We start from the raw sequence: 288,358 nt of genomic DNA, 5'->3' as shown, positions 1-288,358 counted from the left end.
GAAGTCTCCACCCAAAAACATAGTATGTATTCTTCTCATCACCACATGGTACTTACTCTAAAATGGATCACGTAATTGGAAGTAAAACACTCCTCAGCAAATGAAATCACAACAAACAGTCTCTCAGACAACAGCACAATCAAATTAGAACTGAAGATTTAAAAACTCCCTCAAAACCACACCAGTACTTGGAAATTAAACAACCTGCTCCTGAACGACTCTTGGGTAAATAATAAAATTAAGACAGAAATCAAGGCATTATTTGAAACTAATGCAAACAAAGAGACAATGTACCACTATCTCTGGGACACAGCTAAAGTAGTGTTAGGAGGGAAATTTATAGCACTAAATGCTCACATCAAAAAGCTAGAAAGATTTCGTATCAATAGCCTGACATCACAGCTAAAAGAACTAGAGAACCAAAAGCAAACAAACCTCAAAGCTGGCAGAAGGCAAGAAATAACCAAGATTAGAGTGCAACTGAAGGAGATACATAAACGAAAAAACCTTCAAACAAATCAACGGATCTAGGAGCTGTTTTTTTGAGAAAAAAAAAATTACTAAAATAGACCACTAGCTAGACTAATAAAGAAGAAAAGAGAGAAGAACCAAATAGACACAATCAGAAATGATAAGGGGGGGTATCATCACTGACTCCACAGAAATACAAACAACCATCAGAGAATACTATGAACACATCTATGCACATAAACTGGAAAATCTAGAAGAAATGAGTAAATTCCTGGGTACATGCATCCTCTCAAGACTGAACTGAGAAGAAATTCAATCCCTGAATAGACCAATAACAAGTGCTGAAATTTACACAGTAATATATAGCCTACCAACCAAAAAAAGCCCAGGATCAGATGGATTTACAGCTGAATTTTACCAGAGGTAGAAAGAGGAATCAGTACCATTTCTTCTGAAACTATTCCAAGCAATTGAAAAGGAGGGACTCCTTCCTAACTCATTTTATTAAGTCAGCATCATCTTGATACCAAAACTTGGCAGAGATACAACAAAAGAAGAAAACTTCCAATATCCCTGATAAACGTCAGTGCAAAAACTCTCAATAAAATACTGGCAAACTGAATCCAGTAGCACATCGAAAAGCTGATCCACCATGATCAAGTTGGCTTCATCCCCAGGATACAGTATTAGTTCAACATGCAAAATTTTGTATTTTTTGAACATTAAGAATAATTATCACCTTTGATATTTGATGGAAAATCTTAAGAACAGTTTATTTTAGTAAATTCTGGTTTTAGCTTTACTAAGAAATTACAAGTTATTAGGTAATTTTTGAAGGACTATCAATAAGAAATCTCAAAGGGTTCTTTACTTTTCAGTTTTTATTTTTTTGAGATGAAGTCTTGTTCTTTTGAGGGTTATAATGAACCTTTTGGATTTTCTTTAAGAAATTCACCATTTGAAAATGCTGAGTGTTCATGATTAAACATACTTACTTCAGAAAAACATAATTTGACTTAATGAATACGCAGACTTAACTAATTCCTTGTTTTATTTAATCTTCCCCAAGTATGGCAGACATAAGCATTCCAGTGTTTCTTCTTTCTTCTTGAAACTCAAAGCCCATTTGAACACTTGCATTAAGGTGGAGTACATTGGTACAATTACGGCTTGTTGCAGCCTAGAGCTCCTGGGCTCAAAGGATCCTCCCACCTTAGTATCCCAAGAATGTAGAACGACATGCATGCACCACCACGCCTGGCTAATCAAAGGTATCTCTAGACAATAGTTTGTAACTTCTTGTGCTTTTCCAAAATAATTGTCTTTATCCTTCCATAGTGGCTGTTATTAGGTTATTTCTTTATCATTTTTCATGAATGTTAAGATCCTGATGCAATCTTCTAATTCATTAGCATTTGGTGTATTTAGTTTCACTTAGATAACTATAGAATTTTCCCACAACCTAAACTGAGGAGAACAAAAAACACTTGTCAGTTTAGATTTGGTTGGTAGCATAGAGTACCAGATCAGTGAGAGTTCTTGGGAACAACCAGATTTATTGGAGCATGGCTAGACTTGCTAGGCACCATGTAACCAGACGTTGCAATGTGTGTGCTTGCGGCAGAGCACAATTGATAATATAAATTCACTCCAACACGGCAGGAATTCAGAGGTTAGACTCCATCTTTGGAAGGACTCAGATCATAATCTGGCTGTTGGATGAAAGGAGAGATTAGATGGCATGGCCTTTTTAATTTGACTTTCTTTTAAAAAAAATCATTTAGTATCTAGGGAACAAACATAATTTTGTGTTGTATCTATTCAGAAATAGATGGGGATACTATTTGCATGTATGTGGGGAAAACAGCCAAGTGATTGCTTTATACATCTGTCAGTATTTGAAAATATGAGGATGCATCTAAAATACTGAGCTACATTCTTTATAATTAATTGAGTGAAATGTTATTTAGACATTGTACTAAAATTATGTCATATTAACAATTCCAAGCCAGTAATTGTTCCTATGCAGATTATCTTAAATCCTTAAAGATGTTAATTTAATCATGTATGTTGAGAATGTAACACTTAAAAGTAAAAAATTATTGGAAAGACAGACTGAGTGATACTAATTTTTAGTATTTTTTAAAATAGAAAATGTATCTGAATTTTATTTAAAGAGATCTAGGTTCAGGAAAGTAAATGAGTATTTCTGAAGAATAATTAATTTAGCTACTGATGTGTAATTGATAAGCAAACTATTATTATTGTATTTTATATTGTTATAAAAAATTAAAATGGAATATAAATATATTATAGTGGAATTCTCCGCTCTGTAATTGGGCTTAATAAAACATTTTTGAATAAAGTAGGCTTAACACTAACCTGAAAATAAAAGGAAATTAAAATGCTCTTTCAATTGTACTTTTGTTTTACATAAACTTGAGCAAGTTGTGTAATAGAACTCACCCCTACAATAGTTTCAATCATTTAACACTGCTGTCCATGGAGAATTCTACCAAAATTGTCTGGGAAATGCTTCCATGATAAGGATATCAATTGGTTATTAATTAGCTAATGGAGGAAGGAGGACGAAATTGTGCTGAGATCCTATTAGTGTTTTGTACTGCATTGGGTGGCCAGCAGCTTTAGATTGCTCTCATGGGAGTTTCTGTTTTGTTTTGTTTTATTGCTGCTGTTTTAAGAGGATACTATCTCTTTCCAAATTTGGGGTACTTGAGTTATATGCATGTAGCTATACTTTTCCTTTCCATTTTAAAATAGGTAGTTTTGGGGAAACTTGGGTGAAGTTAGCTGTTCAGCATTTGTACACAAATTTTTTTTTTTTTTTTTTTTTTTAACTAATGAACCCTTTGGATTCGCTTTAAGAAATGCACCATTTGGAAATGCTGAGTATTCAGGATTAAAATATTTACTTAAGAGAAACATGATTTGACTTCATGGATATTCAGACTTAGCTGATGCCCTGTTTTATTTCATGTTCCCCAAGCATGGCAGGCATACACATTCCAGTGGTGCTTCTTTGTTTTTAAAATTCAAAGCCCATTTAAACACTTGTGTTAAAAATGTCAAGCAAGCCAAAGTCACTGAACAGATTAAATTTTTGTTTCTGTTAAACAATAAAAAGGCCTTGGTTTTTGCTATTGTGGGCAAATATTTTCAAAGGTCTTAAAATTAAATGCATTCATTTTTCCAGAATATTCAAGAGAAAGCTATTTAGTCTTCTCTCATGGGATATATATATATATTTTTTCAAAGAAGATTGTGCTATACTGGACTGCTCCTAGTTCATAACTCCCTTCATTCTCAGAAATGTTTCTTCACTATTTTATTGAGTGAATTGAGATCAATACGCATGAGCTTCCTGGTTTTTGCCTCTTGAAGCATTTTGCTTTCTCTCTCATACTTTCATTGTGTCACAGCTTTAGAGTATGATAAACTTCTAGTTCTGTTCAAGAGCAACCTTGGAACTAAATTTCTTGCTTGTTTTCCCTTCACTGCTCTGGGACTTCTTAGCTCTCAGTTCCCCTCTTTTCCTATCTGAGACCTCTTCTGTACCGGTTCTCTAAAAAAGGACATGACCCACCATTTTAAAACTCATAGACATACAAAACCCAACAAAACCCACACTCTCAAACCCTCTATTCTCTATCACCTTGTGGTTGCTATTCAAGTATCTTCAAAATTATTTATGCATAGAAGTCTTTGAGGGGAAAAAGCAAATAGAATGTTTATTTACAGTTCCTTTTGTCTTTAGCCTTGAAGAATCCACACAAAACAAATGTGTTCCAAAGTTAAGTAGGTCAGCTCTATCCTCCCACACAGTTTCTTCACTATGGTTCCATAATTCATTTGTAATACAAGTAGATTCTTTTGTCCCAATCCACATTCTCTCTTGTATTCCCCTAACATCCTTGCTGATTTTTAAAAATCTCTATACCCTAAAACCCATGGTATTCAATTCTCAGAGATGTGACATATGTTAGAGACATGTATAGGGCACCACAGTAATATACAGAACAGTTCCAGAAATCCAAAGTTTCCCCCATGCTAACTCTTTGTAGACAACCCCTCCTCCACTCTATACCTCTACAACACAACCTTTGATAGGATTTCCATTCTACTATTTTTTGCTTTTCCAGAATGCCGTACAGGTGGAATCTCATAATACATACCCTTTATGCTTGAGTCACTTCACTTAGCAAAATGAATTAAGAATCATTTATGTTGTCATATTAAACAATAGTCTGTTCTTTTATTATAAGTAAGTGGTATTCCATGGCATGGACATAACATGGTTTGTTTATCCAGTTACCCACCCCCTATCCCCTCCATGAATGAAATCGAGGTTATTTCTTTTTGTTGGCAATAATCAATAAAGCGGTCACACAGATGTGTACAACTTTTTATGTGAATATATGTCTTGACTTTACTGTGTAAATGTCTTTAAGTAAAATTCTTTAAGTAAAATTCTTAGATAATATGGTAAATGTGTGTTTAAAGAAACAGACAGGCTGTTTTTTCAGAGGGGCGGTCCCATTTTGTATTCTCATGAGCAATGTATAAAAACTCTAGTTGGACCACATCCTCTCTAGCACTTGGAATTGTTTATTTCCTATTCATTCCTATAAGTGTGGCTTTTAATTCCATGTCCCCAATGTCTAATGATATGTAGTTTTTCATGGGTGTGTATGTCGTCTGTATATCTTCTTTTGCAGAATGTGTTTGCTAAAGATAATTCTAGTCTGGGAGCAATGGCTCATGACTATAATCTCAGCAGTTTGGGAGGCCAAGGTGGGTGGAATGCCTGAAGTCAGTAGTCTGAGACCAGTCTGGCCAACATGATAAAACCCCATCTCTACTAAAAATACAAAATGAGCCAGGCGTGGTGGTGCATGCCTGTAATCTCAGCTATTTGGGAGACTGAGGCAGGAGAATTGCCTCAGCCAAGGAGGTGGAGGTTGTGGTGAACTGAGATTGCACCACTGCACTCCAGCTTGGGTGGCAGAGCGAGACTCTGTCTCAAGAAAAACAAAATAAAACTGTTAATTCTATGGTAATTCTTTGTTTCTTCAAAGTAGTATGTCTTTTTCTTTCTTTCTTTCTTTTTTTTTTTTTTAAATTTTGGTTTGAGTATAATACGCCGAGATAAGTTTAAATCCTTTTTTGACTTTCTGTGTTCTGGGATCTATATTTGCATAGACACGTCTATATTAGGATTTGTCATTATTTTTGGAAAATTCTCATTGTTTCTTCAAGTATTTAATTTTCCATATTTTTTCCTTCATACCAGGATTCCAATTTTACATATGAGACATCATTTGATATTGTCCCAGAAGCTTTGGATCTACTTCCTCCACCTCTCACTTTTTTTTTCTCTCTCTCTCAGTATGCTTCTGTTTGTATAATTTCTATAGACTTCATTTCATTGACTTTCCTCCACTGAGTCAAATGATGTCTTCAAATGTATCCTTCATCTCTGATCTCTGTTATTATGATTTTCATTTCCAGTCTTATTTATTTTATATAGTTTGCTTCTCTCTGTTGAAATTGCCTATATGATCTTTCAAGTTGTCCACATTCCCTTTAAAACCTTCAACATATTAATCATAGTTATTTAAAGTTCCCTATAAATTAGTTCTAATATGTTTGTCATATCTGAGCCTAGTTTTGATAATTGTTGTCTCTTGAGATTGTTTTAGAGTGTTTTGTCACTTTTTTGTTGTTGTTGTTGAAAGATGAACACCTTGTATAGAATAGCAGAGATTGAGGCAAACCATTTTTATGACTGGAAATGGGCACATTTTATCTTCTGCTAGGCCTTTAGTGTGAGAGGTTAGAATTACTTTAATTAGGAGTTGAAGTTGTTACTATGTTTATCCTCATTATACGACAAGTTTTAAATTCATTTAGCTATACCAGGTATGGTAGGATCTGGTTTGCCTAATTTTTCTTTTTCTCAAGTGTCTGCTGTACTGTTAGCTTGAGGTCTTTCTTTGTGCTACATACCAGAGAGATTTCTGGCAAGGTATTTTGTACTAGGTGATTTTCAGCTTGAAGATGAGTGTGGGGTTGGACAGTGCATTCTCTGTTGTTTTTATCATGTCCCTGTTGTAGGCAGGAACCATTTTCCCTGGTTTTGAGGGTTGACATTCTCAGTACTAATGCCACACTCCTGCTGCAATGGGATTTCATTCATGTCCTAAAAGGTAAAATTGTCTGTAGCCCTTACCTCCATAGATTAAGGCTTTTGTTCCACAAGTGAGAGTGGAGATAGCGGTGACTAATCCCAAGGGAAGCTTCTTGACAGTTTCCCTAATCCCTTCACAGAAGCTGTTCCCCTCACCAAACACTGCATTAGAAAAGAGAGTTTCTCAGTATGCTCTTGTCTTCATAGACATGTACATAAAACATAATATATTAATAATATGTTGGTAATGTATAATAATATATTTAATTCATGTATTTATTTTATTAACTTATATATGGATATTACTGTTGCTGTTATTATTTGCGGTAGGGTTCATGGAACCTGGAAGAGGCCATGGAAAAGAAATCACATCACCCATATTTGCAATCATCAGGATCTCCTCCATCTCTTTCATTTCACAGCTGGTTGTCCTCCACTGATTTGCTACTCAGTTTACCTGGGCTCCTGTTACGGGTGTCTGGCTGTGTCTTTCACGGGTAACTCAGTGCTTATGTCTAGTTTCTGCCCATAGGATCTTGTATTTCCTTAGATTTAGGGCTAGTTAATTATTTTATGACCCCAGAGCTCTGTGATGGGTTTGAGAAAGTTGTGCACTAGCAGTTTGTCTTCCTCCTACTCCCCTTCTTCCTCCTTTTCCCTCCTCTTCTCTCTCCTTCTTCCTTCTCTCTTCTGTTTTCCGTCTTTTGTTATTACTAGGCTGCAAGCAAAACTTTTTACAGTTTTCTTCCTCTCCAAGCTGAAGGCAACTTCTTGCTTTTAAGACTTTTTTAGTTTCTCAATTTGAGGATGCTGTCATAGAACTGGTCCCTCCTTGGCTGGGCACGGTGCCTCACGCCTGTAATCCCAGCACTTTGGGTGGCCAAGGCAAGCAGCTCACGAGGTCAGAAGATCGAGACCATCCTGGCTAACACGGTGAAACCCCGTCTCTACTAAAAAATACAAAAAAAGTAGCCCGGTGTGGTGGCAGACACCTGTAGTCCCAGCTACTTGGGAGGCTGAGGCGGAAGAATGGTGTGAACCCGGGAGGCAGAGCATGCAGTGAGCTGAGATTGCGCCACTGCACTCCAGCCTGGGCGACAGAGTGAGACTCCACTTCCAAAAAAATTAAAAAAAAGAAAAGGAAAAAGAACTGGTACCTCCTTATCACAATGACCAATGACTTCACATCCAGCTTGCCTGGGTTTCTAGCAAGTCTCCACTATTTACCAACTGTGACCATAGTCAGGTCACTTAATGTCACTGGGTCTTAGTTTCCTGAAGTGAAAAGATGGTGTTATAATAGTTCTTCTGACATAGAAATGTTATGAGAATTAAATAAATATAAGCAAAGCACTTTGAGTAGTAAAAGCCGTATGAATGTTAGCTATTATTACTTACTATATTTTAATATAATTGCCTATTCATATATGTTAGGTAGAATGCATACTTTTTAAACTTTTATTTTATTGCCTTCCTTTCACATGAATGCATACTTTTTAAGAACAGATATTTTATTTGTATTGCCATTGCCTAGCACCATACCAGGATTGTAGGAGGTGACTGATAAATATTTCATTAACATATTAATATTATATTATCTCAAACTTATTCCATTGATGTGGTATATTCAGATTATAAAGGCTGAAATTGGCTGTCCACATTTCTATCTTGGCTGCCTTCCTTACCACTATGTGACCTTGGGAAAGTATTATAATTCTTTGCAAATTAATTTTTCATCATTAACATGAAGATAATTATAGTGCCTATCACACAGGATTGGTTGAAGGTTAGATGCATAACACATGTAAAATACATTGCAGCATAGTACTGGTACTTAAGTGGTCCATTAATATAATAAAATATAATAATCATTATTATTAATATGTAGTATTAATATAGGTATATTTGTTATAATATGTCAATTATATATTTACAGTAATTTCACCAATAATAACCATCATCTTTAATTTTGGTTCTATTGTTCCCCTCCCTGCAACATCAAAGTTAACTGAAATATATTACTTTTCACTCTTGATACATCAAGTTAGTGTTATTTCCTCTCCTTTCTCCCAAGGCAAAATTAATTACATCTGGTCTTCCAAAAACTCTTTAATTTTCAAAATCCATTTATCACATTCATTAGCTACAAGTTTTCTCTTCCATTATGCTACAGAGTCCTGGGAGATGGGTTGGTCATTCAACGATGTCTATTGTATTATATAGAATATTGGGATGCACAATTATTTTTCTGTTTTGTTTTGTTTTGTTTTTTGAGATGTAGTCTCGCTCTGTCACCCAGGCTGGGGTGCAGTGGCATGATCTTGGCTCACTGCAACTTCTGCCTCCTGGATTCAAGTGATTCTCCTGCCTCAGCCTCCCAAGTAGCTAGGATTACATGCATGTGCCACTATGCCCAGCTACTTTTTGTATTTTTGGTAGAACCAGGGTTTCGCCATGTTGGCCAGGCTGGTCTTGAATTCCTGACCTTAGGTGATCCACCTACCTCGGCCTCCCAAAGAGCTAGGATTACAGGTGTGAGCCACCACCATGCCCAGCCTATATTTTTTCTTTTAGTAGTTAATTAACAAAGTGTCTTAGATTAGTGTCTTTCAACAATTTTTAAGTAGAATACAATTTGATTTTGTTCACATCCTCTTTTCTTATAGAGCTGCTAGAGTTTAGCTGAGGCCGATGGCTCGTATCCACACCTAATCATTACTGGACCCTGCAGTAGTCCTTGTACTTCTGCAGAACCTAGAAAGCTCTGTCCAACTATGCAGTAAGAAAAAGTTTTTCTCTAAGACAAAATTCTCCATATTTACAAGATCAAAATTTGTTTTGCTCTGCATAGAAAGTTTTCCCTGGCTCTTTAAAACTTGGTGAGGACATGAATAAAACAACAAACCATATCAAAATCAAATATTTGTCATTTTGGACTGCTTCATCATACAGAACTACAATTGCAAACCATCTATTTTACCATCGTTTGTTTCAGATCTTTATATCTTTATGACTGTTTGTTAAAATATCTTCCATTTCTTTAAAATTGTAGAAAACTTTATATTCTACCTCATTCAAGAAATGACTTGTGGCAATTTGTATCTCTTTTTGCTAGTCTCTTTAGCCACACACACTCATTTTAATATTCATGATAAGTTGCTTGGATAAGTACTATTATCCTCTAGACATTTTTCCTTGGATAAATTCCTCTGAAAAGAGAATAATAATCTCATACAATTGCAGAATTATTCCATAGGCTTGCGCTATTGATAATTACAACCCAATTATATTAACTATTATGCACTAAAATGCCACTGAATGATCATTTTTTGCATCATCCTGTCTCATTAGATCATAAATGTCCTATAACTATGGAGTTTCAGAAGGAGTGGCCCAGAGTTACACTGTTTAGTACCTTAGATTCAAAACTATTACTCCTGGCCTGTTAGAATTAAATTTTGTGGGATAAAAAATGGGGTTATAGAAAAACAAATGAAGAATTTGTATAGACAGGAATTATGAACACTTGCCAGGAATAACATTAAACAGTACCCCACATTGTCAAATGTCACCATTTTGACAGCATGGGAAAAAGCATTAAGCATTTTCCACCCCATCAAAATTTTGACATTTTTCAAAAGACATATTCACTAAGAACACTAGCTTCGCCCGTGGAAAGAAACTGCGTACACCATATACTAAGGTAGGTTTTAGTCAGAAAGACTGAAAATAAGAGAAAGAGATGACACCTGATATCATCACAGAGAGTTACAGAGTACAAGTAGTACACAGGATGTGACAATTTAGAGATTGTGTGACAATTTTATGTTAGTAAATTATAGGAGATGTATAATCAGCTCTCAATCAACTGTGGTAATAAAAAGTGAAAATAGAAGAAAGGGCTTCAAAATTAAATCCTATTTTCTTACTTTTATAAAGAGTTTTAATTGTATCCATTACTATATACAAAAAAAGAGCCAATACTAATTTTGAGGGTTCCTTTTTTCATTTTCGTGTATCCCAGTAACTTTAACACAAAAGATAAATAAGTGGTAGGGAGAATATGAATAACGATAATCAGCCTTCACATCATCAAGTGTTACACCTCTTTTTTTCTTCATTTTGAACCAATTAAATCCATAATACTAAAATAATATTTGTAAGACAATGGTAATATTCAATGTTTCTTTACTGGTGAATATTTGGTAGCTCTTTAGCAAACTAATACTACAAAATAACTGAATAAAACTTTTCAAAAATTGTTGTTATGAGTGTTTATGCCCAGAAGAATCATTTGGAAATAAATAGTTTTCTGACACAGAGTTATTAACAGTGCCTAAAACTATTTTCAGATTTCCAAAGAAAGCTAAATTAAAACTGTCATTTTAGGTTCCAAATGACTCATCACAATAGTTTGTTACAGACAAAGTATGTTTTATTCAACCTCTGTAATACAGAGCAGGAATAAACAAATATAAATATTAAAGTAAATATATCTAAATTTAAATTTTAAACAAACATCTAACTGATGCATTCCTCTTGTACACAGTCTTACTTGTTCCTATATTGTTTTAATACAACATGGCAATGTTTTATAATAAATTAATTTTCTCTTCTGCATACGAAATATTTCTAGATATATTTATTTGTACATTCACCAAGGCAAGCATATTTCATATCCATTAGCTTTGAGTTATAATTAAACATTCAAGTAAATTATTCAAACTTAAATAACTACTTTGAGTTGTAGAGGAAATTGAACTTGAGAAATAACAAGTAAAATTTCATTCAAAAGAGGTATTAAATAGCTTTTGTTATAAAGAAACAAAAGATCATATTTTAACTCATGTTATTCTTTGTAGAGGGGGGAAATGCTTCTCATGTTTGTGCACGTTAAAATAGACTTTTCAAATGGAACAGTTTAAATGAGAGAAAACCTTAAGAGTAGAGAATGCATTATTTCAAATGCAGAGCAAAATAAAATGGAAAGATACTTAAGAAATCTCAATAGACAGTGAATTTGGTTTAATTGTAGGAGAAAAGTTTCTAATAAACTCCTGAGAGAAACTGTAAAATACCCTTCTTCAGCAGCCCTTAAAATGTTAATTTAATTTGCAAGGTTGAAATTGTCCACAGGTAAGAGATTTGGATAAAAGACATCTTCTTGTTCCATCTGTACTGACGTTGTCTGGTTTGCATGTGAACATAATAGTAAATACATGACACTTTCATCGATTTGCCCAGGCTGGTCTGCGAACTCCTGAGCTCAGGGAATCCACCCGCCTCAGCCTCCCAAATTGCGAGAATTACAGGTGTGAGCCACCACGCCCGACCAACTATTGATTTAAAAATATTAGATGCCTACTGGCAGGTACTTTTATGCTTATCTCAACAAATAGTGCTAATGATCCAGATAATGCTCATACCACACAACTGCTAAGACTGTTTCTGCTGTTATCAAAATCCTTGTTCAGACACATGCCAAACATGTCTATCTGTTGCTTCCTGAAAACAAGTAACATATTTCCTGAAATTTCTTCACACTTACATCAATTTACAAATGGCCTAAGGAAAAAAAAAGGGAAGAGAAAAGAAACAAACATTAAAACGCTCTATCAGGTAGAAAAGAGTTGTCAAAGCTGAAAACAAAGAAAATGGACTGTGAAAGATAAAATCCTTTCTCATTTTAGATATAAAAAATGTTTATGCTATAAAAGATATAATTATCAACATCAGCAACAAAATATGCCACATTCCCTTTGTGGCTTTTAAAAGAGAATCAGGAGAAAGATTTTCAGATAAGGATAATTGTAGAAATGGATTAGACTCATTCTTCATGGTTTTTTATTCCTCCTGAATTTCCCTAATAGTGATCGTCATCATGCTTGGTAAAAATAAATACTTTGTTTATTAATTTTTCATTGAATTTATGTACTGCTTATGGCAATAAAACTGGAAATGTTTTTCAGAGGTTAATTGGTAAATTAGGTCACAATACTTTTAATGTGCATGTCACTTGACCTTGCCATTTTATTTTTAGAAATTCACCTAATAAAATTATCCCAGGTCTATGAAAATAATAAGGTATAAGTATGCACATTATATTATTTATAATAGCAAAGTTAATTAGGAAAACATAAATGTTCTAAATAGATGGTTATATATGTCAAATGGATATAAGAGAAAATTATGCAATCTTGAAAATTATGGTCTGAATCACAAAACACTTCTGACAAACACAAGAGAGAATTACAGTCATGATCATTCTGAAATATTGGCAATATGGAAATTAACTTTTTATACATTAATTAATTAATTTTTAATTATTATTATAATTTAAGTTCTAGGGCACATATACATAATGTGCAGGTTTGTTACATATGTATAATTGTACCATGTTGGTGTGCTGCACCCTTCGACTCGTCAGCACCCATCAACTCATCCTTTACATCAGGTATAACTCCCAATGCAATCCCTCCCCCCTTCCCCCCACCCCATAATAGGCCCCGGTGTATGATGTTCCCCTTCCCGAGTCCAAGTGATCTCATTGTTCAGTTCCCACCTATGAGTGAGAACATGCGGTGTTTGGTTTTCTGTTCTTGTGATAGTTTGCTGAGAAAGATGGTTTCTAGCTGCATCCATGTCCCTACAAAGGACACAAACTCATCCTTTTATATGGCTGCATAGTATTCCATGGTGTATATGTGCCACGTTTTCTTAATCCAGTCTGTCACTGATGGACATTTGGGTTGATTCCAAGTCTTTGCTATTGTGAATAGTGCCGCAATGAACATACGTGTGCATGTGTCTCTATAGCAGCGTAATTTATAATCCTTTGGGTATATACCCAGTAATGGGATGGCTGGGTCATATGGTACTTCTAGTTCTAGATACTTGAGGAATCGACATACTGTTTTCCATAATGGTTGAACTAGTTTACAATCCCACCAACAGTATAAAAGTGTTCCTATTTCTCCACATCCTCTCCAGCACCTGTTGTTTCCTGACTTTTGAATGATTGCCATTCTAACTGGTGTGAGATGGTATCTCATTGTGGTTTTGATTTGCATTTCTCTGATGGCCAGTGATGACGAGCATTTTTTCATGTGTCTGTTGGCTGTATGCATGTCTTCTTTTGAGAAATGTCTGTTCATATCCCTTGCCCACTTTTTGATGGGGTTGTTTGTTTTTTTCTTGTAAATTTGTTTGAGTTCTTTGTAGGTTCTGGATATTAGCCCTTTGTCAGATGAGTAGATTGCAAAAATTTTCTCCCATTCTGTAGGTTGCCTGTTCACTCTGATGGTAGTTTCTTTTGCTGTGCAGAAACTCTTTAGTTTAATGAGATCCCATTTGTCAATTATGGCTTTTGTTGCCCTTGCTTTTGGTGTTTTAGACATGAAGTCCTTGCCCATGCATATGTCCTGAATGGTATTACCTAGGTTTTCTTCTAGGGTTTTTAATGGTATTAGGTCTAACATTTAAGTCTCTAATCCATCTTCAATTAATTTTCGTATAAGGAGTAAGGAAAGGATCCAGTTCAGCTTTCTACTTATGGCTAGCCAATTTTCCCAGCATGATTTATTAAATAGGGATTCCTTTCCCCATTTCTTGTTTTTCTCAGGTTTGTCAAAGATCAGATGGTTGTAGATGTGTGGTATTATTTCTGAGAGCTCCGTTCTGTTCCATTGGTCTATATCTCTGTTTTGGTACCAGTACCATGCTGTTTTGGTTACTGTAGCCTTCTAGTATAGTTTGAAGTCAGAGAGCGTGATGCCTCCAGCTTTGTTCGTTTGACTTAGGATTGTCTTGGAGATGCGGGCTCTTTTTTGGTTCCATATGAACTTTAAAGCAGTTTTTTCCAATTTTGTGAAGAAACTCATTGGTAGCTTGATGGGGATGGCTTTGAAACTATAAATAACCTTGGGCAGTATGGCCATTTTCACGATATTGATTCTTCCTATCCATGAGTATGATATGTTCTTCCATTTGTTTGTGTCCTCTTTTATTTCACTGAGCAGTGGTTTGTAGTTCTCCTTGAAGAGGTCCTTTACATCCCTTGTAAGCTGAATTCCTAGGTATTTTATTCTCTTTGAAGCTATTGTGAATGGGAGTTCATTCATGATTTGGCTCTGTTAGTCTGTTACTGGTGTATAAGAATGCTTGTGATTTTTGCACATTAATTTTGTATCCTGAGACTTTGCTGAAGTTGCTTATCAGCTTAAGGTGATTTTGGACTGAGATGATGGGGTGTTCTAAATATACAATCATGTCATCTGCAAACAGGGACAATTTGACTTCTTCTTTTCCTAACTGAATACCCTTGATTTCTTTCTCTTGCCTGATTGCCCTAGTCAGAACTTCCAACACTATGTTGAATAGGAGTGGTGAGAGAGGGCATCCCTGTCTTGTGCCAGTTTTCAAAGGGAATGCTTCCAGTTTTTGCCTATTCAGTGTGATATTGGCTGTGGGTTTGTCATAAATAGCTCTTATTATTTTGAGATATGTTCCATCAATACCGAATTTATTGAGAGTTTTTAGCATGAAGGGCTTTTGAATTTTGTCAAAGGCCTTTTCTGCATCTATTGAGATAATCATGTGGTTTTGTCTTTGGTTCTGTTTATATGCTGGATTACGTTTATTGATTTGCATATGTTGAACCAGCCTTGCATCCCAGGGATGAAGCCCACTTAATTATGATGGATAAGCCTTTTGATGTGCTGCTGGATTTGGTTTGCCAGTATTTTATTGAGGATTTTTGCATCGATGTTCATCAAGGATAGTGGTCTAAAATTCTCTTTTTTTGTTGTGTCTCTTCCAGGCTTTGGTATCAGAATGATGTTGACCTCATAAAATGAGTTAGGGAGGATTCCCTCTTTTTCTATTGCTTGGAATAGTTTCAGAAGGAATGGTACCAACTCCTCCTTATATCTCTGGTATAATTCAGCTGTGCATCCATCTGGTCCTGGACTTTTTTTGGTTGGTAGGCTGTTAATTATTGCCTCAATTTCAGAGCCTGCTATTGGTCTATTCAGGGATTCAACTTCTTCCTGGTTTAGTCTTGGGAGAGTGTAAGTGTCCAGGAAATTATCCATTTCTTCTAGATTTTCTAGTTTATTTGTGTAGAGGTGTTTATAGTATTCTCTGATGGTAGTTTGTATTTCTGTGGGGTCGGTGGTGATATCCCCTTTATCATTTTTTATTGCAGCTATTTGATTCTTCTCTCTTTTCTTCTTTATTAATCTTGCTTGCAGTCTATCAATTTTTTTGATCTTTTCAAAAAACCAACTTCTGGATTCATGATTTTTTGGAGGATTTTTTGTGTCTCTATCTCCTTCATTTCTGCTCTGATCTTAATTATTTCTTGCCTTCTGCTAGCTTTTGAATGTGTTTGCTCTTGCTTCTTTAGTTCTTTTAAATGTGATGTTAGAGTGTCAATTTTAGATCTTTCTAGCTTTCTCTTGTGGGCCTTTAGTGCTATAAATTTCCCTCTACACACTGCTTTAAATGTGTCCCAGAGATTCTGGTATGTTGTATCTTTGTTCTCATTGGTTTCAAAGAACGTCTTTATTTCTGCCTTCATTTCGTTATGTACTCAGTAGTCATTCAGGAGCAGGTTGTTCAGTTTCCATGTAGTTGAGCGGTTTTGATTGAGTTTCTTAGTCCTGAGTGCTAGTTTGTTTGCACTGTGGTCTGAGAGACAGTTTGTTATAATTTCTGTTCTTGTACATTTGCTGAGGAGTGCTTTACTTCCAATTATGTGGTCAATTTTGGAATAAGTGTGATGTGGTGCTGAGAAGAATGTATATTCTGTTGATTTGGGGTGGAGAGTTCTATAGATGTCTATTAGGTCCGATTGGTGCGGAGATGAGTTCAATTTCTGGATATCCTTGTTAACTTTATGTCTTGTTGATCTGTCTAATGTTGACAGTGGGGTATTGAAGTCTCCCATTATTATTGTATGGGAGTCTGAATCTCTTTGTAAGTCTCTAAGGACTTGCTTTATGAATCTGGGTGCTCCTGTATTGGATGCATATATATTTAGGATAGTTAGCTCTTCCTGTTGAATTGATACCTTTACCATTATGTAATGGCCTTCTTTGTCTCTTTTGATCTTTGATGGTTTAAAGTCTGTTTTATCAGAGACTAAGATTGCAACCCCTGGTTTTTTTTGTTCTCTATTTGCTTGGTAGATCTTCCTCCATCCCTTTATTTTGAGCCTATGTGTGTCTCTGCATGTGAGATGGGTCTCCTGAATACAGCAAACTGATGGGTCTTGACTCTTTATCCAGTTTGCCAGTCTGTGTCTTTTAATTGGACCATTTAGCCCATTTACGTTTAAGGTTAATATTGTTATGTGTGAACTTGATCTTGTCATTATGATATTAACTGGTTATTTTGCTCGCTAGTTGATGCAGTTTCTTCCTAGCATTGATGGTCTTTACTTTTGGCATGTTTTTGCAATGGTGGTACCGGTTGTTCCTTTCCATGTTTAGTGCTTCCTTCAGGGTCTCTTGTAAGGCAGGCCTGGTGGTGACAACATCTCTAAGCATTTGCTTATCTGTAAAGGATTTTATTTCTCCTTCACCTATGAAATTTAGTTTGGCTGGATATGAAATTCTGGGTTGAATATTCTTTTCTTTAAGAATGTTGAATATTGGCCCCCAGTCTCTTCTGGCTTGTAGAGTTTCTGCTAAGAGATCTGCTGTTAGTCTGATGGGCTTCCTTTTGTGGGTAACCCAACCTTTCTCTCTGGCTGCCCTTAAGATTTTTTCCTTCATTTCAGCTTTGGTGAATCTGGACAATTATGTGTCTTGGAGTTGCTCTTCTTGAGGAGTATCTTTGTGGCATTCTCTGTATTTCCTGAATTTGAATATTGGCCTGCCTTACTAGGTTGGGGAAGTTCTCCTGGATGATATCCTGAAGAGTGTTTTCCAACTTAGTTCCATTTCCCCCCTCATTTTCAGGCACCCCAATCAGATGTAGATTTGGTCTTTTTACATAATCCCATACTTCTTGAAGGCTTTGTTCATTTTTTTTTCCTCTTTTTTCTTTAGACTTCTCTTCTCACTTCATTTCATTCATTTGATCTTCAATCGCTGATACTCTTTCTTCCAGTTGATTGAGTCAGTTACTGAAGCTTGTGCATTTGTCACGTATTTCTTGTTTCATGGTTTTTATCTCTGTCAGTTCGTTTATGGCTTTCTTTGCATTGATTATTCTAGTTATCCATTCTTCCATTCTTTTTTCAAGATTTTTAGTTTCTTTGTGCCAAGTACGTAATTCCTCCTTTAGCTCTGAGAAGTTTGATGGACTGAAGCCTTCTTCTCTCAGCTTGTCAAAGTCATTCTCCGTCCAGCTTTGATCCGTTGCTGGTGATGAGCTGCATTCCTTTGGAGGGGGAGATGCTCTCTTATTTTTTGAGTTTCCAGCTTTTCTGCCCTGCTTTTTCCCCATCTTTGTGGTTTTATCTGCCTTTGGTCTTTGATGATGGTGACGTACTGATGGGGTTTTGGTGTGGGTGTCCTTCCTGTTTGTTAGTTTTTCTTCTAACAGTCAGGACCCTCAGCTGTAGGTCTGTTGGAGATTGTATGAGGTCCACTCCAGACCCTGTTTACCTGGGTATCAGCAGCAGAGGCTGCAGACAATAGAATATTGCTGAACAGCGAATGTATCTGTCTGATTCTTGCTTTGGAAGCTTCGTCTCAGGGGTGTAACCCGCCGTGTGAGGTGTGGGGTGTCGGTCTGCCACTAGTGGGGGATATCTCCCAGTTAGGCTACTCAGGGATAGGGACCCCCTTGAGCAGACAGTCTGTCCCTTCTCAGATCTCAACCTCTGTGTTGGGAGATCCACTGCTCTCTTCAAAGCTGTCAGACAGGGTCGTTTGCATCTGCAGAGGTTTCTGCTGCTTTTTTTTGTTGTTGTTTAGCTGTGCCCTGTCCCCAGAGGTGGAGTCCACAGAGACAGGCAGGCCTCCTTGAGCTGCTGCGGGCTCCACCAAGTATGAGCTTCCCAGGAACTTTGTTTACCTACTTAAGCCTCAGCAATGGCGGGCACCCCACCCCCAGCCTCGCTGCTGCCTTGCAGTTAGATCGCAGACTGCTGTGCTAGCAATGAGAGAGGCTCCGCAGGCATGGGACCCTCCCAGCCAGGTGTGGGATATAATCTCCTAGTTGTGCCGTTTGCTAAGACCCTTGGTAAAGCGCAGTATTGGGGTGGGAGTTTTCCGATTTTCCAGGTGTTGTGTGTCTCGGTTCCCCTGGCTAGGAAAAGTGATTCCCTTCCCACTTGCACTTCCCAGGTGAGGTGATGCCTCGCCCTGCTTCTGCTCTTGCTGGTCAGGCTGCAGCAGCTGACCAGCACGGATTGTCCGCACTCCCTAGTGAGATGAACCCAGTACCTCAGTTGAAAATGCAGAAATCACCCATCTTCTGTGTCGCTGGCACTGGGAGCTGGAGACTGGAGCTGTTCCTATTTGGCCATCTTGCTCTGCCCCCCTGGAAATTAATTTTAAAAGCACATTTAAATTTCTTTTATTATGCTTCTTTTCACTTGCATAAATAAAATTTTATTTTGAATTGTTCCACTCTCTTTGCTGTTTGCTGTTAGACATGTGGGTGACAGTCATTTGCTTTGTTTTAAAAAATAAATATATGTAAATAGATACATAAACTTAAACTTAACTTCTTTATAGTTTTTTTTTTTTCTTTTTTTTTTTTTTTTTTGAGATGGAGTCTCACTCTGTCACGAGGCAAGAGTGCAATGGTGTAATCTCAGTTCACTGCAACCTCCGCCTCCCGGGTTCAAGTAATTCTCCTTCCTCAGCCTACCAACTAACAGGGATTATAGGTGCATGCTGCTGTGCCCAGCTAATTTTTTGTATTTTAGTAGAGACTAGGTTTCATTGATTTGCCCAGGCTGGTCTGCGAACTCCTGAACTCAGGGAATCCACCCTCCTCGGTCTCCTAAAATGCTAGAATTACAGGCGTGAGTCACCACACCCGATCAACTATTGATTTAAAGAAAGGTTTCCTTAGTTCTCACAATTATAGATACAAACTATCTTTTTTGAAATAAACTTGTTCAACTATTAATAAGTACTAAGAAATCAATAAAGACAAATTTAAAATTATAGAAACAGTTGAATTTATGAAATAAAATTATTATATAAAAATGGAAATAGGGAAAATTAGAAATCAGGAAACTGTCAGAGAGACTGCTGGAGCTTTAATTCTGATGAGAAGATGAAAATAATTTTTTCCGGGTTATAAATAGGAAGATATAGAAGTATAGAAAAACAAGAGGGTTACTGATGTAAAATGAGTTGCATTTCTAATGTCTTTGGAGAAATCAGAGACTTTGAGTACATGGAAGTAGCAATCATTAACTGGCATATGCAATCTATGAAGACAGAAATAGAACACAGTTCAATACAGTTAGGATATGGACACAGAGGCAGTGTCGAGAGGACCTGATGACAACTTTTTGAGAAGAATGCTGTATATGTTTTTCTCACTGATGAATGCTTGTCAGTCTAAAAGGAGGGAAGGAAAAGCTACACAGACCACTGAAGCTACCTTGAGGACAGCCTGAAGATGGATGATGAGCTGTATATGAAAATGATGGCTAGGAAAAGCTGCAAGTATATGACTCAGACAGGAAAGGCAGTGCAGCACAACCTTCACATGTGCTCCAAGGAAGTGATCAAATCTTTGCTATAAGTGAGAGTGAGGGACGTGGTATGACTATTGATGATATTTACAGATTCATAGTTCTATGGACTTGTATAATCATAACGTTTGATATATGTTGCCTGTTGTTTTAGGTTACTTATAACTTCCAAACTATTGAAAGTTAATTAATTGATGTGCTTCACTTAAACGAAATGATATATATCAACCATACAAAATTTGGGAACTTTGTGAATTAAATACAATCATTATCATACCACCCTTTCCTCATTTCAGAATGATCATGAATGCTTCATTATTTCACTGTGGTCTGAAAAATCTATAAAGCCTTGTTGTCACTTTGTCCTTTCAGCACACTTGCCTGGCAAAACCCTAGAGTGCTGGATGAATCCAATTAACTGCCTTTTCTGAGCTTGCACCTGGATAGTTAAACCCAGCTGCCACTATAAATTTATGGTTCCACATCAACCAGGTTTCCAAAACTTTCTGGCAATGCTATCCCTTGTAGTTAGTTGCTTCTCACATTCTTTAAAATAAATATTTCAAAACTCCCCTACATTCTTCAACCCTCCACCTCCTCTCCTGTTTGAATAATGACATTACTTTTCACTTCAAAGAGAAAAAAGAAGCCAAAAAGAATGCTGAGGACTCATAGCATTTCATACCCATATTTGCAATTCAGCCTACTTCTGCCCTCACCCTATCCTCTTGCATCTTTCTCTTGCCATGCCCACACCTTGGCTGTCCCTTGACCTTCTTACTGGCTATCCTTAACATTTACACATACTTAATCCTCTCAACTCAGAAATAATACATACATACATATATATATCACACACATATATATATATATTTTCCCCAAATTCACACCTTTTTCTTCTATACTCTTTTCTTGCATTTACAGTCAAATGTATTGAAAAGTGCCTTTACCTCAAATTTCCATTTGTTTACTACTCTGCACTCCTCCAGAGATAAATCATAACACAATAGAAATCACCACCATTCAAAAAAATCTCTCCTGCAAAGATGTCACTAATTCTAAGGTACACTTTTGGATCTATGGTATTCCATTAATTTTTTTTTTTTTTACATATGGAAAGTCTTTGGCCTGCTGGATCACTTTTCAACTCACTTTTTTTTTTTTTTTTGGATTCTGTGGAACTCCATTGTCCTGGTTTTCTTCCACTCCGTGAAGTCTCTCTCCATTTATTTTGTTTCCCTAATCAATTTTTCATTGTCGGCATTTCTTGAGGCTCCTTCTGAGGCTCTCTTCTTATGCATGGCATGTAACACTGTTTAAGACGGGTATATATATAAATGTTTAACGTTTTCTTTTACATTTCAATTCCAAACATCTGTCTGTCCAATCATTTACAGGTAGATGTTTCTCAGACAATTAAACTCAATTACTGAGAAGTCTGTATCTTTTACCCATCAAATCTATTTTCCGTCCAGCTCTCACCCCCATCTAAATCCACAGCATTAAAGTGCACTCAAATGTTTGTGTAGAAAATATGAAAATCTTTCCTGATACTCCATCTCTTTTTCTCCTAAAATCCAATCAATTTTCATACTTTGGGGGTGCTTTTTCTATCTATTTAATCATCAAGTTATATTTGTTTCCACTACTCTGATCATCTACCCCAAGTCACTTTATCATTTCTCTGAACACCTGCAATAGTAATCTTTCCAAAAGCATGTGAGACATGCATAAAGCTTTTTGATATCTTTTTTATTTCTCTTAAAGGTAAAGACAAGTCCTAAACAGGGTATACAAACCCTTGAAGATCAAGCTTCAGTCTGCTTTGTGGCAGACCCATAACTCATTCCAACATAATTTTTCTTTTTTGATAAAACTACTTATTATCAACTTTCATTTTAAGTTCCGGGATACATGTGCAGGATGTGCAGGTTTGTTACATAGGTAAATGTGTGCCATGGTGCTTTGCTGCACAGATCAACCCCTCACTTAGTCCTTCTGTTATAAAGATACATACACGTATATGTTCACTGCAGCATTATTCACAATAACAAACACATGGAATCAACTCAAATGTCCATCAATTATACATTTGATAAAGAAGATGTAGTACATATACTCTATGGAATACTATGCTGCCATAAAAAGGAATGAGATCCTGTCCTTTGCTGGGACATGGATGGAGCTGGAAGAGCCCCTTTTAAAAAAAGACTTTAAATGTTATTTGCTATAAAAACATTCCCAACAATATGTTGTTAAACCTCATTTTGTGGCACTTTCTCCTTGCCTTTCAGCTTCAGACATGTAATCTTTATTTTAAAAATATGAACTTGTAAATTTGATTTTATTTAATTTTTTAAAATTCTAAAATGCTGTATTTTCTCTTGCCTATGGGTCTTCATGCATGAACTTATTCCTGACTGGGGCACTCTCCTAACCTCATTACTCACTTTTATTAACTCCTTCATGTACTGATTTAGACAAATCACTACAAAAAGACCTTGACCCCAAAACTAGGCTAGGCTCACCTAAAATGCATTATTAGTGGACCTCATACTTTCTCTTTCTATATCATTCTCACACTTATAACCCTCAATCTCACCATAGTATCTTGATGATGTGATTTCTGATCCAGAGACTAGTTTCTCTTTTCCACATTTGATGCTCATCACCTATTATGACACCTAGTATACCACAGGTCCACAGTAGCTACTGGTTAAATACATTACTCAACTTAGTGCTTTAATTGATAATACTGTTATATAGTCATGATCTTAGTATCCCTTAGATAACTGATAACTCAGATATATCATTACATTTTTTCAGATTTTTTTTTTATACAGTTGAGGCAAAATTTACATAGGGTAACAGGCACAAACACTACATATACTGTTTGGCCTCTGATCCCTACTCACATTGATCTGCCCAAACTTCCAACTATATTCTCAACTGAGGGACATCCTTCAGTTCTACCTGGATTCCTAGTAATTTCTTTTCTCTCTTTCTTTTTTTTTTTTAGACGGAGTCTCTCTCTGTCGCCCAGGCTGGAGTGCAGTGGCGCGATCTCCTGCTCACTGCAAACTCCACCTTCCAGGTTCATGCCATTCTCCTGACTCAGCCTCCCGAGTAGCTGGGACTACAGGTGCCCACCACCACACCTGGCTATTTTTTAATATTTTTAGTAGAGAAGGGGTTTCACTGTGTTAGCAAGGATGGTCTCGATCTCCTGACCTGGTGATCCACCCACTTCAGCCTCCCAAAGTGCTAGGAGCCACCGCGCCCAGGCCCGGGTTCCTGGCAATTTCAATGTAGCTTAGGAAAACTCTCCAGACAGTAAATTGGGGGCAATTCTAGGGCTTATTTTGTTTTCTAATTCAGGAATCACTGTCCTTCATGACTTGATGCCCATTGTCTGAAAATTAAATTTTATAAAAATTTTTATATATTATATTTATATAAATTTTATGTATTTTGTCTATTTTTAGTTGTTTCTACTGTGAAAGTACATCCAGTTCCTATGGCTGCATATTGCCCAGAAATGGAGGTCCCATTTAACACAATAAGATGACTATCTTTCTATTTGATTCCTAATTGTCTTACTAGTTTTTTATTTCCTCCCTTAGCATGATAGGGATAGTGAGTTTCCCTGATCTTAGGTTGGGCAATTGGCAGATTTATTTTATGTTATGTTATGTTATTTTATTTTATTTTATTTTATTTTATTTTATTTTATTTTATTTTGTTTTGTTTTGTTTTGTTTTGTTTTGTTTTGTTTTGTTTTGTTTTTTTGAGACAGAGTCCTGCTCTGTCACCCAGGCTAGAGTGCAGTAGTGTGATCTTGGCTCACTGCTACCTCCCCATCTCAGGTTCAAGCGATTCTCCTGCCTCAGCCTCCTGAATAGCTGGGATTACAGGCTCCCGCCATCATGCCCGGCTAATTTTTTGTATTTTTAGTAGAAACAGGGTTTCACCATGTTGGCCAGGCTGGTCTCAGACTCTTGACCTCAGGTGATCTGCCAGCCTCGGCCTCCCAAAGTGCTAGGATTACAGGCGTGAGCCACCATGCCTGGCCTAGCAGACATTTATACAGTAAAATAATAAGCTCCTACTAGGTGTGTCTTGGGGGCTGTGCCTTCTATGACTGGAACACCCTTGCATATTGCAGATAAGAGAAAATAAAGTCTGTTGACTATTTTCTTCTCATCTAAATTAAGGTATCACGAGATTGATAAACTCAAATACTCACTGGCTCACATGTACGAGCACGAAGGAAATAATGGGATAATTTGAACTTTGTCAAAGAATATGTTTTCTTTTGTGGTATAAGATTTGACACAAATTCATGAGAAACAAATCATCATGTATTAGGCCAGATTTCCTTATAAACTCTAGTTAGTGTACTATGAACCAAACTGTCAGCTGATGGTCACTTGGCCCTCAGATTAGCCAAAATATTGTGGATTAGATAAAATTTTCAGTGAAATCTGATTGATCCCCAAGCATCAACTATTCCTATTCTCATAATTTTGGAATGATGTGTACCTTTGTAAAGTTAAAAGCAAATCTAATGCACCCAAGAGGGTCTGAGTTAACATTGTGGAGCATGTTAACTTAAAAATGCTAGACTTTACCAGACATAAATTTTCAGTGATGCCCAGAGAGAGTGACCACTGGGAACTTAGATTAAGTGGGTATAGCCCCAATGAGGTGTTAAGAAACAAAACAGAAAATCAGTGTGATTCTACAAGAGTTTCAATTGTGTTTCACTCAGAATTGTCAAAAATGAAAATCATAGGCAACTGAGTTTTATAGGAGTTATAACGTAAAATAAATAAATATATAAAAGTCAGCCCTCGTAAATAGGCTACTTCTGTTAAAATAAATAATTCCTGGGAAAGGAATTCTGATCTGAATGGCCCTTGCTTTGGTTCATATTGAAGCCCAGCTTCATCCATACCCTTTCAAAATCTTGTTTATTTTTGTAATTTTCTATGAGATACTCCAGTGTAATTAAATTCACTTGTTTTCCTTTAAAAATGTTGAAGACAGATTTTATTATTCTTCTACCAAAAAAGCCTTAATGTGCTCCATTTATAATTTTTATTTGAGTGTTGTTTCTTTATTAAATGTGTATTTACTAGAATTTTGCATACTATATTAGATTTCCTTAAAGTGGCTCTCAGACTTATCAATTCTAATTCTTCCTTCTATTTTCATCCTGTACTGTAATTAAAAAATATATATTTGTGTTCTATTTTTCTCTATACATTTGTTCTTTTCTAATTACTAAAACTTAAAATTTAGTCTCTTTTTTAAAAAATAAACCAAAGCAAGTAAGATTGTGATGTTACGTCTCAGTGCAACTTAGGATGTGAAACTTAATTTTGATATAATTGTTTCTTTTCAAAATATCTTTCATTGCATACTTGCTGACTTGATATATTCAGAAAGACATTTTTAAATTTATAAGCTTGATATCCTTTAAGTTTATACAATTGTTTTCATACTATGTTTTCAAAATATGTGAATCATATGCATTTGTTTTTGTGTGTAATTGATTTTAATCTAAGAACATGTAAATGTTCAAAATAAAGCTATGGCTTCTTGAAAAGAGCTCTATTCTTAATCCATGGAAGAATTTATTTAATATATACTCAATCCCTTCTATAAATTATGTTTTTTATGGCTACTATTTCCCTTTTGTAAGTTTGTCTGCTTAAGATTCCATAGACTAATACTGGTATACTGATATCTTTTCCAATGATTTATTTCCTGTCAGTTCACTTTGAATTTTGTTTCAGTTGTCTTTCATGTAAGTGACATCCTGTAGCAAAATAATCTCCCTTCTGCTCTGATGTCTCTTACATCAGCCTTTAAGGTTGATATTTTAGGTCATAATTCATAATATTACTTGACATCACCTGATCTTATTTTACGAGTATACATATGGTTCTTTGTTAGTTCTTTTTCATTGTTTTGAAGTGTAGATTTTTTTTTTTTCTTTCCATTGAATGGACTATACCTGGACTTCCTTAGTTTTGATGTTTTATATTTCAAACTTCATTTGAGTATGTCTTTTATTTTTTTCCTAAGACTTCATAATTTTCTCTGTTATGTTGTTGAACACTAAAAAATTACACTTTAAAAGGGTTTGTTTTCATTGTAACAGAAATTAATGTTTTTCTTCTATCCTTATAGTAACATACCTCTTTATGTTGTAGAGCCATATTTAGTAAAGTCATGTATTGCTTTTTTTCTCCCTCAGTTTTTACTCAGTTTTGATTGAAAAGCGATGTTTCTAGGCCTTGTTTTTGGCAGCAATCAAATATAGAGATTGTATTATTTTCTCCTCATTGCCCTACTTCCTAATGATAGACTGGTTTTTTCAGATGTTGACTATGTGGCTAAGGGGATATGCACAACCCAAACCAAATTTTTGGTTCAACTGGCAATGACAGATCCAGGCTTTTTGGAGTCTGAAGCTTATATAATTCTAGGTGCTCTCTTTAAGAAAAAGAGTATGAAAATGGGAATATAGAGTGAGCAACAAAATTGATATACAGAGTATTTAGAATGAATAAGTAAATCCATGCAAATCACTTGCATCTTAGAAATCTGAGTCTCTTTCTAATTCCTTTACCAGAAATGTTACATAGAAGTAGTTTCTGATTACAATTTGGTATCTCTCCCGCTCCCATTCTTTTACCACTAACCCCCTAAACCCTCCCTGCTACTCAAAGTAGGGTCCATGGATCAAAAGCATGGGAGGCTGCTAAAAATGCAAAACCTTAGGTCCCAGCTATGACCTACTAAATCCAAATCTGCAAATTTTGACAAGGTCCTCAGGTGATTTATGTGCACATGAAAGGTTGGTAAATACTGCATAACTCCACCTACTTACAGCACCTAAATAGACTGCAAGTGAGGGGCCTGAAATGTAATGAAGCGGGTTTTTTTTGTTTGTTTTTGAAATCAGCTTTGCAGTAAGGATAAGATAACTTTGGCTCACTTGATAATGAACAACATTTAGATATTCTGCACTGGTTCTATGCAATACAGGAAAGCATTGACACATATGCATACGCTTTATTGAGGGTCCTTCTAGGCTCTCTCCTAATAGTCGCTTATTTCATATTCCAGGATGCAGTGATAATGACACAAAACTGTTTTTATAGCAGTGGATTCCCCCCAGACAGCCAGATTAGTTCCTTAAATGAATGATTAGATAAGGCAATACTGAATTGGGCCTGCAGGATCTGGGAGTCCTCAAAGAGCTCTAGTTAAAAGGAGGAAAGCTGGGAGGGTAGTCTCTTGTGGGAAAGACTCTGGAAGGAAAGACAGGGGCCTAATGGCCACTAGCAAAAGAGGAATGTGGGGAAAAATAATGTGAGACTCTGTGTTAGGTTGTTTACTTTCTACTGTGACATAAATCCTCTTTTCTGTGTCCCCACAGAATCTTCTGTAAAATCTACTTTGCTCCCCAATGCTTTTTTGGAGTGGATTTTCCTTTTCAGGAGAAAAACTGCTGGACTCTGCTGTGAAGTTGGCAAAAAGCAAAACCACAGGCTGCCTACTGAAGGGCAGCTGCCTGTGGGTTCCTTCATGCACTGTGGCCTCTGCTCTTCACCCTGCCTTTGTGAGGAGGACTGAGCGGCACATTGCAATTGAATGCGCAAAGAGGTTGGGTGGGTGGAGCTCTCAGCATGTTAAAAGGCTCTCTTTCTCAGTGGAAGGAGGTAGAGACACTGAAGTTTTTATTTGTGTTTCAGTGGTGGAAACCTCTTCCTTTTAGTCTTATTTGCCCTTGATTTAGTGTTTCGGGGATTAATACTTGATACTGTAAACCCAGAAAATCTGAGACAGGTGTCAGTTAAAATTTAGAAAGTTTATTTTACCAAGGTTGAGGACGCGCCTGTGACACAGCCTCAGGAAGTCCTGACGACATGTGCCCAGGGTAGTCAGGGCACAGCTTGATTTTATACATTTAGGGAACATGAGACATCAATCCATATATGTAAGAAGTACATTAGTTTGGTCTGGAAAGGTGGGACAACCTGAAGCAAAGGCAGGAAGACTCGAAAATGGGAGGAAGGTTCCAGAAGCTGAACTAAGCATTCTTTGTATTCCTGTTCATCTTTCTATCTCTGAGGTTTTTGTGGTTATTCCAATGAATAATTGGGATAGAATAATCAGACACTACTAATTATACTATTTTCATTAAACTTTTTGACTCAATTATGTCAGGAAAACTTACCTGGTATTACACACGTTTTCTAGAATTTTTGTAATGAGAAATATGTTAACATCATATTTTCTGAAACTAGGGCAATTTCATATAGAAAAATTGGTTCTGATAGAAGTGGCAATAATAATAATAATAATAATTTAAAGGAGAATCAGGCCAGGCACGGTGGCTCATGCCTGCAATCCCAGAACTTTGGGAGGTGAGGAGGGCAGATCACGAGGTCAGGAGATCGAGACCAATCTGGGCAAACACGGTGAAACCCCGTGTCTACTAAAAATACAAAAAATTAACCTAGCGTGGTGGCGGGCACCTGTAGTCTCAACTACTCGGGAGGCTGAGGCAGTAGAATGGCGTGAACCCAGGAGACAGAGCCTGCATTGAGCCGAGATGGGGCCACCGCACTCCAGCCTGGGTGACAGAGCGAGACTCCATCTCAAAAAAAAAAAAAAAAAAAAAAGAAAAGAAAAGAAAAGAAAAAAAGGAGAAACAAATTTTACTTGTTTCATTCATGCATTGGGTTACAGATGGCATATTCTCATCCATCTGAAAAATCTACCTGGTTCATTCATTCTTTTGATTTGATGGATTATTTCTTATACTTTCCTTCTTGCCTCTTTCTCTTCTCTTGCTATTCTAGCAGTGCCAACTTTCCTCTCAAAAAAGGATGGCAAACAAGATAGATGGCCGTTCTCTAGCTCTCTCACACTTTCCAATGTTTCCCTCAACACAGACAGCAGCATGGTATAGAAAACCTCTGCCTCATATCAGGAAAGTTTATAACTCTCTTTACCAGGTGATAGCAGAAGGAGGTCTTATAAATTCACTGATTAGACAGAGAAAGCAAATCATAGAAATACATACTTTTGAAGTTGTTTCCTAGAAAAAGTTTTATGTTACCACAATTGCTGGGTCTGTTTTTTCTGCGGGGCCTGATAATCTAATTTTTTTAAAAGTAAGTGTAAATCAATTTTTAATATTGAATATGTTCCTTTACATATGAAGTTTTACTTTTTCTTGCCTACACTGTTTAAATGGAGTCATATCTGCTACCAAAAAACCATAATAATGTTTAGTTGTTATTTTATATATATACTTTCTATTAAAACATAAAAAATAAATATTTTATCTGTGTTAACACTAATGGGGAGAAAGTAGCTCTCCAATTGTTATGTCTTTTCTCCATAGTTCATAATAAATAGAACAAAATTGCATTTTATAATCAAGACAAGAGTTCTGAGTGAGATCTTTTGAGTGCTATTTGTATAAAGTCTGGATAGTATCTTTTCAAAATTTATTTTCATATGGCACATAAGCAGTGATTCTAAAGAGCATGGCATGGGTTTTAGCAGCAGATTACAAAAGAATGTCAATTTAAATAAACAATATTTTTAACACTATGCGAAAATGTTTCCTCATTCTTTGAGTGCAGATGCTTACCCTTCCCTCAGGTCTTTTCCTTTATATTTATTTTGAAAATGTTATCCTGAAAATGTTTGAAATATCCAAAAAATGAGAGAGAACAGTATAATGAAACCCAATATACTCATTACATGGTTCCAATAAATATAACATTTTACCAATTTTATTTTATCAGTATTTTCTGTCAGTGTTATAGCTTGATGTTTTAAAGCAAGTCTAATACAACCATTCCTTTACCTTTCATTCTTAAGTATTTTTATAACAACTTTAAAAATACAACCCCAGTGCTATTATCACACATCACAATTAATTTCTTAATACCCAGACCCCTTTCAGTTTTTCAAGATTGACTTCTCAATGCCTCTTTATGGTTGATTTGTTTAAATTGGCATCAACAAGGTACATACATAATGTCTTGCTTGTAGTTTTGTAAATATTCTTTATTCCTTAACAATCCTCCATGGTTCATGCCATGTCTTTCTTCATGACGTGTTTTTAAACAACTCAATTTTAATATCATTTGAACTTAATGTCCCATATTCTGAATTTGACTGAATGGTTGCTTCTTGTGTAGTCCAAATTGTCCTGTATCTCCCATTCACTGTATCATTGAAGGGGTGGTGAGGATGAAGTTATTTTTTCTGCTTTATTCTTTAAACCAAGACTACTACACAGACATTGCTACGAATTTTCTATTCCACCATGTCGGGAGGCAGGTTATGTCTAGCCATCCTATTGATTGATTATTAGGTTTGGATGTTGTCTCTTTTATCTTTCACATTAGCCTTTACAAAATACTATCATAGCAACCAGAACATTAAATTGCATTTAGTTGTATGTGTGCTTTTCATAAACTGACTGCAAAGTTCTTAAAGTCAAGAATAGCAACAAATTAAAACAACAAAAACTATTGCTAAGTTATATTTATTATAAACATGAAAGAATAATTCAATATTTAAAAACTATTAATATAGAACGCACATCAATCAAATTTTTAAAAATGACTAGATCTTCTTTTGTTAGATGCAAAAAAGACAATTTGCTACTTACCTAATTAAAAGTATCTTCAAGAATAAAATGAATGGCTTCTTATTTAACATGATGAGAAAATATAGTTATAGGACATCTGAAATCCCACTATTTTTAAAATCAATTTCAATAAGAATGTTGGATGATTTACAAAAGGATTTTTTCTATTTATTTATGTAATATATCTATATCACTTTCAAAAACAAATGCAAATTAAAATCCCTATTTTGAAATCAGAACCATAGCATAATCAAAAAAGATTCACACGTTCTAATATAAGTGTATGATTCCTCGACCAACAGAAAGAAGCCATAACGCCTTATTAAAACTAGCTTTTAGTTTCTCTAAATGTTATTTCCACAGCTTAGTAAACATTAAAAAAAAGGGTTTTTTTTGTATAAATAATGTACTCTCCACTCAAAAGGATGCAACTTGTCTAAAGTGTATTTATTTTTAACATGGCATATAATTTCTTCTTATTAAGATGCAGTATATTCTCTCATAGACTTACTGAAACATGAAGTTCAACATAAAATATTTCCTTGTTTATATTTTGTTTTTATTGATACATAATAAATGTGGATATTTTTGAGGGGCAAATGTAATATTTTGATACGTTTGTATAATGTGCAATCATCAAATGATGGCAATTTAAATATTCATCACCTTAAATATTTATCTTTCCTTTATGCTACAAACATTGAAATTAATCTCTACCAACTGTTTTAAAATATACAATAAATTATTGTTTACTATAGTCATACTACTGATTTACCAAACATAAAAATGAAAATTTAAGGACTCTTCCCTGGCTTTCCAAGTATAAAGACTATTAATAATATTATTCTATACATGCAAACAAATGGTTTAGAAATTTATATTTAGCACAGGAAATAATGCAAAATTACCTATTTTGAATCCAAGGAAATTGTTTAATATGCCCACTAAAGATCAGAGGCAACTTTATGCTTTATCCAACACAATATTGCTTGTGTTTTGTGGAGTTGATGAAATCAGACTCTGCTTTTGTCCTTGTTTTAAATCTGGTGGAGTCTTCTTGTCTTTGGCCAAAACATGCAAATTAGATCATTGAATAAAGTAATGTGAATTTCCAGAATTTGAAATTTGGCATAATTAATAGCAAATTATATACTTTGTTCCAAAGTAAAAATGGCAGAAATAAATTTGCAGATATAGAAAGAGTATTTCCACACGATTTTCTGTCTCAGAAGCATTCTAATTAGTAAGTCTATCATGAATAAGGAATAGTTTGCTCCTATAAAACTTAAGACAGAATTTGTCAAGCCACTTTAAATCATTTTGAATGGTCCAATTATCCAAACTGTGTTTTGAATGTAATCATGCAAAATGCATGAGATTTCTATCCAGCTTCTGGTGAGACTGATCATTAAGCTCATAGAATTGTGTTTTAAAAATGAAAAGTCTTCTTTCACTTATCTAAATAAATTTAGTAGTTTATGAATTTAACAGGGAATATGGATTTTTTTTTAATACAGAGGAAATTAGTGCAGATTCTAAGACATTTAGATTGTTTTCTTAATGAGATTCATCTGCCTCTACCAATATTACTGAAAAATAGCTATGGATTTGTGAATATTTATTGTCCCTAATCTACTCCTTTTCAGTGTTCATCATTTCTCATTTTGAATGTAATTTGCTCCATTGTCTCCTTTTCTTAAGTTTGGAATGAGAAATCTGACTTCAGTGTGATGCTTATTTCTTTGCAGGGTTTCATATTTTTCTCTCCAGGCATTTCTGTTAATCTTAATTTTCTGAAATTTCACTATAATGGCATAGGTGTATTTTTTCTGTTACTTTCTTAGTCATTTTGCTTTGCATTCAGTGAGTCATCTTAGTCTAAATATTTACATCTTCCATAAGTCAGCTAAAATGATTTCCCAATTATTTTTATATAAATACTTTCTGCCTTCTACTTGCTGCGTTTTCTCCCTCCAGAATGCCTATTCCTAAAAGAGAATAATCAGAAAGTCTAAATCATGCTTCTTACCGTGGTGAGTTTTTTTTTCTTAATTTCCTCCCTTTATAGGTTTTTGATCCATTCTCAAATATTTTCAGCTCTATCTTTCTGCTTGCGAATCCCCTCTTCAGCTATGTCTATACTGCACTGCAATTCTTCCCATCTGCTAAATGTGTTATTTTGAAAAGTCTACATATATGGTCATGTACCCCCACACACATACAATTTCTAGAATTTCTTCTTAATAATCATTTCATAATAATCTCTTCCTCCTTCACATCTGAATGCTTTTAAAGGTGATATCTCTATTTTTCTGAACATATTGATATAATTACTTCTGAATTCTGTTTGTTCTAAGGGATTTAATTCTTCTGGTGCAAGTTCTTTATTTTTTCTACTTTCATTTTTTCTTCTATTGCGTTACTTCTTAGATATTTTGTATTCTTGATTGGGTGCTTATCATAACAGTTGAGATTAATTGTCAGATGTCCCTTGCTTCTTTTTGTACTGGGGTGGGAAGGAAAATTATCACAGGGCTTGATTTTTTTTTTTTAAATTTCATATGATTTATTTCTCCCTTCCTCTCTTCCTTTCTTTTTTGGTGAGAAAAGGAGAAGCATGGGTCAATCTACTAGACAGGGTACCTTAGCAATTGGTGTTCTGTAGTGGACAGATGTCCACCCTTTCTTGGTGTTCTCAATGACTTCTAGCATTTCCCAAGTTTCTACATTCTGGAACATGAATCCTGGACTGTCCAGAATGTAGGACATGGAACGTGAGAAGACAGAGAATCTCATTTCGGTTACAAGGCACATATGAGGTGACATATGGACAAAGGTCAACCTCCTGTCTTCTCCCACTGCAGAATCGACTCACTTTGTTTATTTCCCTAATGTCTGCTCCAGATTCTGGAATCCTACTCCCATATATTTCTGTTTTGCAAAACACTTGGAAATGAGGATGAGTTAATATATTATGTATAATATATTATAACCTCACTCAAAAAAGCGTGCTGTTATCCTTTTAAATTATCTTTAATAATGTATTACTTCAAATATACAGGAATAGAAATATAATGAACAACAGTTACTCATGAACAAATTTTAACAAATCATAGAATGTTACCATATTTGCATAATGTGCTTATATTAAAGAAATGGATATATTTGAGGATGCTCAATAATCCTACTTAATGCCATTTTTCTTCTCCATAAGGTAATTATACAAAATTTGCCTAAATCAGTTTTTACACTTCTTATAGAATATACATGTTTCTGCAGGTAATATATCTGAAAGTGAAATTGCTAGGTTTTAAGATATATATTTCAACCTAACTATATTTTCCAAATTGTTCTTCAATGTAAGAATTTCATTCTAAAATGTTATCAAATAGACATTCAAGAGAGAAGAGCCTAGGTGATTAGATACATGAGGACAGAAAGAGCTTCTTCCACCATGAGACCACAAAATCAAGAGAACCAGCACACTCCAAACATGTCTTTGGAAAGATGGCATTGAAAGTGGACAGAGGAAAGGTGCAGACCAAGGGCTGAAAAGAGAAGAAGCTGGGAACCCTGTATGGGGTTGTGAGCACATCCTAGGGAAGGGTGAATAAAGGAGGCATAGAGTGGTCCATTCTTGCCACAGACTTCTGGAATCATAGCTGCAGGAGACCTCATGATCCCCACAGACATTTGAGCAGTCAGGGAGAACTTCCCAGACAGTCTGCAAAGACAGAACTCCAGCCTCCATGGAGCCCACAGGGTCGAGTGTAGGAGTGGCTGCAGTGGAGCATGGCCATGGGTGTCATTCTTGAAGGTTCACAATTCTCTAGGTGGCTTTAGCATTTGTTGGCTGCTGGACATGGACAGAGCCAGACTATCTTGCCTGTAGAACAGGGCTAGTCTGATCTGAACACCCCACCATGTCCTCACGTGTCCCAGGGTACGTTCCTAGCCACATCTGCTTGGAGCACAGCCTTGCCTGACCAGCCAAGGTCCTTGCCAATGGCCACTGCCATAGCCCTTTCACCAGAAGACCCTGCCTAAAAGTCAAAGAGCTTCTGAAGGTAGGAATTGCTGGCATGCAGTCACTAGTAGTCTCTCCCCATCCCCAGGCCACAGATTCACTGGTATGCATGTGCATGCTCACTCCCCTACCACCCTGCCACTGGTGCACACCTATGTGAACACAGGACACATCCCTACCCTGATGTCAGTACGTACATGTGTGGGAGGGAATTCCAGTCATCCTGCCACTGCCCTGCTGAAGCACATGTGTGGGTACCCCATAACAGACATATCAGAATGCTGTTACCAGTGGACTGAGAGCACTTCAGTCCCTCCAGTACAGCAGGTGCTTAAACTCAAGGAACCAGAAAACAAAGCCACATGACTGGTTCCAGTCCCGTACGGTTAAGGCATCTAGCCCAGGAGTGCTGAGCTAAGCCTTGGCATCCTGAATCATGCGGAAACAAAGCCAATTGACCAAACCAAACTTATACCACAGTCAAGGCCTCAAGGGCATCAAGAGTATAAAAGCAAAAAGTCCCATCCAAAGGAAAGCAACTTCAAACATTAAAGGAACATTAGCTTACACAGATGAGAAAGAACCAGCACAAGAACTCTGGCAACTCTAAAAGCTAGAATGGCTGCTTACCTCCAAATGATCACACTAGTTCCCCAACAATGGTTTTAAACCAGACTGAAATATATGAAATGACAGATATTGAATTCATAATTTGGATGAAGATGAAGATCACAAAGATTCAAGAGAAAGTAGAAACACAATCCATGGAACCCAAGGAATCCAATAAAATGATATAAAAGCTAAAAGATGAAATAGCCATTTTAGGAAAGAACCAAAATGATTTTTAGAGCTGAAAAACTCGCTACAAGAATACCAAAATACAATCAGAAGTAGCAACATAAGGAGAGTCTAAGCTGAGAAGAGAATCTTAGAGCTCAAAGACCAGCTCTTCTTAGTAACTTAGTAAGACAAAAATTAAAAAAGGAGAATTTTAACAAATGAACAAATCCTCTGAGAAATATGGAATTATGTAAAGAGACCAAGCCTAAAACACATTGGCATCCCAGAAAGAGAAGGAGTGAGAACAAGCAAGATACATAGGCATCAGATTTTCCAAGGGCAACAATAGAGAAAAAAATAGTAATGGTAGCTAGAGAGAATAGGCAAGTCTTTTACCAAGGGAACTTCATCAGGCAAACAGTGGACCTTTCAGCAGAAATTTTACAAGCCAGAAGAGATTGAGGACCTATATTCAGCATCCTTAAAGAAAAGAAATCAACCAAGAATTTCATATTCAGCCAAATTAATCTTCATAAGCAAGGGAGAAATGAAATGCTTGTTATATAAGCAAACACTGGGGAAATTAATTATCACCAGATCTTCCTCACAAGAAGTCCTTAAAGGAGTGCTAAACATTGAAATGAAAAACCATTACCTACCACCACAAAAATAAACTTAAGTGCATAGCTGTCCGGAGCTGCGCGCCCCGGCCATAGCGAGTAATTATTGACGATTAGATGCCTGAGCTCTATTCATTTCCACCTCTCACCTCCTTCCCAGATTTGTCTTTTTCCCTGTATTAAATACCTCACACAAGATGGCGCTCTTCCTGCTTCTTCTTCACCCATCTTTCCAGCGCGTGCGAAAATTGTTACTTCGTAGCAAAATGGTTACTTCCTAGCGCAGGCGCAACATGACGACCGACCGTTGAAACCGAAACCTGCCTGGCCGCGCCCTCTGAAATGAGATCATTTCTGCCTTGGCCCAACCCCTTCCTCTCCAAATGTATATAAGGCACTGCATTACTGCCATTAAACGAGACTTGATCAGAGCACTGTCTTGTCTCCATTTCTCGTGTCTCTTGTTCCCCAAATTCCCACTCCCTCCTCCAGGGCCTGCTTCGACGATCCCGCAGGCCGGGATACATAGCCCACTGTCACTGTAAAGCATAATCTAGTCTACATAATCAAGTAACAACATGATAACAGGATCGAAAGTTCACATATCAATAAATAACATTAAAGGTAAATGGGCTAAATCCCTCACTTAAAAGACACAATGGCAAGTTGGATAAAGAAGCAACACCCAAATGTAATGTTGTCTGCAACAGATCCATCTCATATGAAATGATACATATAGGCTCAAAGTAAAAGGGTAGAGAAAGATCTATTAAGCAAATGGAAAACACAAAAGACCAGTGGTTGCTATTCTTATTTCAGACAAAAGAGACTTTAAAACAACAATGACCAAAAAAGACAAAGAAGGGCATTACATAATGACAGAAGGTTTAATGCAACAAGACTTAACTATCGTAAATATGTATGCACCCAACACTGGAGCACCCAAGTTCATTAAACAAGTTCTTAGAGAATCACGAAAACACACGATAATAGTGGAAAATTTCAACACTACACTGATAGTTTTAGACAGTTCGTCAAGGCAGAAAACTAACAAAGATATTCAGGACCTAAACTTGACACTTGTCCAAATGGACCATCAGACATTTAGAGAACACTACACTCAACAGTAGAACATACAATCTTCTCATCTGCCTATACCACTTACTCTAAGATCAACCTCAAGCTTGGACCTAAAGCAATTCTCAAAAAATAAAAAAAATAATAATAATAAGTGAACCACATCAGTCACACTCATAGCATAATAATGATAGAACTCAATACTAAGATTTCTCAAAACTGTACAATTATATGGAAATTACACAACCTGATCCTGAGTGACTTTTTGGTAAAGAATGAAATTAAGGCAGAAATCACGAAATTTTTTAAAACTAATGAAAACAAAGACACAACATTCCTGAATCTCTGAGACACAGCTAAGGCAGTGTTAAGAGGAAAGTTTACAGTGCTAAATGCCTACATCAAAAAATTAGAAAAAAATAAACAACCTAACATCACCCTGAGAAGAACTGGAAAAAGAAGAGCAAACTAACCCCTAAGCTAGAAGACAAAAGATAAGCAAAACCAGAGCTGAAATGAATAAACTTGAGATGTGAAAATCTATACAAAACATCAGCAAAATTAACAGTTGGTTCTTTGAAAGAATAAATAAAATTTATAGACCACTAGCTAGACGAATAAGGAAAAAAATGAGAGAAGGTTCAAATAAACACAATCAGAAATGACAAAGGTGACATTACTGCCAATCCCACAGGGGAAACAAAACAAAACAAAATAAAACACCTCAGAGATGATTACAAACACCTCTATGTACACAAACTAGAAAGCCTAGAAGAAGAAATAGATAAGTTCCTAGAAACATAACCTACCAAAATTGAACCAGGAAGACATTGAATACATAAACAAATCAATAATATGTTCCAAAATTGAATCAGTAATAAAAAGTCTACCAAACAGAAAAAGTCCTGGATCAGACAGATCCATTACTGAATTCTACCAAGTAAAGGAGAGCTGGTACCAACATGCTAAGAAATATTTCAAAAAGTCAAGAAGGAGGGACTCCTCCTTAACTCATTCTATGAGGCCAGTATCATTCTCATACCAAAATCTGGCAGAGACACGACTTCAGGCTAATATGACTGATGAACATAGAAGCAACAATCAATCCTCAACAAAATGTACCTATTAGTAAAGCAAACAGGCAATCTGCAGAATGGGAGAAAATATTTGTGAACTGTGCAAGGTTTAATATCCAGAATCTATAATGTACTTAAATCAACAAGCAAAAAACAAACAACCCTATTAAATAATGGGCAACACCATCAATGAAAGACTGGATAAAGAAAATGTGGTACATATACACCATGGAATACTATGCAACCATAAAAAGAATGAGTTCATGTCCTTTGCAGGTACATGGATGAAGCCGGAAATGATCATTCTCAGTAAACTAACACGGTAACAGAAAACCAAACACTGCATGTTCTTAATCATAAGTGGGAACTGAACAATGAAAACACATGGACACAGGGAGGGGAACATCACAAACTGGGGCCTGACAGGGAGTAGGGGGAAAGGGGAGAGCATTAGGACAAATACCTAATGCATGTGGAGCTTAAAACCTAGATGATGGTTTGATAGGTGCAACCAACAACCATGGCACATGTAGACCCATGTAACAAACTTGCAGGTTCAGCACATGTATCCCAGATCTTAAAGTAAAATAAAAAAGAAAAAAAGAAATTAAAAAAATGGGCAAAGGACATGAACAGGCACTTCTCAAAAGAAGATACGCACTCAAACCACAAGACACACCTTCCCACTCTTTCCTCTCCTTTCCACAGGCAGAGGACCGTCACCCCATGGCCACCACCACCACCACAGGCCCATGTGGAGTAACACCAGGCTATCAAGGCCATTCAATTAAGGCCTAAGTGCTCTTCAGTCAGTTTGTGATAAATGCTACCTGTACTGGAACTCATCCTTCAGGGTAGTGGGTTCCCCTCTGGCCCAGGGCAGGTCCAGAAATGCTATCCAAAGGCCAATGCCTGGAATTGAGCATCCCAAGAGCCCACTTTGTACTCTACCTCCCTGTGGCTGAACCTGCACTTATGGTATAACCAAGTCCCCTTTACTTTTTGCCCCACTTTTCTCAAGCAGAAGGAGTCCCTCACCATATCCAACACAGCTGGAAATACGCTAAGTTCTGCCTGAAGCCAGAGCATCTCTGAGTCTAACACAAAGCCCACAGTTTATTCCCTGGGTGTTGTTGCTGATTATACAGGGCCCAAGGGCCCTTAAGTCATCAGATAATGGGTCCTGTCACAACTGAGTCTTTCCCTTCAAGGTGGCCATCTGTTTCCTGAACTAAGGTTTATCTACAAATGTCATCTGGCAGCTAAAGCCCGCATCAGGGACCTTACAAGCCTACCTACTGCCCTATCCGACTGTCGCTGAGCTATTCAAGATGCAAAAGGAATTACCCTTTAGCTTTTCCTCTTCTCTCCTCAGGTGGAGTGGAAGAAGTCTCTTTTGGAGCCAAGAGCTGTGCTGGCTGCTTGGGTTTTGCAGACAGGTGGCATAGGCACTCCCTTAGCCACCCAGACTGCTGTCTCAGTAAGTCATGTGCCCCACAGGTGACTCTGAGCCCAGCTCAGCTCTAGGGTTTGTCTAGGAGTTGCAGTCCTCATGGCCTACATGGCCTTTCAAGTTTATTTAGAACTCCAGAGTCTTTAGCCATGGTGGCAAGACTTGCCAGAAATCAAGTTCCAACCACTGGGATGGGCAATTCTCCTCTGGTTAGGGCTGGTCTAAACTTTCTCTCCACAGGCAGGCATCAGTTGAGTTAGCCCAGTTTTGCTTTCGGCTGTGACAGGGCAGCACTGAGTTTAATGCAAAGTCTCACAATCGCCAGGCTCTCCCCTTCCCAAGAGCACAGATTTTCTGTGTCATGTGGCTGCTGCTGTGGCTTGGAGGAGGGGCGGCATCGGCAGTTCAGACTGTTTCCTACCTTCTCTGGTGCCTCTTCAGTGAAGTGAAGTTAAAACCAGGTGCTGGGAGCGCTCACTTGATTTTTGCTCTTATGAATGTGCTTATTATGTGTGTAGATAGCTGTTAAATTTGGCGTTCCAGAAAAAAGTTAGAGACAAGACGTTCTGTTCAAGCACACATAGGTCATTTATTTTTTTAAAAGTCCATACATAAAACAAAGGGAATGAGACAGTAATATTTTAATAGCTTTACTATAGAAGCCTACAAACAAACAGGACAAAATAGAAAGTATTTTGCTTTACAAACTGCATACTATCATTTCCATCTCCCCAACAAAAAAAGGAACCAAAACACACACACACACACGCGCGCACACACACACACACCCCTCTACCTTATACTTTTTGAAACAATTCTAAATAATGACTGGCCAAAGAAAAATTATGTAGAAATTAGCAGATACATATTACTAAATGGCAAATACACACAATGTATCAAACTAGTGGTTTGCAGTTTAAGTACACAGTGTGCTGAAATATTTATATGGTGAAAATGATTAGACACAATGTCTAATAGGTAAGATAAATGGTTCAGACTTGTGTACATGTGGACATATATTAGAATTATCTAAATAAAGAAGTTAGGACACTTACAATTGAATAAACCCAATAACACATAAGGAAATAAACAAGCAACATAAATCTTAAAAAAATGGGAAGTGAGGAAACAATAGTTCTGATCAAATAAGTAGACCCTTAACAATATTTATCATACAAAATAAAGAAAAAGCTTAAGGCTATAGTAATTAGAATATAGAACCATACCTCTAGTTACAACAGGCTTTTGAAATGTCATCTCATTTTCTTGGTAAACATACAGCTTAAATTTCTAAGAAATCTATGAAAACACAAGCTGTGAAAAATGAATATAACCAAACATAACTTAAAACCTAAAAAGAAAGACAGAAATTGGGAACAAGATGGCCAAGTAGAAGGCTCTGCTGATTGTTACAGCCAAAGAAACACCACTTAATATTTCCAGACTACAGATAACTGAAACTGCAGAAAGTAAAACCGTGGATAAGGAGGGATTCCTGTACATTCTAATAGATGTACTTCAGATTAATCTTATCAAGGATTAATCTTATGAAGAACTCTCTTCATCTCAAACTAAGCATGAAAACTAAGTCTATTTTTAGTAATCATATTGATTATCTCCAAGTTTTTTCTCATTGTATTTTCCTAATATATGTTTTCTATCCATTTATGATCAACTTTCTGTGTTAATATGTTTGGGGTATATTAACTATAAACATATTAGCCTTGTATTTTTTTTTCTTGTCAGTAAATCTTGACATTTAAAATTATGATGTTAATTCATTTACAGTTAATGAAATTATGGAACTGATTGTGTTTATTTCTACAATATTTTTCGTTTTTCCTATTTATAAATTACTTTACCATTTGTTTTGTTTTTCTATGTTGTTTTCTGAATTTCAAGTGAATTTATTACATTTTCTTAACCTTACCTCCCAATGACTCATTTGGAAGGTTTACATTATTAGCTTTTTTCCTTTTATCAAATGAAACTAAACTTAAAACTTGTAAGTATATGAAGAAAAAAATCCTCCTGCTAATAATTCAAAATGCTTTTAAAATTTCTCTCTCCCAATCATAATGACATTTTACATCATTATGATTCTTCCTATATTTTTACCCTCCAATTTTATTGCAAATATTTATATTTAGTACCTATTTTAATTTACTCCATATAAGTAACAATTAATTCGCTCATTATTGATTCTTTTATCTCAATTCTTCCCTCTGGATTTATCATCTTTCTTACAAAAGCATAACATTAGGTAATTCTTTCAGCCATAATCTATGAATGGTAAACTTATTTTATTGATTGACTCTTCGGCTCTGGTAATACTGTCCTCAAAATGCCCCCGAACTTCTCAGCGTTTATTGTTTCCATTTCCATCATAACCTTTCTTTTCACATTCCTAGATTTACCTCTTCCCTATTCCTGGTAACTTTCTGCCCCTTGTAACAGGAATTATCTTAGTCTTTCTGACTCCTTTTATATATCTTGTGTGTTAAAACAAATTCTCTTGCTGCAAACAAGACCAAAAGCAGAGGTTATGCTGCACCATTTATCTTACCTATTAGACATTGTGTCTAATCATTTTCACCATATAAATATTTCAGCACACTGTCATTTTATATAATTAAGAATCTGGTATATCAAATCCATATTTCACATCAATATGATTTTTGCTGTTCATTTCAGCTTCTTTTTTTTTTTACCCAGGATTTCTACTAATGAAAGTAAAAATAGGCTGATTATTTCTCCTCTCCTTTTTTTTTTTTTTTTATCTTCTTGAAGGAATCAAATGAGTTTTAAACTCCCTAAGGTTGGGATGAGAGTTAGAATCTGGGTAATCCACAGACTGGATAATCTTTTGCCCAACCTCTCACTCCTCAAATGACAGAGCATTACTAACTTGAAGGCAGTCATTTGTTCTCACTAGATACTTGATAAGCAGCATCAAATCCCCCCATAACAGATTTGTGGTTCCTAGGAGGCCTCATCAGTAATCATGAGTGTTCCTTCCTGCATCTGCGTGACTTTGCCTTAGGACTCCTGCTGCTGACTGGGAAGATTAGTCAAGGCACTATGAGTGCCAGGGCGGAGAGGAGAAATTCTTTAACATCACCAGAGGAAGTTTTTTTTTTTTTTTTTTTTTTTTTTTTTTGAGACGGAGTCTTGCTCTGTAGCCCGGGCTGGAGTGCAGTGGCTGGATCTCAGCTCACTGCAAGCTCCGCCTCCCGGGTTCCCGCCATTCTCCTGCCTCAGCCTCCGGAGTAGCTGGGACTACAGGCGCCCGCCACCTCGCCCGGCTAGCTTTTTGTATTTTTAGTAGAGACGGGGTTTCACCGTGTTAGCCAGGATGGTCTCGATGTCCTGACCTCGTGATCCACCCGTCTCGGCCTCCCTATGTGCTGGGATTACAGGCTTGAGCCACCGCGCCCGGCCCAGAGGAAGTTTTAAACAGCAGAGCAAAGAAGTAACTCATTCCACGTAGTTTTAAAAAGAATGATGCAAACTACTGTTCTAATTTCTGGTTATTAAGATATGCTAAGTGGGACAGTTATGCTGTGTATTTTTTTTTATTATTATCCAAGTTTCTTTTCTGACCTCCCTTTTAGCATCAGCATTCTTTTCCTTTGAAATAGGTATATCCTTATGTCCCTGTTTTGCATGCTTTTCTTCAGTGTACTAACATGACTGAAAATATACATAAAATTATGTTATGAAAATAGTGAATTATAAAAAGGGTGAGTATACGTTAATTTAAAATATTAAATGGTACAGTGATGAGAAAATTCCTTGAAAAGCTGGTACAATATTAGAGGCCGGATGTATTTAAACGAGAGGTGTTTTCTGGTTTATCAGGTGGATCAGGTACTTCTATTAATGAACATTGTAAAAATAAACGACAGAAACTAGAGAAGGTATAGCCACTTACATCATTTTTATATCTTACATATAGGCAAAACTCTTTAAATGACTGTTGTTAGTTTTCTAGACCTGTCTCTTCTTGGGGTTTTCATTACTGCCATCATCTTGACAGTAAAACACATAGGAGGGAAAAACCTCATTTCCCATCATGTAATCCCTAAATTCAATTATTGATATATCTTGCAAAGCATATGTTCCAAGCAAATAACTCACTGTGGCAGAAAGACAAAATCATTTGAAACTGTTCCACACCACCCAACAGCTATATGGCTGGAGCTAGCTAACACCTCTGAGCCTTAGTTAACACAAATGAGAAGTAGAAGGAATCACATCTGCCTTTTGAATATGTGGATTAAACGGATAAACCAGATATCATAGGGCCTGGCTAATAGTAAGTCTTAAAACAAAGCAACCATTCCCTTTTATTTTCCCTTCTGCTTTACTCTGGATTATTTAGAGCAGCTGATGAAGATATGGTATGTGATGCTGCTATGCTAATCGCCAGTTCCGTTTGAACTTTGAAAGAGTGGCACTTCAGTGGATAGGAAGCCTGAAATTGAGAAGGTAATCAATCAATAAAAATTCACATCTCTCCAATCGCCACAACTTTGTCTTCAGAGCTCAATTTGGTCAAAATATAAATAATTAGTCAATAATGTTTGTGATTAAAAATTGAACCAATCAAACAGTATTTATCATGATTTAACTTTTTCCAGAAACAAACAAAAATGACAGTTAATAAATTTGTACTTATTTATCTATCTCTAATTTCCTATTTTGGGTATTTCCACAACCATGTACTTTTTGACAGTTTTATTTATATATAGCATACTCTTTCTTTTTGTACATTATCTGCACTCTCTCTTCCTTATATATAGAGTGTCAGTGAAAGGAGAAATAGGAATTTAACATAGTTTGGAGTTACTCATTTAGAAATTAATCTTATGAATTATTTTAATAATTTTTCTTCATAACATTACTCAGGTTAAATCAGAACCACATACAAAAATTTGACATGATATGCTCAGATTTTTCATGAAAAACATTTAGAAAGAAAGCATTTGCTTTCACAATTTCTTCTTTGTTGTTGTTGTTTTTTATATCTTTACCCATAAATGAACCTTAGTAAGGTGAATGTAGAAAGGACTTGACTGAATTTGGACTAAAATTCTATTTCTGAGAACTTCTCCCCTGTTTTTCTTTTTTTAAAAAGGCATTGCTAAAAATGAATAAAACAGCTTTGGTTTAGATTGCTTGGAAATCCTCCCCTCTGCTGCAATTACCGGATGAAATAGACATTAAGCTCAGAGGAGTTCTTCACTCAGTCTCTTTTGCTTCTTGCCTCTGTGAGGGACTGTTTTTCTGATGCCATTATTGGCAGATCGCCACATTGCACCTGCTGATCCACCTGCCTCTCACTGGCGTGCAGTATTTAAAATGTTACGCAATTAAAGTAAATGAGTTTAAAGGACTGGATTTGCACCACACCTCCTGGGGAGCTGTTGTTCATCCTTAAAAGTGCCTGATGACGGTTTGGGAAGCAGTGCTGTTGGCCTGGCCCTGGGGTGCTGAATTGCTCCCCTTTGAAGAACTCTGTGGTGAATCTCCTCATAAGGATGCTAAATGGTGAGGAAGCATAAAGAGAGACATTTTGCACCCCAGGTATTTGGTCTTTATAGATTGAGACTAGGCAACAAAAGAAAGACTGCAAAGTAACTAGAACCATCTAACTGTTTCTTGATAAAATATAACTCTCTCTCTATTCATTTTAATTTGTACTTATGAATTTCATTTTGATCATTTTCTGCAAACCTGTGTGCAAAATGGTGAGTAAAGACATCTTAAATTGGAAAAGTTATTTGCTTATCAGGACACACTTAACTGCCTCATCATTTTTGTGGTGGTCATTAATTATCCTTTATTACCTATCTTACTATTAGGCATGATGTGAAGTAAATTAAAATGAGGTGGTTTTTTATAGTGCATTCTGTGCTTTTACACAGAAAGTCTGAGCGTATCTAGGGACATTGGGTGAGTCCACAAAGCCATGCTTTTCAAAGTAAGTTGAATTCTTTATTCACTGAGAATATCTTTATTTACTAAGCACTTCCATATTAAGGATACAATAAATGTTCCTATCTCAAGGAATTTAACATGAATTTAGTGATTAGCAGCCACAAATAACTTGTTTTTTCATCCTACATACATTTTATGACTTTATGGTCCTAAGAGAAGCACATAAAAGGATATGTACAGAATTCTGGCTACTGGCCTGGCATATAAGGAGTTTGGAAGTCATCATGCCCATCCTCACAAGAAAAAAGCTAAACTGAAAATCAACAACTCATCTTTGACCCAATAGAAAATTAAGGCCACAGGCCAAACTGCTGCCCCCAAAATTAGAGAGATAGAAAGGCAGATACAGTGACATACAACTTACTGAAGCGGATACCTCTCCAGGGTCAAGCACTGGGATAGAAAAGCATAAACAGTAATTAAGAGATGACTGGAGACTTTTTATTTTATTTTATTTTATTTTTTTAATTTATTTATTATTATTATACTTTAAGGTGTTGGGTACATGTGCATAACGTGCAGGTTTGTTACATATGTATACTTGTGCCATGTTGGTGTGCTGCACCCATCAACTCGTCATTTACATCAGGTATAACTCCCAATGCAATCCCTCCCCCCTCCCCCCTCCCCCCTCCCCATGATAGGCCCTGCTGTGTGATGTTCCCCTTCCCAAGTCCAAGTGATCTCATTGTTCAGTTCCCACCTATGAGTGAGAACATGCGGTGTTTGGTTTTCTGTTCTTGTGATAGTTTGCTAAGAATGATGGTTTCCAGCTGCATCCATGTCCCTACAAAGGACACAAACTCATTCTTTCTTATGGCTGCATAGTATTCCATGGTGTATATGTGCCACATTTTCTTAATCCAATCTGTCACTGATGGACATTTGGGTTGATTCCAAAAGCCAAAATTGACAAATGGGATCTCATTAAACTAAAGAGCTTCTGCACAGCAAAAGAAACTACCATCAGAGTGAACAGGCAACCTACAGAATGAGAGAAAATTTTTGCAATCTACTCATCTGACAAAGGGCTAATATCCAGAACCTACAAAGAACTCAAACAAATTTACAAGAAAAAAACAAACAACCCCATCAAAAAGTGGGCAAAGGATATGAACAGACATTTCTCAAAAGAAGACATTCATACAGCCAACAGACACATGAAAAAATGCTCGTCATCACTGGCCATCAGAGAAATGCAAATCAAAACCACAATGAGATACCATCTCACACCAGTTAGAATGGCGATCATTAAAAAGTCAGGAAACAACAGGTGCTGGAGAGGATGTGGAGAAATAGGAACACTTTTACACTGTTGGTGGGATTGTAAACTAGTTCAACCATTATGGAAAACAGTATGGCGATTCCTCAAGGATCTAGAACTAGATGTACCATAGGACCCAGCCATCCCATTACTGGGTATATACCCAAAGGATTATAAATTATGCTGCTATAAAGACACATGCACACGTATGTTTATTGCAGCACTATTCACAATAGCAAAGACTGGAGACTTTATGTGGACATGTTTGAGGTTAAACATTCTGGAAGGGCTCAGGAGGAGTCAATATATAGGAAAGAGCAAAAAAAAGAAAAAAAAAATCAGTGAATCCGAAGAAATGTCAGTGGAAACTCCCAAAAATGTAAATGCAAAATAATAATAATAATAAGAAGAATAAAACAGGAAAGACAGAACAGAATATCCAAAAAAATCAGACAATAAAGGTGTAACCTAAACATAATTGGAATACCAGGAAGGAGAAGATGAAAAGGAACAAAGTAAATATTTGAAACCATAATCACTGAAAATTTTCCAAAATTAATGACACGAAGCAACAGACTCAGAAATCTCAGAGAATAACAAGCGGCGTAAACACTAAAAAAAAATTGATCTGTAGGCATATCATATTCAAACTTAAGAAAATGAAAGACAAAATCTTAAAGAAGCTAGGGTGGCATTTGGGGACTCTTACCTAAAGAGGACTGAGGTTAGGAATTGTATTTAACTTGTGTTAGAAACTATATAAGCAAGAATATGAAGTGAAATATTAAATGCGTTGAAAGAAAAAATCCCATCAAACTAGAATTCTGTATCCAGCCAAATTAAGCTTAAAAAGTCAAGGAGAAATAAAGATTTTCTCAAACAAAAATTGCAGAAATTTGTCATCACTAGATCTGTGTGGCAAGAAATGTTAGAAGAAATTCTTCAGAATTAAGAAAAATGATATGGATCAGAAAATCAGATCTACTTAAAGCAAGGAAGAACATCAGAGAAGGAATGCATTCAGGTACAATTAAATATTTTGTTTTCTTATTCTTAATCTAACATATCAGTTTATTCATAGAAATAATAATAGCAACAATATAATTGGCAATTACAGCTTTTGAATAAGTGAAATATGTGACAATAATGATATAAGTAATGAAAGAGATTATGAATGTTCTAAGTTACACTACTTGTGAAGAATATAATATAACTTGAAAGAGGACTTGAATTATTTGTAAATGTGTATAGCAAACTCAATAGCAAGTGCTAAAATATGTAAAAGAAGAATAATACATGCTGGGAAGAAAGACACTGATGGAATCATTTAAAATACCTACTTAATACCAGAGAAGGCAGAAAAAGAATATAAGACACACAAAAAAGCAATAAATAGAGAACCGTACATAAATATGGTAGGTATTAATCCAACTATGGTAATGATCACTTTAAATATAGAGTTTTAAAATCATTAATTAAAAGAGACAGAGTGGTTGAAAAACAGAAGATCCAACCATATTCTGTCTATAAGAAATCTACTTTAACTATAAAGACACAAATAGATTAAAAGGGGCCAGAAAATAATATACCACACTAACTTTAATGAAAAGAAAACTGGAGTGGCTATATTAACTTCAAAGTAGAATTCAGAGTAAAGAAAGTCATCAGAGATGAAGAGGGGCATTTAAAAATGATAAAAGGGTCAGTTCTACAAAAGAATAAGCAATCCTTAATGTGTATGCACCCAACAACAGAGCATAAAAATATGTGGCAAAAAACTGATGAAATTATGAGGAAAAATAGATTAATCAATCAGTTTAGTTGCAGACTTCAACACCTTCTATCAGTAAGAGACCTGGCAGTAGAAAGTCAGTAAGACAAGGTAGAGTTCAACTAGACAACACATCAATCAACTGAATCTAAACATCTTTAAAATAATTCCTCTGAAAACAGCAGAATAGACATTCTTTTCAGGCTCGCACTAGACATTCACCAATATAGTCTACAGTCTGAGCCAAAGATACACTTTAAGATATTTTTAAAAATAGAAATAATACAAAGTATGTTTAGAGATCACAATGGAATTAAATTAAGAGTAATAGACAGATAGCTAGGTAACTCTAAGAATACTTGAAGATTAAACAACACAACAATTTGAAAATTCAGAGAAAATTTTCAAGAGACATTTAAAAATATTTAAAAGTAAATTAAAATAAAAATACAACTTATCAAAATTTGTGGAAAAAGTGGTAGAAAAAGCAGTGCTTAAAGGAAAATTAACAGTCACAAATACATCTATTAGGAAAGTTGAAAGATATAAAAATCATTTAAGCTTTCACCTTAGGAAACTGTAAAAACAGAAGGCAAATAAATCCAAAATAGACAGAGTAATGAAAAGTAGAATAAAAATAAATCAAATTGAAAATAAAATAAAATAAAATAAAATAAAATAAAAACAGAGAAAAATCAATAAAACCGAAAGCTGGCACTTAGGAAAAAATCAATAAAATCGGTAGTAATCTAGCTAGATTATCTACGAAAAGAGAGAAGACACAAATTACTAACTTCAGAAATGAAGATGAGCCATTACTTCTAATACCATGGACATTAAAAAGATAATAAAGGAATACAGTAAACAACTCTATTTCCACAATTTTGATATCCTAGATGAAATAGAGCAAGCTATTGAAAGATACAATCTAGCAAAACTAACACAACAATTACAAAATCTGAATAGGCCTATCTTCTAAAGCAATTGAGTAAATAATGATCTTTTGAAAGGTTATTTGTAGGCCAGGCAAGGTGGCTCATGTCTGTAATCCCAGCACTTGGGAAGCTGTGGCAGTTGGATCACCTGAGGTCAGGAGTTTGAGACCAACCTGGCCAATGTGGTGAAACCCCATCTCTATTAAATACACAAAAGTTAGTTGGTCATGGTGGTGGGAGCCTTTCATCTCAGCTACTCAGGAGGCTGAGGCAGGAGAATCAGTTGAACCTGTGAGTTGGATGTTGCAGTGAGCTGAGATGGTGCTGCTGCACTCCAGCCTGGGCAACAAGAATGAAACTCCATCTAAAAAAAAAAAAATTACTTGTAAAGACTTTATTCAGAAAGATACTGTTAAAGAACTGAAGAAACAAGCCACAAACTGGAAGAAAAATATTTGCAAGCACATATCTGATAAAGGACAGGTATCTAAAATACATGGAGAACTCTTAAAACTCATCAATAAGAAAACAAACAAACCAATTAAAAATGAACAAAATATATGAATGGATAACTCATGCAAGAAGGTATGCAGATGGCAAACAAGCATATGAGAATATGCTCAACATCATATGTCATTAGGGAATTGAGAATTGAAGCATCAATGAAGTGACAACTACATACATATTAGAATGGCTAAAATCCAAATCCCTGACAACACCAAATGTTGGTGAGGATGTGAAACAACAGAAACTCTCATTTATTGTTGGTAGAAATGCAAAATGGTACAGCCACTTTGGAAGACAATTTGGTAATTTTTTACAAAACTGAATATGGTCCAACATTATATTCCTTGGAATTTACCCAAATTATTTGGAAACTTATGTTTGCACATAAACCTTTGCAGAAATATTTATTACAGCATTATTCATAGTTACCAAAACTTGGAAGTGATCAAAATGTCTTTCAACCGATGAAAGGATAAACAAACTGTGAGATATTCACACAATGGAATATTATTCAGCACTAAAAACAAGTGAGCTATCAAACCTCGAAAAGGCATGAAGAAAGCCTAAATACATACTGTTAAGGGAAAAAAAAAAAGCCAGTATATAAAAGGTACCTACTACATGTTTCCAAATGTATGACTTTCTGGAAAAGACAAAACTATGGATACAGTGAAAAGGTAAGTGGTTGCCACATGTTTATAGAATGAGAGGAAAAGTGAATTCATAGAGCATGGGAGATTTTTAGAGAGGTGATGTTACTCTGTGTGATACTATGGATACATATCATTATACATTTGTCAAAACCCACAGAATGTACAAAGAGTGAGCCCTACTGTAGATTACGATCTTTAAAAAATTAATAATGTATCAATATTGGCTCATCAATTGTAAAAAAATGTGTCATACCAATGTAAGATATTAATAATAGAAAGAGAAGGGGGAATGAGGAGGTAGATGGGAACTCTGTACTTTTTACCCAACTCTCTTGGTAAACCTAAAACTGTTAAAATAGAGTCTATTAACTAAGTAAAAATAATGCACGTACTGAATTTTGACTAGTGAAATGTTAGTAACATATACTGGACATCATGGGAGCAGAGGAAAAAGCAAACACAGATGAGACATTAGCAAATGTCTCCAGAGGAGATGGTACCTGAATTTATTCACAAGAATAAAATGAATTTCTCCACGGAAAGGACATTTTAGATGGGGGGAACAGTGTGAGCAAGGATAGATAGATAAAATTATTCCAGTGACTAGTTTTACTGTAGCGTGGCATGAAGCAGAGTCGTGAGAACTATGCTTGGATATGTTGACAGAGACCACTATCTGAAGAACTTACTTGCCTTGGAGAAGCCTAGGCTTCCTATAGATACTGGAGGCAATGGCTGAGTTTGTTCAGGGAGGTGGCATGGTATATTGAAGGCACAGAGTTAATGTTAGCTCATACCAAGATTGCTGGAGAATTCTTAGGTTAATATTTTTTTAAATGCAAGCTCAGGTAAGGAAGAGAGCAATGAGATAAGGAATTTCTAGGGATCTGCACTACCAAATATGAAGTACAGAATCTTTTGAGGGCTGCATACTGGATTTTTGTTGAGTGCATTTCTGCATTGCTTTTGTTCTGTAGCATTCTAAAGTAGTATAGAATAAGATACTACGAAAAGGCTTGAATTTTCATAGATTAAAATTTGTAATAGAAATAATACTCAGAGAAAGACATTTCCTAATAGTCATGAATAGTAGTATGAATATCAATGTGGTTTTTGCCATTACATTCTATGCAAAATCAGCAATTACTTTTGCACCAAACCAATACGTTAACAAACATATGATTATAAATATTATGTATATATCTACATAGAAAAATTATTTCTCCATATAGCAATTAGGGCTTACCCCCTCCTGAATTTTGTTTCTGTAAGCTAGTTGTACAGTATATAATGCACAATTTGTTTCACAGCTTGCAGACAAACAGAACAAATATCAATTAGCATTTTACTCTTTACTCTTTCAGGAAAAATCATATAGACTATTTAAAGTTTCCTCTTGGGTTTGTCTATGTGTATTCTAACGAACTGGCACACACAAAACATTGAACTGATATTAGAAAAATGTATACTTTATACATAAATTATTACTCTAGGGTGTGAAAATAAAGATATTTTTAGCTGATTACAGAATATTAAAGAAATATGTCAAATAAAAGGTCTACATAGTTTCTAATTTTAACACTTTGTTATTTTAATGCCCATTTTAAAACTGATCTGTATTTTAAACTTTCATATATCTGAATAGAAAAGGCCTCATTAAGAAAAACTCTATATTTTATCTGCTTTTTAAATTATGTACATTTTGTAAAACCTTATTAAATGACCTTTATATAATAGTGGATAAATAGAAATTTCAGTGACTTTAAATTGATTTTAAATCAGAGGAAGCTGAGAAAAAATATTCATATATTTTTATGATAAATATAATTATTGTTAATTTGTGTATTTACTTTGGGGTATCACTTACATGAAAACTGTTATCAGGGTCTCAGAAATAGTTTAAAATAACTCAAAAACTTCTCCAAATAGTGCTATATATTAACTTAATATCCTTTCCAATTTATTGAACACACTTTGGGGGTAGAGTTTATAGCATTATTTTTATTATTATTTTGAGTATCATATGAAAATTAAAGCAGCTTTGCTTTAAGAAGTATTACTTTCTGTAGACTTTTATTAATTCAGATTAATCTTCTCTCAAGTCAAACTAGAGATATTAATAATTATAATTCCTACATTTTTAACCATATATACACCATATTGAAAAAGTGTACATTTTTCTGTCTAGTAACAATTTTAGTATTTTGTAAAAACTTTGTCTTCAAGCTCAGGGAAGTGTTATTTGCCAATTGATTGATTTTATATACATACTGTTTAATTGCCTTTAGAAATTGTCTCCACAAATCCTCAGTTTACTATTGGAGAGTAAATCTCACCTGCTAATCTTGAGTCTTTCGCAGAGTTGCTCAAGTTATGTGATTTCTTTCCACTAACACAAAGAAAGACTAAATTTATCATTCGGCTCAGAAACTAAATCTGTCTAGTGCTTGATGAGGTGTATCTTCTTATTTATCCTCTTTTAAGATTAAAGAAACAGACAGTTACCTGAAGGGGAATGACTTTCCAAAGGTTAAACTTGCTGAATGACTGTAGGTAAATCATAAGTCCTCTGAGTGAATGACAGAAAATAAAGTATTGATAACTTTTCCTGAACTTCTCACTGAGATACACCTGGAAGAGCTACGCGCTTTCTACAGTATTTCCATTTCTATCCACAATCTTGATCCAGGTCCATGTTCCCAAATGTTTTTGCTGTAACAACCTTCTTTTTAAAGTTTTTCTGAATATTTACTCTCGTCTTTCAATATCTTGTATACTGCCTTTGGTAACGTCTTCTTTGGTGTGTACTTTTAATTTCTTTTAAGAAGTATAGAGTAGTTCAAAGTCATTCACCATAATATATCTTTCCCATTTGCAGTAAATGTTAACACTGAATTAAAAGACCTGCAAATTGCTCTTGATTATTTCATTTTTTTTACACCCTACATCCAAATCACTGGGTACTGTTGATTTATCTATAAGATCTATCATCAGTCTATCTAGTTTTTCTTAAACATTGCGAGGGCTTATGACTAGCTCATTTGCATCATTTCCCAGGACTATAGTACTGCCCTTCAAGCTGACACCTTTTCCATTCTTTCCCACATTTTCCACATTATTCAGTAGCTAAAATAAATTTTCTGAAATGTAAATAAGATCATGTGAATGATCTTCAAACTTGCTTAATACTCTCCAATACTTTTCTATTGCACTTAAAATAGCACCTCAAATCTTGTCATGCCTATAATTCTGCTTGATTTCTCCCTTGATTTTCTCTCCAAAACTTTCTTCTGCTCCCAGTTTTTCCTCCTCATTCTTCTCTGGTTATATTGCTATGTGATGTCACGAATCACTCCCAAGCCCTTTTTCTTTAGTCTGATTCATAGATCAGCTTTGATTCATTCTTCAAAGTGACCCATTCAGGACTCCCATGTAACATTTAAGGTTTTCATTAATTGGGTGAAATTTTCAAGGTGAATAAATGAACCAAAATATTTTACTCCAAGTAAACAAAAGGGTGATTATGTTTGTTTTCTTGTTCAATCTGCCAGCTCATATGGTAGCAACCTCAATGAGACGTGACTTCTCATTTGCTTTTCTGTGTGCCACACTCATTCAGACCCCTATGCTTTCTTCAGCTCTTATATTTGGTTCCACTTGCATTTCACTTTTACTTGGCTAAGTTTTCCTGTTGGACCTGATTTTGTTTTCATTATCTTAAGGCTCTTTCTATGTATCATTAATCTTTCTGTAAACTCTGTTTCCTCTTCTAGTAAATTCTACACCATGTAGTATTTAATTATTTTAAGCGAATTTACATAAATTAGTTTACCCCCAAAAAGTGCTTTGATAAAAATTATTTATTTTCATCTCTACACAATCCAAAGAACCTATTCATTCTGTCATTCTCCAAATCTTAAATATTTATCAGGTCTTAATACAAATATACATTTCCAATATGCTTAAACACTCCCTCTACATTATTTTTGTGATTTAATAGCGTTATATTGTTATAATTTCTCCTGTTATGTTTGCATCCATTACCTTATGCTTTCTTAATATTTAATATATTATTCTCAAACTGTTTTTATCCTTCTTATATGCAGAGCTATTACTTTTTACAATATTAAATGTGCTTATTATGTAAAATTTGAAAAAAATATTTTAAAAATTACCACGTATGCTTTTATCATCTAAGGATAAAGCATTTGACTCTCATGTGAATCTTACCATGATGTATATCTAATTGTATAAGACTTTTCAGAGTAATCACCCTTAGTTACAAATCTGAAAATGTCACACCCATCCCTAAAGCCATTAATGCACTTCTTTTCCAAGGAAATTAAACATAAACTATGTGGCTTGAAATCAAGGCTGCCTATGATTTGGCTGAGCAGTATTCTCCTTGTGCTAAGGCCCACTGCAGTATTTTATGCAACGTTCACAATAGTCAAGTTTCCCAAAGTACACCCTTAAGACAATAAAACAAAGCAAAAACATGCTGTGGTCAAATTAGTCCTTGGATGTTCACAGTCTTAACCTTTTTTCAGGTGTAATTTAGTAAAGAAACCTGTTTAATGAAGAACCCAGCATTTCTGAAGCTTATTTATTTTCTTGACCCTTTTGACTCTTTTTCATGTTACATCCAAGAAATAAGTTTGCAAAACCACATGCATTGTTTCTGTTTTTCCATATCTTTGGTGTAAAAATATAAAAGAAAAAAATCATCATACTAAGAATACTTCTGTCCTGCTCAGGTATCTCAGTCATATCAATGTTTAAAAAATTAAAGTTTGTAAGATCATATTCATACAGGAGCCACAGTCAAGAAGGGAGGTAGGAAGGCAGTCATTATATAGTGAACCTACCATTTTACAGTGTTGACCCTTAAAAGATTAATCAGAAACCTGTAGACCAACAAGAAGGTATTTCCCAATGGCATATATCCATTAATCTTGCTGATAAGGGTAATTTATAAAAATATTTATTTTTTAATAACATAAAATTTATTAATTGGAACTAATTTATTAATTTTCTATAACTCTTCTGTGTTCCAGAATATGTGTGAATGTGTGTGATATCATAGCCAGCATATCTCCTTTTTTAGAAAATATCACTAAAAAAGTCAATAGAGATGCAGAATGCCAGTTTAATAATTTACAAAAATAATGTTGAATATATTTGTAAAAAATATAAATGACCAACCTTAACATACATCTATAAGAAAATCCAAATCATAATAGGAAGAGGGAGTGGATTAGTACAAAAGAAATAAGACAAATTAAAATATCTAATACATATTAAGTTGGTGAATTCTTCCTAAAAATGGTAATGGTATATTATTCAAAAGTCTTTATGTTGCAAATTAAAAGTCTCAAACTAGCTTCAGTGTTTTTGTCGTTGTTTTTAAAGAATGTATTGCCTCATGAAAATTAGAAAACTAAAGGATGGAACTAGCTTCAAGAATAGCTTGATCCGGAAATTCAAACAATTTTATCATGCTGAGAGAGATCACAGAACTCAGTCAATTTAACACAACCAGTCAGCAGGAAAGATGAAAGGCCTCTCCAAGTCGTTAGATTTCTTGCTTTGTTCTCTACTTTCAGCATGTCCTTTATTTTATTTTTATTTTTGAGGGATTCCATATTAATAGAAACATATTTACATATGCAATTTTGTTAGGACTATAATATGCAGACCACCAAAACACTAATTGTGTATTTTTATAATGGTATCTGATATTTATATAACGTCAGACACCAGGAAGCTATTTTGTCCATCTTTTCTGTGGCAGAAATAACAGTACATTTGAAGATACATTGTTTTAAGAGGATGGAGTTGATGTTTTTGGCACCAAAAAATTTAACTTATTATATCTCTAAACTGTCATAAAACAAAAAAACAGTCCCCAGGCGCATTTCAAGAGTCATAAAATATTGAACAATGAGCACAAAAAGCATTGCCAAAATAAAGGAATGAGGGTCTCAAAAAAAAAAAAAAAAAACCAAAGCCAATTAAAGTACAAATTGTGGATTTGTTTTCTCTATTACAACATGAAGACATACAAAGTATAGATTGCTCTGTTTTTATACAGTACATACTGAGTCTTTCTTGAGTATTATCTTTTCTTTCAAGGGATGAATGCCTAATGATTTTGGTGGGGTGGGGGAACAGGATCACTGTCAGTATTCTTAAAATTGAATTTAGCCTGTCAAATTCTTTGTGATCTGTGTGATATTTTGTGTCCAGTGGGATCAAACAGAGTATAGCAAGATAGTGTGCATTAAAAGAATTCCTACCTCCACATTCACAACCCTTTTTAGAAAAAGTAATTATCATTTATAGTTTATTCTATTTTTTGAGTAAATAATACATAAATTACAATCTGAGCTACAAAGAGAACTATCTCAGTGCTGATTTGAAATTCAGCAAACACACCAGCTTATGCTTTCAGGTGGCAAAAGCTCCAAGGTTCCCTGGCTTCTTTTGTGTTCCTAGTCTTGTAGAGTGCTAGGAGCTGACAGATGCTTATCAAACATTCATGTAAACACTGCTATCAAAGCTGTACTCTCCAGCTCTGCCTTCACACAAGAGGGTCAGCATGGAACATCATTAACACTGGGCCAGAGAGAGAAATGTCATGCCACAAGGTTTGTAATGCAAGAGAATGCCCACACTGCTGTTCTAAGATACAGAACTCAAATTGTTAACTTTGCTGACATGAAAGATGAGTGCAGAGGCAATGTTTAAAACATTGAGTGTTTATTTAAGCATGAATTCTGTTAGGCATTTTCATTTTTCTTTTCTCAAGTTAAAAGAGAGTTTGGGCTTCTTTTGTTTTTAACTGAGAGAATGAGGTTCAAATCTGAGAATTAATAATGCCTTCATGAACAAATAAAATATCTCTGTGCCTTCACTACTTTGGCAGCAATAATAATACAGGAGGCAAAAAGTTGAATTCTCCAGGTCTAGGATCACTGAGAGTATATTGAAGAACTCCTTTTATTCTTCACTTTCTCCAGGTCTATAAGCCTATAGAATAGTTTTTTTTTTTTTGAGACGGAGTCTCGCTCTGTCGCCCAGGCTGGAGTGCAGTGGCCGGATCTCAGCTCACTGCAAGCTCCGCCTCCCGGGTTTACGCCATTCTCCTGCCTCAGCCTCCCAAGTAGCTGGGACTACAGGCGCCCGCCACCTCGCCTGGCTAGTTTTTTGTATTTTTTAGTAGAGACGAGGTTTCACCGTGTTAGCCAGGATGGTCTCGATCTCCTGACCTCGTGATCCGCCCATCTCGGCCTCCCAAAGTGCTGGGATTACAGGCTTGAGCCACCGCGCCCGGCCAAGCCTATAGAATTCTTAATGTGCAGGGATCACACTACTTTTTAGGATGATTCCTCACCAAGTAATAGGCTCTAAAGTTACAGTTGGCAAAGTAACTTTACCCTTCCACCACCAATATTTAGGATATGGTTTTCCTTCATTCTGAATGAAGGCCCTAATTTTCACCTGAGAAGATTATAACTTAGCTCACTTACTTACCAGCTTCATATACTTAATGGCTTCCCTATGGCCTGTATCAGGTATTCTCCCAATTTCCTATACAGTTGACCCTTGAACAATGTAAGGATTAGGAATGCTGACTGCTTGAACAGTCAAAAACACACGTATAACTTTTGATTCTTCAAAAAGTTTACCGCTAATAGCCTACTGTTGACCAGAAGCTTTACCCATAACATAAACAGTTGATTAATATATATTGTCTATTATATAGTGTATCCTTATAATAAAGTAAGCTAGATAAAGAAAATCATAATATATACTTACTATTCATTAGGTGGAAGTGGGTCATCATAAAGGTCTTTATCCTCTTTGTCTTCCTATTGAGTAGGCTGAGGAGTAAGAACAAGAGGAGGGGTTAGTCTTGCTGTCTCGGGGTGGCAGAGTTGGAAGAGGTAAAGGAGATAGAAGGTGAGGCAGGAGAGGCAGGCACACTTGGAGTAACTTTTGTTGAAAAAAATCCATATATAAGTGGACCTGCGAGGTTCAAACCCGTGTTGTTCAAGGGTTAGCTGTACAGTAGGTCCCCCCTTATCCATGGGGTGTTTGTTTTAAGACCACTAATGGGTGCCTGAAACCATGGAGCCCTTCATATGTTATCCCCTAAGTATATTATGTTTTTTTTTTCCTATACATACATGCCCATAATAAAGTTTAATTTATAAATTAGGCATGGTAAGATTAACAATAATAATAATACAATATAGCAACTATAACAATGTACTATATTAAAACTTAGGTGAATGTGGTCTCTCTCTTTCAAAATGACTTATTGTATTGTACTCACCCCTTTTCTTGCGGTAATGTGGGATAATAGCCCAGATGGCTACTAAGTGACGAACAGGCAAGTAGCATACAAAGTGTGGCTATGTTAGACAGAGCAATGATTGAAGTCCTGGATATAATAGAGCAGTATGGTGCAAAGCTTCATCATGCTACTCAATATGGAACACGATTTAAAATTATAAATTGTTTATTTTCAGAACTTTTAATATTTCTGACTGAAGTTGATCATGGCTAATGAAAACTATGGAAAGCAAAACCGCAGATAAGGGGCATCTACTGTAATAGCACAGGAATGGGAGTTCTCACAGAAATAACTTGAGCATCACCTGGGTATTTAGAAATACAAGAAGCCATTTCCTGCGACACAGAAGGATGGGAATAATTTGGGAAACCAAAGGTATTTCTTAACTGTTACTGTTTTCCAGGAGCCCAAGATCTCACCAAAGTCCAACATTTTCTAATCCTACTTTAGGCCTGAATTAGAAACTCTGCGGTAAAAATAGAGCAACTGTGGTTTAACAAGCCGTACAGGGGATTCTCATGTACACTAAAGTTTGAGAATTATAGCATTAGGGCTTTGCCTTCCAATCCCGCCCATTCGTTTGGCTATTTGGTAGGTTTCAGCATTTTGCAGATGATTTCTCCACCTTCTCCTTTACCCTCTCCTTGCAGTTTGCCGTTCTCTATAAATGGGTTCTAGTGTCCTGTAACCTATTACGTAGTTTCTAAGACCTCATGATGTTTGGCTGAAGAACCTTTATTCTGTCACTGCTAATACTTTTGAATTATATTTCTCCTACTCCTCAGTTACCACCATTGTCAGACAGCCATCAGGTAATGGTATTTTCCCATCCATCTGTATGTCCAAATCAGATTCATAAGCAATATTTTTTCTGGAGATTTAGGTAATTGAGATACTGCCTATGACTTCAGATACTGCTACATAGAATGTCTGCAACTGAATGCTTCAATTGTGTTCCTAGATTGTTGTTCCAGCTTATAGATATTTTGAGCTTATCTAAATAAATTAACATATGTATTATATACTATATTTAATATATATTCTTATTAACTTTTGTTTTATGAGCATACTAGAAAATAGAGATTTCAGATTTGAAGGTCTGTTTTGGGTTGTTGACTAATAATAAAGAGAACAGAATACTAGGAATAATTATATTCCATACTTTTAGCCTCTTTTTTCTTTCTCTTTGTCAATTTTTTTTTCCAGAGGATGGTGTGCTATTTACAGTTATGAAATACCATACTTCTATTTATTTGATTTGATTTTCTTAAAATGTCTTAATTACCTCTGGGACTCTCAGTCTATGGGCAAAATACACATTCAATATTTTAAGCACAAACACCTTATGTGTTGGTAGTGGAAAAAGTCAGCCCTTGTCTCTCCTCTCAGGATGGTGCAAGCAGAGGATGGGCGTTTCTAAAATATTTGTGTTGGTTTGTGAATCTATGGTTTATTGTGATTCTTAAGCCTATTACAGTAGGTAGTCAGGCAGATATAAGCAGGGTGGGAGAAGAACTTCTCTTCACCAGGAATGTTAGGGGACCATCAGGTGATGATCACGTGGTCGCTGTCTCTCTAAAATAGTAATCAGTTACAGCCTGCACCAGGGAAAGGCAGTCTCTCAATAGATGGAAGCAACTAAAGCTGATCATCAGCGGCTTCCTGAAAAGATCTTAAGAGTTGGGCAAGTGTGGGCTCAAGCACACGCGCTAAATGGCAAAATGGTGGAGTTTAACTGGTGCATGACCTTATAGGAATACTCGACTAGTAAGGGAAGAACACCTCAAATGGGCATGAGTCTAACTCCAGTAAACACTGTGCATGTGGGCGCCCACCCGAAGTAAAGAATCAGGAAAAGTAACGCAACCCCGAAAGCATGCCAATGTATAGGACCCCAAATCAAAGGTCAAACTGGGCACTTGATCTCTCAAGTCGCCAACTTGGCCCTGTTGCAAGTGTACTTTACTTTTTTGAGTTCCTGCTCTAAAACTTTTTAATAAATTTTCACTCCTGCTTTAAAAGTTGCCTCAGTCTCTCACTCTGCCTTATGTCTATGAGTTGAATTCTTTCTTGTGCGGAAGCAAGAATTGAAGTTGCTGCAGATCCATATGGATTCACTGCTAATAACAAGCCTACATGGAGATAGTTTTGCTCAATTGCATGAGTCTACTTCTACTTACCAAACTGATAGGAGAAAGTAGTGTTTAGGATTTATTTGGTCTCCCTCCCCCAAAAAATATATTTACTTTCTTTTTATTCAGAAAACAGAAATATGAAACACTGATACAAGTTCAAAAGTGAAAATCTTCTTTATATTCTCCAAGTAGGTCACGTTATGTAGGCTTATATAATGGCTTCAGTGTGGGCTAATCCAGGCATGACTATAGGGTCTGTAGCACAAAAAAAGTGAGTTAAAACTAAATATGAAAAATGTCATATATAAGCCAGTTGTTGATTAGGAAGTTTAGGAGTCAGAATATTAGAAAAGTATCTCAATGACTTTAAATAGTGGCTTGGCTATTAATTCCTAACATGTTGCTGTTTTAATGCAAGTGGAAATGTTTTGTTTTGTTTTTGAGTTTGTATTCCTACTCCTGGAGTCAAACACTTTGTTTTAGTTGTTTTCTCTAGTACAATATTTGCCTCCCTAATTCGACATAATGGCAATATAATTCTTTTTCTTGATTAAATTTTCCATTGAATTCCTTTTACTATGCTTGAGGTTCCTATTCTTACACCATTACTACCCTTACTTCCATTTTCCCAGTGTAACTGTATCTATTGGCTATGAGTCAGTCAATGTTATATTATGCTTTATATCTAAATATTGTTACAACTGAAACAAAAATTATAATTTGTTTTTTTTTCTTTTCTATATTTTTCCCCTCACGGTTAATAATTGTTTCATTTGATTTACTTTTGCTCACTTCTTCCTGATGCTCCCCACTTCAACAGATTTGTAAAGAAACTATCAATGTATTTTCAAAATGTTATGTTGCATTATTACTTCACCTTCTTTTGCCCAAGAAATTACCATCCTATATAGTTCTTGATTCTTCTACCATCTTGACAAGTGCTCTGTAATCTTATTTTATAAATGATACCTTGCTCTTCTCTTCACCTCTCTCTTGTGTTCGGCCTTGCTTTTCCATCTTAGTGTTTGTCCTCACTGTGTGACACATATCCTCTATTTTCTTCCTAAGGAAGAATGCACCTACGTAAAGTTTATAAGCTCACACATTCTTTCTAGATATAAAGATTCTCTTGATGACAGGACACAATACAATGACACTTGAATAAAGGAAAGGGAAGACACTTTGTTACTTACAGCTCTGAATGAGTGAAGGCTACCATACAGCGGCCACACACAGGGGTTGCATCTAGAGATGGAGTACCAGTTAGCCGGGACTGTAGGGGGCAGTTTATATGTGCATGAGGTGGTTAGCTAAATTTTACTTAACTAACCATCCAACTCCCTGTGGATTGGCTAATTTGAATAATTTTACAGGCTCTGGGGAATAGGAGCTCTCTCTAGTTATCTGGTACCTGGCTCTGGATGATGAAGGCAGGTGCACAGTGGCCTCATAGTGTAGGAGCCAGATAAGGTAAATGGTTGGAGTGTGAAGTTAATCATCTGCTCAAGAAGTGTAACTGACATTCTCCTAGCCAGAAAACCACAGAAAGCAAATACATCTTAATAAATTATTGCATGTTTAATACCCTTCATGTGCTTATTCTCAATCTCAACTTCTTTCTCTGCCGACCCCCACTGCCAAAGTATTCATCTTCACTATTTTAGAAATTATTTCTTTTTTTATTGTTTTATTATACAAATATGCATTCTAGGACATTGTAGTTTAGTTTTGCTCAATCTAAACTCAATATGTATTGCAGGTTTCTTCTAATCTACCGTTTTCGCCTTTATTCCTTTATTTTCCTTAGAATGTACGTGTTGAAAAACTGGGCTGTTTGACCTGCAGAGTTTTCCACAGTCTAATGTTTGCTGATCTCATACCCACAGTGCAGTTTGACATAATTTTATCTTCTCTCTTTCACCTGAAAATAATCAGCTAGATCCAGAGCCTTTTATCATACTACGGTTTAATTATTTTGGCAAGATTATGGATGATATTGCATCCTATCATCAGGAAGTACATTACAGTTAATTTTTCCTATATCGAGTTATTTTAGTTCTCTTCTCAGATCACTTTCTCCATCCTACAGCATCTTATACCTTTTTTCTTTCATTGTTATTTCTATCTTGCCTAATTCTAGACCCCTTTCTTTAGTAATTGTACAAAATTTTTAGACTTGCTCTAGATAAAAACTTATTGAACTTTCTTTATCCCATTCTGACCTACCAAACAAAGCAGTTGTACTTCTTGGAAATGTTCTTGATAAAGATATTATTAAATTTTCTTCATTATTCCATTATTCCAGATGCTTTCTAATGGCGTCCTTTGGTTAACAAGATTTCAAAGTTCAAATTTCTATTATAGTGTATTGTGATTAGCTAAAATTTACAGATATTTTATAGATTCCTCTCAAATATGTGCCATTTATGCTTTCTAATTCATATTGTTGCCAACCGATTTAGTGTATTTTAATTAAAAAATAAAACCAAAAAAAAAAATAAATAAAAGGGAAAGACTTTTGATGTGATTTTTATTTTTCATTTATGCATGCCTTATCTCCCAAATAAACAAAAACATCTAAAGGAAATAACCACCATTTATACTGTGAAAGAAACTACATTAGAGACAGTACCTACTTGAGGCAGTGTGTTTTAAGAGAAAGAAAGGAAGAATTATATTTTCAATCATGATGTAGTAACTGGATCCAAACTTACTCTCTCAAAATAAGTAACATAGAAAATTATGCAAAATATACAACAATGATTTTCAAGCATAATAAAACAAACAGTACAGAACTGAAATCTGAGGAAAAAAAGAATGTAATGAGTTGAGTTCTACAATCACTCGCCATTTCTGCTTGGTGGCACCTGCCAGGCTATGAGGCAGGAAAAAGAATCCCAAAGTGTGCACAGCAGGTTTCGTGAATTTAAAAGAAAGAATATGGAGTTTAGTGAGAAGTTGGTAAATAAATCCATGGAGAAGATTATGGAAGAGAAGAAAGCTATGAAGAGTAAGAGGTCCCCATAGTAAGGCTAACCTATCCCTCTCTAACAAAGTTAAGATAAACATAAAGCAGTGGAGCAGATCAGCAAGTAACTTAACTGCAAATCTAAACAAAATTCCTTTAAAGAGGAAAAACAAAATGCAGATTACATCATTCAAAGACACAAAATATGAAATATCCAAAATAAATCAAACATTATTTAACATGCATAAAATCAAGAAAATTCAAACCATACAGAAAGAAATATTTGTAGGTATACATGAATCCAAACAGAACAAATGTGATAGAATTTAATTAAAAACCATAGTTCCAGAGACCAAAGTAGCTAGAGAAACAAGCAGAAGAATCACAAAGAAAACCATCCACAGCACATCAGAATCAAGGTGCTTAAATCAGTGATAAAGAGAAAATCTCAAATATATCCAGAAGAAAAGGCACATAATTAAGCGGGTGACCTTGGGTAACCAACAATATAAGATTCATATTTCTCTTAAAAGTAAAATGCAAAAAAACTAATGTCTACCACATGTAGTATTAGGATTAAACATGCTAAGACAGTTGTAAAATACGGTAATGACAAAGACAAATTAAGCAAATTCTTGTTAGGATAATCTAAAATTGCATATGTCTATAAAAAATGAGAGTTACATAAAACTATGGTTTTATGTAACCTAAACAATAGTAAAATTCATCATTAACTAGAGGAGGCATTACTTTTATGGGACAAACTAAATCATGTTTTCTCCACTAAAATATAACAACAAAATGTACTCAATTAATTACTTATTACTGAGGCCTAGACCAACTTTTTTCTAGTACATTTACAATTCTTGATGTATCTTCTGAATGCACTGATCCTATGACAAGTAAAGCCAAATGTTTTACCAGAACCATCATAGAAATTCCATGAGGAAAAGAAAATAATTACATGGCTTTTGATTGGGGCAGAGAAAAAAGGACAGAAAGTGCATGCATACAGTCACTCATTCATTCATCCAACGGGTACTAAGCTGCCACATTGTTTGAGAAAATTTTCTAGGGGTATAGAATGAGACTGAACAAAACAGAGATTCCTTCCTTCCCTTGTGGGACTTATTATGATAGGGAGAAGAGATGCATTAAACCATAGATACCATTAATAATTAAATTATATAAGATAAAAAATTGGATTGTTCTACAGAAAACAAAGTAGAGCAGTGTAGAAGTTTCTAGGTGGGAGACATAGTCTGTAATTTTAAGTAGAGGTGGTCATTTTGACCTCAGTAAATAGGTGACATTTGAGCAAAGATTCTTAAGAGAAGACATCACCATTAGAGAAATCAAGAGAAACATCAATTCGGACAGAGAGAGAATAATGAGTACATAGTTCTGAGCATGAGAGCCTGCCTGAGAAGTACTTCAGTACAACTTGAGTCAGTGAAATAATTTCTATGACATAATAATTAAGTCACTAAATGTACCATATAATCAAAGATTGGGTTTCTAAAAAGGCCATAAATCTTGAATTATATCCTTGGATATGGAAACCAAATTTAAAAATGCAGTTTGAGATGAAGAACTTTGCGTCGGTTACTAAGAAAGTTCCAGTAGCTGAATAAAATCCTTCATTAACTCATCTAATTTTCATTTAACACTTTCACTGAGGTAGATACTGTATTAGCACTAGAATTAAAAAAGAGAACTTGCGTTGGTTTTTTCCTTCCAAAAGTTTCAGCCTTGGCAGAAAAAATAACGTACTAATATATGATAAGTGTTATAATGAAAGTATATATGAGATGCCACGGATTAAAGATGAAATAGAAAATTGACTGGGCACAGTGCCTCACGACCGTAATCTCAGCACTTTGGGAGGCTGAGGGGGGTGGATCACTTGAGATCAGGAGTTCGAAACCAGCCTGACCAACATGGTGAAACCCTATCTCTACTAAAAATACAAAAATTAGCCAGGCATGTTGGCTCACACCTGTAGCCTCAGCTACTCAGGAGGCTGAGGCAAGAGAATCACCTGAACCCGGGAAACAGAGGTTGCAGTGGACCAAGGGAGTGCCGCTGCACTGCAGCCTGGGCTACAGAGTGAGACTGCATCTCAAAAAAATAAAAATAAAATTAAAAATGAAAATGAAATAAAAAATTGTTTTTCAAGAGTGAGAGATTCATAGAAAAGGTAACATTTGATTTGAAAGTTGGGCAGTGACAAAGAAAACAAAGGAGAAAGGGAGAGGTTTCAAACAGCAGGAACAGTATGGGCAATGATATAGAAGTACAAGAAAATATGGCAAGAAGACTCAGTAGAATGAGAGTGCATAAACATGGGAGACTGAAGATGATATTGGACATGTGTAGGGCCATCTAATAAATCTTTTTTATGTCATGAAATGAAGTAGTGCTTTCAAATGTCTGCTGCACAATACTATAAGGCAAGAATAAAATTTCCACGAGGCAATATATCACTGCTTAAGAGCTGAGCTTCCTCAGTCCTAGTGCCTGTATTACAATCCTGAATCCATAGTTTAGTGAAAGTGTATCCTTGAGGGATTTTAATTTTCCATGCCTTGTTTATTACATGAGTAAAATAGTAGTAGCTAAAATATGGAAGTTCTTTAATGAATAATAAGAATATGAAAACCCATCATACACATTGTAAGTCAAGTGTAAATTACAGGTTTATAATCACCTTTAAATAAATCCCAATTTTATGTTGTATTTTATATTAATTGGTATAATTTCATAAGCTAACAATGTTTTTCGCCACAAATATTAAAAAGCAAACAACAACAAAACCCCTGACACTCAATGTCCATGTACCGTGTGTATCTGTGCTTTAGTTTCAAAGACCTTCTGGTCTATTTTAGGGTATACAATATCCCAGTTTGAGAAACAAGGAAAGGGAGGAATTATGTTTCAAGAAGAATGTAAATCTGATGACAAGAATGCATTAAATATACAAAATTTTTTAAGTGTGTGGAAGATATGGGTAGGAAGAGAAAGCTATTAGATTAATTCATAACAGTAACGGTTGGGCTAGTGATGAAAGAATAGAAAGATATCTTGGAAGGAAACAACATCAGATAGTCAGGAAAGTGATATATGCAACTATAGAAAAAGTTCCAAGATGTCTTTAGAGAGCATAAAGAAATGGACAAACATGTGAATTCATATTAAAGTTTAAATACAAATTAAAAGAAGATACCTAGGAAGAGGAAATGTGTTTTTCAAATATTTATTGACTATACAGTTTCGCTAACCTCTGTTGTAAAATTTTGTAGATAAACAACTATCCTGCTTATATTAAATTCATGCAATTAAACCTGTAGTTCTCCAGAGCTATGTCTTGGTACCATATGCTCCTTTAACCTTTTGAGTTCAAATTTACATGTTGAAAAACTCACTGCAGCTGTATAAATTAGAAATACTTGAACAATTCAATGGTGAAGAAATGACTTAAATTTGGCTAACCCCTTCAGTTTCCATTCCTCCAAAAAGGAATGGAAAGTGCTCCATATACAATGCAGTAAAGAGCTGAATATGAAAGGAGAGTTTATTGCATACATTTACTCCAAAAAGAGATACAAAGTAATGATATGTGCTAACTTGCTAAACTTCAAATATTCTGAGAATCTTAAAGACTAGTGTAATTGCAGATACTTGCAAAAAAGGAAGTGTATATGTTTGCTGACATTTGTAAATTACTTCAACTAAGATCTATTCTTAGCACCATTATGTATGGTGTATGATGAGATAGATAATAGAATAATAAGACAATATTTCTACAAAAAATCTCAGTGTTTTTCCCATTTTAAAGAAGAATGGATTGTTCCCTTTAACCACCCTGCCTTGTCCACAGGGATTACTTTTTCCTCTTACAAGTATAATTGTATCGGGAACTGATAAGGTCTGGTTCTGTTTTCCCACCCAAATCTCACCTTGAATTTTAATCCTCATGTGTCAAGGGTGGGACCAGATGGAGGTAATTGAATAATGGGGGCAGTTTCCTCTGCAGATATATGCATCTCATACACACACACACACACACACACACACACACACATACATACATATATATACACACACACATATGCATCAGATCTCATAAAACTCACTCATTATCATGAGAACAGCAAATATATATATATATATATTTCTCTATATCTATCTATCTATATATATATATATATATATAGAGAGAGAGAGAGAGAGAGAGAGATAGATAGATAGATAGATAGATCTGGCATTTCCCCTGCTTACACTCTCATTCTTCTCTTTCCTGCTCCCATGTGAAGAAGCATGTGTTTGCTTCTCCTTCTACCATGATTGTAAGCTTCCTGAAGCCTCCCCAGCTCTGTGAAACTGTGAGTCAATTAAAACTCTTTTTTTTTTTAAACAAATGACTCAGTCTCAGGCATGTCTTAGCATGAGAACAGGCTAATACATGAACTGGTAAAACAAGGCCATTAATAAAATGCACAGTAAGGCTTATGCAACAGGGGAAACTATTATTCTCTCAGGCATATCAAGTTTTACACTTTCCATATGCAGGACAGTAGTTCTAACTTTTCTTCTGAAAATGAAAATTATTTATAATTTCAGAGGTTAGGAAGAATCATACTCATTTGCTATCAAAATTCTATAGCTTCCCAATCAGCTGCTTTTTTAGGTTACCTCCACCCTGAAGGACAGAGCTGCTTTGTCTGCTAGATAACCCCATGTCTTAAAAATAAAGTTTGTAGTTTAAAAGAAATGCAAAAACATCTTATATTGTCAACAAATGCTTAGTTATAATTTCTAAAAAACTTAGACTTTTTAAAGAAAAAATACAACAAACCAATAATCATAAAAACGTCAATAATGTGAAATATGGTTTGTACTACTCTACACAAATCTACATATTTTCCTATTAAAACGGAAGCAATACACTTAAATGGCAGTGACAATTACATTATTCTTGTGAGGCCCTGGAAATAGGCAAGGTTTTTATAGAGACAAAGATGTCTAACACTATGAAATGCAAGTAGCGCTGATTTGACAAACGTAATGATTTCAATCCTGCCTTTAAACTTACATTTGAGGATGGGATTTCGGAAATAAAAAGAGATATATCCCCTTTCCCTCAGCTAAAAAAAATATTTTCACACTAGCTCCTCTCAAGAAAAGAGACATTTTGGGAATGGGTTTAATATATTTTTTCTGTTTTTCTTTCAGCTTTATCTTCCAATGCAAGTTTTATAGACAGTGTTGGCTTAGCAAAATCCATTTAATTTCGGTTTCAAAAGAGAGAATTCAAAACCTCATTTAAATAGTTAAAAAGAGACATTCTTAAATCCAGCATTTGTCAGTTTTCAGAAAATTGAAAAAAAGAGCATAAACGATTTATGTCACAAAAATAAAATTAATTTTTTATTTATGTATGTATGATACATGAATATATGTCCAAGTTGGGCATTATTGTGCATAGGCCATATGTGAGCTGACAGATACAACAAGAAATATGATCCCCACCTTCAAGGAGACTATGGTGTTGTGCTAGAGACAGAAAACAGAGACAAACATAAAAATAAGTAAAAATAAGCTTACAAGAATTTTTTTAAAAACATGTATTAACTATATTTTCTTAAATCTTCAGGCTCTGATATCTGATGCCTTGCTGACCCAGGAGGAACTGTGCCTCCTAAAATTAGCTAATTCCTAGTATATAAAATTACTTACCTGTGAGCACTATTTTTATATATAAACTAATCAATCCAGAGCTTGTACCCCCAACCACCTCCTTTTAAGACACTTTCATATGTTAGAACCCTGGTCCCCTGCCCTAAGCCCTTATACCAAAACCAGGAAAAGACATATCAAAGAAAGAACACTATAGACCAATATCCCTGATGAACATTGATGCAAAAAATCTTCTGCAAAATACCAAACTGAATCCAACAACACATTAAAAAGAGTATTTATTATGACCAAGTGGGATTTGTCCCAGGAATGCAAGGGTGATACAACATAGACAAATCAAGCAATGTGAACATCGTATCAACAGCATGAAGGAAACAAACCACATGATCATTTCAATTGCTGCTGAAAATCATTTGTTAAAATGCAACATCCCTCCATGATTTAAAAAAATAAACCCTCAAAGAACTGGGTATAGAGGGAATATACCTCAACACATTAAAAGCCATATACAACAGACCCACAGCTAGTATGATACTGAATGGGAAAAACTGAAAATATTTCCTCTAAGATTGGGAATACAACAAGGTCGTCCACTTTTGACACAGTACTGGAAGTCCTAGCTAGAACAATCATATCAGAGAAAGAAATACAGGGCAATTAAACTGAAAAGGAAGCAGTCAAATTATCCTTGTTTTCAGATGACATAATCTTACATTTGTAAAAACCTACAGACTCCACCAAAAATCTATTGAAACTCAAAAACAAAGCATATTATAATGGCAGTAAATAAAATCAGCACACAAAAAAATATCAGTATTTCTATATGCCAACTGTGAACAATCTGAAAAAGAAATCAAGAAAGTAATCTCATTTACAATAGCTACAAATAAAATGAATTACCTCTGGTAGAATTTGGCTGTGAATCCATCTGGTCCTGGGCTTTTTTTTTGGTTGGTAGGCTATTAATTACTGCCTCAGAACTTGTTATTGGTCTATTCAGGGATTCGACTTCTTCCTGCTTTGATCTTGGGAGGGTGTATGTGTCCAGGAATTTATCCATTTCTTATAGATTTTCTAGTTTATTTGTGTAGAGGTGCTTATGGTATTCTCTGATGGTAGTTTGTATTTCTGTGGGATCAATGATGATATTCCCTTTTATTATTTTTTATTGTGTCTATATTTTTCTTCTCTCTTTTCCTTTTTATTAGTCTGGATAGCAGTCTCTATTTTGTTAATTTTTTCAAAAAAACAGCTCCTGGATTCATAGATTTTTTGAAGGGTTTTGCGTGTCTCTAACTCCTTCAGTTCTGCTCTGATCTTAGTTATTTCTTGTCTTCTGCTAGCTGTTGAATTTGTTTGCTCTTGCTTCTCTAGTTCTTTTAATCGTGATGTTAGGTGTTGACTTTACATCTTTCTCGCTTTCGCCTGTGGGCATTGAGTGCGGTAAATTTCCCTCTACACATTGCTTTAACTGTGTCCCAGAGATTCTGGTATGTTGCATCTTTGTTCTCATTGGTTTCAAATAACTTATTTCTTTCTGCCTTAATTTCATTATTTACCCAGTAGTCATTCAGGAGCAGGTTGTCCAGTTTCCATGTAGTTGTGCAGTTTTGAGTGAGTTTCTTAATCTGGAGTTCTAATTGGATTGCACTATCATCTGAGAGACTGTTTGTTATGGTTTCTGTTCTTTTGCATTTGCTGAGGAGTGTTTTCCTTCCAATTATGTGGTCAATTTTAGAATAAGTGAGATGTGGTGCTGAGAAGAATGTATATTCTGTTGATTTGGGGTGGAGGGTTCTGTAGATGTCTATTAGGCGTCCTTGGTCCAGAGCTGAGTTGAAGTCCTGACTATCCTTTTTAATTCTCTGCCTCGTTGATCTGTCTAATATTGACAGTAGAGTTTTAAAGTCTCCCACTATTATTGTGTGGGAGTCTAAGTCTCTTCGTACTTCTCTAAGAACTTGCTTTATGAACCTGGGTGCTCCTGTAATAATTGCATATATATTTAACATAGTTAGCTCTTCTTGTTACATTGATCTCTTTACCATTATATAATGCCCTTTTTTTATATCTTTGTTGGTTTAAAGTCTGTCTTATCAGAGACTAGGACTGCAACCCCTGCTTTTTCTTTTTGTTTTTCATTTGCTTAGTAAATATTCCTCCATTCATTTATTTTGAGCCTATGGGTGTCTTTGCACATGAGATGGATCTCCTGAATACAGCACACTGATGGGTGTTGATTCTTTATCCAATTTGCCAGTCTGTGTCTTTTAATTGGGGCATTTATCCCATTTACATTTAATGTTAATATTGTTATGTGTGAATTTGATCCTGTTATTATGATGTTAGCTGGTTATTTTGTCTGTTACTTGATGCAGTTTCTTCATAGTGGCGATAATCTTTACAATTGGTATGTTTTTGTAGTGCCTGGCACTGGTTTTTGCTTTCCCTATTTAGTGCTTCCTTCAGAAACTCTTGTAAGGCAGACCTGTGGTGACAAAACCTCTCAGCATTTGCTTGTTTGTAAAGGATTTTGTTTCTCCTTTGCTTATGAAGCTTAGTTTGGCTACATATGAAATTCTGGGTTGAAAACCATTTTCTTTAAGAATGTTGAATATTGGCCTGTATTCTCTTCAGGCTTGTAGGTTTTCTGAAGAGAGATCCACTGTTAGTCTGATGGGCTTCCCTTTGTGGGTAACCCAACCTTTCTCCCTGACTGCCCTTAACATTTTGTCCTTCATTTCAACCTTGGTGAATCTGGTAATTAGTCTTGGGGATGCTCTTCTTGAGGAGTTTCTTAGTGGTGTTCTCTGTATTTCCTGAATTTGAATGTTGGCCTATCTTGCTAGGTTGGGGACGTTCTCCTGCATAATATCCTGAAGAGTGTTTTCCAATTTGGATCCATTCTCCCTGTCACTTTCAGGTACACCAATCAAATGTAGGTTTGGTGTTTTCACATAGTCCCGTATTTCTTGGAGGCTTTGTTTATTCCTTTTCATTCTTTTTTCTACAAGAGGTACAAAGAGGTGTTGATACCATTTCTTATGAAATTATTCCAAAAAGTAGAAAAAGAGAGACTCTTCTCTAACTCATTTTATGAGGCCAGCATCATCCTGATACCAAAACCTGGCAGAAGCACAACAAAAAAAGAAAATTTCAGGCCAATATCTCTGATGAACAGCGATTTGAAAATCCTCAATAAAATATTCGTAAACTGAATCCAGCAACACGTCACAAAGCTTATCCACCACGATCAAGATGGCATCATAACTGGGATGCAAAGCTGGTTCAACATACACAAATGAATAAACATAATGCATCACACAATCAGAACCAATGACAAAAACCTCATGATTATACCAATAGATGCAGAAAAGGACTTCGATAAAATTCAACACCCCTTCATGGTAAAAACTCTGAATAAACTCGGTATTGATGGAACATATCTCAAAATAATAAGAGCTATTTATGACAAACCCACAACCAATATCATACTGAATGGGCAAAAGCTGGATGCATTCCCTTTGAAAACCTGCACAAGACAAGAATGCCCTCTGTCACCACTCCTATTCAACATAGAATCTGAAGTTCTGACCCAGGCAATCAGGCAAGAGCAAGAAATAAAGCGTGTTCAAATAGGAAGAGAGGAAGTCAAATTGTCTCTGTTTGAAGATGACATGATTTTATATTTAGGAAGCCCCATTTTCTCAGCCCAAAATCTCCTTAAGCTGATAAGCAATTTCAGCAATGTCTTAGGATACAAACTCAATGTGCAAAAATCACAAGCATTCCTATACACCAATAACAGAAAAACAGAGAACTAAATCATGATAGAACTCCTATTCCCATCCACTACAAAGAGAATAAAATACATAGGAATACAACTTACAAGGGATGTGAAGGACCTCTTCAAGAAGAGCTACAACCCACTGTTCAAGGAAATAAGAGAGGACACAAACAAATGGAAAAACATTCCATGCTCATGAATAGGAATAATTAATATTGTGAAAGTGGCTATACTGCCCAAAGTAATTTATGTATTCAATGCTATCCCCATCGAGCTACCAGTGACTTTCTTCACAGAATTAAAAGAACAAAGCTGGAGCCATCATGCTACCTGATTTCAACCAATACTACAAGGCTACAGTAACCAACACAGCATGGTGCTGGTACCAAAACAGATATTTTAGACCAGTGGAACAGAACAGACCCCTCAGAAATAATGCCACACATCTACAAGCATCTGATCGTTGACCAACCTGATAAAAACAAGCAATGAGGAAATGATTCCCTATTTAATAAATGGTGTTGGGTAAACTGACTAGCCATAGAGAGAAAACTGAAACTGGACCCCTTCCTTACACCTTATCAACAATTAACTCAAGATGAATTACAGACTTAAACATAAGACCTAAAACCATGAAAACCCCAGAAGAAAACCTAGGCAATGCCATTCAAGACATAGCCACGGGCAAAGACTTCATGACTAAAACACCAAAAGCAAGGGCAACAAAAGCCAAAACTAACAGGTGGGATCTAATTCAAATAAAGAGCTCTGCACAGCAAAAGAAACTATCATCAGAGTGAACAAGCAGCCTACAGAATGCAAGGAAATTTTTTGCAATCTATTCATCTGACAAAGGGCTAATATCCAGAATCTACAAAGAACTTAAACAAATGTACAAGAAAAAAACAAACGACACCATCAAACAGTGGGCAAAGGAATGAACAGACACTTCTTAAAAGAAGACATTTATATGGCCAACAAACATATGAAGAAAGGTTCATCATCACTGATCATTAGTGAAAAGCAAATCAAAACCACAGTGAGATACCATCTCACACCAGTTATAATGGCGATCATTAAAAAGTCAAGAAACAACAGATCTGCAGAGGATGTGGAGAAATAGGAACACTTTTACATATTGGTGGGAGAGCAAATTAGTTCAACCATTGTGGAAGACAGTGTGGCAATTCCTCAATGATCTAGAACCAGAAATACCATTGGACCCAGCAATCCCATTACTGGGTATATACCCAAAGGATTATAAATCATTCTAATATAAAGACACATGCACACGTATGTTTATTGCGGCACTGTTCATGATAACAAAGACTTGGAAACAACCCAAATGCCCATCAATGATAGATTGGATAAACAAAATATGACACATATACACCATGGAATACTATGCAGCCATAAAAAGAATGAGTTCATGTCCTTTGCAGGTACATAGATGAACCTGGAAACAATCATTCTCAGCAAACTAACATAGGAACAGAAAACCAAACTTATGAGTGAGCACGCGTTCTCACTCATAAGTGGGAGTTGAACAATGAGAACACATGGACACAGGGAGAGGAACATCACACACTGGGGCATGTTGGGGGGTGGGGAACTAGGGGAGGGAGAGCATTAGAAGAAATACCTAGTGTAGATGACAGGTTGATGGGTGCAGAAAACCATCATGGCATGTGTTTACCTTTGTAACAAACTTGCACGTTCTGTACATGTATCCCAGAACTTAAAGTACAATAATAATAATAATTTTAAAAAACTACCTAGGAATAAACTTAACCAAAGGAGTGAAAGGTCTCTACAATGAAAGCTATAATTGAAGGGAACACTAACAAATGGGAAGATATTTCATATTCATAGATTAAAAGAATTAATATCTTAAAAATGTCCATATTCTCTTAAAAAAAAAAACTTACAGATTCAACGCAGTTTCTATCAAAATACCATTTACTTTTTTTTTTTTTTACAGAAATAGGAAAATCGGTACTAAATCTGGAGGAATCATGTTACCTAACTTCAAATGATATTACAAAGCTGTAATAACCAAAACAGCATGCATGGTAGTGGCATAAAAACAGACATATTAACCAATGGAATATGATAGAGAACCCAGAAACAAACTCATACATCCCTAGTAGACTCTTTTTCAACAAAGGTGCTGAGAACATACATTGAGGAAAGGAGAGTCTGTTTAATAAATGGTACTGGGAAAACTGGATATCCTTATGCAGAAAAATGAAACTAGAATCCTATATCTCACCATGTACAAAAATAAAATCAAAATAGATTAAAGACTTAAATCTAAGGCCTCATACTATAAATCTACTTCAAGGAAACAATAAACAAAATCTTCAGGATGTTGGTCTCAGCAAAGATTTTTTAAGTAATAGCTCCCAGCCACTGGCAACCTAAGAAAAATGGACAAATGCGACCACCTCAAGTTAAAATATTTCTGCAAATCAAAGAAAATAATCCACAAAGTGAATAGGCAACCTACAGAATAGAAAATATTTGCAAACTATCCAACTGACAAGGGACTAATAACCAGAATACATAAGGAGCTCAAACCATTCTATAGGAAAAAAATCAATAATCTGGTTTAAAAATGGGCAAAAGATTTGAATAGACAGTTCTCAAAAGGAGATATATAAATGGCAAATAGGTATTGAAAAAGATTCCACATCATTGATCATCAGAGAAATGTAAATCAATACTACAATAAAATATTATCTCACTCCCATTAAAATGACTTTTATCCAAAAGACAGGGAATGACATATCCTGGTGAGGATGTGGAGTAAAGGAAACCCTCACACACTGTTGGTGTGAATGTAAATTAGTATCACCACTATGGGAAACAGGTTAGGGATTCCCCCCAATTAGAACTACCATATAATCCAGCAATTCCACATGTAGATATATACTGAAAAAAAAAAGGAAATCAGTACATGGAAGAGATAGCTTCACCCCCATATTTATTGCAACATTATTCACAATAGCCAAGATTTGGAAGCAACGTAAGTGTCCATCAATAGATGAATGGATAAAAAACAATATGGTACATATACACGATGCAGTACTATTCAGCCATGAAAGAGAATAAGATTCTGTCACTTGTCACATCATGGGTGGAACTGGAGGTCATTATATTAAGTGGAATGAAACAGGCACAGAAAAACCGACTTCCCATGTTCTCACTTATTTATGGAAGCTAAAAATTAAATTATAACTTTTGGAGGTAGAGAATAGAATGATGGTTACTAGAGGCTGGGAACTGTAGGAGCGAGTGGAGAGGGAAAGTGGGGATGGTTAGAGTGTGCAAAGATATAGCTAGTTGTAATGAATATGATCAAGTATTTGGCACCACAACAGGATGACAACAGTCAACAATAATTTATTGTACATTTAAAAATAACTAAAAGAGTATAATTACATTGTTTGTAACATAAAGAAAGGATAAATTCTTGAGGTGATGAACACTACACTTAACTTGAAGTGATTATTGTGCATTGTATGTCTGTATTAAAATATCTCATATACCTTACGAGTATATATACCATGTACCAACAATAATTAAAAATTAAATCTGGAAAAAAAATTAGGTAATATTTTACTAATCTTACAATAAAGTTTAAAATATTTTTTAAAATTTTTCTCCAAGTTCTCATTCAGAGAGTAGGTATTTTTATGGCAGATGGGTTTATCTGATAATATTTTTCTTGACTAACTAGTGTGTATGTGGCACATTTAAAAAAGCTTTGCCTACCCTGAAGAGTCTAAAATACTGTCCTGTAATTTTGAGAAGAAATAATAGTTGTGACTTTTACTATTAGATCTATGGCCCATGTCAAATTAATTCAATGTGTGTGTTATGAAGTAGGGATCACTTTTTGTTTTTCTCTCTCATCATTCTTGTTGTTCCAGCAGCAGTTACTGAAAATTCACTATTGAATTACCATAGTACCTTTGAGGAAAATGAATTGATCATGTATGTGAGGTCTGCTTTTAGACTTTATTTTGTTCCATTGATCAATTTGTCTAATACAATGTTATGCTCATTTCAGTATCTTTATATAAATCTTGAGATCAGAAAAATGTATACTTAGCAATATATATTCTTCAAAATTGAACTTTTAACAAAAGAATTCCCATTTTTAATATTTCAATTTCTTTATTAAAATTCTTACATTATGGAAACATTGACATTATACTTTCTTTCAACTTTTTAAACATTGTGTTCTTTAGCCCTTTGAATATGTATATAAAACACATGATTTACAATATTTGTCTGCTAAATCCAGCATTAGTGCCCATAAAAAAAAAAAAAAAAAAAAAAAGACCTTTTATTAACTTTCCCTGAGATGTGCTATGCTTTCCTCTTTCTTTACATATCTCATGCTTTTTTGTTGTTGTTAAAAACTGGTCACAGATAATTTATTTTATCAACTTTGGATTCTGATTTCCCTCCATGAGATGTGCCACTGTTCTCTTTGCTTATTGCTTAGTGATTTTCCTGTAATAAATCTGTAAAATCTGTCTCTGTAGCAGTGTGTAAATATTCACGTTTGTGCTCAGTTTGATTTACCTATTCTTTCCATTTCTAAAGCTTGAATCTTAGAGGTCACCTTTTTGTCTGCATTGCTTAGTGGTCAGGCAACAACTGGCTAGAGACTGGGCAGAAGCAGGCTGGAGTGTGCCTTCAAACATCTGGCAGTTTTCAGATGTGCCAGGCTTGTCTTTGGGCCTCTTTGCATCTCGTCTGCATAAGTGATCCGTCTCCTAGTCACATGGCCATCCAGGGATATGTGTTTATCTTGGAATCCCACTGGTCTCTGGCATATGCATGCAAAAGGTGGCCAGTGACGTATGGAGACCTTATATAGAGCTATTAGAACTCTGGCTAGTTACCTGATCCCTCGTTTTCTCTAACCAGAAATGCAACCTCAGGCAATCAGAACTGCTGATCTTCTCCATTCACTTGCTACTGCTATTGCTGCTTTTACTGACAGTGTGGGCATGGGTTTTTCTGCCTTCCACTCTAAGTTCAGAGAATCACCTCTGACAGGGAAGCTAATGGTTTCTGGATTTTTCTTCATCCTGGTGGAACTACAGCACTGCAAGTCTGGGTGGATGAGAATGGCCCCAGGGGAGTATGCCACAGACTTCCATTGTTTTTGCTCAACGTTCCATGATTTCCCAAGAATGCACTTCTTCCTATCTGGTCAATTTCTAAACCTCTGATATATATGTTTTTGACAAGTGTTTTGTCGAGTATTTGTAGTTGGTTTTAGGGAAAATAATGGTAACCCACTCACATCACTGCATCGGGGGTTTTGCCTCTTATATTTTAAAATCAGATTCAACAACTTAAGAGATGTCCATATAAATGCTCTAAAAATTTAAAAGGTGACATTTATATAAATTATACTTTAAAAAAACAGAATTAATATAGCCATATGATGTATTTTCACTTATTTTATATTTTAAAAAAGTCTAAAGGTAGCATAAAGACCTGACTAAGAGTTGGGCCAGAATTAGATATATAAATTCATTTCTCTTCTTTCAAAGTCAATCTTTATCCAACAAAACATCCAGTGTTACAGTACAGATGTGGAATTCTTAGTCCATTGACCTGATTTTAAGCATCAAGCTATTGTGCTTACATTTGGACTATCACAGTAGGCCTGGGTGTTCAATCATTTACTTAGTAGTCAATGCAGTCTTGCTGTATTTCCCAGAAACAGCAGAAGAAAATCTTGAAGTGAAGCCCTTGAACTTCATGCTTAGTTTTAAGATGCATCAAGAGTAATTTCTATTTACCCTATTGACAAGAAACTCTATTCAATAGCCAGGAAACGTGAATTTTCCCAGGTCAGAGTATATATTATTTGATCCTATTTACATTGATTCAAGCACAATTTGAGATGTAATTTCTGTTGTATGTGATCTAAAATTCAATGGTACTTTTAATATTTGAGAGTAGAATTTCAGAACATTTCGCATATACCTACTAATGACATATTTTTGTTTGTGGTAGATTACTCTTAGTGATGTTTTGTATTTTATAAAGTACAATAGAGATATAATGAATGGTAATTTCAAAAATCCAAGTTGAAATTTTATTTTAACTAAATGAGTTTATGTGTCACAAAGTGTAAGGAAGTTCTAATCTAATCTCTCTGGACCAACACTAAATTAAATTTTGTTTGGTTAGAGGTTTAGAGTCGAAACCTCATTTTTACAGTATATTTATACAAACATTGCTTTTACAATTTCCATGATTAAGGAGAAAAAACTAGTTCAGGTCATTTAACCTAAACTCTACATGTTTCTTTAAGAAATCATCAAATTTATGCAAAAAAGAGAAGCCACATTTGGATATCATTTAATTAGGAGTATTAATAGATAATTTAAAATGTAAACTAAATACATGTAACAAGATGTAACATGCCATATTTTTAATCTACCTGTAATTACATATGAAAATATTATGTTGTTTTGACTTTCGTAAAATGTCTTAACATTTTAGGAGTATATAAAAGTTTGCTCAGATGGTTAAACAACAAATCTGTTAATTTTTATACTAATATCCACAAAAAGTCTTTTTACTTTCTGTCATATATATACATTTCACCATAAAACATGATAAATAAATACAGTAATGCTTTTTATACTAATGGCAACTGGGCTGAAATAAATTTACAAATCCCTGCAAATCAATAAAATTGTTATTCATCACTTGATAACAATTTTTGTAATCAGAGGAAATGTACTTTTGTCCATGAAATCAGAGTTAAATAATGGGGCAAATCAAATAACTGTGACAGAATTTTAAATCTTCTGTAGGCGTAACAGTTCCTTTTTCTATTCTTTAAAATGAGATAATGCATGGAAATGGTAACTTTCCAAAATCTGGCCTCGATAGAAATACATTGGTCATATGCAAAAACAAACATTTTAAAGAATGAATTCATGGCTTAAAATAATAAGCAATAAAATGTATTTTTCTATATATCAGCCACACTGTTAGTGCCTTACTTCTATTAACTCATTTAAGCCTCTTATTAATTCTGCAACTGATATAATTGAGTTGCCATTTTTATTCATATTATAATGATGACAAAACAGAGGTGAAAAGAGGTCACACAGCTAGCAACTGACAAAAAGAGGATCAATCCCAAGCAGTTTGCCCCTAATTCTATGCTCCACTATAATATATAATATTTATATACATTTATTTATATATTTTACTATTCCTTCAAATAACAAGACGGATTATGTTATCAAGGAAAATTATATTCATAGTGCACAATTTCTTCCTATTTCTCTTGGGATTGATACAAGAACAGCGCATTTCACAGTTGAAGCTCCTAGGGAAATACATAGAGAGAAGGGGGATCTGAAAAATATTAATTAATTTTTGATTCCATGGAATTAAATGATAAATCCTTACATCGAATTCTTGTTGCTGTGAGGGAGAAGGGCAAGACAAAGATGAAACTAATTAAAGCTTTTTTTACTGGCAGGTAAATTGGTTTCTCTCTTCTATCTTATATCAAATAATTAAGTCTTGCATATATAAAAAAGTAATACTAAAATTCATAAAGAAAGACAAGAAGGGAAAAAATCTTTAATAAAAATTGTTATAGGAGATCCATAATTTTTTATTCAAATATACATTGGATAGTGTCTTTTTCAATAAAGAAATGTGTCTTGATGTTTGACATGTAAGGCAATTCCCTGACTTGAAAATCAATCATCTTTTTTCCTTAGAATGTGATAAAGACAAAAAATGTTTAATTATAATTGCAAGAAATCCTTCGTGGATTTTTGGAATGAATTAATCACGATCTGCTTTGAAGCAGAACATAGGAGAAAATGAACATCATCATACATTGCAAGAAATATTCCAAACCTTTTATTTTTGACTATTTTCAAAATAGAAGTTATAAATCTTCTATTTTAATACGTGTATTTCAGAATGTCAATACTTAATTATACACTCCCCTCTAGAAAGCCGTAAAATTGATGTGTATAAACATCTTTTAAGAAAAATCAATGGATCTAATGTCAAAGGGAATGCAATTTCAGTGCATGAAACCTTTCATCTTTTCAATAGGATAGGCCCTAAAGATGTCTACTGAACTACACAGAAAAGCTTTGATTAGTGAAAAATATTTTCAATGCCATATAATCTTCAATTAAATATAATAAAAATATTAAAATCAGAATGAAAATAGTTATAGATTTACAAATAAAGATAGATTGGAGATGTTATTTATTATACTGACCTGTTGTCTCTTCATAGTTTATACTTTTGGTAATGTTTCTAAGGAATGATCGCTATCAATCTGTTTGCTACATTTTGTTTTCTCTGAATTTTGAAGACAACTATAGATGTGTCTCCCTTCCTTCCTTTTTCCCCACTTCCATTCTTCCTTTCTTCTGTTCTGTATCTGGTCTGTACCCACTTATGTATCTAGTTATCTGTAATGGTTAATTCTGTGTTTTAACCAGTCCATGGAGTTCTCAGATGTTTGGTCAAATATTATTCTGGGTGCTTCCCTGGGAATGTTTTTGAATGACTAGCATTTTAAAATATTGAGTAAAGCACTTCCTAATTGGTAGTCCTCATTTAGTCAACTGAAGGCCTGAATAGAACAAAAGACTGATTCTTCCCAAAATAAGATAAAATTTCTTCTGCCTGATCACTTTCAACGTGGGCGATAGGTTTTTTTCCTGCTTTCAGACTCAAACTGAAAAATCAGCACTTTCTGGGTGTTGAGCCTGTTCACATTCAGACTGAATCCACATCTTTGGCTCTCCTGGTTCTCTCAGGCTTTCAGACTCAGACTAGAACTACACTATCAACCCCTCTTGGTCTCCAGCTTGCTGACTGCAGATTTTGGGATTTGACCTCTATCTTACCCATTCGGACTGCTACGACAAAAAATACCATAAACTAAGTGGTTTATAAACAACAAACATTTATTTCTCATAATTCTGGAGGCTGGGAAGTCAAAGATCAAAGTGCCAGTATGTTCAATGTCTAACAAAGTTTCATTCTTCATAGATGACACCTTTCTGTGTCCTCACATGCTGGGAGGGACTAGGTAGCTCTTTAAGACCTCGTTTATTAACAACCAATCATGATGTCCCCTCATGAGGGTCCAAAGGCCTCTCTCCCACCATACCATCACTTTTGGGGTTAGAATTTGAACATATGAACTTGGAGAGGTGAAACAAAGCAGCCGCCATAATCATGTGAGCCAACTTTTTATATTTAAAAATCTATCTATCTATCTATCTATCTATCTATCTATCTATCTATCTATCTGTCTATCTATCTATCTCTTTCATTATTTGTGTCCTAGTTACAGTTATATTCCAAAAACTGTCCTCTCTCTCTCTCTGTCTCTCTCCCAATAGAGTGTCTCTCAATAGAGAGAGAGAGAGAGAATATATAAGTATCTGTATATAGAAAATATATGTGTGTGTGTGTGTGTGTGTGTGTGTGTGTGTATATTCATTCTGTTTATCTAGAGATCCCTGAAAAATAAATATTTTCATGCTAGGAGTGGTTTTAAAGGAAGACAATTTTAAAAATGAGTTTTATGAATTGGTTTTAAGGTTCCTGGAATTTGCACTCTGATTTGATTAGATTTAAAGACAGTAATGGCCCTAATTCCAGTAGTAAAGAGAGCACTGACTGTCCATGGCATTATCTGGTGATAGGGATATGCAAAATATCACTGTCAGATACTTCTATTAGACTGATGAAAAAAATAATTGCCATTTTTGCAATTAAAAGAAAAAAAAATCTCAAAAACTGCAATTATTTTTGCACCAATCTAATAATTAGCCATTTATAAGAAACCAGGATCTAGGTGGTGATGCATGATACTTTTCAACATTTTTGTCAAGCTAATAAATATAATGAGACTTACTAGTTACTCGTAATATTGCTGGACAATTTAGGGGGCAAAAGGATGAATTCAGGGATTCAAATTCCCATATCAAGTGCACATAAATAATGTCAAATCTTCTAAGTTACTCCTGAATGAATTCCTTATCTCCCATAGCTGCACGACTGAGATTTCTGAAAATTCAAAGACAGATCCTCATCCTGTGACTGACTGAATTACAATGCGAGTTGAACTGACAGCCTTGATGAATGTCTACTGTTAAAGTGAGAACATTGATTGGGAAGGAATGGAATCCTGAGGTTGGAATGTGGATGTGTGGGAAGACCCTGACGAAGCTGGTAGCATTGAGCTCCTAAATTCTGATGAGTCTTGTTTGCCAGGGGAAGAGACACCTTCACCTGCAATAGAAGCAACTCCTCCATCCGCATCAGAGGGGATTAACACTGCATTGCCTGAGCAAACTCTAATGGCAAGGGAGTGGCCATGCAAAACAATGTTGGGTCTCCTCAAGACACATCCACACCACTCCTCTTTTCTTCTAGGCCTGTAACTAGGCTTAAGTACTAGCAAGCTCCCAAAGGTAAGCTACAAAGTACAAACCATGAGGAGATGTGCCACAGTCCAAAAGATCTATTTGAGTTTTCTACTTTATACAGACAGAAATCTGGGGAACATGTGTATGATTGGCTATTAAGGATGTGACATAATGCTGGAAGGAAAATAAAGTTGAATCAGGTCACATTTATTAATCGGCTTACATAAACAGAGATTGTTTATTTACTGTTGTGTCTCAGAGCATTTGAAAAGACTTCACCAGTTAATTTGATTAGTTGGCTACAGCATGGACCAAAAGGTGCCCTAGTGTGAGTGAGCTGAAAATGTCAGATCTGCTTTGGTTTAATGCAGAGGAAGGGATTCAGGTCTTAGGGAGATTGGCATGATGGAATAGATTTGTTATTTGAGACCTGCTCACATAAACCTATGACATTGACTAGTTGATCATGGTGTTCCTAGAAGTGAAATAGATAGATATTTTTACTTGGTCTGTATATGCAAAACATTTCTAGGGCAAATGAACAGAAGTCTATCCTGAATCGTAACTGGGAATTGATTGAGAGGCCAGGATTACCCATTCCCAGCTTGCAGACCCAGAACCCCTTGAATGAATGAGAGTCCTTTAATGCCTAAATTAAACAGATGTATTTCACAAGTGGCAGAATTTCCACATTGATTCTTTGACCTGTGGAGAGCATTATGGTGGGGGATGCAACAATGGACTCTACTGAGGAAAATAGTAATCCAAAACACTACTACATTCCTGGAGGGATTAGAGAGATTAGTACCACCATTAGGGACTGGAAAGATACAGTAGTGGTGATTCTCATCACATTCACATTCAACTCAGCTATTTGGCCTGTGGAGAAGAAAAATGAATATTAGAGAATGACACTTGATTCTTGAAGGATTAACCAGATGGTGACTTCAATTGCAGCTGTTGTATTAGTTTTGGTTTTAATGTTTGAGTAACTGAACACATCTCTTTATACCTGATATTCAGCTATCAATCTCACAAATGCTCTATTTTTGTACCTGTCAATAAGAACCACAAGAAGCGGCCGGGCGCGGTGGCTCAAGCCTGTAATCCCAGCACTTTGGGAGGCCGAGACGGGCGGATCACGAGGTCAGGAGATCGAGACTATCCTGGCTAACACGGTGAAACCCCGTCTCTATTAAGAAATACAAAAAACTAGCTGGGCGAGGTGGCGGGCGCCTGTAGTCCCAGCTACTCGGGAGGCTGAGGCCGGAGAATGGCGTGAACCCGGGAGGCGGAGCTTGCAGTGAGCTGAGATCCGGCCACTGCACTCCAGCCTGGGCGACCGAGCGAGACTCCGTCTCAAAAAAAAAAAAAAAAAAAAAAAAAAAAGAACCACAAGAAGCAATTCGCTTTCAGCTGGCAAGGCCAGCAATATACCTTCACCTTTGTACCTCAGTGATATATAAATTCTCCAGCCCTGTTGTAGATTTGCTCACAGTGATCTCGATTCTTCCACAAGATAGCATGCTGTTCAATTACATTGCTTAAAATATGCCAATAGGATCTAGTGAACAAGAAGTAATAAATTATCTAGATGTAATGGTAAGATATTTGCATGTCACAGGATCTGAGCCATTTACCAAGAGATCTGAAAAGCTGTTACTTTTGAGTGGGACTCTAAACAAGAGAAGGCTCTGTAATAGATCTAGGTTGCTGTGCAAGCTGCTGTGTCTCTTGGACCACATGATTCAGCAGATCCAACGTAGTTTGAAGTATCAGCAGCAGATAAGGATTCATGAAGGCCTCTAGAGGTGAATCACAGTTCAAACCCTTCAGATTTTGGAGCAAAATTCTGCTACTTTATGCAGATAACTACTCAACTCATGAGAAATAGTTCTTGGCTGGATGCTGGGCCTCAGTAGAGACTGTGTAATTAGCTAAGGGCCACCAAGTAACCATGTGACCTAAACTGCCCATGATGAATTGGGTATTATTTGACCCACTAAACCATAAAGTAGGGCATGCACAACAGCACTCCATTATCAAATGAAAATGGTATGTACATGACCAGTCCCGAGCAGGCTCTGGAAAACACAAGTAAGGTACATGAAGAAGTAGCCCAAATGCCCATGATCTCAACTCCTGTGGCACTACCTTCTCTTTCCCAGCCTGCATCTATAGTCTCATGGGAATCTTCTACTGTCAATTGACAGAAGTAAATCCTGACACCTGATTTATAGTTGATCTTTTTTACCATATGTAGGCACTGCCTGGAAGTGGACAGTTGTAGCACAGCAGCCTCTTTTTGTGACTTCCCTGAAGAACAGTGGTAAAGGAAAATCCTCTCAGTGGGCAGAACTTCCAGTGGTTGTTCATTTTACTTGCAAGGAGAAATGGGCAATAGCTATATTTGTAATTGTATTCTGACTCATGGGCCATAGTCAATGTTTTGGCTGGATGGTCAGGAAAGAACATGATTGGAAATCTGGGGAAAAAATATGTAGACAGACTTCTAAGAATGGATCAAAATGTGACAATATTTGTATCCAAGGTAAATACTAACCACAGGGTGGCCTTAGCAGAGGAGGATTTTAATAATCAGGTGGATAATAATTCATTCTGTGGATACTAGTCAGCTTCTATCCCCATACATGTTTGCCATTGCCCAAGCGGCTCATAAGCAAAGTAGTCATGGTGATAGAAATGGAGATTATGCATGGGTTCGATAACATGGACTTCCAGTCACTAAGGTTGACCTGACTATGGCCACTGCTGAGTACCCAGTCTTCCAGTAGCATAGATCCACATAGGGCACTTTTTTCTGGTGTGATCACCCAGCTTCGTGGTTGATTCCATTGGGTCACCATCATGGAAGAGACAGTATTTTTTTCTTAGTGGAATAGACACTTACTGCAGATATGGATTTGTCATTCCTGCATGCAATGTTCCTACCAAAACTACCATCCATAGATGTACAGAATGTACAGAATGCCTTATACACTGTTATATCATTTCACACAGCATTGCTTCTGATTAAATAACTCACTTCATAGCAATTGAAGTATGGCAATGGGCTCATGCTCATGGAATTGACTGGTCTTACCACTTTTCTTACCATCCTGATGCAAATGACTTATTACAACAGGCGGATGGCCTTTTGAAGACTCACTTACAGTATCAACTAGGTGGCAATACCTTGCAGAGTTGGAGCAGGATTCTGCAGGAGGCTGTGGATGCTCTGTACTAGCATTCATTATATGGTGTTGTTTCTCCCACAGCCAGGATTCATGAGTCCTGGAATCAGGAGTAGAAATGGAAGTGGCATCAATCACTATAACCCCCAGTGACTCATTAGCAATATTTTATTTCCTGTTTCTACAGTCTTATGCTTTGCTGGTCTAGAGGTCTTAACTCCCAAAGGAGAAATGCTTTCACTAGCAGACCCTACAGTGATACCATTGAACTGGAAGTTAAAGCTAATGTTGGGCTACTGTAGACTCCATATGCCTCTGAATTAAAGGCAAGGAAGGCAGTTACTGTTTTGACTGCAGTTTGATCCTGACTACCAAGGGGAAATTACACTACATCTTCACAATAGAGGTAAGGAAGAGTACGTTGGCGTATAGAAGATCCTTTAGAGTGCCTATTAGTATTTCCATGATTATTAAGGTCAATTAAAAACTGCAACTCAATTCAGTCAGGACTACTAAGGGCCCAGATATTTTAGAAATAAAAGTTGGGGTTACTTATCATTAGGTAAATAATGACAGCCAGCAAAGTTTTTTGCTGAAATCGAAGGTAATACAGAATGGATAGTGGAAGAATGTACTTGTAAGTATGAGCTATGATAACATAATCACTTATAGAAATGAGGACTGTAACTGTCATGAGTATTTTCTCCTTATTTTGTTAAAATATATATTTGTGTGTGTACATCAAATATATTTTTCTTCCTTCTCCTCATTTCCTTATAATGTACCATAAGATGTATTAACTCTACATCATATAATTTAACAGTGGTTAATTTTATGTCAGAGTTGTATCAATGAAAAGAGTAACATCTCTCAAGGATTTTACTTCCCTTTCTGGGAATGGGATTAATGTCTATTCAGTTGTATGTAGGATAATTGTATCATGTTAGGTGGAATTATGACCTTGTGTATTATCTTCATTTGGAGATTAAGTATGATTTAAGGAGATGCCCATGTATGACAAATTAACAAAAGATGGACTTGTGCTGGTGAATTTTATGTGTTAATTTAAGCGGGATAGAAGGCACTCAGATATTTGGTCAACCAATATTCTGTGTGTTTCTGTGAGAGTGATTTGGGGTGACTTTAATATTAAATCAATTGAGTATGGGATATTGCTCTCCCCTTATTTGAGTAAGCCTCATCCAATCAATCAAGGCCTGAATAGAACAACATGCCGACCTTGCTAAAATTAAGAGATAATTTCTCCTGCCTGTCTTTTAGCTAGGCTAGGTTTTTTTTTCCCCTGCCTTAGAACACAAACTGAAACATCAGCTTTCACTGAGTCTCCAGCCTGCTAGCCTTTGAACTAGAGCTACACGATTGACAACCCTGCATCTCCAACTTACAATTGCAGGTCTTGGGACTTTTCAGCCTCTATAATTGATACAGCTATAACTAGAGCTATAGATTTCCAACTGGTCTATTTTTCCATTGATTTCTCTGGAGAACTCTAATGCTTATTACCTATTTATCCACCTGTTCATTGTGTATATATATACACACACACACACACACACACGTGTGTGAATACGTGTGTGTGTGTATGTGTGCACATATTGCTAAATTAAGAATAATCATATATGTAAACCACTACTTACACTAACTTTTCTTGGCCTTTATAAATATAATGAAAACAAGAGTTTGAGGACATCCAAGAAAAATACCTTTCACTAAGTAGCAATTTCCATTTTGTCCATTATAGGTTAGCTAATTTTTATTCAGACCTTTTTTTCTCCTCTTTCTGTAGGTTGTGACTTAAACTATCTTGTTTAACAACATTAGCTCTGCAGTCTGACAAACCCAGCTTTCAAATCAGCATCCAATTAGGATCCTGAAATTTAGGTCCTAACACTTATTATCTGTACAATTGCAGGTAAATTATTCATCCCCACTAAGGCTCATCTATCTAAGTTTCCGCATCTATGAAATTTTAACAAAAAATATAGTTTTAGGTTTTGGGATACAATGCCTTGCATATAATCAGGAATCAAGAAATGGTATTTTTAATTAGCAATTATCTCTATATTTTATGCATATCTAGTTATTTTGTGTAATAGCTCCACAAAAAAACATAGTCAATTGCTCTGTAAGAAATTGTATCCAGTGAATTAAGTCAGCAAATGTATTTTTGTGATTCTGATTTTCTATTATACTTGTGTCAAAATCATTTTCAAAAGTATTGTTTTAAGCTACCATGACAATTTTTAAAAATAATTTAACATACATATATAAATGATAATAAACAACAAGTATATAAATGTATTGAGAAAGAGGTTTTACATTCTTTCTCTATGTTTAAAATCAACACATGATTTGGGAAATAGACACTAATTTTCCCTTAGATAAGACATCTTTCTTGGAAACCTCCAAATTCTTCTTCCCAGTTTCACTGACAAGAGCCAAGAGAGGTTAGTCTCGTTAAACAGCGCTGTATCCGTAAAGTTCAAGATACATCAGGTGAAGTTGTAATGGGTCATTGTTGTTTGTTCTTGTCCAAGAGAACTAGATAACTCTGACAAATCAATCGGTGGTATTCATTGGTCCAGAGTGTAAGGCTATCAAATGTCCTGTCCTTTCCAAGTATTCCATCCCATCATACGATAATCTGTGAAGAAAGATTTGTCTAATTTTTAATTAGCTTCATAGTTTTATGTGTTTGATCTTGTTTTTTTTTTATTTTTTAAAATTTGGTTCGTCTTCATCTATTTTTTCCAGAGAGGAGCACAGTCAACTGATTATAGTCTATTTGTATGATACGATACAAAAAAAAATTATTTAAAAATAAGGCAACTTTAAATATTGTTATTATGTACTATTTTACTCTTTGTTTTTTCACAAGAAAAAGTCATGCTATAAACAAAGGACACCGTTCCTCAACACATTTCATGGACCCTCAGGCGTTGCACTATGATGTTGAAGGTGCTAATGGGACACAAAGACAAAGTGTTCCATATGTCAACTTTACCTTTTTATCTTTTGGAGACCTGGGGGGATATAGTTTACTAAACTCAAATGTCAGAGTTCTATTCTGCATCCCAGCATGACAGCTCAGCAGTGTGCAATTGCACACTTAAGCAGAAATGCCTGCCTGGCCAAGTGTCTGAATGAGATTAATGATATTCGTTTATTTTAAATAAATCTATCTTGAGGCAATGTCTCAAGTTGTTTGCCTAGTTAATTCACAAAGCTCCTTGAGGGGCCCTAGAATAAGCATATAAGGAATAAAGGATTTTTTAAAGGTAATTATCTCTAGTCAATAATAATTAGTCAATGAGTAGATTGATTGGACAAAAGTCGTGAACTCTTTTTGAAACCAGAAAAAGTTAAAATTAGATTACTTGTCGCTCATTTTTGCAGATTATATGCTTTGGAGATGCTTAACTATACACAAACATGACATGTTTTGACAAACAATAGTCTTTCATTCTAGCTAGTAATTATAGATAATAAGAAGAAGGAGCTTTGTGGATCCTTATTTAACTCTTTCGTGCCTCTTTGAGTATATCTTTAAGAATACTTAATTTCACTTCTGCCATTTCCAGATGAACTGGGAGATGTTAGTTCAGCTCCTTTTTGAAAGAATAGCACTTTATTCTGAGATAATAAGTATTCCCTTTTTGGTTTTCTTATTTTTCTTCTTTACAGGTTTGAATCAGTGGAACATCTCATCTATAAACTTTCTGCGTGTTGAGTTTTTCAGATATGCTGGGTATTCTTCATCTTGGTCTTTGACTGAGGGAGAAAGCAGGATTAAAAAAGGAAAAGTAACTAGAACTGAGTACCTTTTGTACACAAAACAACTTGTGTATATAATTCTGTTTAATCTTTATGTGAACTCTATGCTTTTGTAGGTATATTAGTTGTTAGAGCTGCCCTAACAAAGTACCACAGGCCGTGATGTAAACAACAATGTATTTCCTCACAGTTTTGGAGATTAACGGTTTAAGGTGTTGGCAAGGTTGGTTTCTTCTGAGAGTCTCTCTCCTTGGCTATCTTCTTCCACTGTTTTTGCATGAATTTCTGTGTGTCTGTATCCTAATTGCCTCTTATTACACAGACAGCAGTCACATTAAATCATGGCTCACTCATATTACCTCATTTTACCTTAATTATCTCTTTAAAAGCCCTACCTTCAAATACAGTCACATTCTGGGATACTAGGGGTTAGGATTTCAACATATAAATATTATAGGGGAGACAATTCAGCCTGTAACAGGAGGGTTTTATATAGCAGGCAACTGAGGTTCTGTGAGTTTAAAGAAGAGTCATATGCATAAAATTAGGTGGCCACTTCAGAAATTTTCTGGGTAGGAAGTCATTAACATTGCCTACTCCATTCAGCCTTTCACCTGAGTTCTATCGTTGTGTTGGTCACTAATTTTTGAAGGGCTTCGAGAAAGATTCTAAACTTTTTTTGTTTTGTTTTATTTTGCTCCTATTCATTGTGCAGTATGAGGGAGACAAATTCTATTGTATTTAAGGAATCTTGCAGATTTAATATTCTTTGGTAAAATCACATGTTCTCCCCTGCACTGCCCCCAATCCCTGCTAAATCTCTATTCCCTAATTACATTGTAGACTCCTTAGGCAGAAAAACCAAATCTCACTTTTTCATTCCACCAATATATATATAACAAAACTCAGTTTCTAATTAATAATCAAATTATGGCTTTTTAGATCTCATTACAACCAGAAATGAAAGTTTTCCACTTTAAAATATATATTGTATGTTGACTTTGTAAACACATCTAAAGATTTTTGTCTAAATTAGCAATAAGTAGTAACTATAAAGGTAAAGAAAAGGAATAAAAATGTTGTAAACTGAAGAACTGACATGAGATTATATTCATTTAAATAATTTCAAGTCTTCATTGGGTCTGAAACAATTTTTCTGTTTTTCAATGATTTCACTCATTAATTAGTAGACACCAAACAGCAAGTCTGGGATAAGAAGCCTATTACTGATTTACTTCACAAATTCAGTTTTCAAGTTATGGGGTATAATTATTCATCTGGCACAAGGGTTAGTCTAAATTTCACTGTCATGTCATCTGTGAATTCTTGAACTTTCAAAAGTTTGACCATATTGTAATGTTATGCATATGTTATGCCTGGGTAAGTATTGGCTTCTTGAATTGCATTTATTTTTAAATAATAAAATGGTATTTTTCAAAGTATTTCTTTAAAAGTTTACTTTTAGGTTGAATCATGAGTATATTCAAATACTCTTTCCATTTATGTTTTAGAATTAGAGTATATACTGGTACCAGATATAACATAAAATCAGTCACCTTTGTATGATCTATTGCATTTACTAATTACAAAACTTAAAATTTCATTATCCCTCTAATGGACACAAATGTATTCTGGAACAAACATTTCTTAGATTAATTCAGATCTGCTAGAGAGTCTAAAGAATAGATTTGTGTTCGGTACTGCGCATATAACTGGTCAACAAAAACAACCTTTTTATCAATGCTACATAAGCTGTGTAGACTTTATTTATTTCCTGAGTATTAGACTTTTTAAGACTGGCTCCATAACTCTTTTGTGATTGTATAAAGAAATAGATTATCTCAACCTTGACCCACAGTATAGAGATCTTTTATATAGCAAAAGTATAATTCCTTTTTAAGGAACTTCTCAATGATGTATATTCAGAAACCATCATGTACTCTTATTGAAAAAGTAAGTATAAAATTAATTATGTTATGTGAGAACACAACAATGTATTATTATAATACTTTTTTTTTACTTTTATAAAAGATGAATCTTTTTATTTCTTCTGAGACAATAGTATGTCTGTATTATTTACTTTTCATTGTTTAAAGTATATTCTACATAAAATTCATGATTGTTTTCCTGATATTCCATATTACAAACATATTTGAGAAGAGATGTTTATGTCAACTTTAAAAATTATTTACAAGTGTTAAAACATTGATCTCTAATTTTCACATATACTCTCATACCAAAGTGAACACAAACTATTGCCTGTACTTTTACTTACTTAAAATCTAATTCATTTTTGTTTTAGCCTGATTATTTATTTCTTTTACTTTTTTTTTTTTTTTTTTTCTTGAGACGGAGTCTCGCTCTGTCTCCCAGACTGAAGTGAAGTGGCGTAATCTTGGCTCACCACAACCTCGGACTCCTGGATTCAAGCTATTCTCCTATCTTAGCCTCCCGAGTAGCTGAGATTATAGGCACATGCCACCATGCCCGGCTAATTTTTGTATTTTTTAGTAGAGATGAAGTTTTTCCATGTTGGTCGGGCTGGTCTTGAACTCCTGATCTCAGGTCTTCTGTCTGTCTTGGCCTCCCAAAGTGCTAGCATTACAGGCATAAGCCACCGTGCCTGGCCCCCTACCCTGATTATTTCTATTTGAAAACATGACAACCATGCTTCTTACTTAGATGAAATAATAACTGTACATAAAACTACTTCAAGAAAGTAAGTGTTTTGGATATCATACTGAAATTATCTGAAATTCAAAATTAGCTCCTTTTTCAAAATGCTGCTATAATTCTGCTTTACCTATAATTTCCTTCTTTGAGTATATGATGAAATACAATCTCTAACCATCTCAAGCATAACCAACCTCTCATACAATAAGAACACTTTAACAACATCAACAAGACAGTGCTTAATACATTCTTTGTTATTTATGGATGGAATTTTCTACAGTATTTCCCTGATTCATTGTTTTATTGTTGTCATTGCTATTATTGTCTCTTGTTTTTTCTCCAAAAGATGTCATAAAATTCTTCCTTATATAAGACTAAAATCTCTCCTATTATTTCAACACTTTTTCTCTCTTTGAATAAAGAGCTGGTATAATTCTCTTCAAAATATATCAAAATCGATATTATTAAATAATGACATTTGTTCTAAAGAATAATAATTTCCAGAGTTTTCAACAATTCATTCCCATTCTCCCTAAAATATATTTGAATAGCTTTAGTTTAATACTAGTGTGGAATTTTTTATACTCATTCCAATGCGGTTCTCAAAAATCACAAGTGTGCCCCAGAAATACTTAAGATTAAGGGATAAATTTCCCTCTTTAAAAATTATTTGCTACTAGGAATTGAATCTTTTTTAAAAAAATAGTACCAGTATTTTGGTTTTTAATTTGTTTATTTTTAACTATAACTCCTGAGAGATTTTGCTTTCTGAGTGGATATTTAGGGATTTGAACATAGAATTTTATTTATGTTCCTCTTGGATTTTACATCTTATAATTGAACTTAAATTTTTAGCTTGTGAAAATCCTTTCATAACCTTTAATTGTCTTTCATTATCTCTTTTAGTTTCTTGCCAAGGAGGCAGTCATCAGGAATATCAGTAAGTATTTTAGTTCACATTTTTTTTTTCAGGCACATGAAAAGGTTGTATTTACCTGGATTCCAGAAATTAAGTACACTTTTGTGATTTGCTTTGTCCCATAAATTTAGGTAAATTAGACCATTTCTGAAAATAACCAACAAGAATAGTTATTTTTCCCTCTGTCACTGTGATGGCAGCATCAAATATGATAGCTGTTTCAACAGCTTGGTCCTGGAGTGAGAATGACCAAAACAGTGACCTTGTACAAATCTTAGATTGATGTGATGTGATACATAGAGAAATAATACTGTCTTACTTTAGGCCAGCAAGATTGGGTGTGTGTGTATGTGTGTGATTTTGTTGTTGTGCATTAGGATAGTCAGGCTGCACTAACAAAATTTCAGTGACTTAATGTGACAAAAGTTTATTTCTTGAGTTTATTACCCATCCAAGGTGGGTTTGAAGGGCAACTCTGTTCATTATAATCACTCAGAGACACAGGCTGATGGAGATTCATCTTGATACATGCTTCCATCATCTCTGTGTGTAGGAGAAACCTGCAACAACTCTTGTACTCTTATAATAATAGGTTGTTAGGAAGTGACACAATACTTCTCATATTTCATTGTCCAAAAGAAGTTATACAACTATATCTAACTTCAAATTAGTACGACGGCCGAATTATCTGTTAGCAATTCAGTATAATCACCATACACTTTTAAAATTTCCTCTAGATAACAGTAGAGAAGCTTGGAACTATATTTCCTAAAATCTTCTCTCAGAAAGCAGGAGAGAAACAGAGGTCATTATTCCCTGGAAGTGATTACCAGCAGACACGTGAGCAGATGTGGGATTTACAGCTGCCTGTTGGTGAGAATGGAGAAGCACTACTACGATGCTGCCTACTGAGATAAGTGTAGGAAACTTGTTTAGAATTTCCTTTTAAAAGTCAATGATTTCCTGGTAGCTTTTGACAAACACATTCTTCAATGTCATGCCGAGGTGTTCACTCTGTTTCTCTAACCTTATTGTGGCAGCTTCCTGCCTTTTCAAAAGGCCTTCCCTGTGCTTTGCTTCCCCATTTCCTTCACATTCATATAAACCTCAATTCCTATAGTAATTTATATTCAGAATACTTAGATGACTGTTTTCCTGACAAGATATGCACCAGTACAGCAGAAACATGCAAACTTATGATTTTCCCAGAAAAAGGATATTCAGAGTAATTATAATCAGCTCCAATGTTTATATACTTATAAACGGAAAAACAAAATGGAAGCAATATAAAATGAAAACACAAGTGGTCTCCTCCCCTCTCCTCCACAACTACATACAATAGTGAGATAGAGAAAAGAAAAACGTGAGCCCTTTGCTCATTGTTCTGCGTTATCTATGGTTTTCCTCTAGACAACATCTCAACTCACCGACTATGTGACCCTATGATTTCCCTTGACAATAAAATTTCATAATTTCTTCTTGGCAGACATTGTAAAGTCTAACAAGTAAATCATCATCTTCTCTTTTACTTTGTCATGGTGACCAATAATGCTCCAAATTCTGTACTCTATTATTCTAGAATCATGGACACACACATTTCTTTATAAGCCATTAGTGTTTGAGATGGGAGTGGTATTTATTACTGTAGCAAAACAAAGATTATCTTGGCACACAAGAGTTTTTAAAAAATATTTTTATATATTTGTTTATGATACCTTATCTGCTCTAGAAATTATTGACATGTATATTTATATATAAAAACAATTAAATATCTCAAACATTGATGAGGAAATTATATAGAATTCAGACATTTTATTATATTTGTTTTTAAGCATAACATATTAAAATACATTTATTTTAAGATGTCCTTTAAAGTTTAAATGTCCATTTTACTGACTGTATTTAGTAATTACTCTTTGTCACTGGTTTTTCTAGGGTATGCCATAGGTGTGGTTTATGTTGTATGTACCTTGTATATAACTGGCTTATACAGGAAGTTCTAGAATTTAACTTCAATTAAGCTTTAAGATATCAGTAGGATTCAGAAGACCTCTTAGATTCTGTGACTTAATGTCTTCTGACACTTGGGAACAAACATGGTCAATATTTCTTTTGATGTGGTTTATGTACTTTCTCTTTCATCTCTGTCCTCTATTTTCTCTCTGCCTAAGATTCCAATTACATGTATATTAGATTTTTTGACCTTGGATGAAATTAAGAATTCAATATGGAATTGAGTACACTGATGCATGCTGGTAGTCTCAGCTACTCAGGAGGCTGAGGTGGCAGGATCACTTGAGCCCAGGAGTTTGAGTAAAACTTGGGCAACACAGTGAGACTTCATCTAAAAACAAACAAATCAACAAGCATTTATTTTGATAAATATATGATTTAGTTGTTTCTGGGATTTAGAATATATGTGAAAGTATATTTTATGATACTAGTACAAAAGGAAAGTGTGAGGGAAATTTTTAAACTATTTTAATGTTTTAAGCTGAACTTAAAGTCCTACTTTTTAAAAAATATACTTTAAGTTCTAGGGTACATGTGCACAATGTGCAGGTTTGTTACATAGGTGTATATGTGCCATATTGGTTTGCTGCCCCCATTAACTCATCATTTACATTAGGTATTTCTCCTAATGCTATCCTTCCCCCAGCCCCTCACCCCCAACAGGCCCTGGTGTGATGGTCCCCATCCTGTGTCTAAGTGTTCTCATTGTTCAATTCCCACTTATGAATGAGAGCATGCAGTGTTTGGTTTTCTGTCTTTGTGATAGTTTGGTGAGAATGATGGTTTCTAGCTTCATCCATGTCCCAACAAAGGACATGAACTCATTCTTTTTCCTAGTTGCATAGCATTCCATGGTGTATATGTGCCATATTTTCTTTATCCAGTCTATCATTGATGGGCAAATGAGTTGGTTCCAAGTCTTTTCTACTGTGAGTAGTGCTGCAATAAACATACTGTGCATCTGTCTTTATAGTAGCATGATTAATAATCCTTTAGGTATATACCCAGTAATGGGATCGCTGGGGCAAATGGTATTTCTAGTTCTAGATCCTTGAGGAATTGTCACACTGTCTTCCACAATGGTTGAACTAATTTACACTCCCTCCAACAGTGTAAAAGCATTGTATTTCTCCACATCCTCTCCAGCATCTGTTGTTTCCTGACTTTTTAATGATGGCCATTCTAACTGGCCTGAGATGGCATCTCATTGTGGTTTTGATTGGCATTTCTCTGATGACCAGTGATGATGAGCATTTTTTCATGTGTCTGTTGGCTGCATAAATGTCTTCTTTTAAGAAGTGTCTGTTCATATCACTTGCCACCTTTTTGATGGGGTTGCTTGGTTTTTTTCCTTGTAAATTTGCTTAAGTTCTCTGTAGATTCCGGTTATTAGCCCTTTGTCAGATGGGTAGATTGCAAACATTTTCTCCCATTCTGTAGGTTGCCTGTTCACTCTGATGGTAGTTTCTTTTGCTGTGCAGAAGCTCTTTAGTTTAATTACATCCGATTTGTCTTTTTTGGCTTTTGTGGCCTTTGCTTTTTGGTGTTTTAGTCATGAAGTCTTTGTCCATGCCTATGTCCTGAATGGTATTGCCTAGGTTTTCTTCCAGAGTTTTAATGGTTTTAGGTCTGACATTTAAATCTCTAATCTATCTTGAATTAATTTTTGATAAGGTGTAAGAAAGGATCTAGTTTCAGCTTTCTACATATGGCTAGCACCATTTATTAAATAGGGAATCCTTTCCCCATTGCTTGTTTTTATCAGATTTGTCAAAGATCAGATGGCTACAGATGTATGGTGTTATTTCTGAGGCCTCTGTTCTGTTTCATTGGTCTATTTATCTGTTCTGGTACCAGTACCATGCTGTTTTGGTTACTGTAGTCTTGTAGTATAGTTTGAAGTAAGGTAGCTTGATGTCTCTAGCTTTGTTCTTTTTGCTTAGGAATGTCTTGGCTATGTAGGCTCTTGTTTCATTCCATATAAACTTAAATTAGTTTTTTTTTCTTCCAATTCTGTGAAGAAAGTCATTGGAAGACTAATGGGGATGGCATTGAATCTATAAATTACCTTGGGTGGTATGGCCATTTTCCATGATATTGATTCTTCTTATCCATGAACATGGAATGTTCTTCCATTTGTTTGTGTTCTCTTTTATTTCGTTGAGCAGTGATGTGTAGTTCTCCTTGAAGAGGTCCTACACATCTCTTGGATTCCAAGGTATTTTATTCTCTTTGTAGCAATTGTGAATGGGAGTTCACTCATAATTTGGCTCTCTGTTTGGCTATTATTGGTGTATAGGCATGCTTGTGATTTTTGCACATTGATTTTGTATCCTGAGACTTTGCTGAAGTTGCTTATCAGCTTAAGGAGATTTTGGGCTGAGACAATGGGGTTTTCTATAATTATATACAATCATGTCATCTGCAAACAGGGACAGTTTGATTTCTTCTTTTCTTAACTGAATACCTTTTATTTCTTTCTCTTGCCTGATTGCCCTGGCCAGAAATTCCAACACTATGTTGAATAGGAGTGGTGAGATAGGGCATCCTTTTCTTGTGCAGGTTTTCAAAGGGAGTGCTTCCAGTTTTTGGCCATTCAGTGTGATATTGGCTGTGGGTTTATCATAAATAGCTCTTATTATTTTGAGATATGTTCCATCAATACCCAATTTATTGAGAGTTTTTAGCATGAAGGGCTGTTGGATTTGGTCAAAGGCCTTTTCTGCAGCTATTGAGATAATCATGTGGTTTTTGTCATCGGTTCTGTTTATGTGATGGATTACATTTATTGATTTGCATATGTTGAACCAGCCTTGCATCCCAGGGATGAAGGCAACTTGATTGTAGGAGATAAGCTTTTTGATGTGCTGCTGGATTTGGTTTGCCAGTATTTTATTGAAGATTTTCGCATTGATGTTCATCCGGGATATTGGTCTAAAATTCTTCTTTTTTTGTTGTGCTTCTGTCAGGCTTTGGTATCCAGCTGATGCTGGCCTCATAAAATGAGTTAGGGACAATTCCCTCTTTTTCTATTGATTGGAATAATTTTAGAAGGAATGGTACCAGCTCTTCTTTGTGCCTTTGGTAGAATTCGGCTGTGAATCTGTCTGGTCCTGGACTTTTTTTGATTGGAAGGCTATTAATTATTGCCTTAAGTTCAGAGCCTCTTATTGGTCTATTCTGGGATTCAACTTCTTCCTAGTTTAGTCTTGGGAGGGTATATGTGTCCAGGAATTTATCCATTTCTTCTAGATTTTCTAGTTTATTTGCATAGAGGTGTTTATAGTATTCTCTGTAGGTAGTTTGTATTTCTGTTGGATTGGTGCTGATATCCCCTTTATCATTTGACACTTTATCGAATTTGCCAGTCTGTGTCTTTTAATTGGGGCCTTTAGCCCATTTACATTTAAGGTTAATATTGTTATGTGTGAATTCGATCCTGTCATTATGATGTGAGCTAGTTATTTTGCCCATTAATTTATGCAGTTTCTTCATAGCATCAATGGTCTTTACAATTTGGCATGTTTCTACAGTGGCTGGTACCAGTTGTTCCTTTCCATGTTTAGATGTTTAGTGCTTCCTTCAGGAGGTCTTCTAAGGCAGACCTGGTGGTTACAAAATCTCTCAGCATTTGTTTGTCTGTAAAGGATTTTATTTCTCCTTCACTTATGAAGCTTAATTTGGCTGGATATGAAATTCTGGGTTGAAAATTCTTTTCCTTAAGAATGTTGAATATTGGCCCCCACTCTATTCTGGCTTGTAGGGTTTCTGCTGAGAGATCTTCTGTTATTCTGATGGGTTTCCCTTTGTGCATAACCTGACCTTTCTGTCTAGCTGCCCTTAACATTTTTTCCTTCATTTCAACCTTGGTGAATCTGACAATTACATGTCTTGGTGTTGTTCTTCTTGAGGAATATCTTTGTGGTGTTTATGTATTTCCTGAATTTGAAGGTTGGCCTGCCTTGCTCGGTTGGGAATGTTTTCCTGGATAATATCCGGAAGAGTGTTTTCCAACTTGGTTCCATTCTCTGCATCACTTTCAGGTACACCAATCAAACGTACATTTGGTCTTTTCACATGGTCCCATATTTCTTGGAGGCTTTGTTCATTTATTTTTACTCTTTTTTCTCTAATCTTGTCTTATCACTTTATTTCATTAATTTGATCTTTGATCACTGATATCTTTTCTTCCGCTTGATAGAATTGGCTATTGAAGCTTGTGCATGTGTCACAAAGTTCTTGTGCTGTGGTTTTAGTTCCATCAGGTCATTTACGGTCTTCTCTACACTGTTTATTATAGTTAGGCATTCGTTTAACCTTTTTTCAAGGCTTTAAGCTTCCTTGCGATGGGTTAAAACATGCTCTTTTAGTTTGGAGAAGTTTGTTATTACCAACCTTCTGAAGCCTACTTCTGTCTATTCGTCAAAGTCATTCTCTGTCCAGCTTTGTTCCATTACTAGTGAGGAGCTGTGATCTTTTGGAGGAGAAGAGATGCTCTGGTTTTTAGCATTTTCAGCTTTTCTGCTCTGGTTTCTCCCCATCTTTGTGGTTTTATCTACCTTTGGTCTTTGATGTTGGTGATCTACAAATGGGTTTTGGTGTGGATGTCCTTTTTGTTGATGTTGATGCTATGCCTTTCAGTGTGTTAGTTTTTCTTCTAACAGTCATGTCCCTCAGCTGCAGGTCTGTTCATATTTGCTCTAGGTCTACTCCAGATCTTCTTTGCCTAGGTATCACCAGCAGAGGCTACAGAACAGCAAATATTGCTGACTGATCCTTTCTCTGGAAGCTTTATCCCAGAGGGGCACCTGCCTGTATGAGGTGTCTGTCGGCCCCTACTGGGAAGGGTCTCCCAGTTCGGCTACATGGGGATCAGGGACCCACTTGAGGAGGCAGTCTGTCCATTCTCAGAGCTCAAACGCCATGCTGGGAGAACCACTGTTCTCTTCAGAGCTGTCAGACAGGGACGTTTAAGTCTGCAGAACTTTCTGCTGCATTTTGTTCTACTATGCCCTGCCAACAGAGATGAAGTCTATAGAGGCAGTAGGCCTTGCTGAGCTGCGCTGGGCTCTACCCAGTTCAGGCTTCCTGGCTGCTTTATTTACTTACTCAAGCCTCAGTGATGGCAGACACCCCTCTCCCTGCCAGGCTGCAGTCTTGCAACTCGATCTCAGACTGCTGCATTAGCAGTGAGCAAGGCTCCATGGGCATGGGACCTGCTAAGCCAAGCATGGGAGAGAGTCTCCTGGACTTCTGGTTGCTAAGACCTTGGAAAAAGCACAGTATTTGGGTGGGAGTGTCCCATTTTTCCAGGTACAGTCTGTCACTACTTCCCTTGGTTGGGAAAGGGAAATCCCCTTATCCCTAGTGCTTCCCAGGTGAAGTAATGTCCTGCCCAACTTCAGCTCACCCTTCATGGGCTACAACCACTGTCCAACCAGTCCCAATAAGATGAACCAGGTACCTTTGCTGGAAATGCAGAAATCACCTGTCTTCTGCATCAATCAGACTGGGAGCTGTAGACTGAAGCTCTTCCTATTTGGCCATTTTGGAGTCACCTAAAATTCTACTTGAAGTTAGATACCAATTAATCAAAATGCAGGTTGTACATTCTACAGTAAAATGATTTTTTTAAAAAAAATCATGTTAGTTAAAGTAACAAATTCATGGGGAAATTACACTATGTTCATCAGTTAGAAGTCTCTCTATTGTTAAGATGAATATTTCCTCCCGAATGATCTATAGGTATAATTCAATTCCAATAAAAATCTCAGAAGATTTTTAATGGAATTCAATAAGTTGATTCCAAAATGAAAGGCAAAAAAGGAAGAAAAGATCAAAGACACATTTGAGGAAGAACAGTGGAGGTTCTTCTACAGAGGTCATACAACAGCAAATATCAAGAGATATTGGTGCAAGGAGATGAGGAAAAAAAAAAAAACTGATTCAGCAAAATGGGGAGACCAAAAATAGTCTGATGCATATATGGTCACTAAATTCTGATTGGGATTTTACTCAAGTAACTGTGGAGAAATTTACTTGAAGAGAAAGTTACTTGAAGAGTAACTGTGGAGAAACGTTTCTAGATCAAATAGATACCAAGTTACCAAGGTAACTTTGACTCTATCTAATACCATACACAAGAAATAAATGCACATGGATTATAAAATTAATTTGAATTATAAAACAAGCTTCTTGATGATGAATGGAATATTTTTGTAGTTTTGAACTAAGTCAGGTTTTTGTTGATACACTGGAAGAAAACATTTGAAACATAATTATCAAGAAATTGACTGATACGTTGTACTTTGCTAAAATTTATGTTCCTCAAAAGTCACCACTAAGAAAGCAAGGATGCAAGGCAACAGATGGGAGAAGATATTTTCAATATGTAACTAAGACAAAGGACTCATATCTAGGACATATATAAAGAACTTTTATAAATTAATAAGAATTTCAACAACTTTTTTTTTTTTTTTAAGAGACAGGCTCTCACTATGCTGCCAAGGCTAGATTTGAATTCCGGGGCTCAAGGGATCCTCCCACTTCAGCCTCCTAAGTAGCTAGGAGTATAAGCATATACCACCACCCTGGGCTACAACCTAATTTTTGACGCTTAGCAGAGGAAAATAACTAAATTGCCAATAATCATATGAAATGGTGCTCAATATGATTAGTAATCAGCAGATATAGAGATGCCTTTGTAAAACCTAGGCATTATATATCTACTACTTAGTCACATGATCTGTCCATACGTAAAGTATAATCTAATGCTACATAATTCAGTAGAGATAGGAAGTATCTAAAATAAACTAATAAATTCTATTTTATTTAACTATTTTACTACAATTTAGATATTTAAAAATTTTGTGATTATACATGTGAAATATTTCAAAAATTTTGAAATATGAAGTAGTCTTCTATAGCTATGATCTAACCATAATCAATCCATGTATTAGTTAAGAGCTAATTATCTAGGAAGTTTAGAACAGAGTATTTTTATGTAAAAAATTTGGCAAACATATTTGGTTTTCAGTTATCTTGTGAAAGTGTTTTGAATAATCACTTCACTTTTATAGCTTAAATAAAATAAATGGAGACAATCTTGGGATTTTACTTTATATATATGTGTGTGTGTGTATATATATACATATACATGCACATATATATGTGTGTGTATATATATACATATACACACACATACACACACATACATATGTATATGTATAAAAGAAGAAATGCTATTCCAAATATTAAAATTGCACTTACTTATAGAATTACTTATTATTATCATTATTATTATTTGGAGAAAATGTTTAGCATTATTGCCCAGGCTGGAGTGCAGTGGTCCGATCTCAGTTCACTGCAGCCTCTACCTACCTCCTAGGCTCAAGCCATCCTCTCACCTCAGTTTCCCAAGTAGCTGGGACTACAGGTATCCACCACCACATTCAGCTAATTTTTGTAGAGACAGAATTTCACCATGTTGTCCAGACTGGTCTCGAATCATGAGTTCTAGCGATCGCCTGCTTCTGCCTCCCCCAAGTGCTGGGATTACAAGCCTGAGCCATTGCACCTGGCCACTTACTTATTTTTTAAGACAAGGAAAATGCATACAATATCAAAATAGCCAGGTCCACACAAGTTTTATTTAATCTTAACAATCATGCAATACAGGTGAGGTGAAGAAGTACCAAAGATACGTGTAAAAAGGATGTGTTTTATGTTAAAAATCTTTAAAACAATGATAAAACCAACTAAAAGACAGTTGGTTGGTTGATTTTAAACAATGACATTGATAAAATACTGCATCCGGCAGACTGCTTCTGCTGCTCTTCTCTCAGATACCACTGATGGGTACAATCCATTTTGCAGGAAAAAAAAAATGGGATGATAAATATATGATAAATCAACATCAATTAAAGTATCAGACAGAAACTAAACTTCTTGACTTCTTTTTGTAAAAAGTAAAATGGTTACTTTGAAAAAGCCTACAAGTTGAATTTATTTTTGCTTAACAAAAATCATATGCACATAAATACAGAGTTTCCAACTGAAATCATCAAAATCCATGAGTGTAACAGCTGAGTAACTAAAAATTCAATTTAGAATTATTTCATAGTGGTTTGCTATCCTGTTTGTTTACTCTTCACTAGAGACATTTTTAACTGAATGAGAAGACGTCATGTAAATGACTGTGCTGGATGCGTGGTATTAAGAATGAATTCATATTTATTTACGTTCACAATGTTGTTGAGCTTGAAGTCCACCCATCCCATGAGAAGAAAAAGTTAAACTTGAAAGGGTTGTTATGAAAGTATAATTCATCAATTGTATATGCATATGTATTAATCTGAAAAATTCATGATATTACTCAGCCTTCTGAAACTTTAATAATGAATGATTCTAAAACTTTGAATGCATGAAATGCAAATGTGTTTTCTTTGTGTGTTGTAAGAGATGATTTGAAGGCTTGATACTGCAAAGAATTGTAGTGATCTATTAGAAATTTACTTAGTGGTAAGACTCAGTTGTTAATACCTGTATTAAAATGTAAAACAAATTCTACTTACATCACCTTAATACACACTGGTAGGTTAATCAAAATCCCTGTTAATGTTTTGCCTAATGGAAAAATGTATTTTATATCAGGTCAGTATATAAATGCAAAAGGAATCCATATATCTGATTCACAAACTACTCACTGAGGCATCACTTTTTAAAAATGCAGTCTAGCTGCCGAGTAATATGCTAAATTATAATATTATCAAAATATAAAGATAATAATTTATTAGACAATTTTCTAGAAACCATTTTTTCTTAGCAATTCTATTTTATTAATAAGAATTATAGACTTTAATTTAATTGCACACACATTATACTTGCCTTATGAGGGCAATAATAAGGTAAACAAATACTTTATTTGCAAATGTTGTATTAAGACATATTCAAATTATTTTATATAGGCTTATTCCATACTTCTAACGTTGCCTCTTTATTGTTTGTTTTGTTCACTGAAGTAAATGTCAACAACGTATTACCTAAACTAATTAACATGGAAAGAATTATATATTCAACCAGTGGAAATGCCAGCACTTATCATGTCCTATAATTCATTTTCAAATGCTGAAAGATAAAATTATACAGAAAAGGAACTGAGTATCTTCATCATATGAAAAGTTCTTCAGTCGAATTCGCAGTGATGTTGACACAACATTGACAGTTAATCCAGATCCTGAAAATACTGGTTTAAAAAGGATCAACCTAGGAAGTTCAGGTAGGAAGTTCAGGTAGAAGACAGAACTAGGAAGTTCAGGTAGAAGACAGAAAGGCATTTAAAACCCAAGAGATGGCCAGTCACAGTGGCTCACGCCTGTAATCCTAGACCTTTGCAAGACTGAGGCGGACAGATCTCCTCAGGTCACGAGTTTGAGACCAGCCTGCCAACATGGTGAAATGCCATCTCTACTGAAAAACGAATATTAGCCAGGGGACAGAGTGAGACATTGTCTCAAAATAAACAAACAGATAAACAAAATGAAACCCAAGAGACCCAAAGAATCAACATTACGAAACTAATTTCACCAGTTTCTGACACAAAAAGCATTTAAAGACAAATTAAAAGCAAAAAACAAAAGGTAAACCATTGCTACCAAATTCCAAGAATTACAAATGTAAAGTCTATTGCCAGTTTAGTGTATTTCAGCAGATAGAGTAAACTGATTTTTACATAAGAGATAGTGTTTTTACTAAGAGTAGATCAGTGTATTTATTACTGCAATGTCCTTCAAGGGATCATATTTAAACATAAAAATTGCAAGTTAACAAAAGGGTAAATAATATGAACTACCCTATGATAAGGCCAAGGAGCCAACAAGGGAAGATAAAAAGGAGAATATTAACCTCAAATTCACGTCATTGTTTTCATTTATCTGTTATTTATTTTTCTAAATTTGTAATTCCTATTTAAAACCTACTTTTAACATTGAATTATTAATTATTTTCAGATAAGTGTTGTTCTATTTTACCTTTTCAATTTCTTTTAGGTAACTTCCATTTCTTTTCCTGCTATGATCAATGTCTCCCTTTTCCCTGGAAGTTTTCTAACCCCAATCAATGTCTATTAGAGACATTGTTGAGAAATTTCCTGAGTCAGAGGAATAAGCTGCTCAGGTGACCCAAACTCTAATATTATATAAAATATATATTTTAGTTCATCTATGATACTGATTTCTTGGGGCTAAGCATTTATTAGTAAAAACAGTGCTCATTTTGGCAAAGTAAGGTGCTGAGAATAGTGAAAACTAAAGGATTGAGGGTTATTGATGAGAAAGAAAATCATAATCTATTTGAAGATGTATTGTCAATTTTTTAAATTTACATTTTTAATTTTTCTGGGTACATATACATGAAGTATGTGAGATGTTTTGATGCAGGCACGTAATGTCAAACAATCACATCAAGAAGAATGGGGCATCCGTCCCCTCAAACATTTATCCCTTGTGTTACAAAAAATCCAGTCACACTCTTTTAGTTGTTTTAAAATGTACAGTTAAGTTATTGACTATAATTACCCTGTTATCCTAGCAAATACTAGGTCTTATTCATTTTTTCATTTTTTCTTTTTTATCTATTAACCATCTCCACTTCCTCCTCAGCCATTCACTGCCCTTCTTCGCCCCTGGTACGCATACTTCTAGTATTTATCTCCAAAATTTCAGTTGTTTTAATTTTAGATCCCACAAATAAGTAAGAACAGGCGATGTTTGTCTTTCTATGCCTGGCTTATTTCAGTAAAAACAATGATCTCCAGTTTCACTGATGTTGTTGAAAATGACTAAATCTCACTATTTTTTATGCCTGAATAGTATTCCATTGTGTACATGTACCATATTTACTTTATCCATTAATCTATTGATGGAAACTCATGTTGCTTCAAAATCCTACCTGTTGAGAACAGTGTCACAACAAACAAAATTGCAGTTATCGCTGCAATATACTGATACCTATTCTTTTTGGTATATACCCAGCAGCAGGATTGCTGGATCATATGGTAATTCTATTTTCAGCATTTTGAGGAACCTCCAAACTGTTCTCCACAGTAATTATACTAATTTTCATTCCCACCACAAGTGTACAAGGGTTTCCCTTTCACCACATTCTCTCCAGCATTTGTTATTACCTGTCTTTTCGACAAAAGCTATTTTAACAGGAGGGAGATGATATCTCATTGTAGTTTTGATTTTCATTTATCTGATGATCAATGATGTTGAGCACTTTTTAACATGATGGTTTGCCTTTTTTTTTTCTTCTTTTGGGAAATGTGTATTTAAACATTTTGCCCATCTTTTGATCAGATTATTAGAATTTCTCCCATAGAGTTGTTTGAGTTTCTTACATATTCTGGTTCTTACTCCTTTTTCAGAGGGATAGTTTGCAAATATTTTCTCTGAATCTGTGGGTTGTCTCTTCACTTTGTTGGTTTTTTCCTTTGCTGTGCAGAAGCTTGTTAACTTGATGTGATCTCATTTATCCAGTTTTGCTTTAGTTGCCTGTGCTTGTGGGACGTTGCTCAAGAAATTTTTGCAGAGACCAGTGTTCTGAAGGTTTTCCTTAGTGTTTTCTTGTAGTAATTTCATAGTTTGAGGTTTCTTAGATTTAAGTCTCTTAGATTTAAGTTTCTTAGATTTAAGTCTCTAATCCATTTTTGATTTGGTTTTTGTATATGGTGAGAGATAGGAGTCTAGTTTCATTCTTTTGCAGGCGAATATCCAGTTTTTTCAGCACCATTTATTGAAAAGACTGTTTTTCCCCTGGTGTATGTTCTTGGCAACTTTGTCAAAAATGAGTTCACTGTAGATGAGTGGATTTATTTCGGGATTCCCTACTCTGTTCCATTAATCCAGGTGTCTGTTTTTATGCCAGCACCATATTTGAGGATTTAAATCTGGGCCAGATGCTGTAATTCACACTTGTAATCCCAACACTTTGGTAGGCTAAGGCAGGAGGATCTCCTGAGGCCAAGTGTTCAAGATCAGCCTGTACAACATAGTTAGACCCCATCTCTGTAAAAATAAAAAATAAAAATTAGCCAGGCAGAGTGGTGCACTCCTGCAGTCCTAGCTACTTGGAAGGCTGAGAAAGGAAGATCACTTGAGTCCAGGAGGTTGAGGCTGGAATGAACCATGATCACGTCACTGAACTCCAGCTTGGGAGATACAGCAAGACCCTGCATATTTTTTAAAAATGTGATTATTATGAGTAATGTATATACAGAATAATATCTTAGGAAGTATAAACTGATATTACATATTTGTAATGGTCCAGTTTTCAGCAAGATGGGAGCAATTCCAGGTCTTCTATTTCATCATCAACTAAATTTACATTTCTCTGTGATGACTTTCTGGACAATAAGCAGCAATTTAAAATAATCAAAATAGCGTGATTCTTACAGTGGATAACTGAAGTCTAGGGCCAATAATCAAAATGCAAGTCAGAATCCATTTGTGGGTCAATTTAGTGACTTTTTATCAATAATTAAAAAAATTGTAGACTAGAATACACCAAAACATTATTGAAAAGAATTGAGTTCCATGCAATAGGATAAGTCCTGGTTTGTAAAACATCTTTTGCACATGTGTGTGTGTGTTTCAGTTACATATGTATGCACATACCATTGCAGTGTAAAAAGCATTGCTTGTGTCATAGTCACAACATTTTGAAAGCTACTGCAGCTACTGTCTTAGTATATGTATAATCACTTTGACAGTAATGTATTTCAACAGACAACTAAATTTGAGAATTATTTTAATGGCAATATTTGTAATGTATTAAAATAAACTAAAAAAGCATAGGAAAGCCAGTTAGGTAGATGTTGTAGTAATACAAAAGAAAACAGACAATAAATCAAAGAAAGTTTATTTTATGGAGAGAAAGAAGAGTGTTAAGAAAGACTGGAGGAAAGAAGGATAAAATTCAATAAAGTGTTTTGTCAAATTCAGAAGAATTGGAAATGTGATTATGGCATTAAAAATAATAAGGATATCTCAGGGCTGATAATATAATGAAAAAAACAAATTCTCAAAATGTGCTTTAATAGAGTTTACAAGAATCACACAAGGCATGACAATATATGCAAAAGCTTAGGTCTCCTGCCCAAAGTGTTTACTATAAATCTCTAGAGCCACAGCCCAGGAAACTATATGTTTAATAGACACCTCAGATCATTCTTATGCACTCCAAAATTTAAGAATAACTCCTGAATGTTCTAACCTAAAAAGACCTCTTTTTATAAACTCTGAAAATTTTCACTGAGAGAATAATTTAACTACCTCTCAGCTCACAGTTTTCTCACAAAGCTCCTATGTCTTTAGTGTTGTAAGAAAAAAATAGCATGAAATGAATTCAGATGAAATTCTGATTATAATTAGAGCAGTATCATGTCAAATGTATCTAATACTAGAATTTTTAGAAGTACATAGGATAACTGTGATCCTGCAAGCTAATGCTATAGAGTAAGAATAGAATGTGATAGAAAATTAATTTAAGCATGTTCAATCTCATGCTTCTTCTAAAGTACCTCCTTTGATATTTACTTATTGGGATGCAAGAACTATCGAAGCATTGAGAGCCACTTGGTATTTTGAAAGAAAATTAAACATCATCTAGTGAAAAGTTTCGGTTGAGGTTGATTATTTGTAGGCAAAGCACTGCAATTAGCATTTAAATAATTCAATGTTAGAAACCATTTTCTCTGAGATGAACAATGATTCATTCTCACACGCTGTGTTTTTAATCAAAGAGGTGAGACTTATAGAGCATGGGACAGGAACAAAGATGTCTAGTTACAAACTCACTCTTGCAAGTTGCTAGTAATGTGCTTGCCTGCATGTTTAAAAGCAACTCAGAAGAATGTGATGCGTTGTCTATTCAATCCTTAATGAGAATGTAAATGAAGGATTATTGGTTCCACCAGCAGATGATATTTCTTTAGAAATATTGCCTGAACCTTTCTCTATTATTTTCCAACTTCCAAAAATCCTGTACAATAATGTATCTCATTAATGATATTGTCATTGTCATTTAGGAAACATGTGGAGACCTGCAAAGTCATTATTAATTATAGACACATGCATCAAAGCAGAAAAACTCAAATTCATCACTGTATTTGTTAATTAGCTTAAAAAGTCAGTCTCATTTTATCGCCATTTCCCTGAAAATAACTCCATTATTATTTTTTTATTAAGTATAAATTTTTTTTTCAAAGTGGACACTGATTAAAAGAACCATAATACACTTTTCAACATTAACTACTCAATTTATTCTGGCACAAATTGTTTCAACCGAAAGAACACGGTAAATATCACAATAGCAAAGAGGTTTTTTTTTTCTTTTTTTTTTCCACTCTGCCTCCATTAAAATGGTCTGATTGCCCCTTGTCCATTTCTAAATGATAGATAATAACCTCTTCGCTTTTGCTTCTCTTGTCTATTATGTCCTTTATAGAAAACCTAAAATGAGGCATTTCCTGCAAGCCTGCAGAGAGAGAGAAAACTGAATAGGAAGCTGAAAGGGAATATAGAGACCAGGATAAAAGGCAGTTATTAAATTTGTGAACTCTATCAGAAGACAAGAAAATAAACTGTACCACTGGCTGGAAGGGTAGTGAAGTATGACATTTCATTTTTATGCAGGTCTCAGCATGACAGAAGTAACACATTGAAGAACACTGTAAAAAAAGCAGTTAGTGCATTCATTGAATGCCAGCAGGGCTCCTCTGCTGTTCTTTGGTTGATCCTTTGCTGTGTCTTTGTGGAACAGTCGTTTAGAGATTCATATATATGAGATCGGACCCACCATCACCCTTTGTGAATTTTCATGATGAGAGGCCGAAAACTCATTCTATGTAACTCCATGAGATGCAGGTCCAGGTGCGCTTTATATTCTTCCACATTTTTCTCTTCTTCAATGAATCATGCAGCCTCATGCAGTCTATTTCTCTCTCGCTCATATACACACAGAGAGCCCCACAGAAGTGGATATAATGTTTTCATAATGAAAATTTTTAGACATTTTAGTGGATATACAATTTTATATTTTGGCAAATGAAGATAATATTAAAACTATTTTCTAATTGTTTTAGTTCTTTTATACATTACATAAATAGATCTTAGATAAATGTGGTATCTTTTTCTCTTACATATTTGTAACTTCCTATAAAAAATTTTAAATGAGCTGTTCTAAATAGATAGCAAACATAACATAATTTATATTTTCCTTTCCTTTCACATATTTTCTTTCTTGTCTTCATATTCTCCAAACTTGAATGAAATCTTGTACAGGACCAATTGCTCTTCAGGTATTATTGAGTCACAAATAGTCTCAAGTTAATAAGCAAAAAGACTTATCTTGTTTAGGTCCATTGTTCAATGCTCCAAACACTTAAAAATCTTAAAGTTTATCTCCTTCTGTTATAGGAAACGGGTCCCAATTCAGACTCCAAGAAAGGGTTATTGGATCTCATGTAAGAAATAATTCAGGGCTAGTCCACAATGCAAAGTAAAAGAAAGGTTATTAAGAAAGTAAAGTGGTGAAAGTACAGCTACTCCACAGACAGAGTGGGGCTTTCCCAAAAGTAAGAGGAGGAACATCCATTATTAGACATAATGCATGCATATATAGAATAAAAAAGATCGTGGACAGATGTGCTCTGCTACAAGGGTTTGTGATAAATGATTAATTTTCCCAATTACCATATTTTGCAAGGTTCAATATTATTTTTAAACCAAAATTAAGAATTCCTTTGTTCTTAAGATATTGGGATATTAGGACACTCCAAAGTCTGGGTCTGTTTAGTAAACATTATTCATTTGTTCCCTTAACCTTAAACATTTAGAAGCTAGGAATGCCTGACTTTCTGGGTATGCAGCCCAGTAAATCTCCGTCTCATTTTCGTAGCCCTCGCTCAAGATGGAGTTGCGCTCATATTGGACGCCTCCGACACTTCTGCAGCTCAAACCTAACCTAAGCTTGAAGGCCGAAGCTGGATAGGGGGACTTTATAAACTGGTTGCTATGCCTTCACTCCAAAACACTGTGGCAGCCATAGATCTTAGTCTCTCTTGGATGAATTAGGAAAGAAGCAGAAGTCTCCAACTCTGAGTGTTGGTGTCTCTGGGTAGAAGATGTTCAGCTGCTGAGTTTTCGTCTGTGGGATTTTTTTTTTTTTTTTTTTTTTTTTTTTTTTTTTTCCAGTTGTTACAGCTCTTGACAAAGCTCCTGAGACCTGCAATTATATGGCTTTCATACTTTCTTTAGCCAATTGCTCTTTAATACTTCCTTAGTCCTGGAAATTCAGCAGTTTACCATTTCACTGAGATCTCCTTGCCTTCTAAGTGAGACTTCTAAACAGAATTCCTCTTAATATCTCCCAGCAAGTTCACATCTGGTTCCTGGTAAACAGAAACGTCTTTGGTCCACTTGGACAGTACCAGCTCCTAGTAGTAGTGACTTTCTTTTCCTTTTATTTTTCTTTAAATTTTGGCCACCTCAAGCCATTATAGCCATAGTCATTTGTATTTACACTTGTCCATGCACAATCTGAAAATCAATCCACATGTCCCATAAACTTCAAATAACACCAGCCAGTATTTCCTAATTTTCCATAAAGATTCCTTTAGTTTTGAAAAGAAACTGGATCCTTTCCTTACTCCTTATACGAAAATTAATTCAAGATGGATTAGAGACTTAAATGTTAGACCTAATACCATAAAAATCCTAGAGGAAAACCTAGGTAGTACCATTCAGGACATAGGCATGGGCAAAGACTTCATGTCTAAAACACCAAAAGCAACGGCAGCAAAAGCCAAAATTGACAAATGGGATCTCATTAAACTAAAGAGCTTCTGCACAGCAAAAGAAACTACCATCAGAATGAACAGGCAACCTACAGAATGGGAGAAAATTTTTGCAATCTACTCATCTGACAAAGGGCTAATATCCAGAACCTACAAAGAACTCAAACAAATTTACAAGAAAAAAACAAACAACCCCATCCAAAAGTGGGCAAAGGATATGAACAGACATTTCTCAAAAGAAGACATTCATACAGCCAACAGACACATGAAAAAATGCTCATCATCACTGGCCATCAGAGAAATGCAAATCAAAACCACAATGAGATACCATCTCACACCAGTTAGAATGGCGATCATTCAAAAGTCAGGAAACAACAGGTGCTGGAGAGGATGTGGAGAAATAGGAACACTTTTACACTGTTGGTGGGATTGTAAACTAGTTCAACCATTATGGAAAACAGTATGGCGATTCCTCAAGGATCTAGAACTAGAAGTACCATATGACCCAGCCATCCCATTACTAGGTATATACCCAAAGGATTATAAATTATGCTGCTATAAAGACACATGCACACGTATGTTTATTGCAGCACTATTCACAATAGCAAAGACTTGGAATCAACCCAAATGTCCATCAGTGACAGATTGGATTAAGAAAATGTGGCACATATACACCATGGAATAGTATGCAGCCATAAAAAAGGATGAGTTTGTGTCCTTTGTAGGGACATGGATGCAGCTGGAAACCATCATTCTCAGCAAACTATCACAAGAACAGAAAACCAAACACCGCATGTTCTCACTCATAGGCGGGAACTGAACAATGAGATCACTTGAACTCGGGAAGGGGAACATCACACACTGGGGCCTATCATGGGGAGGGGGGAGGGGGGAGGGATTGCATTGGGAGTTATACCTGATGTAAATGACGAGTTGACGGGTGCAGCACACCAACATGGCACAAGTATACATATGTAGCAAACCTGCACGTTGTGCACATGTACCCTACCACTTGAAGTTTAATAATAATAAATAAATAAATAAATAAATAAAAATAAATAAATAAATAAATAAATAAATAAATAAAAGAAGTACACCTCTTTTCTACCCACTTTTAAGGAAAAGCACCACATACCCCATTAACTCTTTCTAAGGCTCTTAGTCTAATTTTTCCTTACTACATAGAATTTTCAATTCTTTCAAAAAGTCCTAAAAATGATGAGTTAAGTGTTACAAAATTGATTTTGGCTAAGTTACTTCATTGATGCAAAAAAAAAAAAAAAAATAGCTTTCTTTAGAAGGTATTACTTTATTAACAGCTTTGAGTGCCTAAAACTCACACAACAGGGAAAATCTCATTTACTATCCATAATCACAAAAAAGCTAAAGTGTGTCAAAACTGCTTCCATCAACAGATATTTTAGAGTTAACTTTGCCCACCTTGTAGTTCCTTAGCAGTGGTCCTTACCTTTGCCTGAACACTTAAATTACTCGAGGAACTCCTGAAACACTTAGACTCAACTTGTAAGGATTCTTATTCAATTGGTTGTTGTGTTGTTTTATTTGTGTGTTTGGTTTATAGTGTTCAATAGGAAGTTTGCTTATTTATTTTTAACTTGTCCTTGTGGAAACATGCACACATGGGTAGAAAGAATAGTATAATAACACCAAGGACTACTCTCTAACAGCCATTAATACGTCATCGTATTATTTTATCTTTATTTCCTTCTTTCTCCACCCATCACCCTCTCACAAATAAGAGTTAAAGAAAACCTTAGAAACGATGTTATTTCATCCATAAATTATTTAGTACATATTGATATACTGAAATATATTTTAAAGCTACCATAATAGCATAGCACCTAAGCTTTTAACAACTTTTTAAAATATTCAAATATTCGATCAATGTCACTTTAAAATGTATATTTTTTAAATATACATTTTAAAGTATATTTTTTCAAATCAGAAGTCAAACATGTTTCATATATTGCATGCATTTTTTCTTTTACTTTATGAGAGACGGCTTTCTTTGTTTTTTCTTCTCATTTATTCACCTCAGAGAACATCTCTCATATTCTAACTTTGCAGATTTTATCCGTGTTGTCATTTCAGATTTTTTCCAACTGATGTCTCTACAGTGAATTATCTAGAAACTAGATTAGATTCTATTTTCTGTTAACAATGTTCCATAGATGATTTTGTGGCATCCATATGGCTAATGGAAGCCAGTTCACATTGGTATCTGTCTCCTGATGGCACAAAACCAGTAGTGATTAGTAGTTTCTTGGTTTCTAGTTTAATACAAATTTCCAATTTCATATTGTGCATATCCTACCATTTCTCTATAGAACCTTGTTTGTTGGATAAATAAATTGTAAATAGAGATTGTAATCTGAACACTAAGGGGGTTCATTGCTAAAAGGTTAGTCACTACATCTGAGCCCTTACAGAAAACAAAAATTAAAAAAAATTGAAAGAGAACAATATTGCATGAATACATATTAATATGTCAAAATCTAATTTAGGATTACAGTTGTGCTTATTTTATTTTATTTTTTATTTATTATTATTTTTTAAATTATACTTTATGTTCTAGGGTACATGTGCACAAGGTGCAGGTTTGTTACATATGTATACATGTGCCATGTTGGTGTGCTGCCCCCATTAACTCGTCATTTACATTAGGTGTATCTCCTAATGCTATCCTTCCCCTCTCCCACCACCCCACAACAGGCCCTGGTGCGTAATGTTCCCCTTCCTGTGTCCAAGTGATCTCATTGTTCAGTTCCCATCTATGAGTGAGAACATGCGGTATTTAGTTTTCTGTTCTTGCAATAGTTTGCTGAGAATGATGGTTTCCAGCTGCATCCATGTCCCTACAAAGGACACGAACTTATCCTTTTTTATGGCTGCATAGTATTCCATGGTGTATATGTGCCACATTTTCTTAATCCAGTCTGTCCCTGATGGACATTTGGTTTGATTCCAAGTCTTTGCTATTGTGAATAGCACCACAATAAACATACGTGTGCATGTGTTCTTTATAGCAGCATGATTTATAATCCTAGTTTGTGCTTATTTTAATTCAAATTTGAATTTTTATGTTTAATATCTTTGTTCTACAAAAAGTTAGCATAATTACTTATATACTTGATATGCAATGTATATATATATGAATATGTCTACTACATTTTATGCACAAATATGTATACATTAATAAACACAAAATTGTAATATTATTATTAAATAAAAATTTGTATACAGGCTATGATTTTTTGCAGTTATTAATTTTCCTTAGGATATATCTCACCAGGGATGTTCAAGCACTTTAAAGATACAGAAGTACTTTAAAGATACAGAAAGTAATTCTCTCTGTGGTTAAATCATCCATTGAATGCACAGAATCACAATGATATTTTAATGTGGTTTTTCTTTTTCTTGTTTGCATTTTGCCTTAATATATTTTAATATTGACAATATCTGTGTGATCCCAAGATCAATATTATATAAGACATATTCAGGAAGTCTAGCTTCCAATCTATCTCACCCAAACTGTTCTCACCACCTCCTCAATTAATTAATATTTATTAATGTTGAGTTTATTTATCAATTTAATTATTTGAACTCATATACACATACTTGGATATATTTGCATTCTGTCAATTTCTTAGATTAAAATATATGATATTATTTGCATTTTCATAGATATCAACCCACCATAGCATATTGACTGTGTTTTTGAAAACTGTTACCATGGTGTGCATGAACAGTACTTTCTTATAAATTCTGCTATTGATGAATATTTGTATTACTTCCAGTCTCTTGCTATTTTAAATAGCGGTGCAATGGGCATAAAGCATTTTGAATTTTTTGGGAATTAATTCCTAGAGGTAAGTTTACAGGGTTAAAACGTGAACAGAGGTGCAATTTTGTTAGATGTAGCCAAATTCACCTCCAGAGGTATAACATTTTGTGTTATCATTAAAGTAGAAGCATACTTGTTTTCTATGCATTCTTCAAGAGAGTTTGTTATTAAATGTCAAATGTCTCAATGGTGAGATGTAGTGTTTTATGTAATAACGTGTATTTTTCCTAATTATAAATGACAATTTCTGTAAATTGTTGTTATCTTATCCATTTATTATAAGTGATTTTTTTCAAATCATGTTAGAAATGTTTAATATCTTCAGTGTATTAATTCTTTGTGTGATATCAAATTTACCTTGATATTCCATTCATTTTGTACTTTTATCACGGTATATTTCTACATGTGATTTTTTTGTTTCTATGTAGTCATGTGTTTTAATCATTTGTATTAATACTACTGTATTTGAGCCTTATCTAAGAATATTTCTCTTTAGTCTTTATAAAATGAAATTGCTCAAATTTTTCTAACCATAATAAAATTTTTACTTTTTTCTGTAAATCTCTAATTCACTTACAAATATCCTATTTTCTTATATATGGCATCAGAACCTGATCAAATTTTAATTTTTCCATTTTATTATCCAGTTATCTCAGTACCTCTTCTCAAATCATTTATCACTCCCGTTGATTTATTTGGTACCTTGTCATACATAAAATGTTTAAATATACTTGAATATATTTTTGTATTTGTATTAAATGGCTCTGTTTACGAATAAATGCATAAAAAGGTGATGAAAAAGACTATAAAATATTTTAATATCTTTTATATTTATCATTATTCAAGAAGAGAGTAAGATTTTTTACTTTTCCTGTCTACTTATCTTTCAGAAGTGTTTTATAGTTTTAATATAAACTTTGGATATTTGTTAAGTTTGTTATATGTACATAATTTTAAATCCTCTCTGAGTGAGTCTGGTTATAGCTTATAATGAGACACACTCAAACACCAGTTTATCATATTTTTGTATTATATCAAATTTTGTGCTTAATATCAAAATATCTAATAACTATTGAAGCCCAGTATAAATTAGAAGTGTAAAAATAGTTACACTTTAAAGTGCAAATTTGTTAAATTAGATTGTTAAAAGTGCTAATACAGACCTATGGCATTTTAATAAAATTAAAAAGTTTAGTAAATTGTGAAATGAGAAATTTACTTTGACAATATGGCAAACTATAGTCTCAGAAAAACAATTAATATATTTAACATATTCATATGCATATGACTTTGGCAAAAAAATTTGACTCAAAAAGTTGAATATATATAATGTATATTTATACAGAAACATATATTCACACAGATATATATACACACACGAGAGGACATCAAAAAGTTTCTGGAAAAATGAAATTAAAATATAAAAATAAAAAATATAAACTTTATTTTTCAACATAAGCTATATACATAAAGTTCAACATTTTCCTGTAAATGATGATGTCAGTCATTAACTTTATTCAAGAACTGAATGTCCTGGGAATTTAGTCATGTCAATGTAGTCTTTTTTACACTATTTCCTGAAGAAAAATCCATACCCTTTACAGATTTTTTTTAACTGAAAAACAAACATAATCAGACAGACCCAAATCAAGCTGTTAATGTGGATGTCTAATAATTTCTCATGAAAACCCTTGCAAAATTGCCTTTGTTGGATGAAAGGAATGAACAGGGGCATTGCTGTAGTGGAGAAGGACTCTCTGGTGAAGATTTTCTGAGTGTTTTTCTGGCTATAATATGCAGATGTTATCTTTATTTGGTCCTCCAGAAAGTCAACAAGCAAAATGCCCTGAGCAACCCCCAACCAAAAAAAAGAAAAAAACTGTTGCCATGACCTTTGCTGTTGACCAGTACACTCCTTTGACTGGATCACTTTCATTTCTTGGTAGCCATTGCTTTGATTTTGCTTTATCTTCAGGATCATACTGGTAGAGCCAATTTCATCTTCTGTTATAATTCTTTGAAAAAATGCATTAGGATCTTGATTGCACTTGTTTAAAATTTTCATTGAAAGCGCTGTTCTTGTCTGCCGATGATTTGGGAGCAAAGGTTTTGACATCTGAGTTACAAGTCTGCTCAACTTTATTCAGTAAGAATTGTGCAAACTGAACCAATTGTGATGTTTATGGTGTTGGCTATTGCTTGTGCTGTCAATCATTGGTTCTTTTTAATTAGGACATGAATAAGACTAACTTTTCCCTTGTAAATTGATCTGGATAGTCTACCACTGCAGACTTCATCTTCAACATAGTCTCCTGTCTTCTTAAAATGAGTTAACCATTTGTAACTATTTGCTAATTTTTTGTGAGGGGGATTGTCTCCATTAACTTTTTATAAAGTATCAATGATTTCACCATTCTCCCATGCATGTTTCACCATAAATTTGATGTTTGTTCTTGACTCACTTTTAGAAGAATTCATACTGCTATGATAGGAAGTTTTTTCAAACTGATATCTTGTCCTTCTTAGCACCTCAAATTAGAATGTTATAACAAGTTAGCACCAGCTTATTTTTGGTGCAAAAAATATTTCAAAATTCGTTCTTTTTTTATAATATGCATTTACCATGAAAATTTTAAAGACCGTGTGTGTGTGTGTGTGTGTGTGTGTGTGTGTATAATTCATTGATAGAAATGTGAAATACATATACTATGGGGAACAAAAATCTAGAAACTGGAATGCCTAAATGGCAAAATTCTCAGCTGGGGAAAATAAAACATATTCCACTGGGGTAGACACTGGGTATATAAACTTATCTTGAACTTGATGACAACTATAGAGAATGTTTCTCCTGGAAATTCGTAATTCCTCATCAGCATTGACATTTACATGTTTTAGCTATGATATGTAGTTCATACAGCTTTCTAGCTTTAAGGAAAAATAATATGATTTGAAGTGTTGGTATATATCCTTAGACAGTAGACAGAGTTAAAAGAAACTCCCTCTGGATAAATTTACTTCATGTGAAAATTTCAACATTTTCTCCAAGATAATGTTCCAAAAACAAAAGTGCTCTCGTGCTCTCTCTGTTTCCTCTCTCTCCCTCTTTCTTATGTCAAAACAGAAAAAACTGCAGCAATGAAATGTTCAAAAAAGGAAGACACTAAAATTACAAGTGCAGGACATAACACGAGTTTCTTTAATGTGGTTACATAATTAAAGGAGAAGACTGAAAATATTTAAAACACATGAAAAGAAAGATTAGTTAGAAATTACAGGAGACTACTCAACATTAACAATGGAAGTCAGAAGACAGTGGAATGCCTTATTTATTTATTTGTTTGTTTGTTTATTTTTTAGATATAAAAAAATCTCCCTCTGTTGCCCATACTAAACTGCAGTGGCACAATTATAGCTAATTGCAGCCTCAAATTCCTGGCCTTACATGATCCTCTCACCTCAGCCTCCCAAAGTGCTAAGAATATGGGTATAAGCCAACATGCTCTGCTTTTCAAAAAATCCTGAAGAAGGAAACCAAAACACTGTCAATTCATTTTTTTTTCCTAAATGAGAAGGAAATGAGACATTTTTATAAAATAAAAAAGTAGAAAGATTTTTATTATAATTCTTCTCTAAAGTAATACCTGAAGAAGATACAATATTATACCAGAAGGAAGAAATTTGATTTTTTTAAAAATGGTAATTATGAGGTTAAATGTAAATAAATATTAATTCCATAAAAATTTTAATTAAGAATAAAATATAAGCAAAATATGGCTATAATTTGATGTATGAAATAATTTCTTGAGCCATAAAACATGTTAGTCATAAAAGAAATGTTTATACATTGCATTCAAATTAAGACCCCATATCGGAAAATACCACAAAGAGAGTGAAAAAAGAAGCCACAGTGACAAATGTTTGCTGTGCATATGACTGACAAATAATTATTAGCCTAATTATATGTAAACATGTCTATGTATTAATAAGGAATAAAGACCACTCACTAAAAAAAGGCAAAAGTTATGAACATATAGATATTTGACGTGACAATGTTTATTAATACTACAGAAATATAAATTAATATCATAATTATGTAACAATTCACAAACAAAATTCAAACTTTGATCCATACCTACTTTAGTCAGGGCCATAGAGCAGAGTTGTGTGATGAAACTGTAAGGTCTTCTGACCAGGTTGCATCACGGTCAAGACATGGTGACCCCTGTGACCCACACCTACACGACCAGAAGGTCTCCTGGAGCCAGAAAGTCTGGTAGGACAGGAAAGCCTCAAAAGAATAAAGACATCGGTTCTGCTTCAACTGATTAAACGACCTTGCCACATTCTACCACTGTCATATGTTCCTGCCTTACTCTAACTAATCAGTCAACCTTGTGACATTGTGCCCTGTGACCTCCTCCGCCTTGTGATACTGTACTTTGTAACATTCTTCACCTGCCCGCAATAAATGGCCCCTAACTGTAACTTTCTGCTGCTTACCCCTTGCTTATAAAACTAACTCCAATCCCACCACCCTCCACTGACTTTTCTAGCTCATCCCGCTGGCAACCGAGTGAATAAACAGCCTTGTTGCTCACACTTAGCCTGTTTGGGTAGTCTCTACAATTAGATGCGCGCATAACAGAAACTTTCTACAATGATACAAATGTTCTATCTTATGTTGTACAACACCAGTTCAGTTCCCCAATTCTATGTGAGTTTACTGAATTCTTGCAATGTGACTAATAAGACTGAGAAAATGAGGTTTTAATGTTATACCATTATAAAGATTAACTTTATAGCAATATATAACTAGAGACCAACATATTTAACAGTACAGTTATGAAGTAAAAATCATTCTTAGAGTTTGCTGGTGGAAGTTCAATTAACATAACAGTTTAGAAGACAATTTGTCATTTTCCAGTAATTTGTTTGTTCTCTAACTCTACAGCTCAGCATTTCAACTACTGGACATATTCCTTAAAAAAACTTGATGTGCCTGTGCTTTGGAGCCCAAGTGTAGTAACTTCCATAGCAAATTTGCCTTAACACAAATATACTCAAATCAGGTTGTACGTCCAAAAGTAATATAATAAATCTATAGATCAGGGCATAATTATAAAATGTAATTTTATGCAGCAGTGGCAATGAATAAACTACTATGTATGCATTCCCAAAGATAAATCTCAAATAATAATTTTGAACCAAAGAAGCAAATCAGAAAACACATACAATGTTTATTTTTTTAATTAAATTTTAAGTTTGAAAAATGTAAAATTAAACAACATTAGTTTAGGCATACATATGATATGACATGGCTCCGATAAATGGAGGAACACCAGCGTTCTTTGTCCTTGTGCCAGTTTGGATAAAATGACATGGACACTCGTGGAGTGGTTTTAAGGAATGAAAAGTTATTAGGCAAGAAAGAAGGACAGAAGAAGAAAACAGCTCCCCTGTACAGAGACAGAATGGGTTGGGGGCTCCAAAGCTGAGAGATGAAGTCCTTTGTGCAGCGGAAATTTGTCTGCTTATATGAGGAGGTTGAAGGAGGTGGTGTCTGATTTGCATAGGGCTCAGGGGATTGGTTTGACCAGGCACGTCAATCACTTGACTTGTGACCATACTGTCCCTCCCACTCTAGCTTTTAAATAGACAAATGCAGGGTGCCATGATCTTCTACACACGTGGGGATATATGGGGGTGGCCATGTTGCCAGGCGCCTGTGAGGGGAAGGAAGAAAAGGTCTGGAATCGCCATGTCTGGGTGGACCCGGTTTCTAATGGCCAGTATTTGCATATCAAAGGTTGCTGGCCTGGCTCCAAGAGCTGAGGCTTTCCTGCTAGATAGGAAACATTTCTGGAGGTGCTTTAAAGAGACAAAACCTTCCCAAGACCCCTTTTCCTCTCTTCCTGCCTACAATAATTTCTTAATAACTCCTATAACACACACGTTAGCTAATAAACCACGTTTTTAAAATCAAATGATATATCTCAGCTAGCATTTCAATCTGGAATAGGGACTTAGAAAGAAAAAAAAAGAGTAGAACATAAGTGGTATAAGTATTGATAATGTTTTATTTTTTAATGATCATTCAATGGGTGTCATTTTATCATTATTAATTTAACTAAAGCATTTTTATATGTATGATGTTTTTCTTAATTTAAAAGAGTTAAAACATATGTCACTCATATGATTTTGTATTGATATCATGCCTGTGTGCATCAATCAGGTTATTCACTGGTAAATAATTGATACAAATAGGTACTCAATATATAAAAAATATTCAGTTGTACAATACGAGAAATATCGTGGCTATCTGACCACTAATCATTAAAAGAGAAGGAAAAATAAATGATCAAATTGAAGAGAAGGAGCCAACATTTTTGAGTGGATGACTGTTAGAACAGTCTCAGATTCCTATACCTATAAGCTCTGTGTTGATTAAACAAAAGGTCAAAATATAAAACCCAAGCATAATGATGATACAAAATATTTTTTATAAGCCAAAAGTGGTCCCATATATTTTATGAAATTAAAAAGAGAGAAACAAAGAACTCGATTCTTCCCTTATTTACTTTTGTCTGTAATAAAATAACATCATATGGTGACATGTCTCTCCTAATCTCCTTTATCATTGCTATATCCCTCTATAATTAGGCTTAAATGCTATTCTAAGTAACAGAAAACTGAGTTTAATATAGCATTAATTTTAGCTAATAAGATTTTTCTTATTATCTTATGATACAGCATGAGGAAGCCATGTTTTGGCAAATAATTATTTTCCAACAGTTATGATAGGTTCTGAGGGTCCAAAGATGAATAAATGAAAATCCCCTAAGAAGATCACAGTCTAGTGTCAAAGCAGATTTGTTTTTAATAACATGAAACACTTATATCCTCCTAGACCCATAAGTTCATGAAAACAAAAGCTGTCTTCATTAAAAATATCAATGTTTACATAATTCCTCATTAATGTTTTGCAAATAATGGAGAAAATCAATGGTGTGTTTTCCTGCATTTTTCAGTTGTGTATGATAATCACGCAGAACAAAGCAAATCAAAGTAAACAAACAAAAGCAGTCAGTATAAAAAGTAGGAATGAAATCAATCCACAGTTTGATAGCACTAGTTTCCCTGCAGTCTTTCTGCATGTACTATAATATATTTATGGTAAGCACTTGTGATAACGCCAGCAAAAATTTTCCATCTTGCTTGTTTTATGGCAGTGTACTGAAACACAGAAAGAAGGTCTGTTTAAACCATTTGTCTCTGTTTCTCTTTGCAGAATGCCAACAGATTTGTTTAAACCAAAACAAAATGCATAAACAATCACATTTTCTCTAAGCTAACTGTACAACTTACATTCCAGAATTTATTTTTGTAATATGCTGAAATTCAGTAACTCAAATTTTAATTCTGGTGTTACAGAATTGCTTTTTCCTGAAGGTGAAGAATGTTTACTCATTTATTATTCTTTAAATCATTTTCCTGCTTACTGTTTTGGTTTTATAGATTACATTAGGCAAATATCCACATTATTGAAAGTAGGGAAATTTTAGGTCAATGGTAGGTTAAATATAGTGTTTTAACTAGTTTTTGGAATATCAGGCCTCAAATGTGCTTTCAGGTTCCTGCTATAATTTAAAATTTTGAGATCACCTTAAAATTTTTCCTGTGTAGGTGGCTAACAAATTATTTACTACAGCATTTAGCTGAGTCTAATCCCTTTCACTAGTTATTTGAATACAAGCAGCATCAGCAGCATCTTGTAAGAAATGTGGAATCTCAGACTCACTGTAATTACTAAATCAGAAGCTGCATTTTAACAAGATTCTACGGTGATTAACATGCACATGAAATTGTGAGAACCGTGGTCTTTTAATTAAGAGTCAGGTGAAAGAAGTAGGTATTGTAAAGGGGAGGTTTATTTCTATATTACTCTTATTGGCAGTGCAGAAGAAAATGACTGCCTAAGTGTTAGTTTTAAGAGGACGAGTTTATAGAGTTATATTATTTAAGCTTAAACAGATCCTGGATATTACACAGAAAGTAATTTTTACATGAAGAAACCAAAGATACATTGTTTTATCGCATTGGTATTTTGGGAAAGCAGTTAAAGATGTGTATAGATTCATGTAAGAATTATATATATATATATAACATTTATAACATTTGTATATATAATTGTATATATAACGTTTGTATATATAATTTTTTATATAAATACATATATATATATAACATTTATAACGTTTGTATTTCTAAAATGATGCCACAATTTGTTGTAGGGGATTTACAATGGCACATAGGATATGAAATGATAAAAATGGAAATAAAATAACAACCAAGAAGGTAATATAATACATATAAGAGGAAAATACACGTAAGAAAAATGTCAAATTTAGCTTTGTCTTTTTAATATTGAAAAGAATAAAAGGAACCTGGTTACTTAGACAAATTTACTGCAAAGATAAGATCAAAACAAACATTTGCTAATAAAAAATACATTATTCTTGTACAAATTGCAGATAGAAATTTCTCTGCTGTGTAATAAACAATATTATCAAATTATTCTTAAAAGAGACTCAGAAATGAGCACCACGAGACTGTTTTTTTTATAATGACACTTAATATCAATTGGCAATATCATGTAGAATTACATTTTAGGTAAACAGTTCTGTTAGTGGGCCAGTGAGATCTGAATAACCAGCTTTTGCATACTTTAACTGCAATCAATGAGTAAGTAAATTTCAGCTATAGAATATTTTATGGAAAACAATTTCTTTGAATACTGTTTTCATATTACTTTTTTTTTGTCATCTCAGTTACAACTGGTGCATATAAAAGTTTTCTTTGTATACATGCTCACTCAATTCTTGAGGGTTGCCGGAGAGGAGAGATTTTTCTTAGAAAACATTTTGCTCCACAACCAAAAGGAGATAACAGGAACATAAGATAATTACTCTCTGCAGTACCCTAAATTCATTCCTACTATTGCATAATTGCAAGATCATATTGTTTGTCTATAAAGGCAGAATCTGCCTTGTCTGAGAATAATAGGAAGTGGGTCTCATTATATGTGCATTATTTAAAAATATTGATAAAATAGTTGCAGGACCCAATAAAGGTTGAAGTTGAATAGAATATGTGTTTTCAGTTTTTGCAGTAATATTAACAATTTAAATAACCCACATAACCTAGTTGTTTTACAAAATAACTTTTATTTTGTGCTCATATTACATAAGAACTGCTCTTTGGCTGGAGTTCCACTGAACTCAGCTGGAATCCATGACTTTCCAGCTGCGTCCAGAGCAACTTGTTCAGGGTACCATGCTGAAGGTAGAGGAGAGAAGCACAAGAGAGCCACAGAAGATCACACTATCCTATTTAAAGCTTCTGCTATGATGGGGCAATGTTATTGTACTCCCATCTCATTGGATAAAGCATGACACATAACCAAGCCTAAAGTAAATGAGACAGACATTCACACATCTCTTACAGGATGAACCACAAATTGGGAAAAAATAATTCTGTCTAATATAATAAGGTTAAATGTTTTCTGCTAAAAGAAACAATAACTTCCAAGGGAAGTACAGGTAGGCTGACTGAGGAGTCAGGGAGAATGGATTTGAATCCTAAATCAATGAATCTCTGTTTTAATTTGGGAAAGTTATTCAAGATACGTGAAGCTTAGATTTCCCCCTGAAAAACAAGAATAATATCCATGCTTATGAATGGTTATGATGACAGCAAATTATAAATTTCCCTTCTTTGTTTCCCTTCTTATCTCTTCACTCAATAGTAATTAGAAGGTTTAAGTCTAAATTCACCTGATTCTTAAATTTGTCATAAATGAAAATGACATTTTTCCAGAGGTGGCCAAATTGTTATGGGACATTATTCTCCTGAGTACTTATGATGCTCTTTTTTTTTTTTTCTTTTTCATTTGTGCTAACAATTACTGACTTTTGTAGTTACTGAAACTTAGCTGTCATTATCTACTTCTCCAAAGTAAATCAGTGATACTTTAAAACTAATTAATAAGAGTTGGGTTTGTTTGTTTGTTTGTTTTGTTTTTTTAGCATTTTCTTTTGCTTGTTCACTTATTTATTTTAAAATTTCACCTTATATTTTGGATACAGGAGGTACATGTACAAGCTTGTTACCTGGGAATTTTACCTGATGACAAGGTTTGGGATATAGATCCTGTCACTTAGATAGTAAGCATAGTACCCAATAGGTAGTTTTTCAACCCACCCCTCACCATCTAGTAGCCTGCACTATCTATTGTTTCCATTTTTGGTTCCACATGTGTCCAATATTTAACTCCCACTTATAAGTGAGAATAAGTAGTATTTCTATTCCTGCATTAATTTGCTTAGGGTAATGGCCTCCAGCTCCATCCATGTTGCTGCAAAGGTCATGGTTTCATTATTTTTACAGCTGCGTAGTATTCTATGGTGTATATGTACCACATTTTCTTTATCCAGTCTACCACTGATGGTCACCAGGGTTCATTTCATGTCTTTGCTGTTGTAAATAGCACATCATTGAACATACAAGTGCATGTGTCTTTTTGTTTATTTTCCTTTAGCTATATACCCAGTTATTGGATTGCTGGACCAAATGACAACGCCATTTAAAGTTCTTTAAGACATCTCCCAACTACTTTCCACAGTATCTAGACTAATTTACATTCCCATCAAGAGTGTATAAGCATTTCCTTTTCTTCACAGCCTTGCTAGCATCTGTTATTTTTTGACTATTTAATAATAACCATTCTGACTGGTGTGAGGTGGTATCTCATTATGGTGTTAACTTGCATTTCTCTCATGATTAATGATGCTGAGCATTTTTTCATATGGTTCTTGGCCACTTGTATGTCTTCTTTTAAGTGTTTATTCATGCAAAATGCCCATTTTTAAAAAATAGGGTTTTGTATTTTGCTTGTTGATACATTCTGGGTATTATGGCTTTGTTGGATTCATAGTTTGCAAATATCTTCTCTCATTCTTTGGTTGTCTCTTTTTTCTGTTGATAGATTCTTTTCTGCGCAGAAGCTCTTCAGTTCAGTTTAATTAGGTCCTACTTTTCTATTTTTGTTTTTTATAATTAAAAATAATTTGAAACTGATAATCTACTTAATTGAAACTTTTTTAAAGATTAGAAAATATTTTTAATATCTTTCAAATTTTTAATTTTAAATTTCCTGAAATGGTGACCTCCTTATATTTCCCTGGCCAATGCTAACATATGATAATGACAGTTTCCAAAATGTTTCCAAAATATTATATTCAAAATATGAGGGCTGTTTTTGAAAAATGATTTCCAGTCTCTCTTGTTAAGATGCCACATTTATGTTGAAGAGCAGTTGCAAGTATTTTTTTAATTTTTAAAATAGTTATGTTGTGTTTTCATCATTTATAATTGTAATCTTGGTTGACCAAGAATTCTTTCTGTTTTGCCTTTTTCGTTGTTTTCTTTTGCTTGCATTGTTAATAATTTTTTCATCTGTGTTTTTGTTTAGCTATTTCTATGCTATTTTCTACTTGAAAATATTTAATTAAAAACTAGGTAATATAACCCATGACTCTACTCAACATCCACATACACATTACAGCGTGTCAGAAAACTCTGAGATCAAAATAAAACCTGGGAATGTAACTGCAATTTTCTCATGTTTGTAGAAATATCACTAATCTCTCACAGTACCCATAAGTTTTCTCAGATATAGACATAAGAAAGGTGCTAGTGCTAACTACATGTTAAATATTATTAAACCATAATTTTAAATTTTAATTAAACACATATAAAGATATGTTTTAAATTTATCTTCCTCTTTTGTATTATATTATGCTCCTCTATGGTGCAACCCCCCTTGTAGAACACAAAGGGTTAAAGTACAAATCCAAAATGCTGTGAAAACGAAACAAAACAAAGCAAGAACAGTCAATATGGTAAGACGACCTGGAGACAGCTTCAAGCATAAGCCTAAGTATGCTGCATAGTTTAGTTTGGCCCAATCTCTGGTTGTACAAGAATTTAATGAATGTGTTGACTTTCAAATTCTCAGGTGGTTTCTTCATACCTATGTTAACTGTAAGATAGGTAAGTGTCATAGTCTCTTCAGGCTGCTATAACAAAATACCAAAATTTGAGTGGCTTATAAACAACAGAAACTTATTTCTCACAGTTCTGAAAGCTGGGAAGTCCAAGATTAAGGTACTGGTAGATTTGGTGCCAGGGAGGGCATACTCCGGTTCACAATGTCTTCTATCTTTGTCCTCACATTGTAGAAGGGGCCAGTGAGTTTCCGTATTACGCTGTTCTCGCATTGTCTTAAAAAAACCCCTGAAACTGGGTAAGTTATAAAGAGAAGAGGTTTAATCGACTCATGGTTCTGCAGGTGGTACAGGAAGCATGGTAGCATCTGCTTCTGAGGAGGCCTCAAGGAGCTTTTACTCATGGTGGAAAGTGAAGCAGAGGCAGGCACCTCACGTGGTAAAAGTGTGAGCAAGAGAGCAAAAGGGGAGGTGCTGCAAACTTTTAAAAGACCAGATCTCACAAGAACTAACTCACTATCATGAGGACAGTATTAAGGATGATGATGCTAAACCACTTACTAGAAACCTGCCCCATGATCCAATTAACTCCCACCATGATCCACCTCCGGCATTGAAGATTACATTTCAATATGAGATTTGGGTAGGGACACACATCCAAACTATATCAGCTCAGGTGTATTTTGTAAGGGTTCTGATCCCATATGACCTAATATGACCTAATCACCTCCCAAATGCCCTACCTCCTGATATCATCATCTTGGGGGTTAGGATTTTAACATATGAAATTTGGAGGGACATGAACATTTAGATAATAGCAGTCGGCATCTCTTAAAATTCAAATTATTCAATCAGCTAACTCAACAACTATCATTTTAAAGCCATTTTTTCTATTATTTTAAGTGAGATAAAATTCACGTTCATAAAACACACCTCCTTAAAATGTACAATGCAGTGATTTTTAGTATATTCACAAATATGTGTATCAATCAACAGTTTCTAATTGTAGACCATTTATCACCCCAAAATCAAACCCCATACTTATTAGCAGTCACTCTACTTTCTCCACTTCACCAACCCCTTAATCTATTATTGTTTTTATTTATTTACATACTCTTGATTGATATCAATTTATCATTTTGATATGACTTTTTGTGTCTGGCTTTATTCACTTAGCATAAAAGTTTTTAAGGATAATTCATGTCATAGCATGTGCTATTACTGCATCCCTTCTCTAACTGAGTAATGTTTCATCATCTGGATAACCACGTTTTGTTTGTTTATTCAGTCCATGAAATTTTGAGATTTTTACACTTCCGTGATATAAATAATACTATTATGAACATTTGTGCACAAGTTCTTGTATGAGTATTTGTTTTTTGATCATATATGTATGAGCACCCCTTTTGCATTATATATTAATTCTATGTATAAGCTTTGAAAAACTGTAATACTCTTTTTCAAAGTGGCTGCAACATTTTACTTTCCCACCATTTGCAAGGGTTACAATTTGTCCCTATTCTTGGTAATACATGTTATTGCCTGACTTTTTGATTGTAGCAATCCTAATGAACTTGAATCTTGTATCATTGTGGCTTTAATTCATATTTCCGTAATGACTAATGATGTTGAACATCTTTTGTGAGCTTACTGGTGTATTTTTCTTAGGAAATTTCCATTCAAATACTTTGCCCAAATTTTTAAAGTTCAGTTGTAAAATAGTATATACTGTCTGGATACAAGTCATTTATCAAACATATAATTAGTAAATATTGTGTTCCATTTTGTGAATTGTCTTTTCATTTTCTTGGTGGTATCCTTTAATGTACAAAGGTTTCTTAATGTGATGAAGTTCATTTTATCTATTTTTTTTTTCTGTTTCTTTTGCTTTTGGTGTCATATCTAAGACAACATCATCTAATGCATCGTCTTGAAGGTTTACTTCTATGTTTTCTTCTCAGAGTTTTATAGTTTTAGATATCATATATGTTGAATCTAGCATCCACTTTAAGTTGTGTTTTGTGTGAGATGCTAGGTAAGCATATACTTTCATTATTTAAATTCAGTTGTCAGAATGTTCAGAATCAGTTGTTGAAGAGGATTTTCTTTACCCTATCGATTACCTTGACTCCCTGTATAAAATCAATTGGCCATAAATAAAGTGTTTATTTCTAGAATCCCCATTCCATTTCTTTTTTTATTTTCTCCGTTGTTTTTTCTTTTATTTTAAGTTCTGGGATACATGTGCAGAACGGGCAAGTTTGTTACATAGGTATACTTGAGCCATGGTGATTTTCTGCACCTATCAACCCATCATCTAAGTTTTAAGCCCCGCATGCATTAGGTATTTCTCCTAATACTCTCCCTTCCCCTTTTCCCCACCTACCAACAGGCCCCAGTGTGTGATGTTCCCCTCCTTCTGCCCATGTATTCTTACTGTTCAGCTCCCACTTATGAATGAGAACATGCAGTGTTCGGTTTTCTGTTTCTGTGTTAGTTTGCTGAGAATGATGTTTTCCAGCTTCATCCAGGTCCCTGCAAAGGACATGAACTCATTCTTTTTTATGACTGCATAGTATTCCATGGTGTATATGTGCCAAATTTTCTTTATCAAGTCTATCATTGATGGGCATTCGTGTTAGTTCCAAGTCTTTGATATTGCAAATAGTGCTGCAATAAACATATTGCGTGCACATGTATTTATAGTAGAATGATTTATAATCCTTTGTGTATATACCCAGTAATGGGATTACTGGGTCAAAAGGTATTTCTGGTTCTAGATCCTTAAGGAATCGCCATACTGTTTTACACAATGGTTGAACTAATTTACACTCCTAACAACAGTGTAAAAGTGTTCCTATTTCTCTGTATCCTCACCAGCATCTATTGTTTCCCGACTGTTTAATGATTGCCATTCTAACTTGCTTAAGATGATATTCCACTGTGGTTTTGATTTGCATTTCTCTAATGACCAGTGATGATGAGCTTTTTTGCATATGTATGTTGGCCACAGAAATGCTTTCTTTTGAAAAGTGTAGGTTCATATCCTTTGCTCACTTTTTGATGGGGTTGTTTTTTTTTTCTTGTAAATTTGTTTATGTTCCTTGTAGATTCTGGATATTAGCTCTTTGTCAGATGGATAAATTGCAAAAATTTTCTCCCATTCCGTAGGTTGTCTGTTCACTCTGATGATACTTTGTTTTGCTGAGCAGAAGATCTTTAATTTAACTAGATCCCATTTGTCAGTTTTGGCTTTTGTTGCAATTGATTTTCATGTTTTATTCATGAAGTGTTTGCCCATGGCTATGTCCTGAATAGTATTGCCTAGGTTTTCTTCTAGGGTTTTTATAGTTTTAGATTTTATATTTAAGTCTTTAATCCATCTTGAGTCAAATTTTGTATAATTTATGTGTAAGGCAGGGGTCCAGTTTCTGTTTTCTGCATATGACTAGCCAGTTTTCCCAGCAACATTTTTTAAATAGGGAATCCTTTCCCTATTGCTTGCTTTTGTCAGTTTTGTCAAAGATCAGATTGTTATAGATGTGTGGTGTTATTTCTGAGGCCTCTGTTCCATTCCATTGGTCTATATATCTGTTTTGGTACAAGTACCATGCTGTTTTGGTTACTGTAGCCTTGTAGTATGGTTTGAAGTCAGAGAGTGTGATCCCTTCAGCTTCTCCATTCAATTTCATTGCTCTCTATGCCTATCTTAAAGCCAGAATATCCCTGCCTTGATTTCTGTAGCTCTGCAGTGAGGTTTGAAATAACAAAGTGTGAATCTTCCAACTTTATTCTAGTATTCCAAAACCATTTTGAATATTTTTAGTTGCTTGGATTTTCATGTTAATTTTTGAATCAGGTAGAAAATTTCTGCAAAAAAAATTAACATTGTGGCTGTGATTTTGATTGAGCTTGTGTTGACTCTGCAGATCAATGTGGGGATTAGTGCCAAGTTAATAATATTAAGTTTTCAAGTCCATGAGAGAAAGTGGTCATATTTCCATTGTTAAGTCTTCTTAAACTTGTTTTTAACACTGGTAAAAATTGTCATAGGCAAGCACTTATTCCTGTATTGATTTAGACAATGTGAAATTATATTCAAGGGCTTTGGCAATCATCCTATTGAATTTCAAGTGGGATATTATCCTTTGAAGCATTTTATAGGTATTTTTAAAAATCTAATTTGGCAGACCACTTTGCCATCATGATAAATGATTATATTTGTATTTAATAACAATACACAAATACAAAAAAAATCCAAATCTTTTATAGTTACATGAATAGCTTTGGTTGAAGATCCCACAAGCATAATATTGAAGAGTTGTTGTGACATAATATTTATGATTAACTTCATGGTGCTTTCAAAATAAGATAATTATATAACAGTAAATCACATATGTGATATTTCAAATGAATATTTTACTTACATTTTACAAGATGTTTGATCTCCAAATTCAACCTAGAAATATGCATTTATAGATAATTTTTGAATCGCCATACTAATTTCAGTAAAGAAGGAAGTAAAACTAAGATAATTTAAAGTCCTCAATTAATAGTGGGAGGAGAAAGAGAAATTGACAATCAGAGTACTTTACTACCTACAATATAATAGCTATTCTGCAATACTATCTTGCATTCATTGTTTCTAAAATCTGAAACTTTTATAGTTAAGTTTGCCAGATTTAGCACATATAGATGCATAAAATCTAACATAATTAGAATTTCAAATAAACAAGGAATTTTTTTTTTTTTTTTGTTCCGTGAGACGGAGTCCAGCTCTGTCGCCCAGGTTGGAGTGCAGTGGTCTGATCTCAGCTCACGGCAAGCTCCGCCTCCCGGGTTTACGCCATTCTCCTGCCACAGCCTCCAGAGTAGCTGGGACTACAGGCGCCCGCCACCTCGCCCGGCTAGTTTTTTGTATTTTTTAGTAGAGGCGGGGTTTCACCGTGTTAGCCAGGATGGTCTCCATCTCCTGACCTCGTGATCTGCCCCTCTCGGCCTCCCAAAGTGCTGGGATTACAGGCTTGAGCCACCGCGCCTGGCCAGGAATAATTTTTAATGTAAGTATGTCCTAAATATTTTATGGGTTATACTTATACTAAACCATTTATTGTATATCTGAATTTCAAATATATTGGTTGTTCAACCATATAGATAGTCTGTTAACATAGACTTTATTAGTAACAATGTAACAGATAAAATAAAATGCATTTGAATTCAAAATATTTCTTTAATAGCATAAGCAAAATGCCACTTACTAATTTGAAGTCACATAAAAAGAGTTTGTAAACTCCTGTAAGCCAAGATCCTATCTGCATAGTTTTCTTTGAAAATGTTCTGCAAGAAAAGCTATGAAACTATTTTCAATATAATTTTTAATGCTTTATATAACACCATAACACCACATGGAGTCTTGCATTTTACAGAAAACAATTTGACATGTAATTTCTTAGTTGATTTTATTTAACATTTGCAATTTCACTGTCTTCACCTCACTGAAAGAAGTATAATTTTTCTCCACTGAATACTGGTGAGAAAACCGAAGTTTAGATAAAATAATTGGTCAATTTGTCTTATACTAAATTCTATATTCTTCTCTTACATACTTCTTATGGTTTAAAATTTTGTATATGACTTCCAAATTTAGTAAATATTAGCTATCTACTTCACTGTATACACACACACCTGTACTTAAGATATTAAGTATCTAAAACCAAAATGAACTGAGTAGTAAGACTGAAGATTATATTATTTCTAATTGCAGAAAAAAACTATAGATTTTTTATAATTCACTAAGTGTTTATTCAGTTTTGTTAAGTGGAAAGAATAGTGAAGAATGAAATTGACTTTTTTATTATTTTAACCCTCCTAAAGATAATTAAAAGAAAAATGTTCATCTATCTCACAACATGCATTTATTCCTTGAAATGAAAACATTTTAAACTGACATTTAGATCACTAATTAAGAGTGAAACTTAATGTTTTGTTGTAGTTAGAACTTTGTAAACTTGGTGTTCCTCAATATTGTCCCATGGTAAAAGAAACATTTATATTTAGAACAGTTCACAGCTTCCTAGATTTTTGGTATATAGAGAAGTGAAACCTTAGCACTGCTTGTCATTTATTGGGTGACAATTAAGTTTCATTAAGATGACAAAAACTGCTTTTTTAACATGATTCCTTTGCAGTGATTGAACCAACCACAAATATCAATACATTATACATAGAATTTTGCTTTAGGCTGAATCTAGTTTAATCATATTTTTTTTTTCCTAGGACATTCTTACTTTTAAGGTCCAAGACTATCTACTATGCATATATCATTGGAAAGCATCACCTACTAACCATGAGTCTGTGATACCTTTTGAAAGCATCAAAGTGAACAATGAAGGCTTGTATTATCACTTTAAGAAACTGGCAGATAATCAACATGGTAAATATAGTATGTGTTTTAAAAAAAACACAATAATCTACAACAATCTGGGCTTTTAGTAAGTTATATTTCAAAATTTTAGTACTTGCTATCTTTCCTGCTAAACTTAACAGTCTCAGCCCCAGGTTTAGCCAAAGGCAAAGCTGTGAGTTGTTTGAAATTTGCCTTTACACTTTCCAGCCTCCTTCTCTTGTCTTCTCTCAGAGCAGAATATCTCTGTTCTGCTATCACATGTCCTAGGCAATTAAGCTCTTAAGCATCTTTACAAACTATTTTTCGGTTTTCATTCACGATTTGTGCTATTCCTTACAGAATTATTTATTATTTGACATCTACTTTTTCATTTTTTCACATAAATTTAGTAAATTCTATGTAAGTTACTAATGCCAAATTCTAGGAAGCAAAGCTCCCTAAAGAGCTCCTAGCATATTGGCTAGATAGAAACAAAGAAAAAACAAGAAGTGGGGATATCCTAACGCAAAATAAATGAAATGGATTAAACCAGAAAGAGTGAGAACCGTAGCAAAAAGCCAAAATGTAAATGTATGAGTTCCTGAGATTCATGGGGACTACCACTAGAAAAAATATTCATAATATTAAAAAATATGAAGACAGAGATGTCTAAAATGTTTAAAGTTGTCTTATAAATCAACATGAAATCCATATAAAGGTATACAAAAAGCATGTAGTATTTTCATATAAAAGACAATTGTCAATAGCCATGTGAAAAGATGTTCAAATTCATTAATGATTGTCAAAATACAAAACCGACTACAATACATTATGACTTTACATAGATCATATTGGCAGAAAGTTGGCAAGTTTCATATTACTAAGTTTTGGGTGAATATATAGCTATAGGGACACATATATTTCTGGGGAGATCACAAATTGGTTCAACAATTTTTAGAAAGTTATGGGATGTTATCCACTAAAATTAAATATAAACATACTCTATAGCTTAGTAGTTCAATTTCAAGGCTTAGCCTACTGAGAGATTCTTGGGCACTTGCACAAGTACAAACTCTTTAGCTGCATTGTTTATAAAAGCTAGTGACTATGAACAACTTAAATCTTTGATGTAAGATTCAATAAAAAAAAGTCATACAATGAATTACTTTACAGATGAGAAAATACGTAAGCTATACTTAGGTCATTATATAGATTACTAATATGAATGAAAATATTAGAAGATATTATTGCATGAATAAAAACAAGCAGCAGAAAAACATATCAAATTTAACAGTATTATTTCTAAGGCTTCACAAACTTCCTCACGTATTTTATACATTTGACAAAACAAACAAAGAGAAATGATAATGAGACATTCAAAATCCAGAATAAACACAAATTTGTTGGAAGGCTACAGAGTCTCTTAGGGAATAATTGAACAAGTAGATTTAATATAATAATAATGACCTAATTCTCAAGTCATTTGGTAAGTTCATGGGAGTTACTTTTATTGCTATATTTGAAGACTTGTGTGAGTGTGTAATATTTTATAAGACACATAAAGTACTGAAAAATAAGCATACGTGAATTGGAAGAAAATTTTCACTGTTAACATGTATTCCAGATGAGAAATATATTAGGATTATAACAATGGAAAAGAAGGTAACAATTATTACCATTTGCAATAGATATGATTAAGTATTTGGCATAACCACAAAACTCAAGGAAAAACACTAAAAATGACTTAAGCAATAATAAAATGCAGTTAGTTACAGAAGTACAAAATTAATAAACATATGTTACCACCACGTATGTTTCAAAGCAGCTATTTAGAAACTATTTTAATGGAAGCAATGTTACAATTTAAAGAAGTACAGGAACGATAAAATTCCTAGGAATAAACTTAACAAGAAATTTGAAAGAACTATATAAAGTAAATTTTAAAATGCTGCTGAAGGCACTAAATACATTTTGAATAAATGGAAATCATTATCATGCTTTTATATAGCAAAAGTCAATATTAAAAGCTCCATTCTTTGTAACTTGATAAAGTCTAGAAAGAATAAGACTAAAACATTTTTACCAGTTGATTTTAACATTTACTTTGAAAAAAACAGACAAACAAGGATAGCCAGACAAAATAAAAATTAAAAACAAAAACAAAAATAAAGATAAAAAGAATAAGGGATTCTATATATACATGAAATAAATATATATCAAAATACTTCCTTAGTTATCTAAAATCAGTTTTTCTGGAAAGCAAACTCTGAGTTAGAGACTTGTGTGCAGGAAGTTTATTGAGGAATGAACTCAGGATAAACACATGAGAGGGAGCAAATGGAGACAGATTGGACAAAGAAAAAAAGTTGGTCTATGATGCAGGCAATTCCAGAGTATTCTAAGAGATGTTCCATCTGAGTAAATGAGGCGGTGGCTTTTAATCCTGGAATCAACCAGTGATTGAATGTGACTTGTCTCCAAGGTGGGGATGTGGCCTTAGAAAGAAAATACTCTGGCTAAGAATAGTTTTCATTCACATTCCCAATAGTGGTATAAGAGATTTGGGTGTTGTGTTTTGGTTTTGGCTTCTCTCTCCCAGGAGAGTGGCTATAAACTCTAAACATACCGTAATAGGGTTCCTGTGGAGGAACTGTGCATATTTACAGTGTCTTTCATGGGATACTTTTTAATCTTGGCAGACAGCCTAATGCCCAAGTGTGACCAGGAGTCCCTCTCACAGAAAAGTTAATCACTCTGGCAGACAACCTAATGGCTCTTGTCTCACCTATGTCCAGTTTATTTGTACCAACATAGCTACTCCCTAGGAGAGCCCTAACTGGGGAAGAAGTTAGATTTGGGTGTGTCAGGTGAGACACATAGGAGGCAACCCAACAAAACACATGAAATAACAAAAACAGCTTATTATTTACAAATACAGAGAGAAGAGGGCAGCACACCTTGAAGAGCCAAAAGGAAGGTGAGGTAGGTGTCCAGGACATGCTTCCCCAACCAGAAGATACAGAGCAAAAAAGAGAGAGTAAGGGACCTCTAGGCACAGGCCTTTACTGGGGTCCATTGTGTTACCTAGGTAGATTTCCCAAGAGGAGTTCTAACTGGCAGATTTAGAGCAGTTGTGAGTTCCATAGAATCATGCTGTGACCAAAAGTTGGTTGCTGTGTTGTATCTGTGCAGTCATTCAGTGTGTTGGGGTCAGTGGGGTAAGACAGTTCATTGTATCTAGTTATCCCATATGCAGGTAGTCACCAGAAGGTCGTTGTATGAGGTAGATATTTGATCAATCACATTGAGAAATGGAAAGAAGTGGAGAACTGAAAATTGTATCAGGGATGACTAAGCCCATGCTTCTAGTATAGAAAGTTATTCTTATATTCAAATGGATGGTGAGGAGACATCAAATGATAAGAATTCACTACAGTGGGCAGCATATCACAGCATCCACTATTAACTTGTAATGGATCTCCTTGCACCACTCATTTCTACTTATCTAATATAAAAAGTTCTAGAAAATATTGCTGTTCTGAAGCATTTGAAAGAAAAGTGGCAAACATGATAACCATGTACCCATAAGTGGTTTTACATATATTTCCTAAGAAGGACACTGTGTCATATATTCACAATTACCAAAATCAGGGTGGTAGAATATTGTTTTATCTATTCCCTGTTTCTCCTTCCTCATATGCCCCTTTCTGCTTTCCTACTCCAATTGGTTTGTTATTCCCAATAACCCACTAGCATCACCCTTGTAAATGTAGCCAATGCTTTGATGACATTGGCTGTTGACTATTGAGTTAGTTCTCATTCTCTTCTTTTTTTAGTCTCTTGGTAGCAACTGTTCAACTGATCACTTTTTATTATTATTGTTAATCATCACTTTATTTTTACTCAGCCCATTGTGTACCACTTGAGAGTTCAGGGCTCCATTATGAGCTTTTCCTGATTTCTATCTACATCCATTCTTGGGTGCCCTCATACTGTCCAATGAGTTTAAATAAATTGATGGCCTTCAGATTATTATCTCTTGTCATGACCTCCCCTGTGATTTCCGGACAAACATATCCAATTGCCTACTTGACATATTCCAAGTGATATTTAATAAACATCTTACATTCATCATGTAAAACAGAACTCTTAGTTTCTTCTTAATCTCTTTAAATCCTGCCCTAGACTTTTCAATAAGAGGTATTTTCATTTCCTTACCCCAGGTGCTCAGGCCAAAAATTTAGTATCCATCCTGTATTTTTCTCTTTGTGTACTTTTCAGGTAATCTTTCAGCAAATATCAGATATTTTAACCATCAAACTATATTTTTTAATTCAATCAGAAATCTTCTATTTCTGATTTTTTCTAAGCCAAAATGATTTTTTCCCCTGGACTACAGTAAAAACATCTAACCTTACCTCTTGGTGTCTCTGCGTCCCTATAGTTTATTCTTCACTTCCTAAGAGATGAGATACTTTAAAAGAGAATATATTATGAGTTGCCTTCGACTCTCTAATGATTTTGGATCATACTTGGAATAAAATTTGAAGTCAGTAACATTTCCAAAGGGTCCTCAGACTTCTGCCAAAGTCTTTAACTTAATTTTCTATGACCCTCTACCCTGCCTATTCCAATCCAGCTATGCTGGACATTTTGTCATACCTTGAACATATTAATCACATTTTTGATTTAGAGCTTTTGCTGACTTTGTTACTTCTCTTTAGAATGTCTCCCATGGAGCCACATGGCTTGCACACTCATAACATTAAGTTATCTCTTCCTCAAAGATGTCTTACTGGACAAGCCTATCACTCATCTCTATTTCCTATTTGTAAAATATCTCAATACCACATGACCATCTTGCATCTTTTACCATCTCCTTCAAACATCTCTATTTTTTTTTAATCTGGTTTCATTTCTCTTTAAAACATATATTAATGGAATTATACTGTCTATTTATTTGATTATGGTATATCTTCCTGACAACAATATAACCTCAATAAAGGCAGAAATGTGCATTCTATTAAATGCTGTTACCTCAGGCCTAGAAAATAATTGATAATATAAATGACACAAATATTTATATCATAAATATGACATATTTAATGTTTGCTGTCTTCTTTATAGCACCCATCACAGAATAGAGTTTTGTGCTCATTATTGACGCCTTTCATCTTTCAATTTCTCTTTTTAAACTCCTATCTGCATTAATCCTCATGTATACATTAAAACATCACTTGTTTGCTTATAAGAAAATAGGAATTTTCTTGTAAATTTGTTTGAGTTCTTTGTAGGTTCTGGATATTAGCCCTTTGTCAGATGAGTAGATTGCAAACATTTTCTCCCATTCTGTAGGTTGCCTGTTCACTCTGATGGTAGTTTCTTTTGCTGTGCAGAAGCTCTTTAGTTTAATGAGATCCCATTTGTCAATTTTGGCTTTTGCTGCCGTTGCTTTTGGTGTTTTAGACATGAAGTCTTTGCCCATGCCTATGTCCTGAATGGTACTACCTAGGTTTTCCTCTAGGATTTTTATGGTATTAGGTCTAACATTTAAGTCTCTAATCCATTTTGAATTAATTTTCGTATAAGGAGTAAGGAAAGGATCCAGTTTCAGCTTTCTACTTATGGCTAGCCAATTTTCTCAGCACCGTTTATTAAATAGGGAATCCTTTCCCCATTTCTTGTTTCTCTCAGGTTTGTCAAAGATCAGATGGCTGTAGATGTGTGGTATTATTTCTGAGGACTCTGTTCTGTTCCATTGGTCTATATATCTGTTTTGGTACCAGTACCATGCTGTTTTGGTTACTATAGCCTTGTAGTATAGTTTGAAGTCAGGTATGAAATGCCTCCAGCTTTGTTCTGTTGACTTAGGATTGTCTTGGAGATGCGGGCTCTTTTTTGGTTCCATATGAACTTTAAAGCAGTTTTTTCCAATTCTGTGAAGAAATTCATTGGTAGCTTGATGGGGATGGCATTGAATCTATAAATAACCTTGGGCAGTATGGCCATTTTCACAATATTGATTCTTCCTATCCATGAGCATGGTATGTTCTTCCATTTGTTTGTGTCCTCTTTTATTTCACTGAGCAGTGGTTTGTAGTTCTCCTTGAAGAGGTCCTTTACATCCTTTATAAGTTGGATTCCTAGGTATTTTATTCTCTTTGAAGCAATTGTGAATGGAAGTTCATTCATGATTTGGCTCTCTGTTTGTCTGTTACTGGTGTATAAGAATGCTTGTGATTTTTGCACATTAATTTTGTATCCTGAGACTTTGCCGAAGTTGCTTACCAGCTTAAGGAGATTTTGGGCTGAGACAATGGGGTTTTCTAAATATACAATCATGTCATCTGCAAAGAGGGACAATTTGACTTCTTCTTTTCCTAACTGAATACCCTTGATTTCTTTCTCTTGCCTGATTGCCCTAGCCAGAACTTCCAACACTATGTTGAATAGGAGTGGTGAGAGAGGGCATCCCTGTCTTGTGCCAGTTTTCAAAGGGAATTTTTCCAGTTTTTGCCCATTCAGTATGATATTGGCTGTGGGTTTGTCATAAATAGCTCTTATTATTTTGAGGTTGTTTGTTTTGAAAAAAACAAACAACCCCATCAAAAAGTGGGCAAAGATATGAACAGACATTTCTCAAAAGAAGACATTCATACAGCCAACAGACACATGAAAAAATGCTCATCATCACTGGCCATCAGAGAAATGCAAATCAAAGCCACAATGAGATACCATCTCACACCAGTTAGAATGGCGATCATTAAAAAGTCGGGAAACAACAGGTGCTGGAGAGGATGTGGAGAAATAGGAACACTTTTACACTGTTGGTGAGATTGTAAACTAGTTCAACCATTATGGAAAACAGTATGGCGATTCCTCAAGGATCTAGAACTAGATGTACCATATGACCCAGCCATCCCATTACTGGGTATATACCCAAAGGATTATAAATTATGCTGCTATAAAGACACATGCACACGTATGTTTATTGCGGCACTATTCACAATAGCAAAGACTTGGAATCAACCCAAATGTCCATCAGTGACAGACTGGATTAAGAAAATGTGGCACATATACACCATGGAATAGTATGCAGCCATAAAAAAGGATGAGTTTGTGTCCTTTGTAGGGACATGGATGCAGCTGGAAACCATCATTCTTAACAAACTATCACAAGAACAGAAAACCAAACACCGCATGTTGTCACTCATAGGTGGGAACTGAACAATGAGATCATTTGGACTCGGGAAGGGGAACATCACACACCGGGGCCTATCATGGGTAGGGGGGAGTGGGGAGGAATTGCACTGGGAGTTATACCTGATGTAAATGACGAGTTGATGGGTGCTGACGAGTTGATGGCTGCAGCACACCAACATGGCACAAGTATACATATGTAACAAACCTGCACGTTATGCACATGTACCCTAGAACTCAAAGTATAATAAAAAAAAAAAAAAGAAAAAAAGAAAATAGGAATTTTCAATTACTGCTGTTTATGAAGACAATTGATAAAATCTTCTTGGAGATCAGCTTCATAATACCTGTACACATATATGATAACTAAGAAACTTTTTTTCTAATTATATACCCTAAAAAAAAATATAAGGAGCCATGGGCAAAGGTGTTAGATATAAGTGAAATGCCCATAACTAATAGAATAGTTAATAAACCTTGGCTTATTTGTATATTTTTATTCAGCAGTTATAATCCATGAGCCAGATCTGTTTGAATCCCTGTACCTAGGAAATGTAATGTTGAGTGAAGAGAGCAAATATCACATTTTTTAAATATTTACAGCAATTGAAAACACTCACTAAACAATACTATATTTGTGTGATGTGTATGAATGTGCGTATATTTAAAATATAAGGATGTGAATTTGAGAATAATTTTATGATTGAACCACTGATCCAGGAAAATGGCAAAATCCAAAGTCTCCTTCTCTCCACCCACCCTCTCTTTCTTCTTATCTGCAGCAATTAATACATCAACATCCAAATTTCTAGTCACTTTTTTAGGTTAATTCATTAACCTAAGAACTTGAATAACAATTTTCTAAACCTTCATATTTCATATTAATTGCTATCTTTAAAATGTGCTTGCTCTCATGCTTTGCATTTTTGTATATAATCTCAAGGGATCTCTACTCAGAATGTGTGAATAGTATAGTAATGTCCCATGTTGTGATATCTTTGTCAGGTTTTGACATACAGATAATGTAGGTCTCATAAAAAGTTTTAGATAAGATTCTCTCTGTTTCTATTTATTTAAAAAAAAGCTATGTTGAGAATCCACTGTTGAAAAACATGTGGTTCCCAAAATTTCACTGGGGAACATTTTAAAATTAAGAATCTAGTTACCAAATACTTACAGAACTAATTTAATCTCATATTTCTATAAGCCTCTATTACAAAATGTTGTATTTTTCTAAGACATTGACCATTCAAAGTTTTTTGTGAATTTGCTTTTTTTATAAAAGTATTCATAATCTGGGTATTTTAAGTTGTTTGTAAATGAAATAAGATGTACATAAAATAATATGCATACATATCAATGTATAGCCACATGTTTCACTTAGACACATACCTAAATACTACTACAGAGACTAATACATTTAACATTTCTAACACACCCAAGATATTATTTCGTGTCCCTTCTCAGTAACCATTATTACCCCTTCTAAAACTACAGATTAGTTTTCTGTTACTTCATATAAATGGAAATATAACCTAAAGTGTCTAGTTTATTTTGCTCAAAATAATTTTTTAAATACTCACCTATATCACTAGTACATCTTTTGTTACTATATAGTATCCCATTAGATAAAAATACTACCATTTATTGATTTTCTACTAGATGAGCATTTCTGTTGTTTCTAGTTGTTATCTATTTTGAATAAAGCTGGTATTACCTGTTTAATGTATCCTTTTTTGGTAATATGCACTTCCTTCTCTTGGGTATTATACCTAAAACTGGAATTTCTATATATTTAGCTTCAGGTATTTTTGAATTGTTCTCCAAAGTGAATGCAGGCATTGCACTTCTAGCAATTATGTATAAGATTTCTAATTGCTCTAATACTGATCTTACCAACAATTACTATTGTCATTATATTTTATATCAACTATTATGTCTTTGGGGTTTAATTTGAATTTCTCTTTATGCTAGTGATGTTAAGTACCTTTAAATATTTTTTTCTAGATCATTTGGATATCTTACATTCAAGGTAACTCTATTTTCCCCCTATTTTTATTTATGTCTTTGTCATTGATTTGAAGCAGTTCATTTCCCTGTGTACATCAACATCTTCTAACTGATTTATATGTAACAAATATTTTATCCTAGTAGTTTGTTTACCTTTTTATTTTATGAGTAAATTTCCTTGTTGAACAAATTTCTACATTTTAGTAAATTCCAGTTAAATAAATATCTTCTTTTAAGGGTAACTTCCATTTCCCATTTGAAATGAATGTTTACTCCAGTTTCACAAGAGAAAGAAATGAAGGGCATCCAATTGGTAAAGAGGAATTTAAACTGTCACTGTATGCTGATAATACGACAGTATAATTAGAAAACCCTAAAGACTCATCCAAAAAGCTCCTACAACTGATAAATGAATTCAGCTATGTTTCAAGATACAAAATTAATGCACACAAATCAGTAGCTCTGCTATATGCCAACAGTGGCCAAGTGGAGAATCAAATCCAGAACTCAACCCCTTTTACAATAGCTGTAAAAAAGAAAGAAAGAAAGAAAGAAAGAAAGAAAGAAAGAAAGAAAGAAAGAAAGAAAGAAAGAAAGAAAGAAAAAGAAAGAAAGAAAGAAAGAAAGAAAGGCACTTATGAATATACCTAAGCAAGGAGGTGAAATACCTCTACAAGAAAAACTATAAAACACTGCTGAAAGAAACCATAGACAACACAAACAAATGGAAACACATCTTATGTTCATGGGTGGGTAGAATCAATATCGTGAAAATGACCATACTGCCAAAAGCAATCTGCAAATTCAATACAATTCCCATTAAAATACCACCATCATTTCTTACAGAACTGGAAAAAACAATCCTAAAATTCATATAGAACCAAAAAAAGAGTCCACATAGCCAAAGCAAGATTAAGCAAAAAGAACAAATCTGGAGGCATCACATTATGTGACTTCACATTATACTATAAGGCCACAGTCACCAAAACAGCATGGTACTAGTATAAAAATAGGCACATGGACCAATGGAACAGAATAGAGAACACAGAAATAAACCTGAACACTTACAGTCAACTGATCTTCAACAAAGCAAACAAAACCATAAAGCGGGGAAGAACACCCTATTCAACAAATGTTACTGAGATAACTGACAAACCACATGTAGAAGAAGGAAATTGGATCTTCATCTCTCCCTTATACAAAAATCAGCTCAACCTGGATCAAGGAAGTAAATCTAAGACATGAAATCATAAAAATTCTAGAAGATGACATTTGAAAAACCCTTCTAGATATTGGTTTAGGCAAAAACTTCATGACCAACAACCTAAAAGCAAATGTAACAAAGACAAAATCAATAGTTGGAATTAATTAAACTAAAAAGCTTCTGAACAGCAAAAGAAAAAATCAGCAGAGTAAACAAACTATCTACAAAGTGGGAGAAAAATCTTTGTAATGTATACATCAAACATAGGTCAAATATCCAGGAAAAACAAATAATCCCATCAAAAAATGGCCTAAGAACATGAAGAGACAATTCTCAAAAGATTTACAAATGGCCAAAAGCATAGGAAAAAAATGCTCAGCATCACTAGTGATCAGGGAAATGCAAATCAAAACCACAATGGAATACCACCTTATTCCCACTGGAATGGCTATCATTCAAAAAATGAAACAAAAATAATGGATGTTGGTGGGGATGTAGTGAAAAGGGACCACGTTTACACTGCTACTGGGAATGTAAACTAGTACAACCACTATGGAAAACAGTGTGGAGATTCCTTAAAGAACTAAAAGCAGAGCTACCATTTGATCCAGCAATCCCACTACTGGGTATCCAGCTACCCAGAGGAAAAGAAGTCATTATATTAATACAAAAACGATACTTGCACATGCATGTTTACAGTAGCACAATTCGCAATTGCAAAAATATGCAATCAGCCCAAATGCCTATCAATCAATGAGTGGATAAAGAAATTATGGTATACATACACCATGAAATACTACTCCACCATAAAAGGAAATAAAATAATGGCATTCATGAGACCTGTGTGGAACTGGAGGCCATTATTCTAAGTTGACGTAACTCAGGAATGGAAAACTAAACATTGTATGTTCTCACCAATAAATGGGAGCTAAGCTATGAGGATGCAAAGGCATAAAAATGATACAATGGACTTCGGGGACTCAGGGGAAAGTATGTGTGTCGGGGGGTAAAGGATAAAAGACTGCAAATTGGGTACCATGTATACTGCTCAGGTGATGGGTGCTCCAAAATCTCAGAAACCACCACTAAGGAACTTATTCATGCAACTGAACACCACCTGTTCCTCCAAAATCTATGGAAATAAAAATAAAAATAATAAATAAATAAATAAATAAGAAGTAAATATTACCTTTGGCATTTGATCACTTGGATGGATGGAAATAAATAAGTAAAAGTGAATATATTTGTATTCATTAATAGAAATACAGAAAATTAGTATTAATAGAAATATTACTCTTTTTTCTTTCACACATTGCATTTAACTGCCAATCATTTTTGTTCCAATTTTCTCTGCAAATGCCATGAGAGTCATTTATTTTTCCACTATTATTCACAATTGGAAATTCTGTAGCTTAGAACTCTTTTCAAAACTACAACACCTGAACTCTTCAAGGAGTCAGGAAAATGAAAAAGGCTCCTATTTAACATGATCTAGTCAGCTTGAAAGGTAGTTGTAACTGTAAATAATGTTTTCTATTAAAATTAATGCAACGATACTGTGTGTCATGTGAAGTAATAACTGAAATCTGTACTCCTCAGACAGTGTCTGCAATATCACACCCCATACCTGGGGCACTATTGTAAATGACATACTGACAGAGAAGCATTATCAAAATAATTCAGAAATGGTTTTCTCTAAGCATTGCTTTTAAGGAACTGAAATCAGTGAGAGAAAATAAAGAAATAAAAAGGCTTCAAAGACATTGTAGAGAAAATTGTTCCATCGATAGAACGCTAGATAAAATGAATAAGGGCCAAGCTAATTCTAAGATTTAAGTTTTTAAGTATCAGTCTTTTTTTTTTTGTTTTTTCATGCCATTTATTAAATAATTTTAATAAACAGAGTAGGTAATCATCAGTTTGCCATCACTTCCAATTGTTGTAACTTTCAAATTAGTGCTAAATATCTATGGAGATTTATTTTATATTTTAAAAAAAGCTTTTCTTGACAGCAAACTACTCATCTATTGAGAAGGATTATTGATCCTTTTAAGAAACCAGTGTATCAATTATCTGAGAAAAGTAATTTTTCATTCAAAATAAAACAATATATTTCATATATATTCAGATAATGACTTCTGTATGAATATGACACTGAAGAATTTTTTCAGGTTAAAGTGAATTCTCATACTTCTTTTTTATTTTTATTATTTATTTTATTTTATTTCAATAGTTTTTTGTGGAATAGGTGGTTTTTTATTACATGGAGAAGTTCTTTGTTCTTTCGTGGTAATTTCTGATATTTTGGTACACCCATCACCTAAGTAGTGTACACTGTACCCAATGTGTAGTCTTTTATCCCTTACCCCCCTCTCACCCTTCCGTCCTGAGTCCCCAAGATTAATGATATCATTATTTTGTCTTTGTGTAATCATACCTTAACTCCCACTTGTAAATGAGAACATATGATGTTTGGTTTTCCATTCTTGAATTACTTCACTTAGAATAATAGTCTCCAACTCCATTCAGGTTGCTGTAAATGCTATTTTTTAATTCCTTTTTATTGTTGAGTAGTATTACATCTCAAGATGGACCACAGACTCAAATACAAATCCTGAAACAATAAAAAATCTAGAAGATAACATCCTAAAAGCCCTTCTAGACATTGCCTTAGGTAAAGACTTCATGACTAAAAACCCAAAAGCAAATACAGCAAAAACAAAAATAAAAAGATGGGACCTAATTAAACTAAAAATCTTCTGTACAGCAAATCATCATCATCATCATCATCAGAGTAAATAGACAACACACAGAATGGGAAAACATATTTGCAAACTGTGCATCAGACAAAGGACTAATCCCCAGAATCTACAAGGAACTCAAACAAATCAGCAACAAAACAAAACAAACAATCCCATCAAAAAGTGGGCACAGGACATGAATTGGCAACTCTCAAAAGAAGATATACAAATGGCCAACGAACACGAAAACTCTCAAAAGAAGAGAAGTTGTCTCAATTGACGACTCTTAAAAGAAGATACACAAATGCCAACAAACATGCTCAACATCACTAATTATCAGGGAAATGCAAGTTAAAACCACAGCGAGATACCATGTTACTCCTGCAAAAATGGTCATAATTTAAACAATAATATGTTGGCATGGATGTGGTGGAAAGGGAACACTTTTACACTGCTAGTGGGAATGTAAATAGTACAACCACTGTGGAAAACAGTGTGGAGATTACTTAAAGAACTAAAAGTATAACTACCATTCAATCCAGCAATTCCACTACTGAGTATCTACCCAAAGGAGAAGTGTTTATATGTAAAAGACATATGCATATGCATATTTATAGCAGTGCAATTCACAATTGCAAAAATATGGAACCAGCCTAAATGCCCATCAAAGAACACATGGATAAAGAATATTTGATATATATTTTTTTCAAATTCATTGACTAGATAACCTTATTTTAAAATAAAGACTGATGTCACAATTCCTGTTTTTGTTATGATCTTTGTGCATTGGATCTGATTGTATATAATCTTTCTAGTTCCCTTGACATTTATATTGGCATAAGTTTAGGCACCTGAAAATATTGCCCTTGGATACTCAATGCCTTTCAGATTTGAATCCTGATGTTATTCCTAGAATTCTGATATTCTTTCATTCTGCTTGATAATGACAAAATTCAGTACTTCAATGTATTAAGGACATCTGTAAAGTTAAAAAGTACTTATATATGCACAACTCAGCATGCATGCATGCATACGAAAAAGCACACAATGTATTTGAAACCCATTTTCCTCCACTGGAAGACATGTTCTTCTTTTTCTAAAAGGATAATTTTTTCCTGTTTCTGATTCAGTATTTTCCCATATGATTATCAACATTTTGGGCTTATTGTAAGTTGTTTATCCTTAACTACAGCTAATATGCCACCTTTTTCAGAACGATGTCATTTTTGAAAACATGTGGGCATAAGGATTTCACAAAAATTTAGATTCAGAAATATTGTCTGTCTAGACATACATGTCCTCTATCCATGCCTACTTTCATTTACATTTGATTTGGTTTTCATAAAGTATATGGATTTCTACACCTATCCATCTGCAATAGATTCAAACAACAAATAAACATAATTTATTATACCTTCTGTAGGTTTATGTATGTGCATATTAATGTGTTTATGTATATGTGTGGTGGTGTGATACAGATTGGTTCTGTGTCCCACCTAAATTTCACTTTGAATTGTAATAATTCCCATGTGTCAAGGACAGGACCAGGTGGAGCGGGGTCGGTGGGGGCGGGTTTCCCTATGCGCTTCTCATCATAATGAGTGAGTCTCATGAGATCTGATGATTTTATAAGTGTTTGATATTTCACATGCTTGTGCTCATTTTCTCTCCTGCTCTCCTGTGAAGATGTGCCTTCTGCCATAATTGTAAGTTTCCTGAGGCCTCCCAGCCTTGCAGAACTGTGAGTCAATTAAACCTCTTTACTTTATAAATTACCCAGTCCTGGGTATTTCCTCATAGCAGCGTGAGAACTAATACAGTGTGTAAAGGGGTTAATTTTAGAAGAAGAAAATTCACCCTCTGTATAAACATGTTATAAAATTATTTCATATTTCATTTAATTCTCTTTTCCCCATTCCTCTCCCTACTACTTTCCAAGAAAAAATTACACTAATTATTTCTTTTTTCTTTTTCCTTAAGTTATTGGGGTATAGGTAGTATTTGGTTACATGAGTAAGTTCCTTAGTAGTGATTTGTGAGATTTGGGTGCACCCATTACCCTAGCAGTATACATCATATTTGTAGTCTTTTATTCTTCACCCCCACCTCCCATCCTTCCCCACAAATCCCCAAAGCCTATTGTATCAGTCTTATGCCTTTGCCTCCTCATACCTTAGCTCCCACATATCAGTAAGAACATATGATGTTTGATTTTCAATTCCTGAGTTACTTCACTTAGAATAATAATTTCCAAGGTCTCTGCTGCTAATTCATTTCTATGCCTAATTAGTATTCCATTGTCTTTATCCACTCATTGGTTGATGAGCATTTGTGTTGGTTCTACAATTTTGTAATCGTGAATTGTGCTGCTATAAACATGCATGTGCAAGTATCTTTTTCGTATAATGACTTCTTTTCCTCCAGGTAGATATCCAGGAGTGGGATTGCTGGATCAAATGGTAGTTCTACTTTTAGTTCTTTAAGGAATCTCCACACTGCCTTCCATAGTGGCTGTACTAGTTTACATTCCCACCAGCAGTGTCGAAGTATTTCCTGGTCACCGCATCCATGCCAACATCTACTGTTTTTTGATATTTTGATCATGGTCATTCTTGCAGAAGTAAAGTGGCATCGAATTGTGGTTTTGATTTGCATTTCCCTGATCATTAGTGATGTTGAGCATTTTTTTCATATATTTATTGGCCATTTGTTTATCTTCTTTTGAGAATTATCTATTCATGTCCTTAGTCCACTTTTTCATGAGATTGTTTCTCTTACTGATTTGAGTTTGTTGTAGATTCTGGATATTAGTCCTTTGTCAGCTGTATAGATTGTGAAGATTTCCTCTCACTCTATGGGTTGTCTCTTTACTCTGCTGACTGTTCCTTTTTCCATGCAAACGCTTTTTAGTTTAAGCCCCAACTATGTTTGTTTTTATTGCATTTGATTTGTGTTCTTGGTCATGAAATCCTTGTTTAAGCCAACATCTAGAAAGGGTTTTCCAATCTTGTCTTCTAGAATTTTGATAGTTTCAGGTCTTAGATTTAAGTACTTAATCTATCTTGAGTTGATTTTTTATAAGGTGAGAGATGAGGATCCAGTTTCATTCTCCTACTTGTGGCTAACCAATTATCCCAGCACCATTTGTTGAAAAGGGTGTATTTTCCCCATTTTCTATTCTGTTTGCTTTGTTGAAAATCAGTTGACTGTAAGTATTTGGTTTACTTTTGGGTTTTCTGTTCTGTTCCTTTGGTCTATGTGCCTATTTTTATACCAGTACAATGCTGTTTTAGTGACTATAGCTTTATAGTAGAGTTTGAAATCAGGTAGTGTGATGCCTCCAGATTTGTTCTTTTTGCTTATTCTGTTCATATGTATACTTATTAACTCTTCTGCCTTTTTCTACTAAATAACATTGAGACCAAGTTCAGCATATGGCTATATGTTTTAAAATACCTATTATAACAATATTTGTGTTTCATACATATTTAACTTACCCAGTTGAGTGGCTTTATAACCATGAACACTAGAATTTTTCTTTACTCTTCATATTAAATTCATGGAACAAAATTTCCTTGGTCTTCAAGTCAGTTAGACTTTCTTTGGAAGTGTTTGCTGTAGAATGAAAAGTCAAGAAGATTCCATGCATGAAAAGGATTTCACATGCCTCTGTAATGCAGAGCCCATATGCAAAGACCTGAAAGAAGCTTCTTATGAATGCGGTTTCTGATTGACAGAAAGTGAGGAAATGGGGACCACAGTCTTATAAATGTAAAGTACTGAATTTAGCTAACAACCTAAAAGAGTTGTTCTTTCTCAGAACCTCCAGTAAGGATTCAGCCCTGTGATAATCTTGATTTTGGTGAGATCTGTTTCAGATTTCTGAGTTACGGAACTGTGCTGTTATAAATGCATGCTCTTTTAAGTCAATGAGCTTTTGTAATTTGTATGGCAACAGTAAGAAACTCATACAGGCAATTTCAGAAAAGGCCTAAGGAGTGTTTTACAGTATTTCTAATTCTCTAAATGATTGGTCTGATAGTGATTCCATTCTCAACCCAATTCGAATACCATTAACAGTTTTTCATTATCCATAGGGTAAACCTTACAGTTCTTGACCAGACACTTTAAGCGTTAGTCCTGAACTATTTTTCTAAATCTAATGAAAAAGTTTCTTTTGAATGACTATTCATGACTTCTATTTGCGGTCAGACAAAACATTTTGCAGCCAATGTGGGGTTTTCTGATAAAATACAAAGCACAGTAAAATGCATTTAACATATTAAATGCATTCACTTTTTTGTAGTATAAAGATGAATGAATTTTTAGGTTTTTTTTTTAATGGAGTTTTTCACAGTAGTCTCTTTTATACCTTAAATTCTGCAGACAGCGACTTTATCGCATATCCCTTAAAAAGACTTCTTATTTTTTAGCAATTTTTTAGGATTCTACACAGAAATGTATCAGACTAACAGAAAACTCATCTATTCATCTGCTGCTTTAAAACATAACATAATAAACATACATAAAGCTTTTTGGTCATTTGTCGTCTTGGGAATAACCTTTATCACTTCAAAGGATAGCGACAAATTTGCAATATAGTAAGATATATTCTATCTCATTTATATCAGCTATCTATATTTTTTCCATTACTAATTTAAAAATAATTTCCATTATCAAGGAAACAAAAATGACATACTAACTAGGAGAGAGAAAAGAAACTCACAGATTTGCAGTAATTGAATTTTGTGCCACCACTGGCCTTTTAGAAAGTCATTTACCAGGTGAGAAAGTCATTTCTATTATGTGCGCTTATAATGCCTATGAGATTCATTTACATAGAATCCCTTGACACTATTATTACCTCTTCATCTTGATAGTAGAAATTGTTCATTGTTATAAATAGTAGTGCAAAAATGAGTATTTATAGCTGCAACCTTTACTGACGTGGTCTTTATATAAATTAAACCATTTGTTAGAATTATGTGGCCATAATTATAAGTGAATACATTTTTGTGTATTTGCTAATAAAGTTTTATCTGCTTTTATTTTCAGTTCAAATTGTAGGAATTTCAAAATAATGGGTGTAGCTGGGATTGCATTTTATGTAGCAGTAAGTCAGCTGCTGCCACTTAAAGAAATATTTAATAATATAGAATTTTATTGTTTAATATAATAAGAACACAGGTTACCATTCTACACAGTAAGTTTACAACTCAGTCAATATATTTAAAATATAATCTGCTGTAAGATGAATACAATTATCTTAGATTTACCCTCCTAGATACTAAATTTCTACTCGTTTTAGGCAAGTTTTTCTTTCCATGAATCCAAACATGTTTCTATGTTTAGCCAATTATTTATAGAAAAGTTGGGCTTCACAAACCTTAGTACATGCATACAAACTGTTAAAATACTATTTATATTGCTGGGTACAGTGGCTCACACCTCTAATCCCAGCACTGTGGGAGGATGAGGCAGAAGAATCGCTTGAGTCCAGGAGTTTGAGACCAACCTGGGCAACACAGCGATACCCCGTCTCTTAAAAAAAAAAAAAAAAAAAAAAAAAAAATTAAGATTTATATTTTATGTCATGCTTCATGCTTTTCCAGAAAATGTGGCTGAAATGTGTTAATGTTTTTTAAATGCATAGCAGCAAATATTTTTTGGGAAGAGCACCCGCTGTATTATTCATGGTTCTGACAAAACCCTTCTCTTGACCAAACTTTATTTAGGTTCCTGTGAGTTCTTTTTTGGACTAGACTTTGACTTTGGCCTTCTCTGTCTGTCCTTGCCATGTCCATTTTTAGCACAAATGCTGTTAAAGTCAGTGTGAGGAGAATCTTCTCACCCTTGATATCTGATCACCCTTGATACCCGATTAAATTCCTCATCCTCAACCCTTGATTTCTGATCACCCTAGATTGCATTCAGCAAGAATCCTGTTAAGTAGGCTTAGCAAGAATCCCCCTACTTTTCTTGTCTTCTATTAGTAATTTCAACCCACACAACCCCACACCCTGATCCGTGGCTTTAAATCTACACTTATGCTTGTTGTATTCAGAGGTGAGCCCAATCTCTCTCCCACGTTTTAATACCTCTATTGCAATAGTCTTTAATAAAATCTTCATTATCATTTTAGTAAGTGTCATAATTATTTTCCTTTATCAGTTCTCTCAAAAAACTGAAACAATGGGATAAAAATACATGTGGAAAGACATTTATTTTAAGAAATTAGCAAATGACATTGTGAGGACTGATAAGTCTGAAATCTATACAGATGGCCAGCAAATTAGAAAGTCAGGTAGGATTGCTGTGTTACAGTTTTGAGACAGAATTTTCTCTACTGGAAACCTAAGGTTTAGCTTTTGAGTCTTGATTGGATAATGCTCACTCACATTATTTAGAATAATCTCTTTTACTTAAAGTACAGTAATTATAAATGTTAATCACTCTACGAGATATCTTCACAAAAACATCAGGATTGGTATTTGGCCAAACAACTTAGCACCATAGGCTAGCTAAATTGGCACATAAAATTATCATCAAAAGTACCAAAAGTCAGTCTGTAGTGCTCCAAACAATTCAACATACAAAAAAAGTGTTTGTATAAATAATTAAAAGGCATAATACAACTCTATTTAAATATGGATTATTGGCACTCCCTATCTTACCTTTATCAACATTCCACTATTTATGTGTGTGTGTGTGTGTGTGTGTGTGTGTGTGTGTGTGTGTTTTGAGACGGAATCTCGCTCTGTAACCCAGGCTGGAGTGCAGTGGCGCGATCTCGGCTCACTGCAAGCTCCACCTCTGGGTTCACGCCATTGTCCTGCCTCAGCCTCCCTAGTAGCTGGGACTACAGGCTCCCGCCACCATGCCCAGCTAATTTTTTTTTTTTTTTTTTTTTTTGTATTTTTAGTAGAGACGGGGTTTCACCTTGTTAGCCAAGATGTTCTCCATCTCCTGACCTCGTGATCCACCCGCCTTGGCCTCCTAAAGCGTTGGCATTACAGGCGTGAGCCACCACGCCCGGCTAATATTTCACTATTTGTGTATCATTGACTAATTTCTAACTAAAAAGGAACTTGAAATTCAAACTATAATCACATATTTCAAAAAGACTAGTAATATTGTACAAGATAGGAGGGTAGCAGATTCATGATCTTTCTAAAAATCTTGATGGACACGTAGCTGTCATGTTACTCACGAGTTAGCTGTGTTTTTACAGATGCAACATTCAACTGAAGCATTCTCAGGTGTTAATACTTGAAGTGCCTTAACTCCTTTAAGAGCTTCATTGGCACAACTTATGGCAGTATTTATATCAGTTGCCGAAGCCGCAGGGAAAAATCATGGATTTGAGCAGCCTTGTTGATTGAGCTTAGGGTTCTGATTAACGTTCCCTCATAGCTGTAAATTAAAATGAAAAGTGATCATATAATCTGCACAATGACTATAAATAATTCCATTTACTTAAATATTTATCCTTCTATAAGATTTGTTTATATTGTGACAACTTGCCATCTAAAAATTAAAGATATAATAGAAGTAAAATGACACCTGATTATTTAAACTTCTTTTCTTGGATAAGAAATCAAAATTTTAGAACAAATAAATGATTATACTAGGAATATGAAGGTCATAAAACTCCACTCAATCAAAGTCAGAGCAAAGGCAGACACAAAGTGGCAGCTAAGGAACTTGAGGGGTAAAACATGCAGAGAGAAAAAGAGAAACCAGGACTATGAAAGCTTTTCAGGAAGAGCAGATAGTTTCCATAGTAACGAAGCATAATGTTCTTTCAATGTAAAAGATCCTATTTTGAACTGTGTTATTGGTGATTCAGCACACACAAAAATATGTGCTTTAAGGAAGATGGCACATGAATTTATATACCACACATCTTAACTCGAGGAAGTGATGAGCTATTAAGAATACACTTCTAATTCTGTTGTTAGATAGTGTGCCTATAAGATATCTGTATTTGCTTTCATTTCCTATGTTTGAAGTAATAGATATGTTAATTTGTTACATTATAGTAATCTTTTTACTATCTATCATCTATCTATTCTATCTATGTATCTATGTATCTATCTATCATCATGTATTTATCATCTATCTCCCATAACATCATGTTGTATACCTTAAATCCACAATAAGTGTATTTAAAAATGAATAGCATAAACTTTTTAACTAAAAAAGGTACCTACACAGTAGTTTTCCTTACCTATGGTTTCATTTTTCACAGTTTTAATTCCTGTCAACCACGGTCCAAAAATATTAAATAGAAATTTCCAAAAATAAACAATTCATGAGTTTTAAATTGCATGCCATTCTCGATAGTGTGATGAAATCTCACATCACACTCTGTTCCACCAGGGACAGGATATCTTCACTGTCTATACTACCTTCCCATTAGTTACTCAGTGGTCCTTTTGATTATCAAATTGACTGCACTGATGTCACAATGCTTGTGATTAAGTAACTCTTATTTTACTTAGTAATGACCCCAAAACACAATAGTAGTGATGCTGGCATATTGTTATAATTGTTCTACTTTATTATTACTTATTGTTTTTAACCTCTTACTGTGTCTAATTTATAAATTTTATCATAGGTATGTAGGTATAGATGTATAGGAAAAAACATAGTATATTACACATAGGATATGGCACTATCCATGGTTTTAGGTATCCACTAGGATCTTGGGACAAATCTCCAGGTAAAGGGGGACTACTACCCTGAGTGGTGCAACGTATTTAATCCATGAGTATCTAGCAGTAAGAAGTTAAAAGATCCTAAAATTTTGTACTCACTTTATTTTCCAAACCTTACGCATTAGAAAAGTATGCACCATAGCCACCAACAAGGAAAAAACACTTTTTAAAATTTGTACATCAGCTAGTTATAACTTTGTGTGTCTTTAAGTGTTTGTATTTACTGAAGACACAGAACAAAGTAAAATTGTTATTAAAAAGTGTATGTACCAATAAAGTACTAACTGGTTTCTGATTAGATAACTATTCAGAAATATTTATTTAGACTTTGCCCCCACCTCTGCGAGCAGAGAGTACTTCTCTACCCTTGATCTTTGGGATTGGTCATGTGATTTACTGTTGTTAGTAGAATATACTAGGTAGGAAGTGACAGAATACTTTACAACACCTTCACTATTGATGTTGCTTTCTTGAAACTCTGCCACCACCCTAAGAAAAACATGCAGGGTCTAGTTGTTAATATATATATATATATATATATATATATAAAACAAGAGAAACATAGAGCATATGCCTTTTTGCTGATTCCATCTTAGATCAACTAACATCCAGCTGAACCTAGGAGTATTTTGTTATGCATCAATAGTCAACCATTACTAAATTTGGCAAAGATAAATGAAGTGTTATTATGATAAAGTCCTCATATATGTGAGAGTGGCTTTGGAATTAGAAAGCAAGTAAAGACAGGAAAAAGCAGGTGAGCTCAGAAAATAAAATAAAATAAAATAAATAATGGTAGTTTTTAAGCAGAATTTATAGAGAATTACAATGAAATTGGTTCTTATTCCTGAATTCTTCAGTTAGTAACACACTCTCAAATTAAAATTCAGTATGGGAGTATACTCAAAAGTTAGTGCATCTACGGTAAAACATGGTCCCACAGAAAAGAGTAAATTAGGGGCCTAGCTTTAAAACATTTTATTAGGAACTTTGAAAAAATTAAGGTCCCTCTTAGGTAGAAGAAAGGTCTTTTAGGAATCTCAGAATATGATATATTAAATACAGTAAGAGGTGTACATCACGAGGGCTATTACAGGTATATCTTTTGTCTCAGTGCATGCACACTAGCATAAAAACCCACAAAGATTTTGATAGAGCTTTATGTCTATGCGCTTTATTATTCAGAATTCGAAGTGACTAAAATTGCTCCAAACGTAAAATTTATTCTTGCACTTACATAGTTTACAGACAGGAAGCAGGTGGAAAGTGCTGCTCAGTAATTTAAAAAAAATAAAAAATAAAAAATAAAAAGTACATTTTCTAATGTCTTCTACAGAAGTTGCCCAAAAAGGATGACAAAAAAAAAAAAGTTTGTCCCATTAGATAAAGCCAAAAACTGGAGAAAAATAGCAGACCAGGGAGTCATTCCCAGCCACCAGAATCAGATCCTGATTATAAAATATCCTCCATCCACAGGACGTATGATAACAACACTTGACAATGACATTTACCTGGCAGTATTTCAAAACTGCTGCAAACAAGTCTCAGTCATTCCTTTTCCAAATAGGAGTTGTTTATTTTAGTTATCTTTTCCTAATTGTACCATTAGTGTGTTGTGCGTTAAAGGGGGATGGAAAAAATATGAAAATAACTAACAGTTTTTAATTTCATAAGTTTCTCGATCAAAATCCTATGTAGGCTAGGTATACATTACAAGATCCTGGACTTTAAGCATAATGCTGTGATAGAAAGGAAATTGTGCATATTTTAGCTCTTGGAAGGAAAATGATATTCATCAACAAGAGGGCAGACTCTGAAAACTTACCTTGTTTCTCAGAAATGTTAAATGTCTTTCCTTAACCAATGCCTTCCACCCCCAACCGATTTAATGGAAACAATTTCCTTACCTGACTGAAATGTCCTTGCCTGACTTGGAAAGTGACTTGCTTTGACTAATAGGATGGTGCAAGGGTAGATGTGAACAAAGGTCTGCAAACTGCATAAGTGATTGAAATTGCTCCTTTCAGCTTCTGCCAGAGGGAGATTTAAAAAATGTGCCTAGGATAGATTTTCTTATGATGGCAGATTAGGAAATTACGGAGACAGCAAGTTAACAACATTATATGGACCAGAATACCTCTGTGAGAACTCTAGAGACTATGTGAGAAAGTACAATATCCAGACCACTGTAAAACTAAGAAGGGGTTTCCAGAGAAAGGGGTAAAATAATTGTCACATTCGTTTGTGCCCCGACCCCTTCCCTTTATGGTATAATGCAGAACAATCAGAAGCAAACCTTCCATACTTGGGCTCCCACATTTACATGGAAACAAAAGAGTACACTATGTATCCAATGTTCTGGCTTGTCTTAGGGCTACCAAGGGGACGGATTTCTTTCTTATTTGTCTGGAAACAGTGACAGAACAAGTGCCAGAATCTGGAAGCTATTGAAAATAGAGGCAAGTAGCATATTAGAACTAAAATTCTCCAAGGATACACTATGGAGAGAAAAATATCGGAAAAGATTTAAAAGGTCCTAGAATCTCCAGTTGGACTGATTGGTGAAGGTCTTTCCCTGCAAAAACTCATACACAAGAACTGGAAGAAGTAGTAGTTTTCTTAAATTCCCATATCTCAGCAAAATATTACAAGGCACACCAAAAAACAAAACAAAAGAAAACCAAGAAAACATGGCCCCATCAAATAAACAAAGTAAAACTTCAGAAACTAACCCTAAAGAAATGAAGATCTGGAAACTGTCTGACAAATATGTACAATAATATAAATATGCCCAATTATCTAAAATAGAACACAGATAATTACAAAATTCACAAAATGATGCATGAGTAAAATGAGAATATCAACAAAAGATTAAAACTATAAAGAACCAAACAAAAATGCTGAATCTGAAAAATACATTAGAGACATTCAAAAACAACTTGATCAGGCAGAAGAAAGAATGCGTGAACTTGAAGATAGGTTATTTGAAATCCTTGAGTCAGAAGAGCAACTACAAAATAAGAAAATTAAAGGAAACATAAGAAACTTGTGGCATACTCTCAAGTTAATGAACATACACATTAATTCAGAAGAAAAGAGAGGAACAAAGTTCCTATATGTTAAAAGCTTCCTATATCTGAGGGAAAAAAAAATGAACATATTGATTAAAGAAACTCAACATACTCAAAGTAGAATAAATTCAAAGAGAACCAAATAAGACAAATTGTAGTCAAACTATCTAAAGTTAAAGACAAAATGATAACCTTAAAAACAGCAAAAGTGATTTTTTGCATACAAAAATGTTCTCATAAGATTATTAGGTTTATCAGCAAAGCTTTGCAAATCAAAGCAAGTGGGATAATATATTAAAAGTGCTGAAGGAAACAACCTGTCAACCAAAAATATTGTATCTGGAGGGAGGTGGAGCAAGATGACAGGATAGAAATCACCAATTGTCCCCCCTCCACAAGGACACCAAATTAGCAACTATCTACACAGAAAAAAACACCTTTATAAGAAACAAAAATCATGTGAAAAACCATAGTACCTGGTTTTAACTTCACATTGCTGAAAGAGGCACTGAAGAGATAGAAATCCCAAGTCATCAATGGATGCAACCCCTCACCCACCCCCGGAAGCAGCCATATGGTTTCAAGAGCCTCCCTGGATGCTGAAGGAGGGAGAACACAACAGTTGTGAGGCATTTAACTCAATGTTCTTCTGTTAGAGCAAAAAAGAAAACCTGACCCAACTCAGCTGACACCCACCCACGGAGGGAACATTTAACCTGAGATACCAGCTGGGGCAGCCAAGAGGGTATTGACATCACCCCTTCCCTAACCCCAGGCTGGATCACTCACAGCTCCGAAAGAGACCTCTTCCATTGCCCTTGGACACTGAATAACTACCAGTGACACCCAAGTACTACATAAAAGTCCTTGTTGAGTCACTGAGACTTGGCAGCTGCAGGCGAGACTCAGCACATTACCAGTGGTGGTGGCTATGAGGCAAAACTCCTCCTTCTTGAGAAAAGCAGGGAGAGAATTAAAGGGGACTTTGTCTTGAACCTTAGGTACCAACACTACCACAGTGGAGTAGAGCAATAAGAAGGCTTTTGGAGTCCCAGTTTCCAGGACTTGACTTTTGGATGCATTTCTGGGCCTACCTAAGACAGAGGGGAACTCACTGCCTTAAAGGGTGAGTCCTAAGGCAGACAGCACTCACAACAAACTGACTTAAGATACCTTGAACCTTAAGGTAACATCCGTGGTAGTCTGGCAGCACTCCTCATGGCCAAATTACCAGTGGCTATGGAGTGAGGCTCCTCTGCCTTTGGAAGAGTAGGAAGGACTGCATCTTGTGGTCTGAGTGTCAGGTCAACAGCAATCAAGTAGAATACCAGGTAGACTTCTAAGGTTTTTGACTTTGGTCCTTAGCTCTTTGATAGCACTTACAGACTCATCTGGTACCTGGGGGACCTTGCCACTCTAAAGAGAAGAACTCAGGTCTGGATAGCTTTGCCACCTGATGATTGTAGAGCACCAATATCTTGAGCAAAAATAGGCAGTAGCCAGGGAGTGGTTGTAGTAGGTTTGGGGTGAGATCCAGTGCTGTGCTGGCTTCAGGTCTGACCCAGCACAGTCATAGAGGTAGGGGCCACAGGGTTGCTGTGTCTCTCCACTCCCAGCTTTATGTGGCTAAACAGAGAGAGAGAGAGAGAGAGAGAGAGAGAGAGACTCTGTATGTTTGGGAGAAATTAAGGGAAGAGAGACTGCTTGGTAATCTAGAGAATTCTTCCAGATCTTGTCCAAGACCAACAAGGCAGTACTTCTATGAGTCTGCAGGAACCACAGTATTACTGGATGTGGAGTGCTTTCTAAAACAGAAACAACTTAGATCATAACACCCAAATCCTTTCAAATATCTGAAAAACCTTCTCAAGAGGGATGGCTACAATAAACATAGATACCCAAGTCTTCAATGCCCAGACATGGAAAAACATCTATGAGCATAAACAACACCCAGGAAAACATGACCATATCAAATGGAAGTCCTGGAGAAACAGAGACATGTGACCTTTCAGACAGAGTATTCTAAATAGTTGTGTTGAGGAAACTCAAAGAAATTAAAGATAACACAGAGAAGGAATTCAGAATTCTATCAGATAAATTTAACAAAGAGATTGAAATAATTAAAGAGAATTAAGCAGAAATTCTGGAGGCGAAAAATGCAATTGTCATATCAAAGAGTGCATGAGTCCTTTAATAGCAGAATGGATCAAACAGAAGAAAGAATTAGTGAGTTTAAAGACAGGCTATTTGAAAATACAGAGTCAGAAAAGACAAAAGAAAAAATAATAAAACATAATGAAGGATTCCTACAGGATCTAAAAAATAGATTCAAAAGGGCAAATCTAAGAGTTATTGGCCGTAAGATGAGGCAGAGAAAGAGACAGTGATAGAAAGTTTATTCAAAGGGACAATAGGAGAGAACTTCCCACACCTAGAATAAATACAATATCCAAGCACTAGAAGGTTATAGAGTACAATGAAGATTTAACCCAAAGAAGACTACCTCAAGGCATTTTATAATCAAACTGCCAAGGATCAAGGATAAAGACAGGATACTAAAAACACCAAGAGAATAAAAGCAAATAACATACAGTGGAGCTCTAATATGTATGGCAGTAGACTTTCCAGTGGAAACCTGACAAGCCAGGGAGAGTGACATGACATATTTAAAGTGCTAAAGGAAAAAAAAAAAAAAAAAAAAAAAACACAAAACTTTTACCCTATAATAGTATATCCATTGAAAATATTCTTCAAACATAAAGGAGAAATAAAGACTTTCACAGACAAATGAAAGTTAAGGAATTTCATCAATACCAGACCTCTCCTATAAGAAATGCTAAAGGGAGTACTTCAATCAGAAGGAAAAGGACATTAGTGAGAAATAAATAATCACCTGAAGGTACAAAAGTTACTGGTAATAGTAAGTAAACAAAAAATACACAGAATATTATAACACTGTAACTGTGGTGTGCAAACTACTCTTATCATAAGTAGAAAGGGGAAACAATGAACCAATAAAAATAAAAAAAAAATATGACAACCTTTTAAGATATAGTGAAATAAGATATAAAAAGAAACAAAACGTTAAAAACTGAGAGCACAAGGAGAAGGTGTTTATTAGTTTTCTTTTTGCTTGTTTGTTTATGCAAATAAGGTTTCATTGTTATTAGGTTAAAATAATGGGTTATAAAATAGTATCAACAAGCCTCATGGTAACCTCAAACCAAAAAATATACAACAAATACACAAAAAATAAGAAAGCCAGAAACTAAATTATACTACTAGAGAAAATTATCTTCACTAGAGAAAGACAGGAATAAAAGAAAGAAGGAAAATAAGATCACAAAATAACCAGGAAACAACAAAATGGCAGTAATAGATATATAACTTATCAATAATAATATTAATTGTAAATAAACTAAACTCTCCAATCAAAAGACATAGACAGGATGAATGGATTAAAAAAGGAAGTAACAGTGCCCATTAATCAGTTGTCTACAACAAATTCATTTCAACTTTAAAGACACACATAGACTAAAAACAAAAAATGGAAAAAAAGATATTCCATGCCAATGGAAACTCCAAGGAGCATTTGTCGCTGCACTAACATAAGACAAAATGGATTTCAAGAACAAAACTATAAGAGGAGAGAAATAAATCATATCTAATGATACACGAGTCAATTCAGTAAGAGGATACAACAACTTTAGATACATATGTACCCAACACTGGAGCGCCCAGATATATAAAAGAATATTATTAGGCCTGTAGAGAGAGATAGGCCTCAATACAATAATAAGTGGAGACATCAACACCCTACTTTCAGCATTGTACAGCTATTCCAGACAGAAAATCAACAAAGGAATATCATACTTAATCTGCATTGTAGACCAAATAGACCTAATAGATATTTACAGATCATTTCATCTAAGAGCTGCAAAATACACATTGTTTTGTTTGGTAATCGATTATTTTCAAAGATAGACTATATATTAGATCACAAAACAAGTCTTAAAACACTCAGAAAAATTGAAATAATACCATACATCTTCTCTGACCACAGTGGAATAAAACTAGAAACTAATAGCAGGAGGAATTTTGAAAACTACACAAATACATGGAAATTAAATGATATACTGCTAAATGACCAGTGGGTCAGTGAGGAAATTGAGGAGACAATTGATAAATTTCTTGAAACAAATGATGATGAATACACAACATATCAAAACCTATAGAATCAGAAAAAGCAGTACCAAGAGTGAAGTTTACAGTTATAAGTGACTACATTAAAAAAAAGAAGAAAGCATTCAAATAAACAATCTAAGGATGCATCTTAAAGACCTGGAGAAGCAAGAGCAAACCAAACCCAAAATGAGTAGAAGAAAAGAAATAATAAAGATCAGAGCATAAATAAATAAAATTGAAATGAATAAAACATACAAAAGATCAATGAAACAAAAAGTTGTTATTTGAAAAGTTAAACAAAATTTGACAAACCTTCAGCCAGACTAATAATGAAAGAGAAGATCCAAATAAATAAAATCAGAAATGAAAAAGGAGATGTTACATCTGATACTTCAGAAATTCAAAGGATCATTAGTGACTACTATGAGCAACTGTATGCCAATAAATTAGAAAATGTAGAGTAAATGGACCAATTCCTGTACATAAACAACTTCCAAGATTGAACCAGGAAGAAATCTAAAACCTGAACCAATAAGTAACAAGATCAAAGCTGTAATAAAAATGATTTCTATAAAGAAAGGCCTAGGACCTAAACTTCACTGCAGAATTCTACCAAATATTTAAAGAAAAAGTGATACCAATCCTTTTCCAAACTATTCCAAAAAATAAAGGAGGAGAGCATACTTCCAAGCACATTCTGTGAGTCCAGTATTACCCTGATACCAAAACTAGACAAAGACAAATTAAAAGAAGAAAACCACAGGCCAACGTCTCTCAAGAATATTAATGCAAAAATCCTCAACATAACTCTAGCAAACCTAATGCAACAATACATTAGAAAGAGCATTCATAATGACCAGGTGGGATTTATTGCAGGGATGCAAGTATAGGTTGAACCTACACAAATCAACATGACACATTATATCAACAGAATGAAGGATACAAGCCATTGTATCATTCAAATGATGCTGAAAAAGCATTTGATAAAATTGAACATTGTTTCCTGATAAAAAACGCTAAAAAAAACTGATGATAGAAGGAATACACCTCAACATATAAAAAGTCATATATGACAGACCCACAGCTAGTATCATACTCAATGGAGAAAGCTTTTCCTCTAAAATCTGGAACACAACAAGGATGTCTACTCTCACCATTGTTATTCAAAGTAGTACTGGAAGTCCAAGCTAGAGCAATCAGACAATAGAAAAATATAAACGGCATCCTAATTAGAAAAGAAAAAAATCAAATTATCCTTGTTTACTGATGATATAATCTCATATTAGTAAAAGCTGACGACTCCACAGGAAAACTATTAGAATTGATAAACAAAGTCAGTAAAGTTGTGGGATTCAAAGTCAATATAAAAAAGTCAGTAGTTCAACCACTGTGGAAGACAGTGTGGCAATTCCTCAAGGATCTAGAACCAAAAATACCATTTGACTCAACAATTCCATTACTCTGTATATACCCAAAGGATTATAAATCATTCTACTATAAAAACACGTGCACACATATGTTTATTCAAGCACTATTTACAATAGCAAGGACGTTGAACCAAACCAAATGCCCATCAGTGATAGACTGGATAAAGAAAATTTGGCACATATACACCATGGAATACCATGCATCCATAAAAAAGAATGAGTTCATATCCTTTTGAGGGACATGGATGAAGCTAGAAACCATCATTCTCTGCAAACACACACAGGAACAGAAAACCAAAAATCGCATGTTCTCACTCATAAGTGGGAGTTGAACAGTGAGAACACATGGACACAGGAAGGGGAACATCACACACTCGGGCCTATCAGGGAGTGGGGGATGAGAGGAAGGAGAACATTTGGACAAATACCTAATGAATGCAGAGCTTAAAGCCTAGATGGCAGGTTCATAGGTGCAGCAAACTACAATGGCACACGTACACCTATGCAGCAAACCTGCACATTCTGCACATGTGTCCCAGAACTTAAAGTAAAACAAAAATAAAGTTAGTAGCATTTTCATATCCCAACAGTAAACAATGTAAAAACCAAATAAGTAAAGTAATCCTATTTATTAGAGCCAGACATAATGTTTAAAACCTGGTAATTAACCAACAAGTGAAATACTTCTAAAACGAAAAGTATAAAAAACTGATGAAAAAAATTGAAGAAGACATAAAAAATGAAAAAAAAATTGTATGTTCATGGATTTGGAGAAACTGGTAGAATCACATTACCTGACTTTAAATTACATTAATAAAGGTTTAGTAACCAAGACAGCATGGTACTGGCATAAAAACAGACACATAAACCAATGGAGCAGAATAGAGAATGCAGAAGCAAATCCACACACTTAGAGTGAACTCATTTTTGACAAAGGTGCCAAGAACATGCACTGGAGAAAAGACAGTTTTGTTAAAAAATGGTGCTGGGAAAACTGAATATCCACATGCAAAACAATGAAACTAGACCCCCTATCGCTTACCATATATAAAATCAAATTAAAGTGGATAAAACACTTAAATCTAAGACCACAAACTATGAAACTACTACAAGAAAACATTATCAGAAATCTTTAGGACATTGGTCGGGGCAAAGATTTCATGAGTAATACCCCACAAGCACAGGCAACCGAATCAAAGATGGTTAAATGGGATCACATGAAGTTAAAAAAAACTTCTGCACAGCAAACGATATAGTCAACAAAGTGAAGAGGCAACCCACAAAATTAAAGACAATATTTGCAAACTACCACTCTGTCAAAGCATTAATAACCAGAATATACAACGTGCTTCAACAACTCTATAGGAAAAGAGCTAATAATTTGATTAAAAGATGAGCAAAAGATTTGAATGGACACTTATCAAAAGCAGACATACAAATGGCACACAGGCATATGAAAAACTGCTCAACATCATCGATTGTCAGAGAAATGCAAATAAAAACTACAATGAGAAATCATGTCACCCAAGTTAAAATGGCTTATATCCAAAAGACAAGCAATAACAAATGCTGGTGAAGATGCAAAGAAAAGGAACAAAGTCATACACTGTTGGTAATGTCAGTTAGTACAACCACAATGGAGAACAGATTGCAGATTTCTTGAAAAACTAAACTTTGAGTTTTTTGAAAACTCATATGACCATATGATTCACTGCTGGGTATATACCCAAAGAAAAGGAAATCAGTATATTGAAGAGATATCTGCATTCCTATATTTGTTGCAGCACTATTTACAGTAGCTAAGATTTGGAAGCAACCTAAGTGTCCATCAACAGATGAATGGATAAAGAAAATGTGGTACATATACACAATGGAGTAATATTCAACCATAAAAAATGAGATCCTGTCATTTGCAACAACATGGATGGCACTGAAGATCATTAGGTTAAGTGGAATAAGCCCAGGCACAGAAAAACATTGCATGTTCTCTTATTTGTGTGATCTAAAACATCAAATCAATTGAACTCATGGACATAGAGAGTAGAAGGATGGTTACCAGAGGCTGGCAAAGGTGATGGGGTGTTGTGGGGAAGGTAAGGATGGGTAATGGCTCAAAAATAAAATAGAAAGAATGAATAATAGCTACTATTTAATAGCACAACAAAGTGACTATAGTCAATAATAACTTAATTGTATATTTTAAAAATAACTTAAAGAATGTAATTGGATTGTTGTAACTCAAAGGATAAATGCTTAAAGAGATGAATATCCAATTCTCCATGCTTTGCTTATTTCACACTGCATGCCTATATCAAAACATCTCATGTACCCTATAAGTATATACAACTATTATGTTCCTGCAAATATATATACACATATAGACAAATATATACACTTATTATGTTCCTGCAAAGATTTAAAAAAGAATAAAAAACACGAAATATTATATCTGGCAAAACTATCTTTCAAATATTAAGTAGAAATTAAAAATTTTCCAGATGAACAAAATTGAGGGAGTTCATGACCATTACACTGGCTCTAAAATAAACACTAACGGAGTTCTTCAAGGTGAAGCGAAAGGACAAGAGACCACTTCATGAAGCTATTATTAAAAAATGGTTCTCCACTAAAGGAAAATACATGGACAAATATAACGAACTGTACTTTTGTAATTTTGATACACAGTATTGAAATGATAAAATTATAAAAAATAAAGTCTAAGTCTATGTAAATGGGTATGCAATATATACAGATATAATTTGTTACATTAATAAGATGACACGAGGGTGGAGATGTAAGGGAGTACAGCTTTTGAATGGAATTGAAGTTAAGTGGTTATCAGTGTCAAATACAATGTTATATCGTTAACAGATTTTATGTAACTGTGATGATAACCACAATAAAATAGTTATAGAATATAGTCAGAAGGAAATGATAACGCAATCAAATCATATTATTAGAAATAAATCAATGAAACTCAATAGAAGAAAGTGAGAGAAGGAAGGAGGGATAATAAAAGACACAAGATATGTAGAAACCAATTAGCAAATTGCAATAATAAGTTTTTTCCATCAGTAATTACTTTAAATCTAAATTAAGCTCCTTTATAAAAAAAAAAATTCACTAAATGGATGAAAACAGAGGGTACAACTATGGGCAGGAGATTCACTTTAGGTCTAAGGGCAAACATAGACTGAAAGAAAAAGGATGGAAAAAGATAATCCATGCAAGTGGTAACCAAAAGATAGCAGTAGTACCTATACTAATCTCAGACAAAATAGACTTTAAAATCAAAACAGTACAAGAGACAAATGAAGACATTTTATAATAATGAGTGTTAACAATTATAACTACGTATGAAACCTCAAACTTTCTAAATATATGAAGTAAACTTTGATAAGATTGAAGAGAGAAATATAACAACACAATAATGATAGGTAACCTCAGTATCCCATAAATAATGTATAGAACAACCAGACAGAAGATAAATAAGGAAGTAGTGGATTTGAACAACATTATAAACTAATTGGGACTAACAGGCATACATAGAAGACTCTACCCCAAAAGCAAAATATATATTCTTCTTAAGTGTACATAAAGTACATGTTCCGGAGAACACATATTCTCCAGAATTGCCTGCATGGTAGGCCACAAAACAAGTTTTAACAGATTCAAGAATACTGGAATCATACAAAGTATCTTTTTAAGCAAAAATAAAATAAAACTAGAAATCAACAGTACAAAGAAAACTGGAAATTCATAAATGTTTGAAAATTAAATGACACACTATTAATGACCAATGGCTAAAATAAATCACATAAAACTTTAGAACATACCTTGAGAAAAATTAGGATGAAAACACAATGTACCAAAATTTATGGAATGCAACAAAAATAGTGCTTACAGGAAAGTTTATAGCTGTAAATGGCACATTAATAAAGAAATAAGATCTCAAGTTAGCTTAGCCTTAAACGAAAAGAATTATAAAAATAATAACACATTAAAATATAAAAATATATTTTTATATAAAAATATATTTTTTATATAAAATATATAATATTTTATATATAATAAAATAACACATTAAAATTTAAAAAAATATATTTTTAATAAAAATATTAAAAAATATAAAAAAAAACACAAAAAGCAGACAGGAGAAGAAATAATACAGATTGGAGCATAGAATAGACAAATGATAGGGAAAAACAAAACAAAACCAAAGAGTTGGTGCTTGGAAAACATTTTAAAAATCCTTTAGCAAGGATAATCAAGAAAAAAAACAGAGAACACAAAAGTAACTAAAATAAGAAATGGAAAAGAGAGCATTACAACCAATGTCACAGAAATAAAAAGGATTAGAAGGCAATATTATTAATATACCAAAAAACTGGATAACCTACAAGACATCAATAAAATTCTAGAAACATACAACCTACCAAGACTGAATTGTGAATAAATGAAAAATATAAATAGACTAATAATGAGTAAAGAGATTGATTCAGTAATCAAAATCATCTTCAATTAAAAAATGCCCAGGACCAGATGGCTTCACTGGATACCTGCTAACCATTTAAAGACGAGTTGACGATACTGAAACTCTTGCCAGAATTTACAAAGAGAACATTACCAAGCTCATTATCCTGATACCAAAACACTGGAATCAACATTATCTTGATACCAAAGCCATATAAAGATACTACAAGAAAACTGCAGGTCAATATTTCTGATAGATATTGATGCAAAAATCCTCAATAAAATACGAAGAAACTGAATTCAATAGCATACTTGAAGTAATATATATTGAAACAAGTGAAGGTTACTCTCATAATGCAAGAATGTTTCAACATGTAAAAATCAATCAATGTAATATACTGCATTAATAGAATGAAATACATAAAAATACCAAACAAGTATAAGTTTATCTTAGTTGATGAAGAAAAAGCATTTGGCAAGATTTAACACTCATTCACGATATAAACACTCAACAAACTAAGAATGGAAAATACTACCTCAATATAATCAATGGTGAAAGACTGAAACCTTTTCTTATAAGATCAGAACAAAGTAAGAGTGTTCACTCTCATCACTTCCATTCAACAAAATATTTTCTTGTTGTTGGTTAAGACTTACAATTATTGTAAAACAGAAAATAGAAAATAGAAATAAAATAGAAAAGGAAGAAATAAAATTGGCTCTGTTTCCAGATGACATGGTTTGATATGTAGAACACCCTAAATTTTTTTCCCCCAAAACTGTTATAACTAAAGCAGACCCAGCAAAGTTTCCAGATACAAACTTAACATTCAAAAATCACTTATGGTTTTGGACACTAACAATAAAAATATTTTAAAAATTGAGAAACTATTGTATTTAAAATAGCCAAAAAAAACCCCAAAATATTAGGAATACACCTAACCAAGGAGACAAATGACTTATACACTGAAAACTATGAACCATTGCTGAAGGAAATTAAAAATGAAAATAAATGGGAAGACATTTTATGTTTATGGATTTAAATACTTAATATTGTTAAGATGTCCATATTACTCAATAGCATGGACAAATTCCTGATGACGGAGGAATCATGAGATAATTCCAAAAGTGAAATATGGCCTATGTAGTTAAAGAGGCATACAAATACATGTGAAATTCTAGCTTGTGGTCAGGAGTTAGCGGCAAGCCTGGGCATCAAAGCAAGATCACATTACTAAAAAAATTTGAAAATGATGTGGGTGTGGTGGGTACAGCCTGTAGCCCCAGCTCTTCTGGAGGTAGAGGTGGGAGCAACCCTTGAGGCTGGGAGTTTGAGGTTGCAGTGAGCTATGATCCTGCCACTGCACTCCAGCCTGGGAGCTGAGAGTGACCCTATCTCTGGGGGATTTTCTAGACATAGAATCATGCTGTCTGCAAACAGGGATAATTTGACTTCCTCTCTTCCTATTTGGATGACCTGTATTTCTTTCTCTTGCCTGATTGCTCTGGTCAGGACTTCTACACTATGTTGAATAGGAGTGGCAAGAGAAGTCTTCAGTGAAGTCTCAGGACACAAAATCAATGTACAAAATTTACTAGCACACCTATATACACCAACAACAGTCAAGCTAAGAGCCAAATCAGGAACACAATCCCATTAACAATTGCAGCAAAACTAATAAAATACTAGGAATACAGCTAACAAGGGAGGTGAAAAAACTCTGCAATAGGAACTACAGAACACTTCTCAAAGAAATTAGTGATGAAACAAACAAATGGAAAAACATTCCATGCTTGTTGATAGGAAGAATCAATATCATTAAAATGGCCTTAGGACCCAAAGCAATTTATAGACTCAATACTATTCCCATCAAAGTATCAATGACACTCTTTACATAACTAGATAATTTTTAAAAAAAATTCATGAGGAACCAAAAAAGAGCCCAAGTAGCCAATGCAATTCTAAGCACAAAGAACAAAACTGGAGGCATAATGCTACCAGACTTCAAACTGTACTGTAGGAATACAGTAACAAAAACAGCATATTACTGATACAAAAACAGACATATAGACTAATGGAACAGAATAAAGATCCCAGAAATAAGGTTGCACGTCACAACCATCTGATCTTCGACAAAGCTGAGAAAAACAAGCAGTAGGAAAAGGACTCCTTGTGTAATAAATGGTAAACCGGACTCCTTCATTACACCGTATACCAACACCAACTCCAGATGTATTAAAGATTTAAAGGTAAAACCCAAAACTATAAAAACCCTGAAAGACAACCTAGGCATTACCATTCTGGACATAGGAAAAGGCAAAGATATCATGACAAGATGCCAAAAGGAATTGCAAAAAAAGCAAAAGTTGATAAATAGGACCTAATTAATTTAAGGAGCTTCTGCACAGCAAAAGAAACTATCGAGAGAGTAAACAGACCACCTACCAAGTGAGAAGAAACGTTTGCAAACTATGCATCTGACAAAGGTATAACATCCAGCATCTATAAGGAGCTTACATTTACTAGAAAAAAAATCATTAAAAAGTGGGCACTTTTCTAAAGACATACATGCAGCCACGAAGCATAAGAAGAAAGCTCAAGATCACTGATCATTAGAGAAATGCAAATCAAAACCACAACAAGATGCCATCTCACACCAGTCAGAATGACTATTATGAAAAAGTCAAAAAATAATAGAGGCTGACAAGGTTGCGGAGAAAAAGGGACACTAATACACTGTTGGTGGGAGTAAAAAGTAGTTCAGTTGGTGTGGGAAACAGTGTGACAGCTTCTCAAAGATCGAAAAACAGAACAAGAATTCAATCCAATAATCTCTTTACTGGCTATGTATCCAAAAGAATATAAATCATTCTATCATAAAGGCATATGAACACGTACGTGCATTGTAGCACTATTCACAATAGCAAAGACATAGAATCAACCTAAATGCCCATCAGCAATAGACTAGATAAAGAAAATATGATACGTATATGCCATGAAATACACCATGAAATATATAGAATAGAAAAGAATGTGATTATGTCTTTTGCAGGATATATTGAAACTGGAGGCCACTACCCTTAGCAAACTAATGCAGGGACAGAAAACCAAATACCTCACATTTCATTTACAAGTGGGAACTAAATGATGAGAACACATGGACACAAAGAGGGGAACAATAGTCACTGGGACCTGCTAAAGGGCGGAGGATGGGAGGAGGCAGAGGATCAGAAAAAAGTAACTGATGGGTAGTACACTTTATATCTGGGTGATGAAATAATCTGTACAACAAACACCCGTGACACAAGCTTACCTATACAACAAACCTGCACATGTATCCCTGAACTTAAAATAAATGTTTAAAAAAAAGAGTAGTCTTATGAGATAAGGCAGAAAATACTGAAAGTTTCCGTTCAGATCTTTTTAAGCCATATTCACAATTTTGCTTCTTATATTGTACAAAATGGGAAGCCAATAAAGGATTTTCAATAAAATACTGATATTAATATTTGCATGGAAATGTTACTTTGTATGACATGTTTTTAGGTCAGCAGATCTAACTCCAACTTAATGTCATGTCTTTACTGTATAAACATAATACTTATTAAATATTTGACACAACGTTTTATTATATTAATTACATTAACCATTCTTACAGTGATTTTTAAAACTTCTGTTATATGTGTTGTATTTAAATTATTACATGTGATGGATTATATGTGATATACTACAAAATTTTGATTATCTAGTTCCTAAAAAGTGTATCCTTTCTGTCAAGTTAGGATTATAAAATATCGGAAATATGGCCGAGTGCGGTGGCTCATGCCTGTAATCCCAACACTTTGGGAGGCTGAGGCGGGCAGATCCTCTGAGGTCAGGAGTTTGAGACCAGCCTGGCCAATGTAGTGAAACCCCGTCTCTACTAAAAATACAAAAATTAGACGATTGTGGTGGCGCACACCTGTAATCCAAGCTATTTGGAAGGGTGAGGCAGGAGAATCACTTGAACTGGGGAGGCAGAGGTTGCAGTGAGCCGAGATCATGCCATTGCCCTCCAGCCTGGGTGAGAAGGGTGAAACTCCGTCTCTGAGAAAAAAGAAAAAAAGAAATATTTTCCTTTCACTTTGTGCTTGGAAATAACCACAATGAACTCTAAAAAAAGAGAAAAACATTACAAATTTATTTCATTACCTTTTTTTTTTAGGGAGGGGGCAGGAACACCACCTCAAAACACATCTTCTGTCCACTAAGTAAGGAAAGGAAAACAGTATTATGCAAAGTAACAGGATTAACATAATAATCCATCTTTCAGACTATAAAAGAGTTAAGGGTAAAAGTAACCTCTACCCACCAAGGTTTTCCACTCCACTAATGTCTGCAGAACAAAATGAATCATAAAATGCAACCTTGAAGGCTCATTCACCCATTTTCCTGGTGTTCTCTCTCCTTAAATGAGGCTATGGTTCGACAAATTGGATGAAGGCCATTTTTCCATAATTCACGATCCAAAGTTAAAATATTTTCACAAACACAAATTTACAAATGGAAACCACAAAAAAAAAGAACTGGTTTGACCTTTTCAAAAATGGAATACCAAAATAATTTGTTTTAATAGCAACAGAAAATGACTTTGAAGAGTCTTGCAACAGCAGTTAAATGTCGTAATCCAAACGTGACCCAGAACTTTTGTGAGCATTACCTACCGGTCAGAATTAACCACATGTTTCTGCTGAGGAACACAGGAGGCTGTGAAACTGCAATCCTACCTTTTGCCCCCCAGAATTATGTGTTTATTAATGTCAAAAAGTACATCATCTTTACACATTCATGTATACTCACTTCCTATATCAAAACTGGCAGCAAATAGATACTTATCAAATTTTGGTTGATTTAATAATGTATTAACGAATAAAAGAACAGGACAGCCTAGGTTTGACTCAGGTATTATGATCCAAATAAACCTGAAATGCCACTAGAGGCAAAATACTGTTTTTCTCCCCCAGCTCTTACAGTGATTTATGAATGTTTAAATTGATGTGTTAAAATTTCCCTATACAATATAATAGTAAGTTGTGTCACCAAGTAAGAGAAAAGTCAGAACATTCCAATGTGATACTGAAAAGAAATGCTGAATAATTGGGCTGGAGTTGAAATGGTGTTATACATAACCAGAGAAGTGACACATTAAGGAACTCTTTCTTTCTTGGAAACTTAAGTGATCCCTTGGTCAGTAGAAACTGTAATAGCTTTTTAGAAACCTGCTGTGGCTGAGAATGAATTGGCCATCCATGAGTGGTTAGTAGTGGTCTTTGTCAAAACTACATTGTGAGACATTAGCTACACCCTATGGTGGTAGATTTTGTGAAGAGGTCATGAGTGGAACACATTTGGTAACGGAAAAATCCTGCCACCTACAGAGCCCATCGCTATAAGGCATATTAATTGTTAGGCTGGCAATTCTTTTACAATACCACATTACACATCAAATTATCTTCCTTGTTTCAATATGATGCTTCTCAAGCTCTTATTGTCCAAATTTGTGCTGTAAAAAAGCCTATCAAGAAACATAGAATAACTGTAACTGAATATCTCATTTCAGTTTTAATATCTAAACACAAAGCCTAAATCTTTTTTATAATCCATTTCCTAATGCAGCTTTATTTCATTTTCTTATTTTATGTTAGTAATGTGGCATGCATTAAATCAGTGTGTTTATTTTGACTGTAATTTGATTTCTTTTCTTACCCAATGTTGTTCAAAACATGAAAAATATTAATCCTAATTAGATCACACTCAGTCTTTTTTTTATTTTACATTTTTCGTTTTTCTTCTCTTCCAGTGTCAGGTTGCTTTTGTAATGTTGTTATCTGTGATTGTAAGGAGAACATTTATTTTCTCATGGCTTTAGATCAATTAGTGCTTATGTCTAAAGACAACAGTTGCCAAAGAGTGCTTTCAGGAAGTGTAGTACCAGAATTACCTGAAGACTTGTTAGGAACGAAAATTCTTGGCCCATACCTCAGATCTAAGGAATCAAAACCTCTGGGGGTGAAATCCATAAATCTGTACTTTAAAACATTCTTAGGCAAACAAACAGTTGAGAAATTGCTCAAGGGCAGTGTAATTTTAGTATATTCTTCTCCAGACAAAATGGAAAAAAATACTTTTTAAACTCAGATTTATTTTCCATTTCTTTTTGCTTTTAAGTAGTGTCACCCTTATAAAGAATCATATTAATGTTACAAATGATAAATTTGATATTCAAGTTACATCTAAAATTTATTTGATTCTTTCAGCATCCCTGAATTTTTTTAACTTAAAAAAAGACAACCTAATTTTTTCAGATAGACCTAAAGTACTAGTTTGGGAAAAGAAATACAAAATTAGTTTAACAGTAAGCATAAAAGTACAGAAGCATAATATATATGCAAATTTTAAATAAAATTATTAAGTATATTTTAATTGCAAAGAATATGAAATAAATTTAGTCTCAAAAACAATAATATATTATAAATTCTGTCTTATATAAAGTATAATTTTCATAGTCTATTTAATTCAGCTAGTATTTATAATTTGTTTAATATCAACACAAGACTTAACGGGAATGTGCAGTCATAAATATTGCATATTATATGACTAAGATAATGTGCTGCATAAAATTAGAAACGATGACAGCAAAACCATGTTAAATGTAAATTTACCTAATGACATTATACATTGACAGAATGTAGTTTTTAAATGACCAAGAACACTCAGTAGGGTCTCCAGTAAACGTCAACACATTTGACTTTTCTGTTTTATGAAGCAAAAGTTTGAATTATACTAGATATGGTGCTTCTATGGGAATTTATATTTCACAGCATTTTCAGAATTTTATGTTATACATTGATTTAAAACATTATAAAACATAAATTTAAATATGATACACTATTATGTCTTCCTTTTGGTAGAAAGCGTCCGTTCAGTATTGTACAGTTTGCAATATCTTCCAAGTGCCATATACACATTTAAAATTAGCCTACACAAAACAGGTACTTTATTGGTTCATCTGACTTTACATCCAAGGAGGCCTTGATGAGGTCTAAATTCAGAGATTTATATAATATGAGAAGTCAGTCTCTCTTTTTCAAGACTGCTAATCTCTGCTTGCGCTTGCCTGTTACACGCAGGCATGTTCTTTTTGTGTGATTGCATGGTGGCACCTGCTAGTTTGGAGCTGTAGATCAGGATACTGAAGGAAACAAAGGAAGCTCCTCGCATAGCGCTGACTCAAATTGTTCTAATTTAGGTCAATAATTGCTCTCTCTGAGCTAATTATTGGCTGACAAGGTAAGTTCTCTGATTAGCTAAGCATAGTTCAGCTATAAGCATCTAAGAATGCAGTGGGTGAGAGGACAGGCTCAGTCTAACTGGGTTGGTTTAGTAAGAAACGGGGTACAGGTAACTACCCAAAAGATTTTGGGACAGAAAATTGAATATCTTATAGGATTATTGAGTGAGCCTAGCTCTCTATTACCATCAGAACCTAAAAGTGCCTTTGTGGTTCTCTACATCAATATTTAGTAAATCGTGTAAAATAATCATTTGATTCTTTAGGAAACACATTTTGTTAAGAGTAATATGCAATACGATCTGAGTATAAGACAGATATTAAATCAGTCACACAAAGAAGAATAAGTAGATTACAATTATTCATTTTTGCTTGTGCTTTAGGTATTTCTGTTTCCCTTCAAGGCATTGGTCTAGTGGATAATCTACAAATAATAGTTAATGATGGTGCCAAATTATGCCTTAACTTACTATAGGTAACTAAGACCATGAAATCATATTAATATTTTAGTAAAAGTAAAAGGTGTTCATCTGGAGACAACTCTACTCATAAATAAAATGGATGAATACACTTAAGTGTAGTTTCCAAGTGTGGAGAAGTAACCAGTTATAGCCAATATTTGAAAAGGAATTGGCAGTATTGTTAAGGTACCCTAAGGAACTGTTATAAGCATTTTCTTTACCTCTAGACCTCAAATCAATTTTATTTTCATATAAAAAGATATAGAGGTCATAAAAAATTAAATCATTAATAATTTTACAGTAGCATACCTATGAACAAGTAATATTGTTCCTATTTTTCAAATGAGGAGACAAAGTTACAGAGAATAAATAACTTTTCATACAGGTAATGTATTAGTTATATATCGCTGTATTGCCAGTTACCAACATATTACAACTTAGTGTCTTCAAACAACACCTCTTTATAAGTTAATAGAACCTTGACTAACTGTCTTTCCACAGTGTATAGGGCCCAGAAGTTATTATGAAATCCAGGTTTGCTTTCAGGGGATTTGGTTTAGTTACTATACCAGCAGGTAGTTTTTGTGTATTTGCTTTCCAAAGGGTGGATAATTTTTGAAGTGAAGGCAGAAAAAGTCTTAATAAATCATATATTTATGAAATATTCATTACATTTGATATTCTTTAAAGGCCTCTGTCAGCTAAATTAAATTAAAAATTATGTAAAAAATTAGTAGTAGATTGACAGGTCACTTTATAAACCTAGAAGAGTTTTGGGTTATAACTAACAAAGTTTTCAAAAGAAATTCTGCCCAATCCTATTATATAAGTAGAGAAAAAATGAAACCAAAAAACAAAGGAGTTCTTAGATATAGCTAAGTTGCCTTTTTTTAGAGGTAAATTTTCCCCTACTACTGACTTTTGACATTATCTTTTTTATCAGAGGACTCATAATGTTCAGTGCTTAGAACTGATGATTTGCTGAACACAAAAGATTACTTAAGGGAAATGTCAGCCCCAGAGAACTTCAGTTCAGGCCTATAACAGCAATGATATTATAACGATGATATATATCCATATGTGGTGTTAAGAACAGATTCTGGAGCCGGACTAACTGAGTTTAAATTTCCGCTCTGGAAAGTAAGTTCACTTTTCTCTGCTTTAATTGTCCTCATCTTTCAAATGGGATTTTTATTAGATACCTAGCTCGTGCGGTTGTTTTGAATATTAAATGAGTTAATATATGTTAAGTGCTAATAAAATAACATAAAGTATTACAAATCTTGGTTTAGACAACTATCCTAAATGATAACTTATACCCTATCCATGAGTAAATATATCCTATCCATGAATTCAGGGTATAAAATATACCCTATCCATGAATTCAGTAGAATGGTGACAAAGAGTGTTTATGTTTTTGGTTTTGTTTTGGGTATTTTGAATCTTGTCTTTAAGCTCATATATCTATAGCTAACACTTCTCATGGTTTTTGATTAGATAGACAGAGATGAAATGCATTATACATGTACCATTGCCATCCCTAGATCTAAGATTATCTTGAACGGCTAACCTATGGCCTAAAGTCCCTGACTGTGTGAAATAACACTGAATTTTTTTGCTGCATGGTGCTAATATGTCATTGTCCAGCTTTTAGCCAGCCCCTCTCAGAGGATTTGTACTGCCACGAATATAATTTTCACATTCATAGGATTCATTTCTAGATAATTAATGACTGTCTTACTACCACTCCAGTTTAAATAGCGCATGTGCACCCTGCTGAGAAACTATTTGGACATAGAAATTAATGATTCAGACCGTTTTATTTCTTCCAAGTGCAAGGGTCTATGAGAAATAAAAGAATGGTCCTGACAGACAAAGTAAGTTATAGTATCGTACTGCTAAGGAATATTTCATAAAGCTTCCGTTGTCTTAGCGCAGATGCCTCCAAGAGTTCGCTGTAATTGCTGTAGAGGAGTTAAGGGCAGAAAAATGAGATTCATTCTATATGTGAAAATTAAGAATATCTTGTTAGACATAGAATTTGGCAAGCATACAAAAGACAATTTAATCGCTTTAGAAAAGTAGAAAGGTAATGTTGATAAAAATAAGATCCTATATTTCATGTTATTTCTCTAAAGCAGTGTTTTGACTCAATGTTATTTGGAGTGGAGTCAAATAGATAGATTCTACAAAAAGAAAATTCTTCCTCCAGGCTCACAGTAAGCTCAAAGCAGTGGCTAAAAAATTGCACAATACCATGAGGTTAGTTGTTACTTTGAGCTGTGAACAGTATTTTATCAAAAGCCAAAGAAACTATGTCATCTTTGCTATTTCAACTTTCTCTTTTGGCCTTCAATTAGGTTTAAAGTAAAGAGAATAAAGTAGAATTTTAATAAGAGTTATTATTTCAAGTTATAGGAATACAAGATTGAGTGAAAAAAAAAAAGAAAAAAAAAAAAAAAAAACATTGAAATGAGGAAATTACAGTTCCAAGCCATGATTCCAAACTCCCTATACTCTGTTGGGCACATTTTTAAAGGTAGTTATTTTACCTGGAACATGGCAATTCTATAACTTATAATAGTCTATGTCTATATTCCATTCTATTTCTATAATTATAATATTCAATATTGTAATTCTATAATAATGAGTCAGTAACATTTATGTGGTTCTATTGTATACTAGGTATTGTCATTAGTCCTTCTAAGAGCTACAGTGAGGATTAAATAATTGATATGACAAACCTTGGATAATCATAGAATCTATACATTTATTACCTGGCACCTATGATTACCATCTTCCTCCACGTCATCAGGTCTGGTTATGTTTGTTTTGAGCCTATGAAAATAGATGCTAAATAAAGTATTTAAGTTTTGAAAAATCTGCGTTCTAGAATGGTGGTGCTCATACCAATTTCCATATACAAATATCTAACAACATTCCTAATGATACCATTAAACTATTCTCGTATAATCTTATGACTTATTTGTTTAAGAGTTGCAATGTTACAAAATTAGCCTCACTTATTTTATGCTGTGATTTTTTTCTTACATTGTGGTTATTTTAATTTGCAACAGAAAGTTATATAAGAGTAGAATTTTAGTGTGAATAAGAGACCATTTAGTTTTTTAAAATGTCATTTGACAATTTGACAATGTAAACAGGAAGCAAAGAACAGATTTTGACAAAAGGAGGTACAATTGTAGTTCAGCTGTTAACAAATAGCTTTGTACCTTGTTCTTAAAAATACAAATTTTAAATTCACAATAATTTCGATGATTTATGACAGTATTAATGACTTTCATTTTGCATCTCTGAATTAGAATGGAAAAATATCTACATATACATATGTTTGTATATATATGTAAATTAAGCATGTAATTTTACTATTTAAGATGTGTTTGCTAATTGGTATCTTATGGTGCAGATAAATCTGTTAGTACTACTTGTTTTAGTGGACATAATGAGAAATTTTTCATTGGCTCCTTCTCCAAATATCAATTAACACATTTTGAGAACACCCTGTTTTTGAAGTAATTTTATGGGTCTCAATGCAGATGTCTAAAAACTTTAGGCAGTTTCCAGAATTATATGGTTGTGCTGGAGATACACACACACACACACACACACACACACACACACAGATGATTGCTGACAATGAGTTTCTAAAGATCATATAATTTTTGGGTAAAATAGAATAACATTCTGCTTCTGGTCTTCATAATAAAAGAGAAATCAGGACTAAGAAGTCAAGTGTTTATTATATAGGGTATTAATTTTTATTCTTTTATTTATTGATTTATCTTCTTTAGGTGTATGCAGAGATGAACGCACTAATTGTTCAAAATAAACAATTTGAATTCAAAGCAAAGTTTATTTTTGGAATATCAATTATAACTTATTACAGAGAAATGACAATATAAAATGCCAACTTTCTAATTTATTTGTTTTACTTTTGTGACTCTCAGTCTTCTTTTTAGAACATAGTGTATATTTTAGGTAAGTCCAGACAGCAGCCAGCACTACATTTGGTTTAAAATCCAGGTTTATAATGACTTCATCTTTCAGCCAGCCAAAGGCTACTACCTTGTGTCTGCCATCGTGCATATGCTCTCCTCCGCTCCCGACTGAGAAAACATGCCTGCAAGCACTTCCCTGCCTGAGATTATATTAAAAATCCATACCTGGGCTAGCAGCATGAGTTCAAGTTGATTATTGTTCTAGATCTGTGACTTCCCATTCATCTTCCTAAAGATATAAATGGTTGCTTTTCAATAGACCACATACATAGGAATGATTATGAAGGCAAGATTTAGTAACAATAATATACATAGTACTCTAATGGGATTGAACTGGAACACCCACATTAAACTCTCTTAAAATATGTGGAGCATAACACACGAGAGAAAGCAAAAGAACAAGCGCACATCGCAGAGCTGCGAGTTGCATACTCTGTGCATACTAATATCGTCGCATCAACATTACTAAGGCTTCTGGGTAACGTTTGCCACATCATATTGTGATGTGCATTTGTTTTTATATTTTACTCTAAAAGGCAAAATAACTCCATATGATGACAGAGGGAGCGCACACACAAAATTCCCTCTCAGAAATAATAAAAGTGGTTACAGGTAATTCAAATTGTGTACTGTTTTAAAAGGTACCTGCTTAACACTTTAAGTTGGCAAAGCATCTTGGAAGGCTGTTAAATCCATATTCACATTACTTGAATTGTGACCCTAGCCTAACATTTCCACGGTGGGAGACATCTTTCATTTAGCAGGCAGCAGCCTATTCAGCTTTTGAGAGCTTAATCGATAGATGGTTCAGGTTTTCTACTGAACCAAAATCTAAATGCCTACCCATAGGTTTTGGTAGCCAACATCAATATCCAACTGCTGTTTCACACAACATGGCTTCAAAGGCTGTGTAACTAACATCATGTCACTGCACCTATGTCTTTTTAAAGCCAAGTTCCTCTAGGGCCTCTCATTATAGCTCGTATTTCAGGGTATCTTTCAGCAACAATGAATTGTATTAATCAAACTCACGTTTTTTGCGTGTGCTTCACTTTATTGCACTTCATAAATGATACATTTTTTCACAAATTGAAGGTTTGGGGCAATCTTGCATCAAGCAAGTCTATTCATTCTATTTTTTCCAACAACGTGCTCCCCTGGTGTCTCCATTTGACATTTTAGTAATTATCACAACATTTCACACTTTTTAGTTGTTGTTATTATTATTATTTTAAATATTTTAACTTTTATTTTAGGTTCATGGGAATATGTGCAGGTTTGTTCTTTAGGTAAATTCTCGACTCAGGGGTTTGATGTACATATTATTTTGTCACCTGAGTAGTAAGCATAGTACCCAACAATTTTTTTTCCCCGAACCTCATACTCCTCCCTCAAGCACACCCCAGTGTCTGTTGTGCTGCTCTTTCTGTCAATGTGTTCTCATTATTCAGCTCCCAGTGATAAGTGAAAATATGCAGTATTGAGTTTTCTGTTCCTGTGTTAGCTTGCTAAGGATAATGGCCTCCAAGCTCCATCCATGTTGCTGCAAAGGAGAGATCTCATCCTTTTTTATGGCTGCATAGTAATTCATGGTGTATATATGTACCGTACTTTCTTTTTCCAGTCTACCACTGATGGGAATTTAGGTTGAATCCTGGGTATCTATTACCTAAATTACATATAAAAGCAGAAGAGAAAAATGACAAATAGAACATAAAAGTTAAACAGTATCTTTTCAGGTTCAGTGACATAAATATTCTTGTTATCTAAAGGTATAGAGTCCGGTGTTTTATTTCCTATAGCGCTTTTATAGCAAAAAACTTTGCAGAATTAGATAGACCAGATTGAGTCCCCGGTCTCACATTCTTTTAGCTAGGTAAACTTGAGCTTTGGGATTTTCAGATTCAGATCTTGCAGGCAAATAAGATTTCTTTGATATTACTTGAGGATGACAATGTCTATTTTGCAGATTATTAGGGTAATGAGTTTATTCATGTGGACTATTTTGGGATATTTTAAAACTATGTACAGACCTAAAAAATTTCTCATAATCTTTGCAGAACCGGGAAGGCATACAGACATACCGACATCATACAACTGTGAGAGTTACAGTTTCTCATGCTTTTGTTTTCTTACTGCTCTGGCCACTGTTTTAGAAGGAATGGTGACTATATGGGAAAATTCCTGAAAAAAACAAAGTTGTAGAATATTAAATTATTACATATTTCATTCAGAATTTTTTAAAAGGTAAAACCAATGATTGAACGTAGTTCATGGGATGATCCGGTCCATATTCATCTACCATGATTTAACAATCTTTTTCTCATCTATTGAGGGGAAGGGGAAATGTAGAAATGTAAGATAAATGATCTGCAAAGAGAGACACACCAGAGGTATGTGGGAATGTAACTGTGTAGGTCTGCAGGCAAACTAGGTGAAGGAAGAAGGTGGGGAAGAAAGGCATTTAAGATTTACTTTCTGTTTTCTTCTCAATTTTAAAGCCTGGTGGAACATAATTTTCTCTACAGTAAACCTTCAGTGAAAATCAGTTTCATATTGTGTTAATAATGACTTCATCAAGAGCCATGGAAGCTCTATCATATTTTGATGCTCAAAATAAAACATCGTTTTTATAGCTTAATAATCTCATACGGTCAATTAATGTCTCCCCTCCAGACTGACACTTTGAACATTATTATTAACACTGCTGTCCTGAAACCATCATCAGCTTGCAGTGCAGCCAATTTGTTGATAGCTAATAAAGCACAGTGTTCAGGTGCTGCCTGAGGGCAGGATTCAAAATTGTCATATCAATGCATAACCACATTTCATTTTTTGGAACAAGTTCCATTACTTAAAAATTGTGGTTTCATTTTCTTATTTTCATATCTAGATTTTAATATTATATGCATGCCTATATAAGCATTACATATATTATTCAGTTATGTGTGAATGTAACTCAAATTTCTCGTAATGTGTATGTGCAGTTTAATATAAGACAGATTATTGATTAGGAAATAGTTAACAATTAATAGTAGACATTGGCCAACCTCAGTTACTAAACCAGAAAAGAGTTTATTTAAATTTACTGACTGTTTTTTAGTCACTACACAAATCATTTAAAAGAGAATACCACAGATGAAATCTGCAGATCCACTAACTGGTTATCAGTTTATCAAGACTGATTATATCCACTGCCCTTCAGAAATCACATGGATTTGTGCATTATGCAGATCTTTTCTGGTCTTCTCCATCTTTTCCCATCCTGAACTAGAAGTAGAAGTCAATTGAATTTTTCTCTGATACTTTGGTTTGCATTTAGTGGAAATACATACACACACTACCTTAGGCTACTCTGCAGTACATTAAAATGTCCTTTTGCTTTCCAGTAATTTCAAATATCTCAACTGAATTTCTCAGTTGAAAAATCAAAGTTTTAATTCTTATCCATCTTTCAATGTAAAACATGTTAATATTGAATTATAATTTGTTGCCAGCACTTTTGTTTGTTTTGTTTTGTTTTGAGACGGAGTTTCACTGTGCTGACCAAGCTGGAATGCAGTGGCCAGATCTCGGCTCACTGAAACGTACCGGGTTCAAGCGATTCTCCTGCCTTAACCTCCTCAGTAGCTGGGATTACAGGCAAGCACCACCATGCCCTGCTAATTTTTATATTTTTAGTAGAGATGGGGTTTCACCATGTTGGCCAATCTGGTCTCAAACTCCTGACCTCAAGTGATCCTCCCACCTCGGGCTTCCAAAGTGCTGGGGTTACAGGCGGAAGCCACCCCGTCTGACCCAGCACCCTTGATAAATATATAAATCTTACTCTATTAATTGAACTAAGAACATCTTTATAATCTTCTAAATGTCATTTATAATTATTAAGCATTAAAACATATTTATTCTGCTTACCAAACTTTGCATCTCCTCAGAATGTCTAAATATTTTGCTATGTGAAGGTTTGAGTGGAAGTTTCAGACAACACATTTTGATGGCAAATGGTGAAATTTCCTGTTGAGAAATATGTTGATTACAAGAAATAAGAGAGACAGTAGATTTTCAAAACCTTTTAAAACTTTATTTCAGATGAATATTCAGAATTATTTTACTTATAGACTGCACTCTTCTAAGGCACTGACACATTTTGACAACTATGTGTTTTTGAAGCAAATTTTGACTGATTTAATAAATGACAGCACAGACCAAAATTCTAAAATTTGCAAAATTCTCAAGATTTCTCAATTGTGCAAAGTCCCATGCTTTATTTTAATATTGTATACTTATTCTATTTTTTTATTTTAATATTGTATACGTTTTCTATACTTATTCTGTTTTTAAGGGGTGCTTTTTAACAGTTGACTTATTATCAAATAAACTTTCTGTAGTTTGACAGAACAACATAAACTCTTGTTTTGTCCTTTCTACCTAGAACATATATATGATGGTTGAGAAAGACATGTATTCTGATCACGAAGAAATAAACACAAGTTAAATATGACTAAGCAGAAAGATGGAAGGACCAGGAACAGTGATGCTAACTTGGAGCCACTATGCAGGCTCTAAACTCCTCTACAGTCAGCCTCCCTTGTGAGAAAAATATGTAAGTCACTTTTAAAATAAATAGAAACATGAACATACTTCTTAGCTGGCTTAAATATTTTAAAAACATTGATGAATTAAACACAAAAATATGGGAAAATCTCATTCTTTACTTTAAATTTTGAAATTTTCTTGACAGATCATGAGTTACTTAATGCTCTTTCACTCCTGAGTTTACATTGTAAATTAAAGTTATGTCGGCTTTAAAAAATAACCAATTAAAAATAATGATCTAAATTTATACCTTAATTTTAACTAATGGTATGATCTCTTATTATTTACCTCAGATAAAGTCCAAATGTTTGTAAGTCTATAGTTCTGATTACATAAAATGAAATATCTTTCTCATAAATGTAGAATAAGTAGATTATATTTAATGCATTTACTTTTTGAGGAAAAGGAAACCCTTAATAAAATAGCTTCAAATATTTAGTTTTAAAAAATGAGAAAACAAATACATTACAGGACTTTTGAATTTATTAACAACATGTGAAGACCTCAGAAGTTGTCATTCCTGGCCTTACAATAATAATAAAAAAGCTATACAAATTGAAAATCAATGACTTTTCTTGAGTCTATCAGAAAACTGAGAAAGCAGGGCAAACATCACCATAAAATTGAGAGAAACTGGCACACCAGGGAGTCATAGCCAAGATCTACTTCCCGAAGCAGAAGTGGCTAGAGTCATAACTTGTATGAACACTTCAGTAGTAATTTTAACTAATTTGTGGGGGCCTAGTATGGATTAGTGTGAGGGAATAAGCTCATGGGGACAGTTTTCTTACTTCAGATTTGCATGAATTTGGCATCCAGGAACCCACTGGGTCCTAATGGTAAAAAGTTGAGAAAAAAATATTTTTAAAACTGGCAGAGATAGAGGAATAGTAATCATAGTGACATACAAGAACCTTCTTCAAAACAAAAACATACCTTTTAGGGAAAAGGATATTACCAGAGCCTTATTAAACCCAGAAGAAGGGCATTGATTCATTTAACCTTCTTTTCTTCCCAGGGAGAAATTCTCCAATTCTTTATTCTATTTTATGTTAAGTTCAGGGGTACACATTCAGGACGTGCAGATTTATTACATAAGTAAATGTGTGCCATGGTCAATTTGCTGCACCTACCAACCCATCACCTATATATTAAGCCTAGCACGCATTCGCTATTTTTCCTGATACTCTCCCTCTCTCTGCCCCTGCTAACAGACCCCAGTGTGTGTTGTTCCTCTCCCTGTGTGTATGCGTTCTCATTGTTACACTCATGCTTATAAATGTGAACATGCATGTTCTACTTGTAAGTAGAACATGCAATGTTTGGTTTTCTGTTCTTGCGTTACTTTGCTAAGGATAATGGCTTTCAGCTCCATCCATGTCCCTGCAGAGGACTTCATCTCATTTCCTTTTATGGCTGCATAGTATTCCATGTTATATATGTACCACATTTTGTTTACCCAGTCTATCATTGATGGGCATTTTGGTTGATTTCATGCATTAGCTATTGTAAATAGTGCTGCAATGAACATACACACCCATGTATCTTTATAATAAAATGATTTATATTCCTTTGGGTACATACCCAGTAATGGGATTGCTGGGTCAAATGATATTTCTGGTTCTAGGACTTCGAGCAATTGCCACAGTCTTCCACAATGGTTGAACTAATTTACATTCCTAACAATAGTGTAAAAGCATATTTGCTATTTGTCGGCAACCTCAACAGCATCAGTTATTTCTTGACTTTTTAATAATTGCCATTCTCACTAGTGTGAGGTGGTATCTCATTGTGGTTTTGATTTGCATTTCTCCAATGATTAGTGATGTTGAACTTTTTTTTTTTGCATTTTGTTGGCCACATAAATGTCTTCTTTTGAGAAGCACCTGTTCATGTCCTTTGCTCACTTTTTAATATAGTTGTTTGTTTTTTTTCTTGTAAATTTGTTTAAGTTCCTTATAAATTCTGGATATTGGACCTTTGTCAGATGGATAGATAGCAATTTTTTTCTCCCATTCTGTAGCTTCTCTGTTCACTCTGATGATAGTTTCTTTTGCTGAGCAGAACTCTTTCATTTAATTAGACCCCATTTGTTAATTTTTGCTTTTGTTGCTATTGTTTTTTGGCATTTTTGTCATGAAATCTTTGTCTATGCCTATGTCCTGAATGGTATTGCCTAGATTTTCTTCTATGGTTTTTATAGTTTTGGATTTTACATTTAAGTCTTTAACCTATCTTGAGCTAATTTATAAGGTGTAAGGAAGGGAGTCCAGTTTCAGTTTTCTGTATATGGCTAACCAGTTCTTCCAGATCATTAATTAAATAGAAAATCCTTTCCCCATTGCTTGTTTTTGTCAGGTTTGTTGAAGATCAGATGGTTGTAGCTGTGTGGTCTTATTTCTGAGTTCTCGATTCTGTTCTATTGGTCTATGTGTCTGTTTTTGTACCACCACCCATGCTGTTTTGTTTACATGCTGGTTTGGTAGCCTTGTAGTGTAGTTTGAAGTCAGGTAGCATGATCCCTCCAGCTTTGCTATTTTTGCTTAATATTGTCTCTGCTATACAGACTCTTTTTTGTCCATATGAATTTTAAAACAGATTATTCTAATTCTATAAAGAATGTCAATGGTAGTATAAGGGGAATAGCATTGAATCTATAAATTACTTTGAGTAGTATGGCCATTTAAATCATATTGATTCTCTCTATCACTTCCCTTCTTAGCTGTATTCCTAGGTTTTTTATTCTCTTTGTAACAATTGTGGAATCGGAGTTCATTCATGATTTGGCTCTCTGCTTGTCTGTTGTTAGTGTGTAGGAATCCTTGTGATTTTTGTACATTGATTTTGTATCTTGAGATTTTGCTGAAGTTGTTTATCAGCTTAAAAAAGCTTTTGAGCTGAGACAATGGAGTTTTCTAGATAAAGGATCATGTCATCTGCAGAGACAATCTGGCTTCCTCTCTTCCTATTTGAATATCATTTGTTTCTTTTTCTTGCTCAATTGGCCTGGCCAGAACTTCCAATACTATGTTGAATAGGGGTTGTGAGAGAGGGCATCCTTGTCATGTGCCTCTTTTCAATGAAAATGCTTACAGCTTTTTCCCATTCAGTATGATATTGGTTGTTGGTTTGTCATAAATGGCTCTTAATATTTTGAGAGATGGTCCTTTAATACTTAACTTATTGAGAGTTTTTAACATGAAGGGATGTTGAATTTTAACATAAAGTTTTGTTGAAAGGCCTTTTCTGCATCTATTGAGATAATTATGAGGTTTTTATCTTTAGTTCTGTTAATGCGATGGATTATGTTTATTGATTTGCGTATGTTGAACCAGGCTTGTATCCCGGGGATGAAGCCAACTTGATTGTGGTGGATAAGCTTTTGGATGTGCTGCTGGATTTGGTTTGCCAGTATTTTATTGAGCATTTTTGCATTGATGTTCATTAGGGATATTGGCCTGAAGTTTCCTTGTTTTGTTGTATCTCTGCCAGGCTTTGGCATCAGGATGACGCTGGCCTTATAAAATGAAGTAGGGAGGAGTCTCTCTCTTCAATCATTTGGAATAGTTTCAGAAGAAATAGCATTGACTCCTCTTTGTACATCTGGTAGAATTCTACCATAATTCCATCTGGTCCTTATCTTTCATTGGTTGATAGGCTATATATTACTGCCTTAATTTCAGAACTTGTTATCGGTCTATTCAGGGATTCAGTTTCTTCCTGGTTCAATCTTAGGAGGGTTTATGTGTCCAGGAATTTATCCATTTCTTCTAGATTTTCTAGTTTATTTGCATAGAGGTGTTTATAGTATTCTCTGATGGTTGTTTGTATTTCTGTAAAGTCAGTGTTGATATGCCCTTTATCATTTTTTATTGTATCTATTTGATCTCTCTTTTCTTATTAGTCTAGCTAAAGGTCTATTTTGTTAATTTTTTTTCAAAAAAAAAAAAAAAAAAAAAAAACAACTCCTGGATTTGTTGATTTTTTGAAGGGTTTTTCCTGTCTCTATCCCCTTCAGTTTTGCTCTGATCTTACTTATTTCTTGCCTTCTGCTTGCTTTGGGGTTTGTTTGTTTTTGGTTCTCTAGTTCTTTAAATTGTGATGTCAGGATGTCGATTTGAGATATTTCTAGCTTTCTTATGTGGACATTTAGTGCTATACATTTCCCTCAATGCTGTTTTAGCTGTATCCCAGAGATCCTGGGACATTGTCTCTTTGTTCTCATTAGTTTCAAATAATTTATTGATTTCTGCCTTAATTTCATTTTTTACCCAGGAGTCATTCAGAAACAGGTTGATACATTTCCATGTAGTTGTGCAATTTTGAGTGAGTTTCTTAATCTTGAGTTCTAATTTGATTGTACTGTGGTCTGAGAGACTGTCATGATTTTAGTTATTTTGCATTTGCTGAGAAGTGTTTTGCTTCGAATTATGTGATCGATTTTAGAGTAAGTGCCATGTAGCTACAAGATGAATGAATATTCTGTTGTTTTTGAATGGCGAGTTCTGTAGATATTTATCAGGTTCACTTGATCTAGAGCTGAGTTTGAGTCCTGAATATCCTTGTTAATTTTCTGTCTTGACAATTTGTCTAATATTGACAGTGGGGTGTTAAAGTCTCCCACTATTATTATGTGAGAGTCTAAGTCTCTTTGTAAGTCTCTAAGAACTTATTTTATGAATGTGGATCCTCTAGAATTGGGTGCATACGTATTTAGGGTAGTTACCTCTTCTTGATGAATTGAACACTTCACCATTATGTAATTCCCTTCTTTATCTTTTTTTAATCTTTGTTGGTTTAAAGCCTGCTTTCTCAGAAACTAGAATTTCAACCCTACCTTTTTCTGCTTTCCATTTGCTTGGCAAATTTTCCTCCATCTCTTTATTTTGAGCCTATGTGTGTCTTTGCATTTGAGATGGTTCGCTTGAATACAGCACACTGGTGGATCTTGTCTCTTTATCCAGTTTGCCAGTCTGTGTCTTTTAATCGGGATATTCAGTCCATTTACATTTAAGGTTAACATTTTTATGTGTGAATTTGGCCCTATCATTATGGTGCTATCTGGTTATTTTGCAGACTTGTTATTGTTGTTGCTTCATAGTATCATTGGTCTTTGTGTTTCACTGTGTTTTTGTAGTGGCTGGTAATGGTTTTTCCTTTCCATATTCAGTACTTACTTCAGGAGCTCTTGCAAGGCAGGCTTGGTTGTGCTGAACTCCCTCAGTATTTGCTTGTCTGAAAAGGATTTTATTTCTCCTTTGCTTATGAAGCTTAGTTTGGCCAGATATAAAATTCTGAGCTGGAAATTTTTTATTTAAGATTATTGAATATTAGCCCCCAATTCTTCTGGCTTATAGGGTTTCTGCTGAGGAGTCCACTGTTATTCTGATGGACTTCCCTTTGTAGGTGACCTGGCCCTTAACAATTTTCCTTTATTTTGACCTTGGAGGTACTGATGATTGTGTGTTTGGGGTTGATCTTCTCATGGAGTATCTTACTGAAGTCGTCTGAATTTCCTGAATTTGAATGTTGGCCTGTCTTGCTGGGTTGGGGAAATTCTCCTGAATCATTTCCTGAAGTATGTTTTCCAACTTGGTTTTTTAATCCATATTTCTTTCAGGTACCTCAATCAGTTGTAGGTTCCGTCTTTTTACATAATTCCATAGTTCTCTGATGTTTTTTTCATTCCTTTTCAGTTTTTTTCTCTAATCTTATCTGCTTTTCTTATTTCGGCAAGATAATTTTTGAGCTCTTTCTTCTGCTTGGCCTGTTTGGTTATTTATACTTGTGGTTGCATTGTGAAGTTCTCATATTGTGTTTTTCAGGTCCATCAGGTCATTTATGTTCCTCTGTAAACTGGTTATTCTGGTTAACAGCTTCTATAACGTTTTCATGATTATTAGCTTCTTTGCATTGTTTTATAACATATTTTAGCTCAGCAAAATTTATTATTACCCACCTTCTGAAGCCTACTTCTGTCAGTTCATCCACCTCAAGCCTCCACCCAATTCTGTGCCCTTGCTGGAGAGGTGTTGCAATCATTTGGAGAAGAGGCATTCTGGCTTTTTGAGTTTTCAGCATTTTTGCATTGATTCTTGCTCATCTTCGTGAGTTTATCTATCTTCAAACTTTGAGACTGCTGACCTTTGGAAGGGGTTTTTGTGGGGTCATTTTTGTGGTGGTTGTTTTTGTTGTTGTTGTTTTCTGTTTGTTTGTTTTTCTTTTGACAGTCAGACCCTCTTCCTTAGGGTTGCTGCAGTTTTCTGGGGGTCCACTCCAGACCCTGTTCACTTGGTCCCTCCCCCACCTGGAGTTGTCACCAGTGAAGGCTGCAGAACAGCAACGATGGCTGCCTGCTCCTTCCTCTGAGAGTTCCATCCCAGAGGGGCACTGACGTGATGCCAGCAGGAATGCTCCTGTATAAGGTGCCTGGAGACCCTGTTGGGGATCTCAATCAGTTAAGGAGTATGTACAGGATCAGGGACCACTTAACAAAGCACTCTGGCTGCCTCTTGGCAGAGAGAGTGCACTGCACTGGAGGGAATCTCCCTTGTCCAGACTGTCCAGACCATTCAGAGCCAGCAGGCAGGAAAGACTAAGTCTGCTGAACCGCAGAGACTGTGGCTGCCCCTCCCCACAGGAGTTCTGCCTAGGAAGATCAGAGCTCTGTCCATAAACCTCTGTCTGGAGTTGGTGAAATTCCCACATCAGGGGCCCCACCCCATGAGTAGGGATAGATCAAGGTTCCACCTAAAAAAGCAGTCTGACCACAATCCACCACAGATGCTGTGCTCCTGATGTAAACCTCCCTTGTCTCCCCAGCACCACCAGTGGAAAAGAGCCAACTGGAGCCACAGGGATGGCAACTATCCCTTCCCCTGGGAACTCAGTCATCTTAGACAGTCTCCAGCCTGCTGCCACTGACCACATCCTGAGCAGTGATGAAAATCTGCACAGCTCTGTGCTTGGCACCCAAGGCTTTGGTGGTGTGGGCTCACAAGGGGGTCTCCTGATCTGTGGGTTGCATAGATCCATGGAAAAAGCATGGTTTCTCAGGAAAGGTGGCATACTCACTCACTGCCTCCCTTGACTGGGGGTGGGAGCGCCCCTTGCCCCATGCAGCTCCCAAGTGAGGTTGACTCCACCCTGCTTTTCCTTGCTCTCTGTGGGTCATGCCAATCACCTTGTCAGTCCCAGTGAGAGAATCTGGATACCTCAGAAGAAGGTGCAGAATTCACTCGCCATTTTCTTCTTCTAGGTGGGAGTCACAGACCACAGCTGCTTCTAATTGGCCATCTTGGCACCTCCCCATTTAGCCTTCTTTTCTCATCTAAGGGGGATTAAGGATGAAACTGTCCCAAAGAAAATTTTATAAACCAATTAAGGGAGAAAATAAAATTCAACTAGTCTTGCAAAATAATTTGTGGCAATCATGAAATCGACTTCCCAATTTGGCCCACTTCCTTGTAGCTAGTTGCTGCTTACTCCCCCAGGATAGTGTAGCCTTTGTCACAAGACTGTGTTCCTTTTCTTTTCTATAGATAAAATCGAAGGCATGTGAGATGATGTGCTTTCTGTTTGAGTTTCTCCTTTATGTTAGGCCTACCGATAAAACTGTTGATGCCGGTTGGTCTGAAGGGCCCAGCAAGGAGCCAGCTCACGGAAGAATGCAGTTTTCACATCGTGATGATTTAATCTTCCTTGATCTGACCAATCAACAACCCCAATTCTCCAGACCCCGGCCTGCCACAATCCCCTTAACAACCCTTGCCCAGAACCCCTCAAGCAGACAGATTTGAAGCTTGAGGATTCTTTCCATCTCTTTGCCCACTGGCCTTGTGATTATTAAACCCTTTTTCTGCTGCAAATTACGATGTCTCAGTGTATTGGTCTATTTCTGCTCAGTGGGCGTACGAATCTGGCACTCCTGTAATAGGGACAAAAAATAAACTACTGGCAAAACTGTTATAAAAGTCATAACCTAAGACATAGGCCCACTGAAAGACTGATATTCAATCAGAACACTATAGAACATATTTTTCTAACTTACAGTATAAAATTTAAACCAACATGACTCCAATATAAGGGGATAGACAAAAGAGCTACAAGAAACAGACGCTGTTTGAAGATGAGTACTTAAGGAAACCCAAAGTTAACGGAGGAGGTAAAAATAACGACACTAGAGGAATTTGAAATCTTCAGAAACTTGAGCTATAACAAATATTAAATGGAGTCCAACTCCAAGACAGATTACCATATATCCTCAATTTAACTTTATCTCAGTATCAATTTATCTCAGCATCAATTTATCTCAATATCTATCATCAATATAACATGTCTGCTCTCAGCAATGGCAAAAAAATTATAAAACATGGTAAAAGGCAAGGAAAAAAATCACAATATGAAGAGACAGGATGATCATCAGAACAAGACTCAGTGATGATGATGTATATTTTGGAAATAGCAATCAAGAAATTTTGCATAACTGTGATTAAGATGTTAAGGACACTAGTAGAAAATGTAGAAAATATTCAAGAAAAGATTATTAGTGTAAGCAGAGAGATGAAAATTCTAACAAAGAACCAAAAGAAAAAGCTAGAAAATAAAATAACTCCAATAGAATTTTTTAAAAACGCTGTCAATGGTTTCATTAGTAGACCAGACATGTTTGGGGAAAGAATTAGTGAAACTAAAGATAGGTCAAAACTACTTTTCAAAACAAAGTGCCAAGATAAAATAAATGAAAAAAAAAAAAAAAAAAAAAGAAGAACATCTAAGATCTGCTGGGCAGTTTCTAAAGTTGTACAAAATAGGTAACTGGAATAGCAGAAAGAAGAGAAAGAGACAAATGAAGAGAATCTATCTAAAAGAGTAATGGTCAAGAAATTTTAAAGCATAATGACATGAAACAAACCAGGAGGCTCAGAGAATATCATTCATGACAAACAGCAAAAATACAGCACCAGACATAGCATTTCCTATCTGTAGAATAAAATAAAATAAATCAATAAATAGACAAAGAGAAAATCTTGAGAGAATCTGGAATGAAATCTACATTCCTTGTAGAGAAAAAAGGGCAAGGATTTCAGCCCACTTCCAGTAAGAAAACAGGCAAGCAAGAAGAGAGAGGGAAATGTTTAAAGTGTTAAAGGAATAAATGCACCAACTTATAATTCTGTATCTAGCAAAATTATACTTCAAAAGCAGAAGAGAAATCAGAATTTACCAGATGATAAAACACTAAGGAAATACATTCCCAGAAAACTTTCCTGCCAATGTATTAAAAGAGGCTATTTATGGAGAAGAGGAATGATATAGGTCAGAAACTTGTATTTACAATAAGAAAGCAAGTGTGTTGAAAAAGGAAAAAAAAATGACAGAAAATTAAAACGTTTTATTCTTCTTATTCTAAATTTATGTAAACTATATGTTTGTTTAAAGTAATGTTAGTAAATGTGTTGGGCAATTACAGCATGTGGGTAAGTGAAATGACTGATGGTAATGTTACAAAAGATGGGAAGGATGAACTGGGACTCTTCTATTAAGGTATCTGAACTATATATGAACTGGTGGAGTGCTATTTGAAGGTGATCTTAGATTAGTAACAAATGTGTATTGGATACTCTGGGGAAACCACTAGAATAGTTAAAAAAGAAAGTATGCTTTACATGTTATGAGTGACATTAGGTTTGATCATGGATTTTTAGATATAATATTAATACCAAAAGTTCTAGCTACAAAAGAAAAAAATGATGTTAGAGTTTGTTAAATTTAAAATGGAATTTTCTGCTCTGTGAAAGACTCCAGAGAGTTAAAAGACAAGCCACAAACTAGGAGAAAATATCTGTAAATCATATAGCTAATAAAGTGCTGATATCTACACTATGAATAACTCTGAAAACTGAATAATAAGAAAGCAAACAAGCCAATTACAAATGTGCATAGAATCTGAAAAGACACCTCACCCCTGCCCCCAAAATACCCATGGCAACTAGCATATCAAAACATACTCAACAGCATTTTTTTTTTCTTTAGAGAAACACAAATTAAAACAATTGTGTTACTACCACAGATCAGTTGGAATGGCTTAAATCCATGAACTGAAGTATTTCAAATTCTGGTGAAAATGTAGAGCAATAGTAGCTGTTTGGTGAAGGGAATTTTAAACATGGTACCAGCACACTGGAAGACAGGTTGGCAGTTTCTTACAAATCTAAACATCGTCTCACCATGCTCTTCAGTTATCGTGCTTCTATATATTTATCCCAGTGATTTGACAATTTATATCACATAAAAATGTGAATGTTTATCAGAGCTCTTTTTTATAATTATCAAAAACTGACAGCAACCTACATGGCCTTAAACCTTAAATTGATAAACTGTGGTATACCCAGAAAAGAAGAAAGACATATAAATCTACAGGAATAAATACATGAATATTCAATATTTATTGCTCTGTGAAAGAAATTAGTCTGCAAATGCCCCATACCAAATGTTTGTTACTGTATGACATGGTAAAAAAGGAAAAACAATATAGTAAAAAAGATTAGTGCTTCCAGAGGTGAGGGGAGAGGAAGTAGGGTTAAATTATGTGAAACAAGTAAGAAAAATTTTTTTACTATACTGAAACTATTTTTTATGATATCGAAATGGCGGACATAACAGTATGCATTTCTCAAAATCCATAGAGTTTTGAGCTTGAGGAGGAAGCATTAATGTATTCAAGTTGTAAAAACACTATCATTTAGGAAGTAGAGGGATTGCACGATAGAGTGCAGAGTGTAACAAAATATTATAATTGTATTGAAAATGTATGAAACAACCTTACTGAGGTGGGTGGTGAAAACGTGCTGAAATAAGGAACTTCAAAAATGAGAGGAGACTGTAAAATTAAAGGTGAAAGGAAGTGTATACAAGCACAGTGCTCCAGTTAATAAAGTTGTTTCTCATAGAGATATGGCTTAACATTTCTGACACCACTATATATGTACACTGTGAATGAACAATTAAGAAAGTGAACGATGAATGGGGAATGGGAACAAGTAGAGGGTTATTCTTGATATTCTCCTCAAATTTCTTTAATTAATTAGTAAATGAGTTAGCAAGTCCCTAATGACCGTTAGAGTCTGGTGAAGGAGTTGAATAAACAGCTGACTATTAATAGAATAATATAATATGGTGTTTATTATAAACAAAGGGCTGTGTGAGTGTGGACCAAGAGACTGTTATTTTCAACTTTTTTCTAAAACTTTCTTGACAAAGTTGGCATTTCTACCTTACCTTAAATAGTAATCAGGAGTTAGATACGTTGAAATGACACATTTTTCATGCAGAAAATATTACACACGACGGCATGGAGGTTCAAAATTTCCGGTTATAGGGAAATTGCAGGCTGCTGAAAAATGCAGGTTGCCAAAAGGAATGCAATATGATGCAAGATATTTGATTTTGGGCAAAAGTAATTTTAACTTCTATTATACAGTCTATGGAGAATGGGCAACATTGAGGGGTGACACCAAGGCTTAGGGGTAACACAAGCCTTGGTGTCCCAGTCTTTGAAAAATAAATAATAATGATTATCCCATTTAGATATTAAAAATTAAATAGGTTAGTGAATGCAAAGTATGCCATATAAATTCTGGCAAATAATAGGTTCAAAATAAATTGTAACTGATTATTAAAATATATATACACACACACATACATATATATGTATGCATATATGTATGTATATGTGTATTTGTTTATAACAGAATTAATTGTATATCATCGCTGATGTAAAAGAATGGGAAGAAAAAATACTTTAATGGGTCTCCAAATAGGAAAAGACTGTATACATATAGTCTTGCATATATATATATTTATATAAATATATATACACACATATAAATAAAATATATATGTATCAATACACACATATAAATAAAATATACATGTATGTATCAATACACACATATAAATAAAATATATATGTATGTATCAATACACACACACACACACACACACACACACGTATTCTCATGGGGATAACCAGAGAAATGGCTACAAAAATACAACCCTCTTAGTTGTATATAACCCTTTATAAATATATAAAACTAAGAGAAGGAGGGATGCCTTCTGAAACTTAAACATTGTAAACCTAAGGGGTGTAAAGTCAGAGGATTTTACTCTGTTGGGACTGAATTCATTAACATAGTTATAGAAAGTCTGTCAATGAATGGAGAATTAGTTGCCTATGGAAACTGAGCTACAGATGAATCTTTAAGGCATAAATATCTTTTCCACCTAAGTAGAAGTCCAATTCCTGACACAGGAAGTCTGGGCAAGTGAAATTGCCAATTAAATTGGTAAGCCTTCCTACAATAAAAATAAATGCATGTGCCCATTTATATTAGCTTGACAGTGTTAAATATTCTAATCATCGAACTTTATTTTTCTGATCTAATACATACTCAGCTATCATATGACTACATTTTGTTTTCTCATACAGGTGTGCGTTTGGGTGGAAAGTATGTGCTGTTTATGCTGAAGTAAGAATTTTATTTTATATAACATAGTTCTTGTTATAAATTAATAAACTAACATTCTGATTGTTTGTTGTCATTGTGCATTGAATTGTGTTTCCAAAATGAAATCCTAATCCCAATACTTGTGAATGTGACCGTATTTGGAAATAGATTATTGCAGATGTTGTCATTTTGAAACAGGATTATATTGAAATGGGTTGGGCCCTAATTCAATGACTGGTTTCTTTATAAAGTAAGAAGATATGGACACAGAGAGACATAAAGAAATATAGGCAAGAAGGCCATGTAATGACGGAGGCAGACAGTGGGGTGATGCAGGCACAAATCAAGGAACACCAAAAATTGCTGGCAACCACCAGAAACTAGAAGAGAGACGTGGAACGGACTTTAAGTCAGAACTTTTCACAAGGAACCAATCTTGTCAACACCTTGATTTCAGGCTTCTAGCTTACAGAGATATGAGACAATAAATGTTTGTTTTTTTTTTTTTTTTTAAGCCACCTTATACTGTGGTACTTTGTTATGGCAGCCCTAGAAAACTAATACAATAGTCCAAAGAAAATAAATTATCTCCCTGTAGCCTAAAACTTTAAAATATTTTTTTCCCCAGAGGCTTTTTCTTTCATTTGTTGGTTTTGGTTTCTACACAATAGATCAAACATCTTCACTGATAATTTTCTTAGACATTATTTTTGGAAACATTTTTCAAAGGACTCATGGAAATCTGTACTCTATGCTGTTGACTATTTCCACGTAAATAATTTGATATTTTTCATAGTAATTACTGGCTGTTGCTGTGCTATTCCTATTGTCTTGCATGTTGTGTATATAGCATGAAGTCCCAACTTTTATTGAAGTAGGATATATATAACTCTTTTATGGTTGTCTTCAAGCTGGAGCCTGTTTGTTAGCACTGCAGGGCACCGTGTGTGTGTGTGTGTGTGTGTGTGTGTGTGTGTGTGTGTGTGTGTGTTGTACAAGCTACTATGTGAGAAATGTGGAGATATGTCTTTAGTTCAATTCTTTAGCTGCTAAATAATTAGAGTTCTTATTGTTGTTTTAGTCAGGAAATAATGAAATATATCATCAATAAAGAGTTAAAGGAACAAGGTGAATCAATCTAATGGGAGAATCTAAATCTTCCCAGGGATCTATCTAAATCCATAAAAAGAGTACCAGTTGATAGGTAACAGCAGGGGATTAAAGACTGAAGCAGTTTGCTGTGGGCTATGAATGACCTGATCCCTTAATCCATCTGTCTTTTTATATGAGAATGTTATGCTAATTAGCTGAGTAAATTGTTTCCTGATGACATTAATTTTGTGCCTTTTTGTTATTCTAGGCTTTGACTTTCACTGTGATAAAAATATACTAAGGGGCATTTTCAATTTAGATGGTTCCTATCCTGATAAATTCCAACACAGCAATGTTGTGGGGGAAATGTGTATAAATAGGAAACTTAATCAATCCTGAGGATAGACATAGATGACTTTAGCTTCCTATATAATGTTCCCTTTAGCTTCTAAAGCATTACATTAACACACTTGAAATGTTAAAACATAATTCAAGGAGAATTTTAGCAAATGCAATTTTCATTGCCCCATTTTCTTTGGAGAAAATCAAGACTTGAATATTAACATGGAGGAAGTAATGGAACAGAGATAGTCGTGATGTGAAATCTTATTAGTAAACAAGAGCTGCATCTGAAAAAATATTGTCATTAAAGGCTATGTAGTAGTTAATTGAGTTTGATATGAAATTTAGCGCTGGAAAGTTAATGACTAATGCAGCTATTTCACAGAGCTTGGTTACTGCAGGCTCCATAATGATCTCCTTTTGCTTTGGAGCAACAATGAAATTAACCTCTCTTTTGTCCTGCAGGTGTTGTGTTCTGATAATGCATATCCTTTACAAGTTTGGGTAAATTATTTGCTTTGCATATAAATTAACTCCAAAGCTGAATCAATATTAGAATAATAAAAATGTAGAGAATATTTTTATTCCAAGAAAGCAAAGATTTATAGCAAAATATATCCAAATCCTAGATGCAATTTCAGGAGGATAGATTTAAAAATATTTATCTTACTCCAAAAAGAAAAAGGAGAAAGAAAAAAGGAAAAAATACATACAATTGAGAGAAAGCAGGAATGGTTTTGAAAAACACAATATTATGTTATTAATGTTACATTAGGGAGAAAATAATTGAGAATCGATACATTTGTTTTTCAGTATGAAAACAAAAAGATGGCACTTACTTAACAATTCTTAAGTGACGTCTTCTGTGCTCCACTTTATTGGGTATGTGTTGTTCCTAAGCTAAAATCTAATTTAAAAATATTAAGTATTATAGCTATAGTGTTGTCTCTGTCTGTTTTGTGTTGCTATAACAGAACACCTGAGACTGGGTAATTTATAAAGGAAAAAGGTTTATTTAGTTTATGGTTCTGGTGGCTGGAAAGTCCAAGACTATGGCGTTGGCATCTGTTGAGCTTCTGATGAGAGTCACATGTTATGTCACAACAAAGCAGAGAAACAAAATGAAAATCAGGCAAAACATTGCTTTATAAAAGAGGCAACTTTCTTTAGAATGACCAGCTCTTATAAGAACTAATCCATTATCATGAAAAATAACCCAGTTTCACCAGAAAGTTATTAATTTATCTTAATGACCTAATCACCTTTTCAAAGCATGATCTCCTAATACCTACAGGGGAAATTAAATTTAACATGAATTCTGGGGAGAACAACCCATGTCCAAACTATAGCTAGGGTAAAGACCCCAAATTTACTTAGACTCGGGGATTAATAATCATGTGTCATTGCCAATAAGCATTTTCTTTCTTTTGCACTTCCAAAGAGTTTTTTCACCACATATTTTCCTCTATGTTTTTCTTTCTCTAGTATTTCTTTCTCTAAAAATTTGTGCTTGTGTAAATAATTTACAAATGCAACTTTTTTTCTTCTTGGAAATGATAGCTAAATTCAACTTACTTTTATCTTACTCAAAATTCAGAGGAAAATTCAGGAGTGACCTATTAGATGTTTGAGAATATGCCGTACTACATCAGGTGCACGAGTTCCTGTGAACATGAAGCAAAAAAGCTAGCACATTCCCTAGTTCTGTTTTTAAAGAATAAGCTTATCAGTGGATATTGAGGGAAAAAATCTACTGGTAATATTTAATTGAAGTGGGTATGGTAAAATAATATTATGAGCATTTAATTCAAGTAATACATTTTGAACTTTAAGTTTTCTTCTGTTTTTTATCTGTTTATAGGAATAATCCTGTTTTGTTCACTTCAGTATATTCACTATTCCTTTCCCTTACAGTCAAGCATTGGACATGGCCTTGATATTGCTGGTTATTACCCAATGGGCTCACTGTTCATCTTTTGTTTCTAAATTCCAAAAGCAAAGTTGATTCTAAAGGATAATAATAATCATTAATAATTTATAGAGTACCCATCTCCAAAACAGAATCAGGAATGCTATAGACAATAATAAGCACACATTAAACCAACTGGGCACTGTGCCCAGAAAATCAGCCAAGTACACACAATAGGCAAGAAAAGCTTGTATGCATGTGAGGAGAAATAAGAAAGGGAAAACAACGCATAAAATACTTCCAAACAGAACAACCAGGGAGTCAACAGATTTTCAAACTTTCACAGAAAACACAAATATTTTGAAGTCATTTCTACTGGGTCTACTAACTGTCTTATAGTGTATGATAGATATGAACCCCAATGGAAGAAGTAGAAGCAAATTGAGTGTATTCTAAAAAATTCAAAATTGGTAGGCATATTAGGTTTTAGGTTTTACAAGCTTCCAAGTGGTGAGTTACAAGACCACAATATAGGTGTAGGATTATGGGCTTTTTTATTTATGATTATGACTTAAACCAACCTTTTAAAATATATGATTTATTGAAACTAAAGCACTCTACATGAAATGGCATGTGATTATGACAAGGATGAACAAGGAGTCTCATGTATATGTTTTCTTATATTATAAAACAGCACCTGAACTTTTTCATGTCAGATCTTTGCTGGCAAATTAAAGCAGGAAACTACTCCCATGAACTGAAGAAACCTACAGAAGTTAGCTTATTGAAATGCTGCCAGAGGCTTCATTTAGAGGGGTTTTTACAGGTAGTAGGTCTAAAGGATACTAGCAAACAAAAAATATTAACAACATTTTTTTTCCCAAGGGAGAAGTACCCCACCAAATTTATTCCATGTAGGCCTGAGGGTTGGATGCTAACTTACTTACCATGTATTTATTATACAATACTACTTAGGCGGGTGTGACCCAACTATAATTGGCAAGAAACCAGGGATGTACATTTGCTTTTGCTATTATATCTAAACTAGAAGAAGACTAAATCCTTTAACAGGAATAAAAAGTTAACACAATGATTTAATTTAATTCTACTCAGTATAGATAACATTTGGTAGAGTTTCAGGAACTTACTATATATTCTAGCCCTTAATTTGTAATGAAGGCTATTGACAGTATAAATCTTAGCATAAACTAGGTAAATAAATTACTTTTTTTGAATATGAATGTTCTTTTTTATTTATTCTGGAGTCATATTCAGTGAACTGAGAAATGCATTTTGTTAAACTGACACCTAGATTTCAGGGAGAATATATTCAAATAATAAAATATTTATATCAAGAAAATAATTTTTACTCCATGACATTATATTATTTATCAGATATGAATGTCATTAAAATTCATTTTCAAGCGGTGTAAAAGAGAATGATTCCTATGCCAATGTTTTCTTACAGTGTGAAATCTTATATTGATAAAAGGACAATATTTATATATGAAATTTTGGAAAGCTTTGAGCATAAAGTTCTCGGTCACATCATAACATTTTCTCTCATAGTGTGTGTGTCTTAGGGTAGGGAAAGAGAGTAGTTGAATATCCGTATCTTACTAATTAAGATGGTATGCCCACTGTCTAACAATTTACTTCCTGTATTGACTCCACTAATTAGGCTGCCATAACTTTATTTCTTAATTGTTAATATTTGGAGAAATTATCAATAAGTATAGAATATGACAGCGTTATTGTTTCTGAAAAAATATGAAAAAGAGGATAGCCTTATTTATGCACAGCCTATTAAAAAGGGAGTATTTTTTCTTCTTAAAATGCATAGCTTGACCAGCTCCATTTAACACTGTTTTTTAAAAGACATGTTAATATCCTAAAGATATAAATGAATTCAGTCATGGCTAATTGAGTCAAAGAGATTTAAAAATTATTTGAATTGTTTTATCAAATTGCTAGCTCATTGTTTAGTGTTAGATAGTCACAAAATAAATAGTTAAGTTCCTAAGATTGTTGTTGCAAACTGTCGGAACTAAAAGTCTTTAATTACATTATTTTGAAAGCAAAAAGTGATTTCCATGCAAAATATTTTAAAGGATTTCTACCCAATGTCAAATTTTCTCATCTATTCATTTAACAAACATTGATTGAATATCCATTGTGTCTTAAAAATCAATGACGAATAACACTCTAAACGTCAGCAAGCATATGGTTGAACACTAAATAAAGAACAAAAACCAAGGTAATTACAGTAGAGTGTTTCAGTGATATATTAGCACCAAGAACAGGGAGCTATAAAAAACACTGGAAGAACATCTAACTGAATCTTTGGGGAGTGAAGAAAAGCTTTCTTTGGAAAATAACCTCTAATCTGATATCTAAAGGACCAGTAGGAGTTATCCATAAAAAGGAAAAAGAAAATTCCAGGTAGTTGAAATGGCTTGCTGAATTGCCAGGGAACAGATTACTAAAATGGTTAGTAATACTCATGGCAATTTTGTTTATAATTTTGAAACAGATATCATGTAGTCAACACAATAGGCCAGATCAGGACCTTTGGTACACATAACCCTTTTTCTGTAAGATATTGATAGATATCGTTTGAATAAAATTGGTGATATTTAGTGTTTATTGGTGTTTGGGAAAAACATGTGCTTCCTAAAATTTTAGCATATTTTCCTCTATGATTTCTCCTTAATAAATTGATGTACAAAGCAAATATCCAGGAGTTGTTAATGGTAAGCAGTAATTTCCAAAATTGCATGACCAAGAAACTCTTTACTCATAGAACAACTCTTTGAACATCTTTTTTCAGGAATATACTTTGAGAAACATTGCTTAAATACATGTGGAAAAAAGGTGTTCTAAATTCAAGTTCTTTATGGTGGAGATTACTGAAAAAGTATGGGAAAAAATTATAAATTTTGATAGAAAATCGTAGGGAGTTGAATGGTGTTTGCCCAAAAGGTTTGTCCACCCAGAATCTCGCAGTCTGACCTCATTTGTAGTAAGTATCTTTAGAGATGTAATAAGGTAATCAAATGTGCTCATCCTGTATTACAATAAATTCTAAATCTAATGAGTGTCCTTATCAGAGATAGAATAACAGAAAGACACACACACAAAAAGCCGGAGCGGGGGGAGGGGAGAGCATGTGAAGACAGAGTCAGAGATTGGAAAGACAAAAACAGCTAAGAATTGCTGACAGCCTGCAATGGGTTTTGTTTTGTCTGGGTCTCCAGTGGAAACCAATACTGCCAACACGTTGATTTGTCTTCTGGCCTCCAGACCTGTAAGAGAATCAATTTCTGCTATTTTAAGTCACCAAGTTTGTGGTAATTTGTTATGACAATCCTGGAAACCTAATAGAACAATGTGATGCTTTAGAACTAGTTGTAGTTGAACAAATTTAAACCTTAACTCATATTTTTACCAAACAGTCCCCAAGGAATTATAGATGTCCCTTGATTTCATGTCCTTGCATTACCCTCCCAACCTGACAATAGATGAGCTTTGTGCATTAGTTGAGCCATAAGAATGCAGCTAAGGAGACACTGTATAAGTGACAGTCCTAGGCTTAAGGAAGCTTTATAGCTTTTATTGACTCTGTCTTTTGCCTTGAGCCACTGTGCAAAGATGTCTAAGTTAGCTTCCTTGTGGATGAGACACTATGATGAAAAAATTAGGAGGAATGAAAGACTGGGAAGATAGAGAGGAAGACCCAGTTGTTCCTAGTCATTCCAGCACAACATATGAATGGGGCCAGCTAGGATCCTCTAGTCCCTATGGAGCTGCCTGCTGAATACAAACATATTAAAGAGTCCAGCAGACACCATCTAGGGGAGAGATGAACCACCCAGCCGAGTTCAGCCCAAATTCAAGAATCATGAGCAGGTCCACCTGTGCTGCTTAGCTATTTTAAGCTGCTATGTTTAGACCGGTTTATTACACAGCAATTGAAAGCTGTAACTAATATGATTATCAAGCATTTGTTTTTAAAACAAGGATAGACAAAAAAAGATTAATAGATATAAGACTAGGTTATGTGCTGTAACAAAGATGGCTCTGACCTTTTTATTTCTTTTCCAATTAAGAGTTTTGATAATCTATCATGCATTTTTAAATTCTGTCTTGCATCAACTTTATCTCTGGATAAAATATTCAAGCCACCTGTAAATAAATAGAAACACTAGGCATAAACACACCAAATAAAAGTTATATTAAAATTCTGCAGAAATGTAACAAGAATAAAATAGCTGAACTGGATTTTTAGCATGTTCTACACTCAGCTTTTATGAGAAACAGACAAATGACAATCTCATGCCAAGGATTTGTTTTAAAAGGCTGTATTACAGGTAGAGCATTGACTAACACATGTTTTAACACCTTTATCTTCAGAGTACTGCAGACAAATGATATTCATCACTCTACACGATATTGAAATGGTATCTGAATATTAACAACTAAATTCTGACCAGTTGTGTTTTAAAACATTTAGCTATTTATTGATTGTTATTTTTTTAAAAATTGGAATGTGCATTTTATGTATATTTAACTATGAAGTCACTGGACAGTTCATTAACATATATCCTGTTTTTCAGTCGTTACTAGGAGTAATCGTTATAGAAATACAAGTAACAACCATTACCACAAATGAATTCTTATAAGAAACAGTTATTCAAGTCTTTCTCTCTCTCTTTCTCAAATGCACGTGCACACACACACACACACACTTCAATGTTTGTATGCCTGTGGATTGTGAGAGAGTGAGAATAAGCCTGTAAATAGAGAATTATATCAGAATTCTTGTAGCAAATAAGCTATTGGGAAAATTGAGCCAACTTAGTATTGGTCTTGGGAAGGACATTTTCTCTTCTGACCTAGTCTTTTCTATTAAGTGAAAGATGTCACACAATGACCACTCATCTATTTTTTATGGATACATGAATTGTACATTACATGGAAAGAAGAGAGAAAATAATCCTAATTTTATATAATGGACAGGTTAGAAAGCCTGACAGAGACTAATGTAAAATTAATGTTTTGAATAAATGTGTTTATACTATTGCTCTGTTAGAGTGTTGCTACTTTTGGTTTGTTTTTCTGTTGTCTTTTCAATATGTATTTAGTTTGATTTTTAATAATCTTGTCTATCTTTTTCTTTTTATCTTTTCTTCTCTTTTACCTCTTGCTCCTTTTCCTTATTCTCTTTGTCTTCCTCCTCAGTCTTCTCATCTTCATCTTCCTCCTCATCCTCTTCTCTATTTGTTTTCATTACAAAATAAAATAAGCAATCAGAAAAGTTCATACAGATATTGTTACTTATCTTTAGGGTCCTGGATCTAACTTAGTGCTGTTGCTTCTGTTTCTTCTCTTTTGTCCTCCTCTTCTTTTTCTCCTTTGTGTTCTGTTTTACTTTTTAAAAATATATGCCACAACTCCGATTTTTAATCTGATTGTGTAAATGATTCTTAAGAGCAAAATCAATTTTAATATTTCTTATAAAACAGAAACACAGCAAAGCATTTTGCAAAATTTACCATAAAGTAAATAATAACCATTCCTAGTACAATAAGGCTGCAACTATTTTTCTTTCATCCTCTGCAACATTTTTATCTGACACAGTCTCTGCTGTTTCCAAGTTCAACGTCCTGCAGCAAGCGTTGCCAGCAATACAGAATACTTTCAATTAGTAGTTCTCTACTTCTCTGGTCGCTAAGCAACTGACCTATGGTGAAGAATACATAATGATCTGTATAGACACCTTAGAGCAGTAGAAAGTATAAGCTTCACAAGTTTCATTTGCTCTCTCGTGTTGATGTTACAATAACCAGTTAATTAAATGCATGGAAATATTTGATAGTAGTTTGCCATAATAAACTCAAAGATTAAAAGCAGCCTCAGAAAAAGGTAGAAATAAACACAACACAAAATATTGTATTTGTCATTTGTTCATGTATGTCATTTTATTGTTTATATGGAGGGCAAGAAATCACGTTAATATTTTATTAAATGTTTATATTCTAGCTACTGTTTAAGACAGAATTCATCAAGTAGCAGAAGTGATGGAAGGGTCAAGGGGAAGAAATATGGACAAAACCTGAAAATTGAAAGTGCAAATAAAATGAAAATTACAAATGAAAACCAGTATGCCTGAAATATACATGACTGTTTAGTAGAGTGTCTTCATGTGGGTTAAAGAAGAAAAGGAAATATCAGCTGGAATCAGCAGAACAGATTTAGCACTTGACCCTTAGATACTTTTCATTCTATTTATCTATCATATTTTTATTGGTTTTTATTCCATTGACTACTATATGCACTGACCCTCAGCAAATTCACTCAATAGAGAGGAGAGATCGTATCTCCACTGTATCAGTGGAGCTGCTTAGGAACGTTTCCTCTGCTTCTTGTATGTATTTGTCCTATTTGTACATTGTATTTTATGAGCTGCTTTAGAATAGTAGAATAACTTTCCTTTATATGGTATAGAACTTTTGATATATTTCAAAGAAATTTTTTAAAAAATGATCATTTGAAATGTATGTTCTCATACTGTATGTGCAAATATCAGTAGTACAAACACTACTAGGATTAATGAAAATGAAAATCCTAATATATTAAACTTAGAAAAATAGACTAAATATTTACTGAAAAGCAACAGATAACTGAAGTTTCATGTTACACAATGAAAATCCTTGAGACATTAAAGAGGACTTTCACTGTCTTTGATGATGTCATCTTTTATACATGAAGTTCTTCTAGCAGAGTAACTAGAACTAAACTTTAAACTTCCTTTTAAACCACACACTGTGAATGCATCTGTGAAAAAGACCTACATACTACAAGATAACTTTAATTACATATCTTCTGTGGGGTCCACACTTTTAGTTTAGTATAAGTTTATGCAAAGTGATTCTATTGGTAATGTGTAATTTAAACACACACACAAACTAGCAGGCCCTGCCCCCATCAGTGTCTGGGTGATATCAGAGAAGGCCATGTGGGAATCTAGAACTTTCTTCCCTACCAGGTAGTTACAATGTGCCCCATCCTTCCCCACCAGGTTCCTTAGGTGTCAAAATAAACTAAGTGAGAAGTTGGAACTTTCACCATCATCTAGTGGTAACAAGGTCCAAGGCCTCCTGATATTTGCTTTCCCTTCAGTGTAGGCCATAGTGGAAGCAGAAACAAGAAAAGAATCCCCCCACTCTGCAAAGGTGATTAAGGAGGGATATATTTTTATCACCACCTAGCAATAGCAAGGCACCCCCACTTTCAACGTGTGTTGTGTCACAGGAGGTTTATTTCCAAGAATTAAAATACAGAGTCTTACAGCATAATATCCAAATTACCCCAGATACGTTGAAAATTACTCACATATCAAGCACCAGAAAAAAATCTCATCTTGAATGAGATAACACATGCCAACACAGTAATAACACATAAATTAGATTTATTCACAAGGATTTTAAAGCCACCACCAAAATGTTTTAATGAGCAATTCCAAATATGCTGAAACGAATGAAACAATGGAAAGCTTTACAAAGAAATAGAAGATGCCAAGAGACAAATAGAAATTTTGGCCTTGAAAAATACCATTGAAACTTTAAAAAATACTTGATGGCTCAACAGGGTAATGGAGGAAACAGAGAAAAGAATAAGTGAACTTGAAAATAGGACATTAAAAATTTACTAATCCAAAGACCAGCGGGAATATAGACTGAAAATGACAAAGAACAGAGCCTCAAGGACATATAAGACTGTAGCAAAAAATCTACTATTCGTGTCATCAGAGTCCTAGAAGGAAAGGCAAAAGTGGGTTGGGCCAAAAATATATTTGAAAAAATAACGTCCAAAACGTTTTCGAGTTTGGCAAAAGACATACAACTACAGATTCAGGAAATGAGAAAACCTAAAACGGGACAGATACAAAAAAAATCAACATAGAAACAGGTCAATTTCAGAAAACTTCAGCAGAAGAAAAAACCTTGGAAGCAATGAGGTACAACAATGGTTCATCTCTCCAGAAGAAAAATAATTTGAATGACAATGATTTCCTATCAGAAATAATGGTGGCCAGAGGGAAGTGATATATTTCTCAAGTATTGGAAAACAAGAACTGTCAATCCAGAATTCTATATTAGGCAAACATGTTCTTTAGAAATGAAAGAGAATTAAATAAATTCTCAGAAGAAGAAAAATTAAGAATTGGTTGCAAACAGAATTACCCTAAAGAATAGCAAAAAGTTCCTGAAACATAAAGAAAATGAATAAGGTGCCTGAAATCATCAGAAAAATGCAAGAGTAACAGAAAGAGCAAAGATAAGTACAAGAGATTTTTCTTGTTGAGTTTTCTAAATTATGTTTGACTTTTGAATCAAAACCTGTAACATTAAAATGGCTATCAATACCTAAATGAAAAAATTTAAAAATTATATAAACAAGGATTGGTAAAAAGACTTCTAACGAGATAAGGTTTTTACACTTCACTAGAAGTGTTGGCTATTTTGATAGTGGTAGTGGTCACAAGAATTTACACATGTAATAAAATGACAGATGTATACACACACATTTTTTCAATGTCATTTTTTTGGTTTTAATGTTTTACCGTAGCTACAAAAAAAATGTAACTACTGGGGAAACTAGGTGAAGAGTATGAGAGACTTCTCTGTAGTATATTCGCAGCCTTCTGTAAATGTATAATAATTTCAAAATCAATAGTTAAAAAATAAAAATACATCTAATAGACGAATAGTTTCATATGGAGAGCAGAATGATTAGAAAATGAGATATTTTGTTAATATACACCTGTAAAGACATCCATGAAAGGTATCAACATTTGAAATTATGTAAGTCCAATGCTGCAGGAACATGGGCATACTACAGCTTATTTTAGATGTTTTGGAAAGCCAAAGTCATCTCTGATACGTTCTACATTGGTAACAATAACTTGGAAGACTTCTCAGTCTCCAAAATTATACTATTTCTAAAATATAGGTAAATATTATCTTCATCCTAAATCTTTCAAAGTTTAAGAATGTCATTGATAGTTATTGCTTTAGAGGAAAATACAGAGATCAAGAAAAAAATATCTGGAAAAATGAAAAAGAATAATTTTAAAAGCTTCCTCAGAGACACAGAATTTCAGATGGATATAGTTTACAACTCAGCCATGAATTTCTCACTTCTCTTCTAGTACTGGTTACTCTTTTGCTGAATGAATCTACCTTATGAACATAAGTAAAAAAATGTTCCCATGATAAGTACATCATCATCAAATACAGCTATTTGTATAAAAGTTTCAAGTCAAAATGGATCCATTTCTGTTGTTCTTCTTACAGGGAGATGCTTATTCCCCTATCCGTCATTAAAAAGGTCAAAAAGTATACTCGCCTATAATAGAGAATATGCATAACATTTATTAACTCGTGCTTATTATAATGTTAACACATTATCTGCCACTTCAAGAATGTGGGCATATTTAGAAAATGTTCAATATGGTATCTATAAATTATTCCGTGGCAGATTTTGATTTAATTTTTTTCACCTTCATTTTAATAAAAATGGATTGGGTTTTAACCATTTTATATTAATGGTTCTTAATATAATATTTTCATTATTTGCATGTCCTTTGCAAGAAGGCTTGGGATCCTATTTGTAATATTTACCCCAAAAGAAGTTCCAAACAGGTCAGACTTCTCATTGTTCATAACAAATAACTAAGGATTAGAAATATAGATGCTATACAATTCAAATATGAATCTTTTGGTATTAACCCCTCACCACTGAAAACATGTTAACTGACTTGTAGTGTTTGAGCATTTCCACATGAAGAAAATGGATCTGCCGGGCGCGGTGGCTCAAGCCTGTAATCCCAGCACTTTGGGAGGCGGAGACGGGTGGATCACGAGGTCAGGAGATCGAGACCATCCTGGCTAACACGGTGAAACCCCGTCTCTACTAAAAAATACAAAAAACTAGCCGGGCGAGGTGGCGGGTGCCTGTAGTCCCAGCTACTCGGGAGGCTGAGGCAGGAGAATGGCGGGAACCCAGGAGGCGGAGCTTGCAGTGAGCCGAGATCTGGCCACTGCACTCCAGCCTGGGCGACAGAGCAAGACTCCGTCTCAAAAAAAAAAAAAAAAAAAAAAAAAAGAAAATGGATCACTGTATGTCTCTTAATATCTGCATAGCCTTAAACCAGAAGAAGAACATGATTGCTCAGGAGACTCAAATGATTTCAAATCAAGTTATTTTAAGTATGTCATTTGAGCAAAAATAACACAATGTGCAGCATACTGCAAGTGAGTTTTCTTTTCTCCAAACAGTGTGAGCTAAATCATGTTTACTATAATGATAATATTAATTTTTCTATGGATATGCTAGAATTACGACTGATCTTATGTTGTTTACTGATCACGTTTTCCAAAACACTTTAAATTGTGCTTTACCCTTTCATAGCCTTTTATTGTTTACTGATTCATTCAACAAACTAAAATTATTTAACTAATTGGTAATAATGTGTACTGAAATAAAAAATAATAATGTCACTTCAGCTTGTTACTGATTCTTAAATATTCTCTCCTATGGTCTTCATGGCCTAATGGTTTTAAGTTATACACAGTATTTCACTTAAAATATTATGGAAAACAGCATCTGCAGCTTTAAACAAATTACATAGTTCATATCTGTACTTTTTAAATCATGATGTGTTAAACTTTATTACAATCTTACAAGTTGAATTTAATTCTTTTATAATGTCCTCTAGGCTCTCTCTCCTGATGATTGATAGATAGATAGATAGATAGATAGATAGATAGATAGATAGATAGATAGGCAGACAGATATTTTCCTTTTAGAAAACCTCTTGCTTTTCTGATATCCCACTCTCTCTGACAGCATTATACTCAAGTGCAAGGGTGGGAAATGTGTTGACTGCCAGGATATTAGATAGCTGGGTTAAATGCCATAATTAAACTGATATAAAATAAAAGGTAATAGAGAATCAAGAAAAAAAGTGGAAAATGAAAATATAACCTTGTAAAAGAGTTTTTATTCTAATATACAGGTATGTTAATGAAAATAATAGAGTGAATGGTTTCTAAAAGACATACATGGACAGTATTGTTTTATGTTTTATGAATATGTCAGTAAGAAAATACTTTGACAGGAAGCGGAAATTCTCCAGGTTCAGTGTGAGATTTCCACCTATAATTTTCATTTGACTGGCTAGAGTTACTTGCGTTACTTGAGTTACACTATTTTAAAAGCATGTATGTAACCCTTCTTTGATATTTTTCCTCCCTTCTACAGTGACTTTTAACATCCAAATCTAATCAAGCTGCCACTGAGGACATACTGTTTGTTATATTAAACATATACATGTTTAAGCCTTGTTAAACACAGACTGGGTTTCAGTAAATCAGAAATGGTTAAAAAACACACAAAAAAGTGAGGCCCGGCGCGATGACTCACGCCTGTAAACCCCGCACTTTGGGAGGCCGAGGTGGGAAGATCACGAGGTCAGGAGATTGAGACCATTCTGGCTACCATGATGAAACCCCGGCTCTACTAAAAATAACAACAACAACAACAACAAATAGTCGGGCGAGGTGGCGGGCGCCTGTAGTCCCAGCTACTCGGGAGGCTGAAGCAGGGGAATGGCGTGAACCCGGGAGGCGGAGCTTGCCGTGAGCTGAGATCGCGCCACTGCACTCCAACCTGGGCGACAGGGCGAGACTCCGTCTCAATAAAGTGGGGGGGGAGGGGATGAAAAGTAATGTAAAAGGAGTTGCTCCCTGATTATTTATGTTGTACTAAACAAAATTCTCAGTTCCAAAACCAAAATGTAATGACTGCACCATTTTTCACTTTTTCTAGATGTGGTCAGAGAGTTTAAATGAAAGATATAAATATACTTGGTGAGTAATAGGTATTGCTGAATGATATAAAGTTTGAGAACACACTTTTTTGCTTGAAACATAAAATGGCTGATTTATATTATTTTATTTTTAAATTTAGAAATAAAGTATAAATTTTATATAATGCAAGTGCTTTTCCTAGGTTTCAATTTTGTTTTAATTTGGGAGTAAGGATAAAAGAAGCTATTTATAAATAGTACTAAGTCCATGTGTTCTTTCCTCTAAATACATCTCAATGTGTTATGAAGATCAAATGTTCTGAAAAAGCAAATTTCCTCTAAACCTGAGTCCTCTCTTTCACTAGCAGAGAAAAAAAGTCTCTACCAAAGTTACTGGATGAAAACAGAAACTGAATACTTTATTAAAGGAAAATATATATATATATATATATATATTTTAATATTAAGTCAACTTGAAATAAAAGAAAAAAGTTAGCTATTCAGGCCTGTCCCTAACATTTGTGGGAACTCGGAAGTATTGCAAATCTAGATCCACATATTAATGACTACATATTTATAAGACATCAATCAAGCTTAAGAATTGTTAAACTGTATTGAAATTCCTACATTGACAACTTCATAACAACTTAAAAAATTAAACTGAAATCTGCATTCTTGGACTGTCAGGAGGAGGTCCACATTGGAATGTGAGGATTGGAAAGAGGCTCCAGGTCAGTCAATTTCATTCTCTTCCCATCTCTCTTTCCATCTTGCTTGATGAGGGGTTTGTTACATTCAAGATACCGCAGCCTATTTGTCCAGCATCTTCTCATGAGACATCCCCTTTGACCAAGGGTTGTACACACCAGTCCACCTTCAAAAAGATTGGTTTAGGGAATAGCCTTGAACAGACTTTGAAAGCAATCTTAGGACCTTTTATTTCTCCTAAAGAGGAATCCAGAATCCTGAGTATTGGCAAATTGGCATAGCACATGGATGGGCATGACTTTTGTTTCACATGAGTACATTCACTTGTTTTGTGGACTCCTCGCCAATTCCCTTCTTTTCTCCTTCCCAGCCCCCATGGGAGGAAGGTAAAAGTGGTTTGTGGTTCACTCTAAAGGGCTGGCCTAGAACCTGAGTTCTTCTTCCCTTTGGTCTAAGTTTAGCACTGCAACTATCTTGTTCCACTGTTTACATTTACCACGAAATGGGTCAAACACATAAATAGAGCCTAAAGACACTTTTAATATATATTAAATGAAAGTTTATTAATAAAATTGAAGGACATATCAACACATAATCACTTCTTTTCTAGAAAGAAAACACTCCCTATTTTATAGAATTGCTATGTGTATAGTTCTTTAGTAAGCGCTATGTGTGAGCAGAAAATGTAGAATACAGATGTTTTATCTTCAGGTCACTTAATACCCAGGTCTGAATATAAGAAACATAAACACAAAAAAGTAACTTGCAGAAAAGTGCTGTGCAATATATATTGGGAATCTTCTAACGAGGGAGATGTCATCGTGGACTATGACAATCAAAGAAAGGTTAAAAGAGCTTCCTATTATGTGATACTTGGAATAATATTATGGGGAAGAAGAAAAATGCTTTATGGATTACTTAAAAGACAAGTGCAAATTTGGTGATAAGCATAGAAAACATATTCAGAGGTATAGAATGCATACATTAGACAGAATAATGTTTTTGTTTCAGAATATTTAAATATACAATTAGAAGTAAATGTTGGGGCAAATTATGAAGGATTTAGAATATTAGATGTGAGAATTTGAACTTTATTCATAAATAATCAAAAAAAGAAAGAATGATTGTAAATTGCCCAAGAAAGGGCTATGCATCAAAAGGAAAGTCAGGGAACAACATGTATTGTGTGTATTCAAAAAAATAAATAAATAAAAAGACTGTCTTCCACTTTCACCTTTTAAGCGTAAGGGTCACAGGAGGTAAAGAAAGTAGAAATAAATGTGAGAATTCATTGAAAAAAAGAATTTAAGTATATGAGTAGACATGGACAAACCAAGGTAATGACAATGTCTGTGACCATAAATTTTTAATCAGTTTGACAATAGTACCTTTGACATAAATAGGAGAAACTTGAGTCAGGAACTTCATCCTTTATTCATAGCACCTGGCATAAGAGTTTTAGGTTTTTGCTAGCTTTTGTTTTTTTGTTTTCTTTATACATATATAACAGTAAAAAATGAAAATGGCCAGAAAAACGTTGGAAATTTGAGACTGGAGCTCAGGATAGGATTATGATGTAGATTTAGTATACTCATTTACATAGAGGTGATGGTTTACACTATTTTGAGAAGAAAAATGATGATTCAGACAGAAAGTTAAAAATCAAGAAAAGAAATGAAGCATTGGATAGACAGAAAAGGATTCAGGATAGGTTCACGTTACAAAAGCCTTAAAAGCACAGGTTGATAGAGTTTTAAAATATTACAGTAAATAATAATGTTAGAAAGAAATTGATTGCAGATTTCTCCCACCAAACATGCTATCATAATCAGACTACCTCAAACCAGAATTTAATCAAAACCATTGCCTTTTTCTCTAACAACAAAGATTACTATTTACTACTGCTATAGAATTTTGATACATTCGGGTCTATAGGAAAGGAATAAAACACCAAATGATTCTCAGCACAAAAATGGATAATGAATATCCACTTATTGTTATTAAAATAATGGGCACGATTATGCTAATAGGTAATATGCTTTCTTTAGTATGAAATTGCATTGTATTGTGTCTAAGAAAAAGTGTTGGTTGTTTTTGCAAAGTGTGTTTCAGGAGATTAAGTGTATTCATCAATCCACAGATTTCACTAATGAGAAGTGAACTCGAATTTGAAAGTACATACACTTTTCCCCTTAAACAATTGTCCACTTCATTTTGCAAGCTGAGAAATGGAGAAACAGGGATATCAATCTAGGTAAAGTCTGAGGTGCTACTCATATTAGCAGGACTCAGGAATCCAAAATCTGTACTTCCTCCCATAAAAAGGGGTGCGATTTGGACAGTGAGTTAATGTGGCTGCCTTCAAAGACAAACAGACTTCGATGTGACTAGAAGAAAAAGACAATAGAGAGTCCCCAAAAGAGAGGCATGATTTTTAATGAATGAAAAACCAGAGATACTTTACAAAATAATAAAACATGGCTTAGTTAGTTTCATTACATTACAATACATTTGGTAGACTGTCCTATCCTTCAGAAATAACAAGAGCCACAGTGAAATGACAATGATGCATAGTAACTCTTTACCATAAGCCTAACACTAAAAATATTAATTATTTTGTATTTATTGTTTTATTTAATTCTCACAAAAATATAATGCCTATGCTACCAATACACACTTTTCCAGATGAAAAAATTGTATCAGAAGATATAATGAAATTCTTCAACTTTACATACCTGATAACTGCTAAGATTGGCATTTTAATATACTTTGTCTTATTTTAGAGATTGCGATCTTAACCACTATTTCCTCCCTGAAGTGTTATTGATTTATATCATCAAATGCCAAGAACCTGGAACTACAGGTGTGTATCATCACTCCTGTCTATGTTTTGTATTTTTAGTAGAGATGGTTTCACCATATTGGACAGGCTGGTCTCATGTGATCTGCCTGCTTCGACCTCCCAAAGCACTGGGATTACAGGCATGAGCCACCACACCTGGCCTGTCTTCCATTTTTAAAAACAATAAACAGTTTTGTGTGTGTGTGTGTGTGTGTGTGTGTGTCTTACAGTGATAGATTCTTTGCCTCCTTCTGACTCCCTGCAACAACAAATGTCTCTAATGGATATCATATCCTTTCATGAGTTTAAACTGAAGGTGATTTGCCATGTGGATCAAGAGTAGGATTGCTGGGTCATAGGTTTGGATTTCATTTCACTCCACTTTCCTCTCTGGATAGTTGCATCAGTCTGTACTCCCATCAGCAGTACATGTGAAATCTAGTTTTCTAATTTTTTAAAAAAATATTTCTTATTATTTGAACGTTATCTTCTATCTCACTAATGAGCTGTCCTCAAATATAACCCTTCTGCTGTTTATATCGTATATTTAATCCTTCATTTCAACAGATATGGCTTTCATACTCAAAAAATATTTTATGATTGCTCATTTCTTCTTTGGGTTTCAAATATTTTGCCTTATGTCTTTGAGAACATTTACTATACATAGTTTTAGGGTTTTTTTTTTTTAACTTTTTTTTTCTTCAGAGACAGTGTCTTTCTCTGTTACTAAGGCTGGAGCAAGTACGGTGGTGACAGCCTCCTAGCTAACTGCAGCCTCGACCTCCTGGGCTCAAGAGATTCTCCTGCCTCAGCCTCTTTAGTAACAGGGACTACAAGTGCATGCTACCACACCTAGCTAATTTTTTTAAATTATTATTTATTTTGTAGAGACAGGGCCTCTCCTGGTTGCCCAAGCTGATCTCAAACTCCTAGCTTCAAGCAATGCTCCTGTCTCGGCCTCCCACAGTGCTGGGATTACGGACATAAACCACCACACATGGTCACATATTTTAAACTACTGTTAATTTTTGTACATTAAACTGTTTGTCTTTGATATACATGTATTTTATTTTAGAGTCATTGAATTCCTTTGAGGCCTATTTTTTTTTCCTAGTAAGATTTATTATGCTGATTAAGAATACATGGCACTAAAAAATCAGGCTCAAGACTGACCTGCCAGAAGTGAGTTTAGAATTAAGGACTTCTTAGGAAATAACTGGATTCTGCCACCCTTTGTTTGCCTTCCTCCTCCATAAAAGTTGGTGTATTCATGTGTCCTGGGTGGTGCTGTTTACCAAGACTGGTGTCCCTCAGTTTTAGTCACCATCCTAACACTCATTGTATGGAGGTGCTGGATTAGAAGAGAATGCCTAGGGTTCAGATGATCTTTCTGCACTGGTCACTATTTCCTCATTTTCCAAGCTAGGTTGAGCCATATTCTGCCTGACCGACTCCAAAATGGCTTTAAAGGACTTAGCAATGGTCTCTTTTCAACTCTAGTTTTGCTAGAATGGGAGCTCCATTTGGTCAAGGTTTTGTCTTTCTGGCTCTGTAGTGTATTCGCATTATTTGGAAGAGTGCCCTGCACACCGTGAGTACTCTAACTATTGAAAGAGCAGAAAAAATACAGGAATGCAATGAAATGAAATGGTGACCACTAAAAACTTCTGCCTCAGCATATTCTGGTTTCCTTACATCTCACTTTTCTGCTCTTTGCTGTCATTTTATTTCTCTTCTCGCAGACTTTACTGTAGTTTGTAACTGCAAGGGTTTCTCACATCTTTTAGTATTAGATGCTTATTTCTGTGTTATTTCCACGGTGGTGGTCACAGAAAGAAGCCCACATCATGTTGGTTATCCATCTTACCAGATAAAGCTTAGCTTAGTGTACTTCTATGCCAATTTGTTTGAATGACTAAACTTTCAATAATTTAATCCACCACTGATTAATCCAAGATTTGTCTCAGATGGAGCACAACTTCCACAACATAATGTAGCCTCCACAACCTAATTTTTAATCTCCCAAAATGAAATTTACCAATTATTTTGTTATAATCATACAAATACAAAAATTCTGAACATCTCAAAAGTAAGAGTACTCTTGGAAAACAACAGCTAAAAAAGTGTAACAAATATGAAAACATGTAGGCTCTGTCTCTGACCTTTAATCATTCTATACTTCTGGGGAGCACATTTATTCTGAGACTCAGTTTTTACGGAAGTTAAATGGGTACAAAAACAGTTCCTCTGCCTGGGGGTCATAGAATTTGTGTAAGAATAAGAGACAATTAATCTTTATAAAGGTATATTATATATATTGTAAAGTACCACAATTATAAATACAGGAGAATACTTGCTTCTCTTCATATCCATTTTTCTGTCTCCAATGCTTGTTTGGTTTTTAAATTTTGATAGTATTTTCCTGCTACTCAATGTTTGACTACTAAAATTCTTACGTAAATGTTATCTGCAAAAAAAAAAAATTATGGACATAGAATAATAATTGTATGTGCTCAGTTTCTTGATTAAAATACTTTATTGTGATTATTTGTAAAGAAAATAATTGCACTGTAATTTTGATGTTGTACAAATTATAATAATTAAATATTTAGACTAAAAAAGATAATGCAAGAAGGCTAAATTTTATTGTTGTCATATTGTTAAGATTACTTTTTATTTATTCAAACCTGTTAATTGTTCCTAATCAGAAGTGAACCATTATCTATGTAAAAATAATTTGATCCAGAAAATTTTGGTCTCAAATTTACATAATGTCATCATTATTCTTTTTATGTTCTGGAAAATTTATTCTAAATTACCTAAAAAAAAAAAGGTTTGATTCTATACTGCTATTTTTTATTCTCTATATCTCAGGTAAGAATAAAGGGAAACAAGTAAGTAAAGGAAAAACAAAGACAAAAAAGGAAATTGTACTCAAGTCACATTGACATCTAAAGTCTCAGATTTATATGAAACTTTCTGTTTGGTAGAGGATATAGAAAAGAGAAAGGGATATTGAATTTCTGGCAACCTACGTGCTTAGTGCTTTGTCTACCAATGTGATGAGCACATATTTATTTTTTCCCTGTTTTCTGCATTGAGACAAGTACATTATAAGCTTATCATACAAATGATTCAAAAAAATACTTCCCATTTATTTTCTATTAGTTCTTTTTCTCCCGAGGTTACTGCCCTGCAAGGGGCTATTTTAACCTCCTCCTGTCTTTGCCAGTGAGAACATCCTGACATGACTCCAATTCCAATTCTGATGTACTGGAAGAATAAAAACATGTTTATTTAAAAAATCAAAAGCATATTAATGATGCCGTAGAAAGACATCTTGCTGAAGATAAGTCCATTAATTTTACCTTTGTAAACATGTTTCAGCATGACTGTGTGATCAAGGTTTCACTGTGCAGACTACAACTGTAGCAATGGCAGCAGTCAAGAAAAAATAGAAAAATATTTTTTAAAACAGAAGAAAACAGCAAGGCTTTCACAAGCCATTGCTTAAATTCATCTTTTATATCTTGTTTTGTCATGTTTTTCTCTCTTACTTTATGTATATAATGAAATACCATTATCACTGTCATCATCCCCAGATTAAGGTTTCCAGAAAGAAAGAAAGCTTATCCTAGAATTGATTTTTAGGCCATCTTACTTGAGATAATCAACAACAAGAGGATTTTCATTTGCTTTGTCAGTGTAAGTTGGCTGCTGTGCATCTGCAGTGAAGGCAGCACAGGTCTCTGTTTGCATTCTGGGGTTTATTAGCAGCAATGACCTGTCACAGAAAGGCTCCGCAGCACAATATTTACATAGATCATTAGCAGAGCAGACCCTGTTTGCCTGATTGCTAATCTGTTTTGTGACTGCCTCAATTTCATCAAGGCTATAAATAAAATAAGCAATCGGAAAAAGCCCCAACATGGGCATTGTCAGAGCTGGTGACACTTCTGGCAGTTATGGACATATAAATCCTCTAATAATAATGCAGTGGTAGTGACAAATAAAAGACTGCATTTGAACTGTGAATCTGAAAATGAGTGTGTATGTTACTGCACGGGAACTTTCTTTTCTTTATACTCTGTTGATTTCATCTTACTCTAGCCCTATTGTGTAAACAAGCTTGCCATAGTCAAGTAGGATTTGCTTTTTTCTCCTTTCACTCAGGATTGAAATTTGCTTACCGCAGTTTGCGATGTAGAGGCCATGACATGTGAACCCATGGTGAAAAGTCACAAAAGAAGGGGAGTTCATAAGTGAGAGGGCACGCTGGACTTACTGGCCTGTCTGACCTCTGTTGCAAATATTACTCACAGAATCAGTAGCATTCAAAATGCTGACAGAAAGATTGTAAGAGGTCAGCAAAGGGTGAACCTGTATAAGAGCCTAGGGACCAACCTTTAAGAGTTACGATAAACTATTAGCTGTATGGTGGCCACAATTGAAATGCAACTGTTCATTTATTTCTTTTTTTTTTTTTTTTTTGCATTTTTTGACATGTGCCCAAAAAATAGTGATTACTTTCTCCTTTGTTGTAAAAAAAATGTATATAAAAGACTCAGAAGAGTCAAGCCCTGGGATGTTTTAATAAGCAGTTGACATTGAATAAAAACATTATTTGCAAAGAGAGTTTATTAAAATCTTTCAGCTTTGCTCCCTCTGTCTCCCTTGTCACTTGACTCTTACTGAGAACCACAAGGCCATCTACTAAAGATTACATGGTAATCATTAGTAGACAGATGCAATTTTGTCTACCATGTCATCTTTACTTTCTGTTCCAGGAAAATAAGAGTATTTTTAAAGTTAGTGGAAATTTACAGGTTTTCTATATACAGGGCATTGGCAGGCCAGAGGAATGCTAATTAATTCATGTCATAAATGTTTATTGTGCAGCTACTATGTGTACTGGATAGAAAGTAGTATCTGACAGACACGTTCCTTGCCCTCTGAAACTCGGTTTAGAACAGAGAATACAGGTTCAAATATAATGAACATTTGTTTTATTTTATATTACATCATATCTTTTTTTGTTTGTTTGTTTCTATCTTCATTTTCACCAGGGGAAGGGAATGTGTGGCTATTGGAACTCTTTTCCTATATTCATTTTAGGATTGCCATACCTCTGGTTTCCCAGGTATAGTTCATCAACTCTAGGGACAGATCTAGTCTTTGTGGGAACTGCAGCTGATAAAATGTGGAGTTACTCTTTAGGAAAAAGGATATACAGCCCTAGAAAATGAGAGGATCCAACTTTAAATAATCGTCTAAAATTTTGGAAGAAAATGAACTTAGTACGGTATAGTCTTACTTCTTTTCTGAGTGGAAGATACCTTATGTATCATACCAATTCCCAATAAGGTTCATCCTTTTGTCTGGGTTATTTTTAGTTTTCAGTAAAATAAATGCATGTATACCACAACCCCTAAGTACTTCCTTTAGACCTTATGGTTTAAATTTGGTATGTAAGAGGAAGCTTCTAAAAGTGTTTTCTGTTTGCATGATTTATAGGCAAATATACCAGCACATATAGTTACATTACAACTTAGATATTTAAGTATATGTTGGAAGAATGAAAAAATTGAAGAAAAATTTAAAAACAAAAGAAGGTAAGTCAAATATCTTGTGAGAGTTCTTGAATGAAAAGTAGAAATTTAAAATGTAAAGTTTTAAAAAATAGCAACGTCCAGTAAATGCATGCACATAAACATGAAATAACTTAAATGTCATTATGCTCATTTTACTTGCATAAACTTTCAGGACACAAATACAGATAAGGACATAGTTACAGTAGTTAGAATGATTAAAAAATAGTGTGCCCCATACTATGAATTTCACACACATTTTGATTACTGGGAGACATTTAGAGTCAGCAGACTAAGTGTATAGGTGCTATATTATAAATTGTAAATTGGATGGGAGGCCACCAACTTTGGTATTGGCTATAGTACTTCAATTAAAGAAAAGTGGCTGGGCCTGGTGGCTCATGCCTATAATCCCAGCACTTTGGGAGGCTGAGACTGAAGGATTGCTTGAGCCCAGCAGTTCAAGACCACCTTGGGCAACAAAATGAGACCTTGTCTACCAAAAATTCAAAAAATTAGTCAGGCATAGTGGCACATGTCTGTGGTCCCAGCTAAATGGGAGGCTGCCTTGGGAGAATTAATAGAGTCCAGAAGGTCAAGGCTGAAATTAGCTGTGATCATGCTACTGCACTATAGCCTGGGTGACAGAGTGAGATCCTGTCTCAAATACATAAATAAATAAATAAATAAATAAATAAATAAATAAATAAATAAAGGAAAAATAAAGAAAAGTGTCATTTACATCTGTTTGTGTTTTTTTAAAAAATCCTGTTTGAGGTATTTTCTTGTCACTGTACAAAGACACTAAACGTATGCATTCTACAATAGGGTAATCAAGTTAAAAAAGAGAAATTTATTTTTTCATAGTATTTTTGTTAAAATTCATTGAAGGATATCTTACAGAAAATGTGACATTCTTACATTCTGATTATCAGGGCACAACTTGATACAATTTTAACAGGTGAATAATACTCTGGTAATCAGAATGCAGATTAAGAAAGAGAACACTAAAACCTCAGAACACTGCCTTCCTTGCACTATTTACTCTAAACTCCATTCCATCCATTAAAGATAGTGATGACTGAATTTTAACATAGACTCAGTTTGCCTGGTTGTACATTGATGTGTGTGTGTGTGTGTGTAACTCTTTTGATATAGTGTGTGTATATATATATTTATATATATATATATATATATTTGGAGATGGAATTTTCTTCTTGTTGCTCAAGCTGGAGTGCAATGGTACAATCTTGGCTCACTGCAACCTCTGCCACCTGGGTTTAAGTGATCCTCCAGCCTCATCTTCCCGAGTAGCTGGAATTACAGGTAAGCACCACCATTCCAGGCTAACTTTTTGTATTTTTAGTAGAAACCGGGTTTCACCATGTTAGCCAGGCTGGTCTCGAACTCTTGACCTCAGGTGATCCACCCGCCTCAGCCTCTTCAAGTGCCGGGGTTACAGGCATGAGTCACCATGCCCAGGCATTTTGACATAATTTCAGACTTACAAAGAAGTTGCAAGAATGGTGGAAGAAAGTCCTATATTCCCTTTTCTCCAGATATTTTTTCTTAATTACATTGGAATATATTGGTAGTGTGCTCTCTCCCTCTCTCTCCTTTCTATATTATTTGCAAATTGGAGCCATCTTATTATTTTAATCCTAAGTACTTTATTGTATATTTCCTAAAAACCAGAACATTATCTTAGACATATTTTATTACACAATTCCTACATAGTTTAAAAAATCAGGAAAATTTAGAATATATTTCAGTGTTTTTAAAAAATATATACTAGGTATGAATTATGTCTTAATGGGTTAAACACAGACTTGTAACTAAATAACTCTTAACTAGGGCCGCTGTTTCCTTATAGAAGTTATTGACATTTTTTCAAGGAGAACAAATGAAATTCTAGGAGGCATGCCTTGCAAATTCATCATTTAACATGAGAACTGCTACTGGAAGAGCAACAGCTATTTGGGGCCCTAGATTTCAGTGAGGCCCTAAATGGCAACAATTTTAGAATTAACGGCAAATGCAGTCCCTGATTCTTTTTGTTTGTTTTTGTGAATAGACTCACTTCAGCGTCCATCAAATATTCCATTAAAGGTCAGCCTCTTGGTTTCTTGATGCAGTTGCTGTTGGTGATATTTCTTAATATATTAAGATGGAATAACTTACCATTCCATTTTGAGTCATATTTTAATTCATTAAGCTATAATGTTAGAGTAAGTATAGGGTCTAGCATAGTACTTTGCACAGAATACTTTCAAAAATACAGATGTTTGAAAAGCAATCTTGCTCTTAAGGACCTTCGATGCTAATAGACCACTCCTGTAAGAAGAATATGTGATGTAATCCCAAGTGTACTAAGGATTTTGATGAGGGAAAAATGATTTCTTCTTGGGTTTATCAGAGAAGATCTTGAAAGAGCCGGCATCAGAGATGTGTGTGAAAGTTATGTAGGTTTTTTACAGGTGATAATAGAAAGAAAAAGAGTATAGTGAAATGAGTATGTGTGTGATGCCACAAAGACAGAAATTTTAGTAGAATTCAAGGTAATGAATAGTTTGATGAGAAGGTGGTTTAGCATGAGCAAAAAAAATGAAATATTACTGGAACAATTGTGAAAGTCTATAAATTACTGGCTAAAGAGTTGGATATTTCTCAGAAAATGTAGGGAACAGTGAACATTATTTTATTTTTTGAATAGGTGATACATTTACATGATGCAGAATTGGAAAATTCCACATTCTATCCTTTTCTATTGTCTTCCTGGTTCTTACCTCTTAACTACAGCTTCTTGGTGTCTTAAGTATTTTATGTATATATAAGAAATAGCAATATACATTATTGATTTCCTTTATTTGGACAGCATAACACACATCCTTTTGGCACATTGCTTTATTCATTAGCAATATATCTTGAAAAGCTTTCCACATTAATACATATGGAAAATTTTCAGCATTTTTACTGCTGCAGAAAATCAAAGGGATGTATCATCATTAAGTCATACTATATTAAAAACCTTGTTGTTTTCAGGATCTTGTTCTTATATATTTTTCTGCAATGAATATAGTCATATATGTAATTTTATACGTAAGTAGTTATTTAGGATAATCTGCCTAGAGTATAATTGATTGGACATGCACATACTCATTTTTTGTTTGATGAATATGTACTAATTTATACTCCAACTATGAGGATGCATGAATGGAAGTAACTATGTTTGCAGAAGTTCGTTAGTAAATATGCAATTCTAATAGGTGAAATAATATTGATACAGTTTTATTTGTAGTTTTATTATGGTTGAACTTGAATATGCTTTTATATACTTAAAAGTCATTTGCATTTACTTAATTTTTTATTTTTATTTTATTTATTTATTTTTTTGAGACGGAGTCCCGCTCTGTTGCCCAGGGGCGCGATCTCGGCTCACTGCAAGCTCCGCCTTCGGGTTCACGCAATTCTCCTGCCTCAGACTCCCGAGTAGCTGGGACTACAGGCGCCCGCCACCACGGCTGGCTGACTTTTTTTAGTAGAGACGGGTTTCATCGCATTAGCCAGGATGGTCTCGATCTCCTGACCTCGTGATCCACCCGCCTCGGCCTCCCACAAGTGCTGGGATTACAGGCGTAAGCCACCGCACTCGGCCTGCATTTACTTTCTATCAATTGTTTACATGCTTGCCTGTATTTCTTTTGAGTTTGAGTCTTTTGCTCATAAATTTCTAGAAACACTTCATATAGTAAAGGAATCATACTATATGGAGAGTAAATATTATTCTTTAATTGATTACTTGTAGTTTCAATTTGTTTACAATATTTCACTTGATCTTAGCCAAAAGGCTGAGAAGTGAATGTTTACAATATTTTTTTCATGAAGTTATTGTTAATGTATTCACATATACCTATTTTTAATCTTTTAGCTTCTGGGCTTTTAGTTATAGTTACTCGTACCTTAACCACTTAAAGGTTATAAACGAAATGTCTTATGTTTACTTTTAGAGACTTTGTGGCTTTGTTTTCTACATTTAATGCTTTAATCTCTTTGAAAATGATCTTACATGCAGTAGGGGATATGAATCTACCCATGTTATTTTTCTACAAAATGGTAACGCATATTTCTTTACTGGTTTGAGCATTAATATATGCTTTTTGGGATATTCTATTCTTTTATTCAACAATCTAGACTCTATTAAAATTCTCCTCACAGTCCTGCTTTAAAAAAAAAACAAAAAAAAACTTTTTTTTTCTTTTGTGCTGTCTTCTGTCAGTCACATTTATTTGCATCCTCGTTCCTTCTTTCATTGCAACTTATACCTTGCAAATAAAAGAAAGCCCACCTAAGCGATGAAGAGATTATATATTATATATTAAGAGGTAGGTAGGTAGAAAAGTTTTCAGCTCTGGTTGACTTATGGTTCAGAGATCTCAGCGAGGAAACACATTCTTTCTGCCTCTCCACCCTGCAGTTCACTTATTAGCTTCATCCTACTTCTGCTTCCTCTTGTAGTATGCAATGGCTGGTAAGAGCAATGAGCAGTACAGGATTTCTCTTTCAAATCCAGTGAATACAAGGGAGAGAGTTTTCCCCTTTTGTGAATAGAAGTCTTTCCTTCTTTATATTATAGTAGAGACTGTTTGCACTGTCTACTTATTCCCAGATAACAATTGACAAACACAGGTACTGATTGATGTATGTCTGATTTTTAGAAACAACCAGGAGCAATGGGAAAATAATTATTCACATTGTCTAAGAGTAACTGGGACCCAAGTCTGGAACTGGGGAGTTCTGTTTATTTTATTCAGATATCCCTTCTATGGATAAAGCTGATCTTTCCTTAAACACAGGGACTATTTACAAATAGAATGGATATCTGAATAAAATAGGGATTCTGTGAAAAAAAAAAAAGAAAAGGAAAATATAAGAAGGTTAGGCAGCCAACTGTGTCCACTAGAAATTGTTTTCTTGAGAATTCTATCAGGGGCATTCTCTGCATTCTCTACTTTATATTTGTGGTTAATCCACTATTCTATCTCTCAAAGAATTGATCTATGTGTGAACTGGTTTTGTTACTCTAATTTCTGTGTGTCCAGAATGGCAGCTAATTTTGCTTTCTCTAACCTACGATTTTGAATAGCTGATAAGACATATTTCTTTTAATTGTGGAAATGAGAAGCTAATGACTTGATTATGATGTAAAAGTGAAATGAGTTACTGTGTTTACCCCTATTTTTATATTATAGTCTATATTATGACACATATATCTTAAGATTTATTTGCTCAATCCAAAGCTATGAATAAAATGGTAAATACATTTATTACAGGAGAAATACTTATAGGAACACATTTGTTTTCGGAGGAAGAGATACTTTATTAGCTTTCAAGTGAATTTTGTATTTTTAGTACACTTAAATTCAAGTTTGCATATAAATTGAGTCTGTGATGTCATCTCAGAATTCACTGGGAGTAAGAGTTCTTCTTTAACAGCTTTGTGAAGCTTTATCTCTTACTATTCTTCATTACTTCCCACTTGTTCTTTTGAAGCTGCTCTATTCTATAGACTTTTGAGGCATTTAAAGGCTGATTGACTGAATTTATTTGCTCTCGTGAGATAAAATTCAAGAGGTTTTTTTGTTTGTTTGTTTGTTTGTTTTTGGAAAGCTAAATCTTTCATTGAGAAAGAAAAGGATGGGAAGCATATCTTCTCTCTAGGCTCTTCCTTTATATAGAGGACAAGGAAATATAAGTCATATCCCTGTTGTTATGAAATTAATCAAATTCCCCTAAAATCTATATGTGGAGTCTCTAACCCACAAAGTCACTGCATTTGGAGATAGGCCTTTAAAGAGGTAATTACGGTTAATTAAGGTCATATGAATGGGACCCTAGTCCAATAGGACTGGTGTCTTTATAAGAAGAGGAAAAGACACCAGTGAAGTGCTTGAATCAAGAAAAGGCAATGTGAGAACACAGCAAGGAGAAGGCCATGTGCAAGCAAAGGAGAGAGACCCCAGGAGGAACCAAACCTATTGACATCATGATCTTAGACTTCCAACCTCCAGAACTGTGAGAAAATAAATTCCCACTCTTAAGCCACCTGGTTGATGACACTTTGTTATAATAGCCCTAGCAGATTAATACATTTGTAAACATGCTAAAAGCAGACTCTTTAGCAAACAAGCTAGTTATATTAACTAGTGGGAGGGTTTTTATCTGCAGGGTGTTTTTAGCAGCATATACTTGGTTGGTTAGAATCTCCTATGTTTTTAAAAAAAAAAAAACAAGAACAAAAAAACCCTAGAATCTATAGATATATGAGGCATAGCTTCCTGGAAAATATTATGCATCCTTTGTGTCTATTTGATTAAAAAATGAAAGTGCTTATTACTAATACTTTTTATCTTTTGTGTAAGTAATGTGCCAGAACTTATTTATTGTAGTAGGAAGAGATCCAGTGAATACTCCACCTCTCACCTTAGTTCTCCCTGGGCCTCTAGACACTACGCTTTTATATCCTAAAAATGATTAATACATTTCTACTTCATATGAGTCTAATTTGACAGTTTGATTCTTGTACCATCTCACTGATGATAAAATTAGGAGTTATATTATGTAGAATATATAGATGAGTAGGTTATCATTTTTCTATGTTAAGTTTATATAGAGAAGAATAAATGCCACTGGTAAATGGTGACAAAGCATAGAACAATGACTTTTCTACATATCTAATTCAATAAAAGAGTTTACATGTGGAAATTCAACAAAGTAAGTATACTCTGGCAATGCACATCAACTTAACTGGTGGGAATATTTACTGAGGTGGAAATATTGCAATTTTATAGCATAGTCTACCAAGGATGAGTATAGTATAATCCACCAACTAAGATAAATTGTCTCCTGTTTTATTAATCAAATGACTATTATGTTGGAAGTGAGCCTTTAATATTTATATAGTTGTCTACTTCAAGAGCTTCTGATTATATACATCAGAAAAATAAAATCTTTTATTAACAAAATTTATTCAAAGGAGCCTCTCAAACATCCCACAGTACCTAGCCCACGATCTAACAACCCTAACAGTCACAGTAATCCACATAATGTCTCATTGTATATGCTTCCGGTTTTCATTTGAAAACAGCCTGTACTTTCTCATCCTTCGTAGAGAGAAAAGAGTAGCTGTTCACCATTTCAAGCTTCTTTATTTGTTTGAAAAATGCATTCAGCGCGAGTGAGATTTACATATGCTTTTAGTCATAAAAAAGTAAAAGTTTTTTCCTTAATGGCACCAATCAACCTCAGTTACTGTAAACTACTTTTATGAAATACTTTTATAAAGTATTAGTAGTACTTGCTTTTAAAAGTTACACTTATGCTGTTCACAGAGATTTTGAAAATACCTTAATGAAACACACAAAGTGAATACCTGTATGTTAAAAGAACCATCCTAGATGGAAGAAACAATTTAATGTATGTATTTGTTGTTAAGGATTTATATCTTGCCCTTATCTCCATCCTAACCACCCTAGCTGTATTAGTCTGTTTCCACACTGCTGATAAAAATATACCCAAGCCTGGGCAACTTACAAAGGAAAGAGGTTTAATGGACTTACAGTTCCACATGGCTGGAGATGCCTCACAATTGTGTTGGAAGGTTAAAGGCAAATCTCACATGGCAGCAAACAAGAGAAGAGAGCTTGTGCAGGGAAAGTCCCCTTTATAAAACCATCAGATCTCATGAGACTTATTGACTGTCACCAGAGCAGCATGGGAAAAACCTGTCCCCATGATTCAATTACCTCCCACTGGGTCCCTCAAACAACACATAGCAATACAAGATGAGATTTGGGTGGGGACACAGCCAAACCCTATCATTTCACCCTCACCCCTCCCACATCTTATGTCCACACACTTCAAACCCAGTCACGCCTTTTCATCAGTCCCCCAAAGTGTTAACTCATTTCAGCATTAATGCAAAAGTTCACAGTCCAAAGTTTCATCTGAGAAAAGGCAAGTCCCTTCCACCTATGAGGCAGTAAAATAAGAAGCAAGTTAGTTACTTCCCACATACAATGGGGATACGGGCATTGGCTAAATACAACTGTTGCAAATGGAAAGAAAAATGGCCAAAACAAAGGAGCTAACGGCCCCATGAGAGTCTGAAATCCAGCAGGGCAGTCAAATATTAAAGGTTCAAAATGATCTCTTTTGACCCCATGTCTCACATTTGGGTCACACTGATCCAACAGGAGGTTTCCATGGTCTTGAGCAGCTTTGCACCTCTGTCTTTGCAGAACACAGTCTTCCTCCCCACTGCTTTCATGGGCTGGTGTTGAGTGTCTGCAGCTCTTTCAGGTGCACAGTGCAAGCTGTCAGTGCAGCTTCCATTCTGGAGGACAATGGCATTCTTCTCACATCTCCACTAGACAGCGCCCCAGTGGGGACTCTGTGTAGGATTGCCCACCACACATTTCCCTTTTGCAATGTCCTAGCAGAGGTTCTCGATGAACACCCCGCCCCTGCAGCAAACTTCTGCCTGAACATCCAGATGTTTTCATACGTTCTCTGAAATCTAGACAGAGGTTGCCAAATCAATTCTTGACTTCCGTGTACCCACAGGCTCAACATGTGAAACCTGCCAAGGCTTGGGGCTCGCACCCTCGGAAGTCATGGCCTGAGCTGTATCTTAGCCCCTTTTAGTCATGGCTAGAGTTGTACTTTGGCCCCTTTTAGTCATGGCTAGAGCTGCTGGGATGCAGGGCACCAAGTCCCTAGACTACACATAGTAGAGGGACCCTGAGTCTGGCTCATAAATCCATTTTTTCCTCTAAAACCTCCCGACTTGTGATGAGAAGGACTGCCACAAAGGTCTCTGATGTACCTTGGAGACATTTTCCCCATTGTCTTGGTGACTAACTTTCAGCTACTTGCTACTTATGCAAATTTCTGCAGCCAGCTTGAATTTCTCCTCAGAAAATGGGACTTTCTTTTCTATCACATTGTCAGGTTGCAAATTTTCTAAACTTTTATGATCTGCTTTCCTTTTAAAACTGGATGCCTTTAATGGCACACAAGTCACATCTTTTTTTTGTTGTTGTTGTTTTGGAGTCTTGCTCTGTCACCCAGGCTGGAATGCAATGGCATGATCTCAGCTCACTGCAACCTCCCCCTCCTGGGTTCAGGCAATTCTCCTGTCTCAGCCTCCCAAGTAGCTGAGACTATAGGCACATACTACCATGCCCAGCTAACAAATAGCCTCTTGAATGCTTTTCTGCTTAGAAATTTCTTCTGCCAGATACCCTAAATCATCTCTCTCAAGTTCAAAGTTCCACAAATCTTTAGGACAGGGGTAAAATGCTGCAAGTGTCTTTGCTAAAACATAACAAGAGTCACCTTTGCTCCAGTTTCCAACAAGCTCCTCATGTCCATCTGAGACCACCTCAGACTGGATTGCATTGACCATATCACTATCAGCATTTTGGTCAAAGACACATAACTATAGGGAGAACCCACTCCCAATGTTTAACGTGGGTTCTTTTCTGTTTCCTAAGTGTCTCGGCAGGGTTGAGAAATAAAGGGAAAGAGCACAAGAGAGAAAAATTTAAAGCTGGGTGTCCGGGGGAGACATCACATGTTGGCAGGATCCGTGATGTTCCCCAAGCTGTAAAACCAGCAAGTTTTTATTAGCGATTTTCAGAAGGGGAGGGAGTACACGAATAGGGTGTGGGTCACAGAGATCACATACTTCACAAGGTAATAAAATATCACAAAGCAAATGGAGGCAGGACAGGACGAGATCACAGGATCACTGAATGAGATGAAATTAAAATTGCTAATGAAGTTTCGGGCACGTACTGTCATTGATAACATCTTATCAGGAAACAGGATTTGAGAGCAGATAACCTGTCTGACCACAGTTTATTAGGTGGGAATTTTCTCATCCTAATAAGCCTGGGAGCACTATAGGAGGACGGGGCTTATTTCATCCCTTTGGCTTCGACCATAAAAGATGGGATGCCTTGAAAAGGGGCCATCTATAGGCCTACCTTCAGGGCACATTCTCTTTCTCAGGGATGTTCCTTGCTGAGAAAAAGAATTCAGTGATATTTCTCCTATTTGCTTATGAAAGAGGAGAAGTATAGCTGTATTCTGGCTGGCTCACTGACGGCCAGTTCAAAGTTACCTCTCTTTTTCCCTGAACATCACTGTTATCCTGTTCTTTTTTTAGATGCCCAGATTTCATATTCAAACACACATGCTTTACAAACAATTTGTGCAGTTGACACAATCACAGGGTCCTGAGGCGACATTCATCCTCCCCAGTTTACAAAGAAGATGACGGGATTAAGAGATTAAAGTAAAGACAGGCATAGGTCATCACAAGGATATTCATTGGGGAAGTGATAAGGGTCCATGAAATATTCACAATTTATGTTCAGAGATTACAGTAAAGACAGGTGTAAGAAATTATAAAAGTATTAATTTGGGAAACTAATATGTCCATGAAATCTTCACAATTTATGTTCTTCTGCTGCTGCTTCAGCCGATCCCTCCATTCGGGGTCCCTGACTTCCCGCAACATACAACAAGTCTCTAAGGAGTTCCAAACTTTCTCACATTTTTTTCTGTTGTCTTCTGAGTCCTCAAGATTGTTCCAACCTCTGCCTGTTACCCAGTTCCAAAGTTGCTTCCACATTTTCAGTTATCTTTAGAGCAGAGTCCCACCCCACTCCTGGTAACAATTTACTGTGTTAGTCTGTTTTTACATTGCTGATAAAGACATACCTGAGACTGGGTAATTTACAAAAGAAAGAGGTTTAATGATCTTACAGTTCCATGTGGGTGTGGAGACCTCACAATCATGACAGAAGGTGAAAGGCACGTTTCACATGGCAGCAGACAAGAGAAGAGAGCTTGTGCAGGGAAAATTCCCTTTATAAAACCATTAGATCACATGAGACTTTACTCACTATCACAAGAACAGCATGGGAAAGACCTGCTCCCATGATTCAATTACCTCCCACCAGGTCCCTCCAACAACATGTGGGAATTCAAGATGAGATTTAGGTGGGGACACAGCCAATCCACGTCACTAGAAAGCAGCAAAGCTGTATAATTCTTAAACATTGTCATGGAAAAGTAATTCCACAACTCTACTTGGAACTATATATGATGTTCTTTACATTTATCATACCCTCTTTATGCTAAACTAAAATATTTAGCTGTAATTTATGATGACTATTTATAGTTCCTCTTTCTTTCCCTCTCTGAATTTTCTGCAATACCCTGCAGAGTTGGTATATTATCTACCTTTTTCTTTTAATTTTACTATTTTTGTGAACAAAAATGTCAGAAGATGAAGTACCTTAAGTCAATTTTTTTTTAATGGTGAAAAATTTTAAACACTGTGAGGGGCCAATAAAAGAGATTACTTTCATTGTTAGGGACATTTTAGCATGAGTCAAATAACGTGACAGTCAATTTTGTTCTTTGATTAATGTACAAGTACAATGAATTTCAGTTATTGGAGAGCTTCTCTTTCTCCTTTGACTTATTTGTTCTCTCAATTTCTGCACTCTCATTTTTGTTCTTTTGTAAAGAGTTTCTAGTGAGGACTATGCGTTAGTCAGTTTTAAGAACACAAACTCTATCAAAGAAAATTATCTCTTTAAAATATTTGCACTGATGGAAAGATATGTGAACCACCCAGTCTTATTTTATTGGACCCCAATTTAGTTTGTATTTGTGTGTATGTGTGAGTATTAATCTGACATCAACCATTATCTTTTAACATTAGCATGAAACAACATGCTGGTCTGAAACATAAAAATATATGTCACTCTTACCAAAGCCAGTCTATATTTTAATTGCTTTTTCCTGAAAGTAGAATCACGTATAACTTAAAAACAGATTGAAATGAAAGGGAAAAAACTGATTCTGTAATTAACTTACCATGTGACCTTCACCACACTGATAGGCCCTACATATCTAAATTTCTAAATCTGTAAAATGAAGCAGGTTGATTTTACATGATACAAAAATATATCATTTTTTTTTTGACAGTCCTAGACGTTTTAGATAATTCTCTGTTCTAGTCTACTGCAAAGGAATAGCAGCAGGTGAAAACTATAATGTTTGACTTTATAGAAGATTATTATGTGATATGTGTAAAGGTCTTAATGTGTACGATTCCATTTTTAGGGGTGCAGGAGATAAAGTTTATTTTCCAAAATGGATAAATACAAAATCATTTTTGCAATGAAAATGTATTGTGAGGGAATCTTTTGAATCAATGTGATTACTTATTGTGGAAGATACAGGCCATATCGCATAACGTCTTGCCTCAAGGATCTTATCACTTAGTGAGTGAAATAAAACAATTACACAGATAACTGCCAGTAGGCAGCACTAAATGTCTTAAGTGATGGATAGAGAGAGAGGTAAGAAGGGTCCAACCAAATGCTAAAATGTTAATAAAGCCCAGATCACAGGCAGTGATGATCAGATGAATTGAACAGGCTTAGGAGAAATCCATGAAAGAAATAAATCTGTATCCCTGGGATCTTTCCATTTTTGAGAACATATTACGTTTGAATCTCTTAGGGATGTGTGGTTCCCCTTCCCTTTAAAATAGTTACAGTATGACTTTTATTAAAATCTTGGATTTTGTCTATCATAGCAGACAATAGCAGTATTTTACGTCCTGTGAAGAATTGTATGCATAATTTTGGAAACAAGATACAAGGAAAGAGGCTCTCTAAGCTGTTAGAAACAAAGGATTTTTTAAATCTTTCTTCTCTCATACCTTCATAAAGATTGTCTTTTCTCCTTTAAAGTTATAGGAAATATTCTGAATACTAATGTGACAGAACCACAATCCCCGAATACCATATTTGCTTAATGATAAATTCCTAGTCCTTACCTTTAAGGAGATTTGACAATTCACTTTGTCCTTTAGCCTTGGGGTAGTCAGGAAAGTTAGGCACAGTGTTTTAATGCTCATTCCTCCTATTTTGCTGTTAGCTATCATTAATCCCTAATGCCTGGAACTGCATAAATTTCTTCTACAAAGGAAGCCCACAGGTCGTTTTTATTTGGAGCACTTTTTTTTCAATATGCGCCACAATATATTCCGTTATGTATTACCTCGTCTGAATGCAAAACTGTTTTATATGCAGATTTAAGGTAATGAGCACTCAAGTTTAAAAAATGGTTCTGGTATCCTGTAGCTTCTCAATAATAATATACTCTTACATTCCAACAGAGAAGGATGGATTATGGGTTTTTCAATTTGCATCAGGCATATTAATTGCAGAGTAGGGCTTCTACATAAAATATCAATGTACTGGAACAAACTGTTAATGTACCAGAATATGAACACTTACATTCATTTCTGGAGTTTTAAAAGGAATCATCCCCCTCCCCCGCTTTTTTAAATCTATACCTCTGGAGATGGTACAGTTTTTCAGTCAGTTAATGAGAACTGTGTAACCACCATTTCTCCAAAAATCCTTAATTAGATTAAATGCAACAGGGCTATTTTAGTCATTTCTGCTGGGGAAGAATACAACAAGTCATTAGGGAAAGGGAATAATTTAGAAGGTTTGAAAGAAACTTATTTTAGAGTTACTTTTAAGAAACATGACATGGAAGATCAACTTTATGTCCTAGTTGGAGGCAGGGAGGCATACTCAACTTTTATTTGCATTATATTTCTCAACTGTGAAGAGAATACCTAAACTAGTAAAAGTTTAATTGAAAGTTTTATAAGTAATTTTCAGCCGACGTTTTGCACTGTAGGTTTGATTGTAGAGAACTGGTACTTTATTTCATGGAAGTACGTGAATTATATATTCTCTTGTAAGCATAAAATTGTGAATGTCCATATTTTAAAAAAGCATTATAATAATAAAAACTTTCGTGTTGTAATTTGTCTAATAGATTTGGTAACTAATATAAATTGTAGATACTCTGGTTAGACTAGAATATAGATTAATGTATTTTTAAATATGTTCCTTTTTTCTTTAATGTGGACATTTCTTATTTTTCAAAAAATAAAGCAAGAGGAAGAAATAAAGTTGAGATTTAAACACGGCTACGTATTTTTTCCTGAAGCTGGTACTTAATATGCAAATGCTAAGTATTTGGTAAATATTCATTAAGTAAATATCACACCTTTCACATTTATATTTCACTTTACATTTTTGATACTTGATAAAATCTGTGATTTTATTATTTTCTAACAAAAATAGAACGGTGGCCCACTTTTCAAATCCATTCTGGAAAAGACAATATTTGAATTTTTATGCCACAGCTGTAAGTAACGAATTATCTCACTAGAGAAGAGAAGAAATGCTACCCACGTAATCCAACAGGAGACTTGGTTCATTTTGTGTCTGGAAGAGTCAGGGCAATGTTACAAACTGAAATGAGTTTCCTTTTCAATCATCAGGTGAAAAAAGTAGTGAGAATGTCCCGCTTTAAAAAAAAAAATCAATGTAACCTTTTTTTTTTTTTTCATCTTCCTGAAGAAATAATATGTGTTTGTTTGTGTGGGTGTATGTGTTTTATTTTGCAGTGTTAGTTTTGACCTCATTATTATGCTGTTATTAAAGGCTAAGTATGTCATGGGTCAAAATGAAGGCAAAATAGACTTTTCTCAGCATTAAAGCACAACCTAATTTATGATAAAAGTAATTTCCACCCTGTTTTAAAGAAACAGCCCTGGACAACATGGATTTTCCTTTGCTGTATCATGCTGGCTGAAAAACAGGGGTTAGATATGCATTCCATGCAAAGAACAGGGAAAATCACTAGAACTGTAAACTCTGCATTTGCTGGGTGCTAACATTTTGAGAAATGCTAAAACTGTGTTATTTTGGTTTTGTATTACATTTAGTAGGTGTATTTTAAACTCAAAGAATTTGATTTTCAGTAAGAAGCCCAAATAAGGTGTTGCAACTGTTTTATTTAGGGTCAATTCTTTCAACTAAACACCTTTTATTTCCAGATGTGTTTCCCCTCTTGTTTGAAATGCCACATAACACAAGATGCTGCCTGTTTTATGTGCTTTTTTCTACTGCATGCATAGATAGAAAATAGGTTCAAGTGCCTCATTTGAAAATCTTTTACTTAATTCCACCCATTGAAACGATGACATCATGTTTTCAGAATTTACCTTTCTTGGTAAACATCACCAACGAAAGGTTAATATTTATGAAGGACATCTTAAATCTTAATTTGATGCATACAATATTTTAAATTTTTATAAACTTTTACTAAATTAAACAAAAACTGCTTTGAGGTTATAAGTGATAATTTTAGAGGTAAGGATGAAAGGCACTTGCCCCTCCTCCTGATGCATCTACCTTCTGTATCCTCTGATAAAAATCAAATGAAAATTAATCTTAGGTTCAAAGTGGTGTTAACTGTATTCAAGAATCTTATGATGTCCTTTACTTCCTTTGAAGCATTACCTGATGACATAACCACAATTTCAGCATAGCTGTTGATTTTTGATTGTAGGTTTTATTTTGTTTTTTATTTTTACATTCTTGTGGAGAGAGGGATTTAATCTCTTAAACTTTGTTGGCAAATTACATTGATGAATGCGTTCTGACAGGAAGCTTTACTGAAATGAAAAGGAGTTGTGTGTAAGGGTGGGAATAACTATTCTAAGAGCTTTTTCATGGTTCTCGTTGCCAGGGAAACCACTGCTTTGTCTGTACGTGTTTGGAATGGCTGCCTCATTAGAACTCAGGCTCCTAGACAGTCACTTGTATTATTGATAAAATGAAAGGAATGAACCTATTTTAGTGATTAACTTCAAATTAATAAAAATAGCATATTTAAAAGATAGAGGTTTGAAAGCTAAACATACAGAATTATGGGGGAACAATGAATTTAATATTGATTAGGCCTGTTCAGCCACTTGTGTGACTGGAAGAAAAATTTTATTTTTTCCTTTCCCTTTGCCTTTTTACATGTTTAGGGGGAGTAAGCAAATGGATGATTATATGTTAACACCACCAAATAAATTTGGGATATGATAGATCCTGATTTTTTCATAAATATACAGATATGTTTCTTATTAATTCATTTTTTCCCCTTGCCATGACTGGCCTGTGTCATGGCTAAAATATTATCAAAACAGATTGGATTTACTGGCTCTCAGGGGCACAAAAGGTAGTGAAAACTTAGATTGGAAACCCATCTATTATGGTTAGTTTCATTTTTCTTGTAAGAACAAAAGAAGTAGCACACTAAGAAATTATATGAACCAATATTAAAAACAGAGAGGATAATGTAACATATTATTGCTCTAAATTTAAAGTATTTTTAAAAAGACAAGAAACAGGCATAGATAAAAACATTTCAAATTCAAGGAGCTGAGACTAACTCTTAATATAATACTACTTCTTCCTTTTTTTTACTATAAGCCAAATTTCCTTTGGAAATTTTTTGACATTTAAAATGTTTGTTTTTAACTCATGACAAAGAGATGGAATATTTTCATAAGTTTTCTTCTTCCAACAACAGAAGTTATTTAAATTTCTTATTCTATCATTCTATATAAATATACTCAAAGTACTACAATCTTAAATATTATTATTTAATACTTTTTCCTAAAGGAACAAAGAAAAACAAAATCCAAAGATCTTTTTTAAAAGTTTATATTATTCAAGTAAGTTAGCTTCAAAAAACTGGCAATATTGTTTTGTTATTTGTAGTACTGTTTTAGGAAAAGAAATGTCAAAATGATATTTTGGACTTTGCAAGTCTTGTTTTGGTTAGAAATGTCAAAAACTTAATTTTATGTATGTTAAAACTTAAAATGGCCATTAGACATTCAAGAGAAGATGTTTATAAGGAATGTTTTATAGATGTAGGATTCATGGGATGTGGATTTTATTTGTGTGTGGAATAAGAGAAAGGTGGGGATGAAGTCTGAGTTTAACATGACTCCCAGGCCAGGATGAGTAATTGTGTGGAAAACAGTGCCTTTCATTGAGATGAAACTGCTAAAACAATGGTTTTCAACCTTGCCTGTACATAAGCATCACCTGGGAAACTTTAAAAAAAATACTAATTCCTGAAATCCAACCTTAGAGATTCTTATTCAATTGAAATGAGTTTGGGTCTATAACAGTATTTAAAAAATTGCTCTCCTGGTGATTCTAATATGAAACCACCTTTGAATACCCTGATACTAAAATTCATTCTTGTGCTTCCTAACTTTCAGGTTACCTGAACCTTAGGGGCACCTGAAATATTTTTAAAATCTCAATGTCCAGGCACCCCAGATCAATTATATCAATATTTCTGAAAGTCAGTCTCAGAATTTTACTTTTATTTTTATTTTTATGTTTTTATTTTTTGAGACAGAGTCTCTTTCTCCCTCTGGTGCCTAGGCTGGAGTGCAGTTGCACACTCTTGGCTCACTGCAACTTCTGCTTTCTGGGTTCATGCGATTCTCCTGCCTCAGCCTCCCTAGTAGCTGGGATTACAGGTATGCACAACCATGCCAGGCTTAATTTTATATTTTTAGTAGAGATGGGATTTCACCATACTGGCCAGGCTGGTCTCAAACTCTTGACCTCAGGTGATCCTGTCACCTTGGCTTCCCAAAGGTGTTGGGATTACAGGCCTGAACCACTGTGCCCAGCCCAGTCTCAGAATTTTAAATTTCCTCCAGTGATTCTTATGAGTGTCAGGGCTGGGGAATCATGTTACTAAAGAAAGAAAAGTTCAGGTAGAGAAGCTGCTGTTTGACAGAAACATGGTATTTGAGGTGGATCTGGAACACCATTCTGGAAGGACTTAGTAGGTTCTTCAATATGAATCTGATGTTATGCAGCAAAAGTCTACGTGGGCTACAGAAACAAAATGTGTAACAATGGAACTCTGCAAGAGGAGGGAGCCATGAGGGTGCTTACAAATAAGGATGAAAAAGGAGCGAAGAGCAGAAGGTTGGGAAACAGTGAGGGAAGGAGAAAAAGAACCAGAACTGAAAACTGAGAAAAATATAGAAATGGATTTGGAAAGAATGATGTCATAGAAAGCAAGGCTTTTAAAGAAAAGTTGAGACTCAGTATGAAAAAATAATACAAAAACTAAAAATAGTTAACTGGACTTGGAAATCAAGGGAGATATTAGTGCCCTTCAAAAGAACTGTTTTGGGGAGAAGTGGAAGTAGGAAGTATTTAGAGTACATGAGAGAGGAATGAGAAACCAATGTCTGAGTTAGTAGAACAGTGGTTTCAAAATATGACAGCGTATAAGAATCACATGGGAAGTTTAAAAACAAACAAACAAAATGATGCCTGTAACTGTACCCTAGACCAACGGAATCAGAATTTCTTGAGGAGGGAAAAGGACATCAGTGTGGTTCACAAGCTCCCCAAGGTGACTCTAATGTGCAGCCAGATTTGAAAAACATTTCATAGAATATTCTTTTCAGAAACTTGACTGAAAATGAAAGGTGAGGATTTAGAGTCGTTTCTACTTGGAGGTGGAAATTGTGAGAGAAAAATAAGAGACTTGACTATAAGAACTCTGACAGAGCCACCGTGTTTGAACATTAGTTGAAAATACTTGAGATCAGAATTCAGGTTATGGAAGAAATGGAAGCATAGAAATCAAAGTCACTGGTGGAAAAATTCCCTCTACAAAGAGAATGGTGAAAAACTCATCCTGTGTGCCTGTAGAAAAAGATGTGAAAATGAGTAGAATTCTAATTTGGTTGCTTTTATTTTTATTTGTTATATAAAGAGATACAGACAGGATGTTGAGGGAATCTTACTAATAACCACACTTTCCCATATGATTATATTCACTCCTTGCATTTGCAGCAGTGGAAATGTGAGGGACATGAAGTGCTTGTTATCCATTTGGAATAACTTATGCGGGAAATGGAAAAGATGACTGATAAAGATAATGTTTAGTTCATATAGACGAGGTGAGGTTTAGAGTGTCATAATCTACACAAATACGTAGTTTCCTCTAATGGCATTCTGATATCAAGATATACAAGGAGAAAAAAAATGGCACAGTGATGGAAGATATAATATAAATGAAGACATTTAAACACTAAGAGTGCAGGCATGAAATTTCTGTTTAAAATGGTCCATCGTTTGTTTAGATGAAAGAAAAAACATGGGGGTGCTTATAAACTGAGATTAAAAGGGAAGAATCTGAATCTTTCAATAGTACAAAAAACAGATAGACACAGAAGTACTATCTTCTTTTAGTATTTGTGAAGTATTGGTTCCAGCACCCCTCAGATATCGAAATCTGCAGATACTCTAGTCCCTGATAAAAAATGGCATAGTATTTACATATAACCCACACACATCCTCCTATATAATTTAAATAACTTCTAGATTACTTATCATACCTAAAACGGTGTAAATGCTCTGTGAATAGTTGTTATACTGTATTTTTTGTATTATTTCTATTGTTATATTGCTATTTTTTTTTTCTCAAATATTTTCAATCTGTGTCTCTTTGAGTCCACAGATAGAGAATCCATAGATAGGAAAGACCCACTGTAGCAAAGAGGTGAGCAGGTAAAATAAGAAATTAATTTTACTAACACTCTTAGAGATTGAAGTTCTAATTTTGAAATAGTTTGGGGTGAAGAATAGTCCAAGAATGTCTAGGAACACTACAATCCAAGATAATGGTTCTAGGATGTAAAGTATGAGTGAAAATTCATACATTTAAACCAAAGAATTTAGAAGTTATATCACTGTACACTTCTAAACCTAGATATTATTCATGACAAAAGCAGAATTCAGTATGAAAAGAAATAGTAAATGATCAATGAGTAGGGCAGTGGGAGAAGGAGAGACAGGGGAGATGGGAGACGGGGGAATGTGAATAATCTGGGTTCTTGATGTTTCAGCTTCTGATAGCACCACAGCTTCCTGCAATGGATTATACACTGAAACTAGGAAGATAAAAAATCACTGGGAGAAGCCATCTTTGGTTAGATTTATCTTTTTGAGTTTCGAAATATCCATAAAATACTGTTTTTCTCATGGAATGACAGTAACTCAAAGCAACTCTGGATTTCTAATTCAAAACTACTCTAGGTTTCTAGGAATAAGAAAAGGTGGTGGTTTTTTTTTTTTTTCACATATGTATGACTTTCACTGATGGGAGTTTACAGGGCTTGATTAAGTAGGAGATTTTGATAATATATCTTAAGGTATTAGAGTGATATGAATTTCACATGATTTTAGAAATATTGATAGTTTTGTTTTATTTTATTTTATTTTTTGAGACAGAGTCTCTGTCTGTTACCCAGGCTGGAGTGCAATGGTGCAATCTCAGCTCACTGCAACCTCTGCCTCCTGGGTTCAAGCAATTCTCCTGCCTCAGCCTCCCAAGTAGCTGGGACTACAGGTGCACACCACCATGTCCAGCTAATTTTTGTATTTTTAGTAGAGATGGTTTTTCATCATGTTGGCCAGGCTGGTCTCGAACTCCTGACCTCAGGTAATCCACCCGCCTCGGCTTCCCAAAGTGCTGGGATTACAGGCGTGAGGCACCATACCTGAACGATAGTTTTATAAAATCTAGATTTAAGGCAGAATTTAAAAACAGAATCTCTAATATGAAAACCTTTTTCTATATTATTATTTTTTAAATTTAAAAGTAAACTTTAGTGTCAAAAATGCAAACTTGGGGAGGGCAGAAAGACCACACATAAGGCTGCCACTTCACACCTGGAGGGTCGCATGGCGGCTGGGCAGAGTCACTCCTCACTTCCCAGACGGTGTGTATGAATCGCAATGTAGGGCATAAAGACCTTAGATAAAAATCTTGAAAGTAAAAGTGGTTAAGAGAAAAATGCAAAAGAGTTTAGAGTGATGGGTGAAAGAACTCAATAATAGATTATCTTTCACAGACAAGGATGAAGAGAAAAATATGGTTTCAAAATACCATAAACAACGTACAGATTTGTGTAACAGGTTATTGTATATGATAGTTGAAAGAAAATAATGATTTGAGATGGGAGGAAATCATTTTTATTAAGACATAATAATTTTCAATTTAATGGCTGGACATTTATGTGTCTTTTAAAAGTCAGTGCATTTCCAAAGTGGCACTGCAATACATGGAAAACGTCAGTACTGGAGATGTTGCATGCCATCCATGCAGAAGTGCACATTCAAATCTTAAGAATGGATGAGATATCTCAAAATATAGTGATAAATGATGACAGTAAGAGAACCACAGAATGTTGAACCGTGGTATTTAGGGAACATGTAGCATGGTGTGAGGAGAGAACATAGTCTCGGAAATCAGACTGAATTGTGTTTGTATTGTGGTTTCAGGATTTGTTATGTTACCTTGAACTTTCCTATTAAATGGACAATTTCATTGTATTCTTATTATAAATTAGAAATAATAACTTTCTAACAGGATTGTGGAAGTGTTTATGTGTACACACAGAGAGAATATAAATAATTATTAAATAAATATTTCTCTTTTATGGTAGATTGTAAATAAAAACTAAATCAAAAGTTAAGTCAAAGTAGTCAAGAAGATTACAAGGTATAAGAAAAATTCAGTATTTTAGAAACCAACAGAGAGAGGGTTTTAACGACAGTGATTGGTCAACAGTTTCAAAAACCACCAAGAAAAATTGCTCCTAGAAGATAAGAGAATGAGTCTATGCCTTACAATAAGCCTAGGATCACATTTCTTAATTTATTTCTCTCAAAATTGAACCATAAACTACTTCTATCCATATTATCTTATTTGCCTCATGTAAAAGAAAGAAGGAAGCAAATGGTTTCCAAATGTTTAAAAGCATATATTGTCTCTCTCTCCATTCTTCCCTCTCTGTCCTCTCTCATCTCTCTTTTCTCCCCTTCCTTCCCTCTCCTCCCACTGTATTTCTCCACATTTTCTAGACCTATCAGTTTTACAATAGAGAAGTCGCATTTGAAGATTTAATAGAATCTTCCCAAATGAGATTATTATTTTCCATGGTTTTCAGGGTATTCCATAACACAAACACATCACCATTTACTCTTTCTGTAGTAGACATTTAGGTGATTTAAAATGTTTACATTATAAATAATGATAATTTAGTAATAAGTATCTTAGAGAATTTATTCCAAGTTAAAAACAAAAATAGAGATTTAATATAAGTCCAACTGATAAACATATATAGTAGGTAAAATTTTAAAGTTATCATATACATAAAAATCCAAAAACTGACCCAATTACATTTGTGTTTTGGGCATAGCAAGATTTATTGATTGATCAATGCCATGTGTGTGGTGAATATGCTTGCCTTGTCTCCCAGAAAGACAAACAAGCAGCCCATTACATTAAAGCATGTGGATTACGGTTTAGTCCCTACAGAAAAATAATATAACTTCCTTATTCTTACTTCAATCTTTAAGGATCTCAAATAAGAGAAAAATAATTGCATAACTCATCTTCTTTTGTGATTTGAGACATACATGATCATGTTATTGGCAGAAAATGAGTTGGTTTTATACATTTTATTGATGTGTCCCCAGACATTAATAATTAGTTGGCCATATTCTTGTTTCTCCACCTTCAGAAGAACTGGTTACTATGATTACTTTCTATGAGGGTGATAATTACAAAATAGAATTGAGCTGAATGAAATTAAAGAGAAACCGAAAAAAAGAAATTCCCTGCCAGGAAAGAATTTCATTTGAATGAGTACAAAGTTCTTTGCAATTCTTACTTAGCTGAAGTGTATTTCTAGTTGTGTTTGTAGACTTATATCATTATGAAAATAGCCACTTCCTAGGTTCTCATTTTTCGTATAAAAACAATGTTCACTAGGAGTAAATGTCTTCCCTGAATTCAATTTCTGAATATTCACAAGGTGAAAATTGTGTTCACCTCTTTTCAAACGGAGATTCTCTGAATTGTAATTGGGTGACTATTTCACAGATCAAATCTCAGCACATATCACTTTAAAATGTTATAGTGTAAAAGGGCCCAAAGTGTGTGTGCACACCTAGATGTGTGTGTGTGAGCGTGATATGGAAACTATGTGGATAGATAAATATCTAAAATAATATGTATATAGATACCATGATGTTCTAATAATTACCAATAAGTTCATGTCTTCAGCGGAGAGTAATGCATACCAAGTTTTTAAATCTTTAATTTTTTATTTTCATATCTGATTATTTCTGCTATGATCTCTTTTTTATCAGAGGAGTTACTAAAAATATGAGTAGATAAGAATACATTTGAATTTTTATGTGTATGATAACTTTAAAATCTTACCTACTTTATATATTTCTCAGTTGGACTTATATTAAATCTCTATTTTTGTTTTTAACTTGGAATACATTCTCGAAGATACTAATTATTAAATTATCATTTTTTATAATGTAAACATTTTAAATCAGCTAAATATCTACTACAGAATGAGTAAATGGTGATGTGTCTGTGCTATGGAATACCCTGAAAACCATGGAAAATAATAATAAAGCTCTATATACATTGACATGGAAGGAATAAATTAATAAAGTGTTTCACTGAATGAAAATCATCGTAGTTGTATAAATGAAAATATGTACCTGCAGGGCTGCAACATTGTGTCACTCAAGCAAGTATATAATTCAGTAGTGCTATTAGGTAAGGATTATAGATATTTCTGCATACAAATATACAGTGAAGGGAAACAATTAATATTTTTAAAATATATATATGTTTATACATATGTCGAAAAAGTTATGAAAGTAAATACTGCAAATTACTAACAGTGGAAACTCTTAACAAGTAGGTGTAATTTTGCTTTTCATTTTGCATTACACACTTTTGTATTGACTGAAGTTTAAAATTAGATTTGCATTACATTTTTTTCTCTAAAAATGTAACTATAATTGAAAACCTAGTTTCTGAATTGTAAATTCTGTTTAACTCGTGTTCTTTTTCTTTAATCATCAATTTCTTCACGACATCACAAAGATACTAAGAACTTTCCAATTAAAGAAACAAAAAACTAAAAATCAGGAAAATAAAGAAGCATTTTAGAACCAAACCTTCTCTTAATGCCATCACTCTTTATTCCAGGCCTCGAAATGAAATAGCACATACTGTCTTTGTCTCCTCTCCCGAAGATGCTTGGTTTATTCAGTAATCAACTCCCAACTTGGCAATGGCCCAGAAAGATAGCCTTTACTTTGCATACCTTCTAAAATACTAGCCTGATTCAAGTATTTATCATTCTTGAATTATAGCTAGTAACTTCACTGGTTTCTTTGCCTGTAATTTCTTACCTCTGTAGTCATCCCCAAATATTGCCATAGGGCTATCTTCCTAATGCAGAGATCAAATCATTTTGTTATTCTTAAAATATTTTTGGCTCTATCATCCACAGAGTAAGTTTCAGATTTCTAGACATAACATCATGACCTTTCATGTCCTATTGCCAGATTGCTATTTTAGCATCACATCAAACTTTCCTCCCTCCCTTCCTTCCTTCTCTCCTTCCTTCTCTCCTTCCTTCCTTCCTTCCTTCCTTCTCTCCTTCCTTCCTTCCTTCCTTCCTTCCTTCCTTCCTTCCTTCCTTCCTTCCTTCCTTCCTTTCTTTTCTTTCTTTCTCTTTCTTTCTTTCTTTCTTTCTCTCTCTCTCTCTCTCTCTTCTTCTTTCTTTCTTTCTTTCTTTCTTTCTTTCTTTCTTTCTTTCTTTCTTTCTTTCTTTCTTTCTTTCTTTCTTTCTTTCTTCTTCCTTCCTTCCTTCCTTCCTTCCTTCCTTCCTTCCTTCCTTCCTTTCTTTCTTTCTTTCTTTTCTTTCTTTCTTTCTTTCTTTTCTTTCTTCTTTCCTTTTTTTTTAACTTTTAAGTTAAGGGATAAAGGTGCAGATTTGTTACATAGGGACACTTGTGTCATGGGGGTGTGTTGTACAGATTATTTCATCACCCAGGTTTTAAGCCTAGTACTCATCAGTTATTTTTCCTAATCCTCTCCCTCCTCCCACCCTCCAAAAGGCCCCAGTTTGTGTGTTGTTCCCATCTACGTGTCCATGTGTTCTTATCAATAGCTCCCACTTCATAGTGAGAACTCCAAACGTCCATAAGTATAATATACCATTTTATGCCTTTAAGTCTTGTCATTTACATCTCTTATTATTCTCATCTTTCAAGGCCCACCACAAATATCACAACTTATATTTGACAATGGAAAGAAATATTCCTGCTCTCCTAGGGCACTTTGCTTTACCTATATTACAAATCTGATTTCATCTATACTAACTTTAGTTAGCTTTCATTTGTTTCACTCAGCACTAAATAATTTAGTCTTGAAATCAGGACCCACCTTCTATTGATCTCTGAACTACAGTCCTTATCTGAATTCAATATATTTGCTTGCCTTGCTTTTAACCAAATATATTTGGAATCCCTTTATCCATACACTTATGAGGAAACACTCCTGACAAGGTTGCTATTCATTAATATGACTATGGAAAAAAAATAAATGTCACCTTAGTTCTATTTTAAGATATGAAAAAGTCTTATCTATTTTTAATAGATTTGATAATACCGTGTATGAGTTTAAATCTTACTGATGCTGTACAGTCATGTTATCCAATATGATAGCCAATAGACACATGAGGTTATTTACACTTGTGTTTTAAATTAATCAAAATAAAATAAAACTTCCATAAATATAATATACCATTTTATGCCTTTAATTATTGTTCCAAGGTTTCAGTATATTATAGAAATTTTTATTATCACAGAATTTTCCATTTAAAAGCTCTGCTCTAAAGTTCAAACTCAAAATATAAATTACTCCTGTGCTAACTGGGTAAAATCCTGATACAGAAATGGCATACTTTACAATAGATTTTTTGCATTGTTTTTATCTAAGTTGAATATAGCTGTATTACTAGCTCACCAGGCAACTGTTACAGGGATTCACCATATCTCTAACACTTTATGATTTATTCTAATGAACTCAGTTGATTGCATATAACCCTTTACACATCCAGGTCAAATGAATCACTGTACTAGAATCAGCTATTCTGAGGGAAAAGAGGAGAAGAGGTTGTGAATGTTTGTGGAATATGTATTATTAAACATAAGTCCTAGTACCCTGTGGTAGCAGATCTGACCATTCTGACCATCCTGTGGCTAAATTTTAGGAAATAATGTCTAAGAAGGAATCAAGAATGAATGGATATATTGCACTCAAAAGATAAATTTGTTCTTATCACTAGTGGGATGTGTTCCATCTTTACTCAATAATTGTATACAATGTCATGCCATTAAACCTTACATAATGGTCTGTACCTCATTCATTCTCATCCTTCAAGGTTCACCTTAAACTTTTTTTTTCCCCCCTAGGTTTTCTCCACACTAGCTAGGAAGTTTGCATGTACAGAATGTAATGAACATATGAAATTTCTCTATGCAGGAATTCGACATTGTGTGTTGAATGCTGTGATAACAGCATTTCTTATGCAGACTCAATATATGTTTGATCATCTAACATGAAAATTGAAAGTCGCATCTGCTTGAAAACCATCACTTTGCTGGCTCAATTTTAGACCTGCAAAGGAACTTGCTGCCCTTTTGTTAACTGGATGAGCTATATATTTCACTTTGGAAAGACATCTCCCTGCAACTTTGATGGTGAGATACTGCCTCATAACATTCATTTTTCTCTATTAAGGTATTTTAGTTTTGATTTAATAATTTTCAGCGGAGATTCATTTAACACTAGAGTGAATGAAAATCTAAAAAAGAATCAAATGGTTATTAGTGGAAACATAATAACCTTTACCAATTGACCTTTAGTAATGGAGAGACTCCTCAGTGGGAAGAAATCTTTCATGTTGAAACTTTCCCGATAGAGAATTATTTGCATATACAATCAGTGAGGTATGGGCATAGCTTCATCTTTGATATGAATAACAAAAAATTTTCATAGAAAGCTATAGAATTAAAATTTATTTTTCAGAAAGAGTATTGTTTGTTTCTTTCAAAAGTGAAGGTAAAAATGATATCAGGGAAGGTACCCTCAAATAAATTAGTATAACCAAGTAATCATTTTTCAGAAATAGATTAGAAAATATTCATCCCCCCAATTAATGTTTGCTAGTTACATTTATCGATTTCCTTTCTACAATGTTCATTTTAACATCACAATGCTTTCATTAGTGCATTATATAAATTATCAGGTATATGTAAATTACCATTGTTGAAAATAAGGTTTTGTGGTTTAAAAATAAGATATCCATTCGATATATATGTATTAACAGTAACCACAGCAAAAAATCAAAAAGAAACATTAAGAGCACTTTTTCTCTACTCCCTTTAGACACACTAATCCTTGGTGCCTTAAATTAGATTGTATATAACAATTCTAATATATTGGTACCTACATAATTATATAACTTAATTTTAATCAGGAAAACAAATTCCTCATTTTAAACCTTTTAATTGTTGTATCATTTCGTTTTTCCATGTTTTTATGCTTTTGCATGTTTAACATAATAAGAAACCTCAAAAGATATCTCTGGGCAACTTCTGAAGATTACTATGTTAAGATTGCTAAACAAATGTATTCAAATGCATTTTCATGACTGAATTTTTATTACTCTAGTTCAGTGTTTACTTTTTCCTTGCTTCTTTGAAAATTGTTTTAGGATGTTTCTGAAAATAACATCATCCAGATTAAAATGTTGAAAATACCCCAAAACACATAAGGCTCATAAAGAGTGTGGGACATAAGTGTGCCAGCTAATCTAGTTCTCATTCTCATAAAGGGCAATAGTGGCACTTAAGAGCCAATATATCAGTTCCTTTTCATTGTAATAAAACCATTCCTGAAAGTGACTTTGTCCAGAGCAAATGACTCTAACATGTTGTGCTTCAGAGGTAGATTGTCATAACTCACTAAAGAAAGTGACCATCTTAGTAAAAAAATTACCAGTTTATCCAAGTATTTTTTTTCTAGCTGTAGATATTTTCTCCTGCCCTCCCAAAACTTTGCACAACGTTTCAGTGGAAACAGGTATAATCTAACTGCTTTCATGGCCAATAAATGGAAAGGAATGCAGAAGAAACAAAGAATTAGGTGTTTTTTCTGTTCTAATAGAGAAACAAGTTAAATACATTAAATCATAGAAAAGCAAAAACAGAAAACACCCTGACAATATAAAACACTGATGAAAAGTCTACTGGTTAAAAGTGAAAATTTTGAAAGCAATAGTTGCATATAATCAGTGGATATGCCTTTTGCTTCTTTTCAAACAAGTGGTTTTTAAAGGTGTATTGCATTATGATCACATACTATGTATTTATTTTGTAAATTATATAACTCTTCTTAAGCTGAATCACTCAAATACAAAAACTTGGGCTTTATTTTTAACATTTTTGTAAAATGTTTTTTTCACATGGATTGCAAATATTGTATAAACCGATGTTTAACATGAATATATTAAAGATTTTTTTGGATTATAATTATAGGAAAGAGTTATACATTTGTATTCTCAAGACCTTTATTATACATTGTATAACGACACTTTCTACCAAATGTGAATGAGAAATAGTAAATAACCTTTTTTTTTTTTTTTTTTTTTTTTTTTTGAGACGGAGCCTCACTGTGTCGCCCAGGCTGGAGTGCAGTGATCTCAGCTCACTGCAAGCTCTGCCTCCCGGGTTTATGCCATTCTCCTGCCTCAGCCTCCCGAGTAGCTGGGACTACAGGCGCCCACCACCTCGCCCGGCTAGTTTTTTGTATTTTTAGTAGAGACAGGGTTTCATCATGTTAGCCAGGATGGTCTCGATCTGCTGACCTCGTGATCCACCCGTCTCGGCCTCCCAAAGTGCTGGGATTACAGGCTTGAGCCACCGCGCCCGGCCAATAGTAAATAACTATTAAGGCAAAAGACCAGAAGAGGAAAACTATGAGGAAAGATAATATAAATATTCCTAGCTTTTAAATTAATTTTTGCCGGGGCGCGGTGGCTCAAGCCTGTAATCCCAGCACTTTGGGAGGCCGAGACGGGCGGATCACGAGGTCAGGAGATCGAGACCATCCTGGCTAACACGGTGAAACCCCTGTCTCTACTAAAAAGTACAAAAAACTAGCCGGGCGAGGTGGCGGGCGCCTGTAGTCCCAGCTACTCCGGAGGCTGAGGCAGGAGAATGGCGTAAACCCGGGAGGCGGAGCTTGCGGTGAGCAGAGATCCGGCCACTGCATTCCAGCCTGGGTGACAGAGCCAGACTCCGTCTCAAAAAAATTAATTAATTAATTAATTAATTTTTAATTCTGTTCTTTCTCATGACTTAAAAACAGTAAGAGTCTGCACACCTGCATTCTGAATTCAGTGTTATCCTCTTTTGTTAAATTGGAAAAGAGGCAAGGATAGAAAAATCATTCACTGGCTAGAGAATGCTTTTGGTCGGGTCATAGATTCATGCTGTTTTCAGTATATAATTTCATTGTCAATTGAAACAAAGTGCTAATTGAGCACAATATTGATGGTTGGTTCAGAGGCGAGACTAGTACAGTTCTCTAAAAGGGACTAATAATAACCACTCCTGTTTCACCTTCCACCAACATGTCGAGGAGAGCCATGCAGAAGGTAGTTATCTGTTCCTCAAACACATTTCTCCTGATGCATAAATTTTCTGGGGCCTAGACTAGTGGCCCTATAGATCCAACCAGTAACTCTTTCTGTCTCAAAGTGGTTTATATCTTGAGTGACCTTTGTTCTGATTTGGTCAAAATCGTTATATATTTTGAAACTGTTATAATATAAAGACTTCACAAAGGGACAGAATACTAGTCTCTCATGGCATTCAGTTCTGTAAAGAAACCTACCGTGTTGCTGCTGGATAATAATAACCTTCAAATGATTCTTTAATTTTAATATGTTTATCATCACAAATTTCAAACTTTGGTTTAGGTTTGCCTTCTGAAGCAACACTGAGTACATTGTTTCCATTTTGACAAGTCAAACAACCTTTCTGATATTTGAGAACAACTAAGTTCTGTGGTTGATTGACAACTATAATTTTGGTACTCATATTCTTCTTCATTTTGCATTTTCTTTTAACGTTTCCTTTGGAGACCTTATCCCAATACCAAGTGCTTCAGAGGAGGTTTTCTCAACCTCACCGCTATTGATATTTCAGACCAGATAACTCTTGGTCATTGGGACGTGTCCTGTGTATTGTAGACTGCTTAGAAACATTCTTGGGAGTGTTTGTGGTGGTATGAAAATGTTGAGAAAAATTTCCTAAGCAGTTGGGAGAAGCTCTTCCCAATTTCATAAGCAGTTGGGAGAAGCTACTTAATGCAACTCTGACAAATGAAAAGCAAACAGAAGATACTAGCCGATGCCTCTGAGAAAGGCTCTTTAAAGGATGTAGTCACCTCCTGTGTGTCCTTTCTCACTGAATCTTATTCCGTGAATGCAGTGGCAAGTGATATGACAACAGAGTTGTGCTTCAAGGGTAAGCAAGCCTCTAAGAATACTGGAGTGAGAGGATTCCACCAGTCTTGGTCTTTGAATCTTTCTTTGCTCATTTTGGAACTAAGTCTCCGGATATCTTGTTGGAAGAAAGATAGTGGCAGGAACTAAATTTTTTAATCTACTAGTTTTATTTTGTCTTCTTTAAAGAAATTAAAATCTATAGAACCTCTGATAGTAATAGCTTTGCTTTAGAAAAAAAGCAAGTGTCCATATTATAAATATCTCAAGCTTCTCCTTATGTTCAAGCTGTTTTCAAATGTATGTTTTTCAGTCATTCCATATTCATCATTTCTCAAGTACAATGGGCAAGGTACCCTACTCGGCTCCAGAGATAAAGATAAAAGAAACAATATTATTATTGCCTCAGAAAGTCTGAGGATAGTGAAGACAAAATTAATGGAACTGCTAGTGTTTTGTGATAATTATGTGTAAACTATCAGGAGAATAGGAGAATAATAGACAAGATAGGAAATGAATCTTAATAAAAAAGAAGAAAAAATAATAAAATGTCACTGTTAAATGGCTTAAAACATATGATAAAGGCAGGAGGAGCTATTGCTGAAAAATTCCTAATTTTATATCTGTTACCTCAGCATTATATATGAAGACATAAAAGAAAATCTGAGTTTTAAATTTCCAAAACTATCAGTTGCCTATCCACATGATTTTTCTTTTACTGTGTCACAGACTAGTATATTTTCAAGTGCCTATCTAGGTTCAATTTTATTTTTGTTTCAGCTTTATAATATTTAATAATATCTTTTCTCCCCAAAGACCTTGCTTAGAAGCCACAAGATACACCATGAGGAGCAAGTGTCGTGGTAAGTACCACTCTGTGGCGACCTGGGGGCATGCACCTGCCTTCCTCCCAGTGTGCTGACTGCATCCCTCTCACTCCCATTGTCAGATTTGCTTCATGAGCTCTAGACTGTGTCGTTAGTTATGACTCATCAACTGTGGCATAGTCATATCAATTCCAGCCCAGTGTCTTCTGTCCTCATTTAAATACAAATTTTTCTTCTATTGCTAAGCTATCAAATATGTTTTATTCACTGAGTCTTTGTAATAAAAGGTGAAGCAGCACCGTCTGCACTCAACAGTCAGATTTTTTTTTTTTAAAAGTCGTAACATTCAAATGATTTGCAAGCATTTTTCTAACACATTCTTTATTTTTGAAAACCGAACATCTACGACACCACATATATATTTCTGCTGATTGTAGTTAGCAATCTCAGTCAACACTTATTAAAAAACATGAAATTGTCAATCCTATCAAGTTGTTGGTTGGTTGGTTTTAACCAGCTTCTCAGCCACCTTGGAACTGACCCAGAGTGTAAAGGTCTTGAGGATTCTCTTCATCAGTATTACCTGAATACAAGCCTTCTGAAAGGAAAAAGAAACTCTAGCTTTTCAAATCAGAAAGTCTAATAAAATTCAATATTATAAATGGAATTTCTTTATTTTTAACAAAATATAATAATGGTAGACAAATTCATTCTTACAGTTCTATTTATAATCCTCTTTCAGTTTTATCTATGTAAGCACCACCATTTAGGTTTATTATATTTTCTGTTCATTTTTTTTCCTACATTTTATTAGTCTCATTTCCCCCTACATTTTTATTTTAGTGCTGACCTTCAATTCCTCAGGGGTCAGTTCTTTGTATATAAATAGTGCTTTCATGTTTCATGAGGTCAGTTACCACTCAAATCATCACCAGTGGCAGAAAATAAAAACAACAGAATCCCAAACTTCCCCCTGGGATTTTATCACATATTATAATTTTAAAATTCCCACTTAGGTAGCTTTTACTTTACTGACAGATTGAAGTTTAACTATAGCTGATTTTAAAAGACAGAAGTACAACTGAGTTATCATATAGTTTGGTGACAAATCATATTAACATTATATTTTGATATATCTCAGTACCATTACAGATAATTATCTGATATCTTAGACCCATCTCAGATACTTTTGTTTCTACAATAAAAATTGAAATAATTCAGGAAAATAAAACTGGTGAAAATTACAAAGCAAATATCCAATTTTTTTTGAAAGAACAAACTTGTCTTTAATTGTCATTCAATGCCTTTAATTGTCATTCAATTGTCATTTTTGTCTTCTGTAGTTCTTTAAATATGTATTCGGGAAAAGTTTCCAGATCTGTCATTGGTATTTAATAGATAGTTATATTATATTGTAAACCACAATTTTATTTCAGAAATTCAAATATGAATTTCTATATTTTAATTAAAATATAATTCAGATACGTTTTCTCCCTTACCTCTTTCATCTGTAGGCTTTGGGAAGGAGTCATTCTTGGTTTCTTTTCCTTTCCAGCTATCTTTTGCCTTACGTACCTCCTCTCCTATTGGAGAGGAGGTTCTACTGACCACTCTGGGACTGAAGTCTGGAAATAGGAGAGGTAATGAAGAGAGAAATTTCTTTTTCAACTGATAGCAAATGATCATTTAATCTACAGCTGTCCATTCCCATGGAACTTTTCACTTTCTAGAACAAGCTTTCCCAACCCTCAGCCAAAAGGCCACATGCAGACCAGGACAGCTTTGAATGAGGCCCAACAGAAATTGGTAAACTTTTTAAAAACACTATGAGGTTTTCTTGGTGATTTTTTTTTTTTCTTTAGCTCGTCAGCTATCATTAGTATTAGTGTATTTTATATGTGGCCCAAGACAATTTGCCTTCTTCCAGTGTGGTCCGGGGAAGCTAAATGATTGAAAACCTCTGTTTTAGAAGTTCATTCCATGCAATGGAATCCCATCCAAGTGTTCTCAAAGAACACTTGACTTCAAGCCATCTGCCCTCTTTCTTTGCTCATGTGGATCATATCTGATCTGGGCTTAATAAAGGTAATGCATTCGTGGGCCCTGAAATCCAGAAAGTGAAACTCCAGGTCAGCTACTTAATTTGCAGGGTCCCTTTTACAAACAAAAGAAAATATAATAGGATTTTTTCTTCCAATGGTTTCTTTCTTGACCTGTCATGATGTTTTTTGTTTGCTCTTAATTTCACTCTCCCTTGGAAACAGGGATACTCATAGAGCACTCAAAAGTACTCAGGATATGAGCCTGAGTCTCCTTGTATTTGGACTCAGACCCCTGCTGGGTAAGAGGTGGTAGTGGTCTCTAGGTATCCGTGGGGGAGCAAGATGGCAAAAGGTGAGATCACATGGGAGTTGAGGCCCCATGCTCTTGGCTCATGCTCCGTTGTCCCATCAGAGTTCACTTACAAAACACAAATTCAAAGATAAAATTGTTAAGGATTTCAAGAGAGTAATAGTAAAGTTTTGAAGGATGTACTGAATGTGGGTTCTTACACAACTACAGTGGTCACAAACCCATGAAATTGACAATCCAAATGTATTAGCAACTGTTCTTTAAAGTACCAGCAAGACAGCTTATCAGCCTTTGTCTTTTACAATTCTGGAAAATAATTAATTAAACATCAGACTCATGTGCCACTCCTAAATTTTGGAGATACTCATCAAGCTTTATAAATACTACCCCTTCACCTGAGTGGATAAACATTGCTATCCTCCCATCCAATGTGGCTATTCTAGAACACCTTTCCCAAAGAAACTTTTCATAAGAAAGAAAATTCTTATTTTCCTCAATTCTGGTAATCACTTGTGGTGTTTTGCATTGTGTTATCTTGGATAGGCAAAAAAGTACATTTTTTTCAAGATCTCCTTCTCTGCACTATCCAAAAGAGGAACTTGTATGTTACTGGGAAAAAGGAAGTAAAGTGGTGGCCCTTATTCTCTGAAGGTCATCATAATCAAATGTAGTATCGGATCAAGGCAGAGGTTCCAGCCAGCTTGCAACCTGTTCTAAATCTGCTCTGTTCAATGTTCAACACCTTTGCCAACTGTTGCTTCTGTCCATCAACAGCAGCTCAAGACCCACCAAAAGATTCTTAGATGTGAACCCACGGAGGTTGTAGCTACACAGAATCACAACCTCTCAAAGGGCATCCCAGGAGCAACCCCTACATAAACAGATACGTTTGGTATTTCATATTGACTTGTTGGTGAGATGTTCTCTGATCCTCGAACTTCCCTTTCAGAACTTGAGTTTCCCAGCTACTTGTACAACTCTACACATCTAATTCCTTTAATAAGTCCTTTATCCCATAAAACACATTATTAACTTTGCTCCCCTGTCTGACTCCTGTCTGAAACATAATTTTGTACTTGTATTTTGAGTTAAGCAAGTTCTTACCAATGAATTTTAAAATCTACATCTTGTAATTCTATTGATTTAATTCCTATGGTCTTAGTCAAATTTTTGATTTTATGATCTAACTATACTGGCACTAATTCTTTATGCTGTGGTCATTGTATCGGGGACAATATCAAAGTGCCATTCGTCAAGAAAGCAATGTGGAAAGGAGTAAAGAAGTCCCTGGAAAAATTAGGTGCTCATATTGTAAGAATTTGCCTTGGTCAGTTATCCCTAGGCTTTCTACAAAAAGCAGGTTGACATTAGATCCAGCAGTTTAATCTGTATTGTCTTTGATTTCTCACAGATGTGTGTCATGCCTATAATTCCCAGAAATTACACTGCTTCAGCCTCGCTGATAGTAAACCTGTGTGCCCATAGCTCTTATGATATATATCTAATTAATGCCTGCAGGGAAAATATCCCTAAAGGTTCTGTCCTATGTTCTGATAATGGATTCTTTTACTGTTACATCCATGAAAGACGTTTTTGTTTTGTTTTGTTTTCTCTTACAGTAAGAAGACCAGGATATTCTGCCTTCACTATCAGTTTGTATAGAGGCTGATCTGTTCTTCCTTTTAGAAAATCAGCAGTTGGACCAATTTTGCTTCTGAAACTGTGATATATGCACTTTGCATTTTACAATTTTATTCACTCTCAGAACATCAGATACAAATTTTGTTTCATCATATATCCCCTGACTTTCTCCCCATTTTTTCTTATTCCTTCCTTTAGCTGACTAGGGCTATGCACACTCTGGGCTTTGAAGACATGGCCCAGCTTTGGTTCTGGGGACTGGCTGTGCTGTGCCAAATATTTCTTGTGCCATGGTCCCTCTGTCCAGAATAACTTTTTTACTTTTATTATTGGAAGTGATTGTGCAGAACTGATATAATTTCCTGATTAAATGTTTGGTAAGATTTAGCAGTGAACTTATCTGGCCCTGGTGCTTTCTGTTTAGCAGGGTATTAATTATTAATTCAGTTTCTTTAATAGATAAAGGTCTATTCAGATTATCTATTTCTCCTCATGTGAGTTTTGGTTGATTGTGTCCTTCAAGGAATTGGTACATTTCACCCTCATCATTAAATTTTTGTGCATAAAGTTGTTCATAATGTTCCCTTACTATCCTTTAATGTACATGGGATCACTAATGATGTCCTCTCTTTTGTTTCTGGTATTAATAATTTATGTCTTCTCTATTTGTTTTAGTTAATCTTGATAGAAGCTTATCAATATTATTGATGTTTTCAAATGAGTAGCTTTTTACTTTTATCACTTTTTTCTATTTATTTTTTGGTTTTAATTTTATTGATTTCCAATTCAATACAATTTTGAAAATGCATAAAGGAAGCACAGTATTATAAAACGCACCAATTATGTTAAAACATACTTAAAATATTTTAAAAATAATTTTTAAAATTATAGTAAAAGTTTTCTTCCTAATGCATTAATAAGACAACATATAGGAATTATAAGCAATATATTTTATTTGTTAAAGGCAGATGAGTGTTACGGTATTCTATTTAATTTGAAGAAATTATTAAACCATGAGGTAAAATTTGATAAATCCTCATATATATCATATTGGATATCTAAATGATTTATTTTTGTTGTTTCTTTGTAATTTATTTTTATTGCTTGTCTGTTTACCAGTGTTAAGTATATTGATTTGTAAGGATTTACTCTTGCAAATGTAACTAAGGTTTTCATAATTCACATGAGATGAAGGCAGGTGTCTCTCAAGAAAACTTCAAATTTTACAAGACATTTTGATGAAACTCCAGCTAGAGTAATTTTTTTCTGCTAAGATTTAAAATGGAAATTCTTAATGTTTTACAGGTTGGAAGAGTAATCTCTAAAACCTCGGTGTGATTTCCTGCTTCTGATTAGGATGTAGAAAGGTGAAAATGATGACGCTCCCACCCTTAAGGTGATAAATATTTGAATTATCTACAAAGTCATAAGTTGTTTTCAGCCCATCAGAGATGAGGTTGCATGGCAACCAAGTATACTGATTCCAGAGAGGAACTAGCCCTTAAAGATGGAAAGGACACACTTTTACAAAATCAGCAGTTGGACCAATTTTGCTTCTGAACTGTGATATATGCACCTTGCATTTTACAATTTTATTCACTCTCAGAACATCAGACATACAGATTTTGCTTCATCATATATCCTCTGACTTTCTCCCCATTTTTTCTTATTCCTTCCTTTAGCTTGACTAAGGCTATGCATCTGTAACCAATCAAAAAATGAAGAGGAATTCACCATATAATCATATAAGATATCAGCTAAACTTTAATAAATTCTTAAAGGCTAAATGTGGGTAAATGTATAAGTTTAGAATATCAGGAAGCCTCAGACACAAGAAATGGCCATTTCTCCAATTCTTGTCCATGGATCTTTGTCTGCTGAAGTGAAAGACTGGGAACTAGGCAGAAGATGAGAGAGACCATCCTGGATAGTGCAGGCTTCAGGTAGTAATCAGTTGCTGCTGGGGGACAGGCAAAAAGCCTTGCCCACTACCCCAGAACATTCTTTCTTAGGAAGCAAAAGCTTTAAGCCACTATAGAAAAGACAGCACAATTGTAATTTCCACTAATCACAGGCAAATATGCACTGAGGCTTGGGAACAAGTGGAAGAAAACATCCTGTATCTTTGGAAGAGTGGTAGGAAACAGTTGTGGCTAAGATTCTACACCAATAACAACAAGAAGCCTTTAACTACTATAGAGCGGTAGACGTTTCCACCCAAAACCAACCACAGATCCAAGACAGAGTTTCACTGTCATAGATGAGTTGGACACAATTCAAGAACACTAAGAACGCCCCATTTTGAGGGAAAAAAAAAATCAGCTGAATTCAATGACAGTAGTCTAAAACCAACATGACAAAAAGACAGAAAAAGGAATGAAAACTTGGACTTCTTTCACACAGGACGTACCTAAGACTGAATGAGGCTGGGCCAGGGCAACATAAAACACTTCACTTTTTACCCCTATGCCAAGCCTGATACCAAATAAAAAGCATCAGTTGTCTACATATTGAATAAGGGAAAGAGGAAAGACAGAGAACACCTCGATGGTACAGGAAGGTAAGGATGCTGAAAGCTGAGAGGAAACAGAGATACTAAACAAAATCCTCCAGCACCCCAGGACCCACCTTAAATGCAGCCAACATCAGCCACTCCAATGGGAATTTGAAACCTGTGTAGACTGAAGGTAATGATAATCACAACAAAATCTATATCCAGCTCAAACCCCTGACTAAAACAGCTCACTCTCTCATGCAAATTGTCGGACAAAATTTTGTGCTAATTTGCAGGCATAAGTATTATTTTAAAAGTAATTACTGCTACTTACTTGATTTTGGAATAAAACATATGCTAGCCTTAGCTATGCAATTTGTTTTTCTATATTCAGAAGTAGCATGATAAATAAGATTATTAAAATTCTGATAGAATTTACTTATCTGAGGATTTGAAGGAATGATCTTTAATAGACTAATAAGTAAATATTGAATGATTGTTAGATAATTCCTGTATAATCCTATATTCTTTATCTTTAGTTTTTATTATTAATATTTCTTAGTTGTTATCGTTCTTAAACATCTTTCCAATGTCTCTAGCATTCACATTTATTATAATGAAGCTATTTTAATACCTAAAAATTTTTAACTGTGCATATTACATAGTCTTCCTTATTGTCCTGATTAACCTTTCACAGGTTTCTCTATCCTAAATGTTTTCTCAAAAACTAACTTTTGGTTAGATTTACATTCTTTGCTGTTGCTTTAAAGGCTTTTGTTCATTGACTATTTATATTGGGCTTCCTCCACTGCTCTTTCTCCAATTTTAATTGAAAAATAGAGCTCATATAATTTTAGCCTTTAATAATAAGTATATTTCAATGTACATTTTTTACCTTAAATTATATTATGTCATTTTGTCATGTAAATATTGCCATTCTAGCTTTTTAGTATTTAGGACTTGTGTGTCATAAAATAATTTTAATGTTAGTAGTTATATACATATATATATTCTTTTAAATTTTAACTTATGTCAACAACATGTTTTGGCTCTTAATTATTTAAAAATTTATAAAAGTCAGGATCCTTTACTGCTTTTAACCCATTTGCATTTATTGTCATTATTGTTACATTTAACTTAGTTCAGCCAATTTATTTCATATTATACATTTACTCACATTTTTTGTTTCTTTTCCCCTTTTCTTAATTTTTTTGTCCATAGAATGGCTCACTATATTAGTTTAAGAAGTATTTAAATTTATCTCTGTGGTAATTATCTTAAAATTTTAAATAAGAAAATAAATATTAGTTTCTTGAACTATTGATATCTGCATATTGTATCTAAAGATACATTTGCTTTGTCATAGTCATGTGTTTCTTAGATTTCAATTTCATCTTTCTCATTATATAGATATTTTTTGTAATTTCAATTCTGAATTGCTTTCGTTTTAAAATTTGCTTTCCCTTTGTTTTTTTTTCCTTGTTTTTCTCCTTTCTCTAAACTATAAACTGACTGTCTACTCAACTCTCTTCTTATGAAAATTGTATAAAATATGCATGGAGGTATCAAAAAGATTCCAAGGCATTAAAGATTACAGGGCTAACACACTGAAGAAAAAAGCACTTCAGAGAACTGAGAACATTATTGACTGTCTCTTGACCCATGAAAGATTTTCTCACATGTAAGTGGCTGTTGATAGACCACAAACCTAAGTAGAAATATTCATAGTTTTGTAGTTTTAAGAGAATAAAATATATGGCTCAAGACCTATCAAGGAGGAAGGTCCATTTACACACCCCAGACTTCACTTGATACTTCAAAGGTTTAGGAATATTAATGGAAATAAATAGATTATCATTCACAATAATTGCAGTTCTGTCTCAAACCAGCTTAATCATTGATTATATGATCTGTAACATATCTTAGATAACCCTCCAAAAAACAGAGTTGGAGTTAATCAGAATTAACTAGTAGCTACAATTTCATTAGAATATTAGAAATATTAGGGACAAAAGCCACATTTAAATAGGTAAACTTAACATTTTTCAAACATGATGGAAGCCAGGCGTGGTGACTCACTCCTGTAATCCCAGCACTTTGGGAGGCTGAGGTGGGTGGATTGCCTGATGTCAGGAGTTCCAGACCAGCCTGACCAACATGGTAAAACCCTGTCTCTACTAAAATACAAAAATTAGTCCATCATAGTGGCAGGTACCTGTGTTCTCAGTTACTTGGGAGGCCAAGGCGGGAGAATTGCTTGAAACCAGGAGGCGGAGGTTGCAGTGAGCCGAGATCGTGCCACTGTACTCCAGCCTGGGCAACAAGAGTGAGACTCCATTTCAAAAACAAAAATAAAAGATGGCAAAACTATAAGTCACATTCTCAGGAAGTGCCAGAGTGAAGCATGATAAATACGGAGACAACTACATAGCTCATGTTGGAGAATTAATAACAAAGAGACTATCTCAAAAATAGTTCTAGAAAAAGCCATATTACCTTCAAAAAGTGGCAGTATGACTTAGAGATGACTTCTCAAATGGAAGCTAATTGGTAACTAGAATTTTATTCCTAATAAAACATTATAGAATATAAGAAAAAATAAATACATGTTCAGGAGAACGAAAAATAAGGAAACTGCCTATACCATATATACCTTACACTAAATGAAATAATAATGTCTTTCAAGCAGAAGAAAAATTATTTTAGATGTAAATGTAGAAATTTAGAAATGAAATTAAGACAAGGAAAGACAAAACATCTGGATAAATCTAAATAAACAGTGACTATATTCATAAAATCCATAATATAAAATTTAAAATAAATATTAACAAAACTACCTAACAAAATATTAGACGTATTATAAGATCTTCATAGTCTAAGAAAAGTAATGAAAATTTTACTTTATACTCATGTTAGACATTAATAAGTCAAGGAATCATGAAATAATATCTAGGGCAAAATCAAAAGATACTTAAACTTATAGGAGATTATGAGGGGATATTGGAGGAAAAAACGCTTAATTGAGAAAAAAAGCAAGAAAGAACAAGTCGAAAATACAACAGATGAAAAATAGCAGTGGTAGACCACAACAAAACTATCTTGAGCGAAATATAAATGATTTTAATACTTTAACTAATAAAAAATCTAAAATGAATTTTAAAAGGTGTTATATGCTTTTTATTAAAAATAAGAATTGAGGGACTGGGCACGGTGGCTCACACCTGTAATTCCAGCACTTTGGGAGGCGGAGGCAGGTGGATCACAAGGTCAGGAGATTGAGATCATCCTGGCTAACACCGTGAAACCCTGTCTCTACTAAAAATACAAAAAATTAGCTGGGCGTGGTGGCGGGCGCCTGTAGTCCCAGCTACTTGGGAGGCTGAGTCAGGAGAATGACGTTAACCCGGGAGGTGGAGCTTGCAGTGAACTGAGATCGCGCCACTGCACTCTAGCCTGGATGAAGGAGGGAGACTCCGTCAAAAAAAAAAAAAAAAAAAAGGAATTGAAGTCTGAAGAAAATTAAAAATGGTCTGTTAGGTTCACATAACCAAAAGAAAGCTGAGATAAATGTACTAATATCAGATGAAATAAACTTAATGGCAAGAAGCAGTACTAAGACAAAGGAATACCTTTCAAATGATAAAATGAGCAGTATACCATGATGTGACAATTTAAAATTTGTATGCATGTAACAATGGGAGAAATATATGAATCCATATCATACTTTTGCCCACTTTTCTTATACTCTTGGAAGAAGTAGAAAAAATGTAATTAAGAATAATGAATTAGATATCTCTATTAGCAAATTTGACCAAATTGATATATATAGCATAATATTAAACTCCATAAACCTAAAATTGAATATAATGTGAATGCACCCTTAATATTTATTCAAATGCTCTATGTTGTGTCAGAGATCAAGCCGTGACAAATTTTCATAATTGAAAATAGAAATAATACATTTTCTGACAGCAGTTAAACTGTTAGAAATCATTTACAAAAGGACAACTTAATCCACAAATATTTAAAAATTAAGAAAGTATTCCTAAATAATTCACAAGTCACAAAATTAGTCTCAATGGAAATTAGAAAATATTTTCAGTAAATGAGAATAAATGTATGACATATTGAAACTCAAGCAAATGAATATCCTTGGTTATGCAAAGTCATACAGATGGTACAGTGGTCATTGGAGACTCAGAGTGGGGAGGGTGACAGGGGAGTGAGGGATGGAAACTTGTCTATTGGGTACAGAGTACACTATTCAGGTGATGACTATATTAAAAGCCCAGACTTCACCACGATGCAGTACAACCATGAAACCAAAAACCCTTTATCCCTAAAGCTATTTTTTAAAAATTATAGCCTGTAAGTGATATTGCAAAGAATAAAAGGTTAAATGCCAGTAGTACAAATATCCACAGGTTGAAAATAGAACATGCTTAAAAATGATTCATTTAAAGAAGCTAAAAACCAAACAGTAAACCAAGTCCAATGAAAATAGAAGTCATACAAGAGATATTAATGGAAAATAATATATTCTAAAAGAATCACATAATCAAGGAGATCAAAAAAAGCCAAAAACTTTTCCTGGTAATAATGCTAAAATAATCTACAAAATTCAGAGACCAAAATAATAATAATAATAATAATAATAATAATAATGAGAGAGAGAGAGGGAGGGTGGGAGCACAGTAATATAAAAAGAAAAGGTGTTACTACTGATCCTAGAGAAGGAAGAAATTCAAAGTTATGAGCTACATTATTGCAGTACGTATTTGACAATTTAAATAAAATTTGTAAAAAAACTTGAAAAATGACACTTACCAAAACTGACATGAGAAGACATAAAAATCGGAATATTCCTGTAACTGTTTTTCAAATCCATAATAAATAAGTTTTTCTCATATATGCACAAAAGTTCTAGGTCCAGATGTTTCACTGAAGAATTCTCCAAAACATATTAAAAGGAAAGAAAACTAACATTACCTACATATTTCACCTATTGAAAAATTTCTCAGCTTGTTTTGTAAGATTACCAATAATTTTAACATAGAAATGTAAGACGGACTTTACAAGAATAGACAATAACAGGTCAATCTCTCTTACAACCTAGCTAAAAATAATTAAAATTAAATATACATAAAATTCAGCAATATATAAACACAAACATAGGTTGAGCTTGTTACGGGAATGAACGTGTTTTAGTGTTCACAATTTTAAAACTGCAGTGCGTTTTCTTAACAGAATAAAAGCCAAAAATCATATGACATTCTCTATAACTAAAAAATAAACTGCAAAGTCTGTGAGTGACAAAATCTATTACCTAACTTGCAATGATGAAAAAAATATTTAAATTATTAAAGGCTACATCCAAAATGACTGTGATGAACACCTCTGTAATGGTGAAGTGCTGAACGTTTTCCTATTGACACTGGGAATGAGAAGATGATACCAAATATGATCAACTGTGTTCAACCTTACACCTGATAAAATTGCTAGTGAGAAAGTAAAGAAGGAAAAAAAAAGATATTAAGAACCTGAAAAGAAGTAATTAAGCTAATTTTTCACAAAACATGAATAATTTACAGATAAACTATTATATAAATACATTTACAAGGTACGTGCCTGTAAGATAATATTTGAAATCAATTGTATTTCTTTTTTAAGGAAAGAAGAACTTCTAAAATTGAAATTTGAAAAAAAAAATGATGCCTCTAACAATAACATCAGAATCACTATACAGTAATCAATTTACTAACTAGAATACAAAATCTGAAAATGAAAACCCAGAAAGCATTAGGAGAAAATTGTTGAAAGTCAGGACATTAGTTACCTGGAAAAGGTAAGCAAATAATATCTTGGAAAGGAGTTTAGGAGAATTCTGGGTAGTCAGTAATAGCTAATTTCCTGACCTACATGGTTATTTATGTTTATTGCAAAAAGGTAGCTTACTTTTTAAAATTTCATAATATCCATTGAATGTTTATTATGTTATACCCATTGAGATCTATGTTTATGTTTTGTACATTTTTTAGGCATGTGAAGCAACAACAAAACATTTATTAAAAAGAAAATTAATGAATAAATAATGGTAAATTTTATTATGACATCAGATGATTTGTATATCTGAGCATTCTTGACATACCATCTATATTTGACTTTCTTGTTTGAGTTTAATTTCTCTAAAAATGTTTTTAGTACCCTGCTTTGGGTGGGAAACCACTCGAGGGAGAATGTGTCTGGGAATATATTTTAAAATGTTCTCAAGGTGCAATAGCATTTTATGGGGATATAAAATTCTACATTAAAGTTGTTTTCCTTCTATCCTTTTTAAAAAATTTATTTCCATGGGTTATTGGGGAACAGGTGGTGTTTGTTTACATGAGTAAGTTATTTAATGGTGATTTGCGAGATTTTGGTGCACCCATCACCCGAGCAGTATACACTGCACCCAATGTTGTAGTGTTTTATCCCTCACCCGCTTCCCACTTTTTCCCCTTGAGTCCCTAAAGTCCGTTGTATAATTCTTATGCATTTTCACCCTCATAGCTTAGTTCCCGCTTATGAGTGAGAACATATAATGTTTGATTTTCCGTTCCTGAGTTAACTTCACTTAGAATAATAGTCTCCAATCTTATCCAGGTTGCTGCAAATTCCATGAATTCATTCCGTTTTATGGCTGAGTCATATTCCATTGAATATATATATATATACCACAGTGTCTTTACCCTCTCGTTGATTTCTGGTCATTTGGGTTGGTTCCAGGTTTTTGTAACTGCTAATTGTGCTGCTATACACATGCATGTGCAAGTATCTTTTTCGTGTAATGACTTATTTTGCTCTGGATAGAGTAGGATTTCTGGATCAAATGGTAGTTCTACTTTTAGTTCTTTAAGGAATTTCCATACTGTTTTCCATAGTGGCTGTTCTAGTTTACATTCTCACCAGCACTGTAGAAGTGTTCCCTGATCACCGCATCCATGTCAACATCTGCGGTTTTTTTTATTTTTTGCTTAGGGCTATTCTTGCAGGAGTAAGGTGGTATTGCATTGTGGTTTTGATTTGCATTTCCCTGATCATTAGTGATGTTGAGCATTTTTTTCATATGTTTATTGTCCATTATGTATATCTTCTTTTGAAAATTGTCTATTCATGTCCTTAGTTCACTTTTGATGAGATCTTTTTTTCTTACTGATTTCTTTGAGTTCCTTATAGATTCTGGATATTAATCGTTTGTCAGATGTACAGATTGTGAAGATTTTCTCTTTACTCTGTGGGTTGCTGACTGTTCCTTCTGCCTTGCAAAATCTTTTTAGTTTAATTATTTCCCAATTATGTATCTTTGATTTTATTGCATTTGATTTGGGGTTCTTTTCATGCAATCCTTGCTTAAGCCAATATCTAGAAGTGTGTTTCCAATGTTATCTTCTAGAATTTTTAGAGTTTCAGGTCTTAGATTTAATTTTTTTTTTTTTTTTTTTTTTTTTTTTTGAGATAGAGTCTTGGAGTCTTGCTCTATCCCCAGGCTGGAGTGCAGTGGAACAATCTTGGCTCACTGTAACCTCTGCCTCCTGGGTTCAAGCGAGTCTCCTGTCTCAGCCTCCTGAGTAGCTGGGATTACAGGCGCTGCCACCATGGCTGGTTTACTTCTGTATTTTTTTAGTAGAGATGGGGTTTTGCCATGTTGGCCAAGCTGGTCTTGAACCCTTGACCTTAGGTCATAAGCCTGTCTCAGCCTCCCAAAGTGCTGAGATTACAGGCATGAGCCACAGCGCCCAGCCATATTTAAGTTCTTAATCCATTTTGAGTTGATTTTTGTAGAAGGTGAGAGACAAGGTTCCAGTTTCATTTCCTACATGTAGGTAATCAATTATCCCAGCACACTTTGTTGAATAGGGTGTCTTTTCCCCACTTTGTGTTTTTGTTTGCTTAGTCAAAGATCAGTTGACTGTTAAGTATTTGGGTTTATTTCTGAGTTCTCTATTAATATGCCATTACCTTCTTGCAACCAAGTTGCAGAAAAAGTTTGATAGAATGCTTTGGTCCTCTGCAGGTAACCAGTTATTATTATCTTATAGTTAGAATTTTGTTTTGACTTAACCAAATTGGCTTAGAAACAGAAGACACATTCTTTTCAAGAGCATATAGGATATTTTACAAAATAAAACAACCATATGCAGGCTGTACAGCAAGTCACAGTCAATTTCAAGGAATTTGGGTCATTCAGATTATGTCCTCTGGCCAAAACATCTGGAGAAAAGCACCATATTTTGTTTCTTTGTTTAAAATTCTGTAGAGCATAGCTGTATAATTTCTGTTATTTCTGATAAATGTAAGATAGCGTTAAATTGGTCTAGTACTTCTTTTCTGTCCTCCTTGCACAGTCACCCTTACTGGTTTTGGATTTCTTGTAGTTTGTGTTGTGGCACAAGCTTAATTTTTCCTCAGATTTTAAAGCCTGCTACTTGTTTCTGAATTAGAAAGTCATTCGTCAAGATAATATTTTAATAGATATATCCATATCTTATCATTTCACTAAATTTAAGTAGTTAAAAATTTTCAAAGTTGACATTGATACATTTCTTCCAGTAGTTACATTTATTATGCCTCAGAACGTAGTGAGAAAAGGACGAAAAAACAGACTGTAATTTGGCAATTCAGGAATCAAATAATTCGGTTTTTAAAAGATATTGTCTAAAGAAATGTAGACAAGCATGACACTTGTCACTACAATGCTTATTCTTCACAACTTAGACATGATTATGTAGGAGTTATGAGAGCAGGAACGAAATAGAGCAAATTAAGATAATATGAATGTAAACTTGAAGGTTGACTCTAGATTTCCAAATCAAAGAAAGTATTATTTATTATAATGAAAAATGAAGAAAAGGTGCAACTGTGTGGGTGAAGTGAATTTTCAATAGATGAAAACACTGAGCCAAGGGAATGTCTCCCAGACTCAAAAGAGTGGAATAAAATAAGCCAGCAAATATAACAATGAAAACTTCAAAAAATTGAAGCAGAACTGTAAACCTGAAATCTCACAGAAGACAAAGGCTTCAATTAGTATTGGCTATAGCAAATAAGCAATTACTTGTGAACGTAAAGAATAACTGACTTGGGAGAGCAATGACTATTATTTCTTAGTTTCTGAATATTTCTGACAAGAAAAGCAATGATTTGGATCAACTGTTATATTTTGATCCTTTACTTTCTAATTCTACATATTTCTACATTTCAATTTACGTGGGATGGTTATAGTAATTTTTAAATCACCTATTATTTCCTTTCTATCTAGTTGAATTATTTTTGAAGTCAAAGTCAAACCTTTTTTGAGTTTATGTAAACCATCTAGTTCTTACTGAGGAGCATCAGCATGCTGTTGAAACTTCTATTTAAATTACCTATTTTTAAAGTTTTTCTAAAATCCTTTCATAAACATTGTTTCTTCTTGTTACTACATCACACTTCTCAAAAAATTATATACCAAGAAACAGAGTTGGGCACATGCACAAAGCAATGCAGTATTATTAAAGAAGGAAATTGAGGAAGAAATACATATATCTAAAATAATCCTTCATTAGACCAAGAAAATTAAAATATAGACTAAATTTAATGAAATTTTAAAATCATATATTACTAGCTGATGACTGGAAAAGAAAACTTTTTGAAAAATAAAGATTCATAATTTTGAACTACTTTATATTGAGTTAGAAGTTCAGTTAACAATAACCAACCAAATAAATTTTAGTAATTGAAATGAAGTACCAGAAAGAATATGTCAAGAAAGAAAGCAGAGAAAATTTAGGAAAATTAAAGAAAATTATGATTCAAAGTTAAATAAAATTTAGACATTGAGTCTATGTAAATATAATAGAATTAAATGGTAAAGAGAACAGAATGTAAGGAAGAACAGATAAGACAGGCACAAGGCTGGCCGCGATGGCTCACACCTGTAATCCCAGCACTTTGGGAGGCCAAGGCAGGCATATTACGAGGTCAGGATTTCGAGGCCAGCCTGGCTAACATGGTGAAACCCCATCTATACTAAAAATACAAAAATTAGCTGGGCATGGTGGCACGAGCCTGTAATCTCAGCTACTCCGGAGGCTGAGGCAGGAGAATCACTTGAAGTAGGGAGTGGAGTCTGAGGTTGCAGTGAGCCGAGATTGTGCCATTGCACCCCAGCCTGGTGACAGAGTGAGACTCACAAAAAAAAAAAAAAAAAAAAAAAAAAAGAACAGGCACAAGTAGCTTAATGTTATATTTTAATATCAAATGGGAGATACAGAAAAGAAGGAATTTTTTTAAAGAAAAAATAGTCTTATGAGACCTCTTTATAGCCCACTTACAGAGTTGTGAGACCTCCTTATAGCCCACTTCCAGAGTAAATATGTTAAAGAAATGTTTGCTATTTGGTTGTTTTTATGTTTTGGTCCTGTTGTTCAACAAGAAAAAAGGAAAACAACATTTGCACAGAAAAATTGTACAAGTCATTTTACATGAAAATTCAAATTATAGTTACCAATTGGCTTTTACTTATAGAAAAAGAAGTTCAGAGTAATATGAAATTTTAATAATAGGGGAATATAACTGTAAGTAAATGTGTTGGTGAAGCTCTATAAAAGTGGTTCATGCTTTGAGAATGTCAATAAATGCTCCAGGAAGACTTTTTATTTAGGAACATAAAATATAAATAAACTAAAATACTAAAATATGAACTAAAAAGAAAAGTATGAAACAACTAAAAAGTGAAAAGGAATAGATTAGTAAGTGGAGAGGGAGGCAATTTGATGGGGATATTTGAAAAATTGGAGGATACGTGGATTGAGAGAAAGAAAATCCAGGTTGGAGGAAAACTTTAAAAACACTTGAAAACCACATAGAAAACATGCAACATGCAAGAAAAATATGAAAGAAAATATAAAACCACAACTGAGAACTATAACTGAAATTATTATTATTTTTCACAATATAATAATATATATTTTTACCAACACTTGGAGTAATTTTTTAAAATTTCAATCTATTAATATAGACAATGTTAATACACAACCTTACAACAAAATATATAATTCAAAAATTCTACCTATTTGGTTTGAAAGACTTGTAGAAATTAATGAAATTATCACCTAGGTTTGATTTCTCATGTTTTATACTTAAAATTAAACTTAATTATTTTTAACAGTTTTGTACATCAAAGGTCCAGGCAGATTTCACTGGGTTTTTTACTTACGAACTCACAGGGTGATACTGAAGGTATGGCTAATGTGAAGTTTTTATCTGGAAACTAGGGGAAAAGTCACCTCTAAGCTCATTCAGGTTATTGGAAGAATTCAGTTCCCTGTGGTTGTAGCACTGAGGCTCACATTTCCTCTGGATGTCCACTTGGGATTGCACAAGCTGCTAGAAGACACCCTTTGTTTCATGCACGTGACCCCTTTCCGTCTTCAAAGGCAGCAACAATACACTGAACCCTTCTTGTGATTCAAATCACTTTGACTTCTCGGGTTGCAAGCCAGATAAGACTCCTTTTTTTCTTCTTTTAACTTTTATTTCAGGTTCAGTGGTACATGTGCAGATTTGTTATATAGGTAAACTCGCGTCATGAGGGTGTGGTATACAGAACATATCATCACCCAGGTACTAAGCATAGTACCCAGTAGGTAAACTTTCTAAATCCTCTCTCTCCTTCTGCCCTCCACCTTCTAGTAGGCCCCAGTGTTGGTTGTTCCTGCCCATGTGTTCTCTTTATTTAGCTCCCACTTATAAGTGAGAATATGCAGTCTTTGGTTTTCTGTTCCTGAATTAGTTTGCTAAGAATAATGGTCTCCAGTTCCATCCATGTTGCTGCAAAGGACATGATTCCATTCTTTTTATGGCTGCATAATATTCCATGGTGTATATGTACCACATTTTCCTTATCCAATCTACTGTTGATGGGAGTTTAGGTTGATTCATGTATTTGTTATTTTGAATAGTGCTGCAATGGACATATGTGTGCATATATCTTTATGGCAGAACAATTTGTTTTCTTTTGAATATCTATCCAGTGATGGTGCTGGGTCAAATGGTTATTGTGTTTTCAGTTCTTTGAGGAATCACTACACTGCTTTCCACAATAGTTGAACTAATTTACTCGCCCACTAGCAGTGTATAAGTGTTCCCTTTCCTCCACAACCTCACCGGAATCTGTTTTCTGATTTTTTAATAATAGCCATTCTAACTGGTGTGAAATGGTATCTCCTTGTGGTTTTGATTTGCATTTTTCTAATGAGTGGATGTTAAGGTTTATACATATGCTTGTTGGCAGCATGTATGTCTTCTTTTGAAAAGTGTCTGTGCATGTCCTTTATCCACTTTTTAATGAGGGTTTTTTTTTTGGTTTGTTTGTTTTTGGTTAACTGGTTTAAGTTCCTTATAGATTCTGGATATTAGACTTTTTTCAGAAGCCTACTTTGCAAAAATTTTCCCCCATTCTTTAGGGAGTCTGTTTACTCTGTTGACAGTTTCTTTTGCTATGCAGAAACTCTTTAGTTTAATTAGGTCCCATTTGTCAGTTTCTCCTTTTGCTGCAATTGCTTTTAGCCCCTTCCTCATGGAATCTTTGCCAGTTCCTATGTCCAGAATGGCATTTCCTAGGATATCTTCCAGAATTTTTATAGTTTTGCATTTCACATTTAAGTATTTAATTCATCTTGAGTTGACTTTTATATATGGTATAAGGAAGGAGTCCAGTTTCAATCTTCTTGCATATGACTAGTTAGCTATCCCAGCACCACTTATTGAATGGGAAATTCTTTCTTTATTGCTTATTTTTGTTGGCTTTGTTGAAAATTAGATGGCTGTAGATGTGTGGCATTATTTCTGGGCTCTTCATTCTGTTCCATTGTTCTATGTGTCTGTTTTTGTACTAGTGTTATGCTATTTGGGTTACTATAGCCTTGTAGAATAGTTGAATACATGTATTGTGATGGTTCCAGTTTTGTTCTTTTTGCTTAAGATTGCCTTGGCTATCTAGGGTCTTTTTTGAGGGCTAGGTGAATTTTAAAAATAGTTTTTTTCTAGTTCTGTGAAAAATGTTGTTGGTAGCTTACTTTATCACCTTTTCATTCATTCTGGCCTTGGAGAATCTGATGATTATGTGTCCTGTGGATGGACTTCTTTTTTAGTATCTTGTAAAGGTTCTCTGTATTTTTTGAATTTGAATGTTGGCCTTTCTGAGAGGTTGAAGAAGTTTTTGTAGATGATGTACTGAAATATGTTTTCTAAGTTGGTTGCTTTCTCCACAATGTGTATAGCACACCACAGCCACCATTTAGAGAAAAGCCTCATCTCTCGCTGCTATGGGCCCTTGAACCCCTGTTCCCCAACAAGCAGAACCCGTAGCTCAGGCAAGCAGTGCAGCTGCCTCACCCTCTGGCTGAACACTCCCAGTAGCAGCAGATACTCATTTCTCAGAGATGGAACTCCCAGGGGCAACCAAAAGCCCCTCTGCCACTGACTCTCCAGTTTAAATTCCCTATTTACGCTCGAACTAGGGAAGGAGCAAAGACTGTGAGTGCTTTATCCAGCAAGCTGTAGTTGCTCTAAGGAGAAGAGGCCAGTCTGTCTCCCACGGGTCCTACCCACACCCTCTGCTAGCCACCAGACAGGATTCCCCCAGCTTGGGCTCACAATCCAGCTGCCCCCATGCCAGGTTGATCATGCTAATTGATTGCAGTTCTACATTTTTCTTCAGTGGAGCCCCAAGTGACAAGAAAAGACGTTGAGCCACAGGGTCTCCTTCTCTACTGCTTCCAAGCTGGGGAAGTAACATAAAGCCTATGATCATTTCAGAACCATGGTGGGCAGCCTGGATGCACCAAACCAAGATCTGCAGCGAGGACTCAAGTGGGTGAGGAGCCTACAATGACTTTCAAAACGTTGAGAGGAAGCATAGCTGCAACCAAGGAGGAAATACAGAGAAGCCAGATGACTGAGGAGGAGCCTACGTACTGACCATTACACTTAAACACCAGTTACTAGATCACACCCCAAAACTTCAACACCAAAAATACTTTAAGCACCAGCTACTAGATCACACCGCAAAACTTCAACACCAAAAATACTTTGCTATCATACCCCACTGTGAAAAGAAAGATAAGAATTTAGCTACAAATAAAGGCCCTGAACAAAACTTCAGGCCTCTGAAAACATGTAGGAAGGAAGTCTACTCACTGTACTCAATTTACACTGCAATTAAAGGAACACCCACACACACAGATGAGAAAGAACCTATGCAAGTCTCTGGCAACTCAAAAAGCCAGCATGTCTTCTTTCCTCCCAAAGATCACACTAGTTCCCCAGCAAGGATTCTTAACTAGGCTGAGATGGCTGAAATGACATAAATCGATTTCAGAATACAGATAGGAACAAAGATCATTGAAATTCAGGGGAACATTGAAACCTAATTCAAGGAAGGTAAGTGTATTAGTCTGTTATCACCCTGCTATAAAGAACTTCTGAGACTGGGTAATTTATAAAGGAAAAAGATTTAACTGACTCACAGTGCTGCATGGCTGGGGAGGCCTCAGGAAACTTACAATCATAGCCGAAGGTGAAGGAGAAGCAAGTACCTTCTTCACAAGGTGGCAGGAGAGAGAGTGAAGGGGGAGTGCCACTTTTAACCCATCAGATCTCATGAGAACTCACTCACTATCATGAGAACAGAATGGGGGGAAACCGCTCCCATGATCCAATCACCTCCCACCAGGTCCCTCCCTCAACACATGGGGATTACAATTCAGGATAAGATTTGAATGGGAACACAGAGTCAAACCACATCACTAAGAAACAAACAAACAAAAAAATCAGGTGCTGATAGGTGAAATAGCCAGGATAAAACACAACCAAATTGACCGTCTAGAGTTGGAAAACACACCATAAGAATTTCACAATGCAATTGCAAGTATTAACAGCAGAATAGACCAAGTTGAGAAAAGGATCTCAGAACTTGAAAACTGGCTCTCAGAAATAAGACAGTCAGGCAAAAATAAATAAAACTGCTTTTAAAGAGCTCATTGTACTACATTAGGTACACTTGGATAATCTTCTTGTCTTCACAAAAACTGATTATTAACATTAATTACATCTGTACAATCCATTTTGCCATGTAATACAATATAATCATCAAAGTAACACTGGGAGGCTAAGGTCATTATGTTCATCTAATATTCTGTATGTCACACGATTGTATTCCTTTTTGAGGTCAGTGAACACTTTCAGAATTCATGAAGGTTGGATATTTACTATAAATAAGATAGATATGGGTAATAAGAAGAGAAATATAGGGATTCTATACTTCAAAGATATTACTATTTCCATTTATATAATTAATAGTCACAATAAAAATTTTAAATGTGAATAAGTGAATAGCAACTATAGAAAGTTTAGCAAAATAAGGATAATTAGATATATTAAAGAATTTTTAAGATGGTCTCAGAAAGTGTAATATTTGTCATTTATCCTGAAATGTCAAAAATTTCCCTAAGCAAAACTACTCATCACGGATGTCTTAATTTCATTCCTGAAACAAACAAACAAACAAACAAACAAAAAACCCATTCAAGTGGATTTATTTTGGCAAAGTGAAACTGTGAATTGCTTGGCTCCAGAAGAGCTGCCCATACTCAGCAGGACTGCATTCCCCCACCCCATTCACCCCTACGCCACCCCTTCCAGGAACACTTGGGTCAGGATCCAGCCCTAGACCTGCAAAAAGTTGTGTTTCAGCTCTTAAATCATTAATAGGACCAGATTTTATTCAAAAAACTATTCTAGCATTTGAAATTATTTCCACTGCTTTGTTGCTCACACTGAAATCATCCCTCAAAAAATATGAGAAATAGAATATGAGCGCTGCTTATTCTTTAGGACAAAATTAGGATGGTATATCTAATAATGAATTGTGATTATGAAGGTGGTTTTACATTTGTCCCTAGATTCTTCTGTTTTTCTCAGGCCTCTGTGAATATTTCTCTCTGAGAGATCCTGACTTGCTGAGAGCAAGAACTATTGAAAGGAAATAAAGTAAATAACTGGTGGTTGCCTGTGGCAATTAGGAAAATAAAGAGCAAACTTCCCTCTTTGAATATTACTTAGTGTCAAGACTTAATTATAATCCTTGACTATACACGTCTAAATATTTAGGCACTTATAGTTTTGTATTTGGGCATATGATATTACAAAATAATTCTGAGAGCTTAGAAACATACATATGTATTTTAGAACTCCAACACCAGTAGCTTTCTCAGTAGCATATAGTTTTCCAGTCTATTGGAAAAAGCTTGACTTAACTAGGAGAGATAAGTAATAGAGCTAGTTTCAAGTCTGTTCAATACGCATAATAATATTTCACCAGTAAAAATTAAGTATCATGTATAGTCCTGTGCCCCTTACTAATACTGATATGTTGTGAGAAAGGCGTTGTTAGGCAATTTTGTCATTATGCAAACATCATAGATGTTTACAAAACCTTGACGACATAGTCTGCTACGCATCTAGGCTACATGAGATACAACCTAATGCCCCTAGGCTACACAACTCTACAGCTTGTGACTATACTGAACACTGTAGGCAATTGTAACATAACGGCAAGTATTTGTGTATTTAAACATATTTAAGCATAGAACAGGTATAGTAAAAGTACAGCATAACAGATGGAAAATGTTACATCTGTTTTGGGAAATACTGTAAATGGAACTCGAAGACTCAAAGTTACTCTGGATAAGTCAGTGAATGAATGGCGAGTGAATGTGAAACCCTAGGACGTTACTGACTACGATTGTGGATTTTATAAAAATAATACACTTAAGGACCACTAAATTAACGTTATCTTACTATACCTTTTAATCTAATAAGACTTTTATATATTTTAACCCTTTGACTTTTCTATAACACTTAGCTTAAAACACAAACACATTGTACAGATACACAAAAATACCGTCTTCTTTTATATCTCTCTTTTATAAGAGTTTTTTCTTTCTTTTTTTCAGTTTATACACCTTTTTGTTAAAAAGTAAAATGCAAACACACACACATTAGCCTAGGCCCACACAGGATCAGGATCATCCATATAATTGTGTTTTACCTTCACACCTTGTCCCACTGGAAGGTCTTCAGGGGCAATAACATGCGTGGAGCTATAGTCTGCTGTGATAACAATGTCCTCCTGATAACAAGTCCTCCTGAAGGCTTTGCCTGAGACAGTTTTACAGATAAATTTTATTTTTTAATAAGTAAGGGTATACCCTAATACAACATTAAATAGTAAAGTATACACATAAATTAGTAACATGGTAATTTATTATCAAGTATTATGTGTTGCACATAATTATGTGTGCTATACTTGTGTATGATTGGCAGCACCATAGGTTTGTTTACATCAGCATCACCAAAGGCACTTGAGTAATGCATTGAGCTATGAAGTTATAATGGCTATTATGTCACTACATGGAAGAAATTTTTCAGTTCCATTAGAATCTTATGGGCCCACTATTGTAAATGCAATGTGTCATTGACCAAAGCATTGTTATGTGGTGCATGGTATATGTTTCAAATAAATTGGTTTTCCCTTTCATTCTATTACTGTTCCACCACTAGCTGTTTTGTAGGTTTCTCTTTCTGTGCTGTTCATTAAATGTAGAACTCCTCTAAATGCACTTCTTTTATTTATCCTGTCCCAGAACAATCTCATTAACATTCCTTGGAAATGGTTCCTCTCATCAGGAATACTCTTCTGAGGCCTGTACCTGAATGACCATTTGTCCCCATTAAGACTCATTTGGGGGCAAATAACATAAATGGAAAAAAAAGTTGACTAAGTAACTAAGTCCAGGGGTAGTCTGATTTAAGCTAAAGGTGATTTCAGGCTCCAAGTAAGGTAATCAGGGTTCAGCTTATCTCCATTTGTTATCTCTTCTTCAAGTGGGTTGGAGCCATTTTCAAAGAATCCCTTCCCTTACATGGCAATCCATATAGAATCTCACTTCAAATTCAGTTTAAAGAAAAAAGTTTTTATCTTCAAAGGCAAAACCAAAGTCTGGCACCAGATTTCCATTGACCCAGACTGGATGCTGGTACTGTATGCTCTATTATGCTCCAGTGAGATAAGTAGTCATTTCTCGCTCTCTTTTTAGTTGTTTACAATGCCCCACTTTGGAGAAATGCTGGAGTGCATTTAAGAAAGTTCCATAAGAGTTTTAGTTGTATAAAAAATGATTTATTTGAAATTACCTGCTATACAAACTTCCCAAGCTCATTCATTTTTGGATTGACTCTGTCTCTTCTACTTCCTTGTATTGCTGTCTGGAAGAACCATGGTTCAGAATGCTGCAGAAATTTTTATACTGATATCTGGAGTAAATTGATCTGAGTTTATATTAGGTTGGATCTTAGTGCCCACTTTATCTACTGGGAGTTTCCCAGTCTGGTATGATGGAGCTTAGAACACAGTAAATTAGCTTTTACAAGTCAGTCTCTCAATATTTATTTAGTGAGTGAGTGGACAAATGAATGAATATTTATTGGAGGTATTATTCATTTTGTGTTCCCTTCACATTTCAAATTATTTTATACCTTAGTAAGAAATGGATATTGACATGGTTTTAATGAGACTCCTCCAAAATTCAAGTGTTGCCAAGGTGATAGCATTAAGAGGTCAGGCCTTTAAGAGGTGTTTAGGCCATGAGAGATCCTCCCTCATGAATGGGATGAGGTGATCTTGTAAAGGGTCTTGACAGAGAGAGCTGGTTCTCTCTTACCCCTTCTACCTTCCACCATGTGAGGATGCATCAAGAAGACCTCAGAGCCTTGTATCTTGATCTTGGACTTCCTAGCTGCCAGAATGGTAAGAAGTAAATTTCTGTTCTTTATAAATTACTGAATCTATGGTATTCTGTTTTAGAAGCACAAAATGGGCTAAGACACATAATTTTACCCTTTCTAAATCCAAATTGAATGCAATTTTATCATAAAGTTTTTTTATTTATCTAATAAAAATGTTTTTAAATTTTTTGAAAGTCCACAAATGCATATGTATTTACATATGTGTGTGTGTGTGTGTGTGTGCGTGCGCGCGTATGAAGGTCAAACTTTGATTCTGCATTGTTTCAGCTTTCTTCTTTGTATTACTTTTCTCCAAAGAGTAAAATATACACTTGTTTTATTCCCTTATTCCTAGAGCACTTAACATAATAAAAATAGACAATCTCAGAGGTAGACAGGTTAGGCATCATTTATCCTCATTTTGCAGATAAATAAACTGTGGCCCAAAGAGAAAAAAAAAAAAAAAACATAATAAAAATATTATTTAATGAAGAAAATTATTATACAATAAATTTTGTTGATATATATTATTTTCTACATTTTATGTGTCAATTTTGTTCCTTACTATCCTTAGCTGGAATCCATTTGAAGAGCCAGAACTTTATTTATTGTGTAATTTCAATAATACATAGTAGGATTCTATAAATACTGTAGGGTTTGGCTCTGTGTTCCCACCCAAATCTCACCTTGAATTGTAATCTCCATAATCCCCATGTGTCAAGAGCGGGACCAGTTGGAAGTAAGTAGATCATGGAGGTGGCTTCTCCCGTGCTGTTCTCTTTATAACAAGTGAGTTATCTTGAGATTTGATGGTTTTATAAGCATCTGACATTTTCCCTGCTTGCACTCATTGAGTCTTGCCACCCTGTAAAGAAGGTTCCTGCTTCTCTTTTGTCTTCTTCCATAATTGTAAGTTTCCTGAGGCTTCCCCAGAACTGTGAGTCAATTAAACCTATTTTCTTTATAGATTACTCAGTCTCCAGTCTTGGGTAGGTCTTCACGGCAGTGTGAGAACGAACTAATGCTCATACAATGGATACTAACAAGTAAATTTTCATTTACCACTTATTAGAAGCTTGACTTACCAATAATCAAATTTTATATAAGTTTTAATGTTATTGGGAAATATCCTTTTCCTGTAAAAATAAATGAGATTACATATCTGAAGTACCTTAGGCCTTTCTGACCAATGTTTTCAATTTTCATTAAATATTTATATTTATATATCTATAGATATATTGAATATATATTATACATATTATAAATATCACATATGTATGAATATATATGTATGTAGAATATACATATTCTAACATTTCTTCCCGGATAGCACTTAAAAAACAGTGTTTGTATTTTTGCATATGAGCAAGCAATACCTACTTACAATGATGGAAGAAATAGATACCCTGGAAGAAGGAAAATTAAATTTATACTTTCAAAGAATTCTTCCCAACAAATCCAATTCATCTTTTGCACAGAAGGAATAATGAGATGAAGATATATTTTAAGTCAGATTGTTAGTATTTTGGCCACATGTCGTTTAGAAGTGTAGTTTAGAATTCTGTTCATTTTTATTTTTTTAAATCAAAACACTCATTGAACTGTACTTAGCATTTAAATGCAAAATACGTAAAACTCTTGCATTTCTTGGAAGTAAATTCTTTTTATTCTACTAATAAATAAACATTGTTACCATCATTGAGGCAAATGACAGAAATTTTTACAGTTGATTATGCTGTATGGGTATGAAAACTTCAACGTGCTCCTCTAAGTAACTGAATACTACACAGCTATTTTAGATCAATGTGACCTTATTTTGAATATAACATTCAAAACCAATGAGTGTTTTATGATTTCTCTTCATTTTAACTCAAACTTTAGGATACATGAAAACAGAAGATAAATCAAAATGTGTCATGTATTATATTTTCTGAAGTTATTATTAATATATATTTAGCAAAAGGTAAAATAGCACAGATATATCAACTAAATTTTCAAGTGAAGAAAATATTTTATGTAAATAATGTTTCTTCTCTTATATGAAACCACTGCAAAAATGAGAAAGCTATTTTTTATGTTCCCCAATGAATATTCCCCAGTCCTGTGATTCCAAGTTCAGTAAAATTTAGAAAATTATGGTCAAGAAATGTAATAGACAGAATGAACTTTCACTTTCTGTAATGTACTTCTAACCCCTCATTCACAGTTAGAAATTTGATTGAATGAAAAAAATGTTCAAAGTAATTGTTATCTTGTATTTGGCTTCTCTGGGTACATGTTTGACTTTTATTTCCAAGTGAAAAAACAAAACATGCACAATGTAAATATTTTTAGTTTGTAAAATTTTCTTTCCAATTACATATTTTGAGATGTTGTATATAATGTAAAAATTTTGAAGTAATTTTGCCCAAATTAAGAAAAAAATTTCATTCATCTTTTTATCTTCTTTTTACTTTGGTTCACTTTTCACCTGGGTATTAATATGGAAGTTGCAGAAAGAATAGCTTCTATAAATTATAGGTTGCTGCATGGATCTGCAACAAAACCATCTTTATTTTACAGAAAGTTCTCATTACTCAAAAGGAAGGCCAGTGAAGAAATTTATATTGACCTTTTGGCATGACCTTTCTAAACCAACTGTTCCCTAGTACATAAACTAGTGAGTTTATACTCCATAGAGACACCCAAAGGAATAAAACATGAAGTGGGACCTTTTGGCACTGTTAGAAACCCTTAGGGCCAGGTTCTGTTCCTTATCACCTATGAGATTTCCCTTGTTAATGATGCTGAGTTGGGCATATTTATTTTTTAGTCATTTCATCAACTGCTTTTGCTTATAACTAAGTATGTCATTTCTTATTCCCATCACATGGTGTCTTAGTCCATTCCTGCTGCTTTAACAAAATATCTTACTTTGAGTAATTCATAATTTATAAAAATTCCTTATACATTCTTTATAGATTCTGACAAATCCGTAAGTGTCATGAATTTCAGTAGGGAAGTGACTTTTCAAAGTGAGCTCTGGACAGGTAGTCAAAAGAAAGACTATGGTGGCACGGATATGCTATGCTTTGATCAGTTGCATGGTATGCAATTTTTATTACAAATATCACTGAACTCTGTACGACAAAAATATACTCATCAACATGGGTTTTTATCTTAAATTTAGGAATTAGATGTGAAATGTTCAGGTTTATTAAATAAAGAAAGTAAAAAGTTGTCAACTGGATGTCTTATTTTTTATCTGACAACAGCTATCTTGTAAATTGGTATATTTAGATCATGCACATTTAAAGTAATTATTGATATTATTTGGGCTGGTATTTATTATGTTTATAACTATTTTCTATTCATATCATTTATTCTTTGCCTCCCAAAAAACCCTCTTTTTCTTATTTCTATTGTTTTAATTGACACTTAAAATAGTCCCATTACATTTCCTCTCCTAGCATGTTAATTATAATTTAAAACAGTTTCAGTGATTTATGTGAGTTTGCAATATGCATTTTTAACTAATCTCAATCTGCCTTTAAATAAGATTTTTGAATAACTCAACACAAATATCACTTTTATAACAGAGTATTGCAGACTCAATATTTGTATTCCCCCAAAATTTGTATGTTGAAACTTAATCCCCATGGTAAGAGTATTTGGAGATGAGTCTTTGGGAAGTGATTAGGTCGTGAGGGCAAAACCGTTATGGATAGAATTAGTGCTGTTACAAAAGAGACCCTAGAGAGCTAATTTGCTTTTCTGCCATGTGAAAACCCACTGACTGGACCGTCCTCTATGAACAAGCCCTTGCCAGACACTTAATATGCACATGCCTTGACCTTGGACTTTCCAGCCTCAGAACTGAAAAATGCATTTTTGTTGATTATAAGCCATCCAGTGCATGGTATCCTGTTATAAAAGCCTGAGCAAACTAAGATACAAGTAATCCCAATTCCTACCATTATTTATGACACTACTGCCATTTATTGTATTCATTTATACACTGTAGTCATTCAACACATTGTTACAGTTATTCTTTTTAAGCAAAATATTATCTTTTAGGTCAATTAAGAGTAAGAAAATAAAACATTTTATTTTAGTTTCATTCATTCCTTCTATGATATTCTTCCTTTATATAGAACAGATTCTGACCTATACCCTTTTTCTTCTCCCTAGGAACTTCTTTGAACATTCCTTGTGAGGCAGATCTACTGGCCATAAACTTTCTCAGTTTTTGTCTGAGAAGGTCTTTATTTCTTCTACACTATTGCAAGATAATTTTATTAGATATAGAAACGTAGGCTGGATGCGGTGGCTCACGCCTGTAATCCCAGTACTTTGGGAGGCCAAGGCGAGTAGATCACAAGGTCAGGAGATGGAAATATCCTGGCTAACACGGTGAAATCCCATCTCTACTAAAAATACAAAAAGGTGAAACCCCATCTCTACTAAAAATACAAAAAAAATTAGCCTGGTGTGATGGCACGCACCTGTAGTCCCAGCTACTCGGGAGACTGAGGCAGGAGAAATTGCTTGAACCCAGGAGGTGGAGGTTGCAGTGAGCCAAGATTTTGCCACTGCACTCCAGTCTCAAAAAAAAAAAAAAAAAAAAAAAATAGAGATGTAGATGGTATATGTGTCTGTGTGTGATTCACTTTCAACACTTTAAATATTTCCCCCACTCTCTTCTTGCTTTCATCTAATGAAAACACCAACTGTAATTCTTAGCCTTATCTATCTACAGGTAAGTTTTCTTGTTTACCCCTGGCTCCTTTCAATGTGTCCCTCTGTCTTTGCTTTTTTTTAGTTTAAAAAATATATACCTCAGTATAGATTTTTGATATTTATTCTGCTTGGTATTCTCTGCACTTCTTGGATCTGTATTCAGTATCTGCTGTTAATTTTGGAAAATTCTTAGCCATTATTACTTTAAATATTTATTTGGATCTGTTCTTCCTTTCTTTGCATTCTGGTATTCAAACGTACCAGCTAATATTCTACTAGAAAGAAAATAAAATATAAAATTGAGTAAAATACAACAAAATAAAATAAGGAACAGCAACGCAATGCATTAAATTCAATGCAATTGATTAAATTTGATTTGATCTATTAAAGAAAAATCAATCTGAACAATGATTCATATGGTTTACAATTAGTATGCAATGTAGAACTCTGAATTTAATCGAGTTTTTATTTTTCTACAGTGGTTTTACAGTAAAAATAACTTGAGTTTAAGTTTGGATTGTTACTTTTAAAAGGAGAGCTAATTAGCATTGTTTATTACTTTCTCACCTTAATTTTCTTATCTCATATATATATATATATAGAGAGAGAGAGAGAGAGAGAGAAAGATTATAGATCTGTAATGCTTAGCATAAGTCCTGGTAAATTCCATCTATTTAGTAAACGTTTGTTCTCCCTTTACTTCCCGCAATCTAGATGGTGGTTCATGGATATAGTTGCTCTCTAATATTTTGAGTATATCAAAGACTTAAAAGCTAACAATGGTGTATTGTTATATCAAGGCCAGTGGATCATATCACTTTAAAAAACTGACAGTAGAAACTTCTCTTTAAAAATTGTAAAAATAAGTTTTTTTAAGTTTAGAAACCAACCAAATATCAGCAATGCAACGTTAGCGTCTCAATGTTACACCAATGAGAAGTATCTAAGAACAAAGAAATAGTATACTGTATCACACAAAAACTTACATGCAAATTTTTATTGCATATGCAGCTATATTCTTAATTACTAAAACTTACAAGCACCCAGCATATCCTTTAACAGGTAAACATTCCTTAATTAGATAAACAAACTCTGCTACATCCATACAATGACATAATTATCAGGGGTAAAAAAATAAGCCTTCCAGTCATGATTAGACATGGAGGAAATTTGAATGCATATTTCTATGTGAAAGAAGTCAGTCTGAAAAGTCTACATATTGTATGAGTTCAAGTATATAATCTTCTAGAAAAGGCAAAACTATAGAGAGAGTGCAAAGTTTAGTTATTACCAGGAGTTGGGCATGTGGAGGATAAGTAGGTGAAGCGCAGGGAATTTTTTAGGGCAGTGAATTTATTATGTATGATTCTGTAATGGTGGGTACATAACATCATGTGTTTAGCAAAACTCATAGAACTGTATAATACAAAGAGTGAACCCTAATGTAAACTCTGGTCTTTAGTCAATAAATGCATCAATGTTGGCTTCTTAATTGTAAAAAAAAGACTACACCAATTTATTATATTAAAATAGGAAAACTGTAGGGGAAGTAGAGAGGGAGTATGACTACACCAATTTATTATATTAAAATAGGAAAACTGTAGGGGAAGTAGAGAGGGAGCATGAAGAGACTCTCCATAATTTCTGCTTAATTTTTCTGGAAATCTATATATTTTATAATAAAAAAGCCTACTAATTAATACAAAAAAACAAACTAACAAATGAAAATCATATTCCAAAACAAGCATATTATCATGATAACATGCAATTTCATTTTAAAACATAAATTATCTTATTTTTTCCACATATTTCTTAAGGTAAAATTTTAAATAATTTCTAGCTTCACTGTTTTCTAATGGATAGAAACATAAATTAAATATGCTTTTATTACTGAGAGGATATGACATTGCAGTAACAGAGATTTATTAATCATCAAGAATGTATTAACATTCATATAAGGTAATAGTCTGTGGATTTTTGTTTCCAAGTAACTTAGAATTGACAAAAATATAATTATTCAATGATGAATATCACAATGAGCAATATTGATCTATTTCATAATTAAACATTTAATCCCGTCAATCACAGGGATACACAGTTCGAATGCATCAAAAGAAAACATTCTTCAGGTAAATACATTAGTTTCAATTTTTAAAAAGTTTAGATGTTGATAACAGTTTCAGAGCCGCTTCTCTCTATAGAAAAGCTTTCTGGGGATATCACGGTTGTAACTAAAAACAAAAATACATATTTATAGATAACAGAATGAAAAGCAATCTGTTATATTGATTGTA

This window comes from Chlorocebus sabaeus, chromosome 24, assembly GCF_047675955.1.
Source record: "Chlorocebus sabaeus isolate Y175 chromosome 24, mChlSab1.0.hap1, whole genome shotgun sequence".
Lineage (NCBI taxonomy): Eukaryota > Metazoa > Chordata > Mammalia > Primates > Cercopithecidae > Chlorocebus > Chlorocebus sabaeus.
The sequence above is the reverse complement of the archived record's forward strand: the minus strand, read 5'-3'. Positions refer to the sequence as shown.